The sequence below is a fragment of the Scyliorhinus torazame genome, chromosome 7 (genome assembly GCF_047496885.1).
Source record: "Scyliorhinus torazame isolate Kashiwa2021f chromosome 7, sScyTor2.1, whole genome shotgun sequence".
NCBI classification, from domain to species: domain Eukaryota; kingdom Metazoa; phylum Chordata; class Chondrichthyes; order Carcharhiniformes; family Scyliorhinidae; genus Scyliorhinus; species Scyliorhinus torazame.
The window spans coordinates 234,391,953-234,680,310 of NC_092713.1; the positions used below are offsets into that span (position 1 = coordinate 234,391,953).

The window sequence follows — 288,358 nt, forward strand, 5'->3', positions numbered from 1 at the left end:
TTAAACAGTGGTGTCACGTTTGCTAATTTCCAATCCGCCAGGACCACCCCAGTCTAGTGAATTTTGGTAAATTATCACTTCCTAGTGGTGTATCCCTCTATCCCATCCTATCCATGTATTTGCCAAGATGCTTTTTGAATGTCGTTAATGTATCTGCTTCCACTAGCAGCGCGTTCCAGGCACTCACCACCCTCTGTTTAAAAAAAAACTTTCACTGCACATCTCCTCTAAACTTTGCCTCACGGACCTTAAACCTATGCCCTCTAGTGACTGACGCCTCCGCCCTGGGAGAGTGCCCGCCCATCCACGCCTCTCAATCTTGTCGACCTCTATCAAGTCGCCCCTCAACCTCCGTCATTCTAATGAATAGTCAGTCTATTCAGCCTCTCCGCATAGCTAACACCCCCCCCCCCCCCCCCCCCCCCAAGACCAGACAATATCCTGATAAGGGCAGCACAGTAGCATTGTGGATAGCACAATTGCTTCACAGCTCCAGGGTCCCAGGTTCGATTCCTGCTTGGGTTACTATCTGTGCGGAGTCTGCACATCCTCCCCGTGTGTGCGTGGGTTTCCTCTGGGTGCTCCGTTTTCCTCCCACAGTCCAAAGATGTGCGGGTTAGGTGGATTGGCCATGATAAATTGCCCATAGTGTCCAAAATTGCCCTTGGCGTTGGGTGGTTACTGGGTTATGGGGATAGTGTGGAGGTGTTGACCTTGTGTAGGGTGCTCTTTCCAAGAGCCGGTGCAGACTCGATGGGCCGAATGGCCTCATTCTGCACTGTAAATTCTATGAAACCTCCTTTGCACCCTCTCCAAAGCCTCCACATCCTTCTGGTAGTGTGGCTATCAGAATTGTGCCCAATATTCCAAGACATCAGATTTGATTTTAAAGAATCATTCCACATTATGTGATATATTTAACACAACCATTGAGTTAATTTCGTGCAAGTTTTTAAAAAATGAATTCAAATTCAACTAAAAAAATGAAAGGACGTACTGGCGCTGGGGGGTGTGCAGAGGAGATTCACTAGGTTAACCCAGAGTTGAAGGGGTTGGATTACAAGAGGTTGAGTAGACTGGGACTGTACTTGTTGGAATTTAGAAGGATGCAAGGGGTACCTTCTAGAAACATTTAAAATTATGAAAGGAATAGACAGGATATATGCGGGCAGGTTGTTTCCACTGGCGGGTGAAAGCAGAATTAGGGGGCAAAGCCTTAAAATAAGGGGAAGTAGATTTAGGACTGAGCTTCGGAGGAACTTCTTCATCCAAAGGGTTGTGAATCTATGGAATTTCCTGCCCAGTGAAGCAATTGAGGCTCCTTCATTAAATGTTTTCAAGGTAAAGATAGATATTTCTTTAAGAATAAAGGGTTATGGTGTTCGGGCGGGAAAGTGGAGCTGAGTCCACAAAAGATCAGCCATTATTGAATGGCAGAGCAGGCTCGAAGGGCCAGATGGCCTACTCCTAGGTCTTATGTAAATGAAGATAGAAGTAAAACTCAAATTCTGTATTGAAATATGGTGACAAGATAGGTTTCTGGGAAACCTACCCATGCAACATTAAATTTGTTAGAAAGAGAATGCAGAGATGCTGCATTTATTATAATTCAAGTTTCCAATTAAAATCACAAACAGGCACATTGCAGAGCATGCATTATCTACAAGATGTACTGCAGTAACTCTCCAAGGCAACTTCAAAAGCATCTGCCAAACCAGTGACCTGTGTGACTAATGTCGGAAAGTTTTATATATTGTATATAATACATATATTATATGTATTGTTTGTTGCAGTAATGTTATTAAAATAACTTGGGTTACGGTATACAGATTATATGCCTGCTAAAGCTGTAATTAAGGGGTTACAGGTTATATGCCTGCTAAAGTTGTAATTAAGGGGTTAACAACGAGGCAGAGGCACTTGAGGGAGCTGGGTCTGTTTTGTTTCAGTGTTCAGCCTTGCCCTGTGTCTGTTGTGTTCAGTTTCATTTTTAGTTCTGCTCTGGATTGTGAAGGGAGGTGTGTTTTCTCAGCCTGCCTTCTGAAAGCTTCTCTCCCAAGGGCATTGTGAATAATCTGTAAACCACTGAGTGTTAAGTAGCATTTGACCTGTGCGTGTGGATTGTGCTTAATTGAAATTTTTGAAGTAGATAGGAAAGTAAGCTCACAAAGACCTTTCTTTGTTTTTGTAAGAACTGTTTAACTGTTAATTGGAAAGCTTTTTTTTGCTTGGATGTTAATGGGGTTAATCCCGTGTTAATAATAAATTAATATAAAAGATCCCTAGGTGTCAGTGAAATCACTCCTGGAGCAAAGTATCCTTTCCTCAGTTTACAAATTGAAAAATTGTTGGGGCCTAGTCCGGTTTCCTAACATTGGGGCACCACATTCCTCACCAAATCATTAGCCTGACTTGGAAATGTAATCACCATTTGTTCACTGCTGCTGGGTCAAAATCCTGGAACTCCCCAACAGTGGGCCAACCTACACCACATGGGAGTACAGCAGCTTAAAAAGATGGCTCACCTACAAGCATTATATAATCTACAAACTTTTCAAGTATAACGGTAATAAATACTGGTCTTGCCAGTGACACACACATCCTACGAATGAATGTGACGTTGGACAGGAAATCATTAGAATATACAAGTCTGAAGATTACAGAGAGGGGTGAGGCCATGAAGGAATTTAAAAATAAGGATGAAAATTTTAATAGTAAAAGTTCACAAAATAACTTGAAGGAACACTTCTCCTGCCATTCACATCCTGAGCCTTCAATTATAGGATGGACCCAAACAAAATTTACATGGTGCAAAACTGATCACTTCTCAGCTCTGCAGCAGGATGGCCCATAACTTTGTGCAACTAACATAACTATGTATGTTTAGATCTAGTTTGACCACAAGCTTAATTGATAAACTAAAATTGAGTTAGCAGGAATATAGGTTATGGCCATAAACAGAAAAAAGTTTGGAGTTTCTAATTTGTATTCAAAATGGGTATCCAAACTATTAGTCCAGTTGCACAAGGCTGATATCAGTCAGCACTGGGGGACTGACTTACCTCAGTCTCCCTGGTAACCATGATTACTTCAATCTTGTCCTCAAACTATTGAACTGGCAGCTCAAATAGTCATTTAAACTGAATCTCTGGTAGTGCGTAGTGGCTAGCTGCAGGAAGCAAGGATCAACTGTAAAACTGAAATCAATCTAAATGCATTTCACCAAATATGAAAATCAGTTACTTATAACATATGGTTTAAAATAATTTAAAACAAGACTTTAATCGTTTAGGAGGTTGAAACAATTCATAGTTTCACATATACTCTACAGAAATTAGTGAGTGAAATCAAATCCAAAGTTTGAACAATTTACTGGGAAAAGAAACCTGAAGAAATGGGTTTTAGAAAATGCTTTTTATATTTAAATATTTTCTTATAATACAATTTCCCTGCCACTTTATTCCTTGGAAGCAGTGCACAACAAAACACATGTCATTGTGTAATAAAACTATCTTCTGCCACATTCTCGGTTAACTGCCTCACAATGAGGCATCAATATAATGGTCAAATTAGATATATATTTATATATGTATATTAAAAAAACACAAGACAAAGTTCCTGTTTTTCCTCAACTCTTCATCAACATACTCAAAAGGGGAAAAGGCACATAGTACCAAAGAAAATTAATAGAGCTGAGTCATATGTTTATTGAGCTTTGAAGTATGCCAAAGGATATGGCCTTGATTTTTAATACATATTTTGTACCTAACAATATTGTAACAAAATATCAGAAAATGTTCATCTTAGTAACTATATAAGTTGGGGGATATAAATAGCCTCTTTTTAAATCCTATTTATGTTCCCTTTCAATAACTTTTGAATGAATTCAATTGTATAAACATATGAAATGATACTGCTTCCAGAAGCTAATTCATTTTAAGAGCATTTCTATACAGAAACCATTTGTACACAAATATTTTATTCACAATTATATAATTTGTTCCAAAAGTATTTGGGGCATAATGCAGCTACACAGTGCTGATAATTTAAATCTTGCAGGCTGTAATCTCTGGATTTTGGACAGTCATAAGCAAGAAAGGCATAGTCAGATGTAATCATCGTGAACTGGCTCTCCACTGACATCACAGTAATGGATGAAAATGGCCACAACCCGCTGAAATACACCACTCCTCATCTGCCTTCGCTCGGAAATCTCCTCGCCAATTGTTTCCATGCAAATGTCAGCTGACAATTGTCCTTTTCTCCGTGGAGCATAGATTGTAGCTGGGGGGGGGGGGGGGGGTGGAGAAACAAGACAATTACATCTCAAAGGGTTTCAGACAATTCAATTTAGTTTGATTCAATTACATTTGTTTTAGGTCTTAAAGTATTGTCATGTGAGAGTACCTTTAAGAAATAAGTGTTTACGAAATGTACCTTTAAGAAATGGGTGTTTATCAGTGATGTCAGAGTGTGGGTGGAGCTGAGCTGTTTGTCAGCTTTTTACTTTAGTTTTTAAGCAGGCTGTTATAGAGCGAGTTTTTGGTTTTGTTTTCAGGGTTGGAGCTAAAGCCAGGCAAATCAGGTGTACAGTTGATCTCTCTGCCATGAAAAGTCTATCTCTTGATCATTTGGTGAATTCGGAATTATAAATGTTTTCAGTAGTGAATGTAAACCTGATGTGCTTCTGTTAAAAGGTGTTTCTTTTGTCTTCTGGATGTTGTTTGGGAAGTTATTAAGGATTACTTAGTGTATTCTTTGGGGGTTGCATTTGAATTGATGGTTGCTAAGATGTTCACTGGTATGATTTAAAAAGGTTAACTTGAGTTCATAGAATAAACATTGTTTTGCTTTAAAAAATACTTTTCCAGTTCTGCTGCACCACACCACTGCTCTCCATACCACAATCTATTAAAGGTTGTGGGTCAGGTGAACTCCATGATACACTTTGGGGTTCTCTAAACCCTGGCCCATAACAAATTGGGGGCTCGTCTGGGATAAAAGTCTATCTATTGGATTGGCTTAGTGAAGTGTGAGCATATTGTGGTTGCTTTTCAGGTGTGGTATTTCAGTTTAAGTAGGGAGTGTGTTGTGGACAATGGCTCTTTCAAAGGCTCTGAAGTTTTTGGGGGTGGAAACGGTCACACGCAGTACCTTACGGACAGAGACTAAAAGCAGACTGTTAGATTTGGCAAAATCATTCCAGTTAACATTACCTGACAACATGTGAAAAGATGAGGTAATTATGGCAGTGGCTAAGCATTTAAAGTTGCCTGAGATAAAGTTTGACTCATTGGAAATGGCAAAAATTCAGTTATAAATTAAACAAATGGAACATGAGAAAGAATTAAAACAGCTTGAATACGAAAGAGAGAGAGAGGAAAAAGAAAGAGAGAGAGAAGAAAAAGAGAGAGAAGAAAGGAAAACAGAAAGAATAGCCTTAGCAGATCAAAAAGAAAGAGTAATGGAGATACAGATCAGGGAAAAAGATAAAGAGAGTTTGAACTTCAGAAAATGGCCATGAAACATGACAGTCAGTTAAAATTGGCAGACGTAAAGGGAAATGTACAGTTGGATGATAGTGAGGAGGATAGTGAGAAAGAGCGTCAAAGTCGAAGGCTTGTTTGGAATCTATTTAAATATGTCCAAGCATTGCTAAGGTTTGATGAGAAGTAGGTAGAAGCCTTTTTCATTTCATTTGAGAAGGTAGCTAAACAAATGAAATGGCCACAGGCCATGTGGGTATTACTGATTCAAACAAAGCTGGTAGGTAGGGCGAGTGAAGTGTTTGCATCACTACTGGAGGTATCTGGGACGTATGAGGTGGTGAAAAAAATCCATCTTAGGTGCATATGAACGAGTGCCTGAAGCTTACAGACAAAGGTTTAGAAATTGAAGGAAAGAACCTGGTCAAACATACATGGAGTTTGAAAGGATCAAACAGAGTAATTTTGATAGTTGGATAAGAGCTTTGAAAATAGACCAAACGTATGAAACTCTGAGAAATTATACTTTTGGAGGTGTTTAAAAATTCAATTCCTGATGTCGTGAGAACTCATGTGGAAGAGCAGAGGGTTAAAACTGCGAGATTAGCAGCAGAAATGGCAGATGATTATGAATTAGTTCATACATCACAGCTTGGTTTCCGACATCAGTTTCAGCCTGTGAGGAATAGAAACTGGGGACATGAGAAATATTCAAGTGGTAAAGGTAAAGGTGATCTGATGGGAGATAATAAGGAGAGTGTACCTCAGATTAAAAAAGAAATCCAGGAGGGTGGAAAAGAAATGAAAAGTTTCAGATGTTTTCACTGTAATAAACTAGGCCATGTAAAGTCATAGTGTTGGTGGTTGAAGAAAAGCACTGGGAAGGCTGATGTGGTAAAACAGGATAAGACAGTAGGGTTTGTTAAACTGGTAAAGGAAAGCCCAAGTAAAGCGAAGGAGGTGCAAAAGATTGTACAGCCTGATCAAGAGGTGATTGATAAGAAGGTGCCAGATCTCTTTAAAGAATTTACTTGTGTGGGTAAAGTTTACTCATGTGTATCAGGAGTAGCAGGTAAAGAAGTCACAATTTTAAGAGATACAGGAGCTAGTCAATCTTTAATGGCAAGAGATGAGGAGATATGTCGTTTGGGAAGAATGTTGCCAGAAAAGGTAGTAATATGTGGAATTCAGGGTGAGAGGAGTAGTGTTCCATTATATAAGGTAAGGCTGGAAAGTCCAGTGAAGAGTGGTGAAGTGGTAGTAGGAGTAATAGAGAAACCATCTTGTCCAGGAATACAGTTTATTTTGGGTAATGATAAGCTGGATCGCAGGTGGGAGTGATGCCTACTGTGGTCGATAAGCCAGTGCAAAGTCAGGCAATTGAAGCGTTGAAGGCCGAATATCCTGGGATTTTTACGGATTGTGTAGTAACAAGGTCGTAAAGTCACAGGTTAAGACAAGAGGAGAAATCAAACAATGAAGATGAAGTTGAAGTGCAATTATCAGAAACGATTTTTGATCAGATGGTTGAAAAAGAACAAGAACAGGTGGAGGATGAGGCGGATATTTTTAGTTCAGGAAAATTGGTGGAGTTACAACAGAAAGATGTAGAAATAAATGGGATGTATCGGAAAGCATGCACGGAAGAGGAATGAGAGTGGATACCAGAGTGTTATTACCGTAAAAGTGATATCTTGAAAAGAAAATGGAGACCTTTACATATGCAGGCGGATGAAAAGTGGGCAGAAGTTCATCAAGTAGTATTGCCGGTAGGGTATAGAAAGGAGGTGTTGCGAGTTGCACAAGAGGTACCAGTGAGAGATCATTTGGGAATAAGGAAAGCTCCAGCTAAAATCCAGATTCATTTTTATTGACCTGGACTACATAAAGATGTAGTTAAATTTTGTCAATCATGTCACACATGTCAAGTGATAGGCAAATCTCAAGCAGTGATAAAACCAGCACGCTTAATACCCATCCCAGCATTTGAAGAACCTTTTACAAGGGTCCTAATTGAGTGCGTAGGACCGCGTCCTAAAACAAAAAGTGGGAATCAATATCTTTTGACTATAATGGATGTATCTACTAGGTTTCCAGAGGCCGTTCCAGTACATAATATTACAGCTAAAAAGATTGTGGAGGAGTTACTTAAATTCTTTACTAGATATGGACTACCCACAGAAATACAATCGGATCAAGGATCAAATTTTACCTTAAGGTTATTCAAAGAAGTTATGGATAGCTTAGGAATAAAACAATTTAAATCAACTGCATACCATCCAGAATCACAGGGAACGTTAGAAAGGTGGCATCAGACATTAAAGACAATGTTGAGGGCTTATTGTCACGATTATCCAGAGGATTGGGATAAAGGAATTCCCTTCGTACTGTTTGCAATTCCGGATGCATCAAATGAGTCAACCAAATGCAGTCCTTTTGAACTAATTTTTGGTCATGAGGTAAGAGGACCACTTAAATTGATTAAGGAAAAATTGGTGAGTGAGAAATCGGAAATTACATTATTGGATTAAGTGTCAAATTTTAGGGAACGATTAAATAGAGGTGAATTGGCTAGACAACATTTAAAAGTTGCACAAAATGTGATGAAACGGGTAGCGGACAAGAAATCCAAAGTTCGTAGTTTTGCCAGTAGAGATAAAGTTTTAGTATTGTTACCAGTGGTAGGTGAACCTTTAAAAACTAGGTTTTGTGGACCTTATCAGATAGAAAAGAAATTAAGTGGTAAAATGTGGTAAAAACACCAGATAGAAGGAAGACTCACCGAGTGTGTCATGTAAATATGCTGAAAAGATACTTTGAAAGGGAAGGAGAGAAAAAGGAGGTCTAATGATTCTAACACAAAGTGACAAACCAAATCCAGATGACTGTAATTTGACATACCTCAGATTAAATTGGAAAATGAGGATGTTCTTAAAAATTGGGATAAATTGTTGAGTTACCTTCCAGAGGAAAAACGGACTGACCTGAAAGTTATCGATACCTTCCAGAGGAAAAACGGACTGACCTGAAAGTTATCGATATCACGGGGACAAGTTTATAGAGATAAATTGGGAAGTACTAAAATGTCTATACATGTAGCTGTGGGAAAGGCTGTTCCTATCAAACAACATCCATATAGACTTAACCCTTTAAAATTGGCACAGGTTAACAAAGAGATTGAGAGTATGCTTAAAAATGGCATAATTGAAGTGGGTTGCAGCCAATATAGCTCACCCATAGTGATGGTGCCTAAACCAGACGGTACCCAACGGTTGTGTGTGGACTATAGAAAGGTTATGCAGTTACAAGAACGGACTCTTATCCTATTCCACGTTTGGAGGATTGCATTGAGAAAGTGGGACAATCCGCTTTTATTTCCAAATTGGATTTACTTAAAGGTTACTGGCAGGTACCTTTATCCGAAAGGGCAAGGGAGATTTCAGCTTTTGTGACTCCAGATGGTATATACCAATTCAAAGTTATGCCATTTGGCATGAAAAATGCCCCAGCCACATTTCAACAGTTAGCTAACAAAGTCATTTCAGGATTACCCAATTGTGCGGTATACATCGACGCTCTGGTAATTTTCAGCCAGACATGGAAAGAACATTTAAAACATCTGATGGAGTTATTCGATCGACTTCAGGAGGCGGGTTTGGTGATAAACCTAGCCAAAAGTGAATTTGGAAAAGCCCAAGTCACTTTCCTTGGCCATACAAATGGACAGGGTCGAATGGTCACACGGGATGTGAAGATAACAGTTATAGAGGAGTTTCCGATACCCTCAAGACAATAGGAAATAATGCGATTTCTTGGCATGAGTGGATTCGATCGAACATTTGGGAAAAATATTTATAGCGTGGTTGCTCCACTGATGGACTTGCGGAAGAAACGTCGACAATTTCAGTGGACAGCGGACTTTCAACAGGCATTTGACTGCCTGAAAGCTGTGATAACCAATGCTCATGTGTTGGAGAATTACAAGGGACTCTGTGATCAGATTGAACTGAACTATCTGACTTTAAAGAGAAATGCCGAGGCGTAGAGAAATGGACGGAAGCAGGTTCAGCTGGGCGGACAAGAACAAAAATGGACTATGCTATTATACCTGTTCGCGTGTTGTGTTTTTTTGAAATGAAAATGTATATTTACTGTGTGCATTTCTTAAAAGATAGTGAAAAGGCGAAAAATGAAACCATCTTGACGTTGATGGTTTTTTTTTTTTTCTTGCGGGGAGGTGTCATGTGAGAGTACCTTTAAGAACTAAGTTTCGTTTTTGAGCAGGCTGTTATAGAGTGAGTTATAGGTTTTGTTTTCAGTGTTGGAGCTGAAGCCAGACAGAGCGGGTGTACTGTTGATTTCTCTGCCATGAAAAGACTATCTCTTGATCATTTGGTGAATTCAGAATTATAAATGTTTTCAGTAGTGAATGTAAACCTGATGTGCTTCTGTTAAAAGGTGTTTCTTTTGTCTTCTGGATGTTGTTTGGGAAGTTATTAAGGATTACTTAGTGTTGTATTCTTTGGGGGTTGCATTTGAATTGATGGTTGCTAAGATGTTCACTGTATGTTTTAAAAAGGTTAACTTGAGTTCATAGAATAAACATTGCTTTGCTTTAAAAAATACTTTTCCATTTCTGCTGTACCACACCTGTAGAGTGGGCTGTGTGCTCTCCATACCACAATCTATTAAAAGTTGTGGGTCAGGTGAACTCCATGATACACTTTGGGGTTTTCTAAACCCTGTCCCATAACAGTATACCAGCCTAGAAAAGTAACAATTAAGTTGCCATTAATAAATATGCGCGCCCCACCAACAATGCTTGGGATTGTGAAATGACGCAAGAACCTTGTCTAATTTTTTCTTTATCGCAGAAGATGGCTGAGGAAAGTCTTTGGCTGCATCAGTTCTCTAACGTAACTCTTTGGGCCCGATTTTAACTCTGTACAAATGGATGGATTTTGAACGGGTTAAAATCTCACCCTTAAATTCTGTGCTATGCTTTCTTATAATTAAAGGGGACTGAACTATATTTGCTTGATACTACAACTTACCTTTTAGTCCTTCCTCACACATGGTGCCATTACTGTTCTAAATAAGTGCCACTCATTTAGGTGATGGTGGAGGTCAAGATTTTGTTTTGCTCTTTATGCCCTTACTCTTCCACTTAAAAGTTTGTAAAGAAAATCGTTATTCTACACAGCTGGGTCTCAGATATGGTAAAGCCGGAATAATGCTTTAAAATAAGGATAATAGGATTGTATGTGATAAACTGTTGAAGTCAAAACAAGCCAGAGGTGGCCAGTGTGTGGAATATCTGCTAGGCAGCAGAGTAGAAATGTTGGTATTAAACAGGTGAGCTTCAACAGGTTGCCTGCCTTTTTCTTGATCCCTGCTGGAGTTCAGTTCTTTTCTAAATTACCTGATCACAAACAAGGTGGCGTTAGGGATGGCCTATTGGCTTCAGCATCCCCAGATTGTAGTGTGGGTTGTGGACAACGGAGGAAAGGATACCCAATAATTATCCCGCTGTTGAACATCAATATATCAATACGATGGGTTACACTGAACCAGCAATTGAGGGATAAAGGAGGAATATGGATTTTTTAAAAATGGATTCATAATGAAGAAAACAAAAGTCATTCCATTAAACCTCAAAAGAGCTTGAACTGTGGTTTTAAGAAAATGGCTAAAGAACTTAAAGATTAACCCTAAAAACATAATCACAATGTGAAGAGAATATTTACTTCTCTCATCATCTTCAAAGTCATATCTTGCATAGCTGTTCGGTTCTGCAGTGCGTAGTGAACGAAGCCATGGGAAGTCAGTGATCATGAAATAGGGAGCTCCATCTACTGTTCCTGTCAAAACACAATTATAAATAGAACATCTGAGAAAATGGCATTTTGTTCTCAAGTACAAGGCATAAAAAAAACAGAGTAAAATACTAACCCTCAAGCTACATGTGGAATGACCACATAATATCCTTAACATATATTATATGAATTTGGAAAATAATGAGATGCACCTTTGATAGGTCAGGGACTAGAAACATTGCCTGGTATAGCACAAGACCACACAACCATACAACTTCAGATTGATTTGTTGAGTTCGAACACCCCAGCTGTGATTAGCCAGTTGAAGGAAGTAAAATTAGCCAGGTTCCACAATAAATATATAACCTTCTATTTATTTTTCCCTCATGTACCTAGCTAGCTTTTCCTTAAACACATCTACACCCTTCACCCCAACAACTGTGTGGTAGCAAGTTCAGCATTCTCATCACTCTCCAAGTGAATAAGCATTTATTGTACATTAATCATTTATTGCTGAAAGGTTTGAACTCAGACAGACATCATTGATGTTTTGAGTATATATTACTGTGTCCAACATGAAAACTATGTTGACTTCCTAATCACCAAATCATAGTAAAGAAACCAAACAATTATCCCTAAAGAATGTATTAACATAACCACAGAGAACAGTATTCCCTGAGACTACACAGTGGTTTAAAGGAATGAACATCCATCCAATTATTCCAGCAGTATTGCCTAGGATAGGAGCATAACAAAATTAATTCTACGTAATTTACACATTTTAAGGACTCTCTGTAAATGTTGAGACAATCTACGAAGTCTCCTTTATTCTCTACTGCCAACAGAATGATACTCAGGATATAGAAACAAAAGAAATCTTTGCACAGATCAGCTAGCTTCAGGCAACCACTTCCAGAAAGATGTGTCTGAACCCTTGTGCAAAATGTTGACTTTCCTCTTATCCAGCATGCCCACAATAAAAATACCTTTCACAAATGCTGCACTGCATGAAACTGGGCTCTCCATCAGCAGATTTGAGGTACGGCAGGAGACCATGCTTTTTGGAATTATGTTTTTCAAAGCACTGCATGGTACATTAGAATACAGTGAGTAACAGTAATAATAAGGCTGGTGAGGGAGTTGACAGTAATGATCGGCAAATTGGGGATCATCAGAGCAAAAGCAAATCATGATAAAGCTATCAACTGAGAATGCGAACTGGGCCAAACATCATCGCACTAGTTGCCAGATGCTTGTATTCGTTTGAAGATAATAACCTGCCTATCACGGCCATTCTATTGATTAAAGCTCAATAGTATAATAAAAATTTAAGTAACTGGCTTTAGTGCATATGCTATTTTTGAAAATATGGCTTGGTGCTTGTGACATCCAAAATGTTGAGAACTCCAGCTTGCTGACCACCAAATTTCAATATTGTACCTACCTTCTAAAGTATAAATATCCCTCCCCCATGGGTATTTGGGGTACTTTTTTACATCTTCTTCAGTCCGAGTGGCTTCTGGGAAGAACTCGTACTTAATCAATTCTCTGAAAAAAGATGATCAACAGTTTAAGATCAGCAACCTTCATTAACTATATCAAAGTATAATTTACCCAACAAATTCCAATTTGTATTTCAAGAAACCAATCCAGGTTTCCACAACATAGAAATAGGAGTATGACTGTAGCTCATGGAACCAGTTCTATCATTCAATCAGACCATGCCTGATCTGTAACTCCGTTCCATTTACGAGTTCTGAAGAATTGAATTAACCAAAATCTACAGCATTGTAGACTCCAGATTATACTGCACTTAGGCAAATGTCCTGATTGCACACTTAAATGGTCTAACTCCAATTTTAAGATTGTGCCACCATGTTTGGACTTGCCCAGATGAAATAGTTTCTCTGTATCAAACCTACGGAATTCCTTTATCATTTTAATAGTATTAATTAAATCCTCCATCAGCTGCATAAACCCAAAGGAATATATGCCAAGTTCATTCAGCCTGCCTTAATAATTTAACCCTTTAAGTCACAATATCAGTCTGGCAAGTATCCACATCCCTTTTAAGGCCAATATATCCTTCCTGAGATGAGGTTGTGAAAATCAAACATGGTACTCCAGACAGCATCTGGCTCAGGCTCTGCAACAAATGATGCATAACTTCCTGTTTTGTACTCCAACCCCCATGTGATTTTAGTGGTTTGTGTACACAGATGCCCAAATCTTTTCAGCTCATTCCCAGTTTCTCATTAAAAAGTATTTTAATTTGCCTTTTCTAGATCCAAAGAGGTTGATTTGCCAGTTGGAAGTAGCTGGTTGGAACAAAAGGCCTGCTTCTGCGCTCTCTATATCCTATGATTTCACATACTTCCACATTTAACTCCAGCAATTTGTTCCCCATTCCCTTAGTCCGGCTACAAACCTTTACAACTTCCTGTTCCCATCCATGCAACTTACATTGGTGTCATCTACACATTTGTATATTTAATTTTCTAGTTTGTCTTTGAAGTAATATACATGGTGGAATGCTGAAGCCCCACCACCATCATAAGCAACTTCTAAGTTCCAACCCACGTCAATAAGTTACTTCCTACTCCATGTGCTCCATTTCTCTCTCAAAGGTCCCGAGTGGAAAATGCCTTCTGCAGGTCCACATGGAAAATATCTATTTCTGTATGGTTAGTATCCACTCCCCCCCCCCCCAAACCCCCCCCCCAGATTACTAAGAATGTTCCACCTACCACAAATCCATAACTCTCTGATCAGCTTATACTTACTTGTCCAAGTGATGTTGTCTCTTTCTTCAATAATAGATTACTGTACCTTCCTCACAATGGATGCTAAACTGAGATCTTTAGTTTTCTGGTTTCTCCCTCTGTCCCCTCAAATAAGTGACATTTGCAGATTTCCAATCAAAAAGGCACCTTGTGTATGATGCACACTGTTTCCATTGTGTGCCAGTGATGGAGGGAGTGAATATTTAAGGTGGCGGTTGAGGTGCAGGCTGTTTGTCCTGGATAGTGTAGAGTTTAAATGTTGATCAAGCTGCACTAATCCAGGCAAGTGGAGAGAATTCCATTACTTGCCTGATTTGTGCCTTGTAGATGGTAGATAAGACTTGCAAGAGTTAAGAGACTTACTTGTTGCAAACTCTACCTCTCCTCCAGATACTTCTCTTCCCCAAACACCCCTCCATGTGTCCCAAATCACTTAGACTCAATTTGCTGCCTAACTCCTACTGCTGATCCCAAAATTTACATTGTTCTTGTAGCCAGTGTTTTTGAGGCTGATCCAGTTAAGGTTCTGGTCAATGGTAACCCCCAGGATGTTGATGGTGGAAATGCAGTGAAAGCAATCCTATTGAAGGTCAAGAGGGGATGGTTCAATGCTCTCTTGTTGGAGTTGATCATTGCCTGGTATTTGTGCGGCACAAATGTTATTCCACTTATTTACCCAAACCTTAGTGTTATCCAGGTTTTGTTGCATATGGGCAGAGGCTGCTCAAGTATCTGAGAAGTAGTGAATGGAATGGGACATTGTGCAACTGAACACAGTCCAATCAGTAAGCCTTCAACCATCTGGCCAGTGACCTAACAGCTGACTCTTAAGTGAACTGCCAATGAATTACAGTTGTTTCAAGCTAAACATTAAGCTCAAATGTAATGAACAATTTCTATATTGCTTCCCCACTATATACCCAGACTTTCTCCCCCACAACCAAATCTCTGCTCAAAGTCCACACTGTTCCCAGTTCGCTCAGCTCAAGCATTGTATAAAGAATAATAAGAATGCTTTTTTAGTTGTAAAGTCTTTGATTTCACTGAAATAATTGCAACTTCATACAATAGATTAATACTTACTGATTAATATTTGCTATTGTGTCCATCCAACTACGAATGCGAACCTTGTTTCGCACATTTGGTGGGTTGCTAAACTCATGAATAATACAGATATGGTAAGGGTATGGTCCACTAAATATCTTCCGTTCCAATTTTAAAGTATCAATCTGCAATGGTATGAAAAGCAATTTAAATTGTTATGTCCAACACAATTTTAAATAGCTCAAAGGAAATCCATGAGTATAATTTACACTCTTATGAAGTGGATACATTAAAGTTAAGGAAAATATTTCTTCGCATTTTATTTTCTGATAAGTTTATTATCTTAGAATTTCTTGAGGACCTCCTATTAAAGGGACCCTGACAAAGGGAAGGGATGACACCTGCTGTTGAAGCCTGTGAAGAGAAAGGGGAAAACAATTTTTTTAACCCTATTTTTGACAACAATAACATTTTGATACGCTAATAGAACAATGAAAATATTTACTTTATTAGCTGAAGTATCTTCAATCCACCAAGAATTCAGCACTAAAACTCTAAATTGCTGGAAACACTTAGGCAGTGTCAAGCAAATGCTGCCTCACCTACAGGTGTGCTTACAACAATGTTTCAATTTTGCGTCATATTTCCAGCAGCTTTTGCAATTTTCTCTCATAGAATGCAAGCATCATTTGCTGGGCCAGAATTTACTCCCTATCCGCAATTGCCCCCGAGAGGGTGGTGGTTAGCCACCCTTTCCAACTGTTACAATCTGTACGGTGAAGGTAGCGCCAAATTGCTGTTGGCTGGGGGGGTTCCAGGAAAGCAATGATGAAAGAATGACAATATATTTCCAAGTCTGGGTGGTGCATAACCTGGTGAGGCATACCTGGGTGGTGTTTCCATGCTCTCATCCTTTTCGATGGCAAGTTTAGGAAGTGCTGCTGATGAAACCTTGGTGTGAATTTTGGCAGGGGTTCACCTCCTACCATCTGAAGAGTTGATGGGGAACATATCCCTGCCAACTCAGACCGTCCCATAACCAATTTATGCTCCAATTAACTCGATTGGCTGTAGGTGGGACTTCTGCTCCTCACTCAGAAGGAAGTCCCATTTTGATAGCTCCTTGCCAATCTGAGAGCTTCTTGCCGACAGCTCACCAAGCCTTGCGGTGACAGTGCTGGAGTGGACAGAAGAGGCACTGCACCAACCTGCCTATACCAAAGTGCCAGAGCCGGTGGACAAGGTAAGTGTAAAGCGTCCAGGGAAGGCCTGGGGCCTCACCAAAGCGGTGATTAGGGTCTCAGGGGAAGAGGATGGTGGGGGAGGGGCATGTAGGTCCAGAGTTCACCAGACCTTACGGGGGGGTACCAGGTATGGGGGGCTTCTGTGTGGTGAGGGTGGGTGGGAACCCGGAGAGAACCCCTTCCCGGCAATTTCATACTCCTCCACCACCTTAAATCCCACTGGTCGGGTGCTTAATATTCTAGCCCTTGCAGAGTTGCTGCTGTGCACCGTATAGATGGTATTGCTGCAGCCATAGTGTACCACTGATGGAGTGGTGATTATAGGTGTACCACTGACGGAGTGGTGAATACATAAGGTGATGGATGAGGTGCCAATCCAGTAGGCGGGTTAGTCGTGTTGTCAAACTTCAAGATGTTGTTGGAACTTCTCTCATCTCATCACATTCCTGACACATGTCAAGTTGGTAATAGGAAGTCAGGTAAGTCACTCATCTCAAAATACCATCCCCCTAATCTTCAGCCGTGTTATTTATCTGGCTAGCCTAATTAAGTTTCTGAGCAATGGTGACCCACCAGGAATTACTGGAATACGGCAGCTGTTTTTAAAAAAAGTAAACACTTGAGTAACAATAAATACATTAACAAATTCATAACTGCTGAATTAAAAAGGAAATAAAATAGGGAAGAGCAGGGATTGTAACTAACTGAACAGCTCATTCAAAGGGATAACACAGGCACAATAGCCTCAGGCAGTCTTAATGCTGGATGTGGTGCAAAAAAGCAGCATGGGAGATCAATACTAATAAAGAGGATGCATCATGCGAGACAGGTTGCAAAACACATATATGTACACACACACACAGGTTTAAAATATCACTGAGTGGGACAGCTCTCATTTCATAAACTAAATTAGGTTGAAGCATTACCAGAGTAGCAATGGTTTGGCAAACAGAACGTATCACCCCAAAGAGATTCAAACATATTTTATTCCTACATGAAAATCTGGAACACATTATCTTAGAGTGGCACATAGACAAATTAATGGCACTTACACTTATAAAAGTAACTATTAAGGATCTATTGAAATATCATGGAAATTATAGATAACATTTTATGGACCTTATAATGAAAGTTAATTACATTTAAAATAGCTACATTCATTCACCTGTTGCATTGGCCGGAGATAAATGATACGGTTCCTTTCAGGAGGCATTTGTAAAATCTGGTCAAGAACTTGTTCAATGTTGAGCTTCCGACATTGTACATAGTCAAATCGGTTTACAATTGGTGCATTGTCCACCTTCAGGTGCTTTAGTACCCTGCATCGAGTAGCTTAAAAATAAACAAACACACGTATTCAGTCACATCTGCTGTCCAAAGGACAACACAAATTGTGCTGCTGCTAATGATCCACAGCATCTCATGGATGCCCAGTTTTGAGCAAATAGATCATACTTACTTTACATTTAGTATGACAGGAGTGCCACACAATACAATGGAGGGTATCCACAACGTGAAGAAAAGATTTTGTCTTCACAAGGACTGTGTGGTGGTTATTCCTACCAATACGTTATGGACAGATGTAACTGTTGACTGTAGATTGGTGGGTGCAAAGTTAAATAGCTTTTCTCATGTTTGCTCACTCACCACCTGCCACAATGTGCTACCGAGCCACTGTTAGTAGATATTAACGACCCCCTGTGAAAAGTTTATGCTCTGCACTTGCTATCCTCTGTGCTTCTTCCCAGTATTGATTCAACATTGTGGAATATTGAATCATCAGCAGAGAGAGGATAGCAGATGGCTATCAGCAGGTTTCCTTGCCCCATGTTTTATCTGATGCCATGAGACTTCATGGGGCACAAGTCAATGCTGAAGACTCCTAGGGCCACTCCCTCCCAACTATATGTCACTGTGCCATCACCGGCCATGGAAGAGGGCACACAGGGATGTTGACGGAAGGACACTTGCTGTAAAGTATTTTTAAAAATATATATTTTTTTATTCAAAATTTTACAGAAATTTTACTAAACAAAAGGCAACAAAAAACCAAAAAAAAAATTAACAACTTAACAAAACAAGGTGGGATAACTACCATTTATAAGAAAAATCTATCCACAACCCAGACAGCACCCCCCCTGCGGTTTGCTGCTACTGCTGACCTCCTCACTCAATGTTCCGCGAGAAAGTCAAGGAACGGTTGCCACCACCTGGAGAACCCCATCAAGGACCCTCTCAAGGCAAACTTTATCCTCTCCAAACCTAGAAACCCAGCCATGTCACTGACCCAAGTCTCCACACTTGGGGGTTTCGCATCCCTCCACATTAACAAGATCCGTCTCTGGGCTACCAAGGAGGCAAAGGCCAGGACTCCGGCCTCTTTCGGCTCCTGCACTCCCGGATCTTCTGACACACCAAATATCGCTATCCCCAGACTTGGCTTTACCCGAGTGTCCAAGACCTTGGACATGGCCTTTGCAAAGCCTCGCCAGAATTCATTTAAGTGCCGGGCATGCCCAAAACATATGGACATGATTTGCTGGGCTCCCTGAGCACCTCACACACCTGTCCCCACCCCAAAGAACTTGCTCATTCTTGTCGCTGTCATGTGCGCCCGGTGTATCACCTTAACCTGAGTCAGGCTAAGCCTGGCACAAGATGAGGAGAAATTGACCCTGCCCAGGGCGTCCGTCCACAGGCCTTCATCCAGCTCCTCACCCAGCTCCTCCTCCCACTTGCCTTTCAGCTCCTCCGCTGAGGCCTCCTCCGCCTCCTGCAGCTCCTTGTATATGTCTGATACCTTTCCGTCTCCTACCCACATGCCCGAGACCACCCTGTCCTGTATCCTGCGGGCAGGTAGCAGCGGAAATTTCACCACCTGCTTCTTCAAGAAAGCACGGACTTGCAAGTACCTAAAGATATTCCCGGGGGGCAAGCTGAATTCCCCCCGACTGCGCGCTAAGAACAGTCTTTTAACTCACGGGTCTTGTTTGCCCACACAAATCCCGTGATAATCCTGTTCATCCGCTTGAAGAAGTACTTGGGGATGAGGATGGGAAGGCACTGGAAGACAAACAAGAACCTGGAGAGGACCGTCATCTTCACGGACTGCACCCTGCCCGCCAGGGAAAGCGGTAGCATGTCCCACCTCTTAAAGTCCTCCTCCATCTGATCCACAAGCCGCATTAGGTTGAGCTTGTGCAAGGCATCCCAACTCTTAGCCACCCGTATGCCGAAGTAGCGAAAGCTCCTCTCCACCATCTTGAGCGGGAGCTCTCCCAGTCTCTTCCTGGCCTCTCGCATGGATCACAAAGAGTGTGCTTTCCCCGACATGCAACTTATTCCCCGAGAAATCCCCAAAATCTTTTAGGATCTGCATGACCTCTCCCATTCCCTCCACCGGATCTGAAATATACAGGAGCAGGTCATCTGCGTACAGTGAAACACGATGCTCCTCCCTCCCCCGAACGAGCCCCCTCCAGTTTCTAGACCTCCTCAGCGCCATGGCCAACGGCTCGATTGCCAGGGCAAACAGCAGGGGGGGACAGGGAGCAGCCCTGCCTCGCTCCAGCCTAAAGTACTCCGACCGCAGCCGGTTCGTGGACACACTCACTACGGGGGCCTGATACAGTAATTTGACCCACCCTATGAATTCCTCGCCAAATCCACATCTGCCTAACACTTCCCACAGGTACTCCCACTCCACCCGATCAAAGGCTTTTTCCGCATCCATTGCAGCCACCACTTCTGCATCCCCTCCTTCTGAGGGCATCATGATCACGTTCAAGAGCCTACGCAAATTCGTGTTCAGCTGCCTGCCCTTGACAAACCCCGTCTGGCCCTTATTGATCACCCCCCGGACACAGACCTCAATTCTAGTGGCCAGGATCTTGGCGTCTACATTAAGGCGCAATATTGGCCTGTAGGAGCCACATTGCAGCAGGTCCTTATCTCGCTTAAGGATGAGCGAGATCAAGGCCCGCGACATCGTCGGGGGATGGGTTCCCCTTTCCTTAGCCTCGTTGAAGGTTCTCAGCAATAGCGGGCTCAACAGCTCTGAGAATTTCCTATAGAACTCACCAGGATATCGTCCAGTCCCTTGCCCGACTGCATACCCTCCAAACCTTTAGCCAATTCCTCCAACTCAATCGGGGCCCCTAATCCTTCTACTAGCTCCTCCTCCACCTTCGGAAACCTCAGTTGGTCTAAGAATTGCTTCATCCCTTCCCTCCCCTCCGGGGGTTCTGACTCATACAATTTACCATAAAAATCCTTGAAAGCCTCATTGATCCTTTCCGAGCTCAGGACTGTGATACCCCCCCCTGTCCCTAATTCCCCCAATTTCCCTGGCCGCATCTCTCTTCTGTAGTTGGTGTGCCAGCATCCTACTTGCCTTCTCCCCATACTCGTACACCGCTCCTTGTAACTTCCTCAACTGAGCCTCTGCTTTCCCTGTGGTAAGCAAGTCAAACTCCGCCTGCAGGCTCCGACGCTCCTTTAGCAGCCACTCCTCGGGGGAATCTGCATACCTCCTGTCCACCCTGATTATCTCCCCCACCAACCTCTCCCTCTCCATCCTATCCCTCTACTCTCGGTGGGCCCTGATAGCAATTAGCTCCCCTCTGATCAGCACCTCCCAGACCATACTCACTGAAACTTCCCCTGTATCATTGGTCGCCACATAGCTTTGGATACTCCTCCTAGTCCGCCCACAGACCTCCTCATCCGCCAATAGTCCTACGTCCAGTCTCCATAGAGGGCGTTGGCCTCTCTCCACCCCCAGCCTCAACTCCACCCAGTGCGGAGCATGGTCCGAGACCGCAATGGCTGAGTACTTTACCCCCTCCATTCTCGGGATTAGCGCCCTGCTCACCACAAAAAAAAAAATCAATCCGCGAGTACACTTTGTGGACATGGGAGAAGAAAGAAAACTCCTTCGGCCTTGGCCGAGCGAATCTCCACGGGTCCACTCCCCCCCCATCTGGTCCTTGAACACCCTCAGGACCTTGGCCGCTGCTGGCCTCTTACCCAATCTAGACCTAGACCGGTCCAGTGCCGGGTCCAGGACCGTGTTAAAGCCCCCCCCCCCAACATTACCAGACTGCATGACTCCAGATCCGGAATTTTACTCCGCCTTCGCTTCATAAAATCCGCATTGTTCCAATTCGGGGCATATACGTTCACAAGCACCACCCGGGCCCCCTGTAGCTTGCCACTCACCATAATATATCTACCCCCTTTATCCGCCACAATACCCCCCACCTCAAATGCCACCCGTTTGCTCACCAAGATTGCGACCCCCCTGGTCTTCTCATCCAGCCCCGAGTGAAAGACCTGCCCCACCCATCCCTTCCTCAGCCTAGTTTTATCAGCGAGCTTCAGATGCGTTTCCTGTAGCATGGCTACATCTGCCTTTAGCCCCTTTAAGTGCGAGAACACACGGGCCCTCTTAACCGGCCCACTCAGGCCCCTCATGTTCCACGTAATCAGCCTGGTCGGAGAGTTAATTACCCCCCCCCCCCCCCCCCCCCCCCCCCCCCGCCGACTAACCTTCCCCTTTTTTAGGCCAGCCACGTGTCCGCGCCTCCCGCACACTCCAGCCCCCCAGCCGGAGGATCCCCGTCCCGACTCCCCCTTTTACTCCAAAAGTTGCTTCCCCTACAGCCAGCAAAGCAGCATCCCAGCCCTACTTGCTGAAAAGTATGATACTGTGAGTACACCTATATGCCAGGCAGTTGCTGACGAGTCCCCAAATATTACCGAGGATTAGTGAATTAGGACTTTGCAAATGTTACTGGACTGTGTGCACCTCTACTGTGCTCAGTGTCTAGCTTAATACTGGATCCTCTATTTTGATTAGAATTTCTGTTCCTGTTTGATGTACGAGTGCCATTTTGAAGGCAGTTAAGAGTTCAACTACGTTGCTGTGGGTCTGGAGTCAAATATGGGCCAGTCTGAGTAAGAACTGCAGATTCCCTCTCTAAAGTACATTAGTAAACCAGATGGGTTTTTAATCAATTTGATCACTATTACCAATACTAGCTTTTTACGCCAGATTTAAAAAAAATTAACTGATTTCAAATTCACCCACTGCCAATGTGGAAATTGAACTCATCTCCAGATTTGTCCAGTCATCTGAATTACCATTCTCGTAACATAGCAGATATGCTATTGTACCTATTTGAAAATGAGAATGAGAATTTTTAATTGCACTTTGTGGATCTGGGAACCAATGCTGATTGGGAAGGATATGGAATGGGATATGGGCAGTAAAAATTTGGATGAACTGAGAACTCCAGGAGGAAGTTGGGAGGTTGCCCCATCAGATAGGTGAATTTGGAAATGACATCTTGTTTCAGCAAGAGTGGATGGTGGGGGAGGAACAAGGAAGAAGCAGGAGAGAAGGGGAAAGCAGATGATGTTACACAGATGGAAGTAGACAATTTGCAATGGAGAAGATGGGGATAAGAAGCTCAGCTCGGGTCAGAGGTTGTAAACTGCCTGCTTCAATCCAGGGAACTGGTGGAAAAGGAGATGGGTCTTTGGTTTAATCATAGAATCTACAGTGCAGAAGGAGGCTATTCGGCCCATCGAGTCTGCACTGGCTCTTTGAAAGAGCACCTACTTAAGCCCATGCCTTCACCCTATCTCTGTAATCCCACCTCATCTTCTTTTTGACACAAAGGGCAATTTATCATGGCCAATCTACCTAACCTGCACATCTTTGGACTGTGGGAGGAAACCGGAGCACCCGGAGGAAACCCACGTAGACATGGGGAGAACATGCACACTCCGCACAGACAGTGACCCAAGCCGAGAATCGAACCTGGGACCCTGGAGCTGTGAAGGAACTGTGCTAACCACTATGTTACCGTGCTGCCCTTAACATTTCCACCATAAGATACTGCACCACGCTATGTATTACACTGAAGTGTCAGCCTAAGGTTATTTGCTTAACTCTCGACGGGAACTTGAAGCCATTATATGACCAGACGGGTGACTCTACATAACTTAAATTCTTAGAGCAGATTCATTGCATTTTCCTTGCCTTGTACACAAGTTTAGATCATTTTTATTGGTAGCACAGTGGTTAGCACTGTTGCTTCACAGCACCAGGGACCTGGGTTCGATTCCCGGCTTGGGTCACTAGCTGTGCGGAGTCTGCACAGTCTCCCCGTGTCTGCGTGGGTTTCCTCCCACAAGTCCTGAAAGACGTGCTTGTTAGGTGAACTGGACATTCTGACTTCTCCCTCAGTGTTCCCGAACAGGCGCCGGAATGTGGTGACTGGGGGATTTTCACAGTAACGTCATTGCAGTGTTAATTTAAGCCTATTTGTGACGTTAATAAAAATTATTATTAGATTCAAATTTTTAAGTGCAGCAGCATAACAAATTAGAACATGATGCTGTCTTAGCTCTTAACGTAATTATGCTGTGGAGGACAACTGAGCAGAGACCAGGATGCTCCCTACGAGATTTAAATGATCATTCTTGGAATTTGAATGTCACTGGTAAGATTGCCCAAGACACCTTGAGAAGGTGGTAGTTGGTATTCTTAAACAGTTGCAATTCACCTGGAACCATAAATATGGTAGTCATTAACATTCAATTAGGGATTCGGGAGAAACCTCTTTACTCAAGTGATTAGAATGTAGAGCTTGTCACATGGTAGTTGAGATGAATAGTATAGTTGCATTCAAGAGAATGATAAACAACTCATGAGGGAGAACGAAACAGAAAGATATGTTGATAGGATGAGACGAAGTAATGCAGAAGTCAGCTCGAGTTATGTATAAACTAGTGTTGGATGGCCTTTTTCTGTACTGTAAATACTATGAGTCCGAATTTAAGTCTGTGTAAGTGGGTGGAGCTTTGAATGAATTTTTAAATCTTACCCCAAGTAGAGTAATGCAAAATTACTATTAAATAGGAATTGCCATGATACTGACTGAGTGACAATGATATTTACAGTTCTTATTTAACACTATTCTACAATATTGTCAGCTATTCTGATGCTGTCTGCCAGTTATTTGCTATTTTGTATATTGAATGACTTTCATTCATGCTTTCAGTTGCCTTCTCACTTCTGGCCAGTGAATACCCCATCAGGTTTTTCATTATTTTAAAGACACTTTTTGTGCGTATAATATACAATATGTTCCCAATGCGTCGATATGATGAATATGCCAAAATTAATTCAAGCACTTACCATGGATAAACATCATTTTGGGACAATCTCGGAGTACCAAGTCTGTAATTCCACAATTTGTAAGTGTAATCCCAACTAAATTTTTGGACTTCAGGTTAAGAACCTGTAATACAAAGTGTGGTTAGCTATTTAGGAAGGCAATAATCAAACATTTAAAACAAATTAAAAATGTAATTTATTTTTAAAGCAATTACTACAAGGTTCCGGGGTCCATGCATGTCATAGCCGACAAAATTAAAATGTCAGTTTGGACAATATATGGCTTGTCCACCAGCATAAGGAGACACTGAACTATCCAGTTTTGAAAGATTCCAGATCTATGCTGAATCAGTCATTTTTCTGCAAAGCGATGGCACGGATGCTAAATCTGCTTTCTTTGTCCTGGGCTCAGGGAGAAAGAAAATGGCTCTTATTTCTGATGATTATCCAGGACTCCAGTGTGCAAGGAAACAATGAGTGCTGTCATGTCTTACGTGATCACCTAACCTGCTGAAACTCATTTTAAGACTCACACGTGAAAAAATAGCCATATTGCCAGAGGACACCTGTAGAAACCCACCAAGGAGATAATGCACGCAGATGAACTGTAAAGATGGTACGAAGAGGGAAAACCCACAAAAACATATATTAAAAAGACTTGGGAATTCTTCTTGTAACTGCACAAAGAAAAGGCCAGTAATATTGATTTATTAAACTGAGCAGTTTATTTAGAAGCACTTGCAGTGAATGATTCTTCAATTATAATTTTTCCCACCTAATAATAGCAATGTTGAAAGAAAGAATTTGCTCTAGAAATCTGATGTTTCACCTGGACATGATCATCCTCAATGACTGGATCACTTGTGCTTGTTGATTTATCCGCTGTTCTTTTCCGCTTGACAGATTGCCTGGGCTTGGGTTTAGAAATATCTGGTAAAAATAAATTTATAGGAGTGAGAATGAATTGAATACTTGTAAACAAAACGAAAATGGTGATTAGAATAATTATAATGACACTGCATTTTGGAAAAACTTCTAAAGCAGATCCACAGTTCATGCAGTACAACCAAGATATCACTTAATCGACACATTGGTCAATCCAAATTTCAGGTTATTGCACGGAAATATGCTTTTCTACCCGGTTTCAATTCTTTGTACCATGGATACTACAAAGGCTATAAATCTCAACAATATTCTGGCAATGGTACTGAAGACTTGTGCTCCAAAACTGGACCCCCCCCCCCCCCCCCATTGTTCTAGTACAGCCAACAACACTGGCATCTACCTGGCAATGTGGAACATTTCCCAGGTATGTACGGACCACAAAAAGGAGAAATCCAGCTCAGCCAATTACCGTCCCATTAACCTACTCTTGATCACCAGCAGAGTGATGGAAGGGGTCGTCAACGGTGCTGTCAAGTGGCACTTCTTCAGCAATCACCTGCTCAGTTTAGGATTCACCAACGTCACTCAGAGCTCTTGACCTCATTACAGCCACAATCCAAACAGCCTCGGGCAAAAGTGAAGTGCTGAACGCTAGAGGTGAAGTGACAGCGACTGCCCTTGACATCAAGGTAGCATTTGACGGAGTGTGGCATCAAGGAGCACCAGCAAAATTGAGGCAAAACGGAATAGAGAGAAAGCTCAGATTTGGTTGGAGTTATACGAAGCTCAAAGGAAGATAGCTGTGATTTTTGGAAGTCAATCATCTCAGTTCAAGGTCATCACTGCAGGAGCTCCTCAAGATAGTGTCCTAGGCCTAGCTGACGTCAACTACTTCATTCATGACCCTCCCTCCATCATAATGTCAAAAGTGTGGATATTTGCTGATAATTGCACAATATATACTCCATTGAGACTCCTCAGATACTGAAGCAGTACATGTCCAAATGAAGCTAGACCTAGACAATATTCACTTAGACTGATAGGTGACAAGCAACACAAGAGCCAGGCAATGACCATCTCCAAGAAAAAAGCTAACCATCTTTCCATGACATTCAATGGCATTACCATTGCTGAATCCCCGTGGTCAACATCCTGGGGAGTTACCATTGACCAGAAACTAAACCGGACCAGTCATATAAATGCTCTGGCTAGCCGAGCAGGTCAGCGGTTGGGAATTCTGCAGTAACTCACCTCCTGACTCCTCAAAACCTGCCCTCCATAGCCAAGACACAAGTCAGGATTGCAATGCAATACTCTCCAACTTCCTTTGCACTCCTGAACTCCATACTCCCGTTCAAACAACCCTCAACATCGTCCAGGACAAAGCAGCTCACTTGACTGGCACCCCATCCACCACCTGTGCACAGTGGCAGCAGTGTACACCATCTACAAGATGTAGTATACCTGTCAAACCCGCAACCTCTACCTCTTGAAGGACAAAGACAGTAGATGGATGGGAACACCACCACCTGAAGTTCTTCTCTAAGCCGCACAACATCCTGACTTGGTACTATAGCACCATTGCTGGGTCAAAATCCTGGAACTTCCCACCTAAAAGCATTGTGGGTGTACCTATATCATGTGGACTGCAGCGGTTCAAGACTACAGCTCACCACCACTACCTTCTCGAGGGCAATTACGGAATGGCAATGAATGCTGGCCTAACCATTGACAAGATGCCCACATCCATGAAAGAATAAAAAACTGCATCCACATCTCTTCAGAGATGAGGATACACAAATTACAGAGATAGTATCTCTTCATGCATAGAACCATTCCTAAGCACTGTTAATGATGCCACGAAATTAGCGTGAATACAACAGATTATATCGAAAAATATTCATCATCTCCCAAAGATGAAACTGCTGTCTGAACATAATGAAATGAAAATCGCTTGTCACGAGAAGGCTTCAAATGAAGTTACTGTGAAAGGCCCCTAGTCGCCACATTCGAAAATGGATAAAACTCATCACCAAGACTGACAATTTGACAAGGCAGCCTATTCTTATAATTCTTATACTTCAGATGAATTTATTTAAAGGTAATTCCAGCAATATGACAATCATTTCTCACCTGGGCTCCATAAATGTTTTACTAAAAATGATGCAGCACAACAAAACTCAGCCAATCAGCCACTAAGATCTTGCCGATCCTGTTACGACAATGCAAGCAAACTACAAACCCCTTAATCTCTCCCAATTTTTTCATGGATCAACAAATCGCATACAGACTAAAAAAATATAACTGCCAACAATACCGAAATCCACTAATGCCCAAACAAAATAAAAGTAACATGTTGATCAGAGTTTAGCCCCTCACTTAACAATCTGGGAGCACAATGGGGTAAGCATCATTGGAACTCTCCTTGGACTAAGATAATACAAGATATAAAAAATCTTCAGACGAATGATTGTACCTGGGCACATTTAGTACTCTCATAGGAAACATAAGGTCATAAGAAATCACCTAACTCTGCAATTAACACTTTAATTATTTTTACACCAGTCCTTCTTTATGTGCCAAAGCTTTTAAATGTCACAATATTATTAGCAATGAGCAATAGAGCACACTTCCAACTTTTTACCCCAACAATAGGAAATACTTGCAGGTTAGCATAAGTTGAAAAAAATGCTTCTCTAAGTGCATTTTAGCTCAAACCTTCGCAACTCTGCCAAATAAGATGTCAACGTTTTTCATGTCAGCTATGTGCCTTCTTGTATATTCCTCGAAATTGGAAGCTAATGCTGTAAATATACTGTGAACTAAATTAAGAGTGCATTTATACAGCACTTAGATATTTTGTTAGTCTGCATTCCAGCCAGGCAGAATCATATTTAAATTGTTCAAATTCTGCCTGGTTGGAAATGAACTGCCCTATTTTGGAAATAATTTTGCAACCCTGGATACAACCTCCACAGAACTCTCTCCCAATAGTTAGACATTTTAAACATCGGAGGAGGGAGTGGGGTGGAAATCACTACTCTTTACCATTTAAATTCAGGTAAGCAGGTTTTAAAAAAAATTGTAGGTTTAAAAAAAAAATCATCAGTGCAATGTACTCTGTGCCACCCACTGATTGCAATAGATTAAGTCCAAGCGTAACATAATTTGGTATTATAAAATCCACAAGCTAGTTAACAAACATTCAAAGTACAAATTATGCAAACAATTTTGCCCAATGCTTAACACCAAGTGCAATATTGGAATTTTATAGGTGACATAATTGCAGACCGCTACAAATGTTACAGATACAAAACTATCAGCAAGATTCAGAAATGCTGACTCCAAAAGTGTTTCAATGCAGCAAAACATATGCACTTTAATCACTCATCAAAATTTAACCTGCATTTAGAAGCCAGTGAGTGGAACTCTACAAATGCATGTTATATAACTGGCCCCAACAATATCTTACCAAAGAGCAGTACAAAATCAATCTAAAATATATGGCTATTTATAGATACGCAAACTAAAGCACATCATAACCGTATTTGAAACATCTATTAATCACTTCGCCAAATTGTTTTAACAGGTTTTGCCAAATTTCTGACAGTCTTGGATAAGAAGCATATTAGAAGATTCATTAATCTAGCTACAGATTCAAGGATTCCCACATGGCATATGTGGGTGAAAATTGAAAACCAAACATTGGATATCTAAAATAAAAGAACTAAAAATAAAGGAAAGCAAGCCATCGTAACAGAAAACGGTCAATGTTCTAGATATGGCCCTTCACCAAAACATGAACTTTGCTTTATTTTTCAGATGCTGATGGATCCACTGTATGTATCCAATGTTATGTTTTCATTTTAATTAAAGTAAGATTTTAATGTGACACCATAGTAAACCTCATTTGCATGGTTCCTTTGACAGATCCGAAAATACTGGAGTGCATCACTATCCTCCAAAACAAGGGGCTGAGGAGCCGATTGCCTGTATAACAATGAAGCCAGGGCCAAAGATACAGCTAGAGCAGGACACCATTGCTTGGCTTGTACCACCTAAATTCCACTGGCACAGATGTCCAACAGAAAGTCCAAGGCTAATGATCAAAGAAGTCAGGAGCTAAGCTTAGCAACTTCATACTTGGGTGCTGTTGATTTGTGAAATTAATTCCCACTTTCTGCAGTAAATGACTCAGATGAAACAGAGATACAAGCTTTGGAAGGAAATATGCATAGATCGGCCTCATTCTAAGTGGATGACGGAGAGTACTGAATAGTCTTTGCCCTTTGAGGATATTATGTCTTTCACCACCCTTCTGCTTTTCCTCAATATTCCTCTAAGTCATCGACAAATTCACAAGTAACAAAGTCAATACTGTTCTTCATCCATGAGATTTGCATAAGACGCTTATGGGGAATGATCCAATTTTTCCTCATCAAACAGCATGGCTGAAAGTGAGGACTAATGCAGCAAAGGTGTGTTTCTTTTCATCCAGTAGTACTGTTTAACACAACTCTATCGCACTCTCAACGTTTAGTCTTACTTTCTCTCGATGAGATGAGTCAGCTAAAAAAAGAAACTAGTTATGTTACCATAAGCCTTCTAAGCCCTTTACTTAATAGTTTAATGCAAACATCGAGGTCGTACACAGAGTTGGCAAATTACTTCCCAGTTTAGTTCATTATATGGTGTAATTCTGAAGGCAATGTCATCTTATTAATAGCTTCATTAAAGCACATTGAATAAGAAAAAACACACACATGGATAGCCTTCCTTTAATCTTGTTCTTGGGTTGTCATAGGAATTATGACAAAAGAGTGATTTTTAAAATGTTGGCTGAACTGCTTTGCGTGCTCTGCACAAGCACAGCTGGTCAATAATTACACTTTAACAAAGTAATAAATGTGTTCTTTCCAAAAGGCATGCATAATATGCACTAGCACAGGTTGGGTTCTGTAAATTGAGGAGAATCCAAGGATAATTCCAAAAATTGTTGAAAATCTCAGAAAGAATCATTGGCAACTGGGCCAGCAACTCTGTAAATTATGCAACCATTGCAGTTACATTTCAAAGATGTAATTACTATAGTCCAGTGCAGCAAAAGAACTAATGCTCAATGATAAGTTTAATAATCTACATCAACACTAATATCGATATAGATAGGGATATGTTTATAATAAAAGGTACAAAGAAAGAATTATACAGAATATTGATTAGTGGTTATAACCATAACTTGTACTGAAATGAATACTAATCTTGCTTCTGCAGTACAATTTTGGAATGGAGTGATTGCAATATTTTTCTAATTTCTCATCTTGTCAGAGCCTTATCAATTTGATAGTCTACAATGAAATAAAATAACGTACCATCACCTTTAGCAACCTAGCTATCAGTGCATTCACGTCTCATGTCAATATTTTCTCCAGTGAAAGTAAGCCTCTCCTCAAAACTTAAAATTCAATCAGGAATAGTCTTTATTTTCTTTTTATTATATTTTTTCAACATAAGTTACTGTTGAATGCAGGATGTTCTAAACAACATTATATTCTAAACGTTATCTAACCGAATGTTGCAAAGCTTTATAAATAACTAATTTTGAATTTATAATCAAGTGCTTGACAGACAGGGGGTTTGGCCCTCCAAATTTATTGTTTTATTATTGGGCCGCTAATATCCAAAAAATCTTATTGTGGATCAGTGATCCCGATTCAATCTGGAGCAAAATGGAAGCTCGCTCTTGTACTACATCCACTCTCCTTGTCATAGTTACTGTCCATTGCCTTTTCTCCCACTAGATTCTCCTCTAACGCAGTGGTGGTCTCTTCGCTTAGAATAAGGAAACAGTTTCAACAACATTTTAAATTCTTTTCCCTATCTTCACTGTAACAATCACCTTTTCTTACCTTCTGGGCTAGACTCAACATTTAACACTTGGAAATTAAAGGGACTTAAGCACTTTGGTGACTTGTTCGCGAAGGGGAGTTTTGCCATTTCTAGAGAGTTAGCGGACAAATTTCAGTTACTTAACTCCAGGTTTTTTTGTTACTTTCAAGTTTGGGATTTCTCTCGTACGGCTTCCCCTTTCTTTCCTCTAGCTCCACCTTCCTCTTTGCTGAAGAGGATTCTATCCTTGGCTCAGCCTGGCAGGAGGTCAATCTCAGACCTATATGGAATAGAACGCTGCAGATTCTGGGATTCTTACCTACTCAAATAAAAGCAGATATCAATTTATGAATCTTAATGAAAAAGGATTTCCATTTCGGGAACAGTGACCGTAATTCCGTAAGTTTTAACATACTTGTGGCTATGGATAAGAGTAGCCCTCGGGTAAAGGTGCTATATTGGGGGGGAGGGGGGGGGGAAAGAGAGAGAGAGAAGAGAGGGGGAGGCTAATTACAACAACATTAGGCAAGTACTGAAGAATTTAGATTGGGAGCGGCTGTTTATGAGGGTAAATCAACATCTGACATGTGGGAGTCTTTCAAATGTCAGTTGATTAGAATTCAACACCGGCACGTTCCTGTGACGATTAAGGATGAGTATTAAGGACGAGTATGGCAAGTTTTGGGAATCTTAGATAACACGGGATATTGTGAGCATAGTAAAAAAGAAAGGTAAGGTCTATAAGGCTGAGAACAGACCAAGTCCTTGAAGAATATAAAGAAAGTAGGAAGGAACTTAAGCAAGGAGTCAGGAGGGCTAAAAGGGGGTCATAAAAAGTCCTTGGCCAACAGGATTAAAGAGAATCCCAAGGTACTTTCTACGTATATGAAGGGCAAGAGGGTAGCCAGGAAAAGGTTTGGCCCACTCAAGAACAGATAGGGGAATCTACGTGTGGTGCCAGAGGAAATGGGTGAGGTTCTAAATGAGTACTTTTATTTTGCATCAATATTCACCAAAGAGAAGGACTTGGTGAATGATGGGTCTAGGGGTGGGTAAGTAGATATCAAAAAGGTATTGGGTGCATTAAAAAACATTAAGGTAGATAAGTCCCCAGGGCCTGATGGGATCTAGCCCAGAATACTGAGGGAAGTAAGGGAGGAAATTGCTGGGGCTTTGACAGAAAGCCTTTGTATCCTCATTTGCTGCAGGTGAGGTCCCAGTGGAATGGAGAATAGCCAATGTTGTTCTTTTGTTTAAGAACGGTAGCAGGGATAATCCAAGAAATTACAGGCCGGTGAGCCTTATACGTCAGTGGTGGGGAAATTATTGGATAGGATTCTTAGGGACAGGATTTCCTCACATTTGGAAACAAATTGACTTATTAGCGATAGGCAGCATTGTTTTGTGAAGAGGAGGAGGCTGTGTCTCACTAACTTCCGAGTTATTTGAGGAATGACGAAGATGATTGATGAAGAAAGGGCAGTGGATGTTGTCTACATAGAGTTCAATGAAGTTTTTGACAAGGTCCCTCATGGCAGACTGGTACAAAAGATCAGGGCATTGAGTATGATATTGACAAGTTATGCTGCAGCTGTACAGAACCTCAGTTAGGCCACACTTAGAATATTGCGTACATTTCTGGTCGCCACACTACCAGAAGGATGTGGAGGCTTTGGACAAGGTACAGAAGAGGTTTACCAGGATGTTGCATGGTCTGGTGAGTATTAGCTATGAGGAGTGGTTGGATAAACTCAAAGATTGTTTTCACTGGACGAAGGAGGTTGAGGGGCGACCAGATAGAGGTTTATAAAATTATGAATGGCATGGACAGTGGATAGTCAGACCCTTTCCCCCACAGAACATAGAGTGCAGAAGGAGTCCATTCAGCCCATCGAGTCTGCACCGACCCATTTAAGCCCTCACTTCAACCCTATCTGTTTAGTACAGGGCTAAATCGCTGGCTTTGAAAGCAAACCAAGGCAGGCCAGCAGGGTTCAATTCCCGTAACAGCCTCCCTGAACAGGCGCCGGAATGTGGCGACTAGGGGCTTTTCACAGTAACTTCATTTGAAGCCTACTTGTGACAATAAGAGATTTTCATTTCATTTCATTTCAACCCAATAACCCCATCTAACCTTTTTTGGTCACTAAGGGCAATTTTTCATGGCCAATTCACTTAACCTGCACGTCTTTGGACTGTGGGAGGAAACCGGAGCACCTGGAGGAAACCCACGCAGACACGGGGAGAACGTGCAAATTCCGCACAGACAGTGACCCAACGGGGAATCGAACCTGGGACCCTGGTGCTGGGACCCTGGCGATGAGAATAGAGGGATACAAACCCCAGAAGTTTATAGCTTAGTCAGGCATCATGTTCACTGCAGGCTCAGATGGCTGTAGGACCTGTTCTGTACTGTTTTCTTTCTTGATTTGGGGAGGAATAGAGGGAGACATTGAAAAAGCAATAAAACCGAGGGGGTATGTTCATTTCTGTTGCTTGAGTCCTGCCCACCAACGATAGAGGAAGGTTGTTCCATCTCTGTAAGGTCCATTTTGATATTATTGATCAGGCTTGAATAATGCAATTTGTGAAGGGAGGCCCAATTGTCAGCCACCCTGACCCCCAAGTAACAAAAATGTGTACTGGTGAGGGGAAGGGTAACGTGTCTAAATGGGCTCACCTTTCAGGCAGCTTGACCGGAAAACATTCACTTGTCTAGATTTAACTTATAACCAGAGAAGGAAGCAAAGGTATTACGTGTCTTTATTATACCATTGATGGAGGGAGTCGAGTCTGTAATATATAAAGCTAGGTAATTCGCATAAAGAGACACCAGATGTTCCATCCCATTTTGATTGCCCCTCCACTGACTAGAAGCCATCAGGGCTATAGAGAGTGACTAAATAAAAGTGGAGAAAGTGGACAGCCCTGCCTAGTGCCCCTATTCAAGGGGAAGTCGTCCAAATAAAGTGTTCATGTGAAAGCTGGCCAGAGGGAGTTATATAACAAGCTATCCAAGGGGCAAATTTATGGCCGAACCCAAATCTCCCGAACATTCAAATAAACATTCCCATTCCGCCATGTCAAAAGCTTTCTCAGCGTTGAGAGATAGCATCACCTCTGGCTTGGGTGCAGGGGAAGGGGGAGGGGAAAGAATAATGTTTAAAAGGTGACTTATATTGGCTGATAATTGACAGCTCTTTACAAAGCCTGCTTGATCCTCCAAAATTATTCTCCGAAGGTAAGATTCCAAACGGAGTGGCAGAACCTTAGCGAGCAGCTTAACGTCATCAAATAAAAGCATGATGGGTCGGTAGGAACCGTACTTGGACGAGGGGAAAGGAAATAGGGACTGGAGTAAGGGTCGGAGGCAATGAAACGCGGGATTGGGGGGGGGGGGGTCATTAAACATATCTAACAACAAAAGGTGTGAGCTGTTCTGAGAACTTCTTATAAAATCCGGTCGGAAAGCCATCCGGACAGAGGCTTTACCAGCCCAATACATTTTAAAATCTCATCTGGTGTTAATGGGGAGTCCAATCCATACCTCACCTGCCTTGACAGTTGAGATGGGCAGAATCATAAGACCATAAGACATAGGAGCGGAAGTAAGGCCATTCGGCCCATCGAGTCCACTCCACCATTCAATCATGGCTGATTTCAACTCTATTTACCCGCTCTCTCTCCATAGCCCTTAATTCCTCGAGAAATCAAAAATTTATCAACTTCTGTCTTAAAGACACGCAACGTCCCAGCCTCCACCGCCCTCTGCGGCAATGAATTCCACAGACCCACCACTCTCTGGCTGAAGAAATTTCTCCTCATCTCTGTTCTAAAGTGACTTCCTTTTATTCTAACGCTGTGCCCCCGGGTCCTAGTCTCCCCTGCTAATGGAAACAACTTCCCTACGTCCATCCTATCTAAGCCATTCATTATCTTGTAAGTTTCTATTAGATCTCCCCTCAACCTCCTAAACTCCAATGAATATAATCTCAGGATCCTCAGACGTTCATCGTATGTTAGGCCTACCATTCCTGGGATCATCCGTGTGAATCTCCGCTGGACCCGTTCCAGTGCCAGTATGTCCTTCCTGACGTGTGGGGCCCAAAATTGCTCACAGTATTCTAAATGGGGCCTAACTAATGCTTTATAAAGCTTCAGAAGTACATCCCTGCTTTTATATTCCAAGCCTCTTGAGATAAATGACAACATTGCATTTGCTTTCTTAATTACGGACTCAACCTGCAAGTTTACCTTTAGAGAATCCTGGACTAGGACTCCCAAGTCCCTTTGCACTTCAGCATTATGAATTTTGTCACCGTTTAGAAAATAGTCCATGCATCTATTCTTTTTTCCCCCAAAGTGCAAGACCTCGCACTTGCCCACGTTGAATTTCATCAGCCATTTCTTGGACCACTCTCCTAAACTGTCTAAATCTTTCTGCAGCCTCCCCACCTCCTCCAAACTACCTGCCCCTCCACCTATCTTTGTATCATTGGCAAACTTAGCCAGAATGCCCCCAGTCCCGTCATCTAGATCGTTAATATATAAAGAGAACAGCTGTGGCCCCAACACTGAACCCTGCGGGACACCACTCGTCACCGGTTGCCATTCCGAAAAAGAACCTTTTATCCCAACTCTCTGCCTTCTGCCTGACAGCCAATCGTCAATCCATGTTAGTACCTTGCCTCGAATACCATGGGCCCTTATTTTACTCACCAATCTCCAGTGAGGCACCTTATCAAAGGCCTTTTGGAAGTCAAGATAGATAACATCCATTGGCTCTCCTTGGTCTAACCTATTTGGTATCTCTTCAAAGAACTCTTGACAGGTTTGTCAGGCACGACCTCCCTTTACTAAATCCATGCTGACTTGTCCTAATCCGACCCTGCACTTCCAAGAATTTAGAAATCTCATCCTTAACAATGGATTCTAGAATCTTGCCAACAACCGAGGTTAGGCTAATTGGCCTATAATTTTCCATCTTTTTCCTTGTTCCCTTCTTGAACAGGGGGGTTACAACAGCGATTTTCCAATCCTCTGGGACTTTCCCTGACTCCAGTGACTTTTGAAAGATCATAACTAACGCCTCCACTATTTCTTCAGCTATCTCCTTTAGAACTCTCGGATGTAACCCATCTGGGCCCAGAGATTTATCAATTTTTAGATCTCTTAGTTTCTCATAGAACCTTTACAGTGCAGAGAGGCCATTCGGCCCAGCAAGTCTGCACCGACTCTCTGAAAGAGCACTCTCCCGAGGCACACTCCCCCGCCCAACCCTGTAACCTCACCTAACTTGTACATCGCTGGACATGAAGGGGCAATTTTATCATGGCCAATCCACCTAACTTGCCGATCTTTGGAGGAAACTGGGCAGGTTATCCAGAAACTCAGACATGATCCGACTTGACCTTGGTGGGCTCGTATTTATACAGGCCACAGTAATAGGATTTAAAAGCTGCAATAACCTGATGAGGGGCGGAAACGAGGCTTCCACGCGGGTTGAGAATCTGGGGTATCTCATGGGAGGCCGCCTGGCGTTCAAGTTGATGAAACCAGAAGAAGACGGGCTTTCTCCACATACTCATACAATGCACAGGTGGAGTGCTGTCTCTGACGTACGGCCTAACCAGTGGACAGAAGCTCAAACCGAGACTGCAATCTTTTTCTGCTTGCATATATTTCTGGAATTGGATCGAGCAGTACTGGTAATATATCTCTAAAATGGAGTCCACTGCTGTTCGAATTTCTTCATCTTCAGCACACGATTGCTCTAAAAAATAATTCTCCCTCCCTCCACCCAAAGATGGCCTTAAGAGCCCTCCGCAACATGGAAGGGAAGACGGAGTCGGACCTATTCAATTTAATATAGTCATTTTAGAGGTGGTTAAGCACTCGCAAATTTTTTTTTTTTTAATATAAAATCGGCCAGCGTAGTAGGGGGCCGGATTTAGCAAAGATCAACAAAGCGTGGGGTGTGGTCAGAGATTACAATTGCTGATTTCTCAGCCGCCACTACTGAAGGGAGGAGAGCCACATCTAAAATGAAAAATCAAAACGGGAATGCACATGACGAACAAAAAAGGAGAAATCCTGGTCATTTGGGTGCAAGAAATGCCAGGGATTTACCCCCTGATTTGACCCATAAAAGGCATCCCTGATGGGACAAATGATTTGGGATTAGAACGATCCAAAACACAGTTCAGATCACCTCCAAAAATAAGATGGTGTGAGTCAAGGTTGGGGAGGGAAGCTAACTGAAATTAATGATCATCCCAACTGGGGGTGCAAACGTTGACCAGAATACTGGTGTGTTAGACAGGGAACCGAAGACAATTATGCATCGTCCATTGGGGTCAGCCACAATCGGAGAAGAGGGAAATGGGCTCGTTCATTAATTAAAATCACCGTACCCCTGGCCCTGCTATTGAAACTACAGTGAAAAACTTGCCCAGCCCGACCCTTTACATCGCCTGGTCTGATCCTTAATATGCAAATTGGTTTCTTGCAAAAAAAGATCAGAGTTTAAGGTCTCAAGATGAGCGAATGCTCTCGACCGTTTTACAGGGCCATTTAAAGTTTTAATGTTCCAGGTAATTAGTTGGATTGGAAGTCTCCCACCGCCCCTCAAAACCAGAATCAGCCATTCCTGCGGGGAGATATTAAACAAGGGGCACAACTAAGACGAAGCAAGAAGATCCACCCAAGATGGTCTCCGGACCAGGTCAGATGACTCGACAGAGGCCAGCAGACACCATCAACAAACTAGAAATGAAAATTTGCTTGTCACAAGTAAGCTTCAAGTGAAAAGGCCCTAGTCGCCACATTCCGGCGCCTGTTCGGGGAGGCTGGTACGGGAATTGAACCGTGCTGCTGGCCTGCCTTGGTCTGCTTTAAAAGCCAGCGATTTAGCCCAGTGTGCTAAACCAGCCAACCCACCCCTCCTCAAAATACCATCACAGTTGAGTATAACTGCACCCCAAAGCAAAAGAAATGATGGCAAACAATATAACCTAGCCCAAAGCCTACAACTGACAAAACAAAACTAAACACCAAAAACTATTATTATGAGCTGCAGAAAACCCTCCAATACAACTCCCATTAACTAAGACCCTCTGTTAGCAGCGATAATCCCAATTGGAGAGTAAAAACCTCCACTTGAACATGTCCAAGAAATATTCAGTAGGGGTGCGGCCCTCGATCTCCTCTCGTAACCCCACAATACAAATATTCTGTTTTCTGGATCTATTCTACAAGGTCATTCAACTTAGTTGTCAATGATTTGTTACCTTTGACCACAGAAGCAAGGTTGGACTGCAGGGAGGTGATCCTATTCACAATGGGCCGACAAAGCAGTCTCCATGACTTTAATTGCGGCTCCATGAGCTTTGACGGTCTTGGTGGTGGTTTCAGGAACCAAGCGGGGCCAAGGCCTCTTCAATTTATCTTTTAAGATCCACTGACAAGGTTTGGAGGTGTTTATCGAGCTGAATTGGCAGAAATCTGGAGAGCGTTCCGGTCGTTAATGGAATGATTGGAGAAGACACCAACTCCGCCATCCAGTAGCGCTCCGAAGGCTTCAGTCAGTTGACGAGTTTTGGACCAATTCTTTTTTGCCTCTGCCTCCCTTGGGCATAGAGAGGAGAAAACTCTACACCAGTTTTTTCAAACCTTTTTGTCCAGGACCCATTTTTAGCAACTGGTCATCCTTTGGGCCCCACACCAGCCGAACTTTGTGACCCAAGCCGCCCGACCTTCGCGACCCATTTTCGCTTCCTTTAATGTGACAGTTGAGCCTTCATGGTCTTCAGGATCTCACTTGATTTGCCATTGAATGTTACATTTCTGCTAAGGACTTCAGCTGATGATTTAAGATTTTACTGCATCCGTTGAAAAAAAATCAAGAGATTTGTCCTCAAACTCGCCATGCTTGGGTCTTGAAATGCCTTTGAAGTTTTGATAGTTTAATTTTTCATTTGTCAGTGCTTCGTTACATATAAGACACACAAACTTTACATCCTAATTTGCAGTGGCACAAATAATAAACCCATGCCTCAAGAAATCTTCTTTATACAACTTTGTTCCTGTTTTCAGCTTCAACTACATGGGTTGTTCACAAGAGGCCCTGGAACTTACAACAGCACTGCTGGCACCTATGAAGTGGAGAAATCTCTCTCGTGCCCACAGTGACCTGCTCGCTGCTGCCGCTTCTGGAGAGAAGACTCCATCGATTTATAACAAAAATCAGCTCCTGGGTCAGCACGCTGCCGTCAGAAGGAGGCGTTCTGCCTTGCTGGGCTCTGGGCTTGCACACTGCTGAGGGGCATGCATGCGCAGGGTGGCCGGCATTCGGAAAGCCAGTCGCGGCCAGCATTTTTAAAAAATGGTCATGGCCATAGGGCACTTCTTCCCACGATTGGAAACGCTGCGAACGTTTGCCCCGTGACCCTCCCGACACCCGCACGCGGGTCGCGACCCTGACTTTTAAAATGACTGTTCTACACTATCAAATTTCAGGTTTTTTCCGAGACGTTGAAGACCCATGGCGTCAGGAAAAAGGGTGAAACAATCAGTTTTCCAGCGGGAGCCACCTCGTGCGCGTCGTCCCCTCATATCAAGCCATCGGAAATTCTACGATCTACATTGCTGTTCAAGGAACATTACAGTGCATTACATTACAATAGTGACAACACTTTCAAAGTACTTGATTGATCTTGAAGCACTTAACAACTCTCAATCATCAGAGTGATCGATCAGCAGCAAAGTGATGAAGGGTCATCAACAGTGCTATCAAGCAGCACTTTCTTAGCGATAACCTGCTCACTGATGCCAATTAAAGTCACAATATCTCATAAAAATAACAATTCACAAAGTTCACCAGATCTGCAGTTGCCATGGTCAAGCAAATGGATTTTTGTGGGAGTGCAGCGAAAAAGCAGATCTGGTGAACTTTGTTAATTGTTATTTTTATGAGATATTGTGATTTTAATTGGCAATCCCATTCTCAGTTATTTTCAGTGTGACTACTCCCACTCTTATTCCCAGTTATTCGCCATGTGGCTCCTCCCAAGTAAAATGTATCAGGAAAATAAAAGTTAAGGGATTTATTTTTGTATTGGCAAATATTAGAAATAAGGTATAGTTTTAAGGGGGAGTTCAGGGAACACATTTACAGCTCTATGCTTTAGCACACAGCATAAAAGTGTACTTATAAATTTGTAGGCATAGCATAAACAGGCACAGGAGTATTAACACACTAATCAGAAATGAAATAAAGCACAATATTAGCTCAGTTCAGTCAATAGGAAGTTCACTTCCAGACCAGAAAGGTGTAAATTCGGGCTTCACTTCAAAGTTTGAGAATATAATGTTACGACTGAGTCTCAAGTTCAATATTGAGCAACTGCTGCATTCAGAGGCATGGCGACTTTTGGATGAAGTTCAATTGAGGCTCCGCCTTATCCGCTCAGGTGGATACAAAAGATGCTATGAACTATTCAAAGTAAAGCAGGGAATTTTCTCACCCCACTTCGCCACTCCATCAAACAGATCTGATAATTTAGTCATTTGCGGTTTATGGGACCATAGTGTATGTAAAGCAGCTATCATACTTGTCTGCATAATGAGCGCACTTCAAAATGAACCCATTAAATTTAAAGAACTTTGACCCCATTCAAATGCAGGTCCTATTGTCTATCTTGTTCATTCAAAATCTTGAAAACGGTCATGCGATTGAGAAAGAACTGGGAAAAACAGCTCAAATTGCAAAACTTCTCTGTATTTAAGAAGGCAATCAAAGTTTAGGACTGTAAATATTATGAATAATGCTGACCACAGATGGTTAATATTTCACACAATTGCTTTTTCCAAGAGTACACAAGAGAAGCTACAAGCAGCAGGCCTTCATTAAGTTGCAATAGCCCTAGTAGAATTAAGGACATCTATATAAATGGAACAATTGTCCTGGACAACTAATAAATCTAAGAAACAAAAATTCTCAAAGATACATGTTACTAATCCCCGAATACCAACAGAAACACAATAACTGTTAGGTGCTGATAATTATGAGGGATTATTAGAACAGTGGAACAAAGAACAAACAAAGAACAAAGAAATGTACAGCACAGGAACAGGCCCTTTGGCCCTCCAAGCCCGTGCCGACCATGCTGCCCGTCTAAACTACAATCTTCTACACTTCCTGGGTCCGTATCCCTCTATTCCCATCCTATTCATGTATTTGTCAAGATGCCCCTTAAATGTCACTATTGTCCCTGCTTCCACCACCTCCTCCGGTAGCGAGTTCCAGGCACCCACTACCCTCTGCGTAAAAAAACTTGCCTCGTACATCTACTCTAAACCTTGCCCCTCTCACCTTAAACCTATGCCCCCTAGTAATTGACCCCTCTACCCTGGGGAAAAGCCTCTGACTATCCACTCTGTCTATGCCCCTCATAATTTTGTATACCTCTATCAGGTCTCCCCTCAACCTCCTTCGTTCCAGTGAGAACAAACCGAGTTTATTCAACCGCTGGAGAGGTAGCACAGATCGACAAGTGTATAATGTAGCTTTCATTTTTAAAAAATTCAGATGAAACAAATACAGGCAACTGCAGTCTATTTGGCAAAAATCACTATGAATGCTAGAAATCCTAAATGAGAAAAGAGCACTCTGGAAATACGATTAATCTGCAGCATCTGTGGAGAGATAAACCTTTAAATGTTTCAGGTCTATGACCAATTGTCAGAAGTCCAAGTTCTTTCAAAGGGTTACTAATCTGAAAGGGTAACTCTCTTTCCTCTGTCCACAGATGATGCCAGATCTGCTGAGTATTTCCAGCATTTTCAATTTTTGCTGCAGAATAATTAGTCTTACTTCAACAAAATCATAGAAATTTACAACCCTGAAAGAGGCCATTTGACCCATTTTGTACACGCTGGTTGAAAAAGTGTTGCCCAACCAAACCCCATTTTCGGTCCGTAGTCTTGTAGGTTACAGCACTTAAAAGTACATAACCGGGTATATCTAAATGTGATGAGGGTTTTTGCCTCTAACCGTGCAGGCAGTGAACTCAGATACTCACAACCCTTTGGGTCAAAAAATGTTTTCCTCAAAACTCCTCTATTCCTTTGACCAACTGAATTACTTTACCCCCTGGCTATTGACCCCTCTGCTACTGGAAATAGGCCCTTGCAATCTGTACCCCTCAAAATTTTATAACCCTCAATTAAATTACCCAGCCTATCCAATCTTTCCTCTTAACAACATTTTTTGCCAGTCCAGATAACATTGTCATAAATCTCCAATGTCCCTTTTTCATGAGATCATATTACTCCTGTAATGTGGTGAGTAGAACTGTACTTGTGGACCAACTGCACTTGTTATATCTCCGCAAATAAAATAAGTATCCCATATACCTTTTAAACCACTTTATCTAGGTGTCCTGTTGCCTTTAAAGATCTGTGGGAATGCACCTCAAGATCCCCATACTTCACAGTATAATATTACATCTACTATACATATCAAATACTTGGATCATCAAAAACAAACTTGGCAATTTGCATAATTATTATTAGTAAATTATTAATTTGAGTCCAAAACTCCTTGACATTTTTTAAAGGAAATGATAGCAAAGGAGACTATAGATCAAAACTTACACGGAGTGGCAATCAGCGTTGGATTGCCACTCCATGCACAATTACTTACTTTGAATTTCCTCAATTACCATATCGCCCAACCTTCCCATCTCGGGCCGAATAATATCCAGGCAGCGCAACAGTCATCGAGGCCCAGCATCAAAGTGCAGGAGAATCAAGGTGAAAGGGACACGCTGCCTTTTTACAGCACGAGTTGCCTTAAACTAGGAAGTTTAAAGGTCAAATTAAAATTGACAGGCCAGGAGAAGTTAAGTGGGTGGGATTTGGGAGGTGGGGAAGAGTTTGGACAGTACTGTGGGGGTTGGGAGATAGAGCCCCGTCAGGTCAGGCTTGGGGGATAAAGTCGATTCGGTATTAATTTTTCCAATCAGGTTTTAAGTATTCTAACTTTCTACGGGTAACTATTTCCGAAACACAGTTGCAATCATTGAACTTTGCAATTTAAAATCGCATTTACGGATAGTTCCCAGGGCAGGGCAATTACCCAGAGGAAATCTACACTGCTGGGTAACTGCCATGCAAAGCCTTAGCTCTGAAGTTCTGAGAGAGGCAGTGGCGTAGTGGTATGGGGAGGCAGTGGCGTAGTGGTATTGTTGGTGGGCTAGTAATCCAGAGACCGAGAGTCTTGCTCTGAAGAACCAGGTTCGAATCTCGCCATGGCAGATGGTGAAAATTGAATTCAATAAAAATCTGGAATTAAAAGTCTAATGATGACCATGAAACCATTGTTGATTATCGGAAAAACCCATCTGGTTCACTAATGTCCTTTAGGGAACAAAATCTGTCGTCCTTACTTTATCTGGCATAGACGTTACTCCAGATCCATAGCAATGTGGTCGACTCTTTAATGCCCTCAGGGATGGGCAATAAATGCTGGCCCGGCCAGCGACGCCCACATCCCGTGAACGAACAAAAGAAAGATTCCCCAGCACATCTTCGGGGTAACTCCCAAATCCAACGCTGGGAAGCTCGATGCATTGACAGCCCTATAATCTGATACTCAAACCTCTGAAGATTTACGGTCAAACTTGTGGGGATACAGGGTAAAGCTTGGAAATGGATTAGAAATTGAAGGATAATAATTGATGGTTAATTAGAAAAGTTACTTGTGAAGATGGAGGCGGTAAATAGAACCTGCTGATTTAAGTGCCCCAAAGTCAATAATAGGGCAACATGATTTCTAATTTACATCAGCTTGGGTTCAGAAACCCAATGTAAAATGGTCACATTTGCAGATGGTAAATTAAAAGGGCTAAGCAAGCAACACGAGGAATACAAAGTTGAATAAAATAAACTATGGCAAGTGAAAATGAACAGACAGATGTAAAGAATTGGACAGAAGGGAAAAATGTGTTAAATACACACTCCATGAATGGTGTGGAAATATCCAAGCTTCTGGTGAAAGCTAAATTTGAAGTTAAACACATTCAATTAATACAGAGCAGCAAACCATACAGGTGACTGAATGTTGGAACTGCACTACCAAAAAAGAGAATAAGTGATGCCTGCTGATTATTGCACTGATCAGAGTTTAATTTGAGTTCAGTTCCAGTCATTAAAACAGAAAGGAGCTTTCAGCACTGAAAGCAGTTCAGAAAAGAGCCACAAAGGTGGTTCCAAACGTCATAGGTCTCAGTATGAGGTAAAGCTGGAGAAAAGTAGGCTTTTTAACCACAAAAGCAAATCAGATAAAATTTTAAGAGGCTGGCAAAACAATATGGAAAGGTTCAGAACTAAATTGCAAGAGCAGGAGTGGGAGCCACAGAATTAAGCTCGTAAAAGTCAAATCTAGGCCTGACATCAGGGGTTCTTCACACAATGATCAACATCTAGACCAGATATATAGATACAATGGTGAGAAAATATTTGAAATAGTTAACTATTGGGTTAACTCTATAGTCTGTATGGGTGGACTACATTGCCTTCTTCATCCATATTTACTTTGCACTTAATACAATACACTACAGTAAGTATTGTTCAATATTATGCATTGCAAAATATTTACAATCATATATGTTGTTTACCTTGCTCTGTGATTAATGGAACCTGGCTATATTTGCTAATTGCTCTTGTCACAGGTCTGCGTGGATAGCCTTCATGTTGGGCTCCTTTAGAGCACGTGAGATGATGATTAGAATTCTCCGAATCTCTGGCATCATCTCTTCTAGTCCTCCCATTATCAACATTTAGTTGTCCTTCTGCACAAGTGGAAGATTTTCTTCGTGAAAATTCTGATACGGTTGAATCTGTGTTGCAGTGTCCATTTAAATCACAGTTACCAGATGCCCTGCTTGTGGAAGGCTCATCTGTTTCACAGCATTCACCTGCCCTTTCATTTACCTGAGATGTATTGCATATGCAGCCAGTATGAACTGAACTGTTCATCGAGTTTCCCTCATTACTTTCTGAAGAGTCTCCAATTGTATGTGAAGTACATGAACAGGCATGAATTCCACTACCAGGATGTGATGAATATGATGTTTTACAATGTCGGCACTCTCCATTCACAGTGGCTGTCCTATTAGATTCTATATACTGAGAAGATGTGACAGTGTTTGTGTTGGTTGTTTTTGAAGGAGCAGAACAGTTTCCAGTTCCAGAAGAAACATCTTTGTTCCTGTTCCTCTCTGGGACATCACTAACTGCTTTCATATCAGCCTTTATCTGTTCACTGGTCACCTGACAGCCTTTCTCACAACTGCTTTCCTCAACTTGCGATGGCGCTAGCAGGCCCGATTGACGAACTGGGCTTTTCTTCCGCAGTGGCGCCTTGCCTTTACCACACATGCCTGTAAAATAAAATGGCATTAGTCTAACGTTTGAAGACAAACAGATCACTTGAGCATCATGTCAGAACTGTTTCAAATCATATAGATTGCTAACGTTGGAAAAATAAAATTTAGAGCCAAACAAGCTGATATTCAATGCAATTGAGGAGAAAAGCAAAATAAAATTACAGAAAGGCTTGCACCAAAACTCAACGTAAAACTTCCAAACATGCTTTGGGAAAATAAAGTTGGGACAAAATATCAATGAACGAGGTTCACAGGCAAATCAAAGAACCATGGCCAATGAAACTCCAGCTGGATTTTTAAAAGAGTGCTTGTTAAACTCAAATGTCAATCAAGAAGATCTTTCTAATTTGCTAAAATGTAGTGACTGGCAGAGTATTTCTAGAAATGTTGTGTGAGTGACCATTATCAGATAATTAAGCAAAAGAGAAGATTGGATTTTAATGTATTGAGAAAACGTTTGGGGGTGGGAGCTTAATATATACAAATGCTGAGTGGAAACATTAGTTTTCTATTAAGTTTGTGAGATGTATTTTACTGACCCACTAGAAATTAGCTTCAGTTCAAGTTAGTGTTTTTTTAAAAATTACAAAGCGGTTATTCCGTTCAGATGCATGAAAAATGAATTGTTACACAGTTGTTACTCACTAGTGATAGAATTGCATTCTGGTCAGATCTACCAAATGGGTTCCACCTTTTAATATATTTTTGTCACCTATCTCAAAACCTGTACAAAATGAAATAATTACTTAACATAGTTACACAAGTTGAAGAGCCCCATCAATTTTCAATTCACTAACAGCTTGATGCTTAAAATCAAATAATTTGGGAAGAAGTAAAATTTAACATAAGCACACATAGTGATCTGCGCACCAATGAAACAATTGTAACACTCACCAGAACTTTCACAAAGTATAGATGTAGCTTTCTTTTTTTCTTCACCATCTGAATAATTATCCCCAGTGTCATTCCCATTTTGATTGCCAGAAATATCCATGTTATATTCATCCTCATCTTCACTATCTGAATCGTGTACCATCACTGGCTTTACTTTCACAGTTGGCTGAAGTCCACTTGGTCCTAAACAAATGTTACATGTATCTTTCAACAGAAGTAATACACAAACATAGACTAAATGCTAAATATCTGGTTGGACCCAAACCTGCAAACATATCAGTATTTGGAACAAAAATCTTATCACTTATATAGTACCTTAATCACATATCTCAAGTGCTTTATTTACTTTGAAGTGCAACAACTAGCATTTACATTTTACCTTTAAATAGCCTAAACCATCACAAGCATTAACAAATTACATTTGACACTGAGCCACATACTAGAACAAAGAGGTAGATTTTAGGTTTATCTTAAAAGAACACAAGAGGGAATTCCATAGCTGAGGACCTAGGGAGTTGAAGGGAGAGCCAGCACCAGTGGAATGATTATAAATCAGCTGCAGAAGTTAGAATTGGAGAAGTGCAGAGATTGGAGAGTTTTAGTAAAGGAGCAGTTTACAGTAATAGGGAAGGGTGTAGGACTTGGAAGCATTTGAAAACAGGGATTAGAATTAGAATTTAGGGATGGAGATCCGGTGATGGTGATGTGCTCAGCAGTCGCACATCAGGGAGCTCTCCTCCAGAATACAATCAAATAGACACTTTTAGACAAATTTAGCCGGAAAATTTGGGCTTATTTCACCCACAAGGGAAAGAATAGGTACAACATGACAGCAAATGGGAGCACGCGAGGCCATAGAGAAGGTGGAAGCGAAGGAAAAAGCCAAGAGCAGCAGGTGAGCAAGTCGGCAGACCCACGAGTCGAGGGGTCCTCAGCCACCCCAGAGAGGGAGAGACCAACGACCAGAACAATGACCTCCCCCACCCCAAGTCCGGAGATGGATTGGAGACATTCCTGACGAAGGAATTGATGGCGATGAGAGAGATGAAAAAAGTGGAGATCCAGGTGGCAGTGACAGAGGCGTTGGTCGCCATGCAGAACATGATAGATGGAATGGGGAAGAAACTGGAAACTCAGGGTAAAATGATCCTAGAGCTGGAAAAGGAGTCGATAGACAAGAGCGACAGGATTGTTGCTCTGGAGGCCGAAATAAAAAGGTTAATGGCAACCCAGGGGAGCCGGAATGGGAAGGTTGAGGACCAGGAGAATTGGTCTCACCAGCAAAATATCTGGATCGTGGGCCTGCCAGAGGGGATCGAGGGCAGGGACCCGACAGACTATGTGGCCCAAATGCTGTGCAACCTAGTCGGGGGGGACAGCTGCCCCAAGCCGCCGGAAATTGACAAGGCACACAGATTGCTCCGACTGAAGCCCAAGGCTGGGGGTACAGTCAATGGCAATAATTGCCAAATTACATAGATACCAGGATCGGGAGAAGACCTCTTTGCAGTGGGGAAATTGTTGCTTCCAGTAATAGTAAGAGCGGAATACTCCGCGATATTCATCTCCAACCACACTCCATATTACACGGATGTGCGGTTGGAGACTGGGCATGCCCAACGCTCTGCATGGAGGCTGGACACGGATCTCTCGGCCGACAAGGTCTTCTGCTAGTAACATCACAGGCCATAGGCGAGTACACTACTAACAACCAGAATGGGGAAGTCTCACCTTCCATGTTCTGTGAGACATTGAAGGCGGTGATCAAGGGAGAAATTATAGCCTACAAGGCATGTAGAGATAGGGAAGAGAGGACAGCTAGGCAACAACTGATCGACTCCATCCTGGAGGTCGACAGAAGATACTCCGAGGCCCCAACCTTAAAGCCTCTGGCAGAGAGGAAAAAGCTACAAAAGGACTTTAACCTATCTACCAGGAAGGCAGTGCACCAACTCTGCCAGACATGCAGGACCTTTTATGAATACGGAGAAAAGGCTAGCTGCCTGTTGGCTCACCAGCTGACAAAGCAGATAGCCACGAGGGAGATAGACCAGGTAAAGGACAGCAGAGGCGGACTGGTATCTGAACCAAAAACGGTCACCAAGCATTTGAGGCCTTCTACCAAACACCTCCGAGCCCGATGGGGGAGCAGGGATGAAACAGTTCCTCGATTGACTGGACATGCCAGTCGTGGCGGACGATAGGCAGAGGGAGCTGGAAGCACCAAAGGACTGGGTGAGGTCATGGAGACCATCAACTCCATGCAGGCAGGGAAGGAGCCGGGGCCTGATGGGTTCGTGGCAGACCTCTATGAAAAATTCGCACCAGCTCTTTCCTCGCACCTACGGGAGATGTTTGCAGACTCGCTAATAAGGGGCACTTTGCCTCCTATGCTAACACAGGCCACCTTTTCGCTGATACCCAAAAAAGACAAAGACCCAACGGTATGCAAATCATATAGACCAATTTTGCTGCTTAATGTAGATGCGAAAATACTCGTTGAAGTCCTGGCCAAGAGCCGAGAGAACTGCGTACCAGAAGTGACCGCGGAGGACCAGACGGGTTTTGTCAAGGGTAGACAGTCAACTGTGAACATCAGATGGCTGCTGAATGTGATACTGATCCCATCCGGGGAGAGAACACCAGAGGTGGTCGTCTCCCTGGACCGCAGAAAAGGCCTTAGGCAGAGTTAAATGGTTGTACTTCATTGAGGCACCGGAGCGGTTTGGACTGGGGACAGGGTTCACCTCGTGGGTGAAACTCCTGTACATTGCCCCCAAAGCGAGCGTTCGAACCAACGCAGCAACTCTGAATAGTTCCATTTGCAGAGGCACCAAGCAGGAATGCCCGCTGGCCCCGCTGCTGTTCGCCCGAGCAATTGAACCGCAGCGATCGCCCTACAACACGAGAGGTTAGAAGGGTATCTGAGGAGGAGGCAGACAGCAGAGTCTTACTCTATGCTGATGGCCTGCTACTTTACATCTCGGACCCACAGAACAGTTTGAAAGAAATCATGAAGCACCTGGAAGAGTTTGGGGTCTGCTAGGGCTACAAACTCAACTTGGGCAAAAGTGAGGTATTCCCAGCGAACCCAAACAGGGAAGGAACAGAGCAAGAAGGTCTACCATTTAATCTAGCCCAAAACAAATTCTGCTTCTTGGAGATCCAGATAGCCCACGACTGGACACGGGTCCACAAGCGGAGGAAGTCAAAAAGAACCTACACAGATGGGGTGCACTCCTGCTTTCCTGGCAGGGAGGGTTCAGGCAATCAAGATGAATGTACTGTCAAGGTTCATCTTCCTGTTTGTATTCATACCAATCTTCATCCTTACGGCCTTTTCCGAGATACACAATGCTGGAGGAACTACTGGATGCAGGCAGTATGGAGAAGAGGAACAGTGGGGACATTTACGGATGACTTTTCGAAAGGGCGAGCACACCACTAGACGGAGCAAGACAGAAATGGTAAGACGAACTAAGGACGGAAGTAGGGTGGGGACTCTGGAACGAAGCAAGTAGGGCCAACTCCACCTCCTCCTGTGCAAGGCTAAGCCTCATGCAGTTTAAAGCGGTTCACAGAGTGCACCTAATCAGAACTCGAATGTGCAGGTTCTTCCTGGGGGTGAAGGACAAGTGGTGGTGAGGGTGGTGCCGTACCCGAAAGTGGCAGTCTTCGGGGTATCGGACCAGCCAGAACTTCATATGGGGAAGAGGGTCGATGCCCTTGCTTTTGCTTCCTTAATCGTCCGCCGGAGAATCCTGCTCGGCTAGCGATCAGCAGCACCACCCACAGTTGCAGACTGGCTGGCAGACTTGTTGGAATTTTTCCATCTGGAGCTGGAGAAGATCAAGTACACCATCTGAGGGTTGGATGAAGGCTTCCACAAAGCATGTGGGCAATTCATCAGCCTGTTCCAAGACCTTTTCAAAGCCAATAAAGGATAGGAAGGGAGGGGCGCGGGGAGTGGGGGGGGTGGGGGGGCAATAGGAACCAACAGGACCACGCAAAGCAGACAGGAACAAGGGGGATGGGGCAGCAAGGGAGGAATCCAAGGAAATACTACGAGGGTACCCAGGGAAAGATCAAAGAGGGCCCTCTCCCCCAAAACAAAGCCATAGGAACAAAAATAAGATGAAAGATAGGTTATAACATCTACAGCGGAAGGAAGGGCCTTAGTCAGAGCCCAAACAACAGAAAAGGGGAGGGGGTTGAAAAACAAAAAAGGGGGGGGGGGGGGGGGGGGAGATAAAAGAGCGAGGACGTGCCTAAGAAAGGAAAACAGGTAAATTGTAAATAATAACCATTTCAATCATCTCCTGTATAGTGTACAAATGTAAAATTCAATAAAAATATTTATTAGAAAAATGAACTGGAATTTAGGCATTTCTGGGCCAGGAACAAATGTAGTTCATGGCCTACACGAGTCATGTGTGAACGGGACTTGTTTCTGGGTATTCAGAGAGCTGGGCAGACTGTTGTTGCGATTCTCATGGTCTTCTTGGCTCACTCTGCCATCTGTGCAGGAGAGTGAGAGCGCATGGCCAAGGGCAGAGAGATCGCGTGCTGTGAAAACAAAGAGAAGCCATTCACCTTCACACTGTAATTTGCTCCTCCAATCAGACTCTTTCTCTCCTGAATTTGCTGCTGACACTCACTTGCCGACATATCAGCAGCAAATGCAGGAGAGAAAAGGCCTGTGATTGGAGGAGCAACTCCTTGCAGCATCATTCATTGAACTTACCATAGTTCGAACAGAAAGTCCGCAGACTGGATAGTGGTCCATGGGCTGGACAAACCAGGTGTAACTGATTCTAGGTCACAAATAGATCCCCATTTGTAAATGAAAAATGCTAGTTCTTTAATTATATTTGATGGACCCCGTGAAACTTTCGCAAGGACCACAAAGTGAGAAGGCAGCATTTGGCTCAGCATATAATTATACACATTTTGGGGGCTTACACTGCAGCGATATGTGTGGGGGCCTGGGAATGGATGCTCACCAGCGCATTGTATCATTTTGCATATGGCAGAGGAAGATCAGAATAGTAATCTAGGGCTTACATCCTCATTGAACATAAACAATTGAGGGGTGCAGTGCACTATAGCATGGTTGAGTTCAATTTAATCTATTTAGCTTATTTCAATGATAGCAAACTCACCCGAGGCAGAAAGTTCTGGTTCAAGCTCTACTCCACAGACACTTCAATGCAGTACCGAGAGAATTAAAATAATGGGCAGAATTTTCTGTAGCAGGGAATGCATCAGCATGTCATTCGCTTGAACCCTTCAGCTCAAATAATATTTTGCCCATGCAGTTGCTAGAAGGGCGAGGTTGTAATAGCGAAGAGGGAGGAAAACAGGGAACCTGGAACCCAAGTAAACAGGACAAAAAGGTATCTCCCGACAAATTAGATGAAAAGATTAAGAACCAAACATGGAAGGACCAAAAGTCAGGAGATTGTAATGTCAAATCAGGTACGCAGGAAGTAAGAGTGACAAAGGAAAATCAGAGAAAACAAATATAACTTGGAAACTGCTTTAGTTCATATCTACCATAAAAGAACAGCAGCTTTCTGACATTCAGCGCAGACCAATTGTGAAATAGACAATCAAATACCATTTTGGTAAAGTTAACAGCAGAGCAGGGCAACTTGGACAGTCACTTTTGTGTAGCCACACATCTGATCCTCGTCTGAAATTGCACTACAATTTACACATACATGACAGTGAGCGTCATTAGTCTCAATATTCTGACAGCAAATTCTGGCCAGTTGAACTATAGATTCCTTTACTGTTTCTGACGATTGTAAATGATGCTGTGGCAACTTACAAGGGCAGAGATGTTATCCTGGTGTCCTGGTTAACATTTATCTTTCATTGCTCTAACAAAGATGCCCCAGACTCTATAGTGGCTCTTTGTATCTGAAGCACCAATGCCAACACAGGTATAATCTTTGTTAATATATTTTGTATCTTTTCCACAGCCTCAATACCCTTTCTAAGGTAGGAAGTCAAAGGTAGGTTGTAAAGCAAAAAATGCAGAGGATGCTGGAAGTCTGCAGAGGGATTTGGATAGGCTAAGTGAATGGGCTAGGGTCTGGCAGATGGAATACAATGTTGACAAATGTGAGGTTATCCATTTTGGGAGGAATAACAGCAAAAGGGATTATTATTTAAATGATAAAATATTAAAACATGCTGCTGTGCAGAGAGACCTGGGTGTGCTAGTGCATGAGTCGCAAAAAGTTGGTTTACAGGTGCAACAGGTGATTAAGAGGGCAAATGGAATTTTGTCCTTCATTGCTAGAGGGATGGAGATTAAGACAAGGGAGGTTATGCTGCAATTGTATAAGGTGTTAACGAGGCCACACCAGGAGTATTGTGTTTAGTTTTGGTCTCCTTACTTGAGAAAGGACGTACTGGCACTGGAGGGTGTGCAGAGGAGATTCACTAGGTTAATCCCAGAGCTGGAGGGGTTGGATTACGAGGAGAGGTTGAGTAGACTGGGACTGTACTCGTTGGAATTTAGAGGATGAGGGGGGGATCTTATAGAAACATATAAGATTATGAAGGGAATAGATAGGATAAATGCGGGCAGGTTGTTTCCACTGGCGGGTGAAAACAGAACTAGGGGGCATAGCCTCAAAATAAGGGGAAGTAGATTTAGGACTGAGTTTAGGAGGAACTTCTTCACCCAAAGGGTTGTGAATCTATGGAATTCCTTGCCCAGTGAAGCAGTAGAGGCTCCTTCATTAAATGTTTTTAAGATAAAGATAGATAGTATTTTGAAGAATAAAGGGATTAAGGGTTATGGTGTTCGGGCCGGAAAGTGGAGCTGAGTCCACAAAAGATCAGCCATGATCTCATTGAATGGTGGAGCAGGCTCGAATTGCTCCTAGTTCTTATGTTCTAAGTCAAAAGTATATACAATATATCAAGTGCTACCTAACTATTAATTTGTACAAGTGTGGCAGTCCCTTGTTTAGTACTCATAGTGAGTGTCAACCTTGAGAATATTTTGTTTTAAACCCTCAGCGTATTCTCTCATTGTCACAATAGTTTATGGTTTTTGTGGACAATTTTGGTTTTTAAAAACTAAATCTTTCAAATTGTCTCAACAATATTTCTCGGCCTGAATGCCTCTTTGCTATAAATTGAGTTCTGCCATATAGGTTGGGTTCAGTGGCAATCATTCCCATAACCAACAGAGCACATTACTTTTATAGATATTAATTCATGTTCCTCTATTTATCTGCATGAACGCATATCAGAGACATAACTTATATGAACTAGATATTCTCGTTTTTCATAAATGTTCTTACAATCTCTCCAAATGCAAACAAAGCAAACACCTAATAAAACGAAGACTGTTGTAATTTGATGCCAGCTTATCTCAGTGAACATGTAGAATGTAATCAAAATCCATTTAGCTCACTTAGCTTCACTTCTCCTCTCAAAGCAACTAACTCACTAAGTTATGCCACATTTGGTAGTTGTTTTTCTGAGGTCAGCCTTACTTTAATGTCAGCTTTGAGTCAAACTACTCGAGCAGAAATCACCTACCAAATGTGGCAATGACATCTGCGGAGTTAAAACAAATAGAGCTGTTGCCGCAGCAAAAACGGAGATCGCAATCAAAACAATTTGTCACCGAAGCATCATCTTTTATTGTCTGCACCATATTGTTTCAAGCATACAATTTAAACTCTAATCCCTATTCTTCCAACTCTTCTGCCCTGCAAATATACTTTTAGAAAAATATTAAGCTAGCCTCAGCAGTTATAAAGTCAGTTACATCAAGTAGTGTACACCACTCTGCTATCAGAAACATACAATTTGTGCTTTGTCCTTGCAGAGGCAGTGTAGCATGTCTAATAATTAGCCATGATCAGAGCAAATTGCACGTTTATGTTTAATTGTTTTTACATCTTCAGTCATCAGGTGGCAGAAAATACAAATGGGTACAGGTCCATCACTGCAAAAAGCACAACACTATTCAGGACAAAAGATTTGTTTGAGAGATTGGTTTAACTAATCATTCTCTTCACCGTGGATGCACATTGGCTGCAGAGTGACTGTCTGCAGGATTCACCAAGGTTTTTTTGGCAGCAAACCCAAACCAATAACCTCCACCACTTGGGACAAAGACAGTAGGTGCATGGGGACAGCAAGTCATACACTACCCCAACTTAGACTTGTATTCCTTCATTGTCACTGGGTCAAAATCTTGGAATTCCCTTCCTTGCACCAATATTGGAAAGCATTCTCAAGGACAACTAATGAACAGTAAACATTGACCTTGCTAGTGATGCTCACATCCCAAGAACAAGTAAAACAAAGAAACTAAATACTGATTATCCTTTCTTCCCAACTACCCCAACCTGGTTTAAAAAAGCCTTCAAGTGAACAGTCGTCAGAAAGTTATTTCTTTACTGTACTTCCTTACAAATACAAACCTTTCTGTCCAACAGAACTATTTAAGATCATACATGTTGGCGCAGTGGTTAGCACTGCTGTTTCACGGGGCCGAGGACCCGGGTTACTGTCCATGTGGAGTTTGCACATTCTCCCCGTGTCTGCGTGGGTTTCACCCCCACAGCTCAAAAAGATGTGCAGAGTAGGTGAATTGGCCACGCTAAATTACCCTTTAATTAGAAAAAAATTAATTGGGCACTCGAAATTTGTATTAAAAAAAAGGAAAGATCATACATGTTAAGATTCAGCATCATCTGGGGACAGACAATGCTGTTGCAGGTACATGGAGGTACAACTCACCACAGTGATAAGGCAAGGCTTCTGCCTACAAATCTAACCATCTTATTCATACACACACACGCTTTACCTGCTTGTTCTTCATCTATATCCATAGGTGTCATAGAATGTCCACTGCTCTGGTCAGAATTACATGCAGCCCCATTTGGTCTACTTTCATGCACTGCCTCCTGAAGTCCTTGTTCTGAAAAACCAAAATGCCCACAAATGAATCATCATATCCAAAAACACAATTAAATTTAACAACATGCATCACTGGTCCATAAGCATCATGAATAAAACTTCACTGCAATACTTGAAAATCAAAAGCATTTTATTTAAAGGATAGTTAGCATTAAATCTGGTCTGATGGTGTCAATATGCCACCCCCTGAAACAATACAGCATGTACTCATTCAAATATTTCAAAAAATAACTTCCTTCATATATGGGTTATCTAAATTATATTATAAAAACATAAGGGAAAGTAAAACTGCACGAGTTGCATGCAAATGTCATAAATCAAGTGAAGAAATAGTGGCAGAAGCCACTCATTTTCAATACTTGGCCAAGGGGAAGGACATCAAAAAGAGAAAAACTTTGCAAAACTTTAACTCAATGAAGTAATAGCCTGACACAATGCAGTACATGTTTCCCAGTATTTGGGTTTCCTAGTTCAATAGTGTGCTCATTTGTCTCAAGACGACTTCCAAAGCTCTTCATTTAGTTTCTCCTAAATAATTACATTTGAACAGTTAATTTATAGTGAGAATCTCAATTTAGCAACAGGTAAAGACTCCAGTATATTGGACTTTGTATAGAAAGAGGACATGGTTTTTTTAATGTGCTAAATAACTATGTTTTTTAAACCTGCGAATTTCACGATACAACCTGTGAATTTCACGATGCAATTCTAACATGCAACAGGACTGATAGTTAAAGGGTGACACTAGATCGTATCACATAAAAGCTCAGAATGTCTTTAAAGACATTAAAAACTTACCATTCACTGGGTTTGGCAGGTCAGCTGCTGCTCTCTCTTGTCGAGCATCATTTTCCTCGTTATTGTTATTATTTATATTGGCGTGATTATTTTGGTTATCATTATCATTGTTGGAATTCTGATTGCTAACGAGAGCAGATGAAACACCAATTCCTGTGCCAGCACTCAGCCCTACACGAGCACAGCCCTGATGTGATAGATAAGCAAACAGTAATTTTACCAGTGTCATTCTAAAGTTTCTTTGTTGCACTAGTAATGTAAGGAAGTTTTCAAAAGCATCAACAACATTTAGATCTGCCATCAGCTGCAATACAAGTCACTGTTTTAATTCATTTTAAATTCTTTCTCCCAACATGCAACTTTCTCTATAACATAACACAAGTGTGACACCTTGAACAGCACTCCCACAATGTCAAAAACAGCAAACATGATTTCAGCAATTTCAAATTATTCAATCCATAGGCAAATTACAGCTTACTTACTTGGTTGGCTGCTTAAGGCAGTTTACTTCTTGGGTGGAGCCAAGAGAAATTTTTTTTTTTTTTTTTTTTTTAAGGGGGTGTTTAGCACAGGGCTAAATCGCTGGCTTTGAAAGCAGACCAAGGCAGGCCAGCAGCTAGGTTCAATTCCTGTAACAGCCTCCCCGAACAGGCGCCGGAATGTGGCGACTAGGGGCTTTTCACAGTAACTTCATTGAAGCCTACTTGTGACAATAAGCGATTTTCATTTCATTTCATTTCAAATTCTTTTCTCTCTCCTGGCAAACAACCAAATGACAATGAGCTCAGGCATGCCAACCAAGGGGAGAAAACTATTGACACTAGTGATCTTGGAGCTGGATGTTATTATTTCTCTTCTCTCTCTCACCCTCTTTCCCAACCCTTCTCTTCCACCCTGCAAGAAAATAAATGCACTAGGTGAATCACTGTTCCACAGGTATTCCACCAAAAAGCATGCTGAGGATTCATGAAGCTATTGGTTATACGGTTGATAAAACTGGCAGATCTAGGTCTCAAATCTATAATATGCTAGCTTGGAAATTAGTTCCCTTAATGTTAATATGTTAAGATTGCATAGAGGACTTTCATTAAAAAAGCGCACATTAGCAATGGTTATGACAGCATTTCATAACAGTATCAATAAATTTCCCGTTTTTTGCAAAATCCAAAGCACACCTTTGGAGGTTCCCGGAACATCTGATCCAATGAAATGAACTCCAAACCTGGCAGCATTTCTACAAACTGACTGAATGACTCCAGTTTGATAGCGTGGCAACGAACAAGTGTAAGATCTACCAAGCGGCTCCACCGTGAATGGTCTATAAAATATAGAAACAAAATCATATTATTTTCAGAATAATAATTATCTTTTGGCTCACTGCAATGAAGTTACTGTGAAAAGCCCCCAGTCACCACATTCCGGCACCTGTTCAGGTACACAGAGGGAGAATTCAGAATGTCCAAATTACCTAACAGCACGTCTTTCGGCACTTGTGGGAGGAAACTGGAGCACCCGGAGCAAACGTAAGCAGACACAGGGAGAACGTGCAGACTCCGCACAGACAGTGACCAAGCCGGGAATCGAACCTAGGACACTGGCGCTGTGAAGCAACAGTGCTAACCACTGTGCTACCGTGCCGCCCCATTTCTATTCATCCCAATTTAAAGCAGGGGTCTCTCTTTTGTATCCGGAGCATCCCTCCTGTCCAATTATACAAATTCCACGGACCTTGGTATAAAAAAAAAGTATTTTCTTCTGTATAATAAACTTGTACAATTAAAAATGTATTTTGTTTTATTTAATGGGACTAAAAGATTGATCACAATCTCCAATACCGTAAAGAGGGAGTACTGCACTGAGACAGGTTGGAAATTAGGTATCAGGAGTGAACGAGAATTGGGAGTAGTTTCTCCTCAACTCTTTAAATTTGCTACCTCTTATCCTAAGACTATGACTGCTCGTTCTAGAATGCCTCACTAGAGGAAGCATCTGTTCCACGTCTACTTTATCCATACCTTTTATCACCTTGTATACCTCAATTTGATCTCCCCTCATTTTTTTTGCGTGCGTGCAAAAGAAAACTCTTTGATGACTCCAGTGATTTTGTTCAATATACGAAGGCCGAGATAAAATAATTTTGGTCCTTCACTGAATCAAAGGATATAGCAAGCAAGTGGAGTTAAAGCCTATCAGTCTTGATTGTATTGAATGGTGGAGTAGGTTGAGGGGCCATCTGGCCCACTACTTCTAACGTTCTTAAACATTGTTACAGATGATTATTTAATATTCAGTGGATGCTGCTCCTTTGAGCAAATCCACTATCTTTTTGATACTCTTGGTGATGACCTCAATATACCCCCTTGTTGTCCCGTTCTCTTTGCAGTAACTAATTGCCCTACCTCCTTTTGCCACAAGCACAATGACATTCCTAAACCTGGTCCCACCTGTAATGCTGCATTGTTTGGCTTTGTATCTCTCACCTGAAGTGCCAAATAAACTGACCAACCAGGTTGGCCACATCTAATCCAGAGGTAAGAATTAGGCAAGATTATTGGCCAGGAGTGTGACGGACTGAGATGACGAATGAAACAAGCATTTAATGGTTATTTCTGGCATCAATTCAAACATTCTTGTGGACCCCAAGGTTGGGGACCTGATTCAAAGAACACAAATAAACCTAATAATTGTCATTACGTATATCCATAATAAACTACAGCCCAAATTTATGCACCATTTTTATTATTGCTACCGCAGTGCAAATTTTGATCTATGTATGGAGATTATGCAATTACATAAACAGGAATTAATTAGACAACAGAGCTACGGAAGGAAGTCATATTTCTTCACTTACGATCATGAAATATTTGCCAATATAATTCACCATACCAAAATAATTCTGTGTATATTAAACGCTTTGAATGTAACATTTGAGACAGTGTAATAGGAATGGATGTCTTCCCTTATCAACTTACATTCTGAAAACCATAACTTTGCAAATAGTTTCAAATGATTATTCAATTATTTGGGAAATATTACACATTTTAAATTTAGAAGTGAACATGCGTTGAAATGACTGAACTGATTAACACTATTACATACACTGCAATGAGTCATTGATATGAGTAATATATCCAAAAACAAACATTTATATATGGCACATAATTAAAATACAGCTTCATGGTCTACCTGTTATCCAGTTATGTGCATTATGCAGATGGGGACAGTTATAAATAACTAGGTATTTGATGCAAGGAAATACTTCATTTACTGCTTTCATCCCAATGTCTGTAATGATACCAGGATTCTCCACTACATCTGCCAAACCATTCTTCACTAATTCAGCATTCGGCATTTTACCTGAAAATAGGGCAAAGATGACAAGTAAATCATACATCAACATAGTTTGAACAGATCAATAATTCAGATTTTTACTTCCAAGCATCTATCATGTTCATAATTTATAAAGAAAAAAAATCTGTATCAACATGATTATTACTTGCTAATTAGTCAAGCTAAAACTTAGCTGAATTATTCATCACTGGTAGAACATAGCCATGTCCTGAATCACACCAATGAATTACACCAATGTCCTGAATCACACCAATGAATTACACCAATGAATTACACCAATGAAGGAAGAAAAAACAATGTCAGATCCTTACACTGTAATAGAAATTCATCAACATAGCCAAGGTGCAAGGTTTCAAACTGGGGAAATTCCAGTTCCGCCATTTTTAGTGCCGAAAAAACGCCATCTTTGGTGAGTGAAGGTTGAATACGAACTTCGTGTAACCTAAAGCAAGTAGAACAAAGCAATTCAAAATTCTTGACCTTTTAAAAATATACTTACACACTCCCATTTTCACAAATCTGGTGATACAACACAATTTGTTAGGGCAAAAGCCACAAACATTGCCATATGTGCAGCTTATTTTGTTGTGCAGCCTATTTTGGTATTTGCATTTTATCTTTTCCTGGGAAATAAAACTACATATTATTCTCAATGAACTTGTTTTCTTTTCATGTTATACCACATATCCAAGGCCTGCAATTGGGGACTCTTGATTATGCCAGTTTCCTTTCCGATTTCTTTAATAATTCAATTAAAAAAAACATATAATATATATATATAGTCATTTGGTTTGAATTTTGAACAAAAGCTTTCAGTTAACTGTTTCCTGCTGCATTTCCGTGGCAACACCTGTAACAGAATCCGCCTGCCAACCAATCAGAATTCTCTTCGCACGCAGCGTAAATTGTTGTTCCTTTTACTTGATATTTTCTTGCAAGCTGTCCTATTGAGTGCAAGGTGAAAAGCTTTGATACCAGGGGCGCGATTCTCCGACCCCCCCACCGGGTCGGAGAATCGCCGGGGGCTGGCGTGAATCCCACCCCCGCCGTGTCCTGAATTCTCCGCCACCAGAGATTCGGCGGGAATCGCGCCGCGCCAGTCGGCGGGAATCGCACCGCGCTGGTTGGCGGGCCCACCCCGGGCGATTCTCCGGCCCGCGATGGACCGAAGTCCCGCCCCTGTCAACCCTTTCCCGCCGGCGTGGATTAAACCACCTTATGAATGGCGGGACAAGGCGGCGCGGGCAGGCTCCAGGGTGGGGCGATCTGGTCCCGGAGGGTGCCCCCACGGTGGCCTGGCCCGCGATCGGGGCCCACCGATCCACGGGCGGGCCGGTGCCGTGGGGGCACTCTTTTTCTTCCGCCATAGCCATGGTCTTCACTATGGCGGAGGCGGAAGAGACCCCCTCCCCTGCACATGCGCGGGGATGACGTCAGCTCCCGCGCATGCGTCGCCCGGCGAAGACCTTTCGGTGCCGGCTGGCGTGGCGCCAAAGGCCTTTCCCGCCAGCCGGCGGAGCGGAAACCACTCCGGCGCGGGCCTAGCCCCTCAAGGTGAGGGCTTGGCCCCTAAAGGTGCGGCCCGACACCGGAGTGGTTCCCGCCACTCCATTACGCCGGAACCCCTCGCCCCGCCGGGTAGGGGAGAATCCCGCCCATGGTCTCTTCTTTCAGCAGTACTCAGTTACACACAGTAAATGAACTCTGAATTCTCTATTTCATTTATGTAAAAACGGATCAACACCAATGCTCTTTACAATTTGTAAATATGCTCCCAAATTCCAGGCATCAAACTTGACAACAATTTTGAATACAACTGTTTATACACCTAAATAGTAAACTCTACAATGGTAACTAAATACATACATATCAAATAAAATATATAATTGTAAAAGTAGTTTTCTTTGCAATAAAATTATGGTTTATTTTATAAATTTAGAGTTACCAATTCTTTTTTTTTCCAAATTAAGGGGCAATTTAGCATTACCAATTCACCTATCATGCACATCGTTTTGCGTCGTGGGAGTGAGACCCACGCAGAGACGACCCACGGGGAGAATGTGCAAACACCACATGGACAGTGACCTTGGGCCAGGATCGAACCGGGTCCACAGCGCTGTGAGGCAGCGGTGCTAACCACTGAGCAACTGTGCTGCCCAATCTTTGCAATAAAATTATACTCAAAATGGTAAACTCAGTGGAATAACAAGAGAACACAAATTCTGGAACTGCAGATATTCAGATCTTTAAAGGTAGGGTTGAAGAAGGAATCAACTGTAAAAAGGAAAAGTCAAAAGTACATTTAAAGTAATAGAAACATCGATTTATCACATCCTTGTTTTCAGCTTAATCTGCAAATGACATTTTGCCACAATCTAGGGTAGTGTGTGTAGTTTTAGATTTCAGATTACAGAAAGAATATTCAAGCTATGGAATTAGTGTGATGTAGATTTACTAGAATACCAGAGATGAACGGATAAATATGAACAGGATTAAAAATTAGGTCAACAGTCACTTAAGAAAGTGTTCAAAACATTGAAAGTTTTGAGATTTAAATTGTGTTTAACACTTTCAAAAATATTCAGTAAAGTAGGTGTTTGCAAACTTTGTTTCCCATAGACCATTTAGGCAGGGAAAGAGACCCTGCAAACCACCTATCTACCTGTCTTACCTCACCTGCCTTCGATTGCAACCAGAAAACCTCAGCACATTTAATGGGAATGATAGTGTTTTTTTTAAATGAAATGTCATAATTAAATTATGCAAGCAGCAAAATAGACATTTTCATACTATAAACATCAATACAAAGAGAATACATTAATTTGAAACATTCTAAAAAGTTATATCATCAAAATAATCTGAGAAATGAATATCCATCGCAAAGCTATATTAAACAAGGACAATCAATCAACAGTAACATAAATCTAGTTTATAAAACTACATTGTTGTTACTCGTACTTATGACAACTTATGCTGTGCACAGGGGAGCCAGTTTAGTTGCACAACATTACATGAGTAGTGGGGATGAGGATGCTGGCCTATTTTCACATATAGTCTGACCTGTGGCTTCTATGTCAGTGACTTGCATTTTTGGCCAACCACTGGACCTTCACTTCCGGAGGCTGTTGGTCCACAATTTGAGAACCATCACAATAAAGTACCATGTAATGGACTGACCAAAATTGAAGCCCTTGAGACTAATGAGGTTCAGAACTAAGGGACAAAATGCAAACAGTTTTGCTTCAGACGAAAGGAAAGTGCGTAGTGTGTCTTCTGAGGATAAGTGCAAGTCCACTGCTATTTTTGACAGATGTGTCTTTATTGGTGCAGAGTTTCCTATGTCTACATCATGACTAGTTAACATAGTGCACGCTGGTGTTTCCCTATAAATCTGTCTAGATTTCTTCAGTACCTTTATTAGATCTTCTCTCTGTTCTTCTGTTGATAGGTGTACATCTTTGGTTTTAGAACTCCCTCTGATATCATCAAACAGTGCCTTGTTATCACTCTTCTTCGAAATTAAAGACGTGCTTTGCTTTGTTAGGTTTCTGACTGTCCAAATTGGAGAGCCCCCTGAATGAGTTTCTTCTACATTTGTCTGCCATGTAATGCAGTCATTTTTTCAATGTTTGTCCAAATTTTGAGGCTCTTCTGCAGCCAAACTACAAGCAGACAGTCATGCGGAGGGAAATATTTGGCTCATTTTTAAACAAGAAGCACTTTTCAACCCTTCCAGCTTCACATTCACTCTTTATCTTCACATAGTTACTTTCAGTGACAAGTAAAGCTGAGCGTTCAATCAGAGTTGGTTGGCTTTATATGCACCATTGTTTGTTTTACAGCTTTTATCTCTTCAATGAGCCTCGAAATCACAGCTATCATCTCCATTTCGTAAAAGGGACTTTACAATTTGTGCTTTCCAGATTTCAACTTTTCTTCTTTACATTTAGATATACCAAGGTGAAACCTGTGGCTAGCAGTGCCCACGGTGGATGTGTTGAATTGAAGAGACATTGTTTCTTTAAATCGTGGTGGCCTGCAACTACTTTTCACATCATCAGAATCACATTGTTGGTTCCATTAACTTTCTGTTTTAATAGTTGTGGTTGCAGAATTACTGCCTGGTTCTTCATCCGCCTTCTTCATTTTGAAAAGAAATTGATTACTAATTATTTCATCTCCTTTGCTGTTTGCTTCCTTTACCTTGAAGAGGCACTATGTGCCTTTATGATAGAATTTACAGTGCAGGAGGCCATTCGGCCCATCGAGTCTGCACCGGCTCTTGGAAAGAGCACCTTACCCAAGGTCAACACCTCCACCCTATCCCCATAACCCAGTAACCCCACCCAACACGAAGGGCAATTTTGGACACTAAGGGCAATTTATCATGGCCAATCCACCTAGCCTGCACATCTTTGGACTGTGGGAGGAAACCGGAGCACCCGGAGGAAACCCACGCACACACGGGGAGGATGTGCAGACTCCGCACAGACAGTGACCCAAGCCAGAATCGAACCTGGGACCCTGGAGCTGTGAAGCAATTGTGCTATCCACAATGCTACCGTGCTGCCCGGTGGGTAAATCAGCTGTTTTCTTGGTGTCATTTCACATCATTGCTGTCCTTATGTCCTACTCTTATACATGTTTTCCTTCAAGGCAGGCATGCTCTGGGAAATATTTGCACCTGAAGTGGATGGCAATGAGTTTACTGCAAGAGGCTATAACAAGTTACTTTTAGGAAAGTCCAATTCCCTTTCTTCTTCTGATTTGCCGGCTTCTTCTTTAGCTTTGGAAGAATTACTTGGCAACTGTTCCAAGATCAGTTAGTGACAGGTCTATTCGACAGCAGTTGTTTAACATTTCTTCAGAATGCAAATCAGATTCAGAACTCTCGTCTGAATCTTCATCACTGTTATTACTATTGGATTTGGATTCCTCTTTCTTAGGATCACCTTCTGTATTGGAGTTCTCAGAATCTGTTTTTCTATTTAGGGCAGCACGGTAGCATTGTGGATAGCACAATTGCTTCACAGCCCCAGGGTCCCAGGTTTGATTCCGGCTTGGGTCACTGGCTGTGCGGAGTCTGCACATCCTCCCCGTGTGTGCGTGGGTTTCCTCCGGGTGCTCCGGTTTCCTCCCACAGTCCAAAGATGTGCAGGTTAGGTGGTCTGGCCATGATAAATTGCCCTTAGTGTCCAAAATTGCCCTTAGTGTTGGGTGGAGTTACTGGGTTATGGGGATAGGGTGGAGGTGTTGACCTTGGGTAGGGTGCTCTTTCCAAGAGCCGGTGCAGACTCGAAGGGCCGAATGGCCTCCTTCTGCACTGTAAGTTCTATGATAATCTATTCAACTTTATCTTTGACAAACATCTGCGAGGAACTATTCTTGTAGAGATAATTTCATCAGTATCAGTAGAATCAGATTCACTATCATTTTCATTTGATGTGTGATGAATGTCTTTCAACATTTCTTTCTTTGAGTCATTTAATGCCCAGTAAGTTTTCCAAATTCCCACATGTCCTGCCTTTGGTATCTCATGCGCTATCCACAGTATTTCCCCCAAGACTCTCTGTAATGATGGATGAAGCTACAACCTTCACTCCTGCAAAATCTACTCCGTCTACTGGTAACTTCTTAACCACTCCGAAAACTACTGGGTCCGACACTAAATCACAAATCAATTTGATTGCACATTATACAATGGAACCGGGATATAATCTCCACATATCCCATTCATTAATACCTTAGAATCATAGAATCATAGAAGTTTACAGCATGGAAACAGGCCCTTCGGCCCAACCAGTCCATGCCGCCCAGTTTTTTACCATTAAGTTAGTCCCAGTTGCCCGCACTTATAGGTTTATGTGTCTAAATGTTGCTCATTGTTCCCGGGGATTGCTCATTAGTATGTAGGTGGTTGGTGTTTTGTTATGCTGATGTTATGTCTTAGCTTTCATTAAAATCTCTGGAGGGAAAACCAAATCCTTCCACAGTAAAAGAGTTTGCTAAGCACCTCTGTAGCCACTTAAAATGGCTAACTCTCGATTTAAAATGGCGAACGGGAAAGGCTAATGGGAAAGTCAGCCAACAGGACAAAAACGAGCAGCTGCAGGTTGACTGTGTATTTACCTCTGGAAAGGCCAGACAAGATCGAAACCGGCAACCATCAGCATAACAAAACACCAGCCACCTACATACTAATGAGCAATCCCCGGGAACAATGAGCAACATTTAGACACATAAAGCCAAACCAGACTCAGTGGCGCCAGCAGAAGCCTACACAAAGGGAGGTGAACGACCACCTCAAGACCGCCCATCGATCAGGGAACCGCTCCAGCATTGGAGAAAATCGAACCAAGTGATTGGGACAAAGTCCAATCACTTGGAACCAGGTACAGGGTCCGCCCCGAAAGGCAGGAAGCCCCTGGGGACTATAAGAATTGAGCCCCAAGTTCAAGGCGCCCTCTTCCACCTCTCTTCAACCGCTTGCAGCTTTCTTCACTCTTCAACAGCCGCTCAAAATTGTAAGTCTTACTTCAACGCTCGCTACGAGATAGGTGCTCCTAGCTATCAATCTGTACCAACTTCGAATCCCGCAGGCTCAGAAACCGAACGAAAGGCCATTCGTTTCCCTGACCTGGTGGGCCAGTTCCAAGTTAAGTATAGGCCTGTTAGTTGTAAGAAGTAGCTTAGGCGTAGAATTTATGCATGAGTAGTGATTACTGTGTATAATAAATGTGCTTTGATTTAAATCTTACTAAGCGGTGTATTGGATTCTTGATCATTACTCGGACTTGAACCACGTGGCGGTATCGTAAGGATACCTGGCGACTCAAGAGCAAAGGTGATAAAACAGAGCAATTAAACTAAGGCAAAGTTAGCAACACCTCTGTCCCGTAAAATATCTTGGATATCCTAAGTCCAGTTAGAGCTATAGTCTGCCCTGTAGTATTCCCCAGGAATTGTGTTCCCTTTCCAAAATCTTCCTCACCGCTCCAACAAGTCCCATGCATGGGCTTTCCTCGCAACTTCCAACATGCTGAACAAACATGTCCTCATTTATTACAATGGTAACACCTAGGCCTTCGAGTCTCACCTTCACCCTCATTTCTTCCCTTTCTGGTCTGAGGTGGTGGTCTCGGAGCATTCCAAGCCACCCAGTCCTTACCTTGGCTATCTGCATTCCTTTCACTCTCCCAGTTCCGATCCTTTTGGGAATTATGTGGGGATGGAAGAAATGTTTAAATTATTGCTGCTTGCCTAGCAGTCGTTACCCCTTGGTCTTCAACATGGGTTATCACAGAACGTAGAGAATTTGTAAACTCTAAGACGTGCAGGTTAGGTGGATTGGCCATGCTAAATTGCCCTTAGTGTCCAAAAAAGGTGAGGAGGGGTTATTGGGATATGGTAGAAGTGAAGGCTTAAGTGGGTCGATGCAGACTCGATGGGCCGAATGGTCTCCTTCTGCACGATGTTCTACGTTCAGATACAACAGGTTAACTATTGTCTCATTCCGAAACACTTAAACTCGCCCCTGCCTCTACACACACACACACAAGACAAACACAGCGGGAAAAAGGTGTAAGATAATGATAAAAGTATAAAGGATAAAAGTTTTTGTTTCAAACGGTTGTCTTCCAGCACACCTTCCTTCAATTTAGCCTTTCAGTTTTAGGGTTTTGCTTTCAATCGGTAATGATTTTCACTGTAGATTAATTCAGGTCTCTGTACAGTTATGTCGCTTTTCTGCAGAGAGAGAGAGAGAGAGAGAGAGAGAGAGAGAGCAGGTCCTTTCCCCTGAGCATCAAGGAACCAACTGTGCTTCCTTGGTTCTCTGAAAACATCAGGTCATCCAGGTAGGATCCAATCACCGCCTGTTACTGGGCAGAATATGGCCTTTTGGCTAATTCATTGGTCATCAGCCAACCAATCGAACAGAGTCCAACTGATTTCTCATGGTGCCAAAAGTATGAGTTCTGCTGCCTTAAGGCCAGCACAATGTACACATTTGTAATTTTTAAGTTCCTCAATTCCCCTGTTTGACTTAAAGATACATGTCCACTAAGCTTCCATGGATCAGAACGATAACAGGGGGGAAAAAAGGGGAAATAAGGAAATCAACATTATGGGCCTGTATAACTCTCAATCAGATTGTGGATTTAAAATTATTCCAGATCACGACAGCACTGTGGCACAGTAGTTAGCACTGCTGCCTCATGGCACCAAGGACCCGAATTTGATCCCGGCTCCGGGTCACTGTCAGTGTGGAGTTTGCACATTCTCCCCGTATCTGCGTGGGTCTCACTCCCACAACCTAAAGCTGTGCAGAGTAGGTGAATTGGCCACGCTAAATTGCCCCTTAATTGGAAAAAATATGTAATTGGGTATTCTAAATTTAAAAAAAAGTTATTCCAGATCTCCTCTATTTAACATCTAAACATCATGACCACTACCATCTAGAAGGACAAGGGCAGAAGGCAGATGAGAACCCCATTACCTGGCGGATCTCCTCCAAGTCATTCACCACTGCGACATGGAAATATTTTGCCATTCCTTCAGTCGTTGGGTCAAAATCCTGGAACTCCCTCCATAACAGCACTGTGAATGTATCTACACCTCAGGGATTGCAGAGGTTCAAGAAGGCAGCGCACCACAACTTTCTGATAGGCAACTAGAAATGGGCAATAAATGTTGCCCTAACCAGTGACACCCACACCCCATAAATGAATTAAAAGAAAAATCACCCTCAGAGAAGAGTGAAGTGAGACACATTTCCTATACTCCAGACACCCATTAAATCTCGTAACCATTTAAGGAAGAGACATTAAAATGCAAAATGACCGATATTGAAACAATGGTTACCATAGACAGACCAATCCAAACCCTCTTGGAAATAAACCATGGGTGCAGTATTTAAAAGTAAGGCTGTCAGGCCACTAGAGATTGCAAGCTACACAGGTGATGTCAAGAAAGTCTTCAGCAGAGGAAACAGGCTGAAGGTTACTACTTTTCCCGCTCTCCTTTTTGGATTAATTGTGCTGCCCTTTCTAAGAAACTAGCACTACCTGAAACCTACTAGTGAACCAAGGTTTTGTAATAATAGCACCATTTTCTTCATCCGACTGCATCCAAAAAGCCAGCTAACCCAAAGAAACTTCAGTGTTTAGTCTACGCCTCAAGGACAATCAAAGGACATTTAACCGTTCATTATCTTTTCTTTTTTTTAAAAAATTGGTCTTTATCTCCTTATTTCTGATACCTTAGTGTGTGAGCAAATGTGTGTGCCCGAATGACTATGTGAAAGTTAAATGCTTGAGGTCTCATTTTTATTATTTTCCTTGGGTACAGCGGTAAATAAACTTGTTCCTTCTTTGACTCAAGAAAACATTGTTAGATTGGCTCCTTAATGCTCCCAACTTAAATAAGTAAATACATTTTGCAAAAAGATATAGCCTTGTGAAAAAGAACCTTAAACCTTTTCTGTGACCAACCGAGGAAGTTGAAAAGAAGTGAATCAGTTCACCCTTTCTCACCCAGTCGTAAAACTGCGCACCATTAATATATAATTAATATTAGCATTGGAATGATCGAGTCTGGAGGTAACAAAAGCATGGATGAAGTTTTCAGCAACAGGTTGGCTAAAGTGAGTGTGTAAATGGGAAGAGGCAGAATAGATTGCTTTGCTGTCATGGTGATATGGGATCAGGAGCTCAGCTCAGGATCAAACAGGACATCAAGGCAGCAACCGTCTGGTTCAAGCACATACAGAGGCTGATATAATGATGGCTAGGGAACAAAGGTTGTGGCGGGGTCCAAAGACAATGACTTTGCTCTTTCCAACATTACATGGATAAATCTCTGGTCATCCAATAATGGATGTCTGTCAAGCAGAATGACAAACCAGTGGCAAATAGCGAAAGATGTATCCACTTGGCTGTATGTTAGTAATATCAGACCACAAATTCAGAAGCAGTGCTGGAAACACAAGGTGTGGGGGGAAAAGTATTCATTCTTTTTTCATGTAAAAGATTACAAAGCAAATGAATTACTTCAAGTAGCAATGGTAACATAATGGGGCATACATTAAAAAAATAACTCTTCAACAATTGAAGGGTGCAGGCAAAGAAAAGAAGTCATTATAATACAAAGCACCTGTGGATCGCGAGGGCCAGAAGAACTGGTCAAACAGCTTTATTCTGTAACCAAAATTTCTGTGATACTATGTTGAGTTAGCACTGCCTGATTCCTAAAATTCATCCAAGTTATACTAAATATTTGTTTGCCAGCATCTAAACTTTGCTTCCCAAGTGCTACTGTTAGAAACAATGAATCTCAAGGAACTTCTTATCCTCTCTTGTACTAATGTTTGTCCTTCCAATCTATAACTTGACACAAGCCATCAGCTTTAATTTTTCTTTGCCTGTTTCCTACCCAAGAATCTATCCTGTTCTGTATTGTCACAAAGTAACCATTTTGTTGATGTTTCTTACCTCAAAAGGTTATTTTTACAATATCATATAGGAAATTAACTTAAGAAACTTTATACAAATTACAGAAAAAACAAATCTTATGCAACTCCATAAATCTTCCAACCTGGTGGAATAGTGTGTGAATTAACTCTATTCCTCTAGGTGCTCCGGTTTTCTCCGAGTCCAAAGACGTGCAGGTTAGGTGGATTGGCCATGATAAATTGCCCTTAGTGACCAAAAAGGTTAGGAAGGGTTATTGAGTTACAGGGATAGGGTGAAAGTGAGGGCTTAAGTGAGTCGGTGCAGACTCGATGGGCCGAATGGCCTCCTTCTGCACTGTATGTTCTATCTGATTACTCGGTAGCAAATATCAATTAAAAATCAAAATGTAGATCAGAACAGCAATGAAATACAAATAAATTCTTCGGAACACAGCTCACACAAGTCATATTTTACACAACCAACCACTGGGTTTATTTTCCTTTCTCTTAATATTCAAGATGTACAAGCTTCATCTTAAAACTCTGCTTTGGAAATGGGATTTGAAATAAATGACATTTTGTTATGATCTTGTATGCTATGGCACTATCCTTCATAGGTGCATCGTATTTCCACTCAGTCATCCAATACACCTCAAGGTGTTCATGGTATATGTTGCATAAACTCACCTACGTGCAGCAGTGATAATGAGGTAGCCAAGGTCCACTTCTAGTGCATTTTTGCAGGCTCCAAATACAATAGTCTGTAGATTTCTGAAACCACCTATATCAAAAAAAGTTTATTTTTATTTTTGAAAAAGGCACATTTTTGTTGCAACATAAGCATTAACACAACTATTTAAGTTTTTATATCAGGTTTTCTCTAGCCATTTTACCCCAGATCATTCCAGTTCTTCTATCACTCGCATGGGTAAACTTCTTGGCTCGTACCTTTTGAGATTTCCTATCCTTAAGCTGAGATCTACGCAAGTTATTCTGGTAACACACTTGGGTAAATGGGCAGCAAATCCTGCTGAGTAATTGCTTTTAGCTACTGGACTATCTTATGCCTCCACAAAATCTCATTTCAATCTTCAAGAGTTGCAGGGTACCACATCAGATCTCATTTAAAATTTATGACATAAAAGTGAATTTATTAAAGAGAAAAAAGATAATCCACCATTATATGTTGTATATTTATAATAGCCTTAACTAACTCATGAGTGGAGAAAAATACAAGATTGCAACTTTTAAGATCTGAAAATAAATCCTTTGTGTTTTACCAAAAAAGTGGAAGTCAACTTCAGCAAAGATGGAAAAAGGGTTGGGGAGCAAATCAGCCATTCATTAAACATTCTACTTGAATAGAAAGAAACAAGGAAAGGGTGTAAAACAGGCAGTCAATTCTTTACCACACATTTTGAATTATAACTGAAGTTGATTTTGGGGCGAACAATTCCTCTCCTGCTTCTCAGGAATATCAACCCATTTATTCTCAAATTTCAATCTGACAATATCATGAGATTTGCAAATTATTCACATGGACAGAATAGCCCTGCCCCCTGACTTTCTGTTACCAGGGAACCTATAACACACTTGGAACATTCCGTAAGAATAGGCTGTTAGTTTTAACTGGCTGATAAAATAACCAAAGCACAATGACTGTTTCTTTTTATAAAAAGAAAAGCAGTCACCAAATCAGAACTTGTGTCACATTAACCTATTGTTAGGCATAATGACAAGTCACATACCTGATCTTGAGCTGTCCTCAACTACATGTTGAATCAGTCCTCCAAGAAAAGGTACTCGAATTAGTTCCAGATGTTCCAGATTCCTGGCTGAAGCTAACCCAGTTACTAGTGGAACATACTTTAAGGAATTTGTGGGACCTACAAGATGCAAGACAGCAAATGGATTTTTTCAAATTCATAAACATATTTTTAATATTATAAGCACAAATTGTGCTTTATTCTAATTATCTATGGTTTGCAATAACAGAGGGAATTTATGCAACATGAAAAAATGTTCTAAAGATATAACCATTTTCTGTACAACATCTATGTGAAATTACTCTTCATTCATACCTGCACAATTCCGCATTACAAAAGTGCGTAAACTGACACAGAGAAAGTCTTTAAAAGGCTGAGGTTTGGTTAGTCGGACCCATTGCAAATACAAGTGTCTCAACATTGGGACACAAGGAATTTCAGGAACATTTACTCCTAAAAGGGAAGAAATTTAGAATAAATTAATTTAAACTTACAAGAATGTTTCAGCCAACAGATTTTGAAACAAAAATCCCTTTCTCCTCACTGCAAACCACATGCATAAAAAAATGCTTACCAACTAGATGAAGTGTTTGTATCTTGACTCCTACTGGAATTGTTAGTTTGTTTTCTGGAGGGATTGGGAAAGCACCATTACGATTTCGAAACTTTCCCAAGATGTGGACCTGTGGCATGTAATTCCAGATGGCTTCTGCTAATTCTAAATGGGAAGTTTCTACACCCTACCAAAGTCAAAAAAATAATAATAAAGGTACTGAGGAAACAAGAATTTCATAATATAATTAACAGCCAAAGAACCCACCACAATAAATTCACTTAGATTTGCATAGTTCTGAACTATCACAAATCTAGAATACTTGATGGTAAATAATATAATTCAGCTGAAATAAATTTATGCAATTTTCAGCAAATTTCTGGAAAATTCATTCAGGGTTTACTACAGTGGGGAAACGGAGTTTCTTCCAGTATTTATTTTATTCCAACTAATCTAACAGGGATTATTTTAAACTGAACAAGTAAATTACTCCCTAATTACTAACTAATGTTAGGGAGTAATTTACTTGGGTTTAGTAAATGACTCCCTCACCTACTTACTATTCAAATCTCAAACCAATCTTCAGCACCTATCTTTTGAGATTTACCTTCACATGGTTTCTCAAAACATCTGCCACTAGAACAGCAGCAAGCACAAACCAAATCAGTGAAGCATTATCATAAGCTGTTTTCAGGTTGCCATTCTTTTCATTAGAAACCTGACCGCTTTATTTAAGTCTGCTGGGGAAAATGGCTAATCGGCAGAAATTGGGAGCTGGCTCCTGAAATCCAAATTAAAATATAAAACCAGCTGGAATATATCTTTGAATGATAAGACAAAAGCAAAATGGTGGAAATCTGACGTAAAACAAAAATACTCAGGTCAAAGGGTGTATGCGGCCCAGAGAACTATTAACTCAGCCAGTAATTTTGCACTTCACAACTGTGACAGCAGTTTGTTTAGTTTCCTCCCAAATGAGTGCACAGAGCACTTTATGGATATCAGTCAGCAATACATTGCATATTTAGGTTGGAGGGAATGTTATGAGGCAAGATTGTTCAGCATTTTACGATATTTATCAAGGCTTGAGAAAAGTGGGCCGATTTAGAACAAAATTCAATGCAGCATAATGAAAAGTTCAATAATCAAGACTATATTTCAACAATAGCCACCTATCCATAATTAGCAATTGCAAACATCAATAAGTTGTGCCATTTGCCTTTATTCCGCGCAGATTATAATTCATTTATGACTAAACCCAATTTTTGTCTTCTGTATACAAAGTATTCCTTGTGTGATGTGCAATTAATCTTTAACTAGCTAAACTATACTAGTTGGTGAAAGTTTATTTTACTTGCCAATAGATTTGGGCAGGCTTGCAAAGCTTCAAGTACACCAGGAATGCTGAATGCAACATGCCCTCTTACTCGCCGTCGTTCTAAGTGTCGAGGATGCAACCCATACAGCTGTTCCAAATCAGGCATTTTCTTTAATAATATTAAAAAACTGGCATCGATGAAACCTGGTATTAAATACACAAAGACAGTTGTACTTCACTAGTACAGAATAAGTAGCCACACACTCAAAATACCCCAGTTTAATTACAACACAATTTTAATCCGCAAACATTTTTCAATGTTGCAACTAATGCATCTAATTAAGAGATGGCTGCAATTTATGGATATGATACATCACACTTGTATGTTAATAAGGTGTCACAAAGGTATAGAATCATAGAATGGTTACACTACAGGAGGAGACCATTCGGCTGATAGTGTCCATGCCAGTTTTCTACAAGAGCAACTCAGTCCCAGTCTCTCATCTTTACCTAACAGTCCTGCACATTTTTCCTTCCGGTAACTATCCAGTTTCCTTTTGAAACCCATGATTAAATCTGCTTCCACCACAATCTTGAACAATGCATTCCAGATTTGAACCACTTGCTGCACAAAAATACTTCCTTGGGTAACATTTAACTCTTTTGTTATTCAACTTTAAATTGAAGCCCTCTGGTTCTTAATCGTTCTGCAAATGGGAAAAGTTTCACCCTATTTATTTTGTACAGACCCCTCATGATGTTGAATAATTCAATCAAATCTCCCCAACCAAGTTTTCTCCAAGGATGACAAGCCCAGCATTTCCAATCTAGCCTGGTCACAGAAATGCCTTGCCCCAGAATCATCTTCTCCTGTGCTGCAAGTGTTCTACAATTCCATTGCAGTCAATCTTTTCGGCACCCTTTCTGCAGCCTTCATACCCACCCTAAAGTGTGGTGCGCAGAATTGGACAATCTTCAAGTTGAGGCCAAACCAGTGTTTTATAAAAGGTTTACCATTTCTTCTTTGCTTTTGTCCCTGTGCCTCAATTTCTAAATCCCTATGTTTCTGTATGCCTTTTCAACCACTTTCTCACTGTCCTTCAACAATTTATGAACATATAGCTTCCTCCCCAGTAACTCTGCTCCTGCATACCCTTTAGAATTGTATCCTTTATTTTATAGCGCTTCCATTCTTCCTACCAAAATATATCACTTTATACTTCGAGGAGTTAAATTTCATCTGCTATGTGTCAGTCCATTCCTTCTCTATATATCCTCCTGAAGCTTACCATTCTCCTCACAGTTCAAAATAATTCCATGTTTTGTGTCATCAGCAAATTTTGAAATGTTGCCCTGCACAGCCATATTGAGGTCATTAATATCGATCAAGTATGGTCCCAATAGTAACCTTCGGGAACCTCACAGTATAACCTCCTCCAATCCTAAAACAACCATTCATCAGTCAAATTTGCACCATAATAATATTCTTTATTGTCACAAGTAGGCTTACATTAACACTGCAATGAAGTTACTGTGAAAAGCCCCTAGTCGCCACATTTCGGCACCTGTTCAGGTACAAGGAGGGAGAATTCAGAATGTCCAAATTACAGCACGTCTTTCGGGACTTGTGGGAGGAAACCGGAGCGCCGGGAAGAAACCCACGCAGACACAGGGAGAACGTGCCGACTCCACAGACAGTGACCCAAGCCGGGAATCGAACCTGGGACCCTGGCGCTGTGAAGCAACAGTGCTAACCACTGTGCTACCACGCAACCCCCATGCTGCCACTATTGCTTTTATTCCATGGGCTTTAACTTTGCTGACAGGCCTGTAATGTGGTACTTTACCAAATGTCTTCTGGAAAACCATATTGGATTGGATTTGTTTATTGCCTTGCGTACAGAGGTACAGTAAAATGTATTGTTCTGCGTACAATCCAGATAGATCATTTCATACATGAAAAACATAGGGCATACATGAGTTCACAATATAAATACATAGACATCAGGTGAAGCATACAGGTGTGTAATATTACTCAGTAGAGAAGATGTGCTTACAGATCAGATCAGTCCAAAAAGAGGGTCATTCAGGGGTCTGATAACAGTGGGGAAGAAGCTGTTTTTGAATCTGTTAGTGCATGTTCTCAGGCTTTTGTATCTCCTGCCCGATGGAAGAAGTTGGAAGAGTGAATAAGCCGGGCAGGGGGGTCTTTGAATGCTGCCCGCTTTTCCAAGGCAGTGGGGTGTGTAGTCAGTCGATGGATGGGAGGCAGGTTCGTGTGATGGACTGGGCTGTGTTCACGACTCTCTGTAGTTTCTCATAGTCTTGGGCTGAGCAGTTGCCATACCAGGCTGCGATGCAGCCAGATAGGATGCTTTCTATGGTGCATCTGTAAAAGTTGGTAAGAGTCATTGTGGACATGCCAAATTTGGTTGTGCTTTCTTGGTCATAGCTTTCGATGTGGGTGGACCAGGACAGATTGTTGGTGATGTGCACACCTAGAAATTTGAAGCTGTCAACCATCTCCACCTCGGCCCCGTTGATGCAAACAGGGGTGTACAGTACTCTGCTTCCTGAAGTCAATGACCATCTCTTTAGTTTTGCTGATATGGAGGGAGAGATTGTTGTCGTTACACCACTCCACTAGGTTCTCTATCTCCCTCCTGTACTCTGACTCATCATTGTTTAAGATCCGACCCACTATGGTCATCTCATCAGCAAACTCGTAGACGGAGTTGGAGCCATATTTTGCCACACAGTCCTTCAACAATCTTATTTTTTACTTCATCAAAAAATCAATCAAATTGAAAATCACTTATTGTCACAAGTAGACTTCAAATGAAGTTACTGTGAAAAGCCCCTAGTCGCCACATTCCGGCGCCTGTTCGGAGAGGTTGGTACGGGAACATGTTTTTCCTTCAACAAATCCATGTTAACTTTCCTTGGTTAATCCATATTTGTTCAAGTGGCTGCTAATTTCTGACGATCGTTCTAAAACCTTTCCCACCACTGAGGTTAAACTGACTAGTCTGCAGTTGCTGGTCTTATCCTTACAGGTTTTTTGAAAAAGGTATAACTAACTCTCCAGTCCTTAGGCACCATACGTATATCTAAGGAACATGGTAATATTATGGCCAGTGTCACCGCATTCTCCATCCTTACATCTCTCAGTATTCTCGAATGCATCCCATCCAGCCCTGGTGATTTAACTTTTAAGTACAGACAGTCTTTCTCGCATATCCTCTTTATTAATTTTTAGTCCATCTAGCATCTCAAACATGACCTCTTTCGCTGACTTTTGCAGCATCTTTTTTCTTTGCAAAGACAGATGAAAGTACTCATTTATACCACAGTCAACTCCTCTGCCTATATGCATTCCTTTTTGGTTCCTAATCAGCCCCACTCCTCCTTTTACTATGTATATGCCAAGAGAAGACTTTTCTATTCCCTTTTATGTTAGTTGCCAGTCTCTTCTCATACTCTTTCTTTGCATTTTCACTTTCCCTCTGAACTTCCTATATTCATTTTAGCTCTCACCTGTAAAATCAACCTGACATCTGTCATACACACCCTTTAACTGTTTCATCTTACTCTCTGCCTCTTTCAACAGTGAGGCAGTGATGCCAAACTGTTATAAATCACTGATTAGGCCCCAGCTGGAGTACTGCACTCAATTTTGGGCTGGGCATCACACTTTAACAAGAACCTCAGGTCTTACGGGGCACACAATGAATTGCTAGAATTTCACCAAGGTTGAGGAACTTCAGTTATATGGAGAGACTTTACAAACAGCCTAGATCTGGCTGTAAGGAGCAGCAATATAAAGTTTGCAGCTAAAAAAATTAGCAACCCAGCACATAATGATGAGGATAGTGGTAGACTACACAATGACATAAGCAAGATGGTTAAATGGACAGATGCAGGGATATAAATCACTGGTTAGCACTCAGCTGGGAGTATTGCCGATCACTCTAAGCAGCATACTTCAGGCAAGGTGTAAAAGGTCTCAGAAGGAATAGAGGTTTACCAAAACGTTACCATGGATGAGGAACTTCAGTTGCAAAAAGTGGACTATTCTCCTCAGAACAGAGAATGTTAAGAAATGACCTAAGATAATGAGGTTTTAGTGGAGGTGAAGAAAAAATATTCTTCTTGGCGAATGTGTCAGTAAGCAACCATCATAGATTTTAAATCATTATCAAAAGATTTGAGGAGAAATGGGGGAATCTCCGCTCCTCTCCCCCAGCCTCACAGTTATCAAGACTGGAGTATTCCATCTGAAAAGATGGAGAAAGTTGATTTCACAATTAATTTTAAAAGGGAATTGGACAGATATTAAATGTTGAGGAAATTACAAGGTTACGGACAAAAGTGGGCTGCGGATCTAAGCACGAGTACTCTTCTAAAGAATCAGCACAGATAAGCTGAATGGCCTCCTCTGGAAAACTTCTGGTGTTTCCAGGCTGGGGTTGTTCTCCTTCGAGCAGAGGTGGTTCAGGAAAGATTTGATAGACGAAATCAAGAAGCATTGGGACAGAGCACATAATGAGAAATTGCTTCCAATGGCACAAGGGCCGATAAAGGGAGCAGATTGAAGGTTAATTGGCAAAGGAATCAGTGCCAAAATATGGATTTATTTTATGTAGTGAAGTTATAATGATCTGGAATAATGCACTGCCCTAAAGGGATTCAACAGTAACCTTCAAAAGAGACTGGGATACATATTTGAAGTGTAAAAACTCTACAGGGCTAAGGGGAGTGGAACTAATTGGATACAACCAAAGAGCCGAGACAGGTATGATAGGTTAAATGGTCTTGTTTGTGCTGACAGACACAATTAAAATGCAAATGGACAATTTCTTTGAAATTGAAACAAAGTAAGCCAAAGTCAACCATTATAGCAGCCAGCATTTAACCTGCACAAGGTTTAATAATTTTGTAATAATCTTTATTGTCACAAGTAGGCTTACATTAACACTGCAATGAAGTTACTGTGAAAAGCCCCGAGTCCCCACACTCCGGCGCCTGTTTGGGTACACGGAGGGACAATTCAGAATATCCAATTCACCGCGTCTTTCGGGACTTGTGGGAGGAAACTGGAGCATCTGGAGTGAACCATGCAGACAGAGGGAGAACGTGCAGACTCCGCTGAGACAGTGACCCAAGCCTGGAATCGAACCTGGCGTTGTGAAGCGACAGTGCTAACCACTGTGTTTAGAATTCAAAGCTCAGATTTCAACATAGGTTTCAACTTTGCAAGAAAGCAAGAGGAATTGACTTTTAACAGCGTCTGAAAGTCGAATGTTACTGCAATATGTGAACTTAACTTTAGTTTTTACGTTTTACCCACCTGATGGCATGTACTCCCACCAGCGGCCAGCACATAGGTCAACAACCTTCACTACTCGCATATATACAGTAACTGCCTCCTTCAACTTCCGGGACAAACATTCCATACACATAATGTCCTGCAGGGGAAGATACCTGCAAACAAGATACTGGGACATCAAACTAATGATTACATAATCAATAATAACAGAGTTTATATCTAGAAAAACTAGACTATGGTTCGCATTACATGTTAAATAGCATCACTACTACCATTAGTAGTTGAAAGTTCAAAGAGTATTTTGATGGATGACTTAGAATATTGGGAATTAAGGGGAGTAGAATATTACCCACTGATGGAAGGGTTTAAAGCAGGCAAGCAATATAGCTGATGAGGAAAATGAATTAAATGACCAGATGACCATGTCAGTGATCAACTTTCCACAGCACTGATTACATATAGTTAGTGAGTGGACACCAAGGCCAGGGAGGAGTGAAGGAAGAGGATCTTGGAATGAAAGCTCAGCATCAAGAGTTTTGAAGGCAAAGATGTAGTGAAAGATGCTAAAAGATGGAGAAAAAAATAAGAAATATACAAGGGATAAGAAAGGTTAAAAGTTGGATTATATGGGATGTGAACAAGTGCACAGAACTGGGGGCACGATAGTGTGGAACAATTTTCAAAGTTGATTCTCTAGGACACAGCAAGTCAGAGAAGCTAATCAAGGCCACGGACGATGGGAACCAGGTGAGCACAACCAGTTTATTAAATGATTGAAATGGGGAAGCTGGCAAGAACAGTATTTAAGTATATCTGCAAGTTGCATTTCTGGCTGAGGAAGCATGTAGTGTTCATGGTAAGTAGCTTAATATCATTAAAACCAGACTATGAAATTATGAAAATTTGCAACGGCGGACATCCGTCATATCTATGTTGGTTCTTTGTGTGAGTGATCAAAAATAATTCCATGGCACTGCTCATCTTCCCACACCCCGAATAATCCTCCGCTTCCAATATTTGTCCAGCCGGAGATAGAAAGCTCATAGAACATAGAACATAGAACAATACAGCGCAGTACAGGCCCTTCGGCCCACGATGTTGCACCAAAACAAAAAGCCATCTAACCTACACTATACCATTGATAGTTTGATCACATCCAGGTCTTTATGTTAGACAGATCATTGGGTAATTGTGGCAGCCATGTAATCAAAAGATAAGTTGCAAGAGATATGGTGTATATGAAAGTTGATTCTATGCTTTTGGATTATCAAGGAGTGGTACATAAATGATATAAGGGGGTGGCAATGATAGAACCCTGATGTACATCAATGAGCACCCTTGTTATTTTGATAAAATAATTTTTTAAGTAATTAAAAAAAATATATAAAGTGGACACTTATACCTACATTCATTAAAAACTAGGTGAGAGTGCAATTCACAATCTCTAGTACAACATGGAGCACTAGAGACTTTCTGCACATGAAAATGAAATGAAAATCGCTAGTCACCAGTAGGCTTCAAATGAAGTTACTGTAAAAAGACCACAGTCGCCACATTCCGGCGCCTGTTCGGGGAGGCTGGTACGGAACGGAACCGTACTGCTGGCCTGCCTTGGTCTGCTTTCAAAGCCAGCGATATAGCCCTGTGCTAAACCAGCCCCATAACTATACAAGGATAGATCAACACGAGTGTATTTCAACTAAGCACAACACAGATTCAGTTTTCTTTCCCAACTCTCCCCCATGTCCCTTCAGTGCTCAGCTTAGAAAGGAATACAAAAATGTAAATGTAGAAATGTAAATAATCTTTATTGTCACAAGTAGGCTTACATTAACACTGCAATGAAATTACTGTGAATACCTCCTAGTCACCACATTCCGGCTTCTGTTCGGGTATACAGAGAGAAAATTCAGAATTCTCAGCTGGTACGGGAATTGAACCCACGCTGCTGGCCTTGTTCTGCATCACAAGCCAGCTGTCTAGCCCACTGAGCTAAACCAGCCCTACTAAGTCAGGCAACTATCAGCGGAAATTGAAAGATATCATCTCAGCTTTTCAGTCAACCACTTGCTCCATATGCAACAATATCTCCACAGGTATTTTGTGTATCAAATAAATCACATGTGGGCACCAACATAGAACATAGGGGGCCCTTCGGCCCACGATGTTGTGCCGAACCTTTGTCCTAGATTAATCATAGATTATCATTGAATTTACAGTGCAGAAGGAGGCCATTCGGCCCTTTGAATCTGCACCGGCTCTTGGAAAGAGCACTCTACCCAAACTCAACACCTCCACCCAACACCAAGGGCAATTTTGGACACTAAGGGCAATTTATCATGGCCAATCCACCTAACCTGCACATCTTTGGACTGTGGGAGGAAACCGGAGCACCCGGAGGAAACCCACGCAGACACGGGGAGGATGTGCAGACGCCGCACAGACAGTGATCCAAGCCGGAATCGAACGTGGGACCCTGGAGCTGTGAAGCAATTGTGCTATCCACAATGCTACCGTGCTGCCCTTAAGAACAAATAAATCTACACTATATCATTTTACCGTAATCCATGTACCTATCTAATAGCTGCTTGAAGGTCCCTAATGTTTCCGACTCAATTACTTCCACAGGAGATAGAACTAAGAAAGAGATTCTGCTGAGAGAGTATAATAATCCCTTCATTATTTCCTGAGCCTCTAGTAAATTGGTGTGGGGTAAATATAATTAGAAAGTTAGGTGTGGGTGAAATGGGTTTCAATTCATACTGAGGAAAGTGGGATCTATACCATTGGAATGGTCTTCACTTGAATCATGCTGGGACCAGTGATCTTGTGAGTTGTATAACTAGGATGGTAGAGACGGTTTTAAACTAAATAGGAGTGAAGGATCAAGTTTGGGAAGACGGAATAAATTAAAGAGAAGACAAGACAAGTGAACAAGGTTGCAATAAGAGTAATGATAATCAGAAGATAGCAGTAAGGGACAGAACAAAGAGTGAGCCAGCAGGTAAGACTAAAAGATTCAGGAATTGTAAAAGGACTGAATTAAAGGCTCTGTATCCAAATGCGCATAGCATTTATAGCAAAGCTGAGAGCTAATGGAAATAAATAGCCATTACAAAGATATGGCTGCAAGATGTCAGTGACTAGGGCCTGAATATTCAAGGGTATATGACAGATCAGAAGGATAGGAAGCTAGGAAAAGTAGGAGGGGGTAGCTCCATTATTTAAAGATGGCATTAACACATTAGAGTTGAGGTCATCCCTCTCTAATGAACAAGATGTCGAATTAGTTGTGTAGAGATAAGAAATAGGAAAGATACGAAGTTACTTGTGGGAATAGTTTACAGATCCCTTAACATTAACCACACTTTAGGGCAGGATATACAGGAAGAAATAATGGGGGCTTGAGTAAAAGGTACATCAATAATCATGGGTGAATTTAATCTTCATATAAATTGGCCAAATCAGATTGGCAAAGGTAGATGAGTTCATAGGCTACTTTTCGGACAGTTTCTGTGAGCAGCATGTTACACAATCAACCAGAAAGCAAGCTTTTCTAGATTTGATACGGGCAAAATAATTACTTCATTATAAATCCACCCCGAAGTAACAGTAACCATTGAATTTAGTTTGAGGGAGAGTGGGTCTAAAACTAGCGTTTTAAACTTAAATAAGGGTGCAAAGACAGAGCTGGCTAAAGTGAACTGGGATACTAGGCTAAAGGAAAGGTCGGTAGATGCAGGTAGCAGAAGTTAGGAGATATTTCATTACACTCAACAAAGATAAATTCCAGTGAGAGGGCACAATCCATGGCTAACAAAGGAAGTGAAAGATAGCATCAAATTGAAAGAAATGCATACAATTCTACAAAGAGTGTGGTAAGTTAGCAGCTTGGACAAAATATCAATGCAGCAAAGAATGACTAAAAGAATAACGAGGGGGAAAACAGATAGTATGAGTTTCCACAGGTGTTTAAAAAGGAAACAAATAACTACAGGGTGAGTTTTCATTTTCACCCCGTGTCTGCGTGGATTTCCTCCAGGTGCTCCGCTTCCCTCCCACAATCCAAAGATGGGCAGGTTAGGTGGATTGCCATGATCAATTGCTCCTTCGTGTCCAAAAGGTTAGGTGGGGTTACTGGGTTAGCGGGATGGGATTGGGGTCTGACCCTAGGTAGGGTATCCTTTCAGAGGGTGGGTGCAGACTTGATGGGCCGAATGGTCTCCTTCTGCAATATAATGATTCTGTAGTAATAGTGATTCAGGAGGTGAAAGAGAGGGAGGTACTTTAAATAATTACAATCACCAGGGAAAGGGTACTGTGATAATTATTAGAATAAAAATAATTGGTTCTCCCCGTGTCTGCGTGGGTTTCCTCCATAGTCCAAAGATGTGCAGGTTAGGTGGATTGGCTATGCTAAATTGCCCTTAGTGTCCAAGAAGGTAAGAAGGGGTTACTGGGTAACAGGGATAGGTTGGAAGTGTGGGCTTAAGTGGGGTACACTTTCCAAGGGTAGGTGCAGACTCGATGGGCCGAATGGCCTCCTTCTGCACTGCAAATTCTATGATTCTATGAAAAGCTGACAAGTCTTCAGGTACTGCTGGACTTCATCTTGGAGTCTTAAAATAAGTGCCTGCTGAGATAGTAGATGCATTGATTTTCATTTTCCAAAATTCCCTAGATGATGGAAAAGTCTCAGCAGATTGGAAAATTGCAACGGTGTCTCCTCTACTCAGAAAGAAGGGAGGCAGAAAGCAGAAAACTCCAGGCCAGTTAACTTAACATCTGCTGTAGGGTAATTGCTGGAATCTATTATAAGGAGGTTACAGCTGGACACTTAAAAAATCTCAATGCAATCAGGCACAGTCGACATGATTTTGTCTGAGGGAAATCATGTTTGATGAATTTTCTTTTAATAAATTCAGCGTACCCAATTATTATATTTTTCTTTCCAAGGAAGGGGCACCCATGCAGACACTGGGAGAATGTGCAAACTCCACACAGTCAGTTACCGGGGCTGGGATCGAACCCGGGTCCTCGGCGTAGTGAGGTAGCAGTGCTAACCAGTGCGCCACCATCATGCCCCCATGTTTGACTAATTTATTAAGAGTTATTTGAGGAATAATAATAACCTTTACTGTCGGAAGTAGGCTTACATTAACACTGCAATTAAGTTACTTTGAAAAGCCCCAAATCGCCACATTCCGGCACCTGTTCAGGTACGCAGAGAGTTCAGAATGTCCAATTCACCTAACAAGCACATCTTTCGGGACTTTGTGGGAGGAAACCGGAGCATCCGGAGGAAGCCCACGCAGACACAGGGAGAACGTGCAGACCCAAGCCAGGAATCGAACCTGGGACCCTGGCGCTGTGAAGCAACAATGCTAACCACTGTGCTACCGTGATAAGCAATATGAATAAAGAGAAAACTGTGGATGTGTTCTATTTAGATTTCCAGGAGACATATGACAGGGTGCCACAACAAAGGTTACTACACAAAATAAGAGCTCATGTTGCAGGTAACAACATATCAGCATGGATGGAGAATTGGTTAGCTATAGGAAAGAGTTGACGTGAATGGGTCATTTTCAGATTGGCAGGATGTGACAAGTGGAGTGCCACAGGGATCAGTGCTGGCGGCCTCAACTATTTACAATCCATGTCAGTGATTTAGATGAAGGGATCAAATATATATATATATATATATATATATATAAAACATAACTACAAATACGTAACTAAATTTGCTGATAACACAAAGACAGATAGGAATCTTTGGTTATGGCACTGGAAATGGAACATAACTAGTTGGACAGGACATTGGCGAGACCACATCGGGGGCTGGATTCTCCGCTGGCGGGATGCTCCTTTATGCCGGCAGCCCGGGGTTTCCAGACATCGTGGGGCCACCCCACAATAGTAAACCCCATTGACCAGCCGGCGTAACGGACCATCCGCCGGCGTGCTGAAACAGAAAGGTGGCGCAGCAGGGCAGAGAATGCAGCCCTGAACTATTGTGTAGTCTTGATTTCCTTATTTCAGAAAATGACTGCATGAGAAACAGTTTATGGAAGGTTTACTCAACTGATACCTGGGATAAGATGGTTGGTTATCTTATGAGAAATTGGGACAGGTCAGGCCTACATCCATTGGAGTTAGAAGAATGAGAGATGGGACCGTAACTTCAGAAGGCCCCTGTATCGGATTGGGCCTCCCCACCGACCTCCGATTCCGTCCCTCTCCCCGCCGACCTCCGTTTCGGCCCCCCCCCCCCGCACCGACCTCAGATTTCGACCCCCTCCCTGCCGACCTCTGCCCCCCCCTCCCTCAACCTCTGCTGCCAACCTCAGATTTCAACCCCCCGCCGACCTTCGATTCCTCCTCACCCCCTCAGCTCAATCCATCCATTGACATTCTCCCTGGGCATGACAATTTCAATAGACCTTTAAACTTAGCTTGTTTATGGCAGCTAGTGCCATAAAAAAAGGGGCATGATCTCTTCACTCCGACTCTCCTGCACTGTGACATTGAGCCTTGAGGACGTGCTGTCCTCCTTGGATCTCACCTGGCCGTTGTGCGAAGGTCAGGTGAGACAGGCTAGAACAAAAAAAAACAAATCACTTAAATAATTGGGCATGGAATGGCAATCCGATGCTGATTGCCACTCTGCGGAAGTTCAGGCCAGTGATATTATTTAAATACACAAGATCCTGAGGGAACTTGATGATGTTTCCCCTTGTGAAAGACACCAAAACTAGGGCACACAATTTAAAAATATGGGGAACTCACTTCACCAGACAACAGCAGCGACTGAGTAATTGAATATTTTTAAGGCAGAGGTAGTTAAAGAAATCAAAGGGCTGTCTGTCAGATTGAATGTCAGAGCAGGCGGAGTGGGAGGCAAATGGCCGACTCGTGCCCCTAACTAGTGTGTTTGGGGGGGGGTGGGGGGGCGAAAGAGAGGGACACCAAGCCGAACACACACAAATTGGTTCCCCTCACAATAATGAAAAGGTGAAAAGAAATACTTCAAATCTGCACAGACCTGAATATATGACAGAGCACTTCATGTGAGAACTGATTCATATAGTCCCTCGGCTCATCTTGCTTTGCAGCCTCCCTTCCTTCATTCACGTTGGAGCACCTTTTGATGCTTTTCCGTCGGGGTCCCATCTTCAGTAAGTGTCTCCAAAGTGCGCTCCTTCCTGAAGTCACTACTAGTCCAAATATATCAAATTAAATTTTCAGAAATCAGCCTGTTCCTACAAGAATTTTTTTTTAAAAACTAAAATTGTCCCCAGATAATTAGGTAGTACAGTGAATTAATTATTGATCTGTTGGGCTTGGTATGAGAACTCAAATCCCATCAAGCTAGATAAAACTATTCTCTGTCGCCTGGCTGTAAGTATCCTATTTTAAATAAACTTGGACAGACCGTTTCTAATTGGCATGGGTTAACAGCACAGGGCTATCAGTAATTCAGCACCAACTAGCAATCTCGGTCAAGAGGCCACAGTACAGCCTTCGATGAAATTGAAATATTTCACAATGATGCAGCAAGTTTTGAAGTTTCAAGTTGTTGGGCAGAGTTTATTCTGTATCCAAGTGAATTTGTTGTCTTGAGAATATTTTCTGCTGATATCAACCAAAAGTGTTTTTAAAAAATGCTGTTTTTTGAAAAGTCATGGAAAAATAAATGAAGATTACACAATGGCTGCGAGTGATTGACAATGTGTGTATCAATAATCAAGAACCCCAAATCTAATGGCTAGTTTCAATCATCATGGAATGATTGTTTTTGCCTCTGACAGCAAATGCCCAAAAAGTCACTGTACACCAAGAGATGTACACTTTTCTTGAATAGACAGTATCATCATCCTCTATATGATCCAACAGCTCTAATACACAGTATGTTTAAAAGATGAAAACACAATATGGAACCATTCTGAAAGGTTTCATTCCTCCGCACGAATGTCACTGAAATGTCATGAATGATGGTATCTTACCGAGCTTTAGTTACCAAAACATATTTTTCTCCCCTGCCCACTTTAAAATGGAGAGTTTACATAGGGCTCTGTACATTAGAAAAAAAGATTAAAGGTCTCTTAAATTACGTTTAATTTAAACAACCACATTAATTTATAGGAAATTTCTAAAAAATAGCAAATATAACCATGAAGATATAAGTGGGGATTCAATTTCTCACTTAATGAACATCTCAATACTGTGAAAAGTCAACCATTGCGGAATCAAAAGTACTGTGCAGTAATTGCAGTATGTCTTTGCAATGTATTTTATTCATAACAAGGTTAACTTTTGATCTGTTTCTGCAACTGCAAATCATCCATCTTGAAGTTTGTCTGTGACTCCTTGTCCAACTGTTTCCATCTTAATTTTGATATTCTGTCAAATATAACTATTGACAGGTCATTCTTGTTCCATGGTTTTTCATTATTGACTTTAATGTTGTTACCTGGGATTCAGGCTGGTCTTGCAACCCTATTGATGCTTTTATATTGGGTTGATAGAGGGTGGGGAGCAAAGAACAGTACAGCACAGGAACAGGCCCTTTGGCCCTCCAAGCCTGTGCCGACAATGCTGCCCGTCTAAACTAAAATCTTCTGCACTTCCGGGGTTCGTATCCCTCTGTTCCCATCGTATTCATGTATTTGTCAAGATGCCCCTTAAACGTCACTATCGTCCCTGCTTCCACCACCTCCTCCGGTAGCGAGTTCCAGGTACCCACTACCCTCTGTGTAAAAAATATTTGCCTTGTACATCTCCTCTAAACCTTGCCCCTCGCTCCTTAAACCTATGCCCCTTAGTAATTGACCCCTCTGCCCTGGGAAAAAGCCACTGACAATCCACTATGTCTATGCCCCTCATAATTTGTAGACCTCTATCAGGTCGCCTCTCAACCTCTGTCGTTCCAGTGAGAACAAACAGTTTATTCAACCTCTCCTCATAGCTAATGCCCTCCATACCAGGCAACATCCTGGTAAATCTCGTCTGCACCCTCTCTAAAGCCTCCACATCCTTCTGAGAGTGTGGTGACCAGAATTGAACATATACTCCAAGTATGGTCTAACTAAAGTTCTACACAGCTGCAACATGACATGCCAATTTTTATACTCATGCCCCAGCCAATGAAGGCAAGCACGCCATCTTGACTACCTTCTCCACTTGTGCTGCTCCTTTCAGTGACCTGTGGACCTGTACACCTAGATCTCTCTGACTGTCAATACTCTTGAGGGTTCTACCATTCACTGTATATTCCCTACCTGCATTAGACCTTCCAAAATGCATCACCTCACATTTGTCCGGATTAAACTCCACCTGCCATCTCTCCGCCCAAGTCTCCAAACAATCTAAATCCTGCTGTATCCTCTGACAGTCCTCATCGCTATCCGCAATTCCACCAACCTTTGTATCGCCTGCAAACTTACTAATTAGACCAGTTAAATTTTCCTCCAAATCATTTATATATACTACTAACAGCAAAGGTCCCAGCACTGATCCCTGCGGGACACCACTAGTCATTGCCCTCCAATCAGAAAAGCACACTTCCATTGCTACTCTCTGCCTTCTGTGACCTAGCCAGTTCTGTATCCATCTTGCCAGCTCACCCCTGATCCAGTGTGACTTCATTTTTTGTACCAGTCTGCCATGAGGGACCTTGTCAAAGGCCTTACTGAAGTCCATATAGACAACATCCACTGCCCTATCTGCATCAATCATCTTTGTGATCTCCTCGAAAAACTCTTATCAAGTTAGTGAGACACGACCTCCCCTTCACAAAACCGTGCTGCCTCTCGCTATAACGTCCATTTACTTCCAAATGGGAGTAGATCCTGGCTCAAAGAAATCTCTCCAGTAATTTCCCTACCACTGATGCAAGGCTCACCGGCCTGTAGTTCCCTGGATTGTCCCTGCTACCCGTTTTAAACAAAGGAACAACATTGGCTATTCTCCAGTCCTCCGGGACATCACCTGAAGACAGTGAGGATCCAAAGATTTTGGTCAAGGCCTCAGCAATTTCCTCTCTAGCCTCCTTCAGTGTTCTGTGGTAGATCCCATCAGGCCCTGGGGACTTATCTACCTTAATATTTTTCAAGACACCCAAAACCTCGTCTTTTTGGATCTCAATGTCTCCTAGGCTATCAACACACCCTTCTCCAGACTCAACATCCACCAATTCCTTCTCTTTGGTGAATACTGATGCAAAGGCTTCTCTGATGCAGGTGGCAGGGATCGAAGCTCAGAATAAAAACAGCATAATAAAGCTGGTTATGAAGACATGCCATCAGGAAGTCATTCTGGCCACCAGTTTACCATCCCTGAACCCAAGATCAGAGTGGCTGAGCACATATTGTCAATCAACACAACAGTTAGGAACTTCAGACAATTGCAAGCCAATCCAATTGTAACAGGAAATCCCCCAGAAACAATGGCATACCAGGCCACTTGGGAATAGGTAGGAAGAAATTAAAGCAAGCTGAGCAAGTTGCTGTCTAAACAACTGCCAGGACACTGATCAAAGATTATATTTAAAATGTTAACTATCTCCCAGGAGATGAACTCAGGGTTGAATCTTATCCCACTAAGACTCATCTAGACTATTTCAACATTATTATACAGGGGCTAGCCTCGGAGCCAAATCAGATAGTGTAACTCAAGCTCAACACCTTCAACGCCATCAGATGTCGACTCTGTCAGTAAGTCAAGAATCCACATTTCACATCTCCTGGTCAGTTCAAGATGCTGACGTGCAGATCACTCGCCCATAGCAGCAGATTCGGACGAAGAAGCAGCTACCAATGCAGAGCTGAAAAGGGAACTAACTGGAGGATGGCATGAGAGAAACTCAGTTTAAAAAATGCAGGAAATCCTGGGAGAGAATACTTTAAACTTAAACCTCCTCCTGCCTAGACTATATTTTCCGCTGCCCGCGGTTCCGCATCCCACATCAATGAAACTCTTCAGAAACAACAAATGGAGGAGGTTCCTCTACAAAGCTCCACACACAAAAAAAGGCCCCGGGTGGGAATTCACCCTCGCCTGAGAGAGGGAGAGCGGTTCAGCCCAAACCCCAGGGCAGTTTCAGCAGCCGGTTTGAAAGAGGAGGCGCGGGCGACAGCAGAGGCCGCGGTGACATGGCCAGGCGGCCGCCCCGTTCCCCGGGGGATAAATCCGACTGGAATTCCTCAGCGGGGCCCGGCCGGCCTTCCCTGCAGGGGGTGAGAAAGTGAGAGAGAGAGAACGCTGCTTTGGTCCTAGATCCCGGCTCCCTCACCTTCGCGAACAGACCGTGTCCGCCGCCGCTGGACCAGGAGTCCGGCAACATCAACATCCGCTACCTTACCCACAATCCCCCGAGTGCGCTGCTTACCCACAATCCCCCGGGTGCGCTGCGTACCCACAATCCCCCGGGTGCGCCGCTTACCCACAATCCCCCGGGTGCGCTCCCATGACCCACAACCTCTCTCTCCCCCCCCCCCCCCCCCCCCCAAAACAACCCACGGACGCAATCCCAGCGCGCCTGCGCAACTGCCACGGCGGCCTCCGAGGCCAAAAAGCGACGTCGCACTCTTATCGCTGTCCGCGTTTCAAGCTCATTCTCCTTTGGCTTCCAATGCGGGGCGCCCAATCGTCACTCACTTCATATCAAAATATACCTCCATCTTGTTCGGCATCCTTTAAAAAAGATACTCAACACTCACATATTTCAATATTTTTCGTGGTTAGTCAACCTCACTCTTTTGTTGCCATCCCCAACTCTTTAACCTAATCTTCAATGCAAGGTAGGTCCATGATGGTCATTGTTGCCCGTGGTGCAGGTACAACGAAAGGGATGTCCCCCTTAATGTGTTCCAATAACATCAGGTTCTGCCTGTGGAATCACACCAACCTGATTGGCCGATAATACTGTATGCTCAGCAACGCCAGCGGTGGTCAGGACTGAGACTGCAAGCAATTTTTCCATCTAAATTCTGGGGTAGACGACCAGGTAAATGGGGGTCTCATTGTGGAGAGGTGAGGCGAGGCCCTGATGGAGACCATCGGCGAGGGAAGACCTAGGAGGGAAAACACTTGATTGGAGGCACCTCCCCACTCCTTCCTGCCTGAGTCCCAACCAGGGTGAACTGCCGAGCTCTTCCCTCTGGCCCTTAAGTCCAGGCAGTCCTTAAGTGATGAGGGTGTGCACATTGCCCTCAGCCTTGCCCGCCTCACATACAATTGGGGACAGGTCAGCTGCAGGCCAACCAGGAAATTCTACAGGCCCGCCCAACCACCTGCAAGGGACACATTCTGCTCCATGTACCACCTTCAGTAAACTTCTATGTGGCACCTTATTTAATACCTTTTGGAAATCCAAATACACTACATCTACTGGTACCTCTTTTTCAACCCTGCTGTTACATCCTCAAAATAATTTTAATAAATTTGTCAAACACCATTTCTCTTTTACAAAACCAGGGTGACTGCCTGATTGTATTATTGATTTTCAAAATGTCCTGTATCTACCTCTAATAATGGCTTCCAGCATGTCCCAATGACAGATGTAGGCTAACCTATAGTTTTGTTCTTTTTGTCTCCCTCCTTTCTTCCTTAGAGGTATTACATTTGTGGCTCCAACCCATTGTTACTTTTCCAGAATCTTGGCAATGTTGGAAGATTACAACCAATGCATCCACTATCTCTGCAATCGGTTATTTTAAGACTAGTGTTATGGGCCAGGGTTTAGAGAACCCCAAAGTGTTCACCTGACCCACAACTTTTAATAGATTGTGATATGGGGAGCAGACAGCCCACTCTGCAGGTGTGGTACAGCAGAAATCAAAAAGTATTTTTTTAAGCAAAACAATGTTTATTCTATTAACTCAAGTTATCCTTTTTAAAACATACAGTGAACATCTTAACAACCATCAATTCAAATACAACCCCCAAAGAATACAACAGTAAGTAATCCTTTAAGCTTTCCTTTTAACATCCATAAGACTTTAAAAAAAAAACTTTTAACAGAAGCACATAGTTTAAAGTCACTACTGAGAGCAGTTATTAGTTTTAAATCATCAAAGGATCGATTTACAGTCTTTAGATTACAGAGAGACTAATACACCTGGCTGTGACTGCAACTATCCAGCTCTGAAAACAAAACTAAAAACTCACTCTGTAGCAGCCTGCTCAAAAACAAAAGTAAAGCAGACAGCCCAGCTCCACACACACTCTTCCACTGATAAACATCCATTTCTTAAAGGTACTCTCACTACAGATATTTATATACATACCCATTTCTAAACACCCATTTCTTAAAGATAATCTCACATTCACAGCTCCAGGGTCCCAGGTTCGATTCCTGGCTTGGATCACTGTCTGTGCAGAGTCTGCACGTGCTCCCAGTGTCTGCGTGGGTTTCTTCCGGGGTCCGGTTTTCTCCCACAGCCCAAAGATGTGCAGGTTAGGTAGATTGGCCATGCTAAATTGCCCTTGGGTTAGGTGGGGTTATTGGTTTACGGGGATAGGGTGGAGATGTGGGCTTAAATTGGGTGCTATTTCCCGGAGTCGGTGCAGACTCGATGGGCCAAATGGCCTCCTTCTGCACTGTAAACTATGATTCTATGACACTAGGATGCGGCTATCAAATCCAGATGACTTGTTAGTCACCTTAGTTTTCCTAGTACTTTTCTAGTGATCATTGTTTTAAGTTCTTCACTTTTTCCTCTTGTTCTATTATTTTTGCGATGAGTTTGTATTTTCCACTGGGAAGACAGATACAAAATGGTTGTTCAAAGTTTCAGCCATTTGCTGGTTTCCCAGTATTTTTTTTTAACAAACAATTTTATTGAGGTATTTTTTGGCATTGTAAACAGTTACAGATTACAGAAATATGCAAACATCAACGGAAAACCAACACTTCACTCAGGGTTCAGTGTTGGGGCCACAGCTGTTCTCTTTATATATTAACGATCTAGATGACGGGACTGGGGGCATTCTGGCTAAGTTTGCCGATGATACAAAGATAGGTGGAGGGGCAGGTAGTATTGAGGAGGTGGGGAGGCTGCAGAAAGATTTAGACAGTTTAGGAGAGTGGTCCAAGAAATGGCTGATGAAATTCAACGTGGGCAAGTGCGAGGTCTTGCACTTTGGAAAAAAGAATAGAGGCATGGACTATTTTCTAAACGGTGACAAAATTCATAATGCTAAAATGCAAAGGGACCTGGGAGGCCTAGTCCAGGATTCTCTAAAGGTAAACTTGCAGGTTGAGTCCGTAATTAAGAAAGCAAATGCAATGTTGTCATTTATCTCAAGAGGCTTGGAATATAAAAGCAGGGATGTACTTCTGAAGCTTTATAAAGCATTAGTTAGGCCCCATTTAGAATACTGTGAGCAATTTTGGGCCCCACACCTCAGGAAGGACATACTTGCACTGGAGCGGGTCCAGCGGAGATTCACACGGATGATCCCAGGAATGGTAGGCCTAACATACGATGAACGTCTGAGGATCCTGGGATTATATTCATTGGAGTTTAGGAGGTTGAGGGGAGATCTAATAGAAACTTACAAGATAATGAATGGCTTAGATAGGGTGGATGTAGGGAAGTTGTTTCCATTAACAGGGGAGACTAGGACCCGGGGGCACAGCCTTAGAATAAAAGGGAGTCACTTTAGAACAGAGATGAGGAGAAATTTCTTCAGCCAGAGAGTGGTGGGTCTGTGGAATTCATTGCCACAGAGGGCGGTGGAGACCGGGACGTTGAGTGTCTTTAAGACAGAAGTTGATAAATTCTTGATTTCTCGAGGAATTAAGGGCTATGGAGAGAGAGCGGGTAAATGGAGTTGAAATCAGCCATGATTGAATGGTGGAGTGGACCCGATGGGCCGAATGGCCTTCCGCTCCTATGTCTTATGGTCTTATGGTCTTCAACCAAATCATAATGCACATACCCGCTCCTCTCCCATAGACACTACCCGCCTATTTATCCCTCCTACTCTACGCTAATGTCCCCCTCCCTCCTGCTGACGTTCACTCTCCCGCGAAGAAGTCGATGAATGGTTGCCACCTTCGGGCGAATCCCAATACAGATCCCCTCAAGGCGAACTTGATTTTTTTCCATACCCAGAAAACTTGACATGTCCGAAAGCCATAGTTCAGCCTTCGGGGGTTTTGAGTCCCTCCATGCCAGCAGTATTCGCTGCCTAGCTATCAGGGAAGCAAAGGCCAGAACATCGGCCTCTTTCTCCCCCTGGACTCCCGGGTTTTCCGAAACCCCGAAAATTGCCACCTCTGGACTCATCACCACCCTTGTTTTCAGCATCCGGGACATGACCCCCGCAAATCCCTCCCAGTACCCCCTAAGCTTAGGGCATGCCCAAAACTTGTGAACGTGGTTCGCTGGTCTTCCCGTGCATCTACCGCACTCGTCCTCTACCCCAAAGAATTTGCTCATCCGAGCCACCGCCATGTGGGCCCTGTGAACGACCTTAAACTGAATCGGGCTGAGCCTGGCAAATGTTGCAGTTGAGTTTACCCTACTCATGGCTTCCGCCCATACCCCGTCCTCCATCTCCCCGCCGAGCTCCTCTTCCCATTTGAGTTTCAGTTCCTCCGTCTGGGACTCTTCCCCCTTCATGATCACCTTGTAAATATCCGAGACTCTACCCTCTCCTCCTTCCCCTCTACAGACTATTCTGTCCTGGATCCCTATTGGCGGGAGGCGTGGGAAGGAGGGGACCTGTCTGCGTACAAAGTCCCGCATCTGTAAGTACCTAAAGTAATTTCCCCTTTCCAGCCCAGCTTTCTCCTCCAACTCCCTCAAACTCGCAAAGTTACCCTCCAGGAACATATCACCCACCCTCCTTACCCCCACCCGCCGCCATGTTCGAAACCCTCCATCCATCTTCCCTGGGGTGAATCGATGGTTATCACAAATTGGAGCCCAGACTGAGGCACCCACCTCCGCTGCATGCTTTCTCCACTGGCCCCAAATCCGCAGGGCCGCCCCCACTACCAGGCTGGTGGAGTACCTGGCCGGTGTAAGCGGTAGGGGAGCCGTGACCAGGGCTGTCAAACTGGTGCCCCTGCATGAAGCCGCCTCCACCCGCTCCCAGTTAGACCCCGTACCCACCATCCACTTCCTTATCATGGCTATGTTAGCCGCCCAGTAGTAGTTGATCAGATTCGGCAATGCCAATCCCCCCTCGCTGCAGCTCCTTTCAAGCATCGTCTTCCTCACCCGCGGGGATTTCCCCGCCCAGACAAAGCTCATGATGATTTTGCCGGTCCTTTTGAAGAAGGACCGTGGGACAAAAGTCAGGAGGCACTAGAAGATGAACAGAAATCTCGGGAGGATTGTCATCTTTACCGTCTGCACCCTACCCGCAAGTGACAGCGGAGTGCATCCCATCTCCGAAACTCCCTCTTCATTTGTTCCACCACTCTAGTCAAATTTAACTTATGTAACCTGCCCCAGTCTCGTGCCACCTGTATCCCCAAGTACCGGAAACATTCCCCAACCAACCTAACTGGCAGCTCCTTCAGCCTATTCTCCTGGCCCCTTGTCTGCACTACAAACATCTCACTCTTGGCCATATTTAATTTGTACCCTGAGAACCGGCCAAACTTCCTGAATGTTTCCAGTATATTTTCCGTCCCGGCCAGTGGGTCCGACACATACAGGAGCAGGTCATCCGCATAGAGAGAGAGACGCTGTGCTCCACCCCCCCTATTCATTCCCTTCCACTTCTTTGCAGCTCTCAGCGCAATCGCCAACAGTTCTATGGTCAGCGCAAACAGCAACGGGGAGAGTGGGCATCCCTGTCTGGTCCCGCGATGTAGTCTGAAGTAATCTGACATTAGCCTGTTCGTCCTTACGCTAGCTTTTGGGGCCTGGTACAATAGTCTGACCCAATTAACCAGTCCCTCCCCAAACCCAAACCGTCCGAGTACCTCCCACAAATAGTCCCACTCCACCCGGTCAAAGGCCTTCTCAGAGTCCATTGCCACCACTACCTCCTCCTCCTTGCCCGTCGGGGGCATCATAATCACATTAAGCAATCTTCTCAAGTTGGCTGTCAGCTGCCTGTCTTTCACAAACCCTGTTTGGTCGTCCCCAATCACCTCCGGTACGCAGTCCTCAATTCTAATCGCCAGGACCTTGGCCAGGAGCTTGGCGTCCACATTGATCAGGGAGATTGGCCTGTATGACCCGCAGGATTCCGGGCCCTTGTCCCGCTTTAATATCAGCGAGATGGTGGCTTGCGACATCATCGGAGGCAGGCTCCCTGTGTCCCTCGTCTCATTAAAAACCCTAGTCAGGGCCGGTCCCACTATCTCCGAGAACTTTTTGTAAAACTCTACTGGGTATCCATCCGGTCCCGGGGCTTTCCCCGACTGCATGGCCTTTAGGCCCCCCAGTACCTCCTCCGCTCTAATCGGGGCCCCCAGCCCGTCCACTAGTCCCCCACCTACATTTGGGAAGGTTAGTCCATCCACGAACCGTTTAATCTCCTCCGGCGGTTCTGAAGTGTAAAGCTTACTATTAAAGTCCCAAAATACCTTATTCAGTCCTGACGGGTCCTCCACTCTGCGCCCCTTCCCATCCACCACTCTACTTATTTCCCTGGCCGCCTCCCTCTTCCTGAGTTGCTGCGCGAGCAATCTGCTGGCTTTCTCCCCATGAGTCCCCACTCCCCTTGCCTTCCTAAGTTGTTCCATGGCCCTACTCATGGATAGCACTCCCAGTTCCGCCTGCAGTCTCCGTCTTTCCCTGAGTAGGTCCTCCCCCGGGGACCCCGCATGCTCCTCGTCTATCCAGTGAATCTTCTTAACCAATCTACCCATTTCTGCTTTGTCCGCCCTATCCCTGTGAGCCCGAATTGAGATCAGCTCCCCTCTCACTAGTGCCTTCAGCGCCTCCCACAGGGTCGCTGCTGAAACCTCCCCCGTATCGTACACCTGCAAGTAATTTTGCATACACTTCCGCAGTCTCTCACATATCCCCTCCTCTGACAACAATCCGATGTCAAACCTCCATTGCGGGCATTGGTAATTCGCCACCGACCTGCAGGTCCACCCAATGTGGGGCATGGTCCGAAATAGTGATTGCCGAGTATTCCGTTTCCTTTACCTCCCCTACAGTCCCTGCTCAAGATAAAGAAATCAATCCTAGAGTATACTTTATGAACATGCGAGTAGAACGAGTAGCCCATTTCCATTGGCTGTCTAGCTCTCCATGGTTCCACTGCCCCCATTTGCTCCATGAACCCTTTCAGCTCCCTTGCCATTGCTGGGAGCCTACCCGTTCTGGGACATGACCGGTCTAGCCCCGGGTCAAGGACCGTATTAAAGTCCCCCCCCCCCCCCATCATCAACTTGCGTGAGTCTATGTCTGGGATCTTCCCCAGCACTCTTAATAAAGTCAGCGTCGTCCCAGTTCGGAGCATTATGTTCACCAGCACCACTTTCCTCCCCTCCAGCTTGCCCCTTACCAGAAGGAATCTGCCCCCGCCGTCTGCGATTACGCCCTTCGCCTCAAATTGAACCCGCTTATTGATCATAATTGCTACCCCCCTGGACTAAGAGTCCAAGCCCAAGTGGAAGACCTGGCTGATCCAGCCCTTCCTTAGCCTAGTCTGGTCAGACACTTTCAAATGTGTCTCCTGCAACATAATTACGTCCGCCTTTAGAGCCCGCAAATGCGTGAACACACGTGCCCTTTTGACTGGCCCATTTAGTCCTCTGACATTCCAGGTTGGGGGGCACACCCCACCCCCCCGCCACGCCGGTCAGCCATAACCTTTCTTGGGCCCGCCCCCGGCCCATGCGCCACACCGCTCTTGGCTCGCCTCTTGGCTGCCTCCACCCCCAACCTCCTCTCCATTACCCACTTCAGACCCCTCCCACGTCAGCAGAATAACTTCCCCCCCTTCCGCCCCCCAGCAACATCTCCCGATAGCCCCACCCCTTCCATCTACTGGCTGTATTCACACCCCCCACCTGACTCCCTTGACTAGCCAATCTGCAAGCCCAGTGACTCATCCCTCTGGCGCCCACTTCTCTCACTCCCTTTGTTTCCCCGACCTCATCTCCCCACTCATCAACACACCATCCCCCACTCCGATCCACTGGAGCAGTCTCTGGTTTGTCATTATTAATATTAATTCCACAGTCTGATCCTCTAAGGGACAAAAGCTCACTTTAGCTACGCTTCATTTTTTATATGCAAAAGCTTCTGTCTGTCTTCTATTTCTTATGAGTTTTCTCTTACACTCAAATGTCTCCCTCTTCTTTATTTAGTCATCCTTTGCTGTTTTCTGAAATGTTTACAATCTTTTGGCCTACCACTAATCTTTACGATGTGGAGATGCCGGCGTCGGACTGGGGTGAGCACAGTACAAAGTCTTACAACACCAGGTTAAAGTCCAACAGGTTTGTTTCGATGTCACTAGCTTTCGGAGCGCTGCTCCTTCCTCAGGTGAATGAAGAGGTCTCCTCTTCATTCACCTGAGGAAGGAGCAGCGCTCCGAAAGCTAGTGACATCGAAACAAACCTGTTGGACTAATCTTTACAGTATTGTACTTCTTTTCTTTAAGGTAGTTACAGATAGTGCATGCTTCTCATAGACTCTTTCTCAAGAAATAGAAGTAGGAGTAGACCAGATGGCAATTCACGCCTGTTTCAACCATTCTGTACGATCATGGCTTTAGTACAATTTCCCACCCACTCCAGATACCCCTTGAGAACTTGCACCCGTAATATGCTCCTCCTGTGCTATGTGGCAATTCATGGAAGCTTCAATTGTCTCTGGTGACCATTTCTGCAGGAGGTGTGTCTAATTGCAGCTACTGACTAACTGTATCTTGGAGCTGGGACTGACAGTGGATTCACTGTGGAGCATCTGCAATGGTGAGCAAGCCATGGATAGGGCATTCGTGAGGTGGTCACACCTCAGGTGAGGATTAAACAGGTAGAAAGGGCACGGTAACCACTATGCAGAGTAGAGGAAGGCAGGTAGTGCAAGAGTCCCCTATGGCCATCCTCTCTAACAGATATACCGTTTTGGATATTGTTGGGGGAAAGTAGTGGCAGCCAACCTCATGACATCATGGGTGGGTCTGCTGCACAAGAGGAGAGGAGGAAGAATATCAAGGCAACAGTGATAGGGAATTCAATTGTAAGGGGAACAGACAGGTATTTCTGTGGCCGCAAAGGAGACTTTAGAATGGTATGTTGCCTCCCTGGTGCCAGGGTCAAGGATGTCACTGAACGGCTGCAGGACATACTGAAGGGGGAGGGAAAACAGACAGATATTGTGGCACACATTGGTACCAATGATATAGGCAGAAAACGGATGAGGTCCTGCAAGCAAAATTTAGGGAGCTAGGAAGTAGATTAAAAAAACAGGACCCAGAAGGTAGTAATTTCTGATTTACTTCCGGTGCCATGTACGAGTGAGTATAGAAATAGGAGGTTAGTCCAGATGCTTCTGGGAGGGTTTTAGATTTCTGGGACATTCGGATCGTTTTGTGGGATGGTGGGGCCTGTACAAGGCGGACGGTTTGCACCTGAACGAAATGGGACCAGTGTCCACGCAGGGAGGTTTGCTAGTGCAGGGAAGGTGTAACCTAATTTGGCAGGGGGCTGGGATCCTGTGAGAAGGTTCAGCAAGGATAAATGTACAGCCAAAATTAGAAGAGATATCAAGTGAATTAGGGAGGCGTAGAATGTCTAGACCAGTTAAGTCACAAGGGAATTAAGCAAGATTGGATGGTATTTATTTTAATGCAAGGCGTCTGATGAACCAAGGCAGATGAATTGAGGGCACAAATTAAAACATGGGGGTATAATGTTATTTCTGTCACTGAGACATGGTTGAGAGAGGGGCAGGATTGGCAGCACAATATTCCAGGATACAGGATCTTCAGGTGAGATAGGGAAGGAAGTAAAAGAGGAGGGAGTGTCACAATTTTGATCAGGGAATCAATTACAGCAGTAAGGAGGGACGATATTTTAGAAGGCTCTTCAACTGAAGCAATAAAAGGTAAAAACCAAAAAGGAGAAATCACATTGCTGGGAGTGTTCTATCAGCCCACTAACAGTCCAAGAGAAATAGGAGAGAAGATATGTAGGCAAATTTTAGAGAGTGCAAAAGTAATAGGGTAGTGGGACAGCACAGTAGCACAGTGGGTAGCGCTGTTGCTTCACAGCGCTAGGGTTCCAGGTTCGATTCCTGACTTGGGTCACTGTCTGTGCGGAGTCTGCACGTTCTCCCCGTGTCAGCGTGGGTTTCCTCCGGGTGCTCTGGTTTACTCCCACAAGTCCTGAAAGATGTGCTTGTTAGGTGAATTGGACATTCTGAATTCTCCCTCTTTGTACCCGAATAGGCGCCATAATGTGGCGACCAGAAGCTTTTCACAATAACTTCATTGCAGTGTTAATGTAAGCCTACTTCTGACAGTAAAGATTATTTTAAAAATTAGTGAGCGTGGGGGATTTCAACTTCCCCAACATCGCCTTAACGTAAAAGGTTTTGATGGAACGAAGGAGTGGAAGGGGCTGGATTAGCACAGTGGGCGAAATAGCTGGCTTGTAAAGCAGACCAAGGCCAACAGCACGGGTTCAATTCCCGTACCAGCCTCCCTGAACAGGTGCTGGAATGTGGCAACTAGGGGCTTTTCACAGTAACTTCATTGAAGCCTACTTGTGACAATAAGCGATTTTCATTCATTCTCATTCATTCATTCTAAAAATGCATCCAGGCAAACTTTTTAAGCCAGTACACAGAAGGTCCTACAGGAGGTTGGACTTAATTTTTGGTAACAAAGCGGGCAAGTGGTTGAAGTATCAGTGGAGGAGCATTTTGCAGACACAGATCATAACCGTTCAATTCAAGATTGTTATGGAAAAGGACAAAGATGGGCCTGAGTTTTAAACTGGGGGAAAGTCGATTTAATCAGATCAGATGTGATTTGGCCAGAGTGGACTTGGAGCAGGCACTTTTAGGTAAATCTGTGAAGAACAGTGGGACACATTCAAGAATGAGAAAGGGAGAGTACAGGACCAACATGTTCCAATCAAGAAAAAGGTTGGGACCAACAAATCAGTGAACCCTGGATATCGAGCAATATGCAGCATTGGATAAGGAGAAAAACGGAGGCTTATGGCAGATATCCAGGGCTCAAAACAGCAGAAGTCCTCGAGGCATATAGAATATGCAAAAAGGAACTTCAAAAGGAAATTAGGAGAGCAAAAAGAGGACATGAAAGAATACTGGCAGGTAAAATAAAGGAAAATTCTAAGTTGTTTTACAAGTACATTAAAAATTAAAGGATAACTATGGAGAGAGTAGGGCCCATTAAGGACAAAGTGGCTACTTGTGTATGGAGCCAGAGGATGTAAGTAGGGTTCTAAGTGAATATTTTGTGTTGGTGTTCACCTGTGAGAGGGACAGTGTGGGTACAGAAATCAGGGAGAAGGACTGTAATAAAATTGAAAAGATTAATATAGAGGTTCTGAGTGGTCTGGCAGGCTTAACAGTAGACAAATCTCCAGGGTTAGATGAAATGTATCCCAGGCTGTTGAGTGAGGCAAGAGAGGAAATAGCAGGGGCGTTGGCAATAACTTTCAATTCCTCTCTGGCCACAGGAGAAGTGATGGAGGACTGGAGGATAGCCAATGTGGTACCATTATTCAAGAAGGGAGGAAAGGATAAACCAGGAAACTACAGGCCAGTCAGTCTGACCTGGAAGCAATTCTGAAACACAGAATGAATCTGCATTTGGAGAGGCAGGGGTTGATCAAGAAAAGTCAGCATGGGTTTGTTAAGGGGAGGTCATGTCTGACCAACTTGATTGAATTTTTCAAAGAGGTGATGAGGTGTGTAAATGAGGGAAGTGCATTTGACATAGCCTACTTGGACTTCAGCAAGGCTTTTGATAAGATCTCACATGGGGGACTGATAGTGAAGGTGAGAGCACATGGGATCCAAGGAAATTTACAAATTGGATCCAGAATTGGCTGAGTGGCAGGAAGCAGAGTGAGATGATCGAGGGGTGTTTTTCTGACTGGAAGCCTCTGTCCAGTGGGGCCCCGCAATTGCTGTTTGTGGTTTATATATATGATATAGACATGAATGTAGGTGGGTTGATCAGTAAATTCGCGGATGATACAAAAGTTGTTGGGGTGGTAAATAGTGAGGAAGATAGCCTTAGATTACAGAAGGAGAGAGATGGGCACGCACACCGGTCCCTGAAGGTAGCAGAGCAGGAAGATACAGTGGTTAAGAAGGCATATGGTATACTTGCCTTTATTAGCCGAGGCATAGAGTTCAAGAGCAGGGAGATTATGCTGGAACTGCATAAAAAGTTGGTTAGGCCACAGCTAGAGTATTGCGTGCAGTTCTGGAATCCACATTACAGGAGGGATGGGATAGCACTTGAAAGGGTGCAGAGGGGATTTACCAGGATGTTGCCTGGACTGGAGATTTTTGGCTATGAAGAGACGATGGATAGATAGAGGTTGCTGGGACATGATTGAAATGTATGAAATTATGAGGGGCATAGGTAGAGTAGACAGGAAGAAACCTTTCCCTTTGGTGGAGGGATTATTGACCAGGGGGCATAGATTTAAAGTAAGGGGCAGAGGTTTAGAGGGAATGTGAGGAAAAACATTTTCATCCAGACGGTGTGGGAGTCTGGCACTTGCTGCCTAAAAGGGTGGTGGAGGCAGAGACGCTCATAACATTCAAGAAGTATTTAGATGTGCCCTTGCAATACAAGGCATACAAGGCTATGGGCAAAGTGCTGGAAAAGGGGATTAGAATAGTTAGGTGGTGCAGCAGATGCATTGGGCTGAAGGGTGTTTTCTGTGCTGTAGACCTCTATGCCTCTATGACTAATGAGGGCATCCATTTCTCGGGATCGGACAATGAAGAAGTGGATCATGTGCCAGTGCTTTGAGCTTTGATCATGGATGTCTCCAGGAAATCTTGAACTTTGCTTTTTGGCGGAATAGTGTGCTAACGGTGTCAAGCTGGTCTTCCACACATTTGGTGAGCAGGAGAACCCCATTGGAGTTGCAGTTCCCAACTCCTTCCTTTCCCATGGTTCCTTTCCAGAGTTGGGAATCCTTTCTAACCCTTGTGCTGAAGTCCCTGAGGAGGAGGATCTTATCTTCCTTAGGAATGTATGGGTGTCGAGGTTCGAGCAGAATCCTTCTTTGGATTCATCATTGACATCAAGGGTTGAGGCCTAGGCACTCATGACCATTGTCTGCTAGTCCTTGGCAAATTATAAACAGAGGGTAATAAGGGGCTTGTTGATGCCACTCTGAGAGTGGGGCGACAAGTTATTCCTTGATGACGAATCCAATTCCATGTGTCCTGGTATAATCCTCAGGTTGCCTCTTCAGAATAAGGATGTAAACACTGCCTTCATCCTCCAGCTGCCTTTTGCCTGCTCTTTGGGTCTCTTGCAGGGCAGTGACGTCACCGTTGAAGTGCCTGAGTTCATGGGCACAAGGGTAACGCTCTGTTGCAATTGATTATTTTGCTCCTTATCCATGAGGGTTTGTACATTCCAGTTTCAGAAATTGAGTTTAACTTTGATTTTTCTGACCACAGGTTGCTGAGCCTGCCGGTGCAGATTTTCAGCCAGGTTGGGGGACTATTTTTAGGGGACCTTTTCTAGCCCTTTCCCCATGTGGGGTGAGCAGAGTGGATCCTGAAGATGGCTGCTCAGTCGTGAAGAAAGCTGCCGAAACATAGAGAAATACTCTAGCCAGTCGATCCAGGCAGCCATTGTTGAAAAACTTGAACATTGAGATCGTGAACATCATAACTGCAGGAGTGTGGTATTATAGGTATTACGGTACCTGAGAGGCTAAAGCACCATTGGTAGAAACTGTATGGTTTCTATTGGCTAGAGTGTATAATAGCTCCGCCCTGATAGGCAGGTATAAGAACCCGTGCCGCCCCAGCAGCCCTCATTCTGTACCTGAGCTGCTGGGGGAAATATCTAGCTTATTAAAGCCTTCAGTTGGACTACAACCTCGCTTCAGTGGTCATTGATCGTGCATCAATTTAATAAGCGAGAATTTTAAGAAGAAAGGATGGAGCTCTGAATCAAGCCAGAGTGTCTGCAACTTAGCCCCCACGCGGCGAACTCAGCGGCAATCTTTAAGCACTGGCTGGCGTGTTTTAAAGGGTATCTCGAGACGGCCGAAAACGCACCCACGGGAGAGCAAAAACTGCACGTCCTGCATTCAAAGGGTGAGCCCGGAGATTTACACCCTCATCGAGGAAGCGGACGACTTCGATGCAGCAAATGAGCTGCTAAAAGGACACTATATTCGCCCGGTAAACCAGGTCTACACCCGGCACCTGCTTGCAGCAAGGTGACAAACCCCTGGGGAATCGCTGGAGGAATTCTACCGCGCACTCCTGGTGCTGGGAAGAAGCTGCAGCTGCCCACAAGTTTCGGCGAGCGAACACACGGAAGTCTTAGTCCGGGTCGCTTTCGTGGCAGGTATGCTTTCGTCACAAATCCACCAGTGCCTGTTAGAGACGGGCACCCTGGGTCTCAGGGAGGCACGGGCCCTTGCAGGCTCCCTGGATGTGGCCTCCAGGAACGCCCGTGCCTACGTTCCCGACCGCGCGGCAGCCCCCTGGGCAGCTTGGAACCCCACCGCAGCTGACCCCGAGACTTCCCCCGTTCCCCCACAGGCCTGCACTGCAAGGCAGCCTGGCAACCCCGATGGGGCCCCGCTGCTCCTTCTGCGGACAGGCCAAGCACCCCCGCCAGCGCTGCCCGGCCCTCGTATCCACCTGCAAGGGATGTGGCAAAAAGGGCCATTTCGTGGGGGTATGTAAGGCCCGAGCGGTGGCCGCGGGCTCCAGCGGCGAATGCTGACCGCAACCACAAACATCTCCACGTGCCCCGTGCGGTCAGCGGTCGCCGTCACCTCCATATCCCAGGGCCACGTGCGGACCCCGGGCGCCGCCATCTTGTTCCGTGGATGCCACGCTGGAGGGATGGGCGACGCCATTTTGTGCACGCCCAGCCATGTGCGACCAATGGGAGATGCCATCTTGGATGAACCCTGTAGCACAATCAATCACTCACGAGACGAGATGAGAAGGAGTCGAACGATGGCTTTATTACGCAGACTTGTTCCCCAGCAGCACAGTTACAGAATGCGGCTGCTAGGAGAACCCGGGCTCTTTTACTCCGCCTTACTGGGTGGAGCCAGCAGGCGGCTGATCCAATCGGGATCCAGTGTCTATCCACCAATAGCCTCTCGGCATCACAGGGTACCTTAATACCCCTAATACATACCACCACATTCACCCCTTGTTAAAAAAGAACCCAGCGGGGTCGTGGGCCATATGGTGGTAGGGGTTTCCAGAGTCGGTACCTAGGATGCCACTTACACAGCGGCTATGCTCCGATATCAACTACTAGTACTACTTACAATGCCGCTTTTACTGGGCAACCAAAAAAAAATTATTTACAGAGGCATTTCTTGCTTTACTATACTGATTTGATGAGTCGAATGGGTGCCCTGGTCGTCCTCACCGATCGTCTTAGCCCCGGTGGTGATGCAGGCGCTGGTTCAGGCCCCGTCGTCTCTGGGAGCGTCGCGATGCCTCTTCCCGCTCCAATACCCCTATTCGGGGCCGGGGGAAGGACCGATCCACCCGGGAAGGGGGCAGCTGTGGGGTGCGCCGGTGGGAGGGGGGGGCTGATTGGTGTTGGGGGTGTGTGTGTGACTCCAGAGGGGGTCACTGGTGTTGGGGGGGGTCTGTGGAGCTCCGTCGGGTGCCAGGTCCCGCAGGGAGACCGTGTCCTGTCGGCCGTCGGGGTACACCACGTAGGCGTATTGAGGGTTCGCGTGGAGTAGATGAACCCTCTCGACCAACGGGTCCGATTTGTGCGTCCACACATGCCTTCGGAGCCAGCCAGGTCGGAAGTGACGTTCCGGAGGAAGATTTCCTAGGGAAGACAAGGAGGCGTTCGTGAGGTGTTTGATTCGTTCTTGTACACAGCAGTGACCGGATGGAGTGGAGGGCGTCCGGGAGGACTTCCTTCCCGCGGGAAACTGGGAGATTTCTGGATCGTAGGGCCAGCAGGATGGTCTTCCAGACCATTCCGTTCTCCCTCTCTACCTGACCGTTCCCCCGGGAGTTGTAACTGGTCGTCCTGCTCGAGGCAATGCCCTTGCTGAGCAGGAATTGACGCAGTTCGTCGCTCATTAAGGAGGGCCCCCTATCGCTCTGTATGTAGGCGGGGAAACCGAACAGTGTAAAGATGGTGCCGAGGGTTCTAATGACCGTGGCCACAGTCATGTCGGGACAGGGGATGGCGAATGGGAACCGGGAGTATTCGTCAATCACGTTCTGGAAGTACGTGTTGCGATCGGTGGAGGGGAGGGGGCCTTTGAAGTCCAGACTGAGGCGTTCAAAGGGAGGGGAAGCCTTTATCAGGTGCGCTTTATCTGGCCGGTAGAAATGCGGTTTGCACTCTGCGCAGATCTGGCAGTTCCTGGTGGCGGTCCTGACCTCCTCGATGAAGTAGGGCAGGTTGCGGGTCTTTACGAAGTGATAGAACCGAGTGACCCCCGGGTGGCAGAGGTCCTTGTGGAGGGTTCGGAGACGGTCCACTTGTGCGTTGGCACATGTGCCGCGGGATAGGGCATCGGAAGGCTCGTTCAGCTTTCCGGGACGATACAAGAACTCATAGTTATAGGTGGAGAGTTCAATCCTCCACCGCAAGATCTTGTCGTTCTTGATCTTGCCCCACTGTGCATTATCGAACATGAAGGCAACCGACCGTTGGTCAGTGAGGAGAGTGAATCTCCTACCGGCCAGGTAATGTCTCCAATGCCGCACAGCTTCCACTATGGCCTGGGCCTCCTTTTCCACTGAGGAGTGGCGGATTTCTGAGGCGTGGAGGGTGCGTGAAAAGAAGGCCATGGCTCTGCCCGCTTGGTTGAGGGTTGCCGCCAGAGCTACGTCGGACGCGTCGCTCTCGACTAGGAAGGGAAGGGACTCGTCGATCGCGTGCATCATGGCCTTTGCGATATCCGCTTTGATGCGGCTGAAGGCCTGGCGGGCCTCTGTCAACAGGGGAAAAACCGTGGACTGGATTAGCGGCGGGCCTTGTCCACGTAGTTGGGGACCCACTGGGCATAATAAGAGAAAAAGCCCAGGCAGCGTTTCAGAGCCTTGGAGCAGTGGGGAGGGGGAACTCCATTCGGGGGCGCAATGGTTCGGGGTCTGGGCCTATCACTCCATTTTGCACTACGCAGCCGAGGATGGCTAAACGGTCGGTGCTAAACACACTTTCTCCCTGTTGTATGTGAGATTCAGGGCGTTCGCGGTCTGGAGGAATTTGCAGGGGTTGGCGTCGTAGTCCTGCTGGTCGTGGCTGCAGATGGTGACGTTGTCGAGGTACGGGAACGTGGCCCGCAAACCGTACCGGTCAACCATTCGGTCCATCTCCCGTTGGAAGACCGAGACCCCGTTAGTGACGCCGAATGTAACCCTTAAAAAGTGATAGAGCCACCCATCTGCTTCAAAAGCAGTGTATTTTCGGTTGCTCGGGCGATGGGGAACTGGGGATAGGCGGACTTAAGGTCCACCGTGGAAAAGACCTTGTATGTGCAATCCGGTTGACCATGTCGGATATGCGGGGGAGAGGGTACGCATCCAGCTGCGTGTACCTATTGATGGTTTGACTATAGTCTACGACCATCCTCTGCTTCTCCCCGGTCTTTACACCTACCACCTGAGCTCACCAGGGACTATTGCTGGCCTGGATTAAGCCTTCCCTCAGCAGCAGCTGGACTTCTGACCGGATAAAAGATCGGTCCTGGGCGCTGTACCGTCTGCTCCTAGTGGTGACTGGTTTGCAATCCGGGGTGAGGTTCGCGAACAGGGAAGGCAGATCGACCTTGAGGGTCGCGAGTCTGCAGATCGTGAGTGAGGGTATAGTGCCGCCGAATTTAAACGTTAAACTCTGGAGGTTACACTGAAAATCCAATCCCAGGGGTGTGGCAGCGCAGAGGTGGGGGCAGACGCTAAGCCGATAGTTCTGGAACTCCCTCCCCTGCACCGTGAGGTTCGCAATGCAGAACCCTTTTATGTCTACCGAATGGGACCCTGCCGCCGGAAAAATATTTTGATTATTCGGGTGGATCGGAAGGGAACAGCGTCTTACCATATCTGGGTGTATAAAACTCTCCGTGCTCCCAGAGTCGATCAGGCAGGGCGTCCCGTTTATAAATACAGTCGTTGTTGCTGTTTGGAGTGTTCGGGGCCGCGAGTGGTCCAGGATCACAGAGGCCAGTCGTAGTTGCTGCATCGGGGCGTTTTCTTCAGGCCCCGTGTGGCCATCCATCCCGGGGTCCTTAGCCGTCAGCCAAGATGGCGGCGTCCACGGGTCGCACACGGTCGGGGGTGGACAAGATGGCGCCGCCCATGGATCGCACTTTGCCGGAGGAGCACAAAATGGCGGTGCCCATCCCTCCCGCATGGAGTCCGGGACCCAAGGTGGCGGCGCCCATTGGCCGCACATGGATCGATGGTGGGGGGGGGTTGAGTTTGGGGTTCTCCCCCGGAGATTGTGGCTACTTCCCGGGCCTGGCACACTGCTAAAAAGTGCCCCTTTTTGCCGCACCCTTTACAGAGGGCTGAGCGGGCCGGGCAGCACATTCGGGGGTGTTTCCCCTGCCCACAAAAGTAGCAGCGGGGGCCCCCCGGGTGATCTGCCGCTCTGGCAGCGCAGGCCTGCGGGGGGGCCCGGGGGATCGGTCACGGTGGTGCCCACGGTGCCGCCGCGCGGTTGGGGGCGTAGGCACGGGCGTTCTGCGATGCCACATCAAATGAGGCTGCGAGGGCCCATGCCTCTTTGAGGCCTAGTGTGTCTCTTTCCAGCAATCGCTGGCGAATTTGGGATGAAAGCATACCTGCCACGAACGCATCTCGGACCAGTAGCTCTGTGTGTTCGTTAGCCGAAACCGATGGGCAGTTGCAGTTTCTCCCCAGTATTAACAGCGCACTCTAGAATTCGTCCAGCAATTCCCCGGGGATTTGCTGGTGGCATGCCTAGACCTGGTTGATGGGCCGAACATAGATTCCTATCAGCATGGCGATCGCCGCCTGGAAATCGTCCGCATCCTCTATGAGAGTGTAGATTTCAGGGCTCACCAATGCGGTCTCAGTCTTCCAGCGTGAGATGGACCGAATGGTTGACCGGTACGGTTTACGGGCAACATTCCCGTATCTCGATAATGTCTCCATCTGCGGCCATGACCAGCAGGACCATGACATTATCTAGCCGGTAGAAATGCGGCTTGCACTCTGCACAGATCTGGCAGTTCCTGGTGGCGGTCCTGACCTCCTCGATGGAGTAGGGCAGGTTACGGGTCTTAACAAAGTGATAGAACCGAGTGACCCCCGGGTGGCAGAGGTCCACTTGTGCGTTGGCACACGTGCCGCGGGATAGGGCATCGGAAAGCTCGTTCAGCTTTCCGGGACGATACAAGATCTCATAGTTATAGGTGGAGAGTTCGATCCTCCACCGCAAGATCTTGTCGTTCTTGATCTTGCCCCGCTGTGCATTATCGAACATGAAGGCAACCGACTGTTGGTCAGTGAGGCGAGTGAATCTCCTACCGGCCAGGTAATGCCTCCAGTGCCGCACAGCTTCCACTATGGCCTGGGCCTCCTTTTCCACTGAGGAGTGGCGGATTTCTGAAGCGTGGAGGGTACGTGAAAAAAAGGCCACGGGTCTGCCCGCTTGGTTGAGGGTGGCCGCCAGAGCTACGTCGGACGCGTCGCTCTCGACTTGGAAGGGGAGGGACTCGTCGATCGCGTGCGTCGTGGCCTTTGCGACATCCGCTTTGATGCGGCTGAAGGCCTGGCGGGCCTCTGTCGACAGGGGGAAAACCATGGACTGGATTAGCGGAAGTGCCTTGTCCGCGTAGTTGGGGACCCACTAGGCGTAATAAGAGAAGAAGCCCAGGCAGCGTTTCAGGGCCTTGGAGCAGTGGGGGAGGGGGAACTCCATGAGGGGGTGCATGCGTTCGGGGTCGGGGCCTATCACTCCGTTTCGCATTACGCAGCCAAGGATGGCTAGACGGTCGGTGCTAAACAGGCATTTCTCCCCGTTGTATGTGAGATTCAGGGCATTTGCGGTCTGGAGGAATTTGTGAAGGGTGGCGTCGTGGTCCTGCTGGTCGTGGCTGCAGATGGTGACGTTGTCGAGTCACGGAAACGTGGCCCGCAAACCGTGCCGATCAACCATTCGCTCCATCTCCCGTTGGAAGACCGAGACCCCGTTAGTGATGCCGAATTGAACCCTTAAAAATGGTAGAGCCACCCGTCTGCTTCGAAGGCAGTGTATTTTCGGTCGCTCGGGCGGATGGGAGCTGGTGGTAGGCGGACTTAAGGTCCACCGTGGAAACGACCTTGTACTGTGCAATCCGATTGACCATGTCGGATATGCGGGGGAGAGGGTACGCATCCAGCTGCGTGTACCTATTGATGGTTTGACTATAGTCTACGACCATCCTCTGCTTTTCCCCGGTCTTTACGACTACCAGCTGGACTCTCCAGGAACTATTGCTGGCCTGAATTATGCCTTCCCTCAGCAGCCGCTGGACTTCTGACCGGATAAAAGATCGGTCCTGTGCGCTGTACCGTCTGCTCCGAGTGGCGACTGGTTTTCAATCCGGGGTGAGGTTCGCGAACAGGGAAGGCGGATCGACCTTGAGGGTCACAAGGCTGCAGATAGTGAGTGGGGGTATAGGGCCGCCGAATTTAAACGTTAAGCTCTGGAGATTGCACTGAAAATCCAATCCCAGGAGTGTGGCAGCGCAGAGGTGGGGAAGGACATACAGCTGGTTGTTTTTGTACTCCTTCCCCTGCACCGTGAGGTTCGCGATGTAGAACCCTTTTATCTCTACCGAATGGGACCCCGCCGGCAGAATTTCTTTTTGATTACTTGGGTGGATCGGAAGGGAACAGCGTCTTATCGTATCAGGATGTATAAAACTCTCCGTGCTCCCAGAGTCGATCAGGCAAGGCGTCTCGTACCCGTTTACGAATATCGTTGTTGATGCCGTTTGGAGCGTTCGGGGCCGCGACTGGTCCAGGGTCACCAAAGCCAGTCGTAATTGTTGCAACGGGGCGTTTTCTTCAGGCCCCGTGTGGCCATCCAGCCCGGGGTCCTTAGACGTCAGCCAAGATGCCGGTGTCCACGGGTCGCACATGGTCGGGGTGAGCAAGATGGCGCCGCCCAAGAATCGCACGTTGCCGGGGGGGGGGGGGGCACAAAATGGCGGCGCCCATCCCTACCGCGTGGAATCCGGGACCCAAGATGGCGGCGCCCGTTGGCCTCACATGGATCGCTGAGGGGGGTTGAGTTTGGGGTTCTCCCCCGGAGATTGCGGCTACCCCCCCGGGCCTGGCACACAGCGACAAAATGCCCCTTTTTCTCGCACCATTTACAGAGGGCCGAGCGGGCCGGACAGTGCATCCGGGGGTGTTTCCCTTGCCCGCAAAAGTAGCAGCGGAGCCCCCCCCGGGTGATCTGCCGCTCTGGCAGCGCAGGCCTGCGGGGGGGGCGGGGGGTCCCGGGGGTTCGGTCATGACGGGGGTCCACGGTGCCCAAGGCGCTGCTGCGCGGTCGGGGGCGTAGGCGCGGGCGTTCTGTGACGCCACATCGAACGAGGCCGCGAGGGCCCGTGCCTCTTTGAGGGCTAGTATGTCTCTTTCAAGCAATCGCTGGTGAAGTTGGGATGAAAGCATACCTGCCATGAACGCATCACGCACCAGCAGCTCTGTGTGTTCATTCGCCGCAACCGATGGGCAGTTGCAATTTCTCCCCAGTATCAACAGTGCATTGTAGAATTCATCCAGCAATTCCCCGGGGATCTGCCGTCTCGTCGTGAGCTGGTGGCGTGCGTAGACCTGGTTGATGGGCCGAACGTAGATTCCAATCAGCATCGCGATCGCCGTCGGGAAATCCTCTGCATCCTCTATAAGCGTGTAGATATCAGGGCTCACCCTGGCATGCAGGACCTGGATTTTCTGTTCCTCTGTAGGTATGCCGGGGGCCGTCCGGAGGTATCCCTGGAAACATGCTAACCAATGTTTAAAGGTGGCCGCTGCGTTTGCCGCGTGGGGGCTGATTCGCAGACAGTGCGGCATGATTCGGAGCTCTATGTCCGTAAAGTTTGCGTAATAAATTGTAGCACAATCAATCACGAACGAGACAAGATGAGAAGGAGTTGAACAATGGCTTTATTAAGCAGGCTTGTTCCCCAGCAGCACAGTTACAGAATGCGGCTGCTGGGAGAACCCGGGCTCTTATACTCCGTCTTGCTGGGTGGAGCCAGCAGACGGCCTGATCCAATCGGGATCCAGTGTCTATCTACCAATAGCCTCTCGGCATCCCAGGGTACCTTAATACCCCTAATACATACCACCACACTAACCTACACATCTTTGGACATTGTGGGAGGAAACCGGAGCACCCGGAGGAAACCCACGCAGACACAGGGAGAAAGTGCAAACTCCACACAGACAGTCGCCCAAGGTTGGAATCGAACCCAGGTCCCTGGCGCAGTGAGGCAGCAGTGCTAACCACTGTGCCACCTTGCCGCCTCTATAATTTTTTCATTTCATTCTACTGCTCAGCTAGTGAAGCAGCACAGAAACAGAGACACTCCAGGTCAAGGGAAGCAATACTCTAACTGACCAGTAAAGCGACCATGCCAGTGCTCTGGAACAAAGCACCCCAACAAGCGTGATTAATGCCTGACAATTTCAGCCCAATGCTTCCAATGTTTTTGAATAGGACACTTCACTAAACTGCGCAAAGCCACAACACACAGAAGATTTGAAGAAGATTCACAAGATTGGAACAGCACACCAAGAGGACACACAACAATGCTTGGGTGAGGTCAATGATCTTAATTGTTCGTTCTGGAATGCAGACATTTCAGTTACTGACCCTCACACAAACCTTAAATTGGAGATGGGGGCCACTGTTCGGGTTGTATAGGACAGAGACGCATGGATGGGGATACCACCTACAACACACCTGGATGGAGCAGGAGGCATCACACACCCAGTGGAAAGTATTCTGCAGGTATCACTCCGGTATAAAGACATAGGAATCCGAGACACCCTGTTCATGGTCCAAAACCAGGACCTTTCACAGCTCAACCAAAATGCCTGCATTAATCTGAAACTTTTACAAAAAATGACATGGCCAACTAACAACTATAAGAGGAGTTCCCGGAGCGCTTTACACAACTGAAGAACCCAATAAGATCACACGGAAGGAGTCTGCTAAACCCGTGTGTCTGTTCACTCCGCACAGATTCCCCGCCCACACATGAAGCAAGTGTAGCAGTAGCTGGATGAGATGACAGACACAGGGGCCAACCGCCCAGACACATAACCAACTGCATGCATGGTGTTCCGGGTTGGTCACAGTTTCAAAACCAAATGGGTCCATTTGTATTTGCTTCAATTTGGCACAGCTTAATAAAACCATAGCCAGAGAAGTACACCCAATGCCCTCTGTGATTGAAAGCCTGGCTAAATTCACTAAGAGCACAGGGATTTCAAAACTCGATGCCAAAGGCGTTTTTTGGCAACTTCTCCTGGACGATGAGTCCGGGTTGCTGATCATACACATTATCCACTTTGGCAGATTCTGCTTCAACTGCCTTTTGTTGGAATCATCTTCGCACCAGAAATATTTCAATGTACAATGTCAGCCATTTCTCAAGGCCTTACGAGGTGTCATCTGCCATATGGACAACCGTGGAGGAACATGGAAGCATGCTGAACATTGAATAAGAAATGCGAGTTCTCCAAGACTTGTGAATAAGAGTGAAGTTGGCCACTTTGGTAGTAGGCGCAATCTGCTCAAATGAGAAGAGAGTCCCTTAGCATGCGCGATTAGCCGGGTGTTTCCCGATGCCGAGAAACACCATGCCATCGAACGACCATTCAGGTAAATTGGGGGCCTCAGCAGAGAATGCACGACCGAGGTTTCACTTAGTCACATTCTTTGCGCTGAGGAGCTCCACTCGCTGGAACTTCTCAGTGCAGGATGAAATCGGGACACCATTTATAAAGAGCGTCCCGATCTCTCAACCCCCTGACACATCCGCCGAATCCTCCCAAACCCCAACTCACCTATAATGTGGTCCTCAGGCCCTCACCCCCCCCCCCCCCCCCTTGCACCCAAACCCCGTCGCAGGAAAAATGCCAGCTTGGCACTTTGATACTACCAGCCCAGTATCCTGGTAGTGCCACCTGGGCAGCGTCAGGTTGGCACCCAGGCGGATTGGATTGGATTGGTTTATTGTCACGTGTACCGAGGTACAGTGAAAAGTATTGTTCTGCATGCAGCTCAAATAGATCATTCTGTTCATGAAAAGAAAATACATAATAGGGCAAACATAAAATATACAATGTAAATGCATAGGCACAGGAATCAGGTGAAGCATACAGGAGTGTAGTATTACTCAGTAGAGATCACATCTGTCCATTAGAGGGTCATTTAGGAATCTGGTAACAGCAGGGAAGAAGCCAGGATGCCAGCTGGCGCTGCTCGGGTGGCACCAGCAGTGCCAAAGTGCCACCTTGCCCAAAGGGAAAGCACCAGGGTCCTTCGATCTCCTGAGAGACCCCGACAAGTGCCATTCCGTCTGGTCCCTGTTTGTGGAGACCAGCACTGTATGACACTTGCCCGAGATCTCCGAGACTAGGGGGTTAGATCCCATGCCTTAGGTAGATCATGGGAGAGCATATTAAAGTGAGATTAACTGCAGGTTTGCTAAAAAGCAATCCCACCCACAATATCTCGTGAGTGTTATGGGTCAGGGTTTAGAGAACCCCAAAGTGCATCATGGAGTTCACCTGACCCACAACTTTTAACAGATTGTGGTATGGGGAGCACACGGCCCAATCTACAGGTGTGATACAGCAGAAAATGAACAAGTATTTCTTTAAAACAAAACAATGTTTATTCTATGAACGCACGTTAACCTTTTTAAAACAAACAGTGAACATCTAAGCAACCATTAATTCAAATACAACCCCAAAGACTACAACACTAAGTAATCCTGTAAGCTGTCCTTTTAACATCCAAAAGACTTAGCAAACCTTCAAACATAGCACATTAGGTTTACATTCAACACTGAGACCTTTTACAATTCTGGGTTCACCAAATGATCCATAGATAGTCTTTGGATGGCAGAGGTCAACAGTACAGCTCTTTGTTTAAACTTCAGGTGCAGCTCACTGAAAAACACAGACACACCCAAGCTTTTTCTCAAACTGAATCTATAAGCAGAAGTAGAGCTCAGCTCCACCCACACTCTGACATCACTCCAGTAACATGAGCAGCTCCATTTCTTAAAGGTACATTTCTTAAAGGTACATTTCTTAAACACCCATTTCTTAAAGGTACTCTCACATGACATCTCCCCCCAAGAAAAAAAAACCCATCAACATGAAGATGGTTTAATTTGTCACCTTTTCACCATTCTTTAAGAAATGCACACAGTAAATATACTTTATCATTTAAAAAAACCAACACACGCAAACAGGTACAATAATATAGTCTATTTTTGTTCTTCATCCAACTGAAATCCTTCTCGATTGACAGTCTCTTTGAACAAGAAGGTCTCTGCACGATCCGTCCATTTCTCTAAGCCTCAGCATTTCTCTTTAAAGTCAGATACTTTAGTTCAATCTGAACACAGAGTCCCTTGTAATTCTCCAACACACGAGCATTGGTTACCACAGATTTTAGGCAGTCAAATGCCTGTCGAAGGTTCGCTGTCCATTGAAATTTCCGACGTTTCTTCAGCAAGTCCATCAGTGGAGCAACCACGCTACAAAACCTTTGCATAAATGTTCGATCAAATCCACTCATGCCAAGAAATCGCATTATTACTCTTTGTCTTGAGGGTATCGAAAACTCCTCAAGGAAAGTGACTTGGGCTATCCCAAATTCACTTTTGGCTAGGTTTATCACCAAACCCGCCTCCTGAAGTCGATCGAATAACTCCATCAGAGGTTTTAAATGTTCTTTCCATGTCTGGCTGAAAATTACCAGAGCGTCGATGTATACCGTACAATTGGGTAATCCTGAAACTACTTTGTTAGCTAACTGTTGAAATGTGGCTGGGGCATTTTTCATGTCAAATGGCATAACTTTGAATTGGTATATACCATCTGGAGTCACAAAAGCTGAAATCGCCTTTGCCCTTTCGAATAAAGGTACCTGCCAGTAACCTTTCAGTAAATCCAATTTGGAAATAAAAGCGGATTGTCCCACTTTCTCAATGCAATCCTCTAATCATGGAATAGGATAAGAGTCCATTCTTGCAACTGCATAACCTTTCTATTGTCCACACACAACCGTTGGGTACCGTTTGGTTTAGGCACCATCACTATGGGTGAGCTCCATTGGCTGCAACCCACTTCAATTATGCCATTTTTAAGCATACTCTCAATCTCTTTGTTAACCTGTGCCAATTTTAAAGGGTTGGATATATATATATATATGGATGTTGTTTGATTGGAACAGCCTTTCCCACAGCTACATCATGTATAGCCATTTTAGTACTTCTCAATTTATCTCCACAAACTTGCCCATGTGATATCAATAACTCTTTCAGGTCAGTTTGTTTTTCCTCTGGAAGATAACTCAACAATTTATCCCAATTTTTAAGAACATCCTCATTTTCCAATTTAATTTGAGGTATGTCAAATTCACAGTCATCTGGATTTGGTTCGTCACTTTGAGTTAGAATCATTAACACCTCCTCCTTTTGTTTCTCCTTCCCTTTCAAAGTACCTTTTAAGCATATTCACATGACACACTTGGTGAGTCTTCCTTCTATCTGGTGTTTTTACCACATAATTCACCTCACTTAATTGCTTTTCAATCTGATAAGGTCCACCAAACCTAGCTTTGAAACGTTCACCTACCAGTGGTAACAACACTAAAACTTTATCTCCACTGGCAAAACTACGAACTTTGGATTTCTTGTCCGCAACCTGTTTCATCACATTTTGTGCAACTTTCAAATGTTGCCTAGCCAATTCATCCGCTCTATTTAATCGTTCCCTAAAATTTGACACGTAATCCAATAATGTAATTTCCGATTTCTCACCCACCAAATTTTCCTTACTCAATTTATGTGGTCCTCTTACCTCATGACCAAATATTAGTTCAAAAGGACTAAATTTGGTTGACTCATTAGGTGCATCCCTAATTGCAAACAGTGCGAATGGAATTCCTTTATCCCAGTCCTCTGGATAATCTTGACAATAAGCCCTCAACATTGTCTTTAATGTCTGATGCCACCTTTCTAACGCTCCCTGCGATTCTGGATGGTACACAGTTGATTTAAATTGTTTTATTCCTGAGCTATCCATAACTTCTTTGAATAACTTTGAGGTAAAATTTGATCCTTGATCCGATTGTAGTTCTGTGGGTAGTCCATATCTAGTAAAGAATTTAAGTTACTCCTCCACAATCTTTTTAGCTGTAATATTACATACTTGAATGGCCTCTGGATACCTAGTAGACACATCCATTATAATCAAAAGATATTGATTCCCACTTTTTGTTTTAGGAAGCAGTCCTACGCAATCAATTAGGACCCTTGTAAAAGGTTCCTCAAATGCTGGAATGGGTATTACGTGCGTTGGTTTTATCACTGCTTGAGGTTTCCCTATCACTTGACATGTGTGACATGATTGACAAAATTTAACTACATCTTTATGTAGTCCGGGCCAATAAAAATGTTTCTGGATTTTTAGCTTGAGTTTTCCTTATCCCCAAATGACCTCCCACTGGTACCTCATGTGCAACTTGCAACACCTCCTTTCTATACCCTACCGGCAACACTACTTGTTAAACGTCTGCCCACTTTTCATCCGCCTGCATATGTAACGGTCTCCATTTTCTCATCAAGACATCACTTTTATGGTAATAACACTCTGGTATACACTCAGATTTCTCTTCTGTATATGCTTTCTGATACATCCATTTTATTTCTACATCTTTCTGTTGTAACTCTGCCAATTTTCCTGAACTAAAAATATCCGCCTCATCCTCCACCCGTTCTTTTTCAACCATCTGATCAAAAATCGTTTCTGATAATTGCACTTCAACTTCATCTTCATTGTTTGATTTCTCCTCTTGTCTTGACCTGTGACTTTGCGACCTTGTTACTACACAATCCGGAAAAATGCCAGGATATTCGTCCTTCAACACTTCAGTTGTCTGATTTTCCACTGGCTTATCTACCACAGTAGGCATCACTCCCACCTGCGATCCAGCTATATCATTACCCAAGATAAATTGTATTCCTGGACAAGATAGTTTATCTATTACTCCTACTACCACTTCCCCACTTTTCACTGGACTTTCCAACATTACCTTATATAATGGAACGCTATTCCTCTCACCCTGAATTCCACACATTACCACCTTTTCTGGCAACATTCTTCCCAAACTACATAACTCCTCATCTCTTACCATTGAAGATCGACTAGCTCCCATACCTCTTAAAATTGTGACTCCTCCTGATACACATGAATAAACTTTACCCACCCAAGTAAATTCTTCAAAGACATCTGGCACCTTCTTATCAATTACTTCTTGAACAGGCTGTATAATCGTTTGCACCTCCTTCGCTTCCCTTGAGCTTTCCTTTACCACTCTAACAAACCCCACTGTCTTATCCTATTTTACCACATCAGCCTTCCCAGTGCTTTTCTTCAACCACCAACACTGTGACTTTACATGGCCTAGTTTATTACAGTGAAAACATTTGAAACTTTTCATTTCTCTTCCACCCTCCTGGATTTCTTTTTTAATCTGAGGTACACTCTCTTTATTATCTCCCATCAGATCACCTTTACCTTTACCACTTGAGTATTTCTCATGTCCCCATTTCTATCCCTCACCAGCTGAAACTGATGTCGGAAACCAAGCCTTGATTTATGAACTAATTCATAACCATCTGCCATTTCTGCTGCTTATCTCACAGTTTTAACCCTCTGCTCTTCCACATGAGTTCTCACTACATCAGGAATTGAATTTTTAAACTCCTCCAAAAGTATAATTTCTCTGAGAGCTTCATCCATTTGTTCTATTTTCAAATCCCTTATCCACCTATCAAAATTACTCTGTTTGAGCCTTTCAAACCCCATGTATGTTTGATCAAATTCTTTCCTTAAATTTCCAAACCTTTGTCTGTAAGCTTCAGGCACTAGTTCATATGCACCTAAGATGGATCTTTTCACCTCCTCATATGTCTCAGATACCTCCTCCGGTAATGATGCAAACACTTCACTGGCCCTACCTACCAGCTTTGTTTGAATCAGTAATACCCACATGTCCTGTGGCCATTTCATTTGTTTAGCTACCTTCTCAAATGAAATGAAAAAGGCTTCTACCTCCTTCTCATCAATCTTGGCAATGCTTGGACATATTTAAATAGATCCCCACCATGTCTTCGACTATGATGCTCTTTCTCGCTCTCCTCACCACTATCATCCAACTGTACGTTTCCCTTTATGTCTGCTAATTTTAACTGACTGTTATGTTTCATAGCCATTTTTTGAAGTTCAAACTCTCTCTTTTTCCTTTTCCTCTCTATCTCTTTCTTTTTGTTCTGCTAGGGCTACTCTTTCTTTGTTTCTTTCTTCTCTCTCCTTTTCTTTTTCTCCGACCTGTATCTCCCTCTCTCTTTCTTTTTCTCTCATTGCATTTTCAAGCAGCTTTAATTCTTTTTCATGTTCAAGTTGCTTAATTTGCAACTGGAGCTTTGCCATTTCTAATGAGTCAGACTGTATCTCAGGCAACGTTAAATGCTTAACCACCGCCATAATTACCTCATCTTTTTGCATTTTGTCAGGTAATGTTAACTGCAATGTTTTTGCCAACTCTAACAGTCTGCTTTTAGTCTCTGTTCGTAAGGTACTGCGTGTGACCGTCTCCACCCCCAAAAACCCCTGAGCCTCTGAACGAGCCATTGTCCACAACACACACCCTACTGACTAGAATACCACACCTGAAAAACAACCACAATATGCTTACCCCTCACGGTCTTTAAGTTCACTAAGCCAATCCAATAGATAGACTTTTATCCCCGTCGAGCCCCCAATTGTTATGGGTCAAGGTTTAGAGAACCCCAAAGTGTATCATGGAGTTCACCTGACCCACATCTTTTAATAGATTGTGGTATGGGGAGCACACGGCCCACTCTACAGATGTGGTTGGGCAGAAAATTGACAAGTAGTTCTTTAAAGCAAAACAATGTTTCTTCTATGAACACAAGTTAACCTTTTTAAAACAAACAGTGAACTTCTAAGCAGCCATTAATTCAAATACAACCCCAAAGACTACAACACTAAGTAACCCTGTAAGCTGTCCTTTTAACATCCAAAAGACTTAACAAACCTTCAAACAGGAGCACATTAGGCTTACATTTAACACTGAAACCTTTTACAATTCTGGGTTCACCAAATGATCCATAGATAGTCTTTGGATGGCAGAGGTCAACAGTACAGCTCTTTGTTTAAACTTCAGATGCAGCTCAATGAAAAACACAGACACATCCAAGCTTTTTCTCAAACTGAAACTAAAAACAGAAGTAGAGCTCAACTCCACCCACACTCTGACATCACTCCAGTAACATGAGCAGCTCCATTTCTTAAAGGTACATTTCTTAAACACCCATTTCTTAAAGGTAGTCTCACATGACACAAGATCATGTTAGAGTATGCTTCTTAAATAGTGAGAGATTGGCAAGCGCTGGTGTCCAAAGGGGCCTTGGTGTCTTTGATCACAAGTCACCAAAAGCTGATATACAGGTGCACCAATTAAGAAGGAAGACAAATGGTATGTTGGCCTTCGTTTCAATGGGTTTTGAGCACAGAAATAAAGATGTCTTGCTGCAATTGTATAGAACCTTGGTAAGACCGCACCTGGACTAATGAGTACAGTTTTGGTCTCCTTATTAAGGAAGAATACATTTGCCTCAGAGTAAGTACAATGAAGGTTCACCAGACTAATCCTTGGGATGGTGGGATTGTCTTTGAGGAGAGAGTGAAGAAACGGGGCCTGTATTCGTTAGGGCTTCAAAGAGTGAGGTGATTTCATTGCAACTTGCAAAATTCTTACAGGATGTGGCAGGATAAATGTAGATAGGCTGATTTCTCCTGGTTGGTGAATGTAGAACATTGGTGAATGTAGTGACATTGTCTCAGAATAATAGGCCATTCAAGACTGATATGAGGAGGTTTTTTTCACTTGGAATTCTATACCAAAGAGGGCTGTGCAATGCCACTCATTGAGCATGTTCAAGACATAAATTGATAGATTTCTGGAGAATACTGACATCAAGGGATATGGAGAAAGTCCGGCAAAGTGGTGTTGAGGTAGATGATTAGCGAAGATGTAACTGAATGGCAGAGCAAGCTGAATGGCCTACTTATATTCCTATTTTCCTTTATCAATTTGCTTGACCTTCAGAGTGCTGGGAATGAACCAGTTGGCAAAATTCTTACCAAATCTGGCAGACGTCAGAGAACCTTTGAGACATCTATCTAAGAAAGACCAGGCAAGGTACAGAACACACATCAAAAGCAAGCGTCCACTTGCATCAAAGTGATTGCTGCTCTCAATAGATATTCTGCCCAGTACAACCCATCTTTTCCCACCATCATAGCTATGGTTGCTGATCTACAGGCTTTGACACAATTGTATTTCAAGAACAAGTGGATGGAAGTCACCAATCGGTGTACTACGCTTCCAGAGGACTGTCGAACATAGCAAATACACCGTCATCAAAAAGAAGGCCGCGGAATCACAAGCTATGCAAGAAACTTTCAGCCCAGATAATTGGCCTAAAGGTTACAAGTGAAACTGCTCATAAGCACTGGTCTCATTGCTAGACAAGAAGGAGCGAGAAAAGATGCCTCCCAGAATTCAGAAATTCCACTTAAACCTCATGAGGTTCATGCCCAGGACAAACACACTTTACAGGGCCACAGTGGACATTCCAACAAAACAGGATGTCAATTGGTTCTTCCAATTGATTCCTGCTGGCGACTGCAAGTTATCTCCAACAGATTCGCCAGGAACAAATATGAGATTTAGAGTGTGCCCGAATCTGTAGAACCCAACTATTTGCAATTGGTAAAACTGTGAGGAAATGCTACTGCATCACAGGAGTGATAACACTGACCAGTAGATAGCTTTTATTTTAAAACAAAATTGAATTTGAACACAGAATTAAGCACATTAGCAACAAAGAAATAAGTTTACATTTAACAGGTGCAACATCTTAACTTATTTACTGAAATGCCTCCACATTCCAATTAAACACTCCATATATTTCAAATATCACTTATGCATAAAGTTAACAACCAGGTTTTACTTATTTATCTTGGTGCCGGGTCCTTGGAGAAACAAATGTTTTTTTCCGAACCAAGCTGAAAACCGTCTGCTCAGCTTAAGAGTCTTGCAAGCAACTCCTTTGTCCAGACAGACCTGTCCCCTCCCATTAGCTACACCAGCTGCACTCAAAGCACACAGCATTCTTTTGTCCTTTGATACAAGATGTACCTCGATTTGGTTAGTCAAACTCAAACTGTTGCATTACATTAGCTCGCTATCTGAAAACAGGTAAAATGGCTATTAACATCTGTTAGCAAAACACTTTCCCTGCAAAAATTACTGATGACCTCACTTTTAATCACAGCTCTGACAGACATACTGACTGTAAGCATTTTAACCTAGGCTTCGATAACATTACTTCAACCTGGTGTTGTGAGAGCTTCTTACTGTGCTCACTCCAGTTCAGCGCCGGCACCTCCACATCAAGGATTACCAGGACATCAAAGACAGAGAGCAGTCCTCCAGGCAGAAGCAGGCTAACATCAATAATAAAAGATACCTCAACAGACATTTGCCTCACTACAAAAGGATAATAAAGTCTGAATTAATGACCTTGTGAGACAGATCATTACCATGGGGAAAGATGATAACCAGCTCCGGTAATCCCTGGTTGGCATCCCAGAGGGTATGGTCGGGAAAAACAGGGGGAGCCTATCCCTCATCCCTCATAGGCTCCCTCCCACTGTACAGTGGGGAGATATTGAGAAAGATACCAAGATGCGAGCGTAATCTCCAATTCAACAAAGTTGACATGCAGCAACAGACTCTACCACTCCTCTGCTAGTAGTAAAAACAAGATATGTAAGGATCACCTGAATCTATGAACTCAGAGAAGTGGGGGGATGGGGCGGGAGTGGGGGGGTGGTGATGGGCCGTAGTAATGATGTAAATACATAGAACATTACAGCGCAGTACAGGCCCTTCGGCCCTCGATGTTGCGCCGACCTGTGAAACCACTCTAAAGCCCATCTACACTATTCCCTTATCGTCCATATGTCTATCCAATGACCATTTGAATGCCCTTAGTGTTGGCGAGTCCACTACTGTTGCAGGCAGGGCATTCCACACCCTTACTACTCTCTGAATAAAGAACCTACCTCTGACATCTGTCTTATATCTATCTCCCCTCAATTTAAAGCTATGATCCTCGTGCTAGACATCACCATCCGAGGAAAAAGGCTCTCACTGTCCACCCTATCCAAGCCTCTGATCATCTTGTATGCCTTAATTAAGTCACCTCTTAATCGTCTTCTCTCTAACGAAAACAGCCTCAAGTCCCTCAGCCTTTCCTCATAAGATCTTCCCTCCATACCAGGCAACATTCTGGTAAATCTCCTCTGCACCCTTTCCAATGCTTCCACATCCTTCCTATAATGCGGCGACCAGAATTGCACGCATACTCTAAATGCGGCTGCACCAGAGTTTTGTACAGCTGCAACATGACCTCATGGCTCCGAAACTCAATCCCTCTACCAATAAAAGCTAGCACACCGTACGCCTTCTTAACAACCGTCTCAACCTGGGTGGCAACCCTCATCCACCTGTTTGGTCACCTTCTCAAAGAACTCAATCAGGTTTGTGAGGCACGACCTACCCTTCACAAAACCGTGTTGACTATCTCTAATCAAATTATTCCTTTCCAGATGATTATACATCCTATCTCTTATAAACCTTTCCAAGATTTTTCCCACAACAGAAGTAAGGCTCACTGGTCTTTAGTTACCGGGGTTGTCTCTACTCCCCTTCTTGAACAAGGGGATAACATTTGCTATCCTCCAGTCTTCTGGCACTATTCCTGTTGACAAAGATGACTTAAAGATCAAAGCCAAAGTCTCAGCAATCTCCTCCCTAGCTTCCCAGAGAATCCTAGGATAAATCCCATCCAGCCCAGGGGACTTATCTATTTTCACACTTTCCAGAATTGCTAACACCTCCTCCTTATGAACATCAAGCCCTTCTAGTCTAGTAGCCTGAATCTCAGTATTCTCCTCGACAACATTGTCTTTTTCCTGAGTGAATACTGACAAAACATATTCATTTAGCACCTCTCCTCTCTCCTCAGACACCAAGCACAACTTCCCACTACTGTCCTTAACTGGCCCTACTCTTACCCGAGTCATTCATTTATTCCTGGCATATCTATAGAAAGCTTTAGGGTTATCCTTGATCCTACCTGCCAAAGCCTTTTGTCTTACACTCATCAGGACAAATGCAAAAATGCCAAATTTCAAATGATCACAACAACATATATTACTGTAGATAAGGGTGCTGATTGGTCATCTCTGATTAGCTGACGCATTGCCATGGGGAAAGCAAAATATGAACTATGAGCAGGAGTAATAAACTCAGCCCCTCAAGCCTGCTCCGCATTCAATACTGATCTCATCTCGGCCTGAATTCTACTTTCTTGCACATTCTCCATAACCCTTAAACCCTTAAGACCGTAAGACATAGGAGCAGAAGTAGGCCATTTGTCCCATCAAATCTGCTCCACCATTCAATAATGGCTGATATGTTTCTCATCCTCATTCTCCCCACAACCCTTGAACCCATTATTAATCATAGAATCATAGAATTTACAGTGCAGAAAGAGGCCATTCGGTTCATCGAGTCTGCACCGGTTTTGGAAAGAGCACCCTACCCAAGCCCACACTTCCACCCTATCCCAATAACTCAGTAACCCCATCCAACACTAAGGGCAATTTTGGACACTAAGGGCAATTTAGCATGGCCAATCTACCTAACCTGCACATCTTTGGACTGTGGGAGGAAACCGGAGCATCTGGAGGAAACCCACGCAGACACGGGGAGAACGTGCAGACTCCGCACAGACAGTGACCCAAGCCGGGAATCGAACCTGGGACCCTGGAGCTGTGAAGCAATTGTGCTCACCACTATGCTACCGTGCTGCCCGGTCAAGAGTCTATCTCTATTAAAGACACAGCCTTCTACGGCAATGAGTTCCACAGATTCACCACCCTCTAGCTGAAGAAATTCCTCCTCATCCCTGTTTTAAAGGATCATCCCGTCACTCTGAAGCTTTGCCCACGGGTTCTGGTTTCTCCTACTAGTGGAAACATCCTCTCAATGTTCACTCTATCGAGGCCCCTAAGTATCCTGTAAGTTTCAATAAGATTCCCCCTCATCCTTCTGAACTCCATCGAGTATAGACCCCTAGTCCTCAACTGTTCCTCATATGACAAGACCTTCATTCTGGGGATCGTTCTTGTGAGCCTCCCCTGGAACTTCTCCGAGGCCAGCACATCCTTCCATAGAAATGGGGCCCAATTCTGCTCAGAATATTCCAAATGGGGTCTGACCAGAGCTTTGTACAGCCTCAACAGTACATCCCTGCTCTTGTATTCTAGCTCTCTCAACATGAATGCTAACATAGCATTCGCCTTCCTCACTGCCAACTGCACCCGCATGTTAACTTTAAGAGAATCCTGAACTAGCACTCCTAAGTCCCTTTGTGCTTCTGATTTCCGAAGCTTTTTCCCATTTAGAAAAAAATCTTTGCTTCTATTCTCCTTATCAAAGTGCATTACCTCACACTTTTCCACATTGTATTCCATCTGCCACTTTGTCCATTCTCCAACCTGTCCATGTTCTTTGGCAGCCTCCCTGTTTCCTCAACACTACCCATCTCATAGGTATCTAATTGAAAATCTGTCTATCCCCGCCTTAAATTTACTCAATGTCTCAGCATCCACCGCACTCTGGGCTAGTGAATGCCACAGATTCACGACCCTTTGAGAGAAGTAATTGCTCCTCGTCTCTGTTTTAAATCTACTATCCCTTAACCTGAAACTATAACCTCTCATTTTAGATTGCCTCACAAGAGAAAACATCTGCTCTATGTTTACTTTGTCAATACCTTTTATCATCTTATGGACCTCAATTAAATCTCCTCTCATTCTTCTAAGCTCAAGAGAGTATCGGCTTAAGCTGCTCAAACTCTCTTCATAAGATGAATTTCTTATCTCTGGAATCAATCTAATGAACGTCCTATGAACTGCTTCTAATGCAACTACATCCCTCCTCAAATAAAGGGACCAAAACTGAGCCCCGTACTCCAGGTGCAGTCTCACCAATGCCTTATGCAGTTGCAACAACACTTCCCTACTTTTATATTATATTCCTTTAGCTATGAAGGCCAAAATTAGTTTGCGTTCCTTATTACCTGTTGCACTTGCATACTAGTTTTCTGCGATTCATGAATGAGGACCCCCACGTCCCGGTGCACTGAAGCACTCTGATTACATAGATTACATAGAACATACAGTGCAGAAGGAGGCCATTCGGCCCATCGAATCTGCACCGACCCACATTAATCCCTCACTTCCACCTTATCCCCGCAACCCAATAACCCCTCCCAACCCTTATGGACACTACGGGTAATTTAGCATGGCCAATCCACCTAACCTGCACGTCTTTGGACTGTGGGAGGAAACCGGAGCACCCGGAGGAAACCCACGCACACACGGGGAGAACGTGCAAACTCCGCACAGACAGTGACCCAGCGGGGAATCGAACCTGGGGCCCTGGCGCTGTGAAGCCACAGTGCTAATCACTTGTGCTATCTCCATTTAGATAGTATGTTGCCTTTCCATTTTTCAGGGAATTGCATACTCCCAAGCTCGATAATTCAATAAAAGTTGCAAGGCTTGAACATATTCCTTTTGTTTGCAGAGAATGGGTCCCTGTGTACAAACATATATCGCTTCTGGCAAGCGTAAATGAGCCATATTACAAGCTTGACTGATTGTCTTAAAATTGGTTGTTAATGTAGCTTTTAGCACATTAACTTTGACCTTTACAAAATTGTAGTTTAAGTTTTCTGCTGATCAGTCCTGAAACTCTGCTATGAATGATATCGACAATGTCTCCTTTTTAAGGAGTAAAGTTAGTCCACAACATGGGAAAGGGCTGTATTGGCAAATTAGAGAAAAACTTCCTGGGGCATCACCTAGGTGACAAATAGTTTTTTTTTATGTCACAGCACTTGCGCTAGGTACAATGCTTATCAACAACATATCTGTCAAATGTGTTGTTGGCGTTGAGTGTGGAGGATCATTATTTTGAGCTTGTTCTTAAACATGCCTTTTGCATGCCCTATCTCTTTGAGACCAATATAGTTTATTCAGTCATTACAGTATATTTTCTTACCCATCACACAGTGATGTAAACAAAAATTATTTGTCCCATTATTTACCCATTATTGTTGAATGGTATTTCTTGTATTCCTGATCATGTGGAGAAAAGTAAGATGCAGTAAACCCATTGCAGATATGAGAGTGAGTGATGATGTTGATATGGCGTTTTGGTGAGGCTGGTGGTCGATGGCTGTTGTTTACAGGACGTGTTTATTAAATAAGTCTTTTTAATCTGTGTGTTAACAGCAAGTCTTTATTAACTAATTATAACTTTGTACATATATAGAGTGAAGTGTATAAGCAAGAAGCTATCACTATCCTAGGTCTTAATATTTCTCTGGCCAACACCACACTGACCCTAAGTCTAGGCCATGTGTCTTCTTATATCATTTTGTGGGCAGTACTGTACTCAGTCCCACTTGAACGCAAGTCTTTATCACATGGATAAAGAGTTACTTTAATTTACTTCGCTTTGAAGGCAGGCCAGCAGCATGGTTCAATTCCCATACCAGCCTCCCCGAACAGGCGCCGGAATGTGGCGACTAGGGGCTTTTCACAGTAACTTCATTTGAAGCCTACTTGTGACAATAAGCGATTTTCATTTCATTTCATTTCCAGTCTTACATTGTTGTAAGTCTTATGCATTTATTTTCTTGTTGCAACCTAAATGTATTCCCAAGTTATTGCTATTACAGTATTAGCATTAATAGTATTCCCAGTACCCCATCTGCCTCTTCAAGTCCTTAATGTTGGAGGTTTAGGCAGTCTGGAGGCCTGATAACCATTTTACATCTCGTTTGCCATTCTGTCGAGTTCTGTTGATTCTGGTTCTTGTTGGCTCGGAGGATGGACAGGCCATTGCATATGATTTAATTTTTTTTTTCCATTGTTTTATGTTGACCCACGCCTGATTGGTTTGGCTATTATGTTGATGCATGATGATATCGTGATCATTTCTTGCGAGCTGGACAGAGATGGTCATTTTCTCCTTGGGCCTCCTTTTTCTGTGTGGGCTGTCTGGAAGGCTGAGGAAGAGAATTCCTGTGGGGATAAGAAAGTTGGGTGGGATACTCAACCCCGCTTTTTATTGTTGGTAGTGATTGACTGCTACCAACTTGCAGCATCCCAAATGGTTTGTCGTGATATGCACTCATGTACATAATGAGATACAGACAGGCAGTGACAGACACCCAGTACAGCCAATCAACACACAGGACAGAAAACAACCAATCACCAGGCAGAACACTAGAGGGTGGTCTCCCACTATAAAACACACGAGGCATCAGCACTCTGCCTCTTTCCACTGGTGACAACTGTAGTGTCATGAGAATGTTGCTTTAAGAAATGGTTAGCTGCTCATGTTACTGCAGTGATGTCAGAGTGTGGGTGGAGCTGAGCTCTGGTTCGGCTTTTTAGTTTCACTTTGAGAAAAGCTTGGGTGTGTCTGTCTTTTTGGTTTCGTTTTTCACTGTGTTGCAGCTGAAGTCAGAAAAAAGAGCTCTACTGCTGTTTTCTCTGCCATGAAAGACTATCTCTGGATCCTTTATCGTAGAAGATTTGGAGTTGGGGACCAAGGGCAATGTGTCCAAGTTTGCAGACGACACTAAAATGAGTGGTAAAGCATAAAGTGCAGAGGAACTGGAAGTCTGCAGAGGGATTTGGATAGGTTAAGTGAATGGGCTAGGGTCTGGCAGAAGGAATACAATGTTGACAAATGTGAGGTTATCCATCTTGGTAGGAACAACAGCTAAAGGGATTATTATTTAAATGATAAAATATTAAAACATGCTGCTGTGCAGAGAGACCTGGATGTGGTAGTGCATGAGTCGCAAAAAGTTGGTTTACAGGTGCAACAGGTGATTAAGAAGGCAAATGGAATTTTGTTCTTCATTGCTAGAGGGATGGAGTTTAAGACTAGGGAGGTTATGATGCAATTGTATAAGGTGTTAGTGAGGCTACACCTGGAGTATTGTGTTCAGTTTTGGCCTCCGTACCTGAGAAAGGACGTACTGGCGCTGGAGGGTGTGCAGAGAAGATTCACTAGGTTAATTCCAGAGCTGAAGGGGTTGGATTACGAGGAGAGGTTGAGTAGACTGGGACTGTACTCGTTGGAATTTAGAAGGATGGGGGGGGGGGATCTTATAGAAACATATAAAATTATGAAGGGGATAGATAGGATAGATGCGGGCAGGTTGTTTCCACTGGCGGGTGAAAGCAGAACTAGGGGGCATAGCCTCAAAATAAGGGGAAGTAGATTTAGGATTGAGTTAAGGGGGAACGTCTTCACCCAAAGGGTTGTGAATCTATGGAATTCCTTGCCCAGTGAAGCAGTTGAGGCTCCTTCATTAATTGTTTTTAAGATAAAGATCGATAGTTTTTTTAAGAATAAAGGGATTAAGGGTTATGGTGTTCAGGCTGGAAAGTGGAGCTGAGCCCACAGAAGATCAGCCATGATCTACTCCTTCTCCTGGTTCTTATGCTCTTATGTTCTTTGGTGATTTAAAACTAATAACTGCTTGCAGTAATGACTTTAACCCAATATGCTCCTGTTTAAAGGTTTGTTAAGTCTTTTGGGTGTAAAAGGACAGCATACAGGTTACTTAGTGTTGTATTCTTTGGGAGTTATCTTTGAATTAATGGTTGCTAAGATATTCACTGTTTGTTTGAAAAAGGTTAACTTGAGTTCATAAAATAAACATCATTTTGCTTAAAGAAAATACTTTTCCATTTCTGCTGTACTATACCTGTAGAGTGAGCCGTGTGCTCCCCATACCACAATCTATTAAAAGTTGTGGGTCAGGTGAACTCCATGTTACACTTTGGGATTCTCTAAACTCTGACCATAACAATTGGGGGCTCGAGGGGGATAAAAGTCTATCTATTGGATTTTTAGTGAACTTAAAGACAGTGAGGGGTGAGCATATTTTGCTTTTCAGGTGTGGTATTTTAGTTTAAGTGGGGAGTGTGTTGTGGACAATGGCTCTTTCAGAGGCTCAGAAGTTTTTGGGTGTGGAGACGGTCGCACGCAGTACCTTACGGACAGAGACATAAAACAGACTGTTAGATTTGGCAAAAACATTGCAGTTAACATTACCTGACAAAATGTGAAAAGATGAAGTAATTATGGTGGTGGTTAAATTTGCCTGAGATACAGTTTGACTCATTGGAAGTGGCAAAAATTCAGTTACAAATTAAACAAATGGACCATGAGAAAGAATTAAAGCAGCTTGAATGCGAAAGAGAGAAAAAAAAAGAAAGAGAGAAAGATAGAGAGGACAAAGAAAAGGAGAGCGAAGAAAGGAGAAAAGAAAGAATAGCCCTACCAGAACAAAAAGAAAAGAAAGGGAGATACAGATCAGGGAAAAAGATAAAGAGAGAGAGTTTGAACTTCAGAAAATGGCCATGAAACATGACAATCAGTTAAAATTGGCAGACGTAAAGGGAAACGTACAGTTGGATGATAGTGATGAGGATAGTGAGAAAGAGCGTCATAGTCGAAGGCTTGGTGGGGATCTATTTAAATATGTCCAAGCATTGCCAAGGTTTGACAAGAAGGAGGTAGAAGCCTTTTTCATTTCATTTGCGAAGGTAGCTAAACAAATGAAATGGCCACAGGACATGTGGGTGTTACTGATTCAAACAAAGCTGGTAGGTAGGGCTAGTGAAGTGTTTGCATCACTACCGGAGGAGGTATCTGGGACGTATGAGGAGGTGAAAAAATCCATCTTAGGTGCATATGAACTAGTGTCTGAAGCTTACAGACAAAGGTTTAGAAATTTAAGGAAAGAATTTGGTGAAACATACATGGAGTTTGAAAGGCTCAAACAGAGTAATTTTGATAGGTGGATAAGGGCTTTGAAAATAGACCAAATGTATGAAGCTCTCAGAGAAATTATACTTTTGGAGGAGTTTAAAAATTCAATTCCTGATGTAGATGATTATGAATTAGTTCATAAATCAAAGCTTGGTTTCCGACATCAGTTTCAGCCTGTGAGGGTTAGAAACTGGGGACATGAGAAATACTCAAGTGGTAAAGGTAAAGGTGATCTGATGGGAGATAATAAGGAGAGTGTACCTCAGGCTAAAAAATAAATCCAGGAGGGTTGAAAAGAAATGAAAAGTTTCAAATGTTTTCACTGTAATAAACTAGGCCATGTAAAGTCACAGTGTTGGTGGTTGAAGAAAAGCACTGGGAAGGCTGATGTGGTAAAACAGGATAAGACAGTGGGGTTTGTTAGAGTGGTAAAGGAAAGCCCAAGTGAAGCGAAGGAGGTGCAAAAGATTGTACAGCCTGATCAAGAGGTGATTGATAAGAAGGTGCCAGATGTCTTTAAAGTATTTGCTTGTGTGGGTAAAGTTTACTTGTGTGTATCAGGAGGAGCAGGTAAAGAAGTCACAATTTTAAGAAATGCGGGAGCTAGTCAATCTTTAATGGTAAGAGATGAGGAGTTATGTAGGTTGGGAAGAATGTTGCCAGAAAAGATGGTATTATGTGGAATTCAGGGTGAGAGGAGTAGCGTTCCATTATATAAGGTAAGGTTGGAAAGTCCAGTGAAGAGTGGTGAAGTGGTAGTAGGAGTAATAGATAAACTATCTTGCCCAGGAATACAGTTTATCTTGAGTAATGATATAGCTGGATCGCAAGTGGGAGTGATGCCTACTGTGGTTGATAAGCCAGTGGAAGATCAGACAACTGAAGCGTTGAAGGACGAATATCCTGGCATTTTTCCGGATTGTGTAGTAACAAGGCCGCAAAGACACAGGTTAAGCCAAGAGGAGAAAACAAAGAGTGAAGATAAAGTTGAAGTGCAATTATCAGAAACGATTTTTGATCAGATGGTTGGAAAAGAACAAGAACAGGTGGAGGATGAGGCGGACATTTTTAGTTCAGGAAAATTGATGGAGTTACAATAGAAAGATATAAAAATATAACGGATGTATAAGAAAGCATACACGGAAGAGGAATCTAAGTGTATACCAGAGTGTTATTATCGTAAAAGTGATGTCTTGATAAGAAAATGGAGACCTTTACATATGCAGGCGGATGAAAAGTGGGCAGAAGTTCATCAAGTAGTATTGCCGGTAGGGTATAGAAAGGAGGTGTTGCGAGTTGCACATGAGGTACCAGTGGGAGGTCATTTGGGGATAAGGAAAACTCAAGCTAAAATCAAGAAACATTTTTATTGGCCTGGACTACATAAAGATGTAGGGTGGGATTCTCCGCTCCCGGGACTAAGTGCCCACGCCGTCGTGAACGCCGTGGCGTTTCACAAAGGCGCGAACAGGGCCCGGGCACGACCTATTCTGGCCCCCACAGGGGCATGTGCAGTTGGGGCAGCCCAGCCCTGCGCATGCGCAGTTGTGCCATGCCATCCTGCGCATGCGCGGGGAACTTCTTACGCGCGTCGACCCCTCATCAACATGGCGCCAGTGTTCTGGGGCCGCGCACGGAAGGAGGTAGGCCCGGGCCGGAGAATCGCCGTTCACGCCGATTCTCCGAGCGGCCCGGCACGAATCGTGCGGCGCTGGTTTCGGGGAGGTGGGAGAATCGCGTGCGGGAGTCGGGGCGGCATGGCACGATTCGCGCGGCGCCCCGCCGATTCTCCCACCCGGCGTGGGGGGGGGGGGGGGGGGGGAGAATCACCCCTGATGTTAAATTTTGTCAATCATGTCACACGTGTCAAGTGATAGGGAAACCTCAACAGGGATAAAACCAGCACCCTTAATACCCATTCCAGCATTTGGGGAACCTTTTACAAGGGTCCTAATTGATTCCGGAGGACCGCTTCCTAAAACAAAATGTGGGAATCAATATCTTTTGACTATAATGGATGTGTCTACTAGGTTTCCAGAGAGTGCAGATGCCGGCGTTGGACTGGAGTGAGCACAGGAAGAAGTCTTATAACACCAGGTTGACACAAACCTGTTGGACTTTAACCTGGTGTTGTAAGACTTCTTACAGGTTTCCAGAGGCTATTCCAGTACTTAATATTACAGCTAAAAAGATTGTGGAGGAGTTAATTAAATTCTTTACTAGATATGGACTACCCACAGAAATACAATCGGATCAAGGATCAAATTTTACATCAAGGTTATTCAAAGAAGTTATGGATAGCTTAGGAATAAGACAATTTAAATCAACTACATACATTCCAGAATTGCAGGGAGCGTTAGAAAGGTGGCAATAGACATTAAAGACAATGTTGAGGGCTTATTGTCAAAATTATCCAGAGAATTGGGATAAAGGAATTCCATTCGCACTGTTTGCAATTAGGGATGCACCTAATGAGTCAACCAAATTTAGTCCTTTTGAACTAATTTTTGGTCATGAGGTAAGAGGACCACTTAAATTGATTAAGGAAAAATTGGTCGGTGAGAAATCAGAAATTACATTATTGGATTACGTGTCAAATTTTAGGGAATGATTAAATAGAGCAGGTGAATTGGCTAGGCAACATTTGAAAGTTGCACAAAATGTGATGAACCGGGTCGCGGACAAGAAATCCAAAGTTCGTAATTTTTCCAGTGGAGATAAAGTTTTAGTATTGTTACCAGTGGTAGGTGACCTTTAAAAGCTCGGTTTTGTGAACCTTATCAGATTGAAAGGAAATTAAGTGAGGTGAATTATGTGGTAAAAACACCAGATAGAAGACTCACCGAGTGCTTAAACGGTACTTTGAAAGGGAAGGAGAGAAAGAGCAGGAGGTTTTAATGATTCTAACTCAAAGTGATGAACCATATCCAGATGACTGTGAATTTGACATATTTCAAATTAAATTGGAAAATGAGGATGTTCTTAAAAATTGGGATAAATTGTTGAGTTATCTTCCAGAGGAAAAACGAACTGACCTGAAAGAGTTATTGATATCACATGGGCAAGTCTGTGGAGATAAATTGGGAAGTACTAAAATGGCTATACATGATGTAGATGTGGGAAATGCTGTTCCTATCAAACAACATCCATACAGACTTAACCCTTTAAAATTGGCACAGGTTAACAAAGAGATTGAGAGTATGCTTAAAAATGGCATAATTAAAGTGGGTTGCAGCCAATGGAGCTCACCCATTGTGATAGTACCTAAACCAGACGGTACCCAACGGTTGTGTGTGGACTATAGAAAGGTTAATGCAGTTACAAGAACGGACTCTTATCCAATCCCACGTTTGGAGGATTGCCTTGAGAAAGTGGGACAATCAGTTTTTATTTCCAAACTGGATTTACTTTCAGGTTACTGGCAGGTACCTTTATCTGAAAGGGCGAAGGAGATTTCAGCTTTTGTGACTCCAGATGGTATATACCAATTCAAAGTTATGCCATTTGGCATGAAAAACGCCCCAGCCGCATTTCAACGGTTAACTAACGCAGTGGTTTCAGGATTACCCAATTGTGCGGTATACATCGACGATCTGATATTTTTCAGCCAGACATGGACAAAACATTGAAAACATCTGATGGAGTTATTCGATCAACTTCAGGAGGCGGGTTTGGTGATAACCCTAGCCAAAAGTGAATTCGGAAAAGCCCAAGTCACTTTCCTTGAGACGTTTTTGATACCCTCGAGATAAAGGGAAATAATGTGATTTCTTGGCATGAGTGGATTTGATCGAACATTTGTGCAAAAGTTTTGTGAGCGTGATTGCTCCACTGATGGACTTGCTGAAGAAACGTTGGAATTTCAATGGACAGCGGACATTCGACAGGCATTTGACTGCCTAAAATCTGTGGTAACCAATGCTCCTGTGTTGGAGAATTACAAGGGACTCTGTGTTCAGATTGAACTAAAGTATCTGACTTTCAGAGAAATGCTGAGGCTTAGAGAAATGGACGGAGACCTTCTTGTTCAAAGAGACTGTCAATCGAAAAGGAGTTTTTGTTGGAGGAAGAAGAATGAAAAAAAAAATGGACTATTATTATACCTGTTTGCGTGTGTTTATTGCAACGATAAAGTATATTTACTGGGTGCATTTCTTAAAGGATGGCGAAAAGGTGTAAAATGAAACCATCTTGAAGTTGATGGTTTATTTTTTTTATTGGGGGGAGGTGTCATGAGAATGTCGCTTTAAGAAATGTTTAGCTGCTCATGTTACTGCAGTGATGTCAGAGTGTGGATGGAGCTGAGCTCTGGTTCTGCCTTTTAGTTTCACTTTGAGATAAGCTTGGGTGTGTGTCATTTTGGTTTCGTTTTTCAGTGTGTTGCAGCTGAAGTCAGAAAAAGGAGCTCTACTGCTGTTTTCTCTGCCATGAAAGACTATCTCTGGATCCTTTGGTGATTTAAAACTAATAACTGCTTGCAGTAATGACTTTAACTTAATATGCTCCTGTTTAAAGGTTTGTTACGTCTTTTGGGTGTAAAAGGACAGCATACAGGTTACTTAGTGTTGTATTCTTTGGGGGTTATCTTTGAATTAATGGTTGCTGAGATATTCACTGTTTGTTTTATAAAGGTTAACTTGAGTTCATAGAATAAACATTGTTTTGCTTAAAGAAAATATTTTCCATTTCTGCTGTACCATACCTGTCGAGTGAGCCGTGTGCTCCCCATACCACAATCTATTAAAAGTTGTGGGTCAGGTAAACTCCATGATACGCTTTGGGATTCTCTAAACCCTGGCCCATAACAGTAGTGACAGTCAGGGTGTAGATATCAGTTAGCACCTTCTATGCGTGGCTCAGAGCTAGTCTGATCTAGTTAGTTATAATAAGCACGCTTAAATTAGTAGAGTGTCAAACCCACAGCGAACTGTGTGCACTGCTTAACAAGTTCAATAAAGCGTATTGAACCAACATCACAGTTTGGCGTCTACTTTCAAGTACAACTGCATCCAGTTGCAGTCCGTGTTACCCCAGGGTGAATAACACAACATGGTACCAGTAGTCTACCTTCTCTAAGTGGCTTACCCCGAGTGATTCCGTGACGACCAGCAAGTGCCTTCCAGCGGCATGGAGAAGATCCAGGCCCCTCCACAGCTACGGATCTCCGGCAATCTCGGCGCCAACTGGCGGGTCTTCAAGCAAATGTTCCTTCTCTACATTGAGGCCTCAGGCCTCGAGGATGCGTCCGATGCCAGAAAAATCGCGCTGCTCCTATCAACTGCGGGGGACCAAGCTGTCCAGATTTTCAACTCGCTTAATTTTACCAACGGCCAGGACAAGACCAAATTCAAGACCGTTTTAGAGAAGTTCGCCAGTCACTGTGAAGTCGAAACAAACGAGAGCTTTGAGCACTATATTTTCCAGCAATGCCTTCAGGGTAAGGATGAACCTTTCCAATCCTTTCTAACTCATCTCCGTATATTAGCGCAGTCCTGCAATTATGGTGACACCACTGATTCCATCATCAGGGATCAGATCGTGTTTGGGCTGCACTCCGATTCCTTGCGAGAGCAACTCCTCAAAATTAAGCACATGACCCTGCCAGTCGCAATTGAGATGTGTATAGTGCATGAGCATGCGAGAAATCGGTATTCCCGTCTCAAATCGACAGAATACGAAAAACCTGCCTCCAACGAGGTAGAAAGTGTACAGGCCATCGCCCGGATGCAGCACCTCAGTATTGATGATAGCGGCCATTTCACGTGCTTTTCCCGGGGCCCCACGCATGCGCAACATGATCGGGAAAACGAAGCTGCCAAAAACCAAACTGCACAGGTGCGAACGTCGGCTGACCGCACTGCGCATGTGCGACGACGCACGGAGCGTAACAGCGTCAACGTCAAGACGTGCCCGAACTGCGGCACCGCCCACTTAAAGCGGCAATGCCCTGCAAAAGGCAGGCAATGTTTAAATTGCGGGAAGCCTGGACATTATGCAGCCTTGTGCAGGTCTGCTCTGCACCACCTGTCAAGGGCCAGCGATCCCAATTTCAACGCAAGCGCGTTCGATGTGTACAGCAAGGTTTCCTGGATTCTGATCCTGGTAGCACTACGGATCCAGAGGACGACTGCCTGGAGTCCCTCTATCGTGTGGGCATCATCACTACATGTGAGTCTGCCTCCTCAAATTCAGCAAGCCGCCTATCTATCCTCAATGTGGATTCCGCAGACAAATGGCGTGCTGTCATACAAGTAAATCAATGCAGCATCCAGTTCAAGCTGGACACTGGTGCTTCTGCCGATCTCATCTCTCAAGCTGATTTTGACTGCATTAAAAGGCAACCAAAAATTCTTCCGCCAGCCTGCTAGCTCCTCGATTATAATGGCAATGCCATAGCTACACTAGGATCTTGTCATCTATTCGTCTCCAACAAGACCATCAATGTCACACTGCGATTCAAAATCGTCAAGCTTGATAAGGCATCCCTGCTCGGTGCCCATGCATGCAAGCTACTCAACCTCGTACAGCGAGTCCATGCCATGTCTTCTTCCAATGTGGATCTTCAGGCTGCCATTGATGACATCCTTGCTCAATATCCGGATGTGTTTGATGGAATGGGCACTCTGCCATACTGCTACAAGATCCTACTCAGGCCTGATGCCACGCCAGTAATCCATGCACCACGCCGGGTGCCGGCTCCTCTGAAGGAACGTTTAAAGGCACAGCTCCAGGAGCTCCAAGACCAGGGCATCATCTCCAAAGTGACAGAACCGACTGACTGGGTCAGCTCAATGGTCTGTGTGAAGAAAGCCCTCAGGAGAGTTGCGGATATGCAGAGATCCCAAAGATCTTAACCAGAACATAATGCGGGAACACTACCTGATCCCGAAGCGGAAGGAACTGACAGTGAGATGGCACATGCCAAATTCTTCACGAAGCTAGATGCATCGTGTGGTTTCTGGCAGATACAACTGGACGAGTCCAGCAGGAAGCTCTGCACGTTCAACACACCATTTGGCAGGTACTTTTATAACCATATGCCGTTCAGCATTGCCTCAGTCTCTGAAATCTTCCACAGGATCATGGAGCAGATGATGGAGGGCATTGAGGGTGTGCGTGTCTATGTAGATGATGTAATCATATTGTCCACGACCCCCGAGGAACACATATCTCGTCTCAAACAAGTCTTTTGACGTGTCCATGCAAACGGCTTCAAGCTGAACAAGGCCAAGTGCTCCTTTGGCATGTCATCCATCAAGTTCTTGGGCGACCAGATATCCCAGCAGGGTGTGTGACCAGATTCCGACAAGGTCAATGCCATTAACGCTATGAAGATCCCGGAAGACAAAAAGGCTTCCTCGGAATGGTGAACTTCTTGGGAAAATTCATTCCCAACATGGCCTCACACACCACGGCTCTCAGGCATCTGGTGAAGAAGTCCACTGCATTCCAGTGGCTACCCACACATCAAGCAGAGTGGCTCGAGCTCAAAGCAAAGCTCACTACTGCTCTGGTACTAATGTTTTTTGACCCGGACAGGGAAACAAAAATCTCCACGGACGCAAGCCAGGATGGCATTGGTGCGGTGCTCCTCCAGAGGGATGACTCCTCATCCTGGGCGCCAGTTGCTTACGCGTCAAGGACCATGACTCCTACTGAACAGAGGTACGCCCAGATAGAAAAAGAATGCCTGGGCCTCCTAACCGGCATTGTAAAGTTCCATGACTACGTCTACGGTCTACCAACCTTCACAGTGAGACTGACCACAGACCCATGATCCATATCATTCATAAGGACTTGAATGACATGACGCCCAGGCTTCAGCGCATTCTCCTTCGACTCCGAAGGTACGATTTTGAGTTAGTATACACACCAGGTAAGGAGCTGATAATTGCGGATGCCCTGTCCCGCTCCATTACCTCGCCCTGTGAACAGGTTGACTTCATCCGCCTGATTGAGGCACAGGTGCAGCTGTGTGCCAGCAACCTCCCGGCCTCAGATGAAAGAATGATCAGCATTCGTGAAGAGACTGCCAAAGACCCTCTTCTGCAGCGTGTAATGCACCACCTTGCAAATGGCTGGCAAAAAGGACGACCTGACAGTCGTCGAGGGGATCCTCCTCAAGCTAGATCGTATCGTTATTCCACACAGTCTGCAGAGCTTAGAGCTCAAACAAATCCACGGGGGACACCTAGGTGTCGAAAAGTGTAGGCGCAGGGCCCAGCAGGCTGTCTATTGGCCTGGAATCAACCAGGACATATCCAACATGGTCCTCAATTGTGCGACATGCCGGCGTTTAAAGCCTGCTCAACCAAAAAAAACACTCCAGCAACACGAGATCGTGACCTCTCCGTGGTCCAAGATGGGAATCGACCTTTTTCACGCCAATGGGTGTGACTATGTGCTCATCATAGATTACTTCTCAAATTACCCGGAAGTTGTGAAGCTGTCAGAACTCACATCAAGGACAGTCATCAAGGCCTGCAAGGATACATTTGCCAGGCATGGTATTCCACTCACTGTCATGAGTGACAATGGTCCCTGCTGCCACGGCCAAGAGTGGTCCAATTTTGCCAAGTCGTACCAATTCAAGCACATTACCCCAAGCCCACACTACCCGCAGTCCAACGGGTAGGTCGAGAAAGGGGTCCATATAGTGAAGCAGCTGCTCTGCAAGGCTGCGGACTCTGCTTCTGACTTGAACCTTGCGGTGTTGGCATACAGGGCAACCCCTCTATCCACCGGTATGTCTCCGGCTCAACTCCTCATGAATAGAGAGCTGCGGACGACTGTTCCAGCCATACACTTACCAGACCTGGATCACCTCCCAGTGCTGCAAAAGGTGCAGCAACTCAGGAACCGGCAAAAGCTGACGTACGATGCTCATGCTACCAATTAGCCTGTGCTATCTCCGGAGGATGCTGTTTGGATCAAGCTACCTGATGGAGGCTGGTCAGCTCCAGCTGTTGTTGTTTGACAGGCTGCTCCCAGATCGTTTGTAGTTCGTATGGATGATGGCTCCATTGTCAGGTGCAACAGAAGGGCGCTGCGCAACGTTGCCTGCCCACCACCAGATCTTACTTTTCCAGATGTTGTTATGCCTCCTCCGGACACCTCGCGCCACCAATCTGCCACCGTCGTCTCCACCTCCACCTCTCAGGCGGTCGACAAGGATCCGGCGCAAGCCCCAAAGATTGGACTTATAGACATTTATCTTGTAAATTTTGTTCTGTACCTGCACGCTAGACACCTCGCATGTATATATTCATCCACTCGCCATTTAATGTAAATAGTCATACATGTAAATACAGTCGCATATGCTCCAAGCAACCAACATTTTTTTTAAAAAAAAGGGTGTCATGATATGCACTCATGTACATAATGAGATACAGACAGGCAGTGACAGACACCCAGTACAGCCAACCAACACACAGGACAGAACACAACCAATCACGAGGCAAAACACTAGAGGGTGGTCTCCCACTATAAAACACAGGAGACATCAGCACTCTGCCTCTTTCCACTGGTGACAACTGTAGTGACAGTCAGGGTGTATATATCAGTTAGCACCTTCTACACGTGGCTCAGAGCTAGTCGGTCTAGTTAGTTATAACAATCACGCTTAGATTAGTAGAGTGTCAAACCCACAGCGAACTGTGTGCACTGCTTAACAACTTCAATAAAGCGTATTGAACCAACATCACAGTTTGGAGTCTACTTTCAAGTACAACTGCATCCAGTTGCAGTCCGTGTTACCCCAGGGTGAATAACACAACATGGTTGTGCTATGCAGCTGGAGGTTACAATGTGTGCACAGTGGTTGCTGTGTCAACAAACTGTACTATCATCGTAGTTGGAGGTAGAGGTTTCTAAGATTGCTGACCATTCTCTGGTACCACGTTCACTGGAGGTGCCATGGTAATCTTGTGAGTGGTAGGTTGGTCTGACCACTGGGAACTTTCCAGGACCTGGAACGATAATGGACAAACCTACTCCACAAAAAGAAAAAAGAGGTTGAAGATAAACCCGAGTCTGGATACTTCTTTCGTGTTTGAGCAACTCAGGAATGTGCTTACGACAGTGGTAGCCTTTACATCCACTGCTGTCTGGAGGAGATCCAGGGCAATGCAGGCTCCCTGCTCAGCAGAGAGAAAGGCTGATTAGAGTTGATGTACATCAGCTCAAAGATTTGTTTGTTGCCAATCATCAGTGGCTCCAGGCTCATGCCAATGACTGGGAGTCAGACTCCTCTTTCTCTGCAAAGCGAAGTGTCCGTTATTTGAAGACAGAGACTGTTGAGCCATGGTTCCTTTTCTGACAGGACTGTGAATCTGGCACCTGAACCCAATTTAAAATTTGTTAGATGACCATTTACCAGGATGTCGGCATTCCAAAATGAAGAGCCACAATCTTTAAACTCACACAATAAACATGGTTGTGTGTATTCTGTGTTTTGGGCCTCAACCTTGTGTATTATGTTTAGACTATCTGTGCAGTGCAACAATCAGCGACAGTTTACCAAAGCATCCCTTTGCAGTGGAAGCATTGGATTTCCTCACAGGACACGAATCACACTGATTTGCACTGTAGAGTGGTTCTGGAATTGCTTCCCTTGACGTGGGCAGTGTGGTAGCACAGTGGTTAGCGCAGTTGCTTCACAGCTCCAGGGTCCAGGTTCGATTCCCAGCTTGGGTCACTGTCTGTGCGGAATCTGCAGGTTCTCCCCGTGTCTTTGTGGCTTTCCTCCGGGCGCTCCGGCTTCCTCCCAAAGTCCAAAGATGTGCAGGTTAGGTGGATTGGCCATAAGAATTGCCCTTAGTGGCCAAAAGAAAAAGGTTGGCTGGGGTTACTGGGTTATGGGGATAGGGTGGAGGTGTGGGCTTAAGTAGGGTGCTCTTTCCAAGAGCCGGTGCAGGCTCAATGGGCTGAATGGCCTCCTTCTGCACTGTAAATTCTATGATTCTATGACTTGGATTGTCCCTGTGCCATTGTGATCTCATAAGCTGGACTGAGAGTTGGCTTCTGCCCCATGCAGAGGTGGACTTACACTTTAAGGGCCCCCGCGCTGTCCTTCTTTGCAGGGTCTCGACATCATGCCTGCCCTCGGGTGGCATGGTGGCCCATTCCAAACGACATCAAGCCCCACCCCCAACGGCATCAAACCCTGCCATAATGCCATCAAGCCACACCCCAATGATGTCAAACCTCGCCCCTAATTATATCAATGCTCCCTGACCCAGCCCAGTGTCAGCTCACACAATGCAAGTCACAAAAAAACAAAATCACAACTTAACTGCTTTAGTGCTCTTTAACTTATGAGAACAAGCCTGCAATTGATTAACTGAAATCCAAGCCTAACTGTTGTCAGCAGGATGGTAGAGAACCACGATGCTAGCACCTGACTGGCCCACGCACCTCCTGTTCTGCTCACACCTCTCACTCGGGTGTCCAGGCATCGAGTCTTGATGACCGTGTGTGCTCTTGTCTGGCTGCTGCTGCTGGCTACCTAGCCTGGCTTTGGCTCCCATGCTCACTGGTCCGGTTGCTGTCCAGCCTTCTCACTGTTAGCCCAGGCACCTGGGTCTGGTAGAGTCATCCCGCTGGCCACCGTTCCCCGAAAACGACGACACCAGTGCTTGCCTGACGCTCGCACCTCCCAACTGCTCATCTATTGCCCGGGTGACCGGGCTTTGAGCCTCAAAGACCATGTGTGCACCTGGCTGACTGCCTGGTTGCTGCTGGGTACTGGCTTTATCTGGCCTGTCCTGTCCTGGCCTCTGTTCTTTCTTTGGTTGGTTGCCCACCCACCCTCCTCAGTCCTGGACTGGAGGTTGAGAGTAGCCCCGCTGCTCCCCTCGATGGCCGTTGGCCAGTGCCTCCTCCTCACCCCACTGAAGGGCTCGCAGGCTCACACTCCAATGTAAGGTCTATAAGAATCCTTCCTGTTTATTTCCTTTGTTCCATTTCTTTTATGTTATTTTATTATTTTGGTCTGTGGACCCATAATTGGAAAGTGTCTTTAGGCTGAAGACTCAAGGTTAAAGCAGTCTGCTTTTCAGGACACTGTGTTCCCAGGTTTTCTTTTTGGAGAGGAGAAACCAGACTCCTCGACATCAAGTGGATCTTAGGAACCAGGTTTGGAGGGAGTCGGATCAATTGGTTAACTGGCAACTGGTGGGTCGGCCAGGAACAGTGTTCTGCCCGACAACGATCAGTGATTGGATCCTGCGTAATGCTTTCTGCGAACTGCGCAGAAGCATTTAGACATTGGAAGTGAAAGGAATGCACTCTCTCTCTCTCCACTGCTTGCTGAAGGGAAAAAACTGCTTCGTTGTTCGAAAAGCAGTGAGTGCCCGGCACATCCTTTGCTGTGAACCTGGAATGATGCTGCGTCTGCAGAGAAGGTAGACAACCTTGCCAAAGAAAACCATCACAAGCCTAGAAGGAAGAAGTATCGAAATGAAAGGTCAACTTTGGGGTTACTGGGTTATGGGGATTGGGTGGAGGTGTTGACCTTGGGTAGGGTGCTCTTTCCAAGAGCCGGTGCAGTCTCGATGGGCCGAATGGCCTCCATCTGCACTGTAAATTCTATGTTAATCTATGTCTATGTACATAATAAAAAGGTTACTTCTGTTAAAGTTACAAACCTGGTGAGTGCAATTTATTGGGCTCAGACATTTTAAATAAAATTTAATTTCACCTGTGTTCCAATGCAGGGTCCAGTGGGGTTGGAATTGACTGCGCACTAGCCCAGGGTGTTGTGACATGCCGGTGACCTCACTTTTGCCTCAGGCTGCTGGGCCGACTGTAAGAATTCTGACTGCTGCTTCACTCAATGAAAGTTCAGAAACGTCACACCAGAGAATCAGGAGATTCATTTGAACTGCTCTAAGTCTCCACCACCTCTCAACACCTGGCACAGTGTTTTCCCGCTCTAAAGGGGAGTCCAGCAATCAGAGCCCGATGATGTTCTCTAATGACTGCTGATAGGTTCGTTCAAATTTCTTGAGCCGATCCAGTAACTCAGAGCTACCAGGCACTGATTGGTGGTCCCACACCACAGCCACCAGTCAGTATGGGGCCCTACCATTGGCTGGTACTCTGCACTGCAGCACTGTGTATTTCATTGTAAGTCTGCCTCTTGCCTCATGTTGTTTGGGTGGCATGGTAGCACATGGTTATCACTGTTGCTTCACAGCACCAGGGTCCGAGGTTCAATTCTCAGCTTGGGTCACTGACTGTGCGGAGTCTGCACGTTCTCCCTGTGTCTGTGTGGGTTTCCCGTGGGTGCTCCGGTTTCCTTCCACAAGTCCCGAAAGACCTGTTTGTTCGGTGAATTGGACATTCTGAATTCCCCTCTGTGTACCCGAACAGGCGCCGTAGTGTGGCGACTCGGTGATTTTCACAATAACTTCATTGCAGTGTTAATTTAAGCCTACTCATGACAATAATAAAGATTATTATTATTATTCTCTCCCCTTAGGAGAGAATAATATGTCCTTTCTAAGCACATAGCTCCGACAGCCTAACTAATTAGATTGCCTTGTCTAGGGTAAGATCATCTTGAGCTTGTAGGAGGTCAGAGAGTGAATCATCTGCAACACCCACCACAATTCTGTCTTGGCTGCGTTCAGATGCCTGGGGCGGGATTCTCCATGAATCGGCGTGATGGACCGAACCCGGCGGCAAAAACAGCGCAAATGACTCCGGCATCAGACCCCCTGGAACGTCGCGAATTCTCTGGTCGGGAATCGGCTAGCAGCGGCATGACACCATTCGCGTCGGCGTCATGGACGCGCGCGACGTCAGTGATGCCGCGCGGCGTCGCAACATAAAGGACGGCGCCCCCCCCCGCGTTGCAGCACAAAAGATGCCGCCCCCCCTCCCCGGAGACCCGTATATATCTGCCTAACACTGTTTCCCTTTATCGCTGCCACCCTCCCGTCCCACACAGGAGAAGCGCGCTCAGAACAACCGGGAGTGTGAGAGGACCGGAGGGGGTCCACCCGAACTGCGATCACTCACCATCCATGAGGAGAGGACCCTGGAACTTGCAGACGTACCTGAGGACCGGGAGGTTGCGGATGCAGAGGTCGGCGGCGCACCACCAAGTGAGACCCCCCACTGCCTGCCCCCCTTTCCCCATTATCCCCCATATCCCCCTCCCCATAACCCCCTTATCCCCCATATCCCACTTCCCCCATATCCTCCTTCCCCCATATAGTTCACCTTGGACTACTCCAGCTGGACTTGCAGGCATTGGAAAGTTGCTGACACCTCCTCCGGTAAATTCTGGCTCTGCATCTGCACGTGTGGTGGGATCATATTTTCCAGAACCATTACGCAGCCTTCTGATCGTTTGCTCCCTCAGGAGTCCCTGCCCCTGACGTGCTGTAACATGTGTGTGGTGCTCACCAGAGGGTGACCCAGGAGCCTGATTGCTGACATTACCTACCAAGGCGATAGTCTCTGTGATGGTGGCGGGTGCAGGTGACAGCAGGGTTGAAACATCAGTGTCTTCCCCGGAGGGGTGCTCTGGGATATGCTGGGAATCTGGCTGGGGGAGCGACCCCCGATGGCCCGCCCGGCCCGGCCTCATCTGATGGTGAGCCTGCAAGACAAAAGACATGGATTAGATCTTGGGAAGGATTGGCCTGTGGGAGATGGGTGACTCACTTGCTGTAAGTGACATCTGTGTTGCATTGGGCTCTCACTTGTTTGGCACATACCAACCTCCATCGCCACTTCCCTGCGGGTTGCAGGGTCCTCTCCTCAGAGTGGATGTGGACCCGAATGCCTGTGTTTCCCATTCCCGTCTTCTGGCACTTACACCATTTATGAGTTGCTTTATCCTTGGGGACATATAAATGACAGATTGGGATGCTGGGAGGAAAGTTCTACGGGGGTCTGTAGCTGGTGACATGTGTGTGCAAGATTCCTGGCTGACCAAAGAGGGCAATACATGTGTTGGGGTTTGGTGGAGGATGGGTTGTAAGGGAGATGTAGGCATGTTTTTTTAAATTTCTTCATAGGATGTGGGTATCATTGGCCGTGCAGCATTTATTGCCCATCCCTAATTGCCCTTGACGGGCAGTTAAGAGTCAACCACATTGCCATGGGTCTGGAGTCACATGTAGGCCAGACCAGGTAAGGATGACAGATTTCCTTCCCTAAAGGACATGAGGGAACCAGATGGATTTTTAAGACAATTGACAATGATTTCATGGTCACCTTTAGACTCTTAATCCCAGATTTTTATTGAATTCAAATTTCACCATCTGCTTTAGCGGGATTTGATCCCGGGTTTCCAGAGCACGATTCTGGGTCTCTGGATACTAGTCCAACGACAATACCACCATGCCACTGCCTCTAGGGGATTGGGGGAAGATGTGAGAAGTGAGGGACGGGAGTGATGCCAGGGACACAGAGGTGGTGACTCACCCGAGCTGCCCGAAGGAGGTTGTGCATCTTCTTTTGACATTGCGTGCCAGTCCCCCTAGTGATGCACTGGCACCCTCGACCACTTCTTCCCAGGCACTGTTGAGTAGGGTGGGCTTGAGTCTCTGTTCCACCCTGTGGAAAAAGTATCCCTCCCCTCCTCAATGGCATCCAGCATATGGTCAATCTCGGAATCCCGGAAACGGGGGCAGGTCGTTGTACAGCCACCTTCTTGGCTGGAATGGTGAGTGGAGCGTTTATATGCAGCTCCAGTTTGTGAGGCTCTTTAACCCAAATCCCGGCCCCAGCGAATCAAATACCAGTGGGGCCAGGAATCGCTTGGGCTGCATTTGGGTAGTATGCTGGTACATTTGCATGACCTAAATTTTGACTGCATGGCTCTTCCAGCGGGAGCGTGAATTCTATACAATGTACCTCAGGGGGGAGAATATCCACTCCCAAATGGAGAATCCAGCCCTTGATCATTTTCTGTAAGAATTGTCTCATTTAGTTGTGGTCTCAACTCCACTTCCCTGTATGTCCCCCATAACCCTTGACTCTCTTGTCTATCAAAAATATGACTTGGCCTTGACTAAATTCAATGGTCCAGCCTCCAGTGCTTTCTTGGGGAAAAAGTTCAACGCATGCATTACCCTCTGACAATTGTTTTTAAAATATTGAGTCCCCTGCTTCTAGTCTCCCCTACACGATGAAACATCTTTCCAGTATGCACCATATTAAATCTCCTCTGGGTCTTACATGTTTGAAATATAGTTTGTATCCTGCATGCCATTTTGCTCCTGCGTTACTGCCTGTGAAAAATAAAATGGAGGTTGGCACTGCTGCCTCACAGCGCCAGGGATACGGGTTCAGTTCCGGCCTTGGGTGACTGTGTGCAGTTTCCACATTCTCCCCGTGTCTGCATGGGTTTCCTCCGGGTGCTCTGGTTTCCTCCCACTGTCCACAGATGAGCAGGTTAGATGGATTGACCTTGCTAAATTGACCCTTAGAGTCCCAAAAGGTTAGGTGGGGTTACTGGAATAGGGTGACGGCGTGGGCTTAGGTAGGGCGCTCTTTTGGAGAGTCGGTGCAGGGTCGATGGGCCGAATTATCTCCTTTTGCACTGTAGGAATTCTATGATTCTATGATTCTGAAGCACAGGTGATTGATTTGCAGTCACTAACCTGTTTGATTTGCATGATTCCATCTGATATTGTGCTGAATGGCTGTAGCTTGACTCTCTAATGTGACAATGACTTGCATTAATTACCCAAAAGCCTATAGAGAGAATTTATTGAAAAGCCCTCCTCTACTGGAGTTTCAGTACGAAAAAATATGTTTGGGGAAACTATCTCTGTTTGTTTGGCGATCCCAGGAAGACCTTTAGGACAGCCTCCTTGACATTCCTAATTGATGTTCTTTCAATTTGCCATTCAAAAGGATTTTACAGTCTGAAAATTTGTTCAGGGAAAAGATAAATACTAGAAGAGAATCTGAGTTGAGTAGAGATTGTTGTTGGAATAAGAAACTTAAAAATATAGATTTCTTTTGTTCCCTTTATAATTAGTTTTTCTCACTGCAGTGTGATAACCCAAACTGAAAATTCTCAGTGGTGCATTCCATTTTAAAATAGACTCTTGAGGGTAGAACAAAACTAATTAATTGGTGAATCAAAATACTGTTTTCTTACTAACTGCATTGCGACAAGCTCTCACCTATAAATTTTTAATGCTTAAAGTAAGTAAGCATCTACTCAGGATGTGCCATCACATGCAGTGTAGTACTTGACTTCTGCCACTAGATGTTGCAGTGACCAAATCTCAGACGTGGAATGGTAGATCATGTTATCAACTGTCTTTGCAGGAATTTTCCATGAATACTGTGACACAGTCTTTAGCAGTGATATATTGAACAATTCAGCCAATATTTGAAATGGCGAAAACGTTTCACAATCAAACTCAATTCAGGACTGTCAGGTCTTGATCAGGGAAACCTTCATGCGATGCTCAAATACATAATCAACTATTCACCCACTTCAGCATCTAAATTTCCCAAGGTAGGTCACCATGTCCAAAAATCTCTCCAAATCTTTCTTACATTCTGGGAGTGGCATGTTCACGACTGCTTCAATTTACTCTGTTCAGCTTCAGTCCCTCACTTGTTAGCCCATGTCCCAAATACTTGATTTCATGAAGACCTATTTTACACTTTTCCTGCTTCAACCTTCTCTAGCTCTTACCAGCACGGTCTCAGTCTGTGGTCGTGTTCTTTTTGAGTGGCCCCCCAGACCAGCACACATCAATATAGGTTTCTACATGCTCTAACCCTTTGAACAGCTGCATCACTGTTCTGCGGAACACCTCAGGAACTGAATTAATACCAACAGGTAAGTGTAAAAACCTGTAGCGCCCAAATGGTGTGTTGATGGTACAGAGATGGCACATTTATCCAGCTTGACCTACCAGAAGCCTGAACTTGCATCTAAGACTGAATAATATTTAGCACCAGCTAGCTTATACATGATCTGTACTGCTGTGGGCAACTGATTATGCTGTCTTTGTGCTGCCTGGTTTAGATCCTTGGGATCCATTCTGTCCAACTTTACTTTCAGTCGGTCTCTCAGCACTACTGGTACCTTCCTGGCCGGGTGTATTTGGGTGTCACAGTTTCATTAATCTTGATGGTATGTTCTCACTTTAAGCAACCAATCCCATTTGTACTCACATCTTTGTACTCACTCAGGATGTCATCAGTTATTCTCTTGATTAGCTCAGATTTTCACAAGATTTGATTCCAAGAATGGGTATTGCATCATTTTCACCACCATAAATGGAAGTGCTTGGGATTGTTTTTGTAGTTTACTTTAAGTGTGCAATGGCCTTTTACCGCAATCCTTCACCTGTGTAAGCAGACAGCTTCATTTTTAGTTAGCTGTTTTCCTTTACTTATCTTACGATACAGGTCTATGGGAATGGCATTTGCTTGTGCACCTGTGTCAACTTGAAATTCATCATCGTGTTGTAAATTTTTAAACCAACCTTCCATTCATCTTATTTTGAATTTACTGTTACTGCACCAATGAAAAATTCAGTTTCCGTGCCTGCATATCATCTGCAAATCTATGCACCTTCTTCAATTTACACATCTTAGGGAAGTGATTTAGCTTATCACAGTTCTTACATTGCTTTCCAAAGGCTGGACAACTATGTGGTATATGTTCTGTTCTTCATCGAGTGCATTTAAATGTTTTAGTAGCAGTTTTAATTATTCTTACCTGTCTATTTGTTTTTCCGCAGTGCTGCTTCAGCCCAACTGCATCTAATTGCTTAACTGTGTTCAGCGTATCAACTTCCGTCACTTGTTTAACCCAGAATTGTGTGCTTTTCATCACTCTAGATATTTATCGCTTTCCCCTGCATGAGATCCACTTTTCTCAGACAATCATTTGCGATCCTGCAGATTAATCTATCTCGAATGAGTGATTCTTCAAGATCTCCAAATTCTCATGATTTCATTCATTTTTTCAACTCAGTTACCTGCTGATTAATGTTGTCACTGCCTTGTCTGTATGTAAAACAATTGTATCTTTCATATGTGATGTTATTCTTAGGGCAGCAGTAAGCTTTGAATTTTTCCATTATTTCGTTCAAATCTTTTCATTTCTCATCACTTTGTGTTAATGTGTTATTAACTTCTAGAGTTTCTTCCTCTGCTCTGTGAAGAAAGGTGGAAGACTGTATCTGCGGGTCTTTCTTACCACTGTCCATTGCTGTGAGGTACAGGCTGAAGTGCTGTCGGAATCTCCTCCAGTTTTTGGCAAGATTTCCCTTGAAACTGAACTCTGTCAGCGCCTCCATTGTTTGTTTAGTTTATTCCTGCCACCATCACTTGTTTTTATGTTGCAGTACGATCGACACTGTGGCTGTTAACTAACTTTATGACAAACACATTTTCAGAACATGAACATACACAACTGCAAGACATCTATAGCCTTGTTACAATCTATTCTTACATATACTATCTGACCTTCAACTGCCAAGTCAGGTGACGCCATCTTATACAGAATGTACATTATTGTAATCTAATACTGGAGTCCACTACCATGATCAACCTAGTCTCACGACGGTAGTAAGGAACTCCCTCTCCACCTCCCCTCCCCCCGCTTCTCCAGAAACTTTTATGGACAACCTTCTCACAGAATTTACAGTGCAGAAGGAGGCCATTCGGCCCATCGGGTCTGCACCGGCCCTTGGAAAGAGCAACCTATTTAGGCTTAACCCTACTCCACCCACCCCGTAACCCCACCCAGCCTTTTTGGTCACTAAGGAGCACTTTGTCATGGTCAATCCACCTAACCCGTACATCTCTGGACTTTGATACATGTTAGTATCAATGATACTCTATCTGCTCAGATACTATTGGGGGGGATGGCCTATCAGGGGATAACAGCAGCAGCCAGAGTAGTAACACCATGGCTGGCTCTGTTGTCAAGCAGGGAGGGACAAAGAGCACTAGAGCAATTGTTATAGGGGACTCTAGTTAGGGGTACAGATAGGCACTTCTGTGGACGTGAAAGAGACTCCAGAATCGTATGTTGCCTCTCTGGTGCCAGGGTCCAGGATGTCTTTAAAGGGAGAGGGTGAACAGCCAGAGGTCGTGGTACATATTGGTACTAACAACATAGGCAGGAAGAGTGACGAGGTCTTGTCGTACCAGTTCAGGGAGTTAGGCAGAAAGTTAAAAAGCAGGACCTCTGGGGTTGTAATCTCAGGATTACTCCCTGTGCCACGTGCCAGTGAGGTTAGAAATAAGAAGATAGTACAGCTCAACACATGGCTAAACAGATAGAACATAGAACATTACAGCGCAGTACAGGCCCTTCAGCCCTCGATGTTGCGCCGACCTGTGAAACCACTCTAAAGCCCATCTACACTATTCCCTTATCGTCCATATGTCTATACAATGACCATTTGAATGCCCTTAGTGTTGGCGAGTCCACTACTGTTGCAGGCAGGGCATTCCATGCCCTTACTACTCTCTGAGTAAAGGACCTACCTCTGACATCTGTCCTATATCTATCTCCCCTCAATTTAAAGCTATGTCCCCTCGTGCTAGACATCACCATCCGAGGAAAAAGGCTCTCACTGTCCACCCTATCCAATCCTCTGATCATCTTGTATTCCTCAATTAAGTCACCTCTTAACCTTCTTCTCTCGAACAAAAACAGCCTCAAGTCCCTCAGCCTTTCCTCATAAGATCTTCCTTCCATACCAGGCAACATTCTGGTAAATCTCCTCTGCACCCTTTCCAATGCTTCCACATCCTTCCTATAATGCGGCGACCAGAATTGCACGCAATACTCCAAATGCGGCCGCACCAGAGTTTTGTACAGCTGCAACATGACCTCATGGCTCCGAAACTCAATCCCTCTACCAATAAACGCTAACACACCGTACGCCTTCTTAACAACCCTCTCAACTTGGGTGGCAACTTTCAGGGATCTATGTACATGGACACCGAGATCTCTCTGCTCATCCACACTGCCAACAATCTTACCATTAGCCCAGTACTCTGTCTTCCTGTTATTCCTTCCAAAATGAATCACCTCACACTTTTCTGCTTTAAACTCCATTTGCCACCTCTCAGCCCAGCGCTGCAGCTTATCTATGTCCTTCTGTACCTTGTAACATCTTTCCGCACTGTCCACAACTCCACCGACTTTAGTGTCATCTGCAAATTTACTCAGCCATCCTTCTATGCCCTCCTCCAGGTCATTTATAAAAATGACAAACAGCAGTGGCCCCAAAACAGATCCTTGTGGTACACCACTAGTAACTGGACTCCAGTCTGAACATTTCCCATCAACCACCACCCTTTGTCTTCTTCCAGCTAGCCAATTTCTGATCCAAACTGCTAAATCACCCTGAATCCCATGCCTCCGTATTTTCTGCAGTAGCCTACCATGGGGAACCTTATCAAATCCTTTACTGAAATCCATATACACCACATCAACTGCTTTACCCTCATCCACCTGTTTGGTCACCTTCTCAAAGAAGTCAATAAGGTTTGTGAGGCACGACCTACCCTTCACAAAACCGTGTTGACTATCTCTAATCAAATTATTCCTTTCCAGATGATTATACATCCTATCTCTTATAAACCTTTCCAAGATTTTTCCCACAACAGAAGTAAGGCTCACTGGTCTATAGTTACCGGGGTTATCTCTGCTCCCCTTCTTGAACAAGGGGACAACATTTGCTATCCTCCAGTCTTCTAGCACTATTCCTGTAGACAAAAATGACTTAAAGATCAAAGCCAAAGGCTCAGCAATCTCCTCCCTTGCTTCCCAGAGAATCCCAGGATAAATCCCATCCGGCCCAGGGAACTTATCTATTTTCACACTTTCCAGAATTGCTCACACTTCCTCCTTATGAACCTCAAGCCCTTCTAGTCTAGTAGCCTGAATCTCAGTATTCTCCTCGACAACATTGTCTTTTTCCTGTGTGAATACTGACGAAAAATATTCATTTAGCACCTCTCCTATCTCCTCGGACTCCAAGCACAACATCCCACTACTGTCCTTGGCTGGCCCTTCTCTTACCCTAGTCATTCGTTTATTCCTGACATATCTATAGAAAGCTTTAGGGTTATCCTTGATCCTACCTGCCAAAGACTTCTCATGTCCCCTCCTGGCTCTTCTTAGCTCTCTCTTTAGGCCCTTCCTAGCTAACTTGTAAGTCTCGAGCGCCCTAACTGGTGTAGGAGGGAGGGTTTCAGATATCTGGACAATTGGGATCTCATCCGGGGCAGTGGGACCTGTACAAGAAGGACGGGTTGCATCTAAACTGGAGGGACATAAATATTCTGGCCAGTGGTTTGCTAGTGTCACACGGGAAGATTGAAACTAGTTTGGCAGGGGGTGGGAACCAAAGCAAAGTGAATTAACTGAAGGGGAACTAGAGAGAAGGGCCAGTAAGACTCAGAGGAAGAGCAGGCAGGGTGTGGTTGCTGATCAAAGAGGGTCTGGTGGACTGAAGTGCATTTGATTCAATGCAAGAAGTGTAACAGGTAAGGCAGATGAACCTAGAGATTGGATTAATGCTTGGAACTACGATGTTGTTGCCATGACAGAGACTTGGTTAAGGGAAGGACAGGATTGGCAGCTTAACGTTCCAGGATATAGATGTTTCAGGTGGGATAGAGGATGATGTAAAAGTGCTGGGGGAGTTGCACAACTGATTAAGGAGAATCTTATAGCAGTACTGCAGGAGGACATCTCGGAAGGCTCATACAGCGAGGCAATATGGGTAGAGCTCAGGAATAGGAAGGGTGTAGTCACAATGTTGGGGGTTTATTACAGGCCTCCCAACAGCCAGCAGGAGATGGAGGAACAGATATGTCGGCACATTTTGGAAATGTGTAAAAATAACAGGATTGTTGTGATGGGTGATTTTAACTTCCCCTATATTGACTGGGACTCACTTAATGCTAGGAGCATGGATGGGGGCAGAGTTTTGAGGAGCACCCAGGAGGGCTTCTTGAAACAGTATGTAGATAGTCCTACTAGGGAAGGGGTGTACTGGACCTGGTATTGGGGAATGAGCCCGGCCAGGTGGTCGACGTTTCAGTAGGGGAGCAGTTCGGGAACAGTGACCACAATTCAGTAGGCTTTAAGATACTGAAAGATAAAAATAAGTGCGGTCCTCAAGTGAAGGGCTAAATTGGGTGACGGCTAATTACAACAATATTAGGCAGGAACTGAAGAATGAAGATTGGGGCAGATGTTTGAGGGCAAATCAACATCTGGCAGGTGGGAGGCTTTCAAGGTGAAGTTAATAAGAATTCAGGACTGGTACGTTCCTGTAAGGATGAAGGATAAGTATGGCAAGTTTCGGGAATCTTGGATAACGAGAGATATTGTGAGCCTAGTCAAAAAGAAAAAGGAAGCATTTGTCAAGGCTAGGAGGCTGGGAACACACAAAGCAAGAGTGGATACAAGGAAAGTAGAAAGAAACTTCAGCAAAGAGTCAGTAGGGCTAATGGGGGACATGAAAAGTCATTGGCCAGCAGGATTAAGGAACATCCTTTTTATACATATATAAAGAGCAAGAGGGTTAGCCACTGAAGGACAGGGGAGGGGATCTATGCATGGAGCCAGAGGAAATGGGCAAGGTATTAAATGAGTACTTTGTGTAAGTATTCACTGAAGAGAAGGACTTGGTAGTTGATGAGTCTGGTGAAGGGAGTGTAGATAGTTTGGGTCATGTTGAAATCAAAAGGAGGAGGTATTGAGGGTCTTGAAAAACATTAAGGTCGAAAAATTCCCACGGCCTGATTGGATATACCCCAGAATACTGAGTGAGACAAGGGAAGAATTTGCTGGGGCCTTGAGAGAAATCTTTGTACCCTCACTGTGACCTTTGCTCTTTGTAATATATATAAATGATTTGGAGGAAAATGTAACTGGTTTGATTCGTAACTTTGCGGATGACACAAAGGTTGGTGGAATTGCAGATAGTGATGAGGGCCGTCAGAGGATACAACAAGATATAGAGCGGTTTTAGACTTGGGTGGAGGAATGGCAGATGGAGTTCAATCTGGACATATGTGAGGTAATGCATTTTCGAAGGTCTAATACATATGGGAAATAGACAGTAAACGGCAAAGCCCTTAAGAGTATTGATTGGTGCCTTTTCGCTGCACATTGTTTCTATTCAAGTAATCTTCTAATGCCCTCTTGAATGCCTTGATTGAACCTGCCTCCACAATACTTCCAGGAATGCATTGCAGACCTGAACCATTTGTTGTGTGGTAAAGCTTTTTCTCACATCACATTTGTTCTTTTTGCAAATCATACTAAATCTGTGTCCTTTTGTTCTTGATCCTTTTATGAGTAGGAACGGTTTCTCCCTATCTAATCTGTGCAGCCCCTTCATGATTTTGAATATCTCTATCTCCTCTTAGCCTTCTTCTTGAAAAGGAGAACAGTCCCAACTGCTCCAATATATCCTCAGAACTGAAGTTCTTAATCCCTAGATTCCCGGCTTGGGTCACTGTCTGTGCGGAGTCTGCACGTTCTCCCCGTGTGTGCGTGGGTTTCCTCTGGGTGCTCCGGTTTCCTCCCACAGTCCAAAGATGTGCAGGTTAGATGGATTGGCTATGCTAAATTACCCTTAGTGTCCAAAATTGCCCTTAGTGTTGGGTGGGGTTGCTGGGTTATGGGGATAGGGTAGAGGTGTGGACTTGGGTGGGGTGCTCTTTCCAAGAGCCGGTGCAGACTCGATGGGCTGAATGGCCTCCTTCTGCACTGTAAATTCTATGATCTATGAGAACCGTTCTTGTAAACTTCTTCTGCACTCTCTCCAATGCATTCACATCCTTCCTATAGTGTGGTGCCCAGGACTGTTATCAAATGTTCCATTATTGCACAACCACTTCTATGACTCAGAATAAAAGCCTTAGAATTAACACACATGATTGCCTTTTATTTGGAAGAATATGCCAGTCAGAGTCCAGGAATTTATCAACTGTGTTGGGTCAGCTTCTTAGGTGACTCAGTGGATAAGCATACAGTCTTATATCGCACATATCAGAAATGTCCAGGCTTGTTTGTTGAGTTGTGCTGAGTTAGCCGAGTTGTGCTCTGACAGCAACAGGGAAGCTAATGCTTGTTTCTGTGCCTCTTATGATATGGTAAAATTAACTGGATTTCCCATTTCTGATCACTACTCAGTTATCCTAGAGGCAAGAAGTGTGCGTAAACATCAGATAAAGACTGCAAATCAAACACATCCCCAATGCTAATATGATTGATTAACTTGCACTCACTTTCCTGACTCACAAATGAAAAAATAACAGCTTGGATGAGGTATTCCACATTGGTCACAGCTTCAGGAGAAGGGAAAATAACTAATGAAACATCCTCATGATCCCACTAAAACCGTTACTTTAAAACAAAATACAAAATAAAGTGGTTTTGGTTTCTCATATTTTGTAATATAAAGCAATTGAATAGAGTATTGCAATCATGTTTTTGAAAAAGAACGATGGCAAGATGAACTCTGAACCTCCTGACTCATTTCAGGCCCTTTGGCTTATTGAGTCTGCACTGACGCAAGAAAGGCTCTGACCTGCCCAACTAATCCCACTTGCCAGCCTTGAATGTTATGGCATGCCAAGTACTCATCCAGGTACTTTTTAAAAGATGTGAGGTATCCTGCCTCGACCACCATCCCAGGTAGTGCATTTCAGACCATCACCACTCTCTGAGTAAAAAGGTTTTTCCTCAAAACCCCTTAACCTTAACCCACCCCTCACTTTGAACTTGTGTCCCCTCGTAATTGACCCTTCAACTAAGGTGAATAGCTGCTCCCTAGTCACTTTATCCATGCCCCGCATAATCTTATACACCTCAATCAGGTCACCCCTCAGTTTTCTCCAGAGAAAACAACCCAAGCCTATCTAACCTCTCTTTATAACTTAAATGTTCATCCCAGGCAACATTCTGGTGAATTTTCTCTGCACCGGCTCCAGTGCAATTACGTCCTTCCTATAACATGGCGACCAGAATTTCACACAGTACTCCAGCTGTGGCCTCACCAAAGTTCTATACAGCTCCATCATGACCTCCCTGTTTTCGTAATTTATGCCCCAATTGATAAAAGCAAGTATCCCATATGCTTTTTTCACCACCCTATTAACCTGCCCTTCTGCCTTCAGAGATCTATGGACAAACATGCCAAGGTCCCTTTGTGCTTTGGAACTTCCCATGTCGGACCTTTCATAGTATACTTCCTTGTTAAATTACTCCTTCCAAAGTGTATCACCTCACACATTTCAGGGTTAAATTCCATCTGCCACTTATCCGCCCATTTGACCATCCCCTCTATATCTTCCTGTAACCCACGTCACTCAACCTCACTGTTAACCGCCTGGCCAATCTTTGTATCATCCGCAAACTTACTGATCCTACCCTCAATTTTTCATTTGTCATTTAAAGGGCTGAATTTCTGGGAGGGAAGATCTGCTCCTCCACCGGAGCTTTTCTCAAAGAATTGTGGAAATCACAGAAGATCAATGTAAATGAAGGTTGTCATTTCTCTGAGATTCTGAGGTTCTTCTGCATGAAGGGAAATACGTTTTGAAATCTACCCTCTTAATTAGCTGTGGCATGGAACATTTTCTAGAATGTATAAAAGGAAAAATGAACTTTCATCCATGTTTTTCTTCCAAACTCTGGAGAAGAAACAGCGAGAAATGAACACTTGTTATTCACATAAATGTTACATCTTAATGCATCAACAATAAATTACACGAATAACAATAGCAATTTAATAAAACCAATGTTTAATACTTGCTTTATACATTACTAAAATTGTTACTCTTTTATAACCACAGTGTGTTTAACCCATATACGGTGAACAAATGATCACACAAGTAGTTTAGCACAATTATAGTTTATTTAACATACACAAGATTATTTACTTAATTAATCACACGTTCATGCACATTGGACTATAACTAACACACTTAAACGACCTTAACTTAACTTCCAGGTGACCGGCAGATGCAGAGTAGATATGGTCTTATCTGGATCCAGTAGTCTGGCAGCACTGAAGTTCTGTGGGTGGTCTGTGTTCTGTTGTCATCCTCTGTGGATGGTGTGGGCTCTGCTTGGCTGGTGGATTCACCGTTGTTGATGCGGCAGTCGAGAGAGCAAGTGAAGGCCTGCGCTGCCTTTTAACTCCTTGGGATTCCCTGCCCTTTTGTGGGCGGTCTCTGGGTCGCTGTCAATCAATTGATCAAGGCTCCATCCCCCTGATTGGTCATGTCCAATCAGGGGCTGCCACATCGATTTTGGGGTCGGCACTCAGTGGCCAATCCTGGGAATGTTCCGAGCAGGGGCTGGTGTTGCTGCGTCTGGTAGATGATGTGATGGACAGGATAGTTCTATTGTTCCTTTAATTGTCTTTTAATGGCCTTTTACAGGTGTGAGTTTCTGCATAAAGTCTGGGATGCAGTTTGTATATTTGCAAGCTGCAGCCTGTCTATGTTCAAGCTTGGCTGAATTTCCCATCACTCTTTGCAGGAGGCCATTTTAGGTGGCCACATATCCATCCTCTTGATCCTGAATGTCAAGCGTGGTGGATCATAGATTCGGACCAATACCTGCCCTGCACTCCCAGTCACCTGTTGGTCAATCAAGGCCCTATTCTACTTTAGTCAAAATACATTACATAATATTACCTAAATTCGTTATCAAATACAATTCATTATCAAATTAAATTAATCTTATACTGCTTGCTTACACATCCAAACCTATTTACAATACAGAGATTTAAAGCAACAGCGTCACATTACACAATCTTTTATCATAACTCTTAAAACAAGGGGCCCAAATAGCCCATTTAGCAGTAGGTGCTTGTAAACTTCGGTACTTAGTACAATGAGTTATAAATCCCAGGGCATCTTTTGGTTTGCCTGAAGTAAAGGGGCTCGGGTTGCAAATATAGGTCCCAAGTCTAGGTGCTTAGTGATTTTTGCTTTCCACCTATGGAACTGGACTGTGAGGATGTTAAGATAAACTAGTGTAAACTGGATGAGGACTACAGCCATTGGGAGATGAGGCGCACCATGGGGTGGATCTGAATGTTAGAGCCCCAATCCCAGAAATCATCCCACCAAGTGGTGGCCTTGATTTCTGCGATCTGCCGGTTGACATCCTTGGACTGCTGTATTACTTTGGCGATGTTTTGTGAGCCGTGGCCAATTTTTGCCTAATTTGATGTAGTTCCTCAGGTAGGGGTATAAATTTACTATCCCAATCAGCCAAGTTTGGGGGGTTAGTGGTTGAGATCCCTGTTTTGTCTACTGTGTCATCTACTAGTCCTCTCCTTACTCTGTCATGTTCCTCATCTGTCCCTGCCTATCGTCCTAGTAGCCTGCGAGTCAAGTTTGGGGTTAGCCATTTTATTTGGGGAGAGCACTGCTCTGGTAGTTGTGTCCCAGCTATGTCTATCACCACAGGGACCAATTTGTGGTGTATGTTATCACACAGGATTTTCCCTGTGGGTTTTAGCACTAATCCGTTTCGGAGTCCGGGAGTGGCTTCAGGACAAATAGATGGTGGGGTGTTTGGGGCTGGCTTAGGTCCTGTCCTGATTTTGTACAGGGCAAAGTTATCCTCTGTGAGTGTCCCGGGGCATTTTTGCCCAATTCCAATACTTTTTCAGGGCTTTTTGCTCAGCATCCAATTTCAGGACACCAATTGCTTGAAAATCCCCACCAATCCCCTTTTACTGTGATGCTTATATAACAATCTGATGAGGTCCCATTAGGTTTTTTGTATATTGCCCTTTGATTGTTACACCCAAACATAATGCTTTTGGTATACTTGGGCAGGGATTTTCCGGATTCACAGCTGCATGTTTCTTGGCGACGTGGCGTTCCCTGTCGACAGGATTCTCTGCGCCCGCTGCTGTCAATGGGAATTCACATTGAAGCCACCACACACCGTTGAAAAAGCCATGGCCAGGGGTACACTGCAGGCAGGACCAGAGAATCTCGCCGCGAGGGAATGGCTGGAGAATTGTGGTCTTGAAACTTTCTTTCTTTTGAACTCCTCAAGATCGAAAAACCTGCCTTGTTATCTCCCCTCCTGGCTCTACAAAACATTTCCACCATCTTCAAAGGCCCAAGTCTGAAGTGAGATAGAACGCTCCCCACTTGCCTGGATATGTGTAACACCAACAACACTTAAGAAGCTTATGATGGGTGGAAATCTTTGGTCCATCTACCTAGAGACACAGAGAAATTGTGAAACTAAGGAGAACACTTTTTACAGATTTCTGTTAAACTAACTGGTAACCTAACTAAGTCCCATCAAATACACTTTCCAACAGAACGCTGAGTTTAAGCCATGTACAAGACTAGGTTTTGCAGTTAGGTCGCCATTAGTAGCTGGATAATTCATCATTCATCAGAATTTTAAAAATGATTATTTGTGATAGATCAGGCTAGTAGACCAGAGGCAGCCTCATGAAACCATCCACCAAAGTATTACATAAAGGGATATTAGACCAGATGACCAAAAACCTGGTCAAAAAGGTACATTTTAAGGAGTGTCTTCAAGGAGGAAAGCGAGGTTGAAAAATTGAGACATGTAGAGAGGATTTTCCTGAGCTTGGAACCTAGGCAACTGATGACATGGCTACCACTGATGGAGAAATAAAAACTGATGATGTACAAGAGGTCGGAATGAGAAGATTGCAAATATCTTGGAGGTTTGTGGGGCTGGAGGAAATTATGGAGATAGGGAGTAGTTCTCGCTCAAGTTTGCTGTGGGATTCTGAACAGAAAATTGGATGGCACCAAAACTGAGAGGTTGAGAAATGTGCCGCTGCTTATAAAAGGGGAACAAATCAAAACATCTTTCTGTTTAGGGACGAGCAGTGAGAGGTGAAGCCCCCCATCCTGTACATAACAGTAGCGAGAAGGTATTTTTGACAGATACTGATACCTATACAAAGGAATATGGAGCTATGATAGTAAATAGAGATGCGGTACAGATCAACCCTGATCTAATTGCACGGTTTCTGTGGCATATTAGTGTTACCAAGAAAGGTGTTTGTCCCTGAATTTGAAATATCATTAAAGATCCTTTATCATGCTAGTTTATGTGTCAATATTCCTTTGCAGCAACAAGAAAGGGACTGCACCCTAATGTAATAAAAGAAAGAAACAAATGCATTTATATAGCACCTTTTCATGACCCCAGGACATTCCACAGGATTTTACACCACTGAAGTATGCTTGAAGTGTAGTTGCTATACTCACATAACATGGCAACCAATTTGCACTTAAAGGGCTCCCACAACAAATAATGTGATAATGACCAAATAATGTGTTTTCGTGCTATTAGCTAGAATTTTGTGGAGTGGTAGTAATTTGAGAGATATGGGAAATAGTTTAATTCCTTCCCTTATGTTGGGCTCATGGGAATTCTGGAAACTAAAAACAACTGTAAAAATAGCAAGGTTAGTTCCAGTGATTACTGATGTAGCTTTGCCATTTAGCATTGGTCCCAACGATAGTTCCCACGCTATTTTAGTGATAGAGGAATTAGTTGCTGCATTCTTTGTCAGAATGTTCTGTCCTCAAATTATTGAATTGACTGTACAATTAATTTTATTGTTTTCAACAGCTATCATACAACAATCAATTACACAGTGTTAGGAAAATGAAGGTAGGCTGAACGTCCTCGCCTAAGCCCCGAAATGAAGCAGTGTCTCGTTCGATAACGAGGTTGCTCTCGGCGCTGCTGGCGCTGGGAAACATCCGGCGAAATGAGCAAAACATGGGACTGTTTCATTTCCATTAGATCGTGCCCACGGTGTTCTGGTTTAAAGAGACAATTGCAGTAACTAGATTTAAAGTGGAACAGCAGTCTTCAGAGATAGAGGAATTGTTTGATGTCATTTTAATACCATCATGGATCGAAGGTTAAAGCAATTGTGAGCAGTCTGCACAGTAGTCAAGACAAAGAAATCCGAAAGTGGTTGGTGTGACATCCTGGACTGGATTAGCTGTTAAAAGTGGAGCAGAAAATTTGTTTGAAAGTGTCATTTGTAAAACGTGGACTGGATTTCAGAATGCAAATCATCAAGGGAAAGCATTATTATGAGAAGAATTGAAAGCGAGTTTTTGGAGTGGAGTTTGGAAAATCTCATGTGACAATGATCCCCCGCGGGGGGTGGGGGGGGGTGGTTCTGAGGAGAAAACCACAGACACTAACTTGGGTCATAAATCAGAGTTGGTCCCTACCGGCGGGACCTGGCAGCGCGGGCGGGCTCGGGGGTTCCTGGGGGGATCTTGCCCCGGGAGGTGCCCCCACGGCCTGTGCCGTGGGGGCCCTCTATTCATTCCGCATCGGCCGTTGTGCTCCTCCGCGATGGCCGATGCAGAAGGGAATCCTTGTGCGCATGCGCGGGGGTGACGCCAGCATGTGCTGGCGCTCCCGCGCATGCGCCGGCAGGCGGAGGCCCTTCGGCGCCGGTTGGCGTGGCGCTAGGCCCCTATCCCGCTGGCCGGCGGGGCGCCAACACTGCGGGGTGGCCCGATGCCGGAGTGGTTCACGCCACTCCGTCCCGCCGAGACCCCTCGCCCCGCTGGTTATGGGAGAATCCCGCCCCTTGTTAGTGACCTGTCACTCAACAGCATGCAGTGAAATTTTGAGTAATGTTAGCATTGTCCTCATAGTGAGTGGTTCAGCAGGACCATTTTGTCATTATCGATGAATACTTATAACCCTGCATTTGACAGAAGCCTATCAAGTTTATGTTTTGCATTTCTTGACATTGGGGAGAGATGTGGCCCAGTCAGTATTGACACAGCCATCAATGAAAACTTAGAGCATCACTTTCATTACATAATAGTCCTTAACATTGTCCATCTCACAAAGGCCAATCTTTTCACTGAACTCAGGTCTATGACTTCACAGTCATGAAATTAATTCCATATCGGTTAGCATTCTGTGACTTCACAGAATGATTCCCTGAAGCACTGCTCGGCAGCTTTTAAGGGGCAAAGTAACATCCTCATGGGTTTGTCAAGAGGAGCGCACATTTCTGACATCACACATTAATTCCCAAGCTGGACAGGAGAAAGGGGCTGCAAAGGGGCCAAACCAGATACAGTCCAGTCAGCCAGGAAATTGGGGGAGAAAGAATGTCTTAGGAAGACTCAAGTTAAGAGAACAGAGTCTAAGAAATGAAACAAGGTACTGTTCAGGATGATTCAAGGGGAAAGCAGATAAAATGTTGGGAGTAACAGAGACCGCTGCAGTAACCAGATTGAAAGTGGGAAAGAAGATGTCAGAGCTAAATCAAAAGTTTGATACCAGCTTATTAGAGTCTGAGAATGGATAATTAAAGCAATCATGAAGAGTTTGTGCAACAGTCAAGACAAAGAAATCCTGAAGGGGAGGTGGGGATGGTGTAAAACCTGGATTCCTTGTTAAAAGTGGAGCGGAAGCTAGGCTTGAAAGAATAGTTTAAAAATCCTGGAGTGGATTTTTTTAATTCAAAGAGCTGAGGGAAAACACTGTTTGGAAGAAGATTTTAAAGTACGTCTTTTATGAAAGCAAAATTTGAAATCACTCATGTGGAAGCCAGAGTTCAGTGAGACAAAGGTGGCTCATGGTATAAGAATCACCTGGGTGGAGATTTTGAAGAGAAATCCACAAAATTTCACTTGGGTGCAGAGTGTCTGACCACCGCCAACCTGTGTGCTTAAAGGGACCATGTGTTACTGAGATCAATATAGCCTAAGATATACTGTGTAACCCATATTAACCTTAAAATCTGTGTATGTCTGTGAAGCTAATGGGCAGAAAAGGAGTACTGTATCATAATCAAACTTTTCATGTTCAATAAATGTTTTTTTCTCGTTAAAACTAATTAGCGGACCTGTGACTATTCCCTCACATTCCCTGAAAAAAGTAAAAAGTTATGTCTTTTGAGCCAGGGTTCCATTCCAGGACCTACCCGTTCAGTTGTAACACTACTCTTTGACCAATTTTTACAGATGCAACATACAAAGCATCCTAACTGGCTGCATCACAGCCTGGTTAAGATAGGACATCAGGGAGTGAACAGTTCTGAACTCTGTCAGAAGAAAGCTGGACAGGAGAAAGGGGCTGCAAACAGGCAGACTTTCCAAAGAACCAGATACAGTCCAGTCAACCTGAGAATTTGAACAGAAAGAATGTCTTAGGAAGACTGAAAATCGCTCAGCCCAAGACCGTAAAAAACTACAGAGTAGTGAACACAACCCATTCCATCACCTCCCATCCATTGACTCTATCTACACCTTGGGAAAGTGGGCAACATAATCAAAGACTCCTCCCACCCAGGTTATTCTCTCTTCCAACCTCTTGCATCGGGCAGGAGGTACTAAAGTCTGAGAACATGCACCAACAGATTCAAAAAACAGCTTCTTCCCCTCTGTTACCAGACTCCTGAATGACCCTTTTATGGACTGAACTGATCTCTCCACACATCCTCTCTGCTGAGTAGTACCACACTCCGTATGCTTCACTCGATGTCTGTGTTTATGTATTTACATTGTGTATATATCATATGACCTATGTTTTTCATGTATGGAATGATCTGCCAGGACTATACGTAGAACAATACTTTGCACTGTGATAATAAATCAAATCAATCAATCAATTGACCAACTGGGATCGTATCATCACTGAGCTGAGCCAACTTCCATCACTCAGATCATGCATAAGGAACTAATAGACGAATAACATTCAGCTTTAAAATCGCAGAGGTGAAATAACGCTGCCGGGTGGCATGAAAGGCCCTGGTGCTTGATGACGAATTCTACTTTTCCTAAAACCTCACAGTCATAAAATGAACACCATTTCAAAGTGCACTTGTATGAAAAGATTCCAACATTGGTTACGACAAATACTTTTAACATCCAAAAACTACAGACATCAATATGACAGCATCAGGATAATCACTAACAATGATGAATAATTTTCATGAGGTCACAGAGGCTGGAATTCTCTGGCAGTTCGCTGGTGGCGGGATCCTCTGGTCCTGCTGGCAGTGCACCCCCACATGTGGGTTTGCCTGCAGTGCTGGGTGCTTCAATGGGAATTCCCATTGACAGAGGCAGGAACAGAGAATCCCGCTGCCAGCGAATGGTGCGCCAACTCCCACCACCGAGTAACATGTGGCTGGAGGGTTGGAGAATTGCACCCATAATATCTGCCTGGACACGACGGTCACATATGCATTGTCCAGCTATTGTCTTCATCTAGACGTACCTTTGTTCATGTTGCAAAAGGTGATTCACTGTGATGAGATTGAGTGAGACTTAATGAGCTGAGGGGAAATCAATGGGGTGTTTTACTTTTGACCTTTGAATGAAAGTGGGACCTTACATCACATTGTTTAGATATTCAATACCTGAGACTTGGAGAGGGATAAATGCAAAATAGATTTACAATGGTATATTATGAATGAACACGCATAGCACCATTGTGTGGGATTCTGTGATCCTGGGGCCCTGATAGCCCTGATAGCTGCAGCAGTGTTGATGCCGTCGTAAACGCGGAGCGTTTTACGCCGGCGTCATCTGGCCCCTCGGATCAGCGATTCTGCACTACACAGGGGGCTAGCATGGCACTGGAGAGCCTCACGCTGCCGTTACCGGTGTCAGCATGCGCGCCACAGCCGGCGCGAGTTCGCGCATGCGTTGCCGTCTCCGCGCCGGCCCGGAAGCAACATGGCGGAGACCTACAGGGGCCCGGCGCGGAGGAACATAGGCCCTCACCGGGGAGGGCCTCGTTTAGCACAGTGGGCTAAATAGCTGGCTTTTAAAAAGCAGATCAAGGCAGGCCAGCAGCTTGGGTTCAATTCCCATACCAGCCTTCCCAAACAGGCGCTGGAATGTGGCAACTAGGGGCTTTTCACAGTAACTTCATTTGAAGCCTAATTGTGACAATAAGCGATTTTTATTTCATTCATTTTTCATAAGCCCGCACGCCGAGCGGTAGGCCCCGATTGCGGGCCAAGCTACCGTGGAGGCCCCCGCCGGAGTCGGACTCCCCTTCCCCCCACCAGGCCGCCCCCCGCAGCATGAACGCTGAGGTCCTGCTGGGTAGGACCACACAAGAACGACACCGGCGGGACTCGGCCTAACTCGGCGGGCACTCGGCCCATCGCGCAGGGAGATTCGCCGGCAGGGGCCGCGGACCGACGTCGGAGTGGCGTCGCATGATTCACGCCCCCGGCGCGGGGTCGGAGAATCCTGCCCCTTAAATTTCCTAACTTCACCACTATCAATGTATAGCCCTGATAGCTGCAGCAGAGGTGAAGGCAGCCTGCTGACTGCTCGGCCCTGTTGGCTGAGATTACTATTGCATCTTCTGGAGGCCTGAAGCCTGGAAACCTAAGGGTCTCCTGCTCTGATCAGCTGCACCCTACTCAGCCTGGACCTGCCAGAGTTGATGGGATCAGAGGCAGATTTGGAGCAGTGGGTCACCCTTGGCGCATCCTGAGTGGATGCCCCTGGGGTGTCTGGCTAATGCTCCTCCTCATTTTGAGTGCCCAAGGACCCCTCCCTAACTCCTTGCAGAGAAGGTACACCTGGAGGGAGGTTGTGGTGACCTGACTCCCCTTGGCTATCTATTGCTGCCACGCACCTATTGGTAGAGCGATTGTGTTTAGGTCCAAATGCAAAATGGAGAATTCTAAGTGCTCGCCTGCCAGAGCCATGACATCAGACAGGATGTGGACAGACTCCTCCATCGTTCATTCCAGTCTGGTGACAGCCTCTGAAAACTCTATCTGATGTTCCTTTGACTGTCTTTGCATCTTCAACACCACTCTCAGAGCTGATTGCAGAGGCACATCAGGACTCAGCAGGGCCCTGGTCTCCAACAGTCCTCTGAGTATCAGAAGCCTTGGCTTTGTCTGCTGTGGACATGTCTCCATGAGTTGATCAGCAGAATGTGGTCCTGAGCCTATTCTAGAACTAGGACCCACTGAGGTGCATGTACTTGTGCTGGTGGAGGGTGGAGGTGAACACAGTGACAGGTCATCCTTGGATCATTACTCTGTCTCTTTACTTGAGGGTGCCCGGGGGCTGGGACTGAGGTGCTTGCTTGTCTGCAGCCCCCACCTTTTCTTGCTTGTGCCTGGAATAGAGAGAATAGATCATTAATGATTGATTGGGTAGGCTCCAACATAATAGGTTACTCACAGTCATTGTCTCATATTGTTGATATACACCGGATGGATCTTCATTGGCTTATTGGGGGAGACCGATCTCATCACCTGCACAGAAGCGATCCCTATCCTCTCCAAGGCTTGCTCCTTGTGGGAGGACAGTGCCATCAGCTCCGGTTTTTGGACTCTCCTGCTGTTTGTGGGTGATCTTGTTCTGCCTGAAGACAGATGGCTTGACTGTGAACACTATGGATGAAAGCGCAATTCATCCACACCCGTGCCTATTGTTTTTGCTGAGCCCTACCCAGTAAGGGATTAAGATGCCAATAGTGAAAGTACTTACATTAGATGGGGAGCTTAAAGTGGCTGGCAGAAATGCAGTGCTGATGTCCCATTTACTGTTAGTGTGTGACATGCCTGTTGACTCTAACCCTTAAACTGCCTGATGCCCTGATGTGAATATGAGTTTGGAGCGAATAGAAGTTTCAATGATCCTGACAGAGCACATAATCCATTTGTTTCTCACATTGCAGGGTGGTCCTTTTCTGTTGGACTCCTCCTCCAAGGCTGGCATGGAATGATGGGAGGGCCTCCTGCTCAGATCCTTTGGAAAGAGGACTTTCCACCTTTCCAGGATGGCCTGGGGGGAGAATCCCCAGGGAGGCCTCCCACCTTTCCAGGATGGCCTGGGGCACAATCCCCAGGAAGGCCTCACTGGACCGTGGAGCTAAGGGTTTATTACCTTTTGTTGCCATGGTAACGCAGGTGTTCAGTCCAAACCTGACATGTAGTGAGTGAATGTTTGTGCGGGTGCTGTTTACATTTCGCACCCCATGAGGTGGACGAATCCCTGTCTGCCCCACAACGAGATTTGTCGAGATCCTTTTTGATACATAATTAAAGAGCTGAAAATCCATCCTGCTGCCCAGCAGGAATCATGCTGACATTCCCACCCACCATTGCACTTATTCTCCAGAATGAAAAATTCCACCCCACCCCTTAGTAATCAGACATGATCAGTAAAACCTGTTCAAGTAAGTATATCGTGACAATGAAAATTCTTGTCCAATGTTTTTTATGAATGTTCCGACACCTATTAGCACTTGGGGTAAACACATTCCTGATTAATGGACTTGGATTGGGAATGACTCATTTAATGACCACCACTTAATCAAATTCGTTGAAAGTAAACATTTAGTAAACTGCATTGAAAATAATATGTAACGTTGGAAAATAATGATACAACTGTTGCAGGTTGTGCAATGACTTATCTTTCATCATGTGCTAGTGATGTCACAAACAGAATGACTAGGATCAAGTAAAGATATAAATACTGCTGAGACCAATTGGTTTAAAGCAACCCCAGAAAGTTCAAAATGAAGAGAATAAAGTCTTTACTCATTGCAGCCCTTGTGGCATTCATTTTTGCTGGTGAGTACAATTTGTACTGATGCAGTTCACCATAACCTTTAAATGTGTTTAAAACTATTTTGATTATTGGGCCATTGTGTCAGATTTTTGGAACATTCATAATTATTTTGATGTCCGAAATGCCTGGCAACAGAAGAAACGTTAAAAAAGAATAGCTTCACTGCAGTCTCACGGCGCTGCGGTCCCAGTTGGATCCCGGCTCTGGGTCACTGTCCGTGTGGAGTTTGCACATTCTCCCCGTGTTTGCGTGGGTTTCGCCCCCACAACCCAAAGATTTGCAAGGTAGGTGGGTTGAACACACTAAATTGCCCCCTTAATTGGAAGAAATGAGTTGGGTACTCTAAATTTTTCTTTTAAAAGAATACCTTATGTTGCAACCAAATGAGGAGGCAAATTAGCTTCTAAAAGCAATTTTATAAATAAAATCAATGTTTCTTATACTTACTTATTTCTGTATGGTTCCGTCATAGTACTATGGTTTTGTGTAAAAAATAATACATTAGAACTCCACATGTGTAAGGGTATCAGACAATTCTCTATTTACTATGCATATATTTATTTGCAAGTTTTAACATTGTTCATTTATCTCAAGTTCTCTAAGACTTATTTACAACTTCAGCCATTGTGAGGTCTTCAGATGATGCATATAAAATAATAGCCTCTAAATCAAGGGATGATTCCAGTTAGGTATGTTATTTGATGATTTGCTTGTGCTCATCTTGCATTTTGAAAGATGAGACAATGCAAAATATAATTTTTGCCTTTAACACTTGTCAATGCACTCGAAAATGTATTGGCTAGCCCATTTGCTTGCAGTTACATTTCTGCAGAACATGAGTTGACTTTGCTTTTCAGCAAACTACGAAATGGGTTCAGTTACTTACATTCTCTATGAAATCTTTGTATATTTCAGATATGTCCAAAACTATTAATATTAATGAAGAAACTGAACAGGTAAGATCAGAATTTGATTTGTCGTCCAAAACTTAAAACAGCATTTTACTGGATTTGTGTCTTCGAATTGAGTTCTGACATTTTTAATCTCTTGCAGCCTGCCTGTGATAAGTACATTTTGCCAGCATGTGCGAGGAATTATGTTCCCGTCTGTGGCACAGACGGCAACACGTACTCAAATGAGTGTTTGATGTGCGTTGAGATCAAGTGAGTGAATTATATCTTTCACATTAGGTTAAAAGATAGAAATATGAAACACATGAAAATCCAAAGTGAGCCTGTTTGTTCAGATATCGCTACCCTACATTGTAATTGGAAAGACCGCACAAGCTGATTGCACAAACAACATTTAGCCAAACTGAGACATCCTAAATTGCAAAGCATTCTTTTTTTCTGCAACAAATTTTAAAAACCTCCCAAAATGTTATGAGATAAAACTTCTGGATTTTTTAATTGAAAGTAGTATCCGTTAACAAAATCCCTTCATTACAATAAAGATTGACTTTTTAGACGGACAGCACCAGATTTTTTTTACAAGTAGCTATACACCTGGAAAATACAGGGAAATAGAATTCCTACAGTGCAGATGGAGTGCATTCGGCCCATCCGGTCTGCACTTGATAGAGCACCCTACCTAAGCCCATTGCCCTGCCCTGTCCCTGTAACCCCATCTGCGTGCGCATCTTTGGACACTAAGGGGCAATTTATCATGGCCAATCCACCAAACTGCACTTCTTTGGACTGTGGGAGGAAGCCGAAGCACCCGGGGAAACCCACGCAGATGTGGGGAGAAAGTGCAAACTTCACACAGACAGTCACCCAAGGCCGGAATTGAATTTGGGGTCCTGGTGCTGTGAGGCAGCAGTGCTTACCACTGTGCCTCTGTGGTGCCATTAAGTATATATCTATAGCCCAACAATGTTGACAAATTTAGAAAAGAAAATGCACGACGAGGCATTGAGCCTGAATAGTCTCAGACCTTCTGACCTTCAAACAGTAGCTAGTAAGAATCTGAAATTTATTGTTGAGATAATGGAAGCCCTCAAGACAGATTTTTGTTCGGTCAGGGGAGCAAGGGTTAGGAGCTATGACAGCTAAATGGTGGAGGTATGCTCTAATTGAATGACACTGCAGGCTTAAGAGACTGAATGGCCTTTTTGTGTTCCTATGCTGCTGAACCATTCTAATTTGCATGCTGGAAGTGCGATGGAACACCATATGCGTGAGGAAATAAAGTTATAGCTCTGCGGTGGCAGAAAGTCTGAGGAAATTCAGAACCATTATTGGGAATCCTTGAAGATTAAGGTTAACTGTCATTGTGTCTCACTGAATAATTAGAAAGTGTGGAACATAAAACTATAGAGTCAAATTATGAACAATAAAATTTTACTATCATAATGACACTATTAAATATCGAATACAATGGGCATGTTTCTAGGCCTGGGGGGAAAAAAACAACTGGTCCAGAACATTCCAAGGCTATGGTGGTCAGTAATGATTTTGTGATGATTTTGGACGTGGGAACATACCAACATAATACAAATGTTCACCCAGGACACCTGCTTGTTTCACCTTAAACTCTGTTTTTCTTTCTTTACATTGGAAATTCTTTAAAGTGCTCACTCCTATACCAATAACATTTGTGCTCAGTTGCCTGTCTAATTTGTCAGTAATGAAAGATAATAAAGATCTGTAATCACCACCTTAGACTGAATATTTTCATTCTTCTTCAGGCAAAGAAAAGTCAACATCCGTATAACGAAACAAGCGGAATGCTAAGTTAGACATTTCAATACGAGGTGATGGAGCGTGTTGTGTAAAAGCAATGAATGTTTAAGTTGTGAACAAAATAAACAGAATGATTTAATACTTGTACGTTGAGTTTTTTTCTCCCTTTAATAGGTGGCCAGCACGAGGTGCTTATTAGTTTAATATTGCTGGAGTTAGAGCACTTGGCCTCCTGACTGGGCACATTCTTGATAAGATCCACTCACCAGAGTGAAGTTCGTTTTTTCAGTTCTAACATCGGCCATTTAATTAAACAAAACATGAAAGAGAAATATATTGAGAGGTGATTAGATCAGCAGTGTTTACAAACTATGAACATGGCAGCACGATTTAAGGTAGGAACTGCATTTGGAGAAACAGTTCTGTTGAAGTGCGGAATGATGAAAATGGGCATTAGATTGAACTCATTGCCTCCCCACTTGTTCCATACTAACTTTATTTCCTGGGTTTCCACAAGCAAAACATGCAAGCGTTTCTATTGATATTTCTATTCCATATGAACAAGGGCATTGTGAGGTAGTCCTCTTTTTTTTCAACGCTTCAGGCACAACCCCCACCCACCATTAAGCCTGCCAATTTAAACTTGGATTCATTTTGCACCCTTACTTTACTACAATGTTCCAAAGTGCCTCACAGGGGAATTATGGAACAAAATTTGACACCAAGCCACATGAGGAGATATTAAGCCAGATAATCAAAGACTTGATCAATGATGAAGGTTTTAAGGGGCAACTTAAATGAGTCACGAGAGGCAGATAGATACAAGGAGGAAATTCCGGAGTCCAGGAAGCTGAAGACAAGGCCGAAAGTGGTGGAGCGATTAAAATCAGGAATTCTGAATAGGCCAACATTTATGCAGCACCGAGATCTGGGGGGGTTGTAATGCTGAAGGCGATTACAGAGATAGGAAGATACAAGGCCATGAAGCCATTTTAAATGAGGATAACAATTTTAAAATCATGGTTGACTTGACCAGTAGCCAATGTAGTGAGCACAGAGGTAATAGCTGAATGGTACTTAGTGCAAGTTGAGAGAACGACAGCAGAATTTTGAATGACCTCAAGCTTACAGTGGGTCTAACATGGGAAACCAGCCAATAGTTCATTGAGTTAAACACATCTACAAGTAACAAGAGTATGCATGGATAAAGGTCTCAGCAGATATACTGAGGCAAGATTGAGGAGGTAGAAATAGGCGGTCTTAGAGATGGTGCAGATTTGTGTTAGAAGTTTCTACTCATTGCTGTCTACTCAGCAAATTAGACAAGTAATCAGACAATTTAGAGAGGAGGAGGAGTTAAGAAAGGAGGAGAAGAGGTAGAGCTAGACAGTGTACATATAGAAATTGAGGGCGGGATTCTTTCAGCCCACGCCAGGTCGGAGAATCACCGGGCAAGATGCGAATTGCGCGACATCGCCCCGATGCCGGTCCGCCGATTCTCCAGAGAGCGGAGGCATTGGCGCCGGTGCGGTCGGCGCAGCACCGGTCGGGGGCCGCTGTACACGCCCCCCCCCCCCGGCGATTCTCCGCCCGGGATGGGCCGACTGCCACAAAAAAATCCGAGTCCCGCCGGCGCCATCTACGTGTAGTCTTATCCGGCGGGATACCAGCCTGCATCCTTTTAGGTGTGGCCTGGTGGAGGGGGAGGTATTGTCTGACCCCGGGGGGAGCTTCCGCTGTGGCCTGGCCCGCGATCGGGGCCTACCAATCGGTGGGCCGGCCTCTTGGGCTGGGGGCCTCTTTTGCTCCGCGCCGGCCCCTGTAGCCCTACGCCATGTTGCGTTGGGGCCGGCGCGGAGAAGGAAACCACCGCGCATGCGCGCAATCGCGCCGGTTGCAGGGCGCATGTGCAGACCCGCGGCGCCCATTTGAGCCGATATCGGCAGTTGGAGCAGCATGGGTTGCTCCAGTGCCGTGCTGGCCTCCTGTGGGTCTCAGAATCGCTGCTCCTGGGGCCTGTTGATGCCATCGTAAAACGCAACATGGTCGATAAAAGGATGTGGTTACAGGGTTACAAGATGAATGAACTTCATGTAAGTCTGCCTCCTCATCTCTCCCACTGCATCCCTTCACACACCCATCAGACCTTCACACTGATCTCTTTCCCAGCCACCTCACGGGGAGCCAACATTTGTCATGCCACCCTCTTGGCTCCCATGCCCCCGTACCCCCAGTAGATAATCTGCACCTCACTTCCCCACTCCCACTCACCCATGCATTCCAGATGTCATCACCATCTAACCTGGCAGAACTCTCCCCATCTGTCTCATTGCAGGGCAAACTCGAGCACAGCCCACGCGAGCGGGCACAGCCTGCCGGAGTCATGCTCGAGCTCAGAATCATAACCACATTTGAGGAAAGAGCCCTTGAGATGGCTGGTGAGGAGAAGGACTGCAGCCATGCAGAGTGTAAGGTGGGGGCAAAAGACATATGTAGCCAACACATGTAGCCATGGTACAAGCTTCACATGAATTAACTTTCTCCTATTAGTCTGTCCCTGTAATGCACTCATGCCACCTCGCTTCCCTTTCAGGACAATCAATTGTCCAGCCCAGACCATTGTTGCTAACTTTCTGTTGTCTCTTAATTTGCCTCTGTTTAATTACGTTTGCTCTAGAGTCGCCAGGTATCTTTCGATACCGCCACAAGGTTCAAAACCGAATACTGATCAAAGACTCGATACACCAGTTAGTAAGTTCAAAGCAATGCTCATTTATTTACACACAGTCAAATCTACTCATGCATAAAACTCTACAACCTAAACTATCACTATTACTAAAAGCCTATACTTAGCTTCGGGCGCCCACTCAGTCAGAGGAACAATGGCCGTTTCTCGGTTCTGAGGCTGCTGGGTTGAGCTGTTTACAGGATAGCAACTAGGAGCGTCTATCTCGTAACGTGCATTGACTTGGAACTTACTTGGTCTGGCGTAGCTGCTAGACAGGTCTCTCCTCGCTGAGAGCAAAGGCCAAGAGAGCGATTCTCTCTTGGGGAGTCCTTTTTATACCGCAAAAGGGCTTCGCCTGCTTTTGGGCGGGCCTTGAACTTGGCCCCAATTAATTGGGCCGTTTCCCAATCGTCCTTATCGATTTTCCTCCAATAGATGGGTGGGTTCCCTGGTTGCTGGGCGTGTCCTAGGTGGCCGTTGGTTTGCTTTGTTTTAGTCTCCTCTGGCGCCGGGATGTCTGGCGTAGCATTGTTTACCTAAATGTTGACTTTTGTTCCCGGGGATGGCTCATTAGTATGTAGATGGTTCTGCAGTACCGGTCCTGTCTGAGAGCTAAGGCTCTAATCAACAGACAGACCTTGCACCTGCTTGCTTTGTCGGTATTGTCCAATTTTCCCTGCATTCTTTGCAAGTGACCATTTTGTAATCGGGCGTGGACATCCCAGATGGCTACACCATCTTTGTGCCTTCTGCAAACCACAGACCCGAGAATCTCTGAGGGAGACATCACGGAGCCAACTGTCAAGGTGGAATCAAAGCTGTCAACCGCATCCTCCACTAGCGCAGACACTCACACCTCGGTGTGCTTAACTGGTAGGCATGCTTCTGGGTCACTCAATAGTGAGCACCTTACAGATGAAGATGCACAGCAGGCAGAGGAAGTAACATCTTAGGGATCCGGCACTTGGAGGGATACTGGAACCCAGGAGTCTCAAGCCAATGACGTGCCTCTGGGTATGGTTGTACCAGAGTACTGGAGCTCCAAAGATCTCACTGTAGCTGCCCCTCTACCCCATAGAGGAGCCTAGGATCCCCCGGGCACCCAAAGGGAGGAAGATTGGCAGGGGCGCAGCCTGGTGTCTTCCACTCAGGAGACCCTGAGGGTGCCGAGCCCATTGGACACCCCCCTCCCTCTGAGTGACATACCTCCAGCCCCACACACTAAGGAGGACAGCACAGCAACACCTGTGCAGCCCGAATGAGGACCCAGGCCATCAATGTCCAGGCTCACCCAGAGGAAGCCCGCAAAGATCATCTCAGGCAACAGGGCATGGAAGTTAGCAGGCCCCTTCAACCTCAGTTGTGGATCCTGGGGAGACACCCAAATACAGTGGGAGGGTGAGGAAGAGTAAGAAACCATGAGCACCTGGTGGGCACAGGTGAACCTAGGCACTAGTGGAGATGAGTCACCACTGTAATAGCACACTTGTAATAAAAATCACTTTTTTCACCCATACATATCCTACACGATGTCATGTCATGGCATCATGCTCCACAAGACCCTGTGCATCATCTGCGCTTGATCCCTGTGAAGTGAGAGAATGGCAGCATTTTGTCTCTCCCACCTCCCTGGTTGATGACAGAGTGAAGCTGTACACACACCCAACCCCCCCATTCATGGGAGGTTCACCCCTCACCCCACATCAGCGCCTCTTCACCGACGTGGGGCTGTTGCTGGGACTGGGGGAGGGTGGGAGAAGGGAGCGTGCGCTGACTTGAGTGATTTTCCTTGTACTTAATTGTTTTTTGGGTTTCTTGTGGTTGCTCTGTATTTTGTCTTTTGTAAAGGGTGTGTTCTATCTCTTTCTCTCTCTCTCTAGCTCCCTCTCTCTTTCTCTCTCTCTTTCTCTCTCACCATGCTCCATTTTGATGTGTCCTTTTCTGTTGGTCTGTGCTGCCCATTTGGGTGCCTTTCCAGCCATGTGGGGCTACCTTGGGGTGTGTGTGTGTGTGTGTGGGGGGGGGGGGGGGGGGTGGAAGGTGACTGTATGCTGGCTTTGTAGCAGTGGCTTGTTCAAAGGAACTGTTTTGGGTTGAACTGTACCCCTTCTTGGGAGGGGAGGGGTGTTCTCTCCCTTACTCTCACACACTGTGCCCTACACCGGTGTGTCCTTTTCTGGTGGTCTGTGCTGCTCATTGGGTGCCTTTCCGCCGATGTGGGGCGACCTTGGGGGGGGGGGGGGTTGGTTTTGTGTGTGTGCTTGCTTGAGAGATGGTGGTTTTTGTGTCCTGTAAATGCTTTTAGCATATTACTGATTTATGTGACTGTTGTTTTGCATATTGCTGATTCTTTTGTATCCTTGAGTTGTCAATAAATTTAAAATATTCTCATGGTCTATGGGTTAAATGAGCCTTCCAACTTGAACAGCCAGTCACCCATACACTAATCCCTGACAGTCAGGCCTCAATAACCAGTGGCCTTGACCTTCTAGACATCTTGTGCCCTCAGGCTTCAAACTGAAGTCTGAGTGTGGGGTTTCATTCCAACTGACCCATCCTCCCCCCTGTGAGGATCTTCAGCCCTCATGAGGCTGGGAACCACCTCTTGTCATTGTTTCCCTGCAGCCAGGCAACTCACAAGACCCCAACCAGGAACAGTCCTCTGTGCTGAACCCGTGAATTCACCTGCTCCCACCCACTTTCCAGCTGCCACACGAGAAGGTCAATTCCTCAGCGGCTATATCATCACAAGCCCAGCTAGGAGGTCATGGGAAGCGATGCTACAAGCCAGGTGCCAAACCCCTTTCTAGCTACAGACTCACCACTATGAAGGGCTGCTAAGGCCTGTGGACGTATATGGGCACATGGTGGCACAGTGGTTAGCACTGTTGCTTCACAGTGCCAGGGTCCCAGGTTCGATTCCGGCTTGGGTCACTGTCTGTGCGGAGTCTGCACATCCTCCCCGTGTGTGCGTAGGTTTCTCCGGGTGCTCCGGTTTCCTCCCACAGTCCAAAGATGTGCAGGTTAGGTGGACTGGCCATGCTAAATTGTCCTTAGTGTTCAAGAAGGTTATGTGGGGTTACTGGGTTACGGGGATAGGGTGGAGGCATGGGCTTAAGTGGGGTGCTCTTTCCAAGGGCCTCGAGTGCAGACTTGATGTGTCGAATGGCCTCCTTCTGCACTGTAAATTCTGTGGGGCGGGATTCTCCGACCCCCCGCTGGGTCGGAGAATCGCCGGGGGTCGGCGTGAATGCCGCCCTCGCCGGCCGCCGAATTCTCCGGCCCCCCAAAAATCCCCCCCGATGTGAATCGCGCCGCCCGTCTTGGAGAATGGCGAGGACTGGCGCGACGCAATTGGCCCTGGGTCTGCCCGAATTTTCCGGCCGCGATGGGCCGAGCGGCCGCCCGTTTAAGGCCTGTCCCGCCGGCGTAAATTAAGGTAGGTACTTACCGGCGGGACCCGGCTCCGCGGGAGTCCTCGGGGTCCTCGGGGGAGGCGTGTGGGGAACTGGCCCCGGGGAGTGCCTCCACGGTGGCCTGGCCCGCGATCGGAACCCACCGATCGGAGCCCACCGAGTTGCCCGCCACGGCAGCTCAGGAAACATACTGGGGGCTGGTGTGAAACTGATTTGTATCCTTCTCATGGGATGCAAATAAAGCCCGACCCCCCCGCCAAGCCCAATTTTCTGTGATACCGGTGGCAAAACACAATGATGCAAAACGCACTTGAGGGTGCAGATGTCGGGACTCAGGTGGAGAACGCATGGGGATGCCTCCGAAGGTTGGCTGGAGGTCGCCGGAAACCTTGGACCCCAGAACACCATATCAGTGAATGGGAGGAGCATCTGCAGGTCAATTTTCCAGATTTGGCGTTCTGGAGGAGGAGGTCTCCCCGCCATGGAATATGGTACAAAATTGCATAACTAATGAGGTTGGGGCTGGAAGGTTTTGTGTATTTTCCTGTCGACCTCCACAGTGGGAAACACTCCATGTTCCCGCCCCCGTCACAGGATTTAGTCCCAGGATAGATTCTGGATGTTGTTGTCGAGGTGCAGCATGCAAATGAGAAAATAGAAGGGGCCAAGGATAGATCCTTGGGAGACCTCAGAGGAATCTTTGTGGGAGGAGGAAGAGAAGCCATTGCATGTGATATAAATATAGAAAATGCTGGAAAAACCCAGCAGGTCTGGCAGCATTTAGATAGGAACAGAGTTAACATTAACATTTGTTTGTCTCGTCTTCAGAGCTGAAGAGAGGTCGAATCTTGATGGATTTTATGCTGCTGAAGAGAGTAGGTGGAGGAGGTGGAGCAAAATAGAAGGTCAGGGATAGATAGGAGCTCAGAAAAGATTTGACAAACAAGTCATGGAGCCAAGATAAAGGGAGTAATAATGATCGTGTTAAAGACTACGACCAGTTAGCAGAATTTATTATCGGCAGAACAAGGGGAAGGAACATCTTTTCTGTTTTTGTTTCAGAAGTCCAGCATCTGAAGTATTTTACTTTTATTGTACTGCATGTGATACTCTGTCTACGACTCAATAGAGTCCTATCCAAACAGATGACACTGGAGAGGTAATGGAGTAGAATGTTGTCGCCAACCGTGTCAGAGGTCGCAGACTGGTCCAGGAGTGCTTGGAGGGATAGTTTACCTTTTTCACTGGCACAAAAGATGTCATTTGTGACTATGGGAGGAGCCAGCTTGGCACTATGATTGGCAGGATTCAAATAAGGTGTTCTGGGAAAGATGGGTTTGGATTTGGGAGGTGACAGCATGTTGAAGGGCTATGGAAAGGAAAGGAAGGTTTGGAAAGGGACCACAGTCTGAAAGGGTGGAGGAGGTCAAGAGTTTTGTTTAACGAGAGGGGTATTGATGGCATATTTGAAGGAGCGGAAACAGAATCTGAGGAGAGAGAGAGCTGTTAATAATGCCAACTAACATGGGAGCCAGGAAAGGAAGCTGAGTGGGTCATAGTCTAGTTGAAATAGGATTGAGAGAACAAGGTGTGTCTCAGTAAGATGATGAGTTTGAAGAGGGTATGAAGGAGATCGGAGAGTCACCAGAATAGGTTGAAGTTCATTTTTATAACAAGGGGAATCATAGATTTAGGCCTGGTAGGCTAGGATGGAAAACAGACAGGATGGTCCTAATCTTTATAACAAAATCTTCCATGAACACATCAGACTATTGGAGGTGAGGGTAGAGGAGACAGGGGAGAGTGATCGAAGATAATGGTTAATGGTGGAAAAGAGAAGCCAGATGTTAACTTTGTCTTCCAGGATGATATTTGAATAGTGGGCAGTTTTAGTGATGGATTGCTTTGTTCTATAATATTGTAAGCGGTTTAAAAAGATCTGGCAATAAATGGTTAAACCAATTATTCAGCAAAGATCCATCTGATTCCCTGGTATCTCTTTGGGAAGGAAAGCTGCCATCTTTACCTTGGCCTATATATGACTGCAGGTGATGAACGGTTATTGTATTACTGTACCCTTATCATCATGTAAGGTGATAGCCCCTTTAAGACCGGGCTTGGAACCCTTGGGGACTCGGCCTCCGGCTCCGTCCACCTGGAGTCGTATATAAGGGGCCGCCTTGCAGGCGGCACCCAGTAAGCACCCGTCTCGGCACCAGGCTAGTTCTTAGCCTATTAAAGCCTTCTTTACCGTTTTACTCTCTAGCGTCGTTATTGAGGGTACAACACTGCAGATCCACAACAATGTGGTTGAATCTTAACTTCCTTCAGAAATGGCCTAGCAAGCCACTTAGTTGCATCAAACTGCTATGACAAAGGGATGAGTAAAACCAGACAGACTACCTGGCATCTACCGAGACATCTGGGGCGGGATTCTTCGTAAACCGGCGGGGCGGGCAATTCCGGCGCGAAGGAGTGGTGTGAACCACTCCGGCGTTGGGCCGCCCTGAAGGTGCGGAATCCTCTGCACCTTCAGGGGCTAGGACGGCGCCGGAGTGGTTTGCGCCAGGTAGGGCGGCGCGGAAGGGGCTTGGCGCCACGTCAACCGGCGGCGAAGGGCCTCCGCGGCCAGCGCGAGTTAGCGCATGCGTGGGAGCGCTAGCATGTGCTGGCGTCATCCCAGCGCATGCGCAGGGGGGGGTTCATCTCCGCGCCGGCCATCGCAGACCGTTACACCGGCCGGCGTGGAGGAATAGAGTGCCTCCACAGCACAGGCCTGCCCACGGATTGGTGGGATCCGATCGCAGGCCAGGCCACCATGATCGCGGGCCAGGCCACGCCCCCGGGGCCAGATTTCCCCCGCGCCCCACCAAGGACCCCGGAGGCCGCCCGCGGAGCCAGGTCCCACCGGTAAGTACCTGTCGTAACACACCCCGCTGGGACCGGCCGAAAACGGGCGGCCACTCGGCCCATCGCGGGCCGGAGAATCGCCGGGGGGGGGCGCTGCTAGCGGCCAGTGACCGGCGTGGCGCGATTCCCGCCCCCGCCAAATCCCCGGCGCTGGGTAATTCGGCAGCCGATGGGGCGAGATTCACGCCGCCCTCCAGCGACTCTCCGACCCAGTGGGGGGTCGGAGAATCCTGCCCCAGATCGCAAACACAGCCCAGTCAACACTGCACATCATTCTTACAAACATCAGGGGACTTGTGTCACAATTGAAAGAACTGTTCAGCATGTTAGTCAAGCAACAGTCTGACATCGTCATACTCACAGAATCATACCTTTCAGCCGGTATCTTAGACAACTGTTACCATATGTGGACATGTTCTGTTCCACTGGCAGGGCAGATCGAGCAGAGGTGGTAACAGTGGTATACAGTTAGGAGTGAGTGGCTCTGTGCGTCCTCAACACTAACTCTGAATCCCGAGAAGCCTCATGACATCAAGTCAAATATGGGCAAGGAAATCTCCCTGCTACCTTCGACCTCACTCATTTGGTGAATCCTCCATATTTAACACCAATTCGAAGAGGCATTGAGGGCAGCAAGAGCACAAAATGTATTTTCAGGATTTTAACATCCATCACCAAGAGTGACTTGCTGGAGACTTCCGGTTGCGGCTTTGCAGAGCTAAGTCGCACTTTCGGCAGCTCCCGCTAGAAACGGACTTTGGGGCTCTTTTAGAGCCCGTAACGGTGCTTGCTCGACTTTTCCCGGTGTGGGAAGGTGATAACAACATTCCGCCGACAGTGTGTGGCTTGGACCAGGAGTGGGGCGATCAAAAAAGTGGCAGTGAAGCAAAAGAAGATGCGAGGGAGGAAGACCAAGATGGCGGCAGGTGAAGACCAGGCAGCGTGGATGCAGTGGGCGCAGGAGCAGCAGGAGTTTCTTCAGCGCTGCTTTAGGGAGCTGAAAGCGGATCTGCTGGAGCCGATGATGGCGCCAATCGATAAGCTGCTGGAGACCCAGACGGCCCAAGGGGCAGCGACCCGGGAGGTCCAGCAAAAGGTCTCTGAGAACGAAGATGAGATCCTAGGCCTAGCGGTGAAGGTGGAGGCGCACGAGGCGCTCCATTAAAAAATGGCAGGAGAGGTTCGAGGAGATGGAGAACTGGTCGAGGCGGAAAATCTGCGGACCCTGGGCATCCCGGAGGGATTGGAGGGGTTGGATATGGGGGCCTACGTGGTCACCATGCTGAATTCGCTGATGGGAGCAGTTTCCTTCCAGGGGCCCCTGGAGCTGGAGGGGGCCCACCGAGTGCTGGCGAGGAGGCCCAAGCCCAATGGGCCGCCGCGGGCGGTGCTGGTGCGGTTCCACCGGTTTGCTGATCGGGAGTGCGTGCTAAGGTGGGCCAAGAAGGAGCGGAGCAGCAGGTGGGAGAACGCGGAGGTCCGGATCTACCAAGATTGGAGCGTGGAGGTGGCGAAGAAGAGGGCCGGGTACAATCGGGCAAAGGCGGTGCTGCAGAGGAGGGGGGTGAAGTTCAGCAGGCTGCAGCCGGCGCGTCTGTGGGTCACCTATAAGGACCGACATCATTATTTTGAGTCCCCAGAGGAGGCGTGGGCCTTTGTCCAGACCGAAAAATTGGACCCAGACTGAGGGTCAGGGGTGGGGGGCCGCGGTGAAGGGATGGTTGGGGATTGTTGTGTTGTATTTTGAGCGGGGGTTCTTTGTTTATTGTTGGTTCTTTGTTTTTCGGGGGTTGGTTGGGCACTGTTTCGGTTGGGTCCGCCAGGTGGGCTCGTGGAGGGGGGCAGGTAAACGGCTTGGGGGTTGATGGCCGGCAGGGGGGATGGGGCCCCGCGGGGGGGGGGGGGGGGGGGGTGAGGCCTGAGTTGGGGGCAAGGGGACCGGGCCTGAAAAGGGAGCTGCGCCAGATGAGGCGGGGCCAGGCGAGTGGAAAGTGCAAGCTTTTTCCCGCGCTAAGGGCTGAAGGGGGCGGGGCCAAAGCTGGGAAGCACGGGCTTTTTCCTGTGCTGGGAGTGGAAGGGGGAGGGGGAGAGCCTGCCGGTGGGCAATGGGGGGGAGGGGAAGTTCCACACTGGGAGGGGTTGAGGGAGTGGCCGGAGTGGCCGGGGTCAGCAGGAGTCAGCTGACTTATGGGAGTGCAATGGGGGGGCGCAATGCAGCTAGGGGGGGCCTAGCTGGGGGTGGGGGGGAGGGGGGGGGTGCGGGGTAACCGGGTTGCTGCTGGAATGGCCAAGGGGGAGCTGGAGTCAGTAGAGGAGGTCAGGGTGGGGGTCTGCCGCTGTGGGGAACGGGCCATGCGGGGGGCGCAGGCACGTGGCTGGCCTAGGAGGGGATATGGGCAGTTGGCGGGGGAGGGGGGCGGGTAGCCCCCGGATCCGGCTGATAACCTGGAACGTAAGGGGACTGAACGTGCCGGTCAAACGGGGCCGTGTGTTCGCGCACCTGAAGGGGCTGAAGGCAGATGTGGACATGCTTCAGGAGACGCACCTGAGGGTGGCGGATCAGGTAAAGTTGAGAAAGGGGTGGGTAGGCCAGGTGTTCCATTCGGGTTTGGATGCAAAAAATCGGGGGTGGCGATCTTGGTGTGGAAGAGAGTGTTGTTCGTGGCGTCGAGCATCGTGGCAGACAATGGCGGTAGGTATGTGATAGTGAGTGGCAAGCTGCAGGGGGAGCGGGTGGTATTGGTCAATGTATACGCCCCAAATTGGGACGATGTGGGCTTCATGCGGCGTATGTTGGGCCGCATTCCGGACCTGGAGACAGGGGGCCTGATAATGGGAGGGGGGGGGGGGGGATTTCAATACGGTGCTGGACCCGGCACTAGACCGTTCCAGGTCTACGATGGGCAGGAGGCCGCCGGCGGCCAAGGTGCTGAGGGGGTTCATGGACCAGATGGGAGGGGTGGACCCATGGAGGTTTGCGAGGCCAGGGGCCAGGGAATTCTCATTCTTCTCCCATGTCCAGAAGGCCTATTCCCGGATTGACTTCTTTGTTATGAGTAGGGTGCTGATTCCGAGAGTGGAAGATACTGAGTACTCGGCGATAGCCATTCCCGATCACGCTCCACATTGGGTAGACCTCGAGCTGGGGGAGGAGAGGGACCAGCACCCGCTGTGGCGCTTGGAGGTGGGGTTGCTGGCGGACGAGGAGGTGAGCGGGCGGGTCCGAGGGTGCATAGAGAGGTATCTGGAGGCAAATGACAATGGGGAGGTCCAAGTGGGGGTGGTCTGGGAGGCGCTGAAGGCGGTGGTCAGGGGTGAGCTGATCTCCATTAGGGCCCTTAAGGAGAGGAGGGAGAAGAGAGAGAGGGAGAGGCTGGTGGGGGAGATGGTGAGGGTGGACAGGAGGTACACGGAGGTCCCGGAGGATGGATTGCTTAGGGAGCGGCGCAGGCTCCAGGCCGAATTCGATCTGTTGACCACCAGGAAGGCAGAGACGCAGTGGAGGAAGGCGCAGGGGGCAGTATATGAATATGGAGAAAAGGCGAGCCAGATGCTGGCGCACCAGCTTCGGAAGCGAGAGGCAGCTAGGGGGATCGGGGGAGTTAAGAATGGGGAGGGAGCATGGTGCAAAATGGGGTGGGTATCAATGGGGTCTTCAGGAACTTCTATGAGGAACTGTATCGGTCCGAGCCCCCACTGGAGGAGGGAGGGATGGGTCGCTTTCTGGACCGGTTGAGATTCCCGAGGGTGGAGGAGGGGCAGGCGACGGGGCTGGGGGCGTTGGTTGGGTTGGAGGAGTTGGTCAAAGGGATATGAAGCATGCAGGCGGGGAAGGCACCGGGACCAGATGGGTTCCCGGTCAAATTTTATAAGAAGTATGCGGACCTGCTGGGCCCTCTGTTGGTAAGGAGCTTTAACGAGGCAAGGGCAGGAGGGGCTTTGCCCCTGACGATGTCTCGGGCGCTGATCTCCTTGATCCTGAAGCGGGCCAAGGATCCCCTACAATGTGGGTCATACAGGCCAATCTCACTCCTAAATGTAGATGCAAAGTTGTTGGCGAAGATTTTAGCCATGAGGATAGAGGACTGTGTGCCACAGGTCATTCACAAGGATCAGACGGGGTTCGTGAAAGGGAGACAGCTGAATACGAATGTACGGAGGCTATTGAATGTTATAATGATGCCGGCGGTGGAAGGGGATGCGGAGATAGTGGCGGCGATGGATGCGGAGAAGGCCTTTGATAGGGTAGAGTGGGGGTACCTGTGGGAGGTGCTGAAAAGGTTCGGGTTTGGGGACGGATTTGTCAGGTGGGTTAAGTTGCTGTATAAGGCCCCGGTGGCGAGTGTGAGGTCAGAGTATTTTCGGTTACACCGGGGGACGAGGCAGGGGTGTCCCCTGTCCCCCCTGCTCTTTGCGCTGCTCTTTGAGCCCCTGGCAATGGCATTGAGGGAGTCGAGGAATTGGAGGGGGATGGTGCGGGGTAGGGAGGAACATCGGGTGTCGCTCTATGCGGACGATTTGCTGTTATATGTGGCGGACCCGGTGGGGGGAATGCCGGAGGTGATGAGGATTCTCAGGGAGTTTGGGGATTTCTCCGGTTATAAGCTCAATATGGGAAAGAGCGAGTTGTTCATTGTTCACCCAGGGGACCAGGAGAGGGGGATTGGTGAGCTCCCGCTAAAAAGGGCGGAGAGGAGTTTCAGGTACCTGGGGGTCCAGGTGGCTAGGAGTTGGGGGGCCCTGCATTAACTTTACGAGACTGGTGGAGCAAATGGAGGAGGAGTTTCAGAGGTGGGACGTGCTGCCACTCTCCCTGGCGGGTAGGGTGCAGTCAGTTAAAATGACGGTGCTCCTGAGATTTTAGTTCCTGTTCCAGTGCCTCCCAATCCTGATCCCTAAGGCCTTCTTCAGGCGAGTTAATAGGAGCATTATGGGGTTTGTGTGGGCGCAGAAGATCCCGAGGGTGAGAAGGGTGTTCCTGGAGCGGTGCAGGGATAGGGGGGGTTGGCGCTGCCTAACCTCTGTGGGTATTATTGGGCCGCCAACATGGCGATGGTGCGTAAGTGGATGATGGAGGGGGTAAGGGGCGGCATGGAAGAGGCTGGAGATTGCGTCCTGTGCGGGCACGAGCCTGGAGGCGCTGGTGACGGCGGCGCTGCCGTTTCCTCCAATGAGGTATACCACGAGCCCGGTGGTGACGGCTACCGTCAAACTTTGGGGGAATGGAGACATCACAGGGGGGAGGTGGGGGTCTCGGTGTGGTCCCCCATACGGGGGAACCACCGGTTTGTCCCGGGCAGGCTGGACGGAGGGTTCCTGAGCTGGCACAGGGCATGTATTAGAAGGATGGGGAACCTGTTTGTGGACGGGAAGTTCGCGAGCCTGGGTGAGCTGGAGGAGAAGTTCCGGGCTCCCCCTGGGGAACACCTTCAGATATATGCAGGTAAGGGCATTTGATCGGCGGCAGTTGGTGGAGTTCCCACTGTTGCCGCCACGGGGGGGGGGGTCCAGGACAGGGTGCTGTCGGGGGTGTGTGTTGGAGAGGGGAAGATCTCGGCAACGTATCAGGTGATGCAGGAGGAGGGGGAGGCCTCGGCGGAGGAGCTAAAGGGTAAGTGGGAGGAGGAGTTGGGTGAGGAGATTGACGAGGGGATGTGGGCGGATGCCTTGGGGAGAGTGAACTCTTCCTCCTCTTGCGCGAGGCTCAGCCTCATACAATTTAAGGTGCTGTATAAGGCTCACATGACCGGGGCAAGGATATGCCGGTTCTTTGGGTGCGAGGACAGGTGTGTTCGGTGCTCAGGGAGCCCAGCAAACCACACCCACATGTTCTGGGCGTGCCCAGCGCTGGAGGTCTTTTGGAAGGGTGTAACGAGGACCGTGTCGAGGGAGGTAGGTTCCAGGGTCAAGCCGGGCTGGGGGCTCGCAATATTTGGGGTGGCAGAGGAGCCAGGAGCGTAGGAGGCCGGTATTCTGGCCTTTGACTACCTTCGCCGGTAGTCCGGCGAAGGATTCTTCTTCAGTTGAAGGATGCGAGGCCCCAGGCGTGGAATCCTGGATCAACGATATGGCGGGGTTTAATAAATTGGAGAGGGTGTAATTTGCCTCAAGGGTATCGGTGCAAGGGTTCTTCCGGCGGTGGCAACTGTTCCTAGCCTTCCTGGCAGAGCGTTAGAAGATGGTCTGCAGCAGCAACCCGGGGGGGGGGGGGCTGTAGTACCAGGTATTGCGGTACCTAAGAGGCTGATGACCATTGGTTAGACCCAGGAGCCTACCATTGGCTGTTGTACGTAGCTCCGCCTGTCGAAACGGTGCCGTCCCAGCAGCCTTCACTTTCTGTATCGAAGCTGCTGGGGAACAAGTTCTAGTAGATTCAAGTCTTCAGTTATGAAATCACTTTGTCTGGAGTGTAATTGATTGCGCATCAATTTAACCTACTAGACTTAAGCTGGAAGGATGGATCTCCGAATCAAACCGGAGTGCCTTCAACTCAGCCCCCACGCGGCGAACTCAGCTGCAATTTTTAAACACTGGCTGGTGTGCTTTAAAGGCTACCTCAAGACGGCCGGAGGCACCCCCACAGAAGGACTGAAAATGCATCTCCTGCGTTCAAGGGTCAGCCCTGGGATCTACCCCCTTATCGAGGAGGCGGAGAACTATTGTGCCGCGATCGAACTGCTAGATGGACATTATATCCGCCCTGTAAATCAGGTCTACGCTCGTCACCTGCTTGCGACTAGACGGCAAAGCCCCGGGGAATCGTTGGAAGATTTCTACCGGGCGGTACTGGTGCTGGGCCAAATCTGTGGCTGCCCGCAAGATTCGGGGAGCGAGCACACGGAACTTTTAATCAGGGATGCTTTCGTAGCAGGTATGAGCTCCCCAGATATCCGCAGAAGACTCCTAGAAAGGGACACTCTGGTACTTAGAGAGGAACGGGCCCTGGCAGGGTCCATGGACGTTGCCTACAGAAACGCGCAGTCCTATGCGCCCGACCGCGCGGCAGCCCCCTGGGCTGCATGGCACCCCGCAGCGGCAGCCCCACAGACTTTCCCCCTGACCCCACAGGGCTGCGCTACGAGACGGCCCGCTAACGCCGCCGGGCCCCGCTGTTTCTTCTGCGGGCAGGCGAATCATCCCCGCCCGCGCTGCCCGGCCCACACCGCCACCTGCAAAGGGTGTGGCAAGAAGGGTCACGTTGTGGGGGTCTGCCAGGCCCGGGCTGTGGTCGCGGTCTCCAGCGACTATGGGTGGACGGGTGGGCGCCGCCATTTTGTCCATCGCCGCCGCCATCTTGTTCATCCCCGGACACCATGTGCGACCCATGGGTGACGCCATCTTGGATGGGGCCCCAGGCCCCCAGCATGGCCGACTACACGCTGCCTGATCAGAACTCGTAATTGCTTCATCTGGCCTCGGTGACACTGGACCAAAGTCGACCCTGGACACTCGCAACAGCTACAACGACGGTCTTCATCAACGGCCACGAGACGTCTTGCCTGATTGACTCTGGGAGCACGGAAAGCTTTGTTCGCCCCGACACGGTAAGGGCTGTTCACTTGTAACCCACCCTGTAAATCAAAGGATCTCCCTGGCCTCTGGGTCACACTCGGTGGAGATAAAGGGGTTCTGCCGAGCTAACCTCACTGTCCAAGGCAGGAAATTCAACAATTTCCGCCTGTATGTCCTGCCGCACCGCTGCGCGGCTACCCTCCTGGGGCTGGACTTCCAATGCCATTTGCAAAACCTGACCTTTAAATTTGGCGGCGCTATACCTCCCCTTACTGTCTGTGGCCTCGCGACCCTTAAGGTCGACCCGCCTTCCCTGTTTGCGAACCTCACCCCGGATTGCAAACCCGTCGCCACCAGGAGAAGACGGTACAGCGCCCAGGACCGGACCTTCATCAAGTCAGAGGTCCAAAGGTTGCTGGGGGAAGGGGTCATCGAAGCGAGCAACAGTCCCTGGAGAGCTCAAGTAGTGGTAGTGAAGACCGGGGAGAAGCATAGGATGGTCATTGACTACAGCCAGACCATCAACAGGTTTACGCAGCTGGACGCGTACCCTCTCCCCCGCATATCCGACCTGGTGAACAGGATCACGCAGTACAAGGTCTTCTCCATGGTGGATCTCAAGTCCGCCTACCACCAGCTACCCCTCCGTAATAGTGACTGCAAGTACACTGCCTTCGAAGCAGATGGGTGGCTCTATCAATTTTTAAGAGTTCCCTTTGGTGTCACTAATGGGGTCTCGGTCTTCCAGCGAGAGATGGACCGAATGGTTGACCGGTACGGCTTACGCGCAACGTTCCCGTATCTGGATAACGTCACCATCTGCGGCCACGACCAGCAGGACCATGACACCAACCTCCGCAAATTTCTCCAGACCGTGAAAATCCTTAATCTGACATACAAAAAGGATAAATGCGTGTTTAGCACCGACCGTCTAGCCATTCTAGGCTACGTAGTGCAAAGTGGAGTCATAGGCCCCGACCATGAGCGCATGCGTCCCCTTATGGATTTCCCCCTCCCTCACTGCCCCAGGGTCCTGAAGCGCTGCCTCGGGTTCTTCAGCTATTAAGCACAGTGGGTCCCCAACTACGCAGACAAAGCCCGACCCCTAATCCAGTCCAGAACCTTCTCCCTGTCGACAGAGGCCCGACAGGCCTTCAGCCGCATCAAAGCAGACATTGCAAAGGCCACGATGCGTGCCATCGACACCTCCCCTTCCAGGTCGAGAGAAATGCATCCGACGTAGCTCTGGCGGCCACCCTCAACCAAGCAGGCAGACCCATGGCCTTCTTCTCCCGTACCCTCCATGCTTCCGAAATTCCCCATTCCTCGGTCGAAAAAGAGGCACAAGCCATAGTAGAAGCTGTGAGACATTGGAGGCATTACCTGGCCGGCAGGAGATTCACTCTCCTCACTGACCAACGGTCGGTTGCTTTGGTGTTCGATAATGCACAGCGGGGCAAGATTAAAAACGACAAGATCTTGCGGTGGAGGATAGAACTCTCCACCTTCAACTACGAGATCTTGTACTGTCCGGGGAAGCTAAACGAGCCTCCTGATGCCCTGTCCGGCGGCACTTGTGCCACTGCACAAGTGAACCGCCTCCGATTCCTCCACGAGGACCTCTGCCACCCAGACGTCACTTGCTTTTTCCATTTTGTCAAGACCCGCAGCCTGCCCTACTCCATCGAGGAGGTCAGGACAGTCACCAGGGACTGCCAAATCTGCGCGGAGTGCAAACCGTACTTCTACCGGCCAGAGAGTGCGCACCTGATAAAGGCTTCCCGTCCCTTTGAACGCCTCAGCATGGATTTCAAAGGCCCCCTCCCCTCCACCGACTGCAACACGTATTTCCTGAACGTGATTGACGAGTACTCCCGGTTCCCTTTCGCCATCCCCTGCCCAAACATGACCACAACCACCGTCATCAAGGCCCTCCAGGGTATCTTTACACTGTTCGGTTTCCCCGTGTACATACACAGTGATAGGGGTCCTCCTTTATGAGCGACGAACTGCGTCAATTCCTGCTCAGCTAGGGCATCGCCTCGAGAGGATGACCAGTTACAACCCCTGGGGAAATGGGCAGTTAGAGAGGGAGAACGGAACGGTCTGGAAGACTGTTCTACTGGCCCTACGGTCCAGGGATCTCCCAGTCTCCCGCTGGCAAGAAGTCCTCCCGATGGCCCTCCACGCCATCCGGTCGCTGCTCTGTACAACCACAAATCAGACACCTCATGAACGACTCCTTGTTTTCCCCAGGAAGTCCTCCTCTGGGACCTCGCTCCCAACCTGGCTAGCGACACCCGGACCCATCCTGTTTCGGAAGCACGTGCGGGTGCACAAGTCGGACCCGTTGGGCGAGAGGGTCCACCTGCTGCACGCTAACCCCCAGTACGCCTACGTGGCGTTCCCTGACGGCCGGCAAGATACAGTCTCCCTTCGGGACCTGGCGCTCGCTGGAACCCCACGCGCACCCGAACCATTGCCCCCACCCCCACCACAGCACCTCACTGGAGGGTCAGTATTCCTGCCGCTCCTGCTTAGGCCCGACCACCAACCGATGCACCCTACAGGTGCCCCCCCCCCGTGACAACCTTTTGCCCCAACAGCGCCGCCAAGGGGAGACGAAGCTACCAGGGAGGACGATACCACGCTCCCGGAGTCACAACCACCGGGACCCCCATTAGAATCAACACCGAAGCCCAGACGCTCCAGAAGGATGACCAGGCCACCCGATCGACTGATTGCTTTACTGTGAACACTTTGTAAATGTCCTCGACACCACGGTACCTCCATACCTGGTCATACCATGCTAACACTGGCCACACCACCCCCGCCGGACTCTTTTTTAACAGGGGGTGAATGTGGTAGTACCAGGTATTGTGGTACCTAAGAGGCTGATGATCATTGGCATTGGTTAGAGTCTACCATTGGCTGTTGTACGTAGCTCCGCCCTGACAGGCGGAGTATAAGAAATTGTGCCGTCCCAGCAGCCTTTACTTTCTGTATCGAAGCTGCTGGGGAACAAGTTCTAGTAGATTCAAGCCTTCAGTTATGAAATCACTTCGTCTTGAGTGTAATTGATTACGCATCGCGGGGGGGGGGGGGGGGTGCTCGGGGGGGAGTTGGTTTGTTTTTCTTGAGTGGGTGTGTATATTTGCTTTTGTGTTGATGATGGTTATTTATTCATTATTTATGTATACGGAGGGGGCGGGGTTTGTTCTTTTCTTTCTGTATTTTGTTGTTGATATTTTGTGAAAATTTGAATAAAAATTATTTTAAAAAAAAAGAGTGTCTTGCTGGCACATTACTGACCTTGGTGGGAAGTTCTGAAGTACATATCGACCAGGTTGGGCCTGGAGCAGGTAGGAAAAGAATAAACACAAGGAAAAATAATTACTTGACATCCTCACCAAACTACTTGCAACAAATGCTAGTAATGGTAGAAATGACAGCACACAGTTGAGAGGAAGTCCCATCTTCAAACTAAGGCATTCCCTCCCTCCCATCAATTTGACATAGCCACTGTGCTAAACGGTTCAGTTCAGAACTGGTCTCGCAGCTAAATTCTTTGCATTCATGAAGCACTTTGGGGCACCAACAGCAGCATAACTTGTAACTGCATGGTGTGACATTTCTCTCATTCTGTAATTAATTTTGAGTCAATGAAGAGTGGATGGGAGAATGCCCGGCGAGAAAAGGCGAACCGAAAAATGAGCTGCCAACCTGGTGAAGATGACGTGAAGATGCCAGCGTTGGACTGGGGTAGGTACAGTAAGAAGTCTTACAACTCCAGGTTAAAGTCCAACAGGTTTGTTTGGAGTCACGAGCTTTCGGAGCATAGCTCCTTCGTCAGGTGAGTGGAGGAGCTAATTTCCGAAAGCTAGTGATTCCAAATAAACCTGTTGGACTTTAACCTGGTGTTGTAAGACTTCTTACTGAACCTGGTGAAGCTACAATATAGGATTACATGCACGCCAAACAGCAAAAGCAGAATGCTATAGGCAAAGCCAAATGATTCCGCAACCAACAATTCAGATCAAAGCTCTGCAGCCCTGTCACACTCAGTCATGACCTGCAGCATTTAAAGAAGGCAGCTCATCACCATCTTCTCAAAGGCAAATAAGGATGGACAATAATGTCCATATTTTGCCAGGGACATCCACATCCCATTAGTTAATATAAAGAAATGAATGCTTGGAATCTATCGAAGAATCTCCTGTTAGAAATTATTTGGTACCTTGTATAAGGTCTTCCATTTCCTTTTACATTTGTAGTCAAGTGATGTTGCAGTGTCAGTGGTCTTCTGTTGAGTATTTTGTGTGACTTTCTTCTGAGGAGGCTGCCCTCAGTGCCAATCAGTCCTATCCCACTCTCTGATTCAGTCTTACCTCAAGGGCATCACTTTGTATACCTTAAAATGGAACTCTTGTTTGGACCTGTATCTGCCACTTCCAAATGTTTTTTTTTTCCTTCAGGGATGAAAGCCGAAAGAAAATTTGTAACTTGGCTGCTACAAACCTTTAAAAAGTGATGGTAGTGCTCCAAAATTCCACCTTTAGGAGCAACCTTGCCTTCAGTATGTAATGAAGAGCTATAATGGAAGGCCAGATAAGGAAAAAATGCACACCAAATTACTGTAACTTACTGGCAGTCTTGAACTTAAAAGCCCCTTATCCACGGGTGAACAAAAAGGCAAAGACAAACACTGTTACATCAAATAGGAAAACTTGTTTTAGTCAAAATCATGGGCAGCAAATCATATCCGGAATAGATAAGAAGCAAAATGAAATTGCCATGAACCACATTGGTTAGCACTGCCGCCTCACAGCTCAAGGGACCCGGGCTCAATTCCGGCCTCAGATGACTGTATGGATGTTGCACTTTCTCTCTGTGTCTGCATGGGTTTCCTCCGGGTGCTCCAGTTTTCTCCCACAGTCCAAAGATGTGCAGGTCAGGTGGATTGGGCACGCTAAATTTCCCCTTAGTTTCCAAAAAAGGTTAGGTGGGACGACTGGCCTCCTTCTGCACTGTAGGGATTCTATGAGGGCCGGAATTCTCTGGCCAGTCCTATTTTCTCTTCCCACTGACAGTGCACACCTGCCCGTGGGTTTCCCGGCGGCATGCGGTGGCTTCAATGGGGAATCCCATTGACAAGCGATGGGAATAGAGAATCCCCCCGCCAGCTAACAGCACGCCGCTGAGAAACAAGCGACTGGGGGACCGGAGAATCCAGCCCGAGATTTGGCATTACCAATGTAGTCAAAGCTACAAAGGAGAATGCAGGCTCAGATCCCTCTGTCGAGGAATTGAAAATCTGGACCTTTCTGCTAAAGTAAGAATGTAAATATAATGGTACACAAATTAGCATGCAACAGCTGTTCTTTAAGATTATAATCTGTCAACTGTCAAGAAACATAGCCAAACTGATGTCCATATTCCCTGGGTATAATAGATCAAGTAAAAATGCCTCTTTAGAAAAAATCCAAATAGAAAATCGTCTCTGGGCAGTGACTGCTCCTTCCTGACTGCAACTGTTCTAATCTTAGCAACTAAGTGAGCAAACTGTGCACAAATTCTTGGCGGCAAAGGCATAGAAATTAAGTAGTCCAAAGAGCAAGGGTAAAGCTTACCATGATGAGTTACGCAAGTGTTTCCAATCAAATAGAGTTAGCGCTTTATGCCTTCCTTCTACCACAGGATGACTTTTTTAAAATTTAAAGTACCCAATTATTTTTTTCCAATTAAGGGGCCATTTAGTGTGGCAATCCACCTACCCTGCACATCATTGGGTTGTCAGGGTGAGACCCATGCAGACACGGGGAGAATGTGCACACTCCACATGGACAGTGACCCGGGGCTGGGATTGAACTCGGGTCCTCGGTGCCGTGAAGCAGCAGTGCTAACCACTGCGCCACCGTGCCGCCCTTCACCACAGGATGAATTAACCAGAAACTGGTGTCCATTCCCCTCTTTAAAAATAAGTAACAGACCTGAAAGAAAAATTCAACTTGGTAAATCAATGTTAAGTCATCTATGCATTTATCAAAGATTGTCAATGTAAAGAATTTGATCAGAAAGAAAAGAACTTGGCTCTGAACCTTATGCTGCATTTTCCCAAACCAGTGAAGAACAGTAGGGGGAGAAAATAATCAAACAAAACCTTTGAAATGATGTGTTGGTATTCCGAACACGTAGCTCACAATAATTAAAATGTGCTTCCATTCAGCCAAGACAAGAAGGTTGATTTCTTATCCTCCCCTCCCCCACTCCCCACCCGCATACCAATTGTGCATCTTCTGTTGCTGCCCAAACTGAGATCAGCTAGCTCAGTAAGGACCAGAGGTTGAACCTGGAATTTTCTGGGGTTGTATGGCTCAAGCAGCCATTCATTTGGCCACTGAGTCCCTGGGGATCACTTTGTTTTACTGACCTCTGTTGTGCTTTTTCATGTAGCATAAGCTGCTTCCTTGATGTATGCTCTGACAAAGGAAGGTTCAGACTTGGAGATAGGTTTAACACATTTATTGAACAGTTAACAATTCTCCTACTTGAGTTCGACTCTCCTGCTAATCTTGCTATAGTAACTCAGTCTAACTAACCAACCTGCTCCAAGCCACGTGGTGGGTGTGATGCTTCTGATCTGCCCCTGTCCTTCTCTCTGAGTGTCGCCTGTGGAAAGAGAAAGAACATGTGTGCCCTGTCCTTTTATATGGGTTGCCCCCTTGTGGTAGTGTCACCTCTGGGTGTCTTGACTGCCCATTGGTCGTGTCCTATTCTATGTGTTCATTAGCTGTATGTCTGCATGTCATGATGTCTCTGGTGCTCCCTCTAGTGTTTACTTAATCTTAGTGTATTTACATTAACTCCTTGTTTATTTACAGTGATGCATAGCACCACATCCCCCCTTTTTCCGTGTTGCAGATTTTCTGTACAGTGTGAAAGAAAATTGAACAAAATAGGTAGATAAGTGATGACATGTACAAATCATGATGACAGTGATGATTATACAATACCAAATAATATGTATGAGTCCAAAGTTCATGAATTAATATGGTCGAGTGGCTTTCTTGTTGTGTTGGTGAAGTGGTGATGTTGATGGTGGCATTTCCTTGCGAACGCCGTCAGTGTTCCTGTGCTTAAGGAACCAAGAAGTCATCAGGAGGTGTGCAAATGGTCAAATCACGCAGTTGTCTGATTTGGACTCTTTTTTTTCGATGCTTGTGGTAGCGATGCAGTATGTCATCTGTGTTGTCCGACCTGGACTGTTTCTTGTGATTGCGATATTGATGCAGTATGTCATCCGCCTTGAAAGCTGGTTTGCTTGTTCATAGTGGAGCAAACTTGAATCGGTGAGATTTGCTGTCATGCCATGGTATGGCTGTACTCTTGCCAGTGTTAGGAGCCGTGCGTTACATTATCCTGCATTTGCAGAGTTGTACCATGTCGTACCAGTTGTTGTTCCAGTGTTGTTGTTTTTGTCATGCTTGTTGTTGACGTTGGTGCCTTTGGTACGCTTCTTGTTGTTGTCTGTGTTGTTGTTTTCGTAGTTTTTGTTGTGTGTGTTGCGCTCAATGACCACACCGAGTGGAGAATTCGAGTCCTTCACAAAGTTACTTGTGTAAGTGTCCTTTTTGGCATCTGCTGTTTCATTGAGCGTGCCGTCTCTGATTCCTCGGCGCTCCCCGTCTGGAGTCATGTCCGGTTCACTGGAATCATCTTTGGCTTGTCGATGCTCCCATCTGGAGTCCTTTCTGGTTCACCTGAATCAGCTTTGGCTACTTGACACTCCCCGTCCGGGGTCATTTCAGGTTCACTTGAATCATCTGAGTTGTCACTTGAATCATCTGAGGTGTCTTGATGCTCCCCGTCCGGAGTCACAATGTTCAGGAATGCATTTTCTTGTGGAGAGGCTCAAGTGGATGAGGTTTGAGTTAATGTGGTGTCACTGGAGTCACTAGTAACCTCACTTTGATTGTCGAGTGCCTCTGTACATACTAGCTGAGATCTGTCAGTCTCGCTGTGATGTTGCACATCTTGTATGGGAAATGTGAAGCCTGTGTCACTTGTCGCACATACAGTGGTTAGACCTTCAGTGTCTTCTTTTCGGTTAGATGAGCTGGGTAGACTGTCAGAGTCTTCTTTTGGTGGCTCAAATAATCTGGGTAGACTGTCGTAGTCGTTCTGTTGTTCACGTGAGCGTGGTAGACTGTCATAGTCTTCTTGCTGTGCACTTCAGCGTGGCAGACTTGCACCGTCTGCTGCTGGTTGCTCAGATAACGTGGATGCATGGTCTTGTTCATGCAAGGACTGCGCTCTGGAGTCTTGCGTTGCTTCCATTGTGGAGTCTGTCACCGAGCTCGCCGTGGAGGCTTGTGTCACTCTCTCTGTGGAGTCTTGCAGCGTTCCCTGTGTGGACTCGTGCATTGGTCTCGCTGTGAAGTCTTACAGCACTTTCTGTGTGGAGATGTGCAGTCGTCTTGCTGTGGAGTCTTTCATCGCTTTCTGTGTGGAGTCTGGGACTTGTCGTGGTACGTCGACCATTCTCTGTGTGGCATCCGCGCTCTGTGGGCTTGTCCGCTCTCTGTCTCTTGGCGTCATGCCGCAGCAGAATCCTGTACTTCTGGGTTAGGATGTTGTCTGTGCTGGGCTGAGGATCCTCAAATCCGAAGAACTCATCCATGTCTGTGTCGGATTCTTCACTGCACAACACATCTCGTTGCGGTTCGGATTTGGTACTGAGGTCACCACGTCCAATGATGAAATCATCATCTGAGTCGTAGTCTTCAAGGACCATATCACCACTTTCTGTGTCGGAGCTGTCATTGTGCTCGCGATGTCCAAAGAAGAAATCAACGTCTGAGTCGTAGTCTTCAAGGACCAAATCATTTCTTTGGGCGGTGCTAACTGCTTGTTGCAGGGTTCTGCAGAGATTACTTTCAGCTACTGGTCGAAGTTCAGGCATTGTGCGGTCGTTCCAGGTGAAAGAATTGTGTTTTATGGCTTTAACATTTGTTTTCCTTATTTTCGGGCATTTTCCCCTTTAAGTGGGCATGGTCCGGGGCCTCTGACATCATGACGCTTGTGACGTAGAGCGTAGGAATGGATTGCGTATGCACAGATTGCTTTTCCTTGACATTGCACCTTTTTCGCAACTACGCATGCGCGGCTTCTTGCACATGCGCAGAACACCGCTCTGCGGATTCGCATCTTTTGGAAAACTGCGCATGTGCGGCTTCTTTCGCAAGATGGCCGCCAATCAAAATCGCCGTTTGCTGCTGTTGCAGGCCTACCTTCGCCTTGTGGTGAGTATTGGCACCGATCTCTTTAACCGATCTCTTTTGTGTTTTCCTCGCAGTATTTTTCAAACTTCCCGCAATGGTGAACAGAAGCTGTATTTTCTCTGCATCCGCCACGCCATCTATGTCGGACGCTGCCAGGTAAATCTCAAAGCTCTGCCAGAATGCACGCCAGTTTGCACTGAGATTGCCGTGGTACCTGAGCTGCTGTGGAACGGGAATCTCGATCATCTTGCCTGGGTGCTGTTGCTGGTAGTCACGGATATGTTGAATTTAACTATATAGATTCAACAGGCACTCCTGGAACCATGTTGTGTTATGCCTCTTCATGTAGCGTAAGCTGCTTCCTTGATGTATGCTCTGACAAAGGAAGGTTCAGACTTGGAGATAGGTTTAACACATTTATTGAACAGTTAACAATTCTCCTACTTGAGTTCGACTCTCTTGCTAATCTTGCTATAGTAACTCAGTCTAACTAACCAGTCTGCTCCAAGCCACGTGGTGGGTGTGATGCTTCTGATCTGCCCCTGTACTTCTCTCGCCTGTGGAAAGAGAACAAGCATGTGTGCCCTGTCCTTTTGTATGGGTTGCCCCCTTGTGGTAGTGTCACCTCTGGGTGTCTAGATTGCCCATTGGTCGTGTCCTATTCTATGTGTTCATTAGCTGTATGTCTGCATGACATGATGTCTCTGGTGCTCCCTCTAGTGTTTAGTTAGTCTTAGTGTATTTACATTAACCCCTTGCGTATTTACAGTGATGCATATCACCACAACCTCTCTCATCCAGATGTACTGATAGATAAAATCACATGAAAAATAACAATGAATTCAATGAGAGAAATTTCCTCAGCGGGATTCTTCGTTTCTGAGACTAAGTGTTGGCGCAGGGACAGGACTCGTGGACTTCCATGACAGCAAAACTGGCGCTGCACCTGGACTGATTCAGTGACTATTAAGGGGCTAACACCAGCACCACGTAGAACGCAATCAATTCCAATGAGAAACAGCGTCAGATTTGCTGGATTTGCAATTGACATTCAGGAGGCTGACAAGCTGCAGCTGCACATATATACTTCATTCCCCACACACTCCATCCCAGCCACCAAGGTTGTGTTGATTGCGCTGGAGTGCACCCAGCCTGCTAATGGGTTGGATGGGGCCAGAAGGCACCTAGGGGCATGGCCTGGGTGGATACCCATACACATGTGGCCCTAAATTCACAGTGGGCAGTCAGAGGCGTGCGCAGTTGCATGGCTGCCTTGCAGGCCGCGGCAATGGTGTTCCTTGCCCGTCCACCTTGACCCCACAGCCCACCTCCTAGTCACCCCCCGCTACACCCCCGGCCCTGGCAGAAGCCCCCCGGCCAGCTGCACAACTGTCAGCAAACTATGCCGATGTTGGACACTTCCCCCCCCCTCTCTCTCTCTTATCTGTTTCACGATTTTTAAAGGCACAAGGGAACCTCGCTGTTGGGAATTCGCCTCGATGGAGGTGGAGAATTGCGGATGCCCTAGAGAATACAGGGTCAGGCCCGCTAATGATATGCCAAGGGTGTTTACTGTACTTGCGGAGTGGAATGAATTGACGCTGCTGTCGAGGCGAAAGAGAATTGCGATTTGGCGTGAAACCGATCCTGTCTTGATTTCGGCGTCAAAACCGACTTTCCGTCCAATCGTGTTTCCCAATTCCAGCGTCAGCCGACAGAGAATCCTGTCCTCTCCGTCTGCATTGGAACCCAAAACCTTGAAATGAAGTGAAGGAAGAATTCTGCAGGGATCTTCAAATTTCCCAAGAAAATTTCAGCAGGATACAAATATCCTGAAGAAGGATGGAAATCCTGGAGGAGCACTTTGTTTTTAGATATTTATTCTATTTCTTAGGGGCTGTAGGTTCGGAAATTTATTCCAGTTGAATGTCTTTATATCCTTATCTCCCAAAACAGTCTCATTGTTCTGTGTTCCTAACTTAACTGTTGCACCTGGAAGGAAAATTTACATTCAAACATATTTTAATGTACACCTTCGTCGTACTGATAAGTTGATGATGAATTGAATTGTCCTATTGTTGGTGTCAAATTGACATAAAGGGTATCTCCAGGTAGCATTCTGGCTTTCTTTTCATGTTGTCATCTAAAAAAAGACAAAAGTACTAAATTGATTGAGGATCTATTTTTGATTTTCAATATAAAGGTAATTGGACAGAAACTTACACTGTACATCCTACTCAGAAGCTGAGGGCATGATTCAATGGAAACATTTCTATGTCCTGTTTCAAGCGCCTTTTTGCTTTTTCTTTTGACCTCGGCGAGTAACAGTCCATCGAGGCTGCACTTTAGTCGTTTCCTGCAGATCCAGCAGCCCCCCCCTGCCCCCCGCCCCCCCCCCTCACCCCTCACCCCACCTCTCATGAACAATGCATCCCTGGGCCCAACCCCTGGCACAGGCAGCCTTGCACCTGGGCACATTGGCACTGCCAGCCTGGCACCTTGGCAGTGCCCCCACCAGCCTTGGAGTGCCACCAGGGCACCCAGGCACCTCCAGGCTTGCAGAGCCACTGCCAGGCTGGCCAAGGTGTCCAGATGCCAGAAAGACAGCCAGGGTGCTACACTGCCCAATGCCCAACCACCCAGGGGTCTTCGATGGTTTGTGTGGCTCAGTATTAAACGGCGCCCTGGCAAAATCTTCCAGGCACGGCCGGTAAGTACCAGGCCAATCCATCTACCCTGCACATCTTTTGTTTGTGGGGGTGAGACCCACGCAGACGCGGGGGAGAATGTGCAAACTCCATATGGGCAGTGACCCGGGGCAGGGATCGAACCCAGGTCCTCGACGCTGTGAGGCAGCAGTGCTAACTACTGCGCCACTGTGCCGCCCTGAATATAATTGGTTAATTGATGAATCATACAGTAATTTGATGTCATTTCATAATTATAGATATCAGAATTTGAATGCCAAAATTAGCATAAAACTAACGAATATCTGTGACATTTACCATATGCTGCAATCAATCACCTTGGTGCTTTCATTACATTCTGAAACATGAACTATAACTGGTTGTCCAACTAAAACCATAAACTCGTATGTAACATTATGCCAAGGGTCTAAAACCTCACCCTCTATATTTTTATAATATATATCAACATGTTTAATTTTAAAAAAATTTTAAACTCGACAGACTTTTGAAAAAATGTCTGAAGCTATGTCTGTCTATGACCCTCGAGCATTCGTGGCTAATATGGCAATTTCACCTCATTATCTCTGAAGACACCCTCTCTGTGGGTTGATTCAAAGGAACCATGCAAAGGCTATCTACATTTCATAAGGTAGGACTTGCCAATCGCAGCCAATTGCAGAATCCGCTGCACCTTCAGGGGCTAGGCCAGCCCCGGAGTGGTTTGCGCCGCGCCGGCTGCCCGGAGGGGAAGGGACTTGGTGCCATGCCAACCGGCGCCGAAGGGCCTCCGCCGGCCAGTGCGAGTTGGCGCATGCGCGGGAGCGCCAGCGTCTGTTAGCATCATCCCAGCGCATGCGCAGGGGATGTTCATCTCCGCGTCAGCCATCGCGGAGGACCACAGCGGCCGAAGCGGAACAGTAGAGTGCCCCCACGGCACAGGCCCGCCTGCGGATCGGTGGGCCACAATCGCGGGCCAGGCCACTGTGGGGGCACCTCCCGGGGCCAGATCCCCCCGCACCCCCCCCCCGAGGACCCCGGAGGCCACCCGCGCCGCCATGTCCCGCCGGTAAGGACCTACTCTAATTTACGGCGGCAGAACCGGCAAAAAGCGGGCAGCCACTCGGCCCATCGTGGGCCGGGCCGCTGCGAGCGGCCGCCGACCGGCATGGCGCGATTCCCGCCCCTGCCAAATCCCCAGCGCCGGAGAATTCGGCAGCCGGCGGGATTCACACCGCCCCCCCAGCGATTCTCCGACCCGGGGGTCGGAGAATCCCTCCCAGTATATCAGAAGTGACGTCCTTCCAGACAAGTTAGCTATCCTAAATCCCATTTGATTACTTATTGCTGCTATGTCCTAAAGATACATGTTTAATGGTTAATAATGATTACTCAGTCCTATAATTCATCTCAACCCTTAAGAAAGTAACTTATGTAAAACTACTCCAGTGACATCATAGTTATCATAGAAGTTACAGTGCAGAAGGAGGCTATTCGGCCCATCGAGTCTGCACCGGCTCTTGGAAAGAGCACCCTACTGAAGCCCACACCTCCACCCTATCCCCATAACCCCATAACCCAGTAACCCCACCCAACACTATGGGCAATTTTGCACACTAAGGGCAATTTAGCATGGCCAATCCACCTAACCTGCACATCTTTGGACTGTGGGAGGAAACCGGAGCACCCGGAGGAAACCCACGCACACACAGGGAGAACGTGCAGACTCCGCACAGACAGTGATCCAAGCTGGGCATTGAACCTGGAACCTTGGAGCTGTGAAGCAATTGTGCTAACCACTATGCTACCATGCTGCCCCGACATCCGAACTATTCAGTTTTAAGCGGTATCATCGCTGACCTGCCCCCCCCCACCCTTCAACCTCCAAAGTTAACCCCTAACTCACAAAATGAATTGTTAGCTGCAATTAATTTTGATAATTTATATATGACAATATCATAAGTCAGATATATATATATACTGATCATATCTAATTTTAAGATTTGTAATATTTTCAAAATATGTTTTTTCTATAATCTATCCTCTAATATTTTACATTTTACCCCAATGCTTCTAAGGGGTGATTCACTTTGAAAATGGCTCTCCAGGCTTCTATGTTAACTTGTCAATTTGCCATTCATCAGATGTGGCTGAGGATAAATACTAACAAACACAACAAATTTTAATAATTTTTGTTGCATTTGCTTAAAAGATCAAAATGATTTGTCTCCTTTTAATTAACTGCATAAGATCACAATCTGCTGGCATACACGGGAAGTGCATAAATGACAACTTGCATTTATATAGCGACTTTAACATAGGACGGCATAAGGTAGCTGTTAAATTATTTTGCCAAAACAAAACCAAAACCTTTCCTATTATGAGAGAAAAATAAGTCCTAAACTCATGCCATTAAGCTTGATGATAGTTGTTTAAATTCACTTCCATTTTCATTATCATGTCAAATATCGGGCGTGATTCACCGATCGTGGGACTAAGTGTCCGCGCCATCGTGAACGCCGTCATGTTTCACGACGTGGACTGGGGGGGGGGTGCCAACCCGCGCATGCGCAGTGGCGAAGCGCCAAACGACGCATGCGTGGTAGACTCACAGAATCTCCGGCCCCGACGCAACATGGCGCAGGGGTTCTGGGGCCGGTAACGCAACAAAGTAGGCCTGGGGGGAGAGCCTGGCCCGCCGATCGGTGAGCCCCGATCGCGGGCCAGACCCCATCGGAGGCTCCCCCCGGTGAAGGAGCGCTTTTCCCGGCCTCACAGGTCGCCCCTCGACCCTTTGTGCAGAGTTCCCGCCGGCAGCGACCAGGTTTGAACGGCGGCGGCGAGACTCTGCCGTTTCCGCTCGGCCCATCCGGGCCAGAGAATCAGCGGCCCAGCTGTGGACAGCGGCCCACGACCGGCGCCGCGCCAAACACACCGGCGCAAATGGCGCCGATTCTCCGCACCTCGGAGAATCGCCCGCCAGCGTCGGGGCGGCGTGGCATGGTTGCGGCGATTCTCCGGCCCAGCACGGGGCTGGGAGAATTGCGCCATCATCTTTGCTACATTTGTGTGGAGCCAGTTAATAACAAGTGGGAGCTTAATCCGGGAGTATAAACTCTAAGCTATGTTGTGTACTTTGACGTTTAACCAGGAACAAGAAAAAAAATCTGAATTTTAATAAAAATTAAATAAACATACCAATTTTACATATATTTAAAACACAGTGGGCGGGATTCTCCGCCGGTGGGATTCTCCGTTTTGCCGGCACCCGGGGGTTTCCCGACGGGATTGGGCCGCCCCACAGTGGGAAACCCTACTGGCCGGCCAGTGTAACGGAGCATCCCGCTGGCGGGGCGAGGCAGAAATATGGTGCGGCGGGGCGGAGCATCCTGCCCCGTGTGTCTGCAATCTCAGGGGCTACTTCCTAGGATATCAGTAGTGTCCATCCACATCAAATCCAAATCCCTTTATTACCCAATTGAAAAACTTCATGGCCTGGAATTACGCTTCCCCTGATGGAGAAGGCGTGGACAACGATTTCTGCTCATTGTTCTGACCCTGGGCCCAGACTGTGGGCTAAGATTCAATAGTAATCATTAGTAATGCTGGATGAGCTTCTTATCTGGATTCTGTCAGCAGGGAGGCACTCATACTAATGCACCACAAAGATTTTAATGACTCAGAGGAGGCTGGCGGTAAACAAACATAGATTTATTTACACTATTTACCAAGGTTTGCATAACACAGCATATCCCGGTACAATCCTAGCTGGCAGGACTAACCATACCAAGCCCTGTTTTGGGGATGCTTTTATGTTAGCTCATAACGAACCCCAGGTGGTTGGCTGTACTCCAAAAATCCCACGGGGAGTTCAATGATGGTTTCCCCATAGTCCTCGTGGAGGTTATGACAAAGATGTTGGGGTGTTGGAGCAGGGTTTCCACTGCAGGATAGAAGAGAAAGGAACACATCAGAAGGAAAAAATCCCTTGAAAACTGTAGCAGGTCACTGGCTGAACCTCGGCCTTCTGCAGCTAAGAATTTCAAGCCATTAGGAAGGATGAAGTGGCCGCTACATGTCCTCTCACTCCTCTAAGTGGCCTAGGGACATTCCATTATTACCACATGGACTGTCAGGGTATTCAAACATACATCATAACTCCTACATAATGATAGACAGAGCAACGGACCAATTAGCACACATAACACGACAGCCAATCACAGACAAGAGCAGACACAGTATAAAACAAGAAACACGACACTCCCTGAGCAGTCCATCTGGAGACGGCACAGGGCCAGGACCTCAAAGCAAGACACTCACACAGTCACAACGTGCTGAGTACCAAGTCTGATGTATAAATAGTTTAATGGAATAAAACTGCGTTGTACCAATCGCAACCGTGTTGGTTCGTCTGTACCTCAGAGTACCCAAAACTTCATGGTACCAGAGGTGAATCGATACCTACCAGCAAATCTGCCATCCTGAGCCATGGACACCCTCAACAAACCGCAGCTGTTGCAAGTCGCTGGGAACCTGGGCACAAATTGGAAGCTCTTCAAGCAGCTCTTCGAACTCTTCATGCAAGCCAATGAAAAACAGGGGGCCTCGGACGAAACGAAGATTGCCATGCTCCTCACTACTGCAGGTCAGCACGCCATACATGTATACAACTCCTTGGTGTTCGCGGAAGGCGAGAACAAAGCTAAGTATGACACGGTCCTCCTCAAGCTCGACAAGCATTTCATCGTTGAGGTCAACGAGAGCTTTGAGAGGTGTGTCTTTCAGCAGCGCCTGCAAGGTAAGGATGAGCTCTTTCAGTCCTTCCTGACGCACCTCCGCATACTCGCGCAGTCCTGCGGTTACGACACCACCTCAGAGTCCATGATCCGGAACCAGATCATTTTTGGCGTTGCCTCTGGCAGCCTACGCCAGCAGCTTCTAAAAATAAAAGGCCTGACCTTAGCATCTGCAGTTGAAGCCTGTGTCCTGCATGAGAATGCGACTAGCCGCTATGCCCAATTTCAGGCGACCGAATCGGCACGGAGGGGATCCCACGCGACCGAATCGGCAAGCCAGGCCACCCATGAGGCCGAAAGCGTCCAGGCAATCGAGTTTCTCCCGGCCCGCGGCCCGGACGAGGGCAGCCATTTCGCGCGCTTTTCAAGGCCTCCCGCGTTTGTGCGCGCCAAAACCTACGCCAACACTGAGGGACGTGCTGCGCAGGCGCGCCCGACGCAAGACCGAACTGCGCATGCGCAGTGGCGTAACGAACGCCATGACGTCACGACGTGCGGCAACTGTGGAGCTGCACATTTAAAAGGGCAAAAACCCGACAATGCTTACGCTGTGGCAAGATGGGCCACTACGCTGCCTACTGTCGAGCGGCTCAACCTGTTGATCTTCCACATCTCTGACAACCTCGCAGGAACGTGCGGACCATTCAGCCTCCACATCACGACATCCAAACCAACGACACAGATGACCAAGATGCCTTTCGGGTTGCGGTCATTGATGGGAACCAGGTCAACACCATCAATCCGGACGATGAATGGTGTGCCACCCTGACGGTCAACCGATCGCCGATCACTTTCTGCCTGGACACTGGCGCCTCTGCCAACCTCATAGCATGGTCAGCCTTCTACGCCATGAAGGTCAGACCACCAATCCAGCCATCCCGGTGCAAGGTGGTCGACTACAACAGGAACATTATCCCGGCTATGGGATCCTGCCAGCTCCAGGTGACACACAACACACACACGGCCACACTCTCGTTCGAGATAGTCGGCTCATCGGAGGACTCCCTGCTGGGTGCACAGGCATACAAGGCTCTCCACCTTGTGCAACGAATCCACTCTCTCTCTCCAGACGGCACGTCTGACTTCCCGGATGCTGAGTTCAATGCACAGCTCCACTCGCTCCTCGCACACAACCAGGAGGCATTCAAGGGCATGGGAACACTGCCATACACCTACCGAATTCGCCTCAAACCGGACGCCATCCCGGTCGTTCACGCACCTCGCAGGGTTCCTGCGCCACTTAAAGACCGCCTCAAGCAGCAGCTGCAGGATCTCCAGGACCAAGGGGTTCTATCCAGGGTCACGGAGCGCACGCCATGGATCAGCTCCATGGTGTCTGTCAAGAAGCCCTCAGGCGAGCTCCGTATCTGTATTGACCCCAAAGACCTCAATAAAATAATATTATGAGGGAACATTATCCCATACCCAAACGTGAGGAGATCACCAGTGAAATGGCCCAGGCGAAGATATTCACGAAACTGGATGCTTCTAAGGGGTTTTGGCAGATCCAACTGGACCCGTCCAGCCGAAAGCTATGCACCTTCAACACCCCTTTCAGCAGGTTCTGCTACAACCGGATGCCATTTGGCATCATCTCGGCATCCGAGGTCTTCCATAGAATCATGGAGCAGATGATGGAAGGCATCGAAGGGGTGCGCGTATATGTAGACAATGTCATCATCTGGTCCACCACACCGCAGGAGCACATATATCGTCTCCAACGCGTTTTTGCCCGCATACGGGAAAACGGCCTGCGCCTCAACCGAGCCAAGTGTTCCTTTGGCCAAACCGAGCTGAAGTTCCTGGGGGACCATATCTCCCGGTCAGGGGTCCGTCCGGATGCAGACAAGGTGAGCACCATCACAGCCATGCCGCAGCCGGCCGTCAAGAAAGCTGTCCTACGCTTCCTTGGCATGGTCAACTTCCTGGGGAAGTTCATTCCCAACCTTGCCTCCCACACGACGACTCTGCGCCACCTCGTCAGAAAATCCACAGAGTTCCAGTGGCGACACACACACCAGCTGGAATGGGAGGAGCTCAAACGCAAACTCACCACTGTACCAGTGTTGCCATTTTTTGACACGTCTCGTGCCACCAAAATCTCAACTGAAGCTGGACCGGATTGTGATTCCGCACAGCATGCGCCAGCTGGTTCGCGACCAACAACACAAAGGCCACTTGGGGGTCGAGAAGTGCAGACGGAGGGCCCGAGGGCCGGTATACAGGCCGGGCATCATTGACGATATTGCCAACATGGTGCTCAACTGTACAACCTGCCAAAGGTTTCAGTCGGCGCAACCTCCTGAGACACTTCTGCCCCTGAGCTGGTGACGCCCCCCTGGGCGAAGGTGGGTGTCGACCTGTTTCACGCGCTCGGCAGGGACTATGTCATCATAGTTAACTACTTCTCAAACTACCCTGAAGTCATACGCCTGCACGATTTGACGTTGTCTGCTGTCATCAGAGCCTGCAAAGACACCTTTGCTCGCCACGGCATTCCGATAACTGTCATGTTGGACAATGGGCCCTGTTTTGCCAGCCAGGAATGGTCATCCTTTGCTGCTTCGTATGGCTTCACACACGTGACGTCCAGCCCTCTGCACCCCCAGTCAAATGGAAAGGCGGAGAAGGGCATTCACATTGCCAAGCGGCTCCTCTGCAAGGCTGCTGCTGCGGGGTCGGACTTCTGCCTCGCCCTGCTGGCCTATCGCTCGGCCCCACTAGCCACTAGTGAGGTGAGGGACGCCGTCAGTGTCCCTGCTGATTTCATCTGTGGGATGTGCACCCATCTCCAGCTCCTCAGAAACCACGTTAGGGAACTGGAGCTGGAGTTGGATGAACTACGGATCATTCGGGAGGCAGAGTTGGTCATAGATAGAAGCTTCAGGGATGTAGTTACTCCGAAGAATAAAGATAGATGGGTGACGGTGAGAGGGGCTGGGAGGAAGCAGTCAATACAGGGATCCCCTGTGGCCATTCCCCTTAGTAACTAGTATACCACTTTGGATACTGTTGGGGAAGACGACTTACCAGGGTTAAGCCATGGGGTACAGGTCTCTGGCACAGAGTCTGTTCCTGTTGCTCAGAAGGGAAGGGGGAGAGGAGTAGAGCATTAGTCATTGGAGACTACATAGTTAGGGGGATAGATAGGAGATTCTGTGGGAACGAGAGAGACTCACGGTTGGTGTGTTGCCTCCCAGGTGCCAGGGTGCGTGATGTCTCGGATCGTGTTTTCGGGATCGTTAAGGGGGAGGGGGAGCAGCCCCAAGTCGTGGTCCACATAGGTACCAACGACATAGGTAGGAAAAGTGATGGGGATGTAAGGCAGGAACTCAGGAAGCTAGGGTAGAAACTTATATCTAGGACAAACAGAGTTATTATCTCTGGGTTGTTACCCATGCCACGCGATAGAGAAATGAGGAATAGGGAGAGAGAGGAGTTGAATACGTGGCTACAGGGATGGTGCAGGAGGGAGGTTTCAGATTTCTGGATAATTGGGTCTCATTCTGGGGTCGGTGGGACCTCTACAAACAGGATGGTCTGCACCTGCACCAGAGGGGTACCAATATTCTGGGGGGGGGGGAAATATGCTAATGCTCTTTGGGAGGGTTTAAACTAGTTCAGCAGGGGCTTGGGAACCTGAATTGTAGGTCCAGTATACAGGAGGTTGAGAGTAGTGAGGTCATGAGTAGGGTTTCAAAGTTGCAGGAGTGAACCGGCAGGCAGGAAGGTGGTTTAAAGTGTGTCTTCTTCAATGCCAGGAGCATCCGGAATAAGGTGGGTGAACTTGAGGCATGGGTTGGTACCTGGGACTTCGATGTTGTGGCCATTTCGGAGACATGGATAGAGCAGGGACAGGAATGGTTGTTGCAGGTGCCGGGATTTAGATATTTCAGTAAGCTCAGGGAAGGTGATAAAAGAGGGGGAGGGGTGGCATTGTTAGTCAAGGACAGTATTACGGTGGCAGAAAGGACGTTTGATGAGGACTCATCTACTGAGGTACTATGGGCTGAGGTTAGAAACAGGAAAGGAGAGGTCACCCTGTTAGGGGTTTTCTATAGGCCTCCGAAAAGTTCCAGAGATGTAGAGGAGAGGATTGCAAAGATGATTCTGGATAGGAGCGAAAGCAACAGGGTAGTTGTTATGGGGGACTTTAACTTTCCAAATATTGACTGGAAACGCTATAGTTCGAGTACATTTGATGGGTCTGTTTTTGTCCAATGTGTGCAGGAGAGTTTCCTAACACAGTATGTAGATAGGCCAACGAGAGGCGAGGCCATATTGGATTTGGTACTGGGTAATGAATCAGGACAGGTGTTAGATTTGGAGGTAGGTGAGCACTTTGGTGATCGTGACCACAATTCGATTACGTTTACTTTAGTGATGGAAAGGGATAGGTATATACCGCAGGGCAAGAGTCATATCTGGGGGGAAGGCAATTATGATGCGATGAGCAAGACTTAGGATACATCGGATGGAGAGGAAAACTACAGGGGATGGGCACAATGGAAATGTGGAGCTTGTTCAAGGAACAGCTACTGCGTGTGTTTGATACGCATGTACCTGTCAGGCAGGGAGGAAGTGGCCGAGTGAGGGAACCGTGGTTTACTAAAGCAGTCGAAACACTTGTCAAGAGGAAGAAGGAGACTTATGTAAAGATGAGACATGAAGGTTCAGTTAGGGTGCTCAAGAGTTACAAGTTAGCTAGGAAGGACCTAAAGAGAGAGCTAAGAAGAGCCAGGAGGGGACATGTGAAGTCTTTGGCAGATAGGATCAAGGATAACCCTAAAGCTTTCTATAGATATGTCAGGAATAAAAGAATGACTAGGGTAAGAGTAGGGCCAGTCAAGGACAGTAGTGGGAAGTTGTACTTGGAGTCCGAGGAGATAGGAGAGGTGCTAAATGAATATTTTTCATCAGTATTCACACAGGAAAAAGACAATGTTGTTGAGGAGAATACTGAGATTCAGGCTACTAGACTAGAAGGGCTTGAGGTTCATAAGGAGGAGGTGTTAGCAATTCTGGAAAGTGTGATAATAGATAAGTCACCTGGGCCGGATGGGATTTATCCTAGGATTCTCTGGGAAGCTAGGGAGGAGATTGCTGAGCCTTTGGCCTTGATCTTTAAGTCATCTTTGTCTACAGGAATAGTGCCAGAAGACTGGAGGATAGCAAATGTTGTCCCCTTGTTCAAGAAGGGGAGTAGAGATAACCCTGGTAACTATAGACCAGCGAGCCTTACTTCTGTTGTGGGAAAAATCTTGGAAAGGCTTATAAGAGATAGGATGTATAATCACCTGGAAAGGAATAATTTGATTAGAGATCGTCAACACGGTTTTGTGAAGGGTTGGTCGTGCCTCACAAACCTTATTGAGTTCTTTGAGAAGGTGACCAAACAGGTGGATGAGGGCAAAGCAGTTGATGTGGTGTATATGGATTTCAGTAAAGCTTTTGATAAGGTTCCCCATGGTAGGCTACTGCAGAAAATACGGAGGCATGGGATTCAGGGTGATTTAGCAGTTTGGATCAAAAATTGGCTAGCTGGAAGAAGACAAAGGGTGGTGGTTGATGGGAAATGTTCAGACTGGAGTCCAGTTACTAGTGGTGTGCCACAAGGATCTGATTTGGGGCCACTGCTGTTTGTCATTTTTATAAATGACCTGGAGGAGGGCGTAGAAGGATGGGTGAGTAAATTTGCAGATTGCACTAAAGTCGGTGGAGTTGTGGACAGTGCAGAAGGATGTTACAAGTTACAGAGGGACATAGATAAGCTGCAGCGCTGGGCTGAGAGGTGGCAAATGGAGTTTAAAGCAGAAAAGTGTGAGGTGATTCATTTTGGAAGGAATAACAGGAAGACAGAGTACTGGGCTAATGGTAAGATTCTTGGCAGTGTGGATGAGCAGAGAGATCTCGGTGTCCATGTACGTAGATCCCTGAAAGTTGGCACCCAGGTTGAGAGGGTTGTTAAGAAGGCGTACGGTGTGTTAGCTTTTATTGGTAGAGGGATTGAGTTTAGGAGCCATGAGGTCATGTTGCAGCTATACAACACTCTGGTGCGGCCCCATTTGGAGTATTGCGTGCAATTCTGGACACCGCATTATAGGAAGGATGTGGGCGCATTGGAAAGGGTGCAGAGGAGATTTACCAGAATGTTGCCTGCTATGGAGGGAAGATCTTATGAGGAAAGGCTGAGGGACTTGAGGCTGTTTTCGTTAGAGAGAAGAAGGTTAAGAGGTGACTTAATTGAGGCATACAAGATGATCAGAGGATTGGATAGGGTGGACAGTGAGAGCCGTTTTCCTCGGATGATGATGTCTAGCACGAGGGGACATAGCTTTAAATTGAGGGGCGATAGATATAAGACAGATGTCAGAGGTAGGTTCTTTACTCAGAGAGTAGTAAGGGCGTGGAATGCCCTGCCTGCAACAGTAGTGGACTCGCCAACACTAAGGGCATTCAAATGGTCAGTGGATAGACATATGGACAATAAGGGAATAGTGTTGATGGGCTTTAGAGTGGTTTCACAGGTCGGCGCAACATCGAGGGCCGAAGGGCCTATACTGCGCTGTAATGTTCTATGTTCTACTGGTCTCTCACCAGCACAGCTGCTGATGGGTCGCGCCCTCAGAACCACTGTGCCTTCCATCCTGGCACCAACAATAGACCATGCTCCTGTACTGCATAGGATGCAACTGCAGCGCGGTCGCCAGAAGAGATCGTACGGCACAGGGGCAACTGATCTTCCCTCCCTGGCCCCTGGAGACAACGTCCGCATCCACCTGCCAGAAGGTGGCTGGTCAACACCTGCCGAAGTTCTCCGATGCGTGGCTCCCCGCTCGTTCCTGGTACGCATGCCTGATGGATCCGTGCGTAGGCGCAATCGCCGAGCTCTTTGCTTACTTCCACGCTCGCAACGGGACCTTACACAGACGCCGTGTCCTCCACTGGTTCCTGATAGCGACTTTGTGGAGCTGCCGTATACCATGCCCCTTCTGTCGCCGCCCGTGGCCAGGCCCGCACCTCAGCCAGTGGTTCTCGACCCACCCTTGAGGCGGTCAACCCGAATTCGTCGCCCACCTACTAGACTGGACTTATGAAACTGTTCACATGTTGAACTTTTGCAACCACTGTTTTATAACATGTCTCTGTTTTCTCGTTACAGGCATTCGTTTGATTGTTCCAAATTTCCACGTTGTTCTTTTTGTTATGGTACAACCTCGTTAGCATGTCACACCTTACATCGCCTCTTGTATATAGTTAAGCCCCATGTTCATGATGTAAATATTACGCACACACACACATTTAGCACTCAGGACACATTTATATTTATAACCACATAGGCACATAATCTTGTAAAAAAGGGGGGATGTCATGATATTCAAACATACATCATAACACATACATAATGATAGACAGAGCAACGGACCAATTAGCACACATAACACGGCAGCCAATCACAGACAAGAGCAGACACAGTATAAAACAAGAAACACGACACTTCCTGAGCAGTCCATCTGGAGACAGCACAGGGCCAGGACCTCAAAGCCAGACACCCACACAGTCACAACGTGCTGAGTACCAAGTCTGATGTATAAATAGTTTAATGGAATAAAACTGCGTTGTACCAATCGCAACCGTGTTGGTTCGTCTGTACCTCAGAGCACCCAACACTTCATGGACTTCCACAACTCTCTGGCAGTTACTCTGGATCAGAGGCGGAAACAAGTATAAATGAGTAATAACAATTGCCTCATGACCTTTGTGCATGGGGGTTGTAGAAGAGCCATTGTTAATCTTCTGGGCAGTGGGGGAAGGAACACTAAAGTCAGTGTAGGCAGATGGCTATAGGCCTCATCACTCAATTTTCAAAATCTTTTAGCCATCAGCCTGTCTGACATACATGGGATAGTTAAAGAGAATTCAGACCATTTGTTCATAATGCATAATTTACAGAACAAAACCCGTAATAATCAAATAGTTTCATAACTGACTCATATTAAAACAATAGGTCTCACCCGAGATGCCTTGTATCTGGAACTGAATACATTTCCATAACGATTCACGTAGCTGCTCATGGAGAACACCTGTGAGTGAAGCCGGTTTCGACTTTAAAAGTGCCATAATGGAAAAACAGAACAAAAATGCACCGTGGACAAGATATTACACTTAAACACAGTAATATTTGCATTTCTCAATAATAATTGGCAGTGGTTGTGTGTTAACTATCTCTGTTTACTCTTACTTATCATAACATATAACTAACTATATACTGCTAAGTAAAGGAAACTTAATCTAAGATTTGCCAAGCTACATTTATAATTAATGTTTTCTGATATAAAGAACTTGCATCAATATAGCACCTTATCACTCAGTGGAAAATTAAACACTGTTAGAAATTATTAATCTATTTAATACCACATGATTTTGTTGAACTGCATCACATATTTTCAACACTGATTTATTTCAGAACACCCCAAAGTGCCTCACATTCTATTAATTACTTTCCGAAATACGGTCAGTGCTCTATTGTTGGATTGAGGGTGAACATAACCTCCTTGTGATTAAGGAGTCAGAGAAGGGTGTAGATGTTTCTGGATGCCATTACGATTGTCTGGGTCTGCACCCATTAATCTGCACTGTCTCATCAATCTCAATATCTCCCATTCCTTGAACAGAGTGCCTTCTCACCAGCTCTGTAGTAGCTCTGCATATGAAATGAAATTAAATGAAAATCGCTTATTGTCACATGTAGGCTTCAAATGAAGTTACTGTGAAAAGCCCCTAGTCGCCACATTCCGGCGCCCGTTCGGGGAGGCTGTTACGGGAATCAAACCGTGCTGCTGGCCTGCCTTGGTCTGCTTCCAAAGCCAGCGATTTAGCCCTGTGCTAAACAGCCCCTGTGATAAGCCCCCGTATAAGCAGACTTCTCAGATGTTGGAGCTACTCCCTCAGTTTCCCTGTTTAGCCCTGTGCTAAACAGCCCCTGTGATAAGCCCCTGTATAAGCAGACTTCTCAGATGTTGGAGCTACTCCCTCAGTTTCCCTGTTGTTTGCAGGCATCCAGCACAAATCTCTGTGGTAACAAGAACTTGGTTGCAAGATGAAACAAGTAGATGAGCAGCAAGCTGGTGTGTCATGAAAGGAGAAATTGGAAACGGACTGTAGATATATTTCAAAGGAGAGATGGTAAAGGTGTAGAATATGGATGTAGCATTGAACAAAATCTACTAGTAACCGTATTCTGTGGCATTAAAGAAGAGGGCCGATAAAGACTGTTTTACTCTTGAAGAAGAAGCTAATGGAATTGAGAACATAAGAAAGAAGATTAAGAATGGGATAAGCAATGTGGCATATATGAGGGAAAAAAAAATCAATAAACATCAAAAGGAACAAATATATCAGTAAAAAGAAAATTGCTAGGAGAAAGGAGAAACCCTAGGAGAAGGTGATTGTGAGTTTATAGACAATTATCAAAATAGGGTGGAGGAAAACGGCAGAGCTATTTAGTTAGTCTTTGTTCAAGAGATAAATATTAGAAGAGGTGAATCCTGAGGTGATTGAGAGTAAGATGAATTATACAATGATGGATAAAAGTGAAATATTGGGCATGATTCAACAATTGTGTTGCGCCTGCTGTGGATCTGGGCACTCCAGCTAAATAGTGGGAAAGGCCAAAATCAAGATTCACGCTGGGCATGCACCAGTTTGCAATTCACCCAGTCCGCTCCCAATGACGAGTTTGGGATCTCACCCAGAGATGGCACGAATATTATTAACCCTCATATGGATTCATTTGAATCTCATAGGGAGATTGAAGTCGAATGCAGCAGCCTCCAGGAAATTACCCACCTCAGCAGGATATCATGTGGGCATCGTTTGGTACTCTTTTTCGAAAAAAGGGAGCTAGTGCTCCTGAGGGGAAGTGAGGAAGCAAATAGCCATTTCAATATTCCGGCATGCAGTTCAAGACCATGGGAGCTCGGGGGGGGGGGGGCAAGTTGGGGACTTTTCAGGTGTTGAGCTTGGTTGGGGGCCTTGAAGCGTTCCAAACACCCCGCCAAACGCATCCAAAATGACTTTAAAATGTGTCCATTGAATTGCGCCGATTAAATGAGTTAGTTAGGCAGAGATGCTGAGTAGGCAGTGCAACATTGACAATATTGAATTCTTTACCCATCAGTCTGGCCTCAATAAAACTCGAGATGGATTTATAGGTATAGTATTTATTTTTAACCTGCTTGCAAGGCTGACTCGCTCCACAGAGATTCAGAACACACAAGCGGTCTCCTGGAGCTCCAGAACCGAGTGCTATTGGAGACAAGGAAATCTTTACAAATCTCTTTGGCATCAAGTTTCACATACAGGATTCCCATAGGTCATCCTATACACCTCCTGACCTGGCCATATATCCTTTGGCTCACTTCGCATTCCTTATCCCTGGGCCTCTTGTTACCCAGCATCCTTTTCTCCATCCTTGCCATGCTTTCTGAATCCCTTTGTCCTTTGTTTGTGAACTCACTACTATCAGACTGGCTCACATCTACATTATTGTAACTAATATTTGAACTAACTATTTTATATCTCATTCGTTTGTTCAATTCCTCAACATGAGGCAAGTTTTGGGCTCAAAATCTGGAATTTTCTGTTTCATGGAAACTTGGAGTTAAATGAATTCTGTAAAATCCAATCGGAAGTGTTTTTGGATAGTAAACTGTTATGGTTTTCTTCCTGACTATTATATGACGTTTTCCAGTAAGTAATATTTTATTTGAGATTCCTGCCCAGATTAGGTCTCCCTCTCTATCAATGGAAAATCGCAGAAGTGAGGCCGAGCTGTGGGGAACTGGCGGAAACCTTTTCTTGGACACATAAGTTATGCAAGAAACACAGCAAGAATTCTAGGCTAAAAATTCCGACTGTGTGCTTTGAAAATATATGCTTCCAAGTTCATTAACACTACAGGGAATGCCACCCTTGTGTTAGACATAAACTGCAGATTGAAGTTACTAAATGAAAAAGAAAAGGGATCCTTCTATCGTTAAAACTCCTGGTTTACTGCCACCGCATTAAAAAAATTGGAATATTTTTGTTCGAAACATTTTCTTATCTTCTCTGCCTCTGTCCTCAAACTTGCTGACACCTGGTTGGTTGCCTAAAATGAGAGGCTGTGGCCTGGAAGACAGACTGTGTATGAATTCAATATTCAACACCATTGCTGCACAAGCCACATGTACCTAATGAAACAGCAGCAGGACTAAAGTTAGTTAGTTCTCTGGCCTCATTAGGGTAGCATTGGTGAGCTGCAGGAACCACTTGAGGCTTTAAGGGCTGCTCGTCAGTAATTGGGGGCAGGCGAGTGATGCCTGTTGGCAGGCTGTTGTTTTAATGCTCCTCCTGGTTTCAAAGCAATGTAAGTAAACATCTTTTAGGTGGCATCCTTTTGAGGGCTGCTGTTTTGATTGCCAAAAACATGAAGGAACTTGCTGCTTTATGCTGCAGTCATTTCAAATGATAGATTTTGCACAAAACAAAAACCTGGTACAGGCATTAGACCACAATTGGCATTTGCCATGGTTCCAGTTTCAGGCGCCCTGGCCAACGACTGGACAGCCCCAACAAATATGTCATTCATTCTGCCTGCAATGTTGAACCAAACCTGATGAAGCCTCATTGAATTTGAATGCTCATGTATTAGGTGGTAGCCTCAGTTGTAAGTATTAGATGGCTGCCTGACAGAACAAAAAGTATACTCAATTAGACAACCACCGAGGTGATTAGTGAGTTCCTTTTCTAGGTCCTTTTGAAAATTTGGGATGTTACAGATGGAGAGGGTTCCACTATACCTTGTAAAACACCAGGACAGACCTTCACACCTGAGTGGCACAGACAGTTAGTTAAAGGAATCTGCATAACACAATCATAAGGTCAATCATTTAGCCCAAAGGCACAAGGTGCAAGTAGAAAGGACAGCCTTGGTTCACTACAGCTGGTAGTCCTGATGAAGAGTACACAGCTGCAAGCTTTAGGAACCGAGGGTGGAATTTTGCTCTCTGTGCACAGAGTGCGGGCTGGGGCAAGGAAACCGGGGTGCAGCTCTTCGACTGCACAGCCAAATTTTCTCTCCACATTCTCTGTCAGAGAATCTGGGATGTAGCTTATGCTGTTGCGCTGGCGGGGCGGGGCCCGGCGGAGTTAGCAACGCTGGCTGCACAGAGATCGGGGTACTGGCCACAATCTCTGACTTAAAAAAAACAATACTCTCACGCCCCACACGAAAACACAAACATCGGGCAGCTACCCCCTCCCCCACCCCCACAAGAACTGGGGCAAACCGTCCACACACACACAGGGGGATCCCCTCCCCAATGGAGCTTCCCAGAGGACCCTCCATGGGTTCACCTAGCAGTGCCACCCCGGCAGTACCAGGGGACAGCACCAGGGACAGTGCCCTAGGCATGTCCCTCTTCCCCCGGGAGCTGTACTTAACTTTGCACCCCCTGTGCATTCCCCACCACTGCTTTGCAATTTTTCAGTACCTGTTGTAAACCTCGTTGACAAGGCCTCACATCGGTAAGGGGGAATTTTTTATCTGGGGGAACGTATGGTGGGGAACCATAAGGTAATTTATTAAAATGAATTGCAATGAAAGGGGGGGAAACCATGTGTGGTGGTATGTATTAGGGGTCATGTGGGACTGTGAAGCCGTGATGCTATTGGCTGACAGATCCCGGGTCCTGGTTGGCTGCTGACTCCTGGCTCCGCCCTGAAGGCGGAGTATAAGAACCCGAGCTTCTCCCCGCCGCTTCATTCTGTTGCTGAACTGCTGGGGACAAGTCTCGCTTAATAAAGCCTCATCGACTTCATCACTTCTCGTCTCTCTCGTAAGTCATTGTGCGCTACAATTTATTAAGCAAGCTTAAAAGACTATGGAGCTCCGGATCGCCCCGGAATGCCTGCGGATCAGCCCCCACGCAGCGAACTCGGCAGCAGTATTTAAACACTGGCAAGCATGTTTTGAAGGCTACCTCCGAACGGCCCCCGGCCGGATCACAGAAGACCAGAAAATGCAGGTCCTGCATTCGAGGGTAAGCCGGAAATTTACCCTTTCATAGAAGACGCAGAGGATTTCCCGACGGCGCTCGCATTACTGAAGAGCATCTACGTTCGCCCCGTGAACCAGGTCTATGCGCGCTACCAACTCACAACGAGACAGCAAAGTCCCGGAGAATCGCTAGAAGAATTCTACGCCGCGCTGCTAATTTTGGGACGGGGCTGCAGCTGCCCGCCGGTGAACGCGATCGAACACACGGACATGCTAATTCGCGATGCTTTTGTGGCAGGTATGAACTCTCCCCAAATCCGCCAAAGACTTTTAGAAAGAGAGTCGTTAGGACTCTCAGAGGTACGGGCCCTTGCAGCTTCCCTAGATGTGGCCTCGCAAAACGCCCGCGCCTATGGCCCTGACCGCGCAGAAGCCCCTTGGGCTCCGTGGACCCCCGTCGCGACAAACCCCACCCCCCCCTCACAGGCTTGCGCGGTTAAAGCGCCAGACCATCCCGGGGGGGCCCGCTGCTATTTCTGCGGGCAAGCGAAACACCCCTGGCAGCGCTGCCCGGCCCGCACAGCTATTTGTAAAAGCTGCGGCAAGAAGGGCCATTACGCGGCTGTGTGCCGGTCCCGGGGGGTCGCCGCAATCCCCGGAGAAGAACGAGCCCAGCATAGCCCGAACGCTCCCCAACCACCCCCCCAGCGCCCCATGTGCGACCCGCGGGTGCCGCCATTTTGGGTCCCGTGCACCACGAGGGGAGGATGGGCGCCGCCATCTTGTGACCCCCCAGCCACGTGCGATTCATGGGGGCGGTCATTTTGTCCACCTACGACCACGTGCGATCCATGGGGGTGGCCATTTTGTCCACCCCCAGACACGTGCGATTCATGGACGCCACCATCTTGGATGACAACAAAGGACCCTAGCATCGACGGCTCCACGGGGTCTGAAGAAGACGCCGCGACACTACTACCACGACTGGCTTCGGTGACTCTGGATCAATCACGGCCCCGGACGCTCCAGACGACGACAACAATGGTGCTGATCAACGGACACGAGACATCATGCTTGATCGACTCCGGGAGCACCGAAAGTTTCATTCACCCAGACAAGGTAAGACGCTGTTTTCTGACCATCCACCCAAGTACGCAAAAGATTTCCCGAGCTGCAGGATCCCACTCCGTAGAGATCAAAGGGTTCTGCATCGCGAACCTAATGGTGCAAGGGAGGGAGTTTAAGAACTACAGGCTCTACGTCCTTCCCCAACTCTGCGCGCCCACATTACTGGGATTAGATTTCCAGTGTAACCTGCAGAGCCTAACATTTCAATTCGGCGGCCCAATACCCCCACTCACTATCTGCGGCCTCGCAACTCTCAAGGTTGAACCGCCGTCCTTGTTTGCAAACCTCACCCCGGATTGCAAACCCGTCGCCACTAGGAGCAGACGGTACAGCGCCCAGGACCGGACATTTATTCGGTCTGAAGTCCAGCGGTTGCTGAAGGAAGGCATAATCCAGGCCAGCAATAGTCCTTGGGGAGCCCAGGTGGTAGTAGTAAAGACCGGGGAGAAGCAAAGGATGGTCATAGACTATAGCCAGACCATCAACAGGTACACACAGCTAGATGCGTACCCTCTCCCCCGCATATCCGACATGGTAAATCGGATTGCCCAGTATAAGGTTTTCTCCACCGTGGACCTCAAGTCCGCCTACCACCAGCTCCCCATCCGCCCAGGTGACCGCAAGTACACAGCCTTCGAGGCAGACGGGCGTCTATACCACTTCCTAAGGGTCCCATTTGGTGTCATGAACGGGGTCTCGGTCTTCCAACGGGAGATGGACCGAATGGTTGACGAGCACGGGTTGCAGGCCACGTTCCCGTATCTCTACAACGTAACCATCTGCGGCCACGATCAGCAGGACCACGACGCCAACCTCCAAAAATTCCTCCAGACTGCTAACGCCTTGAACCTCATATACAATGAGGAAAAGTGCGTTTTTAGCACAAACCGGTTGGCCATCCTGGGATACGTAGTGCGCAATGGGATAATAGGCTCCGACCCCGAACGCATGCGCCCCCTTATGGAATTTCCCCTCCCCCACTGCTCCAAAGCCCTGAAACGTTGCCTGGGGTTCTTTTCATATTACGCCCAATGGGTCCCCCAGTATGCAGACAAGGCCCGCCCGCTAATACAGACCACTACCTTCCCCTGTCGACAGAGGCTCGCCAGGCCTGCAGCCGCGTCAAAGCGGATATCGCAAAGGCCACGATGCGCGCCATCGACGAGTCCCTCCCCTTCCAGGTCGAGAGCGACGCATCCGACGTAGCTCTGGCGGCCACCCTTAACCAAGTGGGCAGACCCGTGGCCTTTTTCTCCTGAACCCTCCACGCCTCAGAAATCCGCCACTCCTCAGTGGAAAAGGAAGCCCAAGCCATAGTGGAAGCTGTGCGACATTGGAGGCATTACCTGGCCGGCAGGAGATTCACTCTCCTCACCAACCAACGGTCGGTCGCCTTCATGTTCGATAATGCACAGCGGGGCAAAATTAAAAATGACAAGATCTTAAGGTGGAGGATCGAGCTCTCCACCTTCAACTATGAGATCTTGTACTGTCCCGGAAAGCTGAACGAGCCGTCCGATGCCCTATCCCGCGGCACATGTGCCAACGCACAAATAGACCGTCTCCAAGCCCTCCACGAGGACCTCTGCCACCCGGGGGTCACTCGGTTCTACCATTTCATAAAGTCCCGCAACCTCCCCTACTCTGTGCAGGAGGTCCATACAGTCACCAGGAACTGCCACATCTGCGCAGAGTGCAAACCGCACTTTTTCAGGCCGGATGGAGCGCACCTGATCAAGGCTTCCCGCCCCTTTGAACGCCTCAGTCTGGATTTCAAAGGGCCCCTCCCCTCCACCGACCGCAATGCATACTTCCTGAACGTGGTGGACGAGTACTCTCGTTTCCCCTTCGCCATCTCCTGCCCCGACATGACAGCGGCCACAGTCATTAAAGCCCTTGGCACCATATTCACACTGTTCGGTTGCCCCGCATATATCCATAGCGACAGGGGGTCCTCCTTCATGAGTGACGAGCTGCGCCAGTTCCTGCTCAGCAAGGGCATAGCCTCGAGCAGGACGACCATCTACAACCCCCGGGGGAACGGGCAAGTAGAGAGGGAGAACGGCACGGTCTGGAAGACCGTCCTGCTGGCCCTACGGTCCAGGGATCTCCCAGTTTCCCGGTGGCAGGAGGTACTCCCGGATGCTCTCCACTCCATCCGGTCGCTGCTGTGTACCACCACTAACCAAACGCCTCATGAGCACCCCCTTGTCTTCCCCAGGAAGTCCTCCTCCGGAACGTCACTGCCGACCTAGCTGGCGGCCCCAGGACCCATCTTGCTCCGGAAACATGTGCGGGCGCACAAATCGGACCCGTTTGTCGAGAGGGTTCACCTTCTCCACGCGAACCCGCAGTACGCCTACGTGGCGTACCCCGACGGCCGACAGGACACGGTCTCCCTGCGGGACCTGGCGCCCGCCGGCAACACACACACCCCCCCGACACCGATCATCCCCTCCCTACCACTGGCGCACCCCACGACCGCCCCCTTCCCGGGAGGATCGGTCCTCCTCCCGTGCCCGCCCAGGAGTGAAACAGGAACGAACACCGAAACCACCACCGGGGCTGAGGCGATCGACGAGGAAGACCAGACCGCCCGCTCGACTCGTGGCATCCGCATGACACCAAGAATGTTGTTGTATTGTAACAAAAAATTTTTTTTTCTCTAACTAATATTGTAAATAGTTTCACAAACTTTGTACATAGCCCAGTGTAGGGCTACAACTGTAGTAACATGTCCGAAATTTTCCTCCCAGGACCAGCCTTGTAAACCCCTACCACCATGCGAACCACCACCCCGCCGGGTTCCTTTTTAACAAGGGGTGAATGTGGTGGTATGTATTAGGGGTCATGTGGGACTGTGAAGCCGTGATGCTATTGGCTGACAGATCCCGGGTCCTGGTTGGCTGCTGACTCCTGGCTCCGCCCTGAAGGCGGAGTATAAGAACCCGAGCTTCTCCCCGCCGCTTCATTCTGTTGCTGAACTGCTGGGGACAAGTCTTGCTTAATAAAGCCTGAATCGACTTCATCACTTCTCGTCTCTCTCGTAAGTCATTGTGCGCTACACCATGTTCCATCACCAGCGAGGGGCAGGGAAAGTCTGAGAATTAGATCTCGCTGACAATATTCTCGATCCCCCGGTCTAGTGGGATTTTATGCCGGCTTCACCATTGTCGTCCGTGGCGGAACACCAGCAGATAACCCCCCCCCCGGCCAATAATTCAAAAGAAAAATATTTTCTCTGGAGCATCCGTTGCTGAATGTATTGGACAATCTGTTGGAGAACAATTGTGATATATTGCAGCTGATGAAAGAGGGATCTTACCAATTTATTTGGAGTTCTGGCATTATGATAGTTTCATGTTGGAGTTAACAATGGATTGTGAGGTCACTTCGACAGACTGCAGCTGGGCCTTCCTTGCAGGAAACTGTGGCATCAGATAGAGCATTTCTCAGGAATGTTTATAATAATGGGCTAAATTGCCCTTAGTATCCAAAAAGGTTAGGAGGGGTTATAAGGTTACGGGGATAGGGTGGAAGTGAGGGCTTAAGTGGGTCGGTGCAGACTCGATGGGCCGAATGGCCTCCTGCGCTGTATGTTCTATGTTAATAATCTTTATTATTGTCACAGGTAGGCTTACATTAACACTGCAATGAAGTTAATGTGAAACACCCCTAGTCGCCACACTCCAGTGCCTGTTCGGGTACACTGAGGGAGAATTCAGAATGGCCAATCCACCTAACCTGCACGTCTTTGGACTGTGGGAGAAAACCGGAGCACCCGGAGTAACCCACGCAGACACGGGGAGAACGTGCAGACTCTGCACAGACAGTGACCCACCGGGGAATCAAACCTGGGACCCTGGTGCTGTGAAGCCACAGTGCTATCCACTGTGCTACCGTGCTGCCCCCCACTGTGCCACCGTGCTGCCCCCACTAACCACTGTGCTACCGTGCCCCCTTTAAACTAGTGCCAAACAGTCTGTAGAATGTATTAGCTCCTTCATCTTCAGACCAGGAAGCTGAATAGTGAAGACCAATGTGTCATAATATACACACAAGTATATGATGGTGCACAGACAGACAGTGAATGACACAAAGGATTACCAATGAACATACAGAACACAGCAGCCAATCACCTGACCCGCCACGGCCACTATATAACCAGGGGGCACTAGTTTTCCCGCTCTCTTGGGATGCAGCCTCTGAGACAGTCAGAGCCTGTGAGCAACAACTAGAACATCCACCATGTGGTAGTAAGATAGTCTGGTCAGGTTAGCCTCAGGTCTCCCTTCAACTCAGCATAGTGTCAACCCACAGTTCAAGCACGTTTAATAGTTAAGAGTTTAATAAAATAGAGTTGCATTTCCTCAAGTGTTGGAAGCCTGTCTCTCTCTCTGCTACAGTAAACGCAGTCCTCGCAGACCCAGCTTACCCAACACATCACAATGCAAAATATCTGTTCATTTGAACTGCCATCTCCTTATTTTCCATTATTACTTTCCTAGATTCACTTTCATTGGATCCATTGTGAACCCGTTTCTTTTCTAATTTTATTTCTAGTTAGCTTTATTTCTACTCTAATTTTCCTTCCTTATTAATCTTTTAGTTATTCTTTGCTTTTTAAAATATTCTGTCCAACCTTCTAACCTACCACCCATTTTGCACATTTTCTTTTCTTTAGGTTTGATACTGTCTTTAACTTTTTTAGTTAACTACAGATGAAGGGTCCTTCCCTTAGAAATTTTCTTTCTCATTTTAATGTATCTATTCCACGTATTCTAAAATATCCCCTGAAATGCCGGCTATCCTATTGACCTATTCCTTAACCTAAATCACCAGCTCACTTTTGCTAGCTTGCTTTCATGCCCTTGTTGAAACTTACAATACCAGTCCTTGACTAGTCCTTCATTTCACTTTCAGACTGGATGTAAAATAAAGGAATCTCTGGAGAATCTGAGCCATCAAGACTGTCATGAACCTAACTAAGGAGGTTCTGCAAGAGGGAGCTGTTTGGGTGATAAGAGTCTCTGAGTGAACTGGGATGGAATATGGTTGCCAGTCAGTAGAACTCAAGATCTAAATCGATTGAGTGGGAAAGTGAGAAATCCTCCGTACCAGAGGCTGAGTTAGATAATTTTGGAACTACAGATGGTGCCACATGTCTTTGGGGAGTGATGCAGGGGTTTGTGGTTGCATAAGATATGTCGTGTTGGGTGTTCTGGTTCACAAACAAGCCAACAATGCTGGAAGTGGTGTAACGCTATTTTATGAATGTTTAACTATGCTAACATACTGTAAACGTGGGTATAAGCAATACCAGCTTAACTGTGGACCCTTTCCTATCACTAGCTATGGTGAGGCACTCAGCACATGGTGAATGTCTGTGATGCAGGCTGTGAGCTCTGTGCTCTGAGCTGGCTGCTGCTAGAAAAAAGCGGGAACTCTCCTGTCCCCTGTCTTTATAGTGCTTGTGCTCTCACTGGTGATTGGCTGCGGTGTTATGTATGCTGATTGGTCCTACTGCATGTCCATCAGTGTGTGCATGTGATTGCACCATAATGTACTGATGTATATTATGACAAGATATACATTTGTTGCATCGACAATTTAAAGTGAAATTTACCTTTTTATTTGACATATCATTTCCCTGTTAATTCATGTTTAATTTGCATTAGTTCTATTTTTGGTTAAAATAAAAGCTGCAAAAAGTGAAATCTTGTTGGTAATTTCTTCATTCGGAAGTTTGGTCATTTTGCAGGAGCAGGAGCAAAGAATTAGGACAATGAACGATTGCTGAACAATGGAAGTGTCAATGCACCTCTCAGGGAAGTGTGCACAGACTTGGTGTACTGCTGGTAATCACACAGCCGCAGATTAGTTGATTGGAAATCCTTGCAATTCAGCAAGGTAGTGTGATCATCTAAAGAAGCTTGCAGGCCACATGTTACGGTTGGTGGTGCATTAGACAAAGGGAAGGCCTGCAATTGCAATCTGTGGGCAGGATTCTCCGGTCCCCCAGCCGCATGTTTCTCGGAAGCACGTTGCTCACTGGTGGCAGGATTCTCTACTCCCGCTGCTTGTCAATGAGATTTCCCATTGAAGCCACCCTCACGGGCAGGGATGCACTGCTGATGGGAAAAAGAGAGTCCCAACGGCTGGAGAATTGTGGCCTCTGTCAAATCCTGCTTATTCTGATTGTGCACGGTGAGAGAATCTATTTCCTCCAACACAACGTCAATCAGCTGCTTATTCCCAGCATGAGCTGCAAACTGTTGCCAATATATTTTGTTGCAGACTTAAAGGAGCCAGAGCTAAGTAAGGAAGTCGATTTAATATAAGTAAAATAAATGGTGATGGAAGAAATAATCAAATTAAGATAGTTAGGTCTCCAAGGCATGGTGGTTTCCATCCCAGAGCATTAAAAGATGTAGGTCGGCAATTTTGAAGTCATTGTCCAATACTTTCTAAATTTGGGAATTATACTTTTGGACTGGAAAATTATAAATATCACTCACTAATGTAAGAATTGAGGAAAATCATAATTAAAAAATGAAATTGGGATAAAATTAGATTTAAAAAAGGAGTTGATCAGGCCAGTTGTCTGAAGAGATTTTGCGATGCAAATGAGCATATCCGTGAGAAGAGCAAGTGTTTACCTATGTGACTAGGGGGAAAACAATATGGTCTGGAAGAACTAACTTCAAAGTGGAGAGATGGTTGGAACTCTCCGACTCCCCGCCGGGTCGGAGAATCACCGGGGGCTGGCGTGAATCCCGGCCCCGCCGGTTGCTGAATTCTCCGGCACCGGATATTCGGCGGGGGGGGAATCGCGCCGTGCCAGTCGGCGAGCCCCCCCCCCCGGCGATTCTCCGGCCCGCGATGGGCCGAAGTCCCGCTGCTGGAATGCCTGTCCCACCGGCGAGGATCAAACCACCTCTCTTCCCGGTGGGACTAGGCGGTGTGGGCGGGCTCCGGGGTCCTGGGGGGCGCACGGGGCGATCTGGCCCCAGGGGGTGCCCCCACGGTGGCCTGGCCCGTGATCGGGACTCACCGATCCACGGGTGGGCCTGTGCCGTGGGGGCACTCTTTTCCCTCTGCCTTGGTCAGTCTTCACCATGGCCGACGCGGAAGAGACCCCCCCCCTGCGCATGCGCGTGGATGAGGTCAGCAACCGCCGATGCTCCCGTGCATGCGCGGACTTCCGGCCCCGGCTGGAGTGGCGCCAAAGGCCTTTCCCGCCGGCTGGTGGCGCGCCAACCACTCCAGCGTGGGGCTAGCCCCCCCAAGGTGAGGGCTTGGCCCCTAAAGATGCGGAGAAATCCACACCTTTGGGGCGGCCCGACGCCGGAGTGGTTCACGCCACTGCTTCCCACCGGGACCCCCGCCCCGCTGTGTAGGGGAGAATCCCGCCCAAGGAAATTGACACGTTTCTGCAAAAAGCTGGGTCCACTGGGTGGGTAATGTCATAACATCTTTGAATTGTGGGAGGAAACCGAAGCACCCAGAGGAAACCCACGCAGACACGGGGAGAAGGTGCAGCCTCTGCACAGACAGTGACTCAAGCCAGAATCCAACCTGTGACCCTGGAGCTGTTAACCAACAGTGCTAACCACTGTGCTACCATGCTGCCAATGGTAGAATCCATAGAATCTCTGCCAGTGCAGAAGAAGGCCAGTCGGCCCAGTGAGTCTGCACCGACTGTCTGAAAGAACACTGTATTCAGGCCCACTCTCCTGCCCTATTTGGGAGTAGTTGGGAACCAAGGTTACTTCATGTCATGCTCTGTTTGTAGAGCCATCAGTGTAATTGAGTGTTGTCATGTATTATACTCCTTCTTAGGGCAGCACGGTAGCATTGTGGATAGCACAATTGCTTCACAGCTCCAGGGCCCTAGGTTCGATTCCGACTTGGGTCACTGTCTGTGCGGAGTCTGCACATCCTCCCCGTGTGTGCGTGGGTTTCCTCCGGGTGCTCCGGTTTCCTCCCACAGTCCAAAGATGTGCAGGTTAGGTGGATTGGCCATGATAAATTGCCCTTATTGTCCAAAACTGCCCTTAGTGTTGGGTGGGGTTACTGGGTTATGGGGATAGGGTGGCGGTGTTGACCTTGGGTAGGGTGCTCTGTCCAAGAGCCGGTGCAGACTCGATGGGCCGAATGGCCTCCTTCTGCACTGTAAATTCTATGAAAACAAATTCTATGAATTCTTGTCAGGTGTTTTTTAAAATGTTAAGATAATAAACATTCTTTATTAATTGATCACACAATGACTATTATTTCCTAAATTGATAATTCTCTACAAACTCAAGTGCTAGGTTATGAGGAATACAGACTCCAGTCTCTAATGAGAGCAAGTTTTGAATTTAATTCTGTAAAACCCAATCAGATGTCCTTTACATTATTGAGTTGACATGTTTATATTCATGGAGAGACAGATGGATGAACTGAGAACAGTGCAAAATAAATATCCTTGATTCTGGACTGTTGATGGGTAGAGTCGATGGAAGCATGTGATCTAATTACTGTCATTGGAGGTATCCTTGCATTTATTCTTGCACAGATCATTATTGATAGAGCAGGAAACATGAACATTATTTCATTTCAATGTTAATGGAAAGGTTTCCCTGTATAATAAATAAAAAGCATTTAGAAGATACCAGTGTTTGTCAAATGTGTCAAAAATTCATAACTTCGGCTGAGTATTAATTTCAAGTTGAGCGTCTAACCTCATATACTCACCATTAAAAAGGCTGCCTAACTCCATCTCTGGAATATTATTTATCTCAGTTCATCTGTTACTAAAGCTTTAATTTATGCCTTTGTCACACCTAAATTAAGTAATTCCTGATTGGATTCCCGTCCTTCATGCTCTGTAAACCTCCTCTCATACAAGACCATACCTTACCCTGCATTTCCACCATCCGCACCCTCAATACCAATGTCCCTCTAAGCACATGTGATCTGGAATGCACTGCGTCATGCAAAAAGGATGTGCACAACCAATGTTACCTTTAAGATGCATTAGTGCACATCTATGCGTCAATCTTCAAAAAAATGCAGTACAACAAACAGGCTGCGAAGAAAATTTAGAGGGAACATTGTTTGTCATCCATATTGGCTCCGAGTTCCCTAACACTTCAAATGTCATCCTAACTTGCGGTTCCTTCTCGGAGTTTTCCTCTTTGGGTCCATAACCTCCTTCTGCATTGGAACCTCCTCCACGGCACGGTGATTGGCACTGTTGCCTCACAGCGCCAGGGACCTGGGTTCCATATTGCCCCCGGGCAATATGGCAGAGCCCTACAGGGGGCCTTGGGTGACTGTCTATGGAGTTTGCACTTTCTACCAGTGCCAAAGTGGGTTTCCTTCGGCTGCTCCGGTTTTCTCCCAAAGTCCAAAGACGTGTAGGATTGGCCATGCTAAATTGCTCCTTAGTGTCCAACGGTTTGGTGGGGTTACGGGGATAGGGCAGGGGAGTGGGCCTAGGTAGAGTGCTCTTTCAGAGGGTCAGTGCAGACTCGATGGGCTGAATTGCCTCCTTCTGCACTGTAGGGATTCTATGGTTAAACTCTCTGTTCTGCTGACTTTGTCTAGTGAGTGCCACCCTTCCTTTTATTTCATTATTGGTGGCCATGTCTCTCCAAACCCCTCTTTCCACAACACCTTCCCTAAAACTGTCTCATTAAGAAAGCTTTTGGTCACCCCTCGTACTATTTCCCTCTTTGGTTCATATTCTTTCCTGACACCGTTATTGTCCTCCAATAAAGGTACAAAATAATGGTATGGATTCTCCACCACCCGCTTCCAGTAGTAGAGTTCCTATGTGGCGGAGATTCCAGAGTTGGGCAAAAAATGGTATCTGCACTGCGGCGGCATCAAGGTCAGCCCTGAGCACCATGGGTGGGATATTTCCTTCTGGAGACTAAGTCCCCACACTGGTGGGAAAACCGGCGCCAACCACTCCGGCATCAACAGCCCCCGAAAGTGAGGAATTCGCAACGTTTTCGGGGGCTAGTTTGACAGCGAAGTGGTTGGCGCCGCTCCAGCCGACGCGGGTTCGCGCATGCACGGAATGGCCGGCATGATCTTGCGCATGCGCAGACCGGCCGGCGTATTCCGTACATGCGCAGACCGACTGGCGTATTTCCGATCTCTTCTCCACGCCGGCCCCCGGGCAATATGGCAGAGCCCTACAGGGGGCCGGCGCAGAGGGAAGAAGGCCCCCACGGAAACAGCCTGCCCGCAGGATTGGTTGGCACTGATTGTGGGCCAGGCCACCGTGCCCCCCCCCCCCCACCCCCCCCCGGATCGGATCCCCCTGTGCCACCACCAGGACCGGCCCCGCACACTTACCTGCCAGGTCCCGCTGTGCGTGAGGTGAGTAATTCACGCCGGCGGGTCTGGCCAAAACTAGACGGCCACTTGGCCCAGCAGGGCCCGGAGAATCGTTGGGGGGGGCCACTGTCAATGGCCCCCGACCAGCGTGGCGGAAATCCCGCCGGCCCCGGAAAAACTGCGCCGGAGAATAGGGCAGCCGGCGCCGGGGTGTGATTCGCGCCTCCCCCCCCCCCCGGGGATTCTCCAACCCGCAGGGGGGTTTGAGAATCCCGGCCCATATTCTCCAAGCCTGTGTGATTCTCCGGTCCTCTGGGCCAGGCTGGGATTCACGGGCGGGAATCTCCGACCCCCCACCAGGTCGGATAATCCCCGGAGGGTGGCGTGAATCCTGCCCCACCGCTCCGACGCCGGCTGCCGTATTCTCCGGCGCTGGTTTGCGGGCAGGGGCGGGGTTTACGCCGCGCCGGTTGGGAGCCGTTGGCAGCGGCCCCCCCGGCAATTCTCTGGGCCCCGATTGGCCGAACGGCTGCCCGTTTTCGGTCAGTCCCGCTGGCATGAAATGGACATGGTCCATCACGGCGGAACCTGGCTTGTCGGCCGTCTAGCGGGGTCCTCCGGGGGGGGGGGGGTGCGCAGGAGGATCCGGCTGCTGCGGCGGCCCCCACGGTGGCCTGGCCCGCAATCGGGGCCCACCGATCTGCGGGCGGGCCTGTGCTGTGGGGGCACTCTTTCCCTCTGCTCCAGTCTCTGTGGGGCTCCGCCGTGGCCGGCGCAGAGAAGAAGCCCATTGCGCAGGCGCAGGAACACGCCGGCGATCTTGCGCATGTGCCAGAACACGCTGGCGGTTCTGCACATGCGCGGGACCACGGAGGCCCTTCGGCGCCGCAAACCCCACCGCCGCTGGCCTAGCCCCCGGAAGTGGGGAGGATTCTGCAACTTCCGGGTGGGTCGACGCCGGAGTGGTTCGCGCCGTTCTTGCCACCGGTGTTGGGCCATCCCGCCGATTGCGGGAGTATCCCGCCCCACGTCCGTGGGATTTGGTGGTGGCCCTGACACGGTGGACCTCGCGATGTGCCAAGGGTAATTCTTTAAAGGAGTTGACCTCAAAGTCCATCAGAGGCACACTCTCCCCCCCACAATGCAAGTCCTGTCCACTCCACCCCACCCCACCAGACCCCCCCCAACCAGGGATCCCTCAAGAGAGGGACCTCCCATCACAGAGACCCCCCACCAGAGATCCCCCATTATAGAGACCCCCCAATTACAGTGACCCGCATCAGAGACTCCCCGGACCACATCAAAGGCAGTGGACAAAGGCTTTCATAAAATCCCTACAGTGCAAAAGGAGGCCACTCAGCCCATCGAGTTTGCATTGACCCTTTTAATGAGCACTCTACCCATACCCACTCCACCTTGTCCCTGCAACCTATCCTGCACATTTGTGGACACTAAGGGGCAATTTAGCATGGCAAAACCACCTAATGTGCACATCTTTGGACTATGGGAAGAAACCAGAGCACCCGGAGGAACCCCACACAGACACAAGGAGAACATACAAACCTAGACAGGCTCTGGTGGGGGTCTCTCTCATGGGGAGGAGAAACCAGAGCACCCGGAGGAACCCCACACAGACACAAGGAGAACATACAAACCTCAGACAGGCTCTGGTGGGGGTATCTCTCATGGGGAGGTCTCTGGTGGGGGTGGGGGGGTCGTCAGGTGGGGTTGGAGTTGGCAGAATTTGCATTGAAAAATGAAAATGAAATGAAAATCGCTTATTGTCACAAGTAGGCTTCAATGAAGTCACTGTGAAAAGCCCCTAGTCACCACATTCCGGCGCCTGTTCGGGGAGGCTGGTACGGGAATTGAACCGTGCTGCTGGCCTGCTTTAAAAGCCAGCGATTTAACCCACTCCGATGGACTTTGGGGGCAAGGACGGAAATGAACCCGGGTCCCCGGTGCTGTGAGGCAGTAGTGCTAACCACTGTTCCACAATGCCACCCCATCATTTCTGCAGAGATAAAGAGGATGCGAGAGCACTTAACTGTTTTTGATGTGCTATAGGAGCTGTCAATCATAGCTAGATGTTTATAAACATTGCTGTTGGTTTCACAGCTGACTACTTGAAAGCCACTCACGCATGAAAGGAAACAAATTAAACAATCCAGACAGCTGTGTGTGTGTAGAAACTGCCAATCAGAGCCTAGTTAAACCAATTTTACATAGATATGAATGAAAGGCTTGTAGATCAAAGATCTCAGGATTTTCTTTCAAGGAATTTGCAGGCGTTGCTCCCTCTGCCTGAGCCAGCAGATGTATTGCACAGGTGAGTTATAAAGCAGTGATTTTGTTTCGCTGCCTCTGGACTGCTCTCTAGCTTCCAGGCAGGGGTCTCTCATGGGGGGCTTCCAGACAGGGGTCTCTCTTATGGAGGACATCTAAGCAGAGGTTTCTGAAATGGGAGGGTCTCTCTCATGTGGGTCTCTGGTGGAGGTCTCTTTCATGTGGGTCTAGGCTGGGAGATCTAGGTGGGGTGGGGGGTAGTCGGGTTGGAATTGCATTTGCAGGGGTGCGAATGGTTGGTTTTCCATCAAAGCATTATTCCATCAAGTGTAGGTGAAGGTTGCTACCTTAAGTGCTTCCCATTTAGTCCTGGTGGCAGAAACCAAGCATACAGCAGTCCCGCTATGAATAGTGATCATCCGATTGGGCTTTTCATGACAGTGTGAACCACACCTCAGCCTAAAACAGAATTTTCACCCCATTGAGTCCTATTGCTGGTTAAATAAAATACACAAAGGCGTGGTAAAATTGCCTTTTTTTTCACCAGAAAATAAATCACACAACTTAAGAAGATATTTCAAAAATAGACCAAATAGAGTGATGTATGCCAAGATCTTTCAGCCCCGCTGAGACGGGGTTTCCCACGGCAAATGAGGTGATCCATTTAAGTCCTTGTTGACTTTGGCGGGACTGGAAGATCCCGCCAGTGGGAGGAACTGGAAAATCCTGCCCATAGATTCTCTCGAATATCACAACAGTTGGGGGATGTGTGTAAGAACCTTTTTGTGCAGCATGTAGTAATGCTTTGGAACGTACAGTCTACAAGGGTGGTGAAAGCAGAGGCGATACATGATAAAGGACATCCGGTGGGCAATTGCAGGAAATACACTTGAAGGACTATAGGGATAGAGTGGACAAATGGGACCTGACTGATTGCTCTGCAGAGAACTGACATGAACTCAAAGGGCTGAATGGCCTCTTTCTGTGCCAGAATGACTCAATCACACTATGGGCTGGATTTACCAGCCATCAAGGGACTGGCTGGGAAATGGGATGGGAGGAGGGAGGGCAGGCCTAAAATGATGTGGGAAGACTGGGGTAGGGTGCCATTCACCTTCCTGCTGTGATGGCATTCTGCCAGCGGCAGGGAAGGTTGAGGAAAGTCCTCCAACCCAGAGACAAATTATGCCACTTAGCCAATTAAGTGCCTCTTCCTGCAACTGCTGGCATTTTACTCGTGGTGGGCCCTCCTAATCAGACACGTTGTGGCTCCACGAGAGAAACCCTGGTGGCAACGTCAAGCCTTCACTGCCCTCACAAATCAACCCCCTCCACCCACCATGCTGGATCCTGCCTGACTGGCCCTGGCATCCCCTGACCCCACTCTTGTTATGAGGGAGGCATCCATCTCTGCACTTTGTTAGGTGGGAGCAGTGCCAGCAAAGGCCACTACCCCTGGTGGCAATGCTGAGAATGAAGAGCTGCCAGTCTTCTGATTGACCATCTTTTCTTGGAATGGGAGACCCAATAGTAACTAATTAGCTGCTGGATGGACATACAATATGGCCAAGACTTCCCCAAATGGCCAAGGCATGGTTGCACCCCCAACCTCTCCCCAAACATCTGCCCCATCTGGAGGCCCCTGTCACCCTGCTAAAATTGCCAATGTAATCTGATCAGGGTGCTCTTTAGAAGCTCCAAATAGTGTCAGGCAATAACACCTTTATTTGTGCTGTGCTTCAAATTTATCTGAATGAGGAAACAAAGAAATACTATGAATATCCAATGCAAATATCATGTGGTAATATCTCCACAGCTATTTTTATGTGATTACGTATTCTGAGGTTGGGTGACCATGTCTGAATGGTTGTAAAAGGAGAGAGCATTGGTGAAGACCAGTTGCGATAGTGTTTCTTGCCAGTTAATGGAAAGAGTGCTGCTCAATGATGTAATCAGCTAGTCTGCCATATTATGCTCAGTGCCTGCAACATTCATTTGCTTGAAGTAATGCACTCTCCTCTCATTGGCATTCATTATGGCTGTAGGCTATTTATTGTAAAATGTTAACTGCTCAGAGGTCGAGTGTAAAGCATTGATTTCTTTTCGGATCAACAAGACTGAAATAAAAACTATCTGATGATACAAATTTACTTCACAATACCTTTGAAGGTGGAGGTTAAAAGATTAGTCATACCTTAAAAAAACGGAACTGTCAGTTTTGATAAATATTTGAACACCCTTTCAAACAAACTGATGAAAAACAAATTTAAAAGTTTTGACTGTACATTATACCCATTCTAAAACTCGCAGACCTAATGGAATCATCTTTGAAATGGCTCTTTTGGTTCTCTCTCGTGCATTTATGTGGTTTTGAAGAAAAATGGCTAAAACTGCTCACAACATTCTACATGCAGATCAGCCAATGGGTTAAAGAGGGTTAATCAGTTTTGGCTTCTAATAAAAGGCCCTGATCATCCTGTGTCCCAGTACTTGATTAGTCTGGCTGATACTAGCATGACATTGCTTGGATATGTTTGGAGAACAGCGATAATCAAACATTTCCCAACTTTTTGGATGAACGTAGATTGATTGGAAGACAAAGGTGAGTGGGAGAATTATTGGAACTTAAACTGGGGTGGTAATGTTAACATTAATAATGACAATATGGTATCTGGCATAGTTTTCAATGCTGTTATCTGAAGGATATTGACCCCCATAACATTTTTGCTGAAGAGAAACTTTCTGCTCTTCTGCACAGTTGATTCTTGCCATAACACCAATTTGAGTTTTGAAAAATGTTCCTGTCAGAACCATATTGAAACAACAGAAAATATTTTTCTCTGAGTCAATACCCGAAGGGATTCTTTCTTTCACAGGAATCACCTAAATATCTTTTGAGCAATTATAATTGACCTTTTCTTTTGACTGCCAATCATTCACGGTTTTGCTTTCTCAATCCTCAGTATTGTGGTCCCGTACAAAAATGTTAATTTACTCAATCACCATGTAATTGATATCAATTATAGCCATCCATCTTTTTCATGCATTTTCATTGACTTACCTGCAATAGACATTCATTAACTGTTGGGTCTTGGAAAATAAACTTGTTTTCTAGATAATTAACTATTTTGTTTGACCTATAATTAATGTTCATTTCAGAATCATTGTTAATCATGTGATGTGATTAATGAAGAAAGTTAATGAAGCTGGAGTATTGAATTTAATCACATATCAGTGGCTCTTAAAAATAGATTCCAGCTCAACAGAAAAAAAACCATAAGCACAATAAATAATAATACAGGGTACAACATCATTTGATAGAATTCCATCCTGATTTTTAACTTAGATTTCCATCAGTGGCAAAGTTAGGATTTTTAGAATTTGCCAGACCTGAATAAGAAACAATTACTGTATGGTTGGCCAAAGGATTCTATGTCCAGTGAACTTGAGGATGCAACTTGCAGACTAGTACTTTTGCTGTTTTCCCCATCTGATTAAGATAAAAGGCTACATTGGCTTACCTGGTTATGAACCCTATACCTCAAAGTTGAGTTTGAAATCTACTTTATAACTTGACGTCATGTTACTGGGGGTTGTATATAGACCCCAAAACTGTAATGCTGGGAATGGCATTAAACAAGAAATTAGAGACTCATGCTATAAAGGAAAATCTGTACTTATGAGCAACTTTAATCTGCATATAGATTGGACAAGTAAAATGAGTAACAATAACTTAGAGGAGAAATCCCTGGAGTGTATACAGGATGGTTTTCTGGGCCAGGACATTGAGGAACCAACTGGAGAACAGGCCATCCTAGGCTGAGTATTGTGTAATGAGAAAGGAATAATTGGCAATCTAGTTGTGCGAGACCCCTTGGGCATGAGCGACCAAAATATGATAGCATTCTTCATCAAGGTGGAGAGTGACGTAATTGATTCTGAGACTAGTGTCCTGAATCTAAATAAAGGAAACTACGATGGTATGAGATATGAGTTGCTATGATGAATTGGGAAATATTGCTCAAAGGGATGATGGTGGATAGCCGATGGCAAACATTCAAGAGTGCATGAATGAACTGCAACAGTTGTTTATTCCTGTTGGGCGCAAAAGTAAAACAGGAAAGGTGGTCAAACCATGGCTTACAGGGGAAATTCCTACAGATTGGAGGGTAATTAATGTAACCCCACTATTGAAAAAGGGAGGTAGAGAGAAAACAGGGAATTATAGACCAGTGAGCCTGACATCAATAGTGGGGAAAATGCTAGAGTCCATTATAAAATATTTAACAGCAGAGCACTTGGAAAACAGTGGCAGAATTGAACAGAGTCAGCATGGATTAAGGAAAGGGAAATAATGCTTGACAAATCTACTGGAATCCTTTGAGGATGTAACAAGTGGAGTTGATGAGGGGGAACCAGTGGATATGGTTTATTTGGACTTTCACAAGGATTTCAATACAGTCCCACAGAAGGCGTTAGCGTGTAAAATTAAAGTGCATGGAATTAGGAGTGGTGTATTGAGATGGATAGAAAATTGATTGGCAGACAGGGAACAAAGAGTAGGAATAAATATGCCTTTTTCCAAATGGGAGGCAGTGACCAGTGGGGTACCATGGGATTCGATGCTGAGGCCTCAGTATTCACAACATATATTAATGATTCAGGAGCTAAATGTAATACCTCTAAATTTGCAAATGGCACAAAATTGGGTAGTAGGGTGAGCTGTGTGGAAGATAATGACATGCTTCAGTGTGATTTGGACAAGCTGAATGGGTGGGCAAATGAATGGCAGATGCAGCACAATGTGGAGAAATGTGAGGTTATCCACTTTGGCAGCAAAGGAAGGCAGATTATTAGCTGAATGGCTATAAATTAAGAGAGGGGAATGTGTAACAAGACCCTGCGTGTCCTCGTGCACCAGTCGCTGAAAGTAAGCAAGCAGGCACAGCAGGCGATAACGAAGGCACATGGTATATTAGTTTTCATAGCAAGAGGATTCAAGTACAGGAGCAGGAATGACTTGCTGCAATTATACAGGGCCTTGGTGAAATAGCGCTTGGAATATTGTGTGCAACTTTGGTCGCCCTTCTGATGAAGGATATTTTGGCTCTAGAGGCAGCGCAGCAAAGGTTTACCGGACTGGTCCAGACTAGACAGGGTAGATATAGGAAGGATGTCCCCGATGGTACTGGAGCCCCGAACCAGGGTAGCTGTGTGAGGATATGGGGTAGACCATTTAGGACTGAGATGAGGAGAATTTAGTGGTGAGCCTGTAGAATGCGCTACTGCCGAAAATAGTTGAGGCCAAAACATTTATGTTTTCAAGAAGGAGTTAGAATTAGCTCTTGGGTGAAAGGGATCAAAGGTTATGGGAGGAATGTGAGGACTGGCTATTGAGTTGGATGATCAGCCATGATTATACTGAATGGGGGAGCAGGCTCGAAGGGCCAAATGGCCTATTCCTGCTACTATTTTGCTGGGTCACTGGCTGTGCGGAGTCTGCACGTTCTCCCCGTGTCTGCGTGGGTTTCCTCCGGGTGCTCCGGTTTCCTCCCACAGTCCAAAGACGTGCAGGTTAGGTGGATTGGCCATGATAAATTGCCCTTAGTGACCAAAAAAGGTTAGGAAGGGCTATTGGGTTATTGGGTTACGGGGATAGGGTGGAAGTGAGGGCTTAAGTGGGTCGGTGCAGACTCGATGGGCCGAATGGCCTCCTTCTGCACTGTATGTTCTACGTTCTATTTTCTATGTTTCTATTTCCAAAGTCACCATTACAGTTTGGGGGTCTCTATACAATTCCTGCTAATGTTTTTTCACATTGGTGTTTCTCAGCTCGACCCACACAGATTCCATATCGATTAAGTTAATATCCTTCCTCTTTAATCAACAATGAACCCATATGATAGAATCATATGAAAAGAATTTGGCCCGTCGAGTCTGCACCGGCCCTTGGAAAGAGCACCCTACCCAAGCCCACATCTCCATCCTATCCCTGTAACCCAGTAACCCCACCCAACCATTTTGGACACTAAGGGTAATTTAGCATGGCCAATCCACGTAACCTGCACGTCTTTGGACTGTGGGAGGAAACGGGAGCACCTCAAACCGCGTGCTGCCCTCAATAGTATACAGGACATCTTTTCTTATTTTTGTCTCCTGTGACAGGATGTCCTATGCAGCCATTAAAATCCTTGGAGAAGAAACCAACCAAATGTACAGGTTGCATGAAATTGGTGTATTGCCTGTATTTCAATAATTGAACGCAGAAATTTCTGGAATCTGTATGCCTGACTGGCAATATAAATCCAGAACTTTTTATCTATTTTTGAGAGAAAGCCATTTTCAACTGCATTAATCAATCTTTAGCAGGTCACCTTCAGTTATCACCAATATAGGGAAGATTTATAGGATCGATGGTAGCATATTGGGAGTATCACTCGATAAATACTCTAGAAGCCCAGGCTATGGACTTGGGTTCAAATCCCACCATGGCAGATGATGGAATTTTGGAAGAGGCGGTGGCATAGTAGTATTGTTACTGGACAAATAATCCAGAGGCCAGGGGTAGTGCTCTGGGAATTTGGGTTCAAATCTCACCGTGGCAGGTGAAATTTGAATCCAATAAAAGCTGGAATTAAAAATCTAAGGATGACCATGAAGCCATTGTCAATTGTCATTAATGCCCTTTTAGGGAAGGATAAGTGCCATCCAACCTAGTTTGGTCTATCTCCAGATCCACAGCAATGTGGTTGATTCATAAATGCCCTCTGAAATGAGGCAATCCATTCAGTTTAAGGGCAATTAGGAATGGGCAATAAGTGCTCTCATTCCAGAAATAAATCCTTCCCTTACATCGAGCTGCTTTTCGGCTGAGGCATTGATATGTGGGCGGCACAGTAGCACAGTGGTTAGCACTGTTGCATCACAGCGGCAGAGACCCAGGTTCGATTCCCGGATTGGGTCACCGTCTATTCGGAGCCTGCACATTTTCCTCGTGTCTGCATGGGTTTCCTCCGGGTGCTCTGGTTTCCTCCCACAAGTCCTGAAACAGGTGCTTGCTAGGTGAATTGCTTATTCTGAACTCTCCCTCAGGGTACCCGAACAGGCACCGGAATGTGGCAACTAGGGGATTTTCACAGTAACTTCATTGCAGTGTTAATGTAAGACTACTTTTTAAAAAAAAACATTTCATTAAGGTATTTGTAATTTTATAGTAATAACAGTAACAACAACAGTAAACATTGCAAATCCAAATATAAACATATTGCTAAATCATCTCCATCCCTAACAAGTCCCTCCTACCCTAAACAGAAAATAGCCTAACTTACCCCTCCTCAAACCGCCCCACCCTTTAAATTTTTTGCCTCTGCTGACAGTTAATTTTCCCCGAAGAAATCGACAAACGGCTGCCACCTCCGGACGAACCCTAGCATTGACCTCTTAGGGCGAACTTGATTTTCCCGACTGAGAAACCCAGCCATGTCGCTAACCCAGGTCTCCGATTTTGGGGGCTTTGTGTCCCTCCACACTAACAATATCCGTCTCAGGGCTACCAGTGAGGCAAAGGCCAGACGTCAGCCTATCTCGCCCTCTGGACTCCCGATCGACACTCCAAAAATCACTCTGGACTCGGCACCACCTGTGTTTTCAATGCCGTGGACATGACATCTGCGAACCCTGCCAGAATCCCCTAAGCTTCGGGCTTGCCCAAAAACATACGAACATGATTTTCTGCCCCCCCCGCACACCTCGCACACCTGTCCTCTATCCCAAAAAACGTGCTCATTCGGGCCACCGTCATGTGTGCCCGTTGAACAACCTTAAATTTTATCAGGCTGAGCCTGGCACCTGATGTGGACGTAAATGTAAGACTACTTAAATAAAGATTATTATTAGGGAGCGGAGCCAGCTGGATAAAGGAGCAAGAGTAAGAGCAAGACTAAGAGTGGAACCAGGAGGATAAAGGAGCACTAGAAAGAGTGAAACTGGGAGTGGAGCTGGGGGATAAATGAGCAAGAGAAAGCACGAGCCTGAGAGCAGTACTGGGAGAATAAAAGGGCACTAGAAAGAGTGAGACTGGCAGTGAAGTGCTTGCTTGGAGTTTGGCGCTTCTGATGCGATGTCAGGATTCAAAAGTGATGTGGGGGAAAGTGGAAGCAGCTTGTGGGGTAAGTATTTATTGTTTTTATCACTTATAGTTTATGTGGTGTTTATTTTGTGGTTTGTTGTTTGTAGGGGTCATATTCTGTAGTAACTAGGACTAAGGAAGAAGAGCCCTTGAGTAATTGATATTGTTTGATTTTAAGTATATTTCAAAAGATTTAAAGTAGTAAGTCATGACAGAAAAGCTCAAAGCCGTGGGGTGCTCATCCTGCTCTATGTGGGAAGCCAGGAACATTTCCGGTGCCCGGGGCCAGCAAGTGTGCAAGAAGTGTATCCAGCTGCAGCTCCTGGAAGCCTGGGTTTTGGAGTTTGAGCAGCGGCTGGGAACACTGTGGAGCATCCATAAGACAGAGGGTATAGCGATAACACATACTGCGAGGTAGTCACACTGCATGCTAAGACATCACAGTGTCATGTGAGAGTACCTTTAAGTAATGAATGCTTAAGCAATGTGCCTTTAAGGAATGGAGCTGATCATATTACTGAAGTGATATCACGGGGGGGGGGGAGCTGAGCTCACTTCCGCTTTTGATTTCAGCTTTGCTGAGAGCAGCTACAAAGTGCCTGGCTGGTTTTGCTGAGAGCAGTTTAAAAGTGCCTGGCTGTTTTTGCTGTGAGCTGTTTAAAAGGAGAAAGCCAGTTTGAGACAGCAGCTTGAGAAGTTCTGGTTTGCTGTGATCTGCTTGAAGGGAGAAAGCCAGGTTTGAAAAAGAGCTTGTGTGTGTCTGTGTGTTTCCAGAGAGCTGCAGTTTGGAGGAAAAGAGCTTGGGGAGTGTCTATGTTTGTGGTGAGCTGGATTTGCTGTGATCTCTGCCATGAAAGACTATCTCTGGATCATTTGGGTGATTTAAACTCATAATAATAAAGCCTTTAACCTGATGTGATTCTGTTTAAAGATGTTAAGTCTCTTGGAAGTTTGAAAGAACATTTTGAGGGATTATTTACTGTTGTAATATTTTCAGAGTTACCTTTGAAGTAAGGGGTGTTAAGAGATCCAATGTTTATTTAAGATGTTAAGTTGAGTTCATGGACTAAACATTGTTTTGTGTTTAAAAACCCACGTGTCCATAATTGTAATCCCACTCCTAGGAAACAAGCCGTGTGCTAGGAAAAGCAACTAATACATTAAAGGGGGAGGTTGGTTGAACACCATGATACATTTTGGGGTTCTGAAAACGCCTCACCCATAACAACAGGCAGAAAGGGAATGGGCGACCTCCAGGTAGAGCATGAGGACTAGACAGACAATGCAGGAATCATCTGTGGCCACTTCTCTGCAAAATATATATACCACTTTGGATATTGTTGTGGTGAATGGCCCCTCGGGAAAAGCAGCAACAGCCAAATTCATTGCATCATTGCTGCACAGGGGAAGAGTAAAACGTGGAGGAATACAATAGGAGGGAATTCAACTGTAAGGGTGTTTCTCTGGCTGCGACTGAGACTCCAGGATGGTACGTTACCTCCCTGGTCAAGGATGTCTCAGAGTGGCTACAAGACATTCTGGAGGGGCAGGGTGATTAACCAATGATCATGGCACACATTGGTACAAACAACAAAGGAAAAAAAGGGATGACATCCTAAAAGCAGAATATAGGGATCTAAGAAGCAAATTAAATGTAGGCCCTCAAAGGTAATGATCTCAGGATTACAACCAGTGCCACATGCTAGTCCGAGCAGAAATAGCAGGATATATCAGATGAATACGTGAATGAAGAGGTGGTGCAGAGGGAGGGCTTCAGATTCCTGGGACACAGGAACCAGTTTTGGGCGGTAAGGACCAGTGCAAATTGGATGGGTTAACCTGGCAGGATCGGGACTGATGTCCTGGGGAGAGTTTTTCTAGAGAGGTTGGTGGAGGGTTTAAATTAAAATGGCAGGGGGATGGGAGCTGTGCAAGGAGTCAGTGGAAGCAGAAACATGAACAAGAACAAAAGACAGAATGATGAATGAGGAAAGTGATAGGCAGAGAAATCAAGAGCCAGAATCAAACAGGGCCACAATGAGAAATAATGGGATAGGACAAAGGAATGTTAAGCATTTACCATAAAGTGAATCAATTCATCGCGCAAATAGATGTAAACAGGTATGATATAGCCGGGATTGCAGAAACATGGCTGCCGGGTGACCAGGGGTGGGAATTGAACATCCAGGGGTATTCAGTATTTAGAAAGGACTGACAAAAATACGGTAGCACGGTGGTTAGCACAGTTGCTTCATAGCTCCAGGTTCGATTCCCCACTGGGTCACTGTCTGTGCGGAGTCTGCACGTTCTCCCCATGTCTGCATGGGTTTCCTCCGGGTGCTCCGGTTTCCTTCCACAGTCCAAAGACGTGCAGGTCAAGTGGATTGGCCGTGATAAATTGCCCTCAGTGACCAAAAAGGTTAGGAGGGGTTATTGGGTTACGGGGATTGGGTGGATGTGATAGCTTAAGTGGGTCGGTGCAGACTCGATGGGCCAAATGGCCTCCTTCTGCACTGTATATTCTATGTTTACATCTATGTTTGCATACCCATGGGTAGGGTGGAGTGGGAGGTTCCGAAATAGCAGCTATAAAGCCCAAACAATGAGTGCTATCAAATACAGTTTCACACCTCAAATGTTAACAATTTGTTACTTAATGCATAAAATTAATAATTGAATAAAGAACAATGTAATTGAATTAGATAATTTAGTGTTGTCCAATGCCATGAATAGTGGTTCCTCTATTAATTAATCTATCCGTTCAAAAGTTTAGTAAAAATGAAGTCATAAAAATATTTTATCTATGAACCTAAAGCAGAAATAATAAAAATTATTGGCAGGATTCTCCATTGGCTGACGCCGAAATCGGGAAATGTGATTGGGCAGAGAATCGGTTCCGTGCCAAAATCGCAGCGAGTGCGGATTTGATGCCACATCAGAATTCTTCGTCACCTCAACAGTGGCGTCAATGCGGTCTGGACCTCATGTACAGTTGACACCATTTGCATCTAATTAGGGGGCCTGACCCGGTATTCTATATGGCCTCCACGGTTCTCCGCCACCGATGGGCCGAGTTCCCGATGGCAAGGTTCACTCTTCACTCGTACTTTTAAAAAGCGTGAAACCAACGGCATGGCTACTTAGGGAGAGTGGGGGGTATGGGAAGTGTCCAATATCATCATAGTTTGTTGACAGTTGTGCCGCTGGTCGGGGGGCTTCTGCCATGGCCGGGGGGAGTAGCAGGGGTTGGCCAGCAGGTGGGCTATGGGGTTGGGGTGGACATGCACAGAACGCTATTGCTGCAGCCGGAAAGGCAGCCATGCAGCTGCTCACGCTGCTGACAGTTACCTGTGAACTTAGGACCACGGGTCGTATAGGTGTCCCACTCAGGCCACCCCCCCAAGGTGCCCTCTGGCCCCAGCTGTATGGGCGTGCTCCACCGCAACCAGTGCCATCTTGTTGACTGGGATGGTGTGTGTGGGGAGTGAAGTATATATATGCGGCTGCAGCTTGTCAGCCTCCTGAGTGTCAATCACGAACCTGACGAATCACGCACCATTTTTCATTGGAATTGATTGTGTTTCACGTGGCGCGAGTGTTAGCCCCTCTAGAGCTGCTAAATCGGTCTAGGTTCGCTGCCAGTTTTGCTTTCGTGAAAGGCCACAAATCCTTTTTTTTTGTTTTTTATATATTAAAAATTTTTTTTTTCTATTTGGAGTACCCAATTCATTTTTTTCAATTAAGGGGCAATTTAGCGTGGCCAATCCACCTATCTTGCACATTTTTGGGTTGTGGGGGCGAAACTCATGCAAACATGGTGAGAATGTGCAAACTCCACACAGCCAGTGACCAGAGCAGGGATCGAACACTGGGACCTCGGCGTCGTGAGGCCGCAGTGCTAACCCACTGCGCCACCATGCTGCCCGAAAGGCCACAAATCCTACCTTGGCGTCAACACGTAGTCTCAGGAACGGAGAATCCAGCCCTATAACTTTTTAGTTTGTTCTGTCTTCCAAATTAAACTGTCATTGTTTTCGATATGATTTAGTTGATAGAGAAACACAAACTCTGAAACTCAGAGTTGTCTAGGAGTAGTCCTGGTAAGAACTATCTAATAGTTGCACTCAGCCGAGAACTGTTTCATGATGACTATTCCAAAAGATTTGTGAAAACCATCAGCAGCATTAAAAACCTTGGGAAGAGTTAAGGAAACATGAGATTTGTGAGAGAAATCTTTCAAACACCGTATTTGTAAATATTACCCTTAACTAAAGAAACCATTTCAATTTTCCATTTACTATATATATTCTGAATATATAATAGAAAATACTGATGCATTGTGCATTTCAACAAAATTAAAATACTATTAAGATTCAATATTAGTTCTGTTTTATTTATGACCCATTTTCAACCTCAGACTTGTACGTGCAGTAAAAATATTTGCCTCTGGTAAGACATAGAAAAAGTAGAGAATTTCAGTTTGATGGTATTAAGTTAGCATTAAATAAACATTTCACATATTAACTCAAACCTAATTTTATTCATAACATGAACATTAGTTAAAACGCAGCACTATCCGTGTTTGGCCAAACTTCCCATCTGACACTTATTCGTACACAGTAAGTATATCTCGTAAACCACCAATGTTTCAAAATGAAACCTTAATTTTTCAAATTATCTATAAACAATTCAGATTTAATTTCAAATAGGCAGTAGCTCTTCTTTATAACTACAGAACAGTAAAATGTAAAATGAATCAAAAGACTTCAGTTTCTGGTAGGATCAGCAGATAGGTATTCATAATTGTACAGTCAGTTTAACTACTAATACCCCAGTGGACCAAGCTCAGATATCTATTCCCATCAAACTTGAAAAATGTATCAAAAATTAATGTACAGTACAAAATGTGATATCTTTATTGTTCAATTTTATATACCAATAAATGGAGAATTTTTATTAATGGGGATATTAATAAGAGTGCTCCGGTTTCCTCCTACAGTGCAAAGATGTGCAGGTCACATGGATTGGCCATTTTAAATTGCCTTAGTGTACAAAGATGTGCAGGTTAGGTGGGGCTATGGGGATCGGGTCAGGGAGTGGGCAGCACGGTAGCAAAAGTGACTAGCACTGTGGCTTCACAGCGCCAGGGTCCCAGGTTCGATTCTCTGCTGGGTCATTGTCTGTGCGGAGTCTGCACGTTCTCCCCGTGCCTGCGTGGGTTTCCTCCGGGTGCTCCCGTTTCCTCCCACAGTCCAAAGATGTGCAGGTTAGGTGGATTGGCCTTGATAAATTGTTCTTAGTGGCCAAAAAAGTCAGGAGGGGTTATTGGATAATGGGGATAGGGTGGAAGTGAGGGCTTAAGTGGGTCAGTGCAGACTCGATGGGCCGAATGGCCTCCTTCTGCACTGTATGTTTTATGTTCTCTGTTCTAGGTAGGGTGCTACTTCAGAGGATTGGTGCAGACTCAATGGGCCAAATGGCCTCCTCCTGCACTGTAAGAATTCTATGGTTCTATGGTAGCCTCCTTTTGTCCTATTCAGAACTTCCAGACCTACATTTGAGTCATTTGCGAATTTGGCAACCATCCCTTCATCCAAGACATTTATATAAATTGTAAATAGTTGAGGTCCCAGCACTGACCCCTCTGGCACACCACTTGTGACATTTTGCCAAACTAAAAAAGACCCATTTATGTCTACTCTATTCTTCCTGTTAGCCAGCCAATCTTCTTTCCATGCCAATATGTTACCTCCTATAATATGAGCTTTTATTTTCTGCAATAACCTTCAATGGGGCACTTTATCAAATGACTTCTAGAAATCTAAGTATAGTGCATCCACTCGATCCACTTTATCAATACACATGTTACTTGTCAAAGAACATAGTTCTTTAGTTGGTTAAACATGATTTCCTTTTCACACAACCATGTTGACTCTGCCTGACTACCTTGAGCTTATCTAAATGTCCTGCCATAAATTCTTTAACAATAGCGTCTAACATTTTCCCTGTGACATATGTTAGGCTAACTGGCCAGTAATTTCCCTCTTTCTGACTCCCTCCATTTCTGAATAATGGAGTTATATTTGCTATCTTCCAGTCTAATGAACCTTCTCAGAATCTTGGGAGTTTTGGAAAATTAAAACTATTTCTCTAGGCTCTTTTTAAATAATAATAAAAATCTTTATTGTCACAAGCAGGCATATATTAAGTTACTGTGAAAAGACCCTAGTCGCCACATTCCGGCGCCTGTTCGGGTACTGTAGCCACCTGGGTTGGCCCACTCCCGACGTAAAATGGAGAACAGCAAAGGCTGCAGGGAAATTCAGCCAACAGAGGCAGAAACTAGCAGGTGCAAGTTTACTGTGTATTAAGCTCTGCAAAAGCCCAGACAGCATCGATACAAGCAGCCATCTACATACCAATGAGCGATCCCCAGGTACAATCGAAACATTTGGGATAAACAAAGCCAAGCCAGACTCCTCGGCGCTAGCAGGAGCCAACACAAAAGAGGTTAACGGACACCTCAAGACCGCCCATCTATCAGGGAACCGCTCCAGTAGTGGAGAACTCAAACCAAGCGATTGGAACGAAGTCCAATCACTTGGAACCAGGTACAGGGTCCGCCCTGAAAGGCGGAAAGCCCCTGGGGACTATAAAGTGAAGCCCCCAAGTTCAAATCGTTCTTCTTGACCGGGTCACTCAGCAACGCGAACCAACCCTTGACAGTGACCGGTTCAGCTGCTGCCGATATCCAGTACGTCTTAAGTCAATGCTCGCTACGAGATAGACGCTCCTAGCTACCAGTCCGTACCAACTTCGAATCCCGCAGACTCTGAACCCGAACGAAAGGTCATTTGTTCCCCTGACCTGGTGGGCCAGTCCAAAGCTAAGTATAGGCCTGTTAGTTGTAGAAGTAGCTTAGAAGTAGAATTTATGCATAAGTAGCGATTACTGTGTATAATAAATGTGCTTGGATTTGAATCTTACTAATTGGTGTATTGAGTTTTTGTTCATTACTTGTTCTTGAACCTCGTGGCGGTATCATAAAGATACCTGGCGACTCGAGAGCAAAGGTTATAAAACAGAGCCAATTGAACCAACCAAAAGTTAGCAACAGATTACTGGCTACACCTGACGGGACCCGAACTAGAAGTGGCTTAACCACTCCGGGAGAACCCAAAAATTTGAATTAGAGATCCAATTGGGAACAGGAAAACCACAAGTGTTCAAGCAGTTCTGATCAATCCTCATAATTCGGAAGTGTGTTAAATGCGTGCGTAACTAACAGGGCTTTAAGGTAATACTGATAGATCTTTTTGTTGCGACAAAACTGTCGGGAGTTTGTATTTCTGAAATTAGCGAAAGCCGTACCCGTAATTACAGCACCGCCTTAGTCCCCCTGTTCCAAATTTACGAAAGCATTCAGATAAGAAAGATTGCAATGCAGGCAATGCAACACCTCATGAACCCAGAAGAATTTGCGGTCGCAGCGACCAGCAGCAGTAGAGTAGGACAGTGTCCCATATGGGAAGAAGAAATCAGGAAGTACCTCAAAGAGAAAGAATTCTGTAGCAATGAGGAAACAGGTCCCGGGAGTATAGGACATACTTGGTGGGAGAACCTGAGCGAGATTCACAGAAAGAGCTTAGGAAAAGCTCGCAAGCCGATGGCAATCGTGTCCTGCTTGGCACAATTGCGAGGCACAGAGAAGGTCGTTAGGACGCTCCGGAAAGAGATAGAAGGCATACATCGAATGAGCAAGGTCGATGTCAGTGAGGTAGAAAGAAGAACGTAGAGTTAAGGAGGAAGTTGGCAGCAAAAGACGGAGAAGTGGATGATGCCAAGTGGGCACACCAGTCTTGTCTGGCGCACGTAAGCAGCTTCCAGTCCCAATATGAAAAGGCCTATCAGGATACGCAACGTGCAGTCCTGATACGAGAAGAAACCGAGAAGCAGGTAGAGGCATTACAGAGGTAGTGTAGTGACCTGAAGGCTGCGTTAAGAGCACTCCATGCTGCCATCACGGAGCAAAGACAAAGCTCACTAGACCACGCAAAGTGCCAGAAGCAGATTGCAGAGCTGCAATCTCTGCTTTCAGTTCAAAAAGGATTCCAGGAAACCTTTGGAGCAAAATTAGATGAGGAAGACGGCCCTGATTGGGAAGAGTTGAATGAGACAGTGCAGAGATCTGGTCAGGGAACATGTGCGCAGGGAAAGCCCCAAAAGAGGAAAGCGCCCCAACTCCCACCGAGCAGATAGTTCAGGCTCCAATGAACCCTGTAACCACCCACCGCACAGCCACATCGGACAATACGGAATTTCTGTACACCACCCCCTTAACAGTGACCCACTTATGGGACGCATGCGAGAAAATCACACCGTTCCTCCCGACCTCAGACCCCCACCACTTCTTTGCCAGAGTAAAGCAGCAGGTGACCATGTACGGCCTAGATGAGCGAGAGCATGTAAAGCTCACAGTTTTGAGTCTAGACCCTTCGGTCATAGCAGCCCTTCCCGACCCACAGAATGTAGGAGGAGGCAACCTTGCAGAAATGCATACCGCGGTCCTAGACGCGATCGGGTATAACAGAGGGGACCCCGTAGATGGCCTCAATCAATGCAGGCAAAAGAAAACCGAGGACCCCACAGCGTTTGCTGGACGCCTGTGGATCCATTTGGCAGCAGTTTTTGGTGACTTAGACCGCGCCCATTTGTCCCCAGACAACATGAGGGCAGCACGTAGCATTGTGGATAGCACAATTGCTTCACAGCTCCAGCATCCCAGGTTCGATTCCGGCTTGGGTCACTGCCTGTGCGGAGTCCGCACATCCTCCCCATGTGTGCGTGGGTTTCCTCCGGGTGCTGCGGTTTCCTCCCACAGACCAAAGATGTGCAGGTTAGGTGGATTGGCCATGATAAATTGCCCTTAGTGTCCAAAATTGCCCTTAGTGTTGGGTGGGGTTACTGGGTTATGGGGATAGGGTGGAGGTGTTGACCTTGGGTGGGGTGCTCCTTCCAAGAGCCGGTGCAGACTCGATGGGCCGAATGGCCTCTTTCTGCACTGTAAATTCTCTTATTAAAATTCTATGGCCAAATGGACCCGCACACTTATCTCCCATGCCACAGAAACAGGACAAAAAGCTTGTGCGAATTATGATCCCTCAGAGGAGGCCCATAACGAGAAATAGGTCATAAAAAGATTGTCCCGCACCTGGGAGCAGTCTGTACAAAACAAACCTGCAGTTAAAAATCCTGAAGGACAGCAGGCAGAAGCAGACATACAAGCAGTTAAAACACACCAGAACCCCACATGGGTAAATTAAGGCAAGAACAGCCCCCCACAAAAGTCACAGGAGTGTGACAACTGTGGACAGTTGGGACACTTTGTAAGGTAATGCAATGCCCCACGAAAGCCACAGAGAGCCCAGCAGATGGGCACTCTAAGTAAGAATAAGACAGAGCCTATCCATAGTGTGAGCAACAGTTCAGATCAGACGGACCTGAACGGAACGGACTGATGGTGTTCGGGCTCCCCCAGTTGGGTCTGCGACACCCTTTGGGATAGGTCCGGATGACCGGTAGTTGCAGGAAAAATACGGGGTCAGCCCGGCGAATTTCTCTGGGACACAGGAGTGTCCCGCACCACAATAAATTCCTCCACCATGTTTCAAAAGTACACGTGGCCCACTACAGCCACCATCACCCTCAGCGGCTTTACAGGCCACTCACAGCAGGGACACATCACAGCCCCTGTACCCATTCAAATCGGCAACATCACCACCAAGCACCCCGTGGTTTTAGTTGACCTGCCCCACACAGCAGAACACATTTTGGGCATAGACTTTATGAACTCCCACAAACTATCCTTTGATCCAGTCAACCAATGTGTCTGGAAAATGGCAAAATCTGCAAGAGCCCCCGCAACGCTCCCCATAGGTGAATACGTCAACAAGGTTAGCGCAATAGGCGAATTTTGGTTTAACGCGACTACGCTTAGCACGGACAAGCAGGTTAGGGCAGTGTTACAAAAGAACAGGACAGCATTCACGACCCACAAACACGACTGTGGCCGGGTGACTGGTTCAGTACAAATCACAGGACCTGACCCTAGACCCCAAAGGCAATATGGATTTCCCCAAGAGGCAGAGGGAGAAATCGCAAAGGTAATCGACAGCTTATTAGAGCAGGGCGTACTTAGATCAGTCGCCTCCATTAATAATGCCCCGATTTGGCCAGTGAGAAAGCCCGATGGATCATGGCGACTGACCAGCGATTACCAGGAACTCAACAAAATCACCCCCGCAGCAGCCCTCACAGTAGCAACGAGTCCCGAGACCATGCTCAAGCAGGGACACAATTCCCGATACTTTACGGTTTTGGATATCAGTAATGGATTCTGGTCCATTCCATTGGCAAAGGCGTGCCAGTACAAATTTGCCTTCACGTTTAAAAATCAACAGTACAAGTGGACTGCCACAAGGATTCGACAACTCCCCCTCCATTTTCCACCGACAGCTAGCAAATGGTTTAGCCAAATTTTCTCGCCCCGAATGTCTGGTCCAGTACGTAGACAACCTACTACTGCAGACAGACACCAAGGAAGAGCACATCGAGCTTCTGTCCGAACTCCTGGAACTCCTACAAGCAATTGGATGTAAAGTTAACCCCAAACAGGCCCAGATTCTGGAAAATAAGGTGATATATTTGGGTACAAATATCATGCATGGTAAACGCGAGATCGAGCACAAAAGGATTGACTCGATTGCTAAATTGCCCCTTCCCCAAAATGTTTCAGCCCTCCGGTCGTTTTTAGGACTGGTTGGCTACTGCCAAAATCACATTGACGGTTTCGTCAGCAAGGCAGCACCCCTCTCAGACCTCCTAAAGAAAGGAGCCCCCTGGGAATGGCTTCCGCAGCATACGGATGCTGTGGACTCTTTGAAACAAGCACTCATAGCAGCCCCCGCACTACAAGTTCCAGACCTGCATTCCCCCTATGCGATAGAGGTAGCAAGCACAGACCGCACCCTTTCGGCCGTGCTCCTTCAGGAACGGCACAAACAGTTAAGGCCCGTGGCTTACGCCTCCAGAGTTTTAGATGCTGTGGAGCAGGGATTTTCAGCCTGTGAAAGGCACCTGCTCGCAGTTTTTTGGGCAGTACAGTATTTTTCTTACATTACCGGACTGAACCCCATCACAATCCTCACAGAACACACCCCCACCCAACTTTTACTGGACAAACGACTTAAGGACGGTACGGTTAGTCAGATTAGAGCAGTCAGATGGACCCTTCTTTTGCAGGGACGGGACATCACTGTTAAAAGGACAAAGATCCACACTTTTTTAGCCGACAACTTACAGTATCCCTGGTAACCCCCATGAATGTGAAATGATCTCTCCACACCACAACACAGGCCCCTTTATTGCTAAAACACCCCCCACAAAGATAGGTAGTTCAACCCAGAGCCCCAAGCACACAGACACGTGCGAACCCATAAGGATATATGTGTATGGAACTTCCACAATATTAGAAGAGAAGCGCATAACAGAATGCGGTATTTACGTTGAGGACGCACAGGGACGCGCCCTAGAAGAAATAGCAATAAAACTTCCAGGCCACTTAGGCGCGCAGGCAGCAGAACTTGCGGCCATCCCATACATAGTGGAACACCCAGATTCCTTCCCCAGCCCAGCAGACATATATTCGGACAGCCTCTATGTCTGCAACAGCCTTACGGAATTCCTACCCCTGTGGAAAGCAAGAGGATTTGTTTCCGCAGACGGAAAACCCTTCCCCTCAGCCCCATTGCTCCATCACATTTTAGAGCGAGCACAGAACAGGACTTTTGGGATATTCAAAGTTCGTAGTCACCATCGTTCCTCCCTCCCTGGAAATGTAAAAGCCGATACACTGGCTAAAGCAGGTTCCAGGCATGGATATTTTTGGACAACACCCAAAAGCGCACCAGTGAATGCAGTTCAGGTCTCGCAGACTAATATCGAGGATTTAGTGCAGGCCCAGAAGCAGGACAGCAACCTCAGGGAGATTTTGAAAGGAAACTATCCAGCACCCTATGATGGGTTTAGAAATGCTCTGACCACACATGACGGTGTGGTGTTAAAAGACACCCTTTATGTGGTTCCTGAACAGGACAGGAATCAACTGATTTGTTTATTCCATGACAGTCATGGACATCAGGGAATCGATCCCACTACAGCCCACCTCAGGCTTAGTGGCCGAGTTTAAAAGATGCTGTAAATCACTACATTGAGAATTGCCTTATCTGTGCCCAGAATATTCCGGACAGATATGCCAAAAAGGCTCAGCTCAGTCACACCCGACCCGTTAACGGCCCCTAGACTAACCTCCAGATTGATTTTATAGGACCATTGCCCCCTTGCAGGAATGGTTATAAATATGTACTCGTGGTGATAGACACGTTTACCAAATGGGTGGAAGCATTCCCATCCAGAATGAACACGGCAAAGACCACAGCCAAGATCCTAACCCACCACATCTTTACGAGATGGGGACTCCCCCGTAACATTGAATCCGACCAAGGTTCCCATTTTACGGGACGTGTCATGAAGAACGTCCTCATGATATTTGGCAATACCCAAAAATTCCACATAGCATACCACCCCCAGTCGAGTGGTATCGTGGAGCGCATGAATCGGACCCTAAAATCCACCCTCAGAAAAATGGTCCAGCAGAACAACACCACTTGGGACTCAGTCCTCCCTTTTGCGCTGATGTTTTTGCGAAATACAGTTTTCACATCCACAGGTTACACCCCACACACTCTCATGACCGGACGCCCCATGAAAGGCACAGAATTTTTATTGGGATTAGACTTGACCAGCCCCAAAGTGACGGCCCTCACACACGAGAACGCGGTCAAACAATTAGTGGCGAATGTTAAAACGGCTCAGCTAGCAGCCGCAGTGAAATTGGGCACAAGAAAGAAACAGGGCAAGGCCTGTTTCGATAAGACAGTGCATGCGACTGAGTTCAGTGTAAGACAGCAAGTCATGCTCTCCGTATACATTCCCAGCACATTCCTGTCACCAAAGTACTCGGGTCCGTACTCCATTGCGGACAAAGTAAGCCCTTCCGTCTACAAAATAAAGTACCCCAATGGAAAGACTGTGTGGTTCCATATCAACCAGATGAAGGCATATGGAACACAGTATAACCACGCACACCACGTCATGCTCGACACAGCAGACCACGCCCCGCCCACAGCCACCGTAACCCTACCCTCCCCCAACACGTCCAGCCCAGCCACGGACTCAACCTCGACTCCACCCCCGAAATATACACTCCGCCCCGGAACGCCCACAGACTGCAGTAGCAGCGACAGCGACTGTGACTCTGACAATAGCCACAGCACACATCCCTACTATCCCCATGCAACAGGACCGACACCCAGCGAATCTGACAACGATTCGAGTGATCCCTTCATGATCACTTTCCTAAACAAACTCCACCACCAGCCACCGACTTACAATGATGACCCCGATTCCGTCCCCACAGAACTAGACACCACCTTTTGGCACCGAGATAATTCGTACAGACTCGTCTGGAATGACGAGAGCGATCCCAAATCACATCAAGCAGCCCTATCAGCCCTGATACACTCAAGAGTTTGGCATCCAGGAGAAGATGACGACTTTGAGTCTGACTCCCAAAACGAGAACCCCTTTGCGACCCTGTTCGCAACCGATAACTGAGAACAACAAACAAAGAACAAAGAAATGTACAGCACAGGAACAGGCCCTTCGGCCCTCCAAGCCCGTGCCGACCATACTGCCCGACTAAACTACAATCTTCTACACTTCCTGGGTCCGTATCCTTCTATTCCCATCCTATTCATATATTTGTCAAGATGCCCCTTAAATGTCCCTATCGTCCCTGCCTCCACTACCTCCTCCGGTAGTGAGTTCCAGGCACCCACTACCCTCTGCGTAAAAAACTTGCCTCGTACATCTACTCTAAACTTTGCCCCTCTCACCTTAAACCTATGCCCCCTAGTAATTGACCCCTCTACCCTGGGGAAAAGCCTCTGACTATCCACTCTGTCTATGCCCCTCATAATTTTGTATACCTCTATCAGGTCGCCCCTCAACCTCCTTCGTTCCAGTGAGAACAAACCGAGTTTATTCAATCGCTCCTCATAGCTTATGCCCTCCATACCAGGCAACATTCTGGTAAATCTCTTCTGCACCCTCTCTAAAGCCTCCACATCCTTCTGGTAGTGTGGCGACCAGAATTGAACACTATACTCCAAGTGTGGCCTAACTAAGGTTCTATACAGCTGCAACATGACTTGCCAATTCTTATACTCAATGCCCCGGCCAATGAAGGCAAGCATGCCGTATGCCTTCTTGACTACCTTCTCCACCTGTGTAGCCCCTTTCAGTGATCTGTGGACCTGTACTCCTAGATCTCTTTGACTTTCAATACTCTTGAGGGTTCTACCATTCACCGTATATTCCCTACCTGCATTAGCCCTTCCAAAATGCATTACCTCACATTTGTCCAGGTTAAACTCCATCTGCCATCTCTCCGCCCAAGTCTCCAGACAATCTAAATCCTGCTGTATCCTCAGACAGTCCTCATCGCTATCCGCAATTCCACCAACCTTTGTGTCGTCTGCAAAACTTACTAATCAAGGTGTCCAGATGATGTTTAAAAGGAACCGCTTGGGAGAAAACAGTGTCCTTTCTGATGGAACCTGCAGCATGTTTGATGTTGTTTGTACTTGTTCTGTTAAATGTTGTATGTTAGACCGGAAAAAAAATTTCCACGGCCCCACGACACCACCCTTCTGACGCCCACTGGCAGTCAGAGAAACTAGTTTGGCCAGACGCTAGTTCAGCGGAACTAGTTTGTCCGCAGAGACTTGTTAATGTCCCAGACGCCAGTTCAGAGGAACTCGTCTGTCGACTGAAACACAGACCCCCATTCGTAACTGCCCTTCTGGTTCGAAGGAAGAACCAATACGGCAACCCCACACGATGACTACATTTCTTGCCCGTTCTTGTCGGTTGCTCAGGCAGTGGAGAAACGGCATTGGGACCCGCCCTGCCTGGGAACACCCCTCTGGTCAGCTACGCTCGGGTAGAGAACACCCGAGTTGGGTGGGGTTACTGGATTATGGGGATAGGGTGGCGGTGTTGACCTTGGGTAGGGTGCTCTTTCCAAGAGCCGGTGCAGACTCGATGGGCCGAATGGCCTCCTTCTGCACTGTAAATTCTATGATAATCTATGAAACACACGGCATTGGTCGCCGTCCTACCCGGGGACTCCATCCAAATCGTACCCGTCGCGGCCCATACACACCTCATTTCAGCAAGTTTTGTTCAAAATGATTTGTTTTGTTTTCAGGTAACCCTTAAGTTGCCAACCCTCTCCTATTTACATCCTCAAACATTTGGATGGTAAACCGCACAGTCTGCGAGACGGCTTGCACTGGTTCAGTATTTGTAAATGTGTCTTGTCCTGAAATTCGGTTTTCGGAGAAAAAAAAATGAGGGAGTCACACATAGTGACCAATTACAAAGGGAGTAATTGGCACTAAAGGACAGACAGGCTATCATATGAGATATTAAATCAAGATAGTAACAGACACTATGCTTGATCCCACAGAACTCCAGAAGCTCCAGGACCAGAGAAGAGAAGAGAAGAGAAGAGAAGTGAAGGAAGAAGAACCATGAGGACATCCTCCGCGTGGCTCATAACCCCAATGGACATTTGGTTGCGCGCGAACGCGAACCCCCTGACCTCAACCCCCCCAGCATTAATGATTCACTTCCCCACAGTACCCAGAGCCCAGTCACAAGCGACACCACACCATCTTGGTGTGACAGGTTTACAACCTGGTACTCCCTGTCCTACTTGATAGAATCCCTACTGGTATTGGCGATACTCTGCTGCATCGTGCAGACTATTCGTCTGAGAAAATGGTGATGGAGAGCCTACCGCGCTCGCACCCCGGTATATAGGATAAGATCCCCTATTTTCGGATATGACCAGACCCCCGACCCCCACGATCTATAATAAAGAGCATTCGTTTGCGATTTGTTGTAAATAAAGAAATGTTCATGAGCAATTGTACAATCCTGAGCTTGACTGCCAAGCCAGGAAAATGTGTATAATACTGCTATTAATTTGTTTGTATGGTTTAGGAAGTTAGTGTGATGAAATGTTTGAGTGAGTGTAGTTTATTTAGGATAGTTAGAGGTTCCGATTTTCTTATTTTGTAATGCATGTCCCTGTTTGACATAGCGCCCCTCAGAATTGTCAGTTAAACATTTTTTGCATAGTTATGGTCAGTGTAGAGGCCATAGAAGAGTGCTCGCTGGGTCAGGGAATGAAAAACAACGCAGTTATGTGATCCTTTACGCTTCGCGTTAGGATCAAAAGGAGGGAATGTAGCCACCTGGGTTGGCCAACTCCTGACATAAAATGGAGAACAGCAAAGGCTGCAGGGAAATTCAGCCAACAGAGGCAGTAACTAGCTGGTGCAAGTTTACTGTGTATTAAACTCTGCAAAAGCCCAGACAGCATCGATACAAGCAGCCATCTGTATAATAATGTAGCAGCCATCTACATACTAATGAGCGATCCCCAGGTACAATCAAAACATTTGGGATAAACAAAGCCAAGCCAGACTCCTCGGCACCAGCAGGAGCCAACACAAAAGAGGTTAACGGACACCTCAAGACCGCCCATCGATCAGGGAACCACTCTAGTATTGGAGAAATCGAACCGAGCGATTGGAACAAAGTCCAATCACTTGGAACCAGGTACAGAGTCCGCCCCGCAAGGCGGGAAGCCCCTGGGGACTATAAAATGAAGCCCCCAAGTTCAAATCGTTCTTCTTGACCGGGTCACTCAGCAACACGAACCAACCCTTGACAGTGACCGGTTCAGCTGCCGCCGATATCCAATAAGTCTTAAGTGAACGCTCGCTACGAGATAGGCACTCCTAGCTACCAGTCCGTACCAACTTCAAATCCTGCAGACTCTGAACCCGAACGAAACGCCATTTGTTCCCCTGACCTGGTGGGCCTGTCCGAAGCTAAGTATAGGCCTGTTAGTTGTAGAAGTAGCTTAGAAGTAGAATTTATGCATGAGTAGCGATTACTGTGTATAATAAATGTGCTTGGATTTGAATCTTACTAATTGGTGTATTGAGTTATTGATCATTACTTGAACTTGAACCTCGTGGCGGTATCATAAAGATACCTGGCGACTCGAGAGCAAAGGTTATAAAACAGAGCCAATTGAATCAACCAAAAGTTAGCAACAGTACACAGAGGGAGAATTCAGAATGTCCAAATTACTTAACAGCACGTCTTTCGGGACTTGTGGGAGGAACCCCATGCAGACACAGGGAGAACGTGGAGACTCCACACAGACAGTGACCCAAGCCGGGAATCGAACCTGGGATCCTGGAGCTGTGAAGGAACAGTGCTACCCACTGTGCTACCGTGCCGCCCTTTTGGAAGGGAGGGAGGAACTCTGGAAAATTACAGGTACTGTAGAAGTGGTACTGAGTAAATTGCTGGAACTGCGGGCAAATAAGAGCCCAGTTCCTGATGGGCTTCATCCTCAGGTCTTATTTTCCTGAGTTCCTCCCTGCCTTCCATTTTCTGGCTTACAACTGCTTTTATCACATTAATTATTTCATGATAATACAAAGCAACAGAAGTGAGTAGTGGGTTCCTAATGTCCACATTTGTATCCCATAATATGCATGACCCTCCCTTTCTATTTGTAATATATATTTGGATTGATGTGGCTATCCTTAAACTTTTTACTGAAATAAATTTTGCAAAACATGCAAAATAAAATACTGATTGCACTATCTGTTGAACGTAAAAAATAAAAAGTAAATGAGGGTGAGATGTGCAATTTGGCGGGGGGGCGATTGTCAGAGCCCTGCGTCGGGCCGGAGAATCTCCGCAACCGCGCCACGACGCCGGCGCGCGATTCTCCGAGGTGCGGAAAATCGGCGCCATTTGCGCCGGCGCTTTTGGCGCAGCGCCAGCTGCGGGAAAGCAGGCTGGAGCGGCGTGAAACCCCGCTGTGGGGGACAGAATAGGTCGGACCCGGGCCCGGTTCGCACCGTCGTGAAACGCGCCGGCATTCACGACGGCACGAACACTTGGGCTCCATTTGGGAGAATCGCCCCCTTGTTTCCCTGATCTTTCACAGATTCAAGTTAAACATTTCAATTATCAACTCCTTTGATAGTCTTCACAGGGCTGTACACTGGGCTGAGAGAAGGGGTAAATCTTTGGCTCCCATAGGCAGTCTGGATATTAGCAAATTGGAAAATTCTGCAAGTGGCAGCCGGAACAGTGATATCTCAGAATGAGTCAGGTACAACTCACAACTTCCACTCCTCCAATCACAGCCTCATATTTTCTCAATCCCTCTCCACCCACTCCCAGTTTCCCAGCTGGGTTTTGATTCTCGGCTCAAGTCCATCCTCCAGCCGCTTTCACTCTCTCTGTAGCAGAGAGTCACATGTTCCTCAATTCTGTGGTTAAACACCCATTTCAACTCATTTATCTGGTGGTAGAAGGTGGAGCAGGGAAAAGCACTAAAACAAAACCTTAACCCAAATTAACAAGCACAGGGGGTTCGGCAGATGGTAGCAGAGTGACTGGTAACACCTGGTGACATAATATTGTCAAAAGAGATCTGCAGGAATCCAGTTTACTGATTGTACCCAGTGGAACATCTGGATCCACCTGGACATCTGACAAAATAGCTGAACCTAATTTCCCCCAGGTTTTTTGTGTGTGAAAAGTGTAAAGATTTGGACGCAGTGAGGGACCCAGGGCTGGGCAGGAAGATGGTTCCTTGATCCAACAATTCATGAGGTTACTTTCTGACTGGGTCGATGTTAAGGAATAAAAGAAAGTGTCCAATGACAATAGTGGTTTCAATTTGAACTCTAAACCTAACTATAATACTGTAGTCAATAATGTTTTTTTACTTAACCCTTGCCTAATCCTAGCCCTAAGTATCATGATGAAACTATGGGCATCATTTAATGGAAACATTCCTGAGTGCCATTTTGGGCGTGTTGCTGGGGTGTTTCATGATGGCCACGTTGGCGAGATTGCGACCCGTATTTAATGGCACTTAGTGCCGAACATGAGCCCCCACGAACGCCTCGCCATTACTGGCCATCTCAATGTCTGATTCGCCAGACTCATGCGTTAGCGTCTCGCCGCTAACAAGGGGAAGCTGCTTTTAAACGTTTCTTCACCACTCCTCCCAGTCAACGCATAAGATGGAAACGCGCAGGCCTGCTGCTCGATTTGCGGATGCCGACCTGGACAGGCTTCTCAACGCTGTGAATGAGAGACGGGTCATCCTCTTCACCCTGAGGGTCAGCAGCAAGGCCTCCAATACCGCCTAGGAGGCAGTGACAACGGCTGTCAACGCAGGCAGCATGACCAGGAGGACAAGCGTCCAATGTCGGAAGAAGACCAACAACCTTCACCGAGCTGCAAGGGTAAGTTATCACCTCTCTCCTGGCATCAATTCCACCTGCCACCCTCAAATTCCCAAACACCCCCTCACTGGCTGACAGCTCGCACCTTCCCCACATCCGATTTTCGTGCTTGTTCCTCCGCAACCACTGGCACCCTCCAGCACAATCCCTTTGTGTTCACTTAAGGTGCCCACAAATGCAACGTGCTATGGAACCCCTTGATCCATGAAACACTCGGCTGACATAGTCCTCTCTTTGTCCCTGCAGGAGAAGATAGCCCATTAAAAGTGGGAAAGGGCCAAGACGGGAGGCGGAGTACCAGAGCTCCAAGTCCTCACCTCCAATGAGGAATGGGCCCTGGAAATTGCGGGTTGTCCAAGGAGAGAGCAGACACTGACAGTGAGGTTGGCCTGCTCCAGAGATCTGAGGTTCCACTGCCCCTTCACCCAGATGACCTGTCTCATGTGAGTTGTTCATGTCACACAAAAGGATCCTTCCCTCTCACTGACCACTTTCATAGAATTCATAGAATAGAGTATTCATAGAATCCCTACAGTGCAGAAAGAGGACATTTGGCCCATTGAGTCTGCCCTCTGAAAGAGCACTCCCCCCAAGTCCAATTCCCCACTCTATCTCAATAACCCCTTTGGGCAGCACGGTAGAACAGTGGCTACCACTGTTGCTTCACAGTGCCAGGGACCCGGGTTTGGTTTCCTCCCACAAGTCCCAAAAGACGTGCTGTTCGTTGAATTGGACATTCTGAATTCTCCCTCAGTGTACCCAAACAGGCACCGTAGTGTGGCAATTAGGGGATTTTCACAGGAACTTCATTGCTGTTAATGTATGCCTACTTGTAACACTAATGAAGATCATTATTATTATTATTATTAATAATCTAACCCATACATCTTTGGGCACTAAGGGGCAATTTTAGCATGGCTAATCCACCTAACCTGCACATCTTTGGACAATGGAAGGAAAATGTATCACCTGGTGGAAACCTACGTAGACATGGGGAGAATGTGTAAACTCCTCACAGACAGTCACCCAACGCCTGAATTGAACCTATGTCCCTGGCACTTTGAAGCAGCAGTGCAAACCACTGTGCCACCGAGCCACCCCACATGTGCATTCTCTCGCAGGATCTCCAGCTGATGAAGCCGGGTCATCTGGAGTCATCTGCCCCATAAGACCATAAGACCATAAGACATAGGAGCAGAATTAGGCCACTCGGCCCATCGAGTTTGCTCTGCCATTCAATCAGGGCTGATATTTTTCTCACCCCCTTTCTCCTGCCTTCTCCCCATAACCCCTGTCCCCTTATTAATCAAGAACTTATCTATCTCTGTCTTAAAGACACTCAGTGATTTGGCCGCTAGTCTTCTGCGTCAAAGAGTTCCACAGATTCACCACCCTCTGGCTGAAGAAATTCCTCCTCATCTCTATTTTAAAGAATTGACCCTTTAGTCTGAGATTGAGTCCTCTGATTCTAGTTTTTCTTACAAGTGGAAGCATCCTCTCCTCATTCCATGGATCATTCTTGTGAACCTCCTATGGACCCTTTCCAAGTCCAGCACATCCTTCCTTAGATAGGGTGCCCAAAACTGCTCACAATACTACAAATGAGGTGTGACTAGAGCCTTATGCCGCCTCAGAAGTACATCCCTGGTCTAGTATTCTAGCCCTGTCAACATGAATGCTAACATTGCATTTGCCTTCCTAACTGCTGACTGAACCTGCAAGTTAACCTTAAGAGAACCGTGAACAAGGACTCCCAAGTCCCTTTGTGCTTCTGATTTCCTAAGCATTTCCCCATTTAGAAAATAGTCTATGCCTTCCAAATTGCATAACCTCACATTTTTCCACACTGTATTCCATCTGCCACTTCTTTGCCCAATCTCTTAGCCTTTCCAAATCCTTCTGCAGCCCCACTGCCTCCTCAATACCAACTATCCCTTTACAGATCTTTGTATCATCTGCAAACTTAGCAACAGTGCCTTCAGTTACGTCTTCCAGATCATTAATGTATATTGTGAAAAGTTGTGATCCCAGCACAGATCCCTGAGGCACACCAGCTGCCATCATGAAAAATACCCCTTTATCTCCACTCTCTGCCTTCTGCCAGTCAGCCAATCCTCTATCCATACCAGGATCTTACCCTTAAAACCATGTGCCCTTAGCTTATTTATACGGGAGAAAGTTCACATTGTTTATGGACCATCACCCATTAACTACCAGTTTTAGACCACACATGGGAATTCCGACACTTGCCACCAGTAGAAGGCAAAGCTGGGCATTGCTTTTGTCTCTAAAAGCTGATTATCTTCGGTACCGACAGTCAAGTCTACATGGTAATGCGGATGGACTTTCAAGAATACCACTGCAAGGTAATTCATCAGACTGCTCAAATGGGAATATCTTCTACTTTGAACAAATAGACAATACACCAGTCACTTCTGAACAACCGAGGAAACACACTCGGAGCAATCCAATACTCTCAGAAGTGATGGATATGATTTTACGAGAGAAGACTTTGGAAATAGCCCTTAATCTGAAACACTATTGCTCCAGGAGATTGGAGCTGTCAGTACAGTCAGGATGTTTTCTATGGGGACTCGGAGTGATTATTCCGTCACCATTGAGGAAACGGGTGTTGGAGAAGCTACATGGTGGCCATTGCAGAGTTGTGCGTAAGAAGGAAATAGCGAGAGATTATTTCTGGTGACCTGGACTGGACACAGAAATTGAAGAGAAAGCTCGAACATAGTCTTCCTGAATGAAGGTAAGAAACCTGCCACCCTTAGCACTACTGCCTCAATGGGAATGGCCTGAAGAGGTTTGGCAACTCATGCATGTGGATTTTTCAGAGTCTTTTGAAGGACATATTTTCTTGGTATCGGTCGATGCTCACACCAAGTGGCCAGAGGTCGCTGTGGTGAAATCTACCTCATCGGAGAAGAATATTGAGAAGCTAAGGAAAGTGTTTAGTCATTTTGGATTCCCTGAACAACTGATCTCAATCTGTTTCACAAAAATTTGATGTATTCTTAAAAGCGAATGATATTCAACATATTGGGGGCAATTCTCTGACCGTGTTGCATCCAGCGCAAATCCTGATATGTCAGGACAATTGTGGGTGTTTCCCATTCTCCCAACCCCGCTCCTGCTGGCGTGATCAGGATGTCGCCCAGAAAGGGAGAGAAGCTAATTACAGCTAATTTGCATTCATTTCAATCTAATTAGATTAAAGTCGAATGCAGTGGCCTCCCGTCATTCTCCCACCCCCACCCCCCAGCGGGAAGTCACCACGTTATGAATCACTATTGGTCCTTTAAACTAGGAACCAGCACAAAGTCACAGCAGCTGTTGGGGGAAGGCGGGGTCTTTCAAGGAAGCTGGGGGTTTGGAGGCCCAGGCTGGGTTGGAGGGGGCCAGGACTGAGGTCTCCTATGAGATTGAGGTCTCTTTGGGTCTGTGATGCCTTGAAGTCTACTTTCTTTCATGTTTATCACTCCATAACAGGGCAGCACAGCTGTAGCCTGTCTGTCCTAATGTCCTCTCAAAGGGCAGGGCCATTATGCAGCTTGTTTTTTGGAGAACCATTTAATTCGCCTTACAGTTTCAATAGGTTCTGTGTTTTCAATGTTGCAGTATGTCTGCTTTTATCCCTTTGTACTTGGTTGTTTACACTGAATTTCACACCCCATTGACTTTTAAAAGTCTTGTGATTGACAGCTGAAGGCTATCTCAAAGGAGGATTTTGCTTTCTTGTTTTCTTTTGGCACTTCTCGGTCCATTAACTCTGAAGTGCTTCCTCTTTTCAGCAGGTGTCCTGTCTGACTGTTTTTATTCTAATGTGGATTTTTTTCTACTCTGAAGTGATTCCTAGATACACCAGGTCCTCTATCTAACAGCAATTGTTTTTAGACTGGATCTTTTTCAACCTATGGGGCGAGATTCTACGACCCCCCGAAGTCGCCGGCACCGGATATTCGGCGGGGATGGGAATCGCGGCGCGCCAGTTGGCGACCCCCCCCCCCCGCTCGATTCTCCGGCCCGGATGGGCCGAAGTCCCGCCGCTAAAATGCCTGTCCCGCCGGCGTAAATTAAACCACCTACCTTACCGGCGGGACAAGGCGGCACGGGCGGGCTCCGGGGTCCTGGGGGGGGGGCGCGGGCGATCTGGCCCCGGGGGGTGCCCCCACGGTGGCCTGGCCCGTGATCGGGGCCCACCGATCCGCGGGCGGGCCTGTGCCGCGGGGGCACTCTTTCCCTTCCGCCTCCGCCACGGTCTCCACCATGGCGGAGGCGTAAGAGACTCCCTCCACTGCGCATGCGCGGGAATGCCGTCAGCGGCCGCTGACGCTCCCGCGCATGCGCCGCCCAGAGATGTCATTTCCGCGCTAGCTGGCGGGGCACCAAAGGCCTTTTCCGCCAGCTGGTGGGGCGGAAATTCGTCCGGCGCCGACCTAGCCCCTCAATGTTGGGGCACGACCCCCAAAGATGTGGAGCATTCCGCACCTTTGGGGCGGCGCGATGCCCGTCTGATTTGGGCCGTTTTGGGCGCCAGTTGGCGGACATCACGCCATTTCCGGAGAATTTCACCCCTGATGCCTGAACAGCATGCCTGCACTGCAGTTACCTTTCCATCATAGAAGCAGCTGGCACCACACAGACATTAAAGTGCAAAGGCTCCTCAATGAGGAACTTCTCACAGTCACTGTTAAATTCTCTGGATACCATTCTCTGGATGACCATGCCAGGTCTTTGAAGCCCCTGGGTGGCCAGGCACATGCCTGGGCATATCCCTGACACTGCCCCCGCCAATGCCAATTTTCAATGCCAAGTTGGCACTTCCAAGGGACACTGCCATATTGGCATTACCGGGAGTGGGGCCTGAAAGGGGGCGTCCTTTGGTGAACCCATAGTGTCATGTAGCTCACTTGGGTGGCGGCCTGATGTTAGCGATTATGAGGGGTCTTTGCTGGCGAGCAGCAGGGCTTGTGGGCTGTAGTATAATTCTGAGATTGGGGTGGCCTTTAAAAATAACGGTTTCTTTGGATCCCACACATCGCATTTCCCTGGCTACAAAAAAGTGTGGGTGGATTGCGATCTAGATCGCACCAATCCACCGACGGGGATCGCATTTTGTTTCCTGCCGGAGACCACACTTAGAAATTTCTTGGGAGAATTCCGTCCACTACGTCCACATGGTATCACCCTGCTATTAATGGATCTGCAGGACGTTTCGTCCAAGCCATGAAACATGCCTTGACAGGAGCCAGGGAACACATTTCGCTGATTAAACATCTTAACAAGTTCCTACTGGTGTGTAGGAATACCGCACATTCCACGACCAAGTCCTCTCTCGCATCACTAATGATGAAAAGACAACTACGTTCCACGTTCGATCTGTTGAAAGCTCTGAAAACGGCAGGTTACCAACATTGTGAAGAAGAAGACACCTGAGATGCACCATCAACCATTCTGACAGCGATGATCTCCAGACCATCTGACTTCTTGACTATTGTTCATATTGAACTTGTGTTGTGTGGTGTTACCTGCGTGGTTGATAACACGTGTTACTCAATCCTTGGTTGATGGTGAGGTCCTCTGAACCTTGTTGAAGAAGACTCAAACTCATCCAGTAACAACAAAGATTTATTGAGTAACTATAACTATTAATGCATGAGTTCTTTACCTTAACATGGAAACTAGGAATTGGTTAACAAGATTTAACAATTATAACTAAACGTGACTCCATTAGCTAGCTATGTGATTCTGATGTTACCCAGCACACCCATGAGAGAGACAGAGACCCCCATGTGGCTGCCTTTTATACCCCTGTTGGGCTAGCCCTCTAGTGATCATGTGGTGCTGCTAACTACCCTTTAACCCCTTGTGTGCATGCACCTACAGAGATCACTACATCCCCCCTTTTTCATGTGTTACAGATTTCCTGTATGGTGTAACGAAAACTGAACAAACATAATGAATTAAATCAACTGGGAACAGATAAAACAAGTAAAGCTGTGTACAGAATGTGATGGTATTAATGACTGTACAAAGTCAATCAACGTTTAAAAAGTCCAATCCGAACGAAAAACTTTGTGAGTCCAGACTGTATGAGTTTGATCAGGTAGGTTGATCTCTTTGCCTGTCGTTGAGGTGGCAGTGTTGATGTCGTCATGTCGTTGTGACCATCGTCAGTGTTTATGTGTGTCCGTGAGGACACCATGAGACATCGGAATGGTCGAGGTAAGTTGACGTTAGTAGCGGACTTTCTTTTGTGCTTGCAGTGTTGACCCGTATGTCATCTTTTTCGCAAGCTGGGTTGAGTGATTGCTGCGGCGCAGACACAAAATCACGAGATCTGTTGTTGTTGTGGTTTTGTTCACTGCTTTTCTCAACAGTGGGTAGACATCTAGGGCGTCATTCTCCGACCCCCCCAGCGGGTCGGAGAATGGCCGTTGGCCGCCGTGAATCCCGCCCCCGCCGGTTGCCGAAGTCTCCGAAGGGAGAAAAGTCGGCGGGGCGTTAATGTCGCTGCTGCCGTCGGAGAATGGCACGGGTCTGCGCAAGGCAGCCGATTTTCGGCCTGCCGATATTCTCCCTTCCAGATGGGCCGAAGTCCCGTCGATGTGATGACCGTTCACGTCGACGTAAGTTAAACCTCCTTTTCATCGGCGTGACCCTGTGCTCCAGGTTCACACCGACCAGCGTGGAGGTGAGTGACGGCCTGGGGGGTTGGCTCTGGGCAGGCGATGGCGTGGCCGCAGTCTGAATGCGTGAGGAGAGGTGTGTCTCGGGTTGTGTGTGTGTGTGTGCGGCGGGGGGGGGGTGGTTAGAGTGGGCTGGGCTCCGGTGGAGTGCCGGGAGGGGGTCCGTGCCGGGGAGGGGGATGGGGGTTGTCCGTGCCGGGGTGGAGGTTGGGGGGGGGTTCGTGCCGGGGAGGGGGATGGGGGGTCCGTGCCGGGGTGGAGGTTGGGGTCCGTGCCGGGGTGTAGGTTGGGGGGGGGGGGTCCGTGCCGGGGGGGAGGTTGGGGGGGGGTCCGTGCCGGGGAGGGGGATGGGGGGTCGGTGCCGGGGTGGAGGTTGGGGTCCGTGCCGGGGTGGAGGTTGGGGGGGGTCCGTGCCGGGGTGGAGGTTGGGGGGGGGCTCCATGCCGGGGTGGAGGTTGGGGGGGGGGGGTCCGTGCCGGGGAGGGGGATGCGAGGGCAAGTGAGTTGGTCCACCTGGCCAGGTGCCAGCCTCCAACAGTTGGACCCATGCGGTCCATGCCACCTGGCTGGGGGGAGGAGGGGATATGGGCAATGATGACATGTCATCGTTCCCCTCCCCCCCACCAGGCCGTCATGTTTTCCGATCATCCAGCGATGTTGGCCGCCGTGGCGGCAGCCGCTAATGTCTATGTTGCCCTGGATGAGGAGGAGGAGGAGGAGCATGCCAGAGAGGCGGCGCAGGCTGCCGCAGAGGGACAGGCGGCAGCCGCCCAGGCTGGAGGGACACCTGACCGACAGGACGAGGAGGGGGAGGAGGATGTCGCGGCCCCACGGCAACGGAGGCACACGAGGGCGCTCCGTGTGTACTGGCCCCGGCAGTCATACCAGGACCTCACGGACCGGGAATGCAGGAGGAGACTCCGGATGAGGCGGGAAACCGTGGCACACATCTGCCACCTGCTGGCACACCTGTCACCGCGTGGCACTGGCGGGGGACACCCTCTCCCCGTGTCCGTCAAGGTTACGATGGCCCTGAACTTTTATGCAACGGGGTCATTTCAGGCACCGAGTGGGGACCTGTCCGGCATATCGCAGACATCGGTGCATCGGTGCATCCGGGCAGTGACAGATGCCCTATATGCCATGGCGCACCGCTACATCCGCTTCCCCGTGGACCGGGCCAGCCAGGATGCCCGGGCCGTGGGCTTCTCTGCCGTGGCCGGGTTCCCCATGGTCCAGGGTGCGATCGATGGGATGCACGTCGCCGTGCGGCCACCTGCAGATAACAGGGCCGTGTTCACCAATAGGAAGGGGACCGATTCGATGAACATCCAGGTGGTCTGCGACCACCGCATGATGATCCTGCACGTCTGCGCCCGTTACCCAGGCAGTGTACACGACTCATACGTGTTGTCGCGGTCATCCATCCCCGGCATGTACGAGGGACGCCATCCCCGGCTGAGGGGCTGGTTGCTGGGCGACAGGGGCTATCCAATGCGATCGTGGCTGATGACGCCTATACGGAGGCCACGCAATGAGGCGGAGAACCGCTACAATGATGCCCATGTAGCGACAAGGGGAGTGATCGAGAGGTGCTTTGGCGTGCTGAAGATGCGTTTCAGGTGCCTGGACCTCTCTGGGGGCGCCCTCCAGTATCGGTCAGATAGGGTCGGCCGCATCATTGTGGTGTGCTGCGTCCTGCACAACATAGCCCAGCAGAGGGGCGATGTGCCGCAGGCAGAGGAGGGCGGAGTGGAGGAGCAGCAGGAAGAGGCGCAGTCCTCCCCAGATGAGGGGGATGGGGGTAATGGTCAGGGCAGACGTGGTAGACACAGGCGGGTGGCTGTCCACCGTTACCGGCTGGCCCAGCGGGCACGGGACAGACTGATATCCGCCCGCTTCACTGACTAGATGGGCGTGGGAATCGGGTAGTATGGCCACAGACCGCACACCATGGCAACAGCCGACCACCCACACCCCCCACCCATCCACCCACCCAGCACACTCACCCCCCTCCCCAACCCCACCCACCCCACCCGCATGCACACCACCCCCCCCATTGCCGATCCACCTGCGGCACAACGGGCCGGGCTCACACAGTTGCGGGTGGACGCGTGTCTATTGCAGGCTATGGAGGATGATGACAACCCGCCCTGCGGTGAGCTCCTGGCTCTACATCGTTGGACTATGTCTGACCCATGGCCTCAGTACCACCATCCACCCGGACCAACCCTGCATGCGGCTGTGACACTGCAGCGCACGGTCCCGTCCTCTGCCCGGGGGATGTTGATGGCGGCCCAGGGGAAGGGGGCAGACTCACCTAGAGCTGAGGTAAGACCACCCCTCACACACACACTTGCGCTCAACGTACATGACACCCCCGCACGCTTTGGACAGAGCACAAAGGCAGCTTCTGTAGGTATAACATTGACTTTAATAACCAAAGGAGTTCATGCACGTGCCCTAGCCCCTAAAACTCATCTGTGCCCTGCACCCGTGCCAACTTACCCAGTGTCTAATTGTTTGGCCTTACGGGCCCTTTGACTACGTCTACGTGGTTCCCCAGACGGTACAGCAGAACTGGAGGTGGACTCCTGTGATTCCTGCCCTCTGACACTGGATCCCTTTGGCAGCCGTTTCCTGGGCCGTCCTGGCCTAGATGGGCCAGGCTGCGGCCCGGGCGACTGGGATGGCGAGCTGCCAGCCTCTCCTGCCCGTTGCCCACCCGATGCACCTGGGACGGAAGGGGGGGGAGTCCGAGGTGTCGCGGTGTACCAGGACCTCCCCTACAGGGGGAACCGGGACGGACCACACCACCTTCTCCTCCCTCGGGGTGCCCGAAGGCCCCCAGGCCTCTACATGGGTGGGGGATGCGAACGGACTGGCCATCCGACGCCCCCCCGACATCTGGCGCTGCCAGTCCTGGAGGCCCGTGCTGGTATCGACAGGGGTCTGCAGGTTTGCAGCCATGGAGCCCAGGGGGTTGGCAAACCCTGTCTGTGACAGTGCGACGCCGGCTCGCACATGGCCACTGGCGCCGATGCCCTCAGCGATGGCCTGCAGAGACTGGGCCATGGCCTGCTGAGACTGGGCCATGGCCTGCAGAGACTTGGCCATGGCCTGCAGAGACTGGGCTATGGTGTTGAGCGCATCTGCCATCTGGCGCTGGCACTGGCTCATGGCCTCCTGTGAGAGGGCAGCCATGTCCTGGGCCACAGACGCCGCCTGCACGGAAAGCCCCAGGCCTCGCAAACCGTTCCCCATGTCTGACACCGTCGCACCCATTGCCTCCACCGCGGACGCCACCCGTGCGGTGTCGGCCTGGGTGGCACGCATGACTGGCACCACTCCAGCTCCTGGACGCGGGTGGACTCCTCCACCTGCGACTGCAGCCGCCGCAAGCCGCCCGTCATCCTCTTCGCTCGTCTCCGGGTCGGTGGTTGCATCGGATCTATGTGTGGGTGTGGTAACTCCAGGAACCCGGGATCCATCTGGGCGGCAGATGTTCGCTTGGGCTGGGCTGCCCTCCGACCGCCCGGCCCCTCTGCTGCTCCTACCTCCACCTGCTGTACCAGGACGGCTGTGTTGTGCGCACCAGTGAGTGTACCAGACGCCTCATCACTAAAGTGCCCAACCGAGGTGAGTGTTTCTGCGATGGTGGAGGGTGCTGGTGACAGCAGTGGCGTTGTGTTGTGCTCTTCGTCCCACTCTGAGTCCATGGCACTTTGGGGTGGGGGTTCGTCTCCACCCATCCACTCGGAGTCACTGTCCGGTATTCCGTCTTCCTGGGTAGTGCTGTCCCGGGTAGGGGTGTCCTGGGCAGTCCTGTCCCGGGTAGTGGTGTCCCGGGTAGTGGTGTCCTGAGTAGTGGTGTCCTGGGTAGTGGTGTCCTGGGTAGTGGTGTCCTGGGTAGTGGTGTCCTGGCTCGGATGTGACGGGGGCCTGTGGCTGCCCCCCTCGTCGCTGGGTGGTCGCTCCCGCACGTGACGGGGGTGTCGTCTCCCTGTTGCTCCAGGTCTCTCCGTCTCCCGTGGCCTCCGAGGGGCATCCTGCGGGCGTCGCATGCTGGAGGGTCCGGGTCTCTCCGTCTCCTGTGGCCTCCGAGGGGCATCCTGTGGGCGTCGCATGCTGGAGGGTGCGGGTCTCTCCGTCTCCCGTGGTGTGCGAGGGGCATCCTGCGGGCGTCGCATGCTGGAGGGTCCGTGTCTCTCCGTCTCCCGTGGCCTCCGAGGGGCATCCTGCGGGCGGTCTGCATCTGCGGGGATGGGTGCCTGGACGTTTGGTCCTGCGATACACAATGAAGCATGCATGGTTAGACATCAGGCAGTGATCAGGTGATATGGGGGAGGCGGATATAGGGGAGGGGGGATATGGGGACGGGCTGTCGGTGGTTCACTTGCTACTACGCCCCCGACCTCTGCATCAGCAACCTCCCGGTCCTCGGGTCCGCCAGCCAGTTCCAGGGCCCTTTCCTCGTGTTCGGTCAGTGGCCTCTCATCAGCGGGGCCTCCTCCAGTTCTCACATGCTACCTATTGTTGTGTGCGCGCTTGTCCTGTGGGGGGGGCGGTAGGAAGGGGTAAAAGGCAACAGTGTTAGGCAGGTATATGAATGCACGCCATCGGTTGCGCGTGCATTGCAGAGGTTAAGGTTAGGGCTGGATTCACTTTTGGATATGGGGGATATGGGGAGGGGGGATATGGGGGACGGGGGATATGGAGGAGGGGGATATGGGGGATATGGGGGAGGGGGATATGGGGAGGGGGGATATGGAGGAGGGGGGATATGGGGGAGGGGGTATATGGGGAGGGGGATATGGGGGAGGGGGGATATGGGGAGGGGGGATATGGGGGAGGGGGGATATGGGGGAAGGGGGGACATGGGGGAGGGGGGATATGGGGGAAGGGGGGATATGGGGAGGGGGGATATGGGAGAGGGGGGGATATGGGGGAGGGGGGATATGGGGAGGCTCACCCTGCCTGCTCTGACGAGGTTGTTCACCTTCTTGTGGCACTGGGTGCCTGTCCGTGGTGTCAGGGCCGCAGCGGTGACGGCCTCTGCCACTTCCCTCCACAGACGCCGGCTATGGCGTGGGGCAACTCTGCGGCCATGCCCGGGATACAGGGCGTCCCTCCTCTGCTCCACCGCGTCCAGGAGCGCCTCCACATCCCGTGACTCGAACCTCGGGGCTGAGCGGCGGCCAGCCATCCAGTCGGGTGTTCCGGTCGGGTGTTCCGGTCGGGTGGGGGGGAGCAGCGCGGCCTTATGAGCCGTCACGCCGTGCGGCGCGTATGACGCTGCACGGCATGAGCCACTGCGTAAGCGCGGATCCCGTTACGTCGCTGCTAGCCCATTTCGGGCCGGAGACGTTCGGCCCATTTTTCCGACGTGACGCAAGTCGGATTTGCGCCGTTTTTTGCGCCGATCGGCGGACTTTCCGCCGATAACGGAGAATTTCACCCCTAATGTCTGCTGCTGGCTGCTCATACAAGTCAGATGGACCGTCATAGTCTTCCTCGTTCACGGCTGTTGTCCGGACTCGTTGCTTGTGGCCATTCTGGAGCCTGTCAATGAGCTCGCTATGGAGGCCGGTATCACTCCCTCAGTGGAGTCAATCTGTGCTCTCTGCGTGACATCGCCTTCTGCTAGGATATGTGACATGTGGTTGTCATCCATTTTGTCGACGAGCTGCCATGTCGTCATGGTACTGGATTCTCCCACCATGAGACCCATATGGAACTTGGCACCCATGTTGCTGCTGCAATGACCATCAGATCCGGAAAACTGATCCATGGTTGAGTGGCATTCGTCAGCGAGCAAATCATCGCTTCTTGTCAAAGATGTGTCATGGTGCTCTATTTGTCCAATGCGGAACTCATCTGCTGAGTAATCATCGTCAATGAACAAATCTTTTGCTATGGATTTGTCATTGTGCTCTTCTCTTTGGGTGTTGCAAACGGTATGTTTCAGGGTGCTGCAGCAGTGATCTTTATCTGTGAGTGAAGGCTCGAGCTTCATTCTGTGGCGGGGGAAAATAATTTTTTGTTTTGAGACTTTAAACCTCTTTTTGTCACTTTCGGGCATTTTGGATGAGGCGTGGTGATGTAAGGTTCCTCAGTTACTGTAACCGTGTCCACACCGTAGGAGTCAACATCGGCAAGGTCATCATTTTCGGACAGGTAATCACTGAATATTGGTTGGTGGTCCATAGCTGCCATGTTCCGAAAGTCGCAGGGTCTTAGTTGTTGTCCCGTGGAAGTCATCTGCAGCACAGCTTGACATTTGAAGGAATAGTGGTTGTACTTTCCACACCTCAGGCACTGTTTGCCATAAGCCGGACATTGCCCTTTTAAGTGGGCGTGTCCGCAGTTATGACACATCATGATGCCATTCTGCCACGCTCGCACATGCGCAGTAGAGTTCTCAGCCAGTTCCAGTCTCCGTGCGAAATGCGCATGTGTGTGGGCCACTTGCAGATTTGCCCATGCGGGATTGCCGGTGGAGGAGTGCCTTCGAGAAGCCTGGGCCACCATTTTGACAACTCCAACCTCGTGGTGAAGGCCTTGGTCTCGGTAAGTAAACTGTTGACATTGTGCTTCAGTGATTTTGTGAGCAGAACATAGTTGTGTAGCCATTTCACAATTGAGATTTTTGTGCTTAAGGAGAGATTTTCTGAGTCCCTCATCAGAGATGCCACTGACAATTTGGTCTCTGATGAGGGAGTCACGGAGGGTCTCATAATTACAGGATTGGGCCAGCAGGTTTAAGTCAGTGAGAAAGCTGCTGAACGATTCTCCTGGTCTTTGTATACGCCTGGTGAACTTGAAACGTTCAAATGTTTCATTCACCTCCGATTTGCAGTGGGTATCAAATTTTTTTATAATTGTGTCCCACTTATCCTTGTCCTCCCCTTCGGCGTAGGTAAATGAATTATATATCTCCATGACCGGTTTCCCTGCCGCAGCTAAGAGGTATGCTATTTTTTTGGAATCTGGCGCAGCGGTCATGGTCCTTAATTTCCAGAAACAAATTAAATTGTTGCAGGAAAATCTTCCAATTATACTGGAGATTACCAGAGGTTCTGAGGTGTTCTGGAGCTGGAAGTGATTCCATCTTACTGGTTTGTGCCCGAGAGATCCGAGTGTAGCGATGCCTTCCTTGGCTGAATATCTTATCCGAGTTGTTTTTCTTTTTTCTCTTGTCTGTCGAACTTAATCTAGCTAGTTTCTGTTTTTGTTGTTAAGACCAACACTCCTTAGTACCATGTGGTGTTACCTGCGTGGACGATAGCACGTGTTACTCAATCCTTGGTTGATAGTGAGGTCCTCTGAATCTTGTTGAAGAAGACTCGAACTCGTCCAGTAACAACAAAGATTTATTGAGTAACTATAACTATTAATGCATGAGTTCTTTACCTTAACATGGAAACTAGGAATTGGTTAACAAAATTTAACAATTATAACTAAACGTAACTCCACTATCTATGTGATTCTGATGTAACCCTGTTCACAGCACACCCGAGAGAGAGACAGAGACCCCGTGTGGCTGCCTTTTATACCCCTGTTGGTCCAGCCCTCTAGTGATCATATGGTGCTGCTATCTACCCATTAACCCCTTGTGTGCATGCACCTACAGAGATCACTACATGTTGAACTTATTGGGGACATGCAGGTTCAGTCGGCAGTTAGGAAGGTAAATGCAATGTTAGCATTCATGTTGACAGGGCTAGAATACAAGAACAGGGATGTACTTCTGAGGCTGTATAAGGCTCTGGTCAGACCCCATTTGGAGTAATGTAAGCAGTTTTGGGCCATGTATCTAAGGAAGGATGTGCTGCCTTGGAAAGAGTCCAGAGGAGGTTCACAGGAATGACCCCTGGAATGAAGAGCTTGTTGGATGAAGAACGGATGAGGACTCTGGGTCTGTACTCGTTGGAGTTTAGAAGCATGAGGGGGGATCTTATTGAAACGTACAGGATACTGCGAGGCCTGGATAGAGTGGACATGGAAAGGATGTTTCCACTTGCAGGAAAAACTAGAACCAGAATACTCGCTCTCAGACTAAAGGGACGATCCTTTAAACAGAGATGAGGAGGAATTTCTTCAGTCAGAAGGTGATAAATCTGTGGAACTCTTTGACGCAGAAGGCTGTGGAGGCCAAGTCGCTGAGTGTCTTTAAGACCGAGATAGATAGGTTCTTGGTTAATAAGGGGATCAGGGGTTATGGGGAGAAGGCAGGAGAATGGGGATGAGAACAATATCAGCCCTGATTGAATGGTGGAGAAGACTCGATGGGCCGAGTGGCCTAATTCTGCTCCTATGTTTTATGGTCTTATGACCTTATGGGACGTACAGTTTAAGGGGGAGGAAACATTATGTTTTTGCATTAATTCTTATCAGCTCTAGTGAAGGTCTGTTGTATTAATGTATTCGCCAGAAGTGGTGTCATAAGTCCTAGTGCGGGGAAACAGTGAAAGAAAAATAGCCAGATAAGAGATCACAAACTGTAAGTAAAGCCCATTGTTTTTATCCTTGGTACTCCTTAGTCACATAACTCCAAAACACAACACATGCCAGCTTCGAGCAGCTTATGAAAGCTTTAAATAGTGCTAAATGCTTAAGATTTTGGACATTGCTGATGTGGCCACTAATCAATAGCATAAATATCACCCGCTGGATGCTAAAACCATTGAAATGAGTAAGCATCATGAAACTGGCATTCCGCCTGCAGTGTAATCAGCAGGCCCAGGTTAATCGAGCATTGCAATCCTAATACTTGTTTTCAGAGGCTAATGCATTTATCCGATTATTCCTCAGCAAGACAGCAGTTTCCGCTACAGAGAAAAATTGTGGACAAATATGGAGTGACTTTAAAAAAACAAGGTCCATTGCACCACATGATGTCACTGCAAAACATGAACCTGATTTGCGTGGCCAGTTAAAGGGAAATGTGGTCCAAGTCTATTTTCAAATAAAATATTTTAGTTAAAGTACTTGTAACTCGATGGGCCGAATGGCCTCCTTCTTATCTATGATAATCTATGACCAGTTACAAATACAGTTTATTGGTGTCATTGACTGCTCCCTCTATGAATAACCTGTTGTTATATCAATTAATCAAATCTCATTTGTAATTAAAATAACTTATTTCTAGTGTGTAATAGTGGCCAAAAAAGCAAGTCAAATTTGCCAAAATAGAACCATTTTCTTAAAAGAAGAGTTAATGGATAACTACCTCCCAAAGAGTCTTCTGTTATTGTGGTTATTTAAAACCTTCATTTGCAAACCCTCAACCTATTCTGTTCCTTATACAGTTCTGTCTACGCTTCAAAATAAAATCCCAGTTTGGTTGATGAGTTTTTAGTTTCATTGCATTTTTGCTGTGGTCAATTAGGCATCTGTTACACAATAGGATCGCAGTCATGAGCAATAAATTAGAAAATTAAATTCAAAAGCCAAGATTGATCATTTGAATGATTACCATTGAATCTATACTGTACATGAAACTTTAAAAAATCTGCAGGTTTGACTTCTCACCTACTGTATGAGTAAATAGAGCAAATTGAAATATAGTTTACGTAAAGCATTTCTGGGAAGCAAAGTTAAGGCATCTTCACTTACACTTGACAATTTTAATGGAAGGTCAGGAAAAGGAAGCTAATAATTGTTGGGCTGAACATGGCACGGTGGGTAGTCAGTGGTGTGTGCAGCAAGATGTGCCAGGTGTGCCATCATCTGGCAGATATATCACACTGTCTCTCTGTTCAGCTGGAGTCTTCGACGGCATGCCCGCTCCGGCAGTTCATCGGATGACAGACAGTGCCAGTATACTGAAGGTCACGTGCGCCGCCTCCTTGGCACCTCCTCCTCCTCGGTCTGTTGGGTGGCTCGCTCTCCATCCTGGCAGGCTGCCACCTGTCCCCCCATAGCACGCTCCGCTGCTGCAACTTCCTCCTCCTCCTCGAGCAGTCCCAGCTTGCACAGCCGTCAGGCATCCCCTAAGGTTGTGGCAATTAGCAGGAAGGCCAGCATTGCTGGTTGAATTCCAATATCCATTGTCTGCAAGGGGTGAAAGGCCAACATGCTAGCATGGTGCGTACCCCTGTGCCCAACCAGTTCCACCGGGATACATAGTGGCCCTGGTTGACACTGCGGCCTCTGCCTCTGCATGTCCCCAACCCCCATCCCCACTCCCTTTGGCACCATCAGCGGCCTGCACGTGGGGGGCTCTAGCCCTGGCACCTGTCCCTGATACTAGGGGTACCGTCGGCTGGCACTGCCCTCGCTAGGGTTATGCACTGCGGCCCCTCTAGGCACTACTGTAGGCATTGCCCTGGGATGGGCCACCGGCGTATGGCAGCCAGGTGGGGTGGGCGAGCGGTGACGGAGGGTGGGGTGCAGGGGAGATGGTAGGGGCACCCATACAACCGGTGTCACTCTGCAGAACCAATGGCCAGTTTGGGTGGTCAGTGAGGTGTGCAACAAGATGTCTGCCTTGCAGGTCGCGGTAATGGTGGTCTGTGCCTGGACACCGTCCCAGTCCCGTGGGGGGTCACCCCGGCCACTCGGCCTGTTCCCCCATCACTACTCCCCCCAGCCCAGCCAGTGTCCAGCCGGCAGCCCACAGTTGCTCCTCTCTATGTCCTACCTCCTCCCTCTCCCTCATCAGCCATGACGATTTTTAAAAGCGCAAGTGAACCGTGCCGTCCGGAACTTGACCCATCAGGGGAGGAGAATCACGGAGGCCCCGGAGAATACCGAGTCGGGCCCGATAATAACATGCAAATGGTAGTTACTGTATGTGCATTCCGATACACATTGATGCCGCTGTCGAGGTGACAGAGAATTGCAATTTGGCGTCAAATCGGCATCCGCTTTGATTTTGGCGTCAGAACCTATTCTCCGCCCAATCATGTTTCGCGATTTCGGCAACAACCAACGGAGAATCCCGCCTGGGTGTTTCAATTACAGGCTTGTCTCATTTGATGATCTCTCTAGCATATTATCCCCTTCATAAATGTAATTGTTTTTCATTAATATTTTGAACTTCCCTTTTTTTATCCCCCTCTCTATCCTGTCTGAAAACCCTGTTACCAGAAATGTTGAGCTGTCATTCCTGCCTTTTTCTTTGAGCCATGCTTCAGTAATAGTTGTGACATGATACTTCCAAACATTTATTTGTGCCCTCAGTTCATGTTCCTTTTTCACTAGACGCCTTACATTGAACAATGTAACCATTTAACAATACCTTTGTTGTCAATTTTCAAGCGTCCATTTCTTATGCTTTCCACACTCACATGCTAATCTTTTGCTTCTTTCTGTTTTGAATCTATGCTCAGATTCCCCTCCTCCACCAAGCCAGCTTAAACCTGCAATAGCATTAATGATATTGACTCCAGCCCCTGTAGAGAGGCAAACCGTCTGGCTTGTGCAGGCCTCTCCCCCCAGAACCAGTCTCAATGGCCCAGGAATCTGAAACACTCCTGCAGTAATATTCAGATATCAATATACATGATCAATGTATGTAAATGTAGTACAGTCATTTCAACACTCGTTGATTCACAGTCAGAAAGAAGTGGTTTCCCGCCTTTTCTAAGTCAGATGATGATGAGAGGTGATTCAGAACAGTGAACATGTAACATAGAATAGCTAGAGTGAGAGAAGTTACAACTAGTTTGTTATAATAGTGTATAGTTATATAGTTATCTGTATTGTGCTTTATTTCTTTATAGTTAGTTTAGTACTGAGTAAAAGGACTCACAGTTTATTATTTTATTGCTCATTAAATAGTTCAACTTTCAACAAGAAGACTATTGGTCATTTGATCATCCTGGTGGATTAAAGAGTAATATATATATTTTAGATAAGTCATTATTTAAAATATAGCAACTCCCTCGTGCATCATCTCGCCAACGTGCATTCAGTTGCACTACCCCATTATTTCTGCATTTCAGCGGGAGTAATCCGGAGATTACTATCTTTGACAAGCTGCTTATTAATTTCTTCCTTATTTCCCTGAAAATCTTCCTGCAGGGCCTCATGTGTGTTTCCACTTGTGTCATTGGTATTAATATGGACCATACCCTCTGGCTGTTCACTCTCTCCCCCCCCCCCCCCCCCCAAACACACACACACACACAGGCTGTTCTGCAGCCACACAGTGATATTCTTTTCTTGCCACCAGAGAGGCAACATACCATTCTGGAATCACTTCTGTACTCACAGAAATATTTTTCTGTTTCCCTAACTACTGAATTCTCTGTTACTTATGATTTTTTTGCCCTATCCTCTTCTCCTCTCTCCCATACAACAGAGCCAGCTGCACTGCTGTGGGTTTGCCTCTGGATGTACGTCTCAGAGAAAGCAATTGCACTCACCAGAATTCAGACCTCAATACTTAGAAAGCAAGATGCACTCAGTGGATTTCTGAAATACCTGCCTGCTCCCCCTTGAATGTCTGGTGGTCAGCCAATTCCACACAATCAGGAGCTGCGGGGTGACCACCTCCTGAGAGGTGCAGCTCTTAGCTCACCTACTGACTGTAGCGATGTCTGTTGCTTAAGCTGCAAAGCCCGCCATGAATGACTTATTTTTTTGATAAAATCACTCAAGAGAAGGTCAGACTATTAAATTGTAAATCAGCATCTCTTTATGAACCCACTTTTAATACAACTTATAGCATCTTAATATCAAACAGAGGGAGGAATTTTCCAGCCCCGCCTGCTGCCAGGTCTTCCAGTTCTGCCAATGGCGATTTGAATGGCCAGTTGCATCCACCGTGGGAAAACTCGCCACAGTAGGGCTGGAACATCTTGGCAACAAAATGCATTCTTGTTTTTATTCATCCATGTGTGCTCTGCCTGAAGGCAGGTCCATGGCTCATTTACCACTGACGCTTCAATCTACTCTTTAATAAGAACATAATAAGAACATACTAAGAACTAGGAGCAGGAGTAGGCCATCAAGCCCCTCGAACCTGCTCCGCCATTCAATGAGATCATGGCTGATCTTTTTTGGACTCAGTGCCACTTTCTGGCCCGAACACCATAACCCTTAATCCCTCTATTCTTCAAAAAACTATCTATCTTTATCTTAAAAACATTTAAAGAAGGAGTCTCAGCTGCTTCACTGGGCAAGGAATTCCATAGATTCACAACCCTTTGGGTGAAGAAGTTCCTCCTAAGCTCAGTCTTAAATCTACTTCCCCTTATTTTGAAGCTATGCCCCCTAGTTCTGCTTTCACCCGCCAGTGGAAACAACCTGCCCGCATCTATCCTTCTATTTCCTTCATAATTTTATAAGTTTCTGTAAGATCCCCCCCCGCATCCTTCTAAATTCCAACGAGTACAGTCCCAGTCTACTTACCTGTCCTCGGAATCCAACCCCTTCAGCTCTGGGATTAACCTAGTGAATCTCCTCTGCACACCCTCCAGTGCCAGTACATCCTTTCTCAGGTAAGGAGACCAAAACTGAACACAATACTCCAGGTGTGGTCTCACTAACACCTTATACAATTGCAGCATATCCTCCCTAGTCTTAAACTCCATCCCTCTAGCAATGAAGGACAAAATTCCATTTGCCTTCTTAATCACCTGTTGCACCTGTAAACCAACTTTTTGTGACTCATGCACTAGCACACCCAGGTCTCTGCAGCAGCATGTTTTATATTGTATCATTTAAATAATAATCCCGTTTGCTATTATTACTACCAAAATGGATAACCTCACATTTGTCAACATTGTATTCCATCTGCCAGACCCTAGCCCATTCACGTAATCTATCCAAATCCGTCTGCAGACTTCCGGTATCCTCTGCACTTTTTGCTTTACCACTCATCTTCGTGTTGTCTGCAAACTTGGACACATTGCACTTGGTCCCCAACTCCAAATCATCTTTGTAAATTGTGAACAATTGTGGGCCCAACACTGAACCCTGAGGGACACCACTAGTTACTGATTGCCAACCAGAGAAACACCCATTAATCCCCACTCTTTGCTTTCTATTAATTAACCAATCCTCTATCCATGCTACTACTTTACCCTTAATGCCATGCATCTTTATCTTATGCAGCAACCTTTTGTGTGGCACCTTGTCAAAGGCTTTCTGGAAATCCAGATATACCACATCCATTGGCTCCCCATTATCTACTGCACTGGTAATGCCCTCAAAAAATTCCACTAAATTAGTTAGGCACGACCTCCCTTTATGAACCCATGCTGCATCTGTCCAATGGGACAATTTCCATCCAGATGCCTCGCTATTTCTTCCTTGATGATAGATTCCAGCATGTTCCCTACTACCGAAGTCAAGCTAACTGGCCTATAATTACCCGCTTTCTGCCTACCTCCTTTTTTAAACAGTGGTGTCACGTTTGCTAATTTCCAATCTGCCGGGACCACCCCAGACTCTAGTGAATTTTGGTAAATTATCACTAGTGCATTTGCAATTTCCCTAGCCATCTCTTTTAGCACTCTGGGGTGCATTCCATCAGGGCCAGGAGACTTGTCTACCTTTAGCCCCATTAGCTTGCCCATCACTACTTCCTTAGTGATAACAATCATCTCAAGGTCCTCAGCTGTCATAGCCTCATTTCCATCAGTCACTGGCATGTTATTTGTGTCTTCCACTGTGAAGATCGACCCAAAAAACCTGTTCAGTTCCTCAGCCATTTCCTCATCTCCCATTATTAAATCTCCCTTCTCATCCTCTAAAGGACCAATATTTACCTTAGCCACTCTTTCTTGACAACTTTTATCAGTAGGGATTTGTCATTACTTTCCACCCTCAGGGGAAGTGGGAGGAGACAGGTCTTAAATCTAGCTCAGCTGGAACGGGAATCAAACCTGTCCTGGTGGCACTACTCCGAACTATGTGCTTGCCATCCAGCCAACTGTTTCAGCCAACAGGTGGATAGGTGGAAATTATTAACTGACAGAAATAATCCCTGAGGTTACAATGGCAGGTAACTGTATCACAACTCAGCACCAGTTGGGCTCTACTGATTACAAATTGATATTGTGCCCATTGACAAGTATGACACAGTAGCTTAGGTTAGACTCTATGTAGAGTTGACGAGTTAACAGTGTTGAGTAGTAGACTGTTAGGTATGTCAAACGCCTAGCTAGTTTATTGGCGAAAATTTTGAGCTTGAGCAAAGTTTTCCGCATATTATATAACAATATCCTTGAGAGATAGCAGCCTTACTTTCTAGTGGAATTCTTGAATCCTACATTGGGATGTCAACATGATGAATCTCCACTGTCATTGCAATTAGGTTTACACGCTTCTGACACTGGTTCTTTCTTGTTCGCACATACCGCGCTTCTATTTTCAGAAACCTAACACCTGACACAAGGAGACACTGAATTAATTGCCCATCTGTAGCCAGTTTAGTTGTTAAATCTCTCTGAACTCTTGTAACCTCTCTCTCCTGGCTATAGCTCTCTCAAAAAACTTCCATCCATCTTCACTTGAAAGATTTATTGGGCTCTTGAAGTAAATAAAGCCTATGTTTTTATTTCAACCTATCTATGTTCCATTTACAGTACATATCAAGCACTTGTTACAAGCATTTTTAAATTACTGGAGAAAATCGAGGTTTGCTCATTTGTCGTAAGATTTCTTTCACTTTGGTAATATTGGTAAGACAGTACGGATTTGGTCAGTTCCAGGTTTATTTGCAAAATAATTAACTTTGTCATGCTGTAATTGATGATACAAGCCAAACATGATAAGGGTTAGCTAATTCTAGACAATTCTTTTGTTGATCAACAGAAGTTAATTCTGCATTAAACCTTGACAGGTCTGATGAGTAGCAGATGTTAAATGAACAAGATCCTTTTTGTTCTCACTGTTCTGTCCTGGAATGCCTACGGCATTAAACCCTTTTTATTTTTGTAGAGTTCAACAGGAGTGATGCATATCATACTTTTTGGTTATTTCTCAGTGTTTGAAGGGCCATTTCTTCATAATGCATTCTTGACTGGGAGCCCAGACTCACACAAAAGGATTAATTTTGGTAACATAGGTGCAAAGAAGTGATAACTTTGTTTGATTGACAGCATGATGATGTTACAATAAGCTATTTTTTTTGTGATCTCTATTTTGTAATTGGTTCAAAGGTAAATAAATCTCAAGTGCTCATAGGTTTTTCTTATTGGCACATCTTTGGACTGTGGGAGGAACCCGAAGCACAGGAGTTAACTACAGTGGCACAGTGGTTAGCACTGGTGCCTCACTGCGCCAGGGACCAGGGTTCAATTCCAGCCTTGGGCTGTCTGTGTGGAATTTGCATATTCTCCCCATGACTGCGTGGGTTTCCTCCAGGTGTTTCCTCCCACAGTCCAAAGATGTGCAGGTTAGGTGGATTGGTCATGCTAAATTGCCCTTAAGTGTCCAACAATTACGTGGGGAGTGGGTGCTCTTTTGGATGGTCTGTACAGACCCGATGGGCTGAATGGCCTCCTTCTGTACTGTAGAGATTTGATGATTCTATTGCTACTTCAAAGATCTGGTTGATTGACAAATCTTATTGGCTTGTAGCAACAGCACTTTCGTTTAAAAGGAAATCATGAATGGGTGTATTTAAGCAGTAGCATTGGTATTTCCCTTAAACAGATAAGTTTGCATTGGAAGCAAATCTCTTCTTCGAGAATAGGCTTATAAACATTTTCATTAAGCAGTCACCTGTATTGAGGAACAGAGAACGTAAGACCGTCAGAGAATGTTGCTCATCCATTCCCCTTATCTTCTTGATGTAGCTTTTTAACTATTTTCTTTTTTGATGTGTCATTCCTTTTTAAACACGATGGGATGAATTTGAAATCTGATAATTGTACTTTTATTCAATGCTATCAGCTGCTCTGACATGGCCCTTCTCACTTGGAGTTGAGATGTGGCTAGCAGACAGATTGCAGTCATACTCAGTTATCTGCTTAACACTTGTTCATTTGTACGACATCTAAACCTGTGACAGGGTAGGCATGCTGCTCCTACTAGATATGGTGTTCTAACATGTGACTGATTGGAGTAAGTGTGACATCATTATCTATGTTATACATTAGCATATCCCATCTGTTAACCCTTTAGATTACACTTCCCGGCAAGTATGCTATCCAACTTTCAACAACAATATGAAACTATGGCCATGATTTTCCAGCCCTACTGTGGTGGGTATGGCGATCTAGCCATAAGTCCATTGACTTTGACGGGACTGGAAAAGCCTGCCCTATCTCTTTGATTATTAACACCCTTTTTACAACCACAGATTCCACACTTGGGGCGCGATTCTCTGAAAAGGAGAGAGTGTTCGCGCCGTCGTGAACGCCGTCGAGGCTCACGACGGCGCGAAATGGCCCCTATCCCGACCGATTCAGGACCCGAAAATGGTCTAGGAGTGGCGGCGCGTCATTTACGCGCGCCAGGCCTTGGCGCCGCGTAAAGGCGCCGCCGCATACATGACGCGGCTGGGGCCGCAGAACTGGCGTCACCCGCGCATGCGTGGTTGTCGTCCTCCCCACAAGAAGATGTCCAACGGATCTTGCGGGGCTGCGGAAGAAAGGAGGTCCTCCTTCAGAGAGGCCGGCCCGACGATCGGTGGGCACCGATCGCGGGCCAGACCCCATTTGAGGCCCTCCGGTGCAGGATACCCCCTCCCCCCCCACAGGCCGCCCCCCCCCAGCGTTCCCGCGCTGTTCCCGTCGGCAGCGACCAGGTGTGAATGGCGCCGGGGGGGAACCTGTTGTTTTGGGCAGGCCGCTCGGCCCATCCGGCACTGAGAATCGCGGGGGTACCGGTGAATAGCCATTTTGGCTGTCTCGGGCGATTCACTGGACCGCACTGCGCAAACCGCGATTGTGTCGATCTGGCCGCTTCCGTGAATCGTGGGAGGGCGTCGGACCGGCGTCACGGGAAAATTTGGCAACCCAGGCGATTCTCTGAAACGGCGCGGGAGCAGAGAATCGCGCCCTTGGTCTTCCCCTTCCCAAGTAACAGCGCTGAGGGATTAAATCTCCCACAGTATTCCTGACTCTGAAGAAGACATTTAGGAAACAAGAGAGCTTTGCTCTGCACCTGGTAGGATATCATCACCTGCAGAATAGTACAGCACTTCAACAGCATTGCTAAGAAACTGAGTATAGATTACAGAATGATTGAACTGCAAGGACAAAGAAGAGTTTTCAATGAAAGATCGATCCAAGAGAGAAGACTGAAGACTATCAATCTCTGGCATCTCTGGGGATGAGAAGAAAATAAGTCAGGGCACTCTGAGGATCCTGTTGCTCCTTTTGAAGCACACAGGGAAAGACCTCCAGGAGAGCAATGATCTTCGACTGCAGGGAAGACTGTCGCAGCAGTAATGTTGACTGATGCATCAAATACTAAAAAAGCATTGAAGATTCAATGAACTGAGATGATGAAGAAAAAAATGATAAATTCCTGTAAACCTGTCAAGAAATGAAGAGACAATTTCCTGAAGATATTTCAGAAGGATTGTCTACTTTCATTTGGCTGTGGTAAGAGAGCCACACTTTTCTCAGTTTGAGGTTGCTCCAATATGGGGAATTGGGAAGAAATACTGAGGATATGGAGACAAGACAGCACCATCTACTGCAGAGACAAACCTCCTGTAATATAATAATAATCTTTATTAGTGTCACAAGTCGGCTTACATTAAGATTGCAATGAAGTTACTGTGAAAAGCCCCTAGTCACCACATTCTGACGGCTGTTCAGGTACACTGAGGGAGAATTCAGAATGTCCAATTCACCTAAGAAGCACGTCTTTCGGGACTTGTGGGAGGAAGCTGGAGCACTCGGAGGAAATCTACACAGACACGGGGAGAACGTGCAGGCTCCGCACAGCCAGTGACCAAAATCGGGAATTGAACCTGGGACCCTGGCGCTGTGAAGCAACGGTGCTAACCACTGTGCTATCATGTTGCCCCGTAGACACTTAACTTAGGGATAAGATTTCTGCACAGGATTCTGCAGCTTCAGAAACCCTAAAGATTCTGTCACAGCCTCTGTGCTGACCTCCAGCTCTGGAGGAAAGAAGACTTTCAGCTGGAACTAAAGTATGGGCATCAATTGACTTTGAACCCAGAAGGTACCAGCTGTATGACAGTGTCATCCTCTGTAGACTCCAAAATGGACTCAGACAAGGCATTCTCTGTGGAAGATTCTTCATGGACAACATTTATGCCGGCAGGATCTCAGAATGAGATCTTCCCCGTTCCCCTGCCAGTGACGTAATCAGGTGCATGCCCAGGAAGGATGACTGAGAAGTGCCCAGCCATGGGGCTGGATGCACCCTCCCAGGTGGTCTGGTAAGGCTCCATTGGCCAAAGGATGACCAACAAAGCTATCACAGCCACCAGGACGGCAGTGGCAGCATACTTCCTCCAATGCTGCTGCCAGCAAAGGGTGGGGGCTCCCTGACGCAGCAGCTGCAGCTGACAGGTGTAAGTCGAAGGCACCTTGTCTTGTCGCTGGCGACATCATTTGCGTTCATTACTTTGAAATTTGTGATCTGTTTGGAAACTTTGTGTGTTCTTTGTTCATTCATTAAAAAGAACATAAACATTTATTTTGCTTTAATGGGCTGAGGCTTGATGGCTGTAGGTGCCAGATGCTGCACAGGTTTGTAACAGTATGTTGTTATTTGGTGCTAGCACACTACGCGTCCCCAGGCTTTTCTTCTGACCCATCACTGCAGTCATTCTCCTTGGCCTGTGGAGGTGCCGCACTTTCCTCAACCTCAACTGGGTCTCCCCTTGCTAGAGACAGATTGTATTTGATTAAAAAAAGGGTTTGCCGTCCACCTGTTTTCCTGTGCGTTGAGCTGAACATTGCACGGTAGTGTAAAATAGCTGTTAATCGCCTTAATTGTCAGCAAGTGTGCATCTGACACGTGCAGGTACACGCTGAACTCGATATTGCACACATGGGTGATAACATGGAAAATGTGCCCAACGTCATTTGACACTATTTTAGATTCAGTTGGGTCGAGTGTCCCGGTCCTCTGAATGTGAAATTCAAGCTCATGTAAATCTGCTGGTGGGCAATATAATCAGTACATCGCGTCTGACACTCTAATGCTATCAGAATCAAGTATTTAATATGAATCACTCTCTCCCCCACCGCCTCCCATACTCTCTCGTCCCCACACTCATTCTTGACCCTACATTCTCTCTCGACACCCACCCACACACCCCTTCCCCCACCCTCACTCCCCCTCCCCCACCCGCACACTTTCATCCCCCACCCCCACTCTCTTAGCCCCACCCACACATTCTCTTTCCCCATCCGCTCTCTCTCTACCCCCACTAGCACTCTCCCTCCCCCCACCAGCACTCTCTCCCTTTCCCCCACCTGCATTCTCTCTCTCTACCCCCACCAGCCCTCTCTCTCCCTTTCCCCCACCTGCATTCTCTCTCTACCCCGATACACAATCAATACGCTTGAGTTGACGTGGAGTCATATCGATTCAGCTTTAATCAGATAGAACTGGACCCAGCAGTGAAGTTACAGAAGTGAAGGCTGCTGGGATGGCATTGGTTCTTATACCCCGCCTCTCAGGGCGGGGCTATGTACATTGCCCAATGGTAGACCCCGCGGTCTAGGCAATGGTTATTCCTCTCTCTGGTACCGCAATACCTGGTATTACCACAACCCCCACCAGCACTCTCTCCCTTTCCCCCACCAGCACTCTCTCCCTTTCCCCCACTAGCACTCTCTCTCTCGACACCCACCAGCACTCTCTCCCTTTCCCCCACCAGCACTCTCTCCCTTTCCCCCACCTGCACACACTCTCTCTAACCCCCACCAGCACTTTCTCCCTTTCCCCCACCAGCACTCTCTCCCTTTCCCCCACCTGCACTCTCTCTCTACCCCCATTAGCACTCTCTCCCCTTTCCCCCACCAGCACCCTATCTCCCATTCCCCCACCTGCACTCTCTCTCTTTCCCCCACCAGCACTCTCTCCCTTTCCCCCACCTGCATTCTCTCTCTCTACCCCCACCAGCACTCTCTCTCTACCCCCACCAGCACTCTCCCCCTTTCCCCCACCAGCACTCTCTCTCCCATTCCCCCACCTGCACTATCTCCCTTTCCCCCACCAGCACTCTCTCCCTTTCCCCCACCTGCATTCTCTCTCTCTACCCCCACCAGCACTCTCTCTCTACCCCCACCAACACTCTCCCCCCTTCCCCCACCAGCACTCTCACTCCCATTCCCCCACCAGCACTCTCCCCCTTTCCCCCACCAGCACTCTCTCTCTCTCATTCCCCCACCTGCACTCTCTCTCTCTACCCCCACCAGCACTCTCTCTCCCTTTCCCCCACCAGCACTCTCTCCCTTTCCCCCACCTGCACTCTCTCTCTACCCCCACCAGCACTCTCTCCCTTTCCCCCACCAGCACTCTCTCCCTTTCCCCCACCAGCACTCTCTCTCTACCCCCACCAGCACTCTCTCTCTACCCCCACCAGCACTCCCTCCCTTTCCGCCACTAGCACTCTCTCTCTCTACCCTCACCAGCACTGTCTCTCCCTTTCCCCCACCAGCGCACTCTCTCCCTTTCCCCCACCTGCACTCTCTCCCTTTCCCCCACCAGCGCACTCTCTCCCTGTCCCCCACCTGCACTCTCTCCCTTTCCCCCATTAGCACTCTCTCTCTCTTTCCCCCACCAGCACTCTCTCTCCCTTTCCCCCACCAGCACTCTCTCTCTCTACCCCCACCAGCACTCTCTCCCCCTTTCCCACACCAGCACTCTCTCCCCCTTTCCCGCACCAGCACTCTCTCCCCCTTTCCCCCATCTGCACTCTCTTCCTTTCCCCACCTTCATTCTCTCTCCCTTTTCCCCACCAGCACTCTCCCCCTTTCCCCCACCTGCACT

The 288,358-nt window shown here is 46.4% G+C and overlaps 2 protein-coding genes across 8 annotated transcripts; one reads left to right on the forward strand and one right to left on the reverse strand.

Moving 5' to 3' along the window:
• Positions 1–3,256: 3,256 nt before the first annotated feature.
• fbxo38 (F-box protein 38) lies at positions 3,257–91,050 on the reverse strand. Of its 6 annotated transcripts, none has more exons than XM_072512158.1 (22): positions 90,920–91,050; positions 86,245–86,416; positions 79,221–79,354; positions 73,911–74,074; positions 72,574–72,739; positions 72,315–72,452; positions 71,982–72,119; positions 70,921–71,014; positions 60,095–60,225; positions 59,619–59,789; positions 57,608–57,750; positions 56,433–56,619; positions 55,522–55,635; positions 46,677–46,859; positions 45,012–45,776; positions 25,391–25,491; positions 24,583–24,685; positions 17,539–17,705; positions 15,169–15,314; positions 12,747–12,850; positions 11,234–11,347; positions 3,257–4,284 (listed from the first exon to the last, which is right to left on the reverse strand). In XM_072512158.1, exons 2-22 carry the CDS (start codon positions 86,370–86,372, stop codon positions 4,106–4,108), a joined length of 3,570 nt encoding a protein of 1,189 aa, XP_072368259.1. In that variant the 5' UTR covers positions 86,373–86,416; positions 90,920–91,050; the 3' UTR covers positions 3,257–4,105. The 6 variants fall into 6 exon arrangements, with proteins under 6 accessions (XP_072368259.1, XP_072368260.1, XP_072368257.1 ...); XM_072512159.1 differs by having other exon boundaries at positions 86,245–86,413; positions 90,920–91,036; XM_072512156.1 differs by lacking the exon at positions 90,920–91,050 and adding an exon at positions 90,493–90,590.
• LOC140426900 (trypsin inhibitor ClTI-1) lies at positions 90,846–172,118 on the forward strand. 2 transcript variants are annotated; one of them, XM_072512162.1, is made up of 5 exons: positions 90,846–91,000; positions 92,108–92,158; positions 170,211–170,251; positions 170,349–170,458; positions 171,985–172,118. In XM_072512162.1, exons 1-5 carry the CDS (start codon positions 90,994–90,996, stop codon positions 172,028–172,030), a joined length of 255 nt encoding a protein of 84 aa, XP_072368263.1. In that variant the 5' UTR covers positions 90,846–90,993; the 3' UTR covers positions 172,031–172,118. The 2 variants fall into 2 exon arrangements, with proteins under 2 accessions (XP_072368263.1, XP_072368264.1); XM_072512163.1 differs by lacking the exons at positions 90,846–91,000; positions 92,108–92,158 and adding an exon at positions 169,194–169,297.
• Positions 172,119–288,358: the final 116,240 nt, after the last annotated feature.

Bases quoted from the DNA above. Each gene is read 5' to 3' on its own strand.
- fbxo38 (XM_072512155.1), bottom strand. From the start codon at position 89,933: ATGTGGATTCTTGACTTACTGACAGAGTCGACATCTGATGGCGTTGAA. The intron at 45,777-46,676 runs GTGAGTGTTACA...TTTATTTTACAG, and splicing joins TATACTTTGTGAAAGTTCTG to GCATGTGTGGTAAAGGCAAG. The intron at 24,686-25,390 runs GTGAAACATCAG...TTTGTATTACAG, and splicing joins TTGAGGATGATCATGTCCAG to GTTCTTAACCTGAAGTCCAA.
- LOC140426900 (XM_072512162.1), top strand. The intron at 170,252-170,348 runs GTAAGATCAGAA...AATCTCTTGCAG, and splicing joins TTAATGAAGAAACTGAACAG to CCTGCCTGTGATAAGTACAT. The intron at 170,459-171,984 runs GTGAGTGAATTA...ATTCTTCTTCAG, and splicing joins TTGATGTGCGTTGAGATCAA to GCAAAGAAAAGTCAACATCC.